Source organism: Eurosta solidaginis, unplaced genomic scaffold (assembly GCF_040869045.1).
Source record: "Eurosta solidaginis isolate ZX-2024a unplaced genomic scaffold, ASM4086904v1 ctg00000339.1, whole genome shotgun sequence".
Taxonomy (NCBI): Eukaryota; Metazoa; Arthropoda; class Insecta; order Diptera; family Tephritidae; genus Eurosta; species Eurosta solidaginis.
In genome coordinates, this window is record NW_027136884.1 from 829,862 (window position 1) to 1,118,219 (window position 288,358).

Below are 288,358 nucleotides of genomic sequence, written 5' to 3' on the forward strand. Positions count from 1 at the left end.
GATAAGAAATATATAGTGAACAGATGTACATACCTAAACGATTTTTAAGATAAATATAAAATAAAAAAATGGCAAAAAACCCCCTTATCTGAACGATCGGTTGTATGGGATAGGTATACACCATATACATATAGCTCCGATTGAAATTTTTTTGTCATGAAATCTGCTACGATATATTAGAATAAATATCACCAAGTTTAACGTTTTTATATTGGAAATTAAGGGAGAAATGCCTAAAAATCTTTCTATCTGAACGATCGGTTGTATGGGATATATACTATATATAGCTCCGATCAAAGTGATTTTTTCAGAAAATTTTCTCTTTCTATACTTTCTATATTAAAATATATATTACCGAGTATCACGTATATACTGTCTAAATTAAGGGAGAAATGGCCAAAAATCTTTCTATCTGAACGATCGGTTGTATGGAATATAACTATATATAGCTCCGATCAAAGTTATTTTTTCAGGATATCTTCTATGATATATATCACCGAGTTTCTCGTATATACTTTCTAAATTGCGGCAGGAATGACCAAATCATCTTATCTGAACGATCGGTTGTATGGGAGATATATATTATAGTGGTCCGATCCTACCGGATCCGACAAATGTCTAATATAATACAAAAATACATCCTTGTGCCAAATTTCATTGAGATATCTCAAAATTTGAGGGACTAGTTTGCGTTCAAACAGACAGACGGACGGACAGACGGATATGGCTATATCAACTCAGTTCGTCGCCCTGATCAATTCGATATACTTAATGGTGAGAATATCGTCTATATTTCTCAACGTTACAAACATCGGACCAAAGTTAATATACCATTTCATATTCATGAAAGGTATAAAAATGAGAAAAAAACGTATGTCAATGACGCCGGATCAAAATGAAGGTCAAATGCTGTAACACAATTTTACTACCAAAAGAATGATAATCAAAAAAAGTAATTCAAGCATCGCCTACGAATATTATATTGTTGTAGCGGTGTAAATATGTGGGCAGCTAATAAAAAGATTAAAGTTGAAGTTCCGCTCATAAAATACTTTGACTATTAGCGCGATCATTAAAATGTATTTAATTTTATTGCTTTACAAATGTAGAAGAATATATATATTTTTTTTAATTTTATGACCGTGAAAAAAACAAAAAAAAAAACGCACATCAAACATGCCCAAACACTAAAGTAACAATTTAAGTAACAAGTGCCACCAATTTGTAGTTTTTGTTTTATTTACTTAATATTTTTACAAATTCGTGAGAATAAATACACTGCAACAAAAAAATTCTTAGTAGTCGTATTCACAAGCAGAGCTACAGTCAATCGCTTTTACTCCAGTCGAGCTGAAGTAGCCGTCAGTTTCTTGAGTGACTCTTGATTCATTTTTAGACAGTTGACGGACTCAATTGCCACTTATTACTTTTTTTTTCGTTTTTGGATATCTTGAAATTCCTTTGTTACATTTTTCCCTTTCTCTGTTTGTTTTATCAGCAGCATGTAAAATTTAGATGCCATTAGTTCGTAATGTAATTTGTTCTATTAACATGACCTATCACTTCTATATTATATACACCAGTGCATAAAAAAATAGCAGCAATCTTTTATTATCAAATGTGTTGAGTTGTTTTTTTTCATAATTTTATGGATTGCATATCAAATATAGAGCATGTAAAACATTTTCGAAATCTGTAACGAAAAAGTTTGAAAATACGAAAAGTTTTTAAAAATTTTTCTACAGAATTGAAAATTTTATAAAGTAAAAGCCTTCGTCATTTTATAAAAGCTTAATTCTGGTCAGCGCATAGTTCCAACTGAAGTTGGAATGTTGGCTTTAGCAGATATCGTGCAAAAAAATAGAACTTACTTACTTACTTAATGGCGCTTCCCCGTTTAAACGGTTACGGCCGTCCAACAAGGCAATTGGTCACACCAAGGGAGTTTAAATCGTTTTCCACATGGTCCTTCCAGCGCAGTGGGGCCGTCTACCTCTGCTTCCATAGGCGGGTTCCCATAGGAACACTTTCTTGGCCGGAGCGTCATCTTTCATTCGCATAACATAGCCTAGCTAGCGCAGCCGCTGCGTTTCAATTCCCTGGTCTATGTTGATGTCTGCGTAGAGCTCGTACAGCTCAACGCTAAATTTTCTTCGGTACTCGCCATCACCAATGCGTAGAGGTCCATAAATCTTGCGAAGAACTTTTCTCTCGAACACTCCCAGAACCGCTTCATCTGCTGTTGTCATAGTCCATGCTTCTGCCCCATATAGCAGGACGAGTACGATAAGTGAGTTGTAGAGTATGATTTTCGTTTTCCGAGAGAGGACTTTACTTTTCAATTGCCTACCTAGTCCAAAGTAGCATTTATTGGCAAGAGTGATTCTTCGCGGGATTTAAATAGACCTTACTAACATCATTTTTAAAAGGCTAATTTTTATATATTGTCTTCGTAATGATATTAGAGGTCGCAAAGTCTCATTTCTAGACAATTTCCATAATCACTTTGTCCAGTCAAACAATTTTGACATATAAAAGTTAACATTTTTTCTGGCAAAGAAAATTTCAAATTTTTTTCCAGAATTTGTATTCGAGTTTTACTATAAAATAGCTGTTTTTTTGATATATAGATGGATTAAGTGTCTGGCTGGACAAAGCCACTATGAAAATCGTCTGAAAATGAGGCTAGTGCATTTTACGAAGACAATATAACCAAATCAACCTTTATAAAATGACGAAGGTGAGGTCCTTTTTCCAAATTTTTGCAGCATATCTGCAAAAGCTCTTTGATTCAGGCATCATAGTACTTACATATACTAATATTCCTACTTAATGCGATGTCCAAATTTCAGGTAATTATCATAAAGTTTTGCCTTTTAAGCTTAAGTCAAACAAACAAAGTGCAAGTGTAAGCACCTCAAAAATTTTTATCGATTTTTTACAGCGTTTTTTCGAAGAGTATTCTTGATTTAATATATGAAGGAAATTATATAGGCCCCTCGGAAAATAATTTGTCAAAAATCAATGCATATTTCTAAATAATTTAAAATTGTACTTAGTTATACTACACAAATTTAATGTTTTGAAACATAAAATATATATATATATATATGTATTTTTATAGCTTTTACTATGAAATTTATTACCATTTTTCTTAAAAGAGCACAAATAAACAAAAGGAAGAAAATAAGTAATACAATTTAATAATAACTTTTCCTGACATTTTCTTTGCTCGCAGGTGTATTTTAGTAAAATCATTTACAGCGACAGCTTAAAAGATAACAAAGAGCAGGAAAAGGGAACCACAAAATCAAACAAAAGTACACAAAGTATATAACATAAGTAATCAGTTACTTGTGTCATACACTTTTTAGATACCACTAAAAATTTTCTTTGTCTCTTGAAAAAAAGATAAGTTTTTCCTTATTTCCACATTACTGCATTTAACTAAAACGATTTCGTTAGCAAATAAAAAGGACGCAAATATATTTAACTATTCTAAACTATGTGTTTGAATTATTTCTAAGATGCCCAATGCAATCGAGTTCATATCTTAACTCTTTTGTTATAACTGTAATAAAATTATTCAGAGCACCAGTTTTTTTTTATCAGTTCACATAAAATAACTTAGCCAGCGGGCCTTTCGATGGATTATGTTCAAACCTGCATAAGAGTATACATTACATCATCAGACCTCTTTCGATACACTCCTTTGGTATATCGGAGGGGACCTTAAATCTTACCGAAAGCTTTTCTCTCGAATACTGAAAGGGCCATCCAAACTTATTTCGGAACAGTCCAGGATTCTAAACATCCATAAAAGTTTAAAAGTAGAAACATAGATCGTGGTTTTGTTTAGTCGAGAGAACTTTGTTTTCAAGTACCTAGTCCGTAGCATTTATTTTCGCTGCAAAAGATGTTCCTCAGACCAAGCTCATCGCAGTTTCGAATTAATTTCTGTCACCAGTAAAGTGACTGCCAAGAAGCGAATGCGATTAAGGCGCCGATTCTTTGCTTGACGACAGGAAGTACTTCGTCTTGTCCTCGTTCACTGCAAGGCACACTTTTCTGTCTACGACCCTTGCTTGAAACCTCATTTGCTTTTCAAAAGCTCGGAGGGTTCATTCGCAATCCATAGGTGGCTATTGATGTTGCTGAATGTTTTTTATGAAAGCATTTAGCGGTTTGCGGGGAACTCAAATTTAGCCATAGCAGTATATAGGCAAATTCTTCTCTAGCTTTTAAATGTTGATCTGAGAATGAAAATGATAATGGGCTTTTCCTGAGGACTTGGTCTATCGTGCTAATCTGGTCGGTACTACATCTGCCAATCAGTTTGTTGATTTTGGCCTCAAGTGTTTCACACCACAAAATAGAGAGAATTTTATATGCAGGAATTCGCCCCAAATTTTAGTTCTTCAATCATCCGCAGATTTTCTGGAAGAACTTTCCTCCATTATTCCCTTAAATTACCAGCTGACGCCCCCGTGCGGGCGTGGTACATCTCTTCTTAACCATTACTTTTTCCGGCTTTATTGGAGCCGTATTATATTCGCAGCAATAACATGTAGTAAGCCAATAATGTGCTCGCACTTTATTAGATCGAAGATTTCTTAGCGATATTGATACATATTTTAAAGCATGTGACGTCAAAAGGCAGTGCCCCTTTAGTACGCACATCATGAGCCCCAAGTCTTTTCTCCTTAGAGATAGAAGCAACTTTTTTACTCTTATATCGTAAGACTTTCATATTATCTAAGAGATTTTACAGGCTAGTACTTCAGTCCATAAGTTTTCAGCTTGATTCATCAAATGCAACCTATGTCTAGTTTTCAATCTCACTTTTTCATCTCACCGGCCTTTTTTACCATCTTAAACAGCCATTTATTTTTTGGACTGTATTTCCACCCGCTCTCAGTATTATTTCCTAGGAAGTGTAAGGTCCCTAGTTAGACTAAGCCTAAGCTTGGAGGGGTAAACCTGCAAGAAAAATATAGCACAAAGTGTCTAGGAGTTAAACTAGATAGTAAGTTGTCGTGTAAACACCATGTGGAAGAGAGAGCGAAGAAAGCCTCCGCATGCAAGAGGATGCTAGGATGCACGTGGGGCCTATCAACCAAACTACCTCACTGGGTATTTAAGGCAATAATCAAACCCATACTTTTCTATAGGGTTCTTGTTTGGTGGACAACCACACAATAGGTATGTATACCAAAAAAACTTGAGAGGGTATGTATCAATGATTAATATAACGGGAGCCTTAAAAATTACCGCGATAGCAACATTGCATGGCATTCTACACATCCCGTCTGCAGACCTAATGGTCAAAAACATCGCGTTAGCAACGCCAACAAAGCTTAAGGCCTCGGGCAGCTCAAGTGCAGGCCTTATGGCGACAGCAATACAATGCCATCTAATATCGGGCAACCGAAATATAGGGTCCCGTCCTCAGTTTCGAAAGAGTTATTGGAGCCACAATTGAGCCGGAGGGTTGGTGCCGGGGTGCAGAAATGGCAGACTATGCTATACACGTGTACGCAGATGGTTCCAAATTAATGGAAAGGGTTGGGTCTGCTATTTATTGTGTTGACCCAGAAATAAGTAGATCGAACGGCTGCCAGATTACTGCAGCGTTTTTCAAAAAGAAATTATACCAGTGAAGAAAGCAGCAGATATTCTGGAGAAAGCTGGCTTGAGCTGTAGTCGCGTCAATTTATATATTGATAGTCAGGCTGCAATTAAGGCAATAATCTCACACACTTCTTCATCAAGAAGTGTTCTAGAATGCAAGAAGCATTGAAAAAACTTCGCTCAGCCCGGACCATACATCTTTACGGGGTTCCCGGTCATAAGGGGATAGAAGGTAACGAAAAGGCCGATTATTTGGCAAAGGAGGGTGAGTCGACGATAGACGTCCCAATCCGTTTGGGAGAAATAAAAAGGAGATAGGAGTTGCATATGATCCATCAAGCAGCAAGGCCGTGGACAAAAGCGCGGGGCTGCAAAATGTCTAAGATCATGTGCATAGCCTACAATATTGGCCTCACAAAATGGCTCATATCTCTGAAGAGAGAAGACTTAAGGATTACGATAGGCATACTGACTGGACACTGCCTTCTGGTGTCACATGCTTATAAGTTAGGCCTCGTCAAAAACAGCGAGTGTAGGAAGAGTGAGCTACAGAAAGAAACGGTTGAAGACGTTCTGTTTTCATGTCCTGCGCTCGCCAGGTCAAGGCTTCAGCTATTAGGGGTGGCAGAGTTGCCAGATCTTGAGGCAGACATTAAGCTAGGTCCTAGAAAACTGCTAGTATTTGCCAAGAGGACGGAGCTATTCTATAACATATGTCTTGGCACCTGATTGGCGTTGTTCCGTTTGGTCGTCAAACTAATTCTGGTAACATTATGGAAACATTCAGTCTATGTGAGGACTTTACTGACCGACCAGTTCAACCTGACCTAACCTCCCCCCGCTCTAGAAGTTCTCAACCTTTTCTTACTTGTGGTTACTGGTGGTCGCAACATCACTTCTGTCCACCCTCGCGTTAAAGCCGCCAAGAATTTTTGTTTGTCCCAGTATCTCAAGAAGAAGTGAACAGCAGTCCAATGCCAATCATATGAAAACAAGGAACAAGCTGCAAATGGAGAGAATTTATAAATGTGAATATATGTGTATGCACCAACATACCCACATCCATTCACATTTGTTATGCACGCTCTTCTACCTCAGTCTACGTGCATCACATGATATTTTGTGTAAATTCATTGTAATAGCCACACTTTATCATCTGCCTCACATAATCAATTGCTTACAATAATACTTATTGTACTCCAGCTGCGTTTAGCTTAATTTCAATAATACTTAAATAGCTGAAGCCTAGACGTATTTTGATACTACACAGCGGGTGCAATGTGGTCAGAGCAAACAAATTTTGTGACCATCAAATAAATATTTTTACGTTTTATACTTTGCACATCATTTTCTAGCTGCTAGTTCATATATTTGAAGATGTTTCAAATTACAACTGATCATGTTTCAACATTTTTAATCTTTTTTATTTGTCTCATGCTGTTAAGTATCTAATGATTATTAAATTTGTATTTTCTTAAGTAAGTTGCGTCACAACTACATCACTTTCCACCTAAACGATCCCGGTCAGAGGCAGATTCCGAACGGGCCACGCAGAACAAAAGCATGGGACGCATCCAAGGTCGACTCTGCCACGTTCTCCGCATCAGTACTGGGGGATGCCCGACGGATAATCAACAACTCCAGTCCGACGGAAGAGACGGTTGAAAAGACAATGAGCTGTCTTCGCCACGCTTGCAACCTCTCTATGCCACGGAGGGGAGTGTGGAGGGGTAAAAAGCAGGTATACTGGTGGAATAGCGAAATCGCGGAGCTGCGGAAAATATGCCACAGGATGCGAAGGCTAGCAACTCGCGCGCGCGGCAGGCCTGAGGCTCTAGAAAAGTCGGAAGCGTACAAAGGAGCGAAGAAAGCTCTTAGTGCTGCCATTAAGCAAAGCAAGCTTAAGTGCTGGAAAGCGCTTTGCGAGGAAGTGGATCGAGACCCATGGGGGCAGGGATATAAGATAGTAATGAAGAAGTTCCGTCCGCCAAACCAGCTGATGGACGAGAACCAAATAAGGAACATTGTGGATGGCCTGTTTCCCACCCAACTGCCTAGGGAGGGCGGGTACGTTACCCATGAAGATCGCAACGTGGAACCATTCCAAGAAGAAGAGCTTAAAACTGCCGTGCGAACTATGAAACCTAGGAAAGCATCTGGGCCCGACGGAATACCCGCGGAGGCAATTAGACTAGCTGCAAACGACTGCCCAGAACTTATGTTGCACATGTACAACAAATGTCTCGAAGAAAGAATTTTCCCCACCATATGGAAGACAGCACGACTGGTTCTCATTCCAAAAGGGAAAGGAGATCCCAACTCTCCATCATCCTACCGTCCCCTATGTATGTTGGACACAGCAGGGAAATTGATGGAGAGTCTCCTGAAGCAACGCCTCACCAGAGCGTTACAGGACGCCGGAGGACTGTCGCCCAGACAGCATGGTTTTCGGAGGGGGCACTCTACAATGGATGCCATAGCAGAAGTTATAGACGCAGTCAAGAAAGCCGAGACAGCGTGCCACAGAGCAAGACCTATAGTGTTGCTGGTCACGCTGGACGTCAAAAACGCTTTTAACTCAGCTAGGTGGGAGGACATGCTTGAGGCACTAGAAAGCACTTTCAAAGTACCGCAATATTTGTTAGAAATTTTAAGGGACTACCTAAGAGAGAGGTATCTAATATATGAAAGTACTCACGGTCAAAAAAAGGTAAAAATAACAGGTGGAGCAGCCCAGGGTTCGGTACTAGGTCCCGATCTCTGGAATATAACTTACGACAGTCTTCTTCGGTTAGACATGCCAGAAAGCACCTTCCTCGTTGCATTTGCAGACGACGTGGCAGCTGTGATAACAGCACCAAGCTGCGAGCTGGCACAGCTAAAATTAAACCAGGTCATGCGTAATGTAAATAGGTGGATGGCTGAGCACGGTCTCCAGTTAGCAACAGCCAAAACGGAGATCGTCATCCTCACAAAGAGACGTATTCCCACTACCAGGAACATGATGGTTGGGGACCAACCAATAGAAACACTCGCTTCAGCGAAATATCTGGGAGTGAGGTTAGACAGCAAACTCAACTTCTCGGATCACATACGAGGGACCTGCGAAAGAGCTGCGCGCATAATAGCGCAGTTGAGTAGATTAATGGCAAACACAGGTGGCCCAAAACCATGCACAAGGAAGTTGCTTGCATCAGCCTCGGATTCTATACTCTTATATGGTGCAGAAATCTGGGCGGACGCAATGAAATACCGGAAGAACCGAGTCGCCCTCACCTCGGTCCAACGCAGAGGGGCGCTGCGAATATCTTCGGCTTACCGCACGGTCTCAGCTGAAGCTGTCCTGGTCGTTGCGGGAACCATACCGATATATCTTCTCGTTGAGGAAAGAAAAACAATATATGACAACGGATCGCAAGCAAGTAGAGCTGCTGTTGCCATGCAGGCGCGAGAAGAATCGATCCGACGTTGGCAAGATCAGTGGAGCAACAGCATCGTAGGAAAGTGGACTAGGGAACTAATCCCTGAACTTGATCCATGGTTGAAGCGACCGCACGGAGAGGTAGACTTTTACCTGACCCAGTTTCTAACGGGACATGGTTACTTCCGCAAATACCTACACAGAATGGGTAAGGTTGATAGCCCGAGCTGTCTGTACTGTGGGGAAATAGACGATGTACGCCACACCTTCTTCGAATGCAGGCACTTCACCCATCAGCGAAGGAGGGTAGAAGAGGTACTTGGCGACCTATCCCCGGGCAGTGTCATTAATAACATGACCTGTCGAAGAGACAGATGGGATACGGTCAGCACATATGTGAGGCATATACTTACCAGTAAACGAGAAGACGGATGCCTAGCCCATTAGCGTGAGAGTAGCCATAGAGCTCACGTAGCGCGCACCCGTACCCGAAGTAATGCTAAACGCGGTCCCAGGTACGGGGATTTGCGCGGGCCGTGGGAGGTTAGGTTTTAGTGGGTAGGCCTTCACGGCAGAAGGGAGTCCTACACTCGGAGAGTCTCGCAGTGAGGCTTAAATATCCCGGTCAGTGCATAAAGCATTTCCTCCTTCCACGAAACACAAAAAAAAAAAAAAAAAAAGTAAGTTGCGAGGAAAATTTGTTAACTTAAGAAATAGTTTGTGAAAAAAATGTATTTCATTAACATCAATGGTTTCTTACAGTAAGATGTTATATGATAAAAACACCACACACTAAGTTTGATATATTATTTGTATATTTGGCTTATTAATTATTATATACACATACATAAATAGTTGAGTTTTACACACAAACGTCACATTTTCGGATGGATATGAATTTAAGAAATTTTTTACACTGAAAGAAATGGTGCTAGTAAAATCAACAAATCGGTTCTGTTGCTCTTGACTTAACAGAGATTCGGTGAAATTGATCGAATTATGGTTAATTCGACCGGGTTCTTTGTCAAACGAACAAATTAGTTTAGTCATTTCAACAGAAGAGAAATTGACGCTCTTAAGTTAACAAAATTCTGTAAAATTGACAGATACCTGGTCAATCTAACTGATTTTTCTGTTAACACAACTGATCTCACTGGTTATTTCAACAGCGATCAACACTCAATACATGAGTAAATTTGAAAGAGAATTTTACGCTCACTGTGCTCTCTACTTTGTATTTATGACGAGGGTGCCACTTGTTTAAAAAAATACCAAAATAAGAAAACCACCAAATCGAAAAAATACGCAAAATGGGAAAACAACAAAAAATTGCTTCAAATAAATGTTTTCATACATTTAAAAAAGCAATATGGGCAATCCCCGATTATTAAAAAATCAACAAAAAACTAGTTTTTCAGTTATCAAGCGAAATGCTAAATTGCTCCCTCTTGTTGCAAAAGTTTTGTTTGAGCGAACAGGATTTTTCCAAAGTTAGTAATATTTTGTTCAAGTTTTTACGAATTTTCACTCACGCGAACGAATTTAATAAGATAATAAAAAACATTATTTTTTAATGTTGATGTTTCCGACAACATAAACGTTTCAGTTGTTTTTTAATCGTTTCAGCTTAAAGTGTTACGAAAATTAAACTTTCCGAATTACATGTAAGGTCACTCCAGTGGTGAATTACCATCTAGCGATTTGATTCTTTATTTTTCCATAACTTACAAGTTCTCTATTTAAAATATTATGTCAAACATTTATACTACAAGTTTTGTTCGAAACAATCAAGTGTGGCAACTACATGCGAGAGAAGGAATTGGGAATGAGCTGAGCTGCAACTGAAAGAATTGGGAATCGGTTTTGTGACTACTATTTTCATTTTTATTTGCAGAGCGAAGTTCAAAACTATAAATTAAATAAATTATAAAATATAAAATTTGGTGAAAGTGCGTTTAATAAGACAAAATAATAAAGTGTATAACGTTTAATGTGTACCAGCATATTTGATGTAAGACCAATTGAGGTTCGGATAGTAAGTGCCACCGTGGTGTGATGGTAGCGTGATCTGCCTGCCACACCGTATGCCCTGGGTTCGCACCCCGGGCAAAGCAACATCAAACTTTTAGAAATAAGGTTTTTCGATTAGAAGAAAATGTTTCTAAGCGGGGTCGCCCCTCGGCAGTGTTTGGCAAGCGCTTCGAGTGTATTTCTGCCATGAAAAGCTCTCAGTGGAAACTCATCTGCCAAGAGCAGCACGACGCAAATTGGAAGAGAAGTGCGGCCTTAGATCTCTTTGGAGGTTATCGCGCCTTACATTTATTTATTTATTTATGTATATGGCAACATAGGTACTTTCATACAAAGCTGTCGCAACAACTTTTTTGTTCATTTGACTCCTAAAACCGTCAATTACGAATCAACGATTTGTGCGCAGTTGATTCATCATCTTGTTGCGATGGATAAAAATTAACAGAAATTTCGGTTGAATTGACCCGTATTTCGGTTGATTTTACCAGTCTTTTTCTTTCAGTGTACTCAGTTGGTTGATTCATTTTTCTCTATTCAGAATTTGCACTCTTGAATTGTACCTTAATGAATTCTTTCGAATTTTTTTATGGATGAAGCACGTCTTATCACAGATCGCAAACAACAGTTCCCAAAACCGACAATAAACAATTGTTTCAAGATCAATTTCTTAATAACTGTTAAATGTTGGTTCTGATGGTTTCGGGTTTTCCACATTCTCCGTTTTGAACAGATATAAATCGCGTTCTGGTAAAACTTACATGTAGCCTGGAGAATGGTGAAAAAGGCGCACTACTAGAAAGCCCCCTTCTCATGCAGAAGTAATTGCACTGGGAGTTAAGTCTCATCATTTTCGTGAAATCTCAGCTGTCATTGGGTCTGTTCTAAAAGTTTTCTGAATAGTGAAATTTAAAAGCATCTGGTTCAAGAAAGCAATATATCCAAATTACTATATTGCTCTTAACTGAAATAGTCCGTAATGATTCCGCAAATAGTAGTGAAATGATATGGTAATAGTGCTGAAAGATATAGAATAGGTATCGAAGAACTGATCTGAACGAAATTCTTCTTTCAAGTTTTGTTAAATTAATGGCATCATTCTTTATTACGAAACGATCATTCGTTTCGCGACGAATCGCTAGTGTATTTGCACTGTGTCAAATGATGGCAATGGATCATTTGACAATGGCTTTCGCGGAATAAAAATGATAAAGAATATCATTGCTAGACGAAATCGTTTTGAGGCGAATCGTTCGTCTTAGCTTTCGCTCGCAATACAGAATGAAGCCCTAAATATGTACATAAACATGAATTTTAAAACAAATTTAAAAATGCATATGAAAAATAAACCTAAAATTGTTAAAATGTAAAAAGGAAAGTAAATAAATATGTTAATAAAAATGAATGTAAAAGGCCTTTCAAGGAGTTTGTATCCTGTAACATTCAGTTTCCTGAGCTCATTAGTTCCACCATTACAGTCTTGTGAAAGGACTGCTTTGTGGAGCTAACCATAGGTCTGCCACACTAGTCTTGCTAAAAGACAAGTTATTTTAAGACCGACCACTAAAGTGTTGCCATAGGACCGGTTATAATAACCAATAACAGTTATGCTACTGTACTCTTGTTAAAGCACCAGTTCTTCCAACTCGCCACAGGTCTGCCACTAAAGTCATGTTAAAGGATCAGTTCTTTCAACCCATCACAGGTCTGCCATCATAGTCTCTATATGGTGGCAATTGGTTTCCTCCAATGAGAACTCCATGTTACAGCTGCCACTCTTTTTCAAATCATCGAAAAGGAACTGTGATGGCTGGCTTTTATATATGATCGATATGTTATACATCACGCACCAGTCTTTTCGCCTGCAGGGTAAGACCCGATTGGCGTGTTATCGATTTTTTATCGAAGCGATAAATTGCGAAAAATATCGATTTGCTGTAGTTTTTTATAGAAAATTTATCCAAAAATACCGAAAAACTATCTAAAAATTAACGATTTTTAATAGGAAAGTCATCGATTGTTTATGGGACAAATCTCGAATACATCAACACCTCAATAACAAACCTATTAAGAATCACTAACTTTTCGATAGCAAAGGTACAAGCCTGACCATCTCGAGAAGGATTTACTTTTACCACATTCAATCGGTCTCTATTGACCGGCCATTTGAACCTAACCAAACAAATCTAAGTCATAACATCCCCCCTCTAGCTCCATGAGGAATTTTTTTGTCGCCAGAGACTAGGCTGCTAAAGAAACAGGATTTGCCACGGGTTGGTGAAGTTGACAATTGGGTTTGAGAACCTATAAATTGCGCTAGTGACCCCTTGCCCTTGAAAGGTTTGTACTACATAACCCCTGAACTGTTTGGGTATTTTGGACGGCTCTGAAGACAGGCATACCTGCCGCGAGTATATTCTTAGCCTCTAAAAGCTTTGTGGACGTGGACCGGAATTCTTAGTTTATTTATTTAGGAGAATAAGTTAGTAAAAGAGTACCAATTCATTACAAATACAAAAAAAAAATTTAAAAAAAAAGTTTAAGTTAAACGGTTTTATTGAAAACAATACTGAAATAATAATAATACTAAAGGCTAGAAAATAATTTGGTAGGTCCTAGGTACTAGTCATCACACTCCTCATCAATCTAGGGCGTTGATCAGACAATTAAATAAAAGCATTGGGCGCGTGAAATTTCTAAAAATGCGAGGCGTAGCATAATCCGATTAAGGTTCGGTTGGTCTTATATATGACTATTAATAGAAATTTGACTCGTCCAACGCTTTTATTTAATTGCCTGATCAACGCCCTAGATTGATGAGGAGTGTGATGACTAGTACCTACCTAATTATTTTCTATCTTTTAGTATTATTCCTATTTAATGTAAGTATTGTTTTCAATAAAACCGTTTAACTTAAAATTTCTTTTTAATTATTTTATTTAGAAATGTAGAATCGATTTTTTTTTTAATAATTCGATTCTTTAGGCATCGAAGCTTTCCTCACTATCTGCTTTACGGATGCTTGAGGAAATACTTATTCTGTAATTTTTATTATTTTTATAAATTTAGCGTTATTGTGTTGTTGGCTTCGAGAGAAAGATAAAGACATTTCTGCGCACTTCTTCATATACATATTGTCACGGATATTAGCATCACTAAGCTATACCATCACTAAGGCGATGCTAAGGGCATGCTAAGCGATATTTACGTCAATAATCAAATCATGTATACACATATATAAGGCAGCCGAGAGATGTCACACACAGATGCCTTTACTTATACGCCTATGTGTGCGCGAGAGACTGTAAACTACAAACATTAACATCAATAATTCAATCATTATGTATCTACATAAACGAATAAATTGCGTCAATACATATGTACCATGTACGTATACGAGCAGCGGAGAGTCAATGCACAAACACGTGCATATATCTGAGATACTCCTATAAGTATGCAATGAGAAAAACTATAAAATTGTGCAATTGTAGTTACAGCTGAGATGTTTGAGAGCTAATGGACTAGTAGATTCTGGAAGCGCCTAGAAGATGCGGATGTTAAAATCAAAGAGTATAAAAGGCGACAGATGTAGAGGCGCTGGAATTCAGTTTAATTTGAGTTGTCAAGCAGTTTCGATTAAGACGATATCTAGCGAGCAATAGCAGTATTATTTTGAAAGTAAGTTTCATTTAAGCTATCAGTTTGGTTATTAAGCAAGCTATTCGTTGTACAGTTTGAGTGTTATTGTGAAGTACTTTAATAAAGGCCATTTTTCCATTATTCAATATTGGAGTTATTTATTCAACAGTTTAGTGATTCGAACTTAGCAGAAGGGCAAATAAGAGGATTTGAAGTAAATTCGTTACAATATGCAATACTTCTTTATTGCTAATACAGGCTTCTACAATCACAAAAATTTCGTAGGCTGTCTTTTTTTGATTTCGAAATCAAAACTCATTGCGAGCATATTGTTTATATATTATAAAAGGAATGTATATTATAAAAACATGTTACATTGTGATAGCAAGAAAAGGAGGTCCTAAATGTTTTTAATTATACCATCAAAATTTAACATGCTTTTTATTAGAACAATTAGGACTGTGGTATAAACTGTAAGATTTAATAATTTAGGTGTAAAGCTTTAATGTTAAAAATATATAATTATGTACATGAAAAATCCTAATTATCGTTAAAGGTTACAGTGAACTTATAAAGTGTTATATTTCTTTACAGTCAATTGATTTTTTACTTTTTAGTTAATTCTATTAACCAATAATAAAAGCTTATTTTTAAAAAAGTTTTTCTTTCATTACTTTTATTTTTTACTTTTTAGTTCGTTTTATTAACAAGTAATAAAAGCTTTTTCTTAGAAAAGCTTTTTTCTTAAATTTAATTTAAATATCAATTTTTTTTTTTTTAATTTTTAGTAGGGTAAAATATTGTTTAAAGTTATGTAATCTTTACTTAGTTATTTGTAAGGTTTCTCATCCTATCCATTTCTTGCATCAACATTACAAGGTTTCTTCGAAGTCAACTTTGAACAGTCAAGTTCTTCTATTCGAGTGTTGACTAACTTAAAATCATATTTTTTTGTGACTTTGCCTATGTCGCGTTCAGTTGACAACTACTGATTGCAGATCTCTACTCTGTTCCATCGCCAAAAATCTGTAAAACAAAATCAAGTGCGCTGAAGTGTATGCAACATTTAGCGATAACAGCCTAACTTCTATGTTTGTTGCATACACAAACAAATCGAAGTTACCTGCGTTCTTGGGGACTTAGGCTTTTCCCAACAAACACTGAAAACAAAAATCTCCAATGTTTGAGAAAAACATTGATTCTCACTTTGATATTCAATATTATTTATCATTTGAAACAAAATATTCTCTCGACTTTTTCTCAAACGTCGATCTTCAACTTGAGAATAATTTGGGACATACTTGAAAATTTTTGTCTCTCAAATGCTTGAGAAAACATTAATTCTCAGTTTGATATTCAGCATTATTAATCATTTGAAGCTAAATATTGTTCTTCAACTTGAGAATGGTTTGAGATATACTTGCATTTCGTTCCATTCTGGTTGAAAACCATCAATATCATGGAATATTTTGGTTAACAATAATATTCACATTCACTTTTTGCGCCAGTGTGTCTAAATTTTAAAATACATAATAAGAGTTCATGAAACCGTAAAATAAAATCAAACATAGATGCTTATTTTACATCAATGCTATCGATAGTGTCGTCGATAGTGCCGTTCATAATTCGTCGATCTCTAATTTGCATGCTGGAAATGTAAAAAAGCGATTTTATTGAGTGAAGTTGGACATAAAGTGTAAATATTTATACATTTTAATAATATTAAGTGATATTGTACTACATTATGCATAAATCTAAACGAGTTAAAAGTGAAGTGAGGCAAATAATAAATTTGCTTACCGAAAGTGGCGCAACAACATTTCGTTCCGCTTTATTCTCGTTTGAGAAAAAGTTGAGAATCCAAAAATTCTCAATTTGAAAATAAAGAAAATTTCCATATTAAAAATGTGCCTTCTAGCTTAAGAATGCTTTCAACGGTTATTTGAAATGCATTTGAAAACCAACGTTTGAAATGGGATAAATGGACTGATTCTCAAATATATCTCAAACTGAGAATTGACAAAAATGTTTATTGGGTTATTCCCTTGTGAATAAAAATTTTTACCGATAACTCTGTTATCGATTGATTTATCGAATTCGCAAAGTAATATTGTATTGTCATCGGAGTTACACATGTGTGCAAAATTTCAGCTCAATCGGATACTGGGAATTGTATCGAATTTAACTTGCAACAGTTGATTACAGACAACAGCCAAGTAAAAGAAAAATAAAAGCCTATAAAAATAAGAAATACAAAAAAGCCCAGCTGTCTTCCAAATTCTCAGTAACATATAACCGATTTCCTAATTAACTCTAATGAATATGCACAACATTAAAGCACGACTTCAAATGAGTTGAAAATATAAGCGAACCGTAATACATAAAATCCGAACACTCTAATTAGCCTGCAACATACTCTGCACGTAAGCCGTGATAAACATTTTTGATTTTCCTAAAACCAAATACAGATGCAAACGTAAAGGAAAGTTCAGACGTCACATGTGGTAAACCGGCAAAAGTAGAGCAAACCAAAAAAAAAAACCAAATAAAGCAAATAAGGAAACGAAAAAAAATTGAATAAAGTTTTGATTCTAAAGAGAACAAGTCAAACTCACAACAAAACAAAAACAATATTCCTGCTGCGGCTGGACGCATGATGACTTTTTTCCAGTACAAGGTATAACATCGGTTTACTCGGATATCCGGAAGATCTATCTAAAATTGAGAACAGCCATAGTCGAAACTGCGTCGTCACTATGCAGCCAAGTTAGAAAAATTCCATCATAGTTAGTTTATGTGGAATGCCAAAAAACCTTCCTGGAATCCTAGTAAGCTTCTTTAAGTACTGCGCCAGCACTCGATAAACCTGAGTTGAAGCAGGCGCTATGCGTGACGGAAGTGTTTGCTAATGGGCCAAGTTACTTCGAAATACTCCATAGTGAAACTTTAATGGATAAGCTACATAGAATAATATTATGGTGGAGTAAAAGTGCAGTGGAACCTGTCAGTAGTGCAGGAAATCTTGTTAATCATATTTTTTTTTATCTTCGTCCTAAAGTAATTGTTCCTGTGACGGGACCTATGATCAGCTCTGTGACTGTGAGTACTGCACATATACGGCACTATTATATTTCACGTATGTGGTATTACCACTTAACTTATTTTTTCAATCAGTGTGCCTATAGCTCAAATTGGTTACGACTCTATTGTGTCAAGTTTGAAGTTTTGTTCTGCCGGGCCTTTTTTTTAATTTTTACCTCCCTAATACATAAAAATGTAAGCAAACTCCAAAAGAAACAAAAAAATCACAACACAAAAATTTTATGAACGTCTAATTTGTGAGATTATGACAGTCGTTCAGCTCGTGCATTGCGTGATGGTTGCATGATGTTGAGTTGAATACACCGACAGGCCGTCATTCAATTCATCAGACATGGAAAAGTGTTTACCACTAAAATTATACGGCTCAAGTAATGGCTCAGTAAGCAAAATGAACGTCTATTAAGGCGCTTTTGATACTACGCAACTGAGGAGAGTGTGGAGCGCAGTGGGCAAAAATGAAACTTTTTCAGCAACAACAGAAAAATCTATCAAAATAGCGAAAACAAATTTTCAGAATAGAAAAAAAGTTCATAATACATACAATATCTTTTAACTTTATTTGGTTTTCCCAAATTTCAGCATTAACATCAACTGTTGATTACCATTAAAATATATGTACATATCAACATTAGGGTGGATTAAAAAAGTTGTTTTTTTTCGTTTGATTTTGTGGAAGATTCATTCTGGATAACGCAAAAGATAGGCTGTAAAAATGTAGAGGCTCCACATCGCGACTAAAATGTTTCCATAAAAATCGTGTGGGGAATCATATACATTTTGAGGTTGAACTTTAAACTCCAATTACTACTGAACTAGTAAGCTTAGCAAAAAATCTTTCTAGACCTTTTTTGTTGACCCTTCTATTTAGTATAAGAATATATATAGTTAATGATACCAAGCTGATGATGTTCTTTTTGTAGCAGTGCTTCGCCACATCCAATAGGTGCGCCCGATCACTAATTGTCATCAATATCCTCTAATGGGAGTCCAAGGAAACTTGCTGTTTCAACAGGGTTGGACTATCATGAGAGGGTGTTAGAGGCGTTCGCTCCACATTACAATTCCTGGTATAATGGTCCGACACCTGTTAGTGGAGTTCACTGAGGACCTGCTTGTGTGTTTTGCTTCATACGGCTGAGTTCTCAGGTGCCGTATGTCCTTATAATGCTTACGGAGATGACTCCTTAAGCCCCTGGGCAGTGTTCGCTCATGAATCAGATGTCTGTTTGGATTCCCAGATTTCTGGGTATTCAACAGGAACTGTTTGGTAGGCATCTCATTTATCTCCCTGATTGGGAGTACCAAGCTCTAATTCCCTTTTTTATAAATTTTCAAAATTTCGCATACGATTTGTATAGAAAAGAAAGCCCGCGATTAAGCGTTAAAATGAAAAACTGAAATTTTTAAAGGCTATCCTTTTAGATGTTGATTGGACAACCTTAATAAACATACATATATGTATATGAAATTATTTTATTAAGTTTGGTTTATGTTGCCATAGAATTATCAAAACACGATACCAACTCACTCCAACACAAAGATATTACCATCTGCCAAAATTTAGGGCTTGCCAAGTCATCATTTCGTATAGCGCACAGTGGGTTGCTTTGCAGAAATTTGTTTTATAACCTAAAATTTAGGAATTATGTAGAGCTAAAGTCGTGTATCGTTAACAATTATAAAGTGCTTATATAAAATTGTGAAGAAAGCAAAAACTAAAATATTAATCATTAAGAGATAAGGCTATTTTTCGTAGATTTAGGAATTTGAAAACTTTTATAAAAATTTCGAAAACTTTTGCGAAATTCTAAATTTTCCTCGTTATTGCTCATTTTTGTGAAATTTTCGAACTTCGAATCACAACACGGAAATTTTAAATTTTTATTTTTATTTTTTTTCAAAAATTTTGAAATACTCTTAAGCTGGCTCTTTAAATTCACATGAATGCATTTTTCCAGCTGCTACATTTTTATATTTAAGAACACTCAACAAAACTCAAAACAGCCAATATGAGAAATCGATTTTTTTTTGTTTTTTTTTTTTATGTAGGAATATTTACGATTTTTCGAAAATTGTATAAAACTTTAAAGTACCTCTGGGATTTTTTTTAGCTACCTCAATTTTTCTATAGAAAAAATTAAAAATTTTTATTAAAAAAATTTTGTTGTTTTTTTATAATTTTTTTTTTACTTTTTGAATATTAAATTTTACAGCTATTGCTTTAAACACATGGACATATGTATATGAAAATTTAAAATTTTTTCAAGTCTGTGGGTAAACTCAAAAGCTCCAATCATCTCCGTGTGAACTTCAGCCTTTCAAATATTACGCCTGACGCAATGAGTCCAATATGCTGAACTAAAGGCACTGATTCTGCGTCGATTAGCCTACTTTTTGGGGGATATCCTTTTTTGTAAACTAACTCTATTAAATTCCAATGTCCATCAAATCAAATAGATCAGACATTACACTTTCGACCGAACATTACGCTTAGTGGATCTTTCCACACTAAATCCTGTTTCTAGAGAAAACTATTTCTTCAGCCGAGAAATAGTCAAAGAACCTCTTCTGGCCAGAAAATACATTTACATGTGTATAGGGAAGTTTAAAAGTTTTTCCACAATTGGTATTGTTCATACTTTATAAAGTATTTGTAAAATCAGACATTCTGTTTTCCATAGATTACCAAAATACAGAAACACAGAAACCCCGGAAACGGTTTAAAGGAATGAATAGGTTTCACATAAGAAAGCTTTTAGATTTTCAGTTTAACAGTTACTTAAAACACGTACATATATATTTTTCCTTTTTTTTTTTTGAAGATTCCAAAATGTTTCAGAAAAAATTAAAATTCGACAGCCCGGTTTTCCAGTAGAAATTCAACTCTGTTTGTTAAACTATATTTAAACTTATGCTGCCTTTTTCCAGTCGAATTTACCTGAAGTTTAAGTTGAGCTGAAATGGCCGATCTGGCATGGTTAAACTCCAGCTAAACTATCAGCTATTTGCGTCCATTTGCAATGTCGTCGAACACATCTAGCAAGCATTTGGGCTTAAGTACCATTAGAGATCATGTTGATAAGTTAATCTCAAGAGTTGTTTCGAAACAAAGGCGCAACTTGAGAATCATAGCATTCTCAGCAAAGAAGTGAATTCTTTTATAAAGCAAAAAATGCTGCTACTTAAATTATAAAAAAGATGGGTCCCAACTTGTACTCAACTAATTGGACTCAAATGTAAGATTCTTATACTACACAAAAATGAGATAAAACATGTATAATGTTATAACTTAAAACGAGCAATTCTTGTTTGTTTGTATAGCCGAACGATCTTGGGAACGGCTCGACCGATTTAAATGAAATTTGGCACAGAGATAACGTATCACCTTCTAAGACTTTCTACTTAGGTGTTGCCACTCAGAATGTTTCACAAGGCTGCCACCTATTCGAAATAAAACAAGTAAGGAAGGTTAAGTTCGGATGTAACCGAACATTACATACTCAGTTGAGAGCTATGGTGACAACATAAGGGAAAATAACCATGTAGGAAAATGAACCGAGGGAAACCCTGGAATGTGTTTGTATGACATTTAGGGATATAGCCATAAAGGTGGATCAGGGTTGACTCTAGAATGCGTTTGTACGATATGGGTATCAAATTAAAGGTGTTAATGAGTATTTTAAATGGGAGTAATCCTTAGTTCTATAGGTGGACGCCGTTTCGAGATATCGCCACAAAGGTGGAACAGGGGTGACCCTAGAATTTGTTTGTACAATATGGGCATCAAACGAATGGTGTTAATGAGTATTTTAAAAGGGAGTGGGCCTTAGTTCTATAGGTGGATGCCGTTTCTAAATATCGCCATAAAGGTGGACCAGGGTTGACTCTAGAATGTGTTTGTACGATATGGGTATCAAATTAAAGGTGTTAATGAGTATTTTAAAAGGGAGTAATCCTTAGTCCCATAGGTGGACGCCGTTTCGAGATATCGCCATAAAGGTGGACCAGGGGTGACCCTAGAATTTGTTTGTACAATATGGGTATCAAGAGAAAGGTGTTAATAAGTATTTTAAAAGGGAGTAATATTTAGTCCCATAGGTGGACGCCGTTTCGAGATATCGCCATAAAGGTGGACCATGGGTGACCCTAGAATTTGTTTGTACAATATGTGCATCAAACGAAAGGTGCTAATGAGTATTTTAAAAGGGAGTGGGCCTTAATTCTATTGGTGGACGCCGTTTCGAAATATCGCCATAAAGGTGGACCAGGGGTGACTCTAGAATGTGTTTGTACGATATGGATATCAAATTAAAGGTATTAATGAGGGTTTTAAAAGGGAGTGGTGGTTGTTGTATAGGTGGTCGCATTTTCGAAATATCGTCAAAAAGGTGGACCAGGGGTGACTCTAGAATTTGTTTGTACAATATGGGCATCAAACGAATGGTGTTAATGAGTATTTTAAAAAGGAGTGGGCCTTAGTTCTATAGGTGGATGCCGTTTCTAAATATCGCCATAAAGGTGGACCAGGGTTGACTCTAAAATGTGTTTGTACGATATGGGTATCAAATTAAAGGTATTAATGAGGGTTTTAAAAGGGAGTGGTGGTAGTTGTATAGGTGGTCGTCTTTTCGAGATATCGCCATAAAGGTGGACCAGGGGTGATTCTAGAATGCGTTTGTACGATATGGGTATCAAATGAAAGGTGTTAATGAGTATTTTAAAAGGGAGTAATCCTTAGTCCCATAGGTGGACGCCGTTTCGAGATATCGCCATAAAGGTGGACCAGGGGTGACCCTAGAATTTGTTTGTACAATATGGGTATCAAAAAAAGGTGTTAATAAGTATTTTAAAAGGGAGTAATCTTTAGTCCCATAGGTGGACGCCGTTTCGAGATATCGCCATAAAGGTGGACCATGGGTGACCCTAGAATTTGTTTGTACAATATGGGCATCAAACGAAAGGTGCTAATGAGTATTTTAAAAGGGAGTGGGCCTTAATTCTATTGGTGGACGCCGTTTCGAAATATCGCCATAAAGGTGGACCAGGGGTCGACCGATTTAAATGAAATTTGGCACAGAGATAACGTATCACCTTCTAAGACTTTCTACTTAGGTGTTGCCACTCAGAATGTTTCACAAGGCTGCCACCTATTCGAAATAAAACAAGTAAGGAAGGTTAAGTTCGGATGTAACCGAACATTACATACTCAGTTGAGAGCTATGGTGACAACATAAGGGAAAATAACCATGTAGGAAAATGAACCGAGGGAAACCCTGGAATGTGTTTGTATGACATTTAGGGATATAGCCATAAAGGTGGATCAGGGTTGACTCTAGAATGTGTTTGTACGATATGGGTATCAAATTAAAGGTATTAATGAGGGTTTTAAAAGGGAGTGGTGGTTGTTGTATAGGTGGTCGCATTTTCGAAATATCGTCATAAAGGTGGACCAGGGGCGACTCTAGAATTTGTTTGTACAATATGGGTATCAAAAGAAAGGTGTTAATGAGTATTTTAAAAGGGAGTAATCCTTAGTTCCATAGGTGGACGCCGTTTCGAGATATCGTCATAAAGGTGGGCCAGGGGTGACTCTAGACTTTGTTAGTACGATATGGGCATCAAATGAAACGTGTTAATGAGTATTTTTCAAAGGGAGTGGGCCTTCGTTCTATAGGTGTTCGCCTTTTCGAGATATCGCAATAAAGGTGGACCAGGGATGACTTTAGAATATGTTTGTACGATATGGGTATCAAATGAAAGGTGTTAATGAGTATTTTAAAAGGGAGTGGGCCTTAGTTCTATAGGTGGACGCCGTTTCGAAATGTCGTTATAAAGGTGGACCAGGGGTGACTCTAGAATGTGTTTGTACGATATGGGTATCAAATTAAAGGTATTAATGAGGGTTTTAAAAGGGAGTGGTGGTTGTTGTATATGTGAAGGCGTTTTCCAGATATCGACCAAAATGTGGAACAGGGTGACCCAGAACATCATCTGTTGGATACCGCTAATTTATTTATATATGTAATACCTGACAAGATTTTAAGGGTTTTTTATTTCGCCCTGCAGAAATTTTTCATTTTCTTCTACTTAATATGGTAGGTGTCACAACCATTTTATAAAGTTTTTTCTAAAGTTATATTTCGCTTCAATAAAACAGTCCAATTACCTTACCATGTTTCATCCCTTTTTCGTATTTGGTATAGAATTATGGAATTTTTTTCATTTTTCGTAATTTTCGATATCGAAAAAGTGGGCGTGGTCATAGGCGGATTTCGTTCATTTTTCATACCAAGATAAAGTGAGTTCAAGTAAGCACGTGAACTAAGTTCATTAAAGATATGTCGATTTTTGCTCAAGTTATCGTCTTAACGGCCATGCGGAAGGACAGACGGACGACTGTGTATAAAAACTGGGCGTGGCATCAACCGATTTCGCCCATTTTCACAGAAAAGAGTTAACGTCATAAAATCTATGCCCCTACCAAATTTCAAAAGGATTGGTTAATTTTTGTTCGACTTATGGCGTTAAAAGTATCCTAGACAAATTAAATGAAAAAGGCCGGAGCCACGCCCATTTTGAAATTCTCTTTTATTTTTGTATTTTGTTGCACTATATCATTACTGGAGTTGAATGTTGACATAATTTACTTATATACTGTAAAGATATTAAATTTTTTGTTAAAATTTTACTTTAAAAAAATTTTTTTTTTTTAAGTGGGCGTGGTCCTCATCCGATTTTGTTAATTTTTATTAAGCGTACATATAGTAATAGGAGTAACGTTCCTGCCAAATTTCATCATGATATCTTCAACGACTGCCAAATTACAGCTTGCAAAAGTTTTAAATTACCTTCTTTTAAAAGTGGGCGGTGCCACGCCCATTGTCCAAAATTTTACTAATTTTCTATTTTGCGTCATAAGTTCAACTCATCTACCAAGTTTCGTCACTTTATCTGTCTTTTGTAATGAATTATCGCAATTTTTCGGTTTTTCGAAATTTTCGATATCGAAAAAGTGGGCGTGGTTATAGTACGATATCGTTCATTTTAAATAGCGATCTGAGATGAGTGCTCAGGAACCTACATACCGAATTTCATCAAGATACCTCAAAATTTACTCATGTTATCGTGTTAACGGACGGACGGACGGACGGACGGACATGGCTCAATCAAATTTTTTTTCGATCCTGATTATTTTGATATATGGAAGTCTATATCTATCTCGATTCATTTATATATGAACAACCAACCGGTATCCAATCAAACTTAATATACTCTGTGAGCTTTGCTCAACTGAATATAAAAAATTGCATGAGATATGCCGATATGGGTACCAAACGAGAGGTATTTCACTCCGCATTGCCATAGGAACATTTTTGAGCAGGGTTGACATTTAGGGTTGCCACCTATTCGAAATTAAAAAAAATTATACGAGATATGCCGATGTGGGTATCAAACGAAAGGTATTTAGCTCCGCATTACTAATGGACATTTTTGAGTAGGGTTGCCACCTATTCGAAATTAAAAAAATTTTGTGAGATATGCCGATATGGGCATCAAACGAAAGGTATTTCAGTCCGCATTACAATAGGGACATTTTTGAGTAGGGTTGCCATTTAGGGTTGCCACCTATTCCAAATTAAATAAAATTGCATGAGATATGCCGATATGGGTATCAAACGAAAGGTATTTCACTCCGCATTACAATAGCTTCATTTTTGAGTAGGATTGCCATTTAGGGTTACCACCCATTCGAAATTAAAACAAAATTGCATGAGATATGCTGATATGGGTATCAAACAAAAGGTATTTCACTCCGCGTTCAAAAGGGACATTTTTGAGTAGGGTTGCCATTTAGGGCTGGGGTAGTTAGACGAAATTGTACTCTACCTACTCATATTATATTAAAGCTTTAAAGGAGAACATTAAAGTTAAAAATCTTCGTAAAAAAATCTTACACATTATTTGACTTAATTTTCTTAAATTCACACAGGCTAATTAACTTGAAATGCAATATCAAGGCACCGTGGCAAATATATTTAAATGCATATTTTTGGCAAATATGAAATGAATAATTGCAATTTCTCACAGATTAGTTAGTATTAGAAAGATTTCTCACCATAGCAAAAATATATCTACCATGGTAATTTGCTACCGTTGAACACTAGAGGCATATGTTCAATTTGAAAACGACATCTAACCATTTAACTACTTACCAACAGATGGCGCTTAGGAAAGTAAGTTGACATTTAATTAAACTAACTGATAGTTGTCATTCGTGAAATTTACAAGTTTTTGGAATGTAATAAAATTGTGAGACTTTAACAGTGTATACCTAAAAAATGTTTGAAATTAATAATTCGGCGCATGAAGATACTCGAGAAACGTTGCAAGCACAACGAAACGTTGCCGAGCAAAGCTCAGTCGCCCAGATACTTAATTTTTAATTAATAACGCTTCATTACTGCTACTAACCCGATCTTTATTTCTCACAACAAACTGCTGTTGGTTGTGGCGGTACCACCTTGGAAATTTTTTTTTTTTCTTTTCCACCTCAACTCCATATCTAATGTAGAATATCAGCTGGAGAAATGTGATGTATGTATATTCATTTCAGAACAATACGTTTCTCAAAATCTCTCAAAGGAGGGAGAATAATTTGAAAATGACGTCTGAGATCAACTCGAGAACTATAAATTTTATATAACTTTTCAAAGGTTGGATATTGATTGGAAAATGATGTTGGACTGCAACTCCAGATTAGATATATATTACTTTAATGGACATTTTTGTTGGGTAAACAAAATCCAGCTGTTGTCGTATCTACAAATTATCTAGATAATAAAAAACCCAAAGACGTCTTTAAACTGTGACTTTAAAACTTCTCTATAATTTAACAGGAGTTTAAGCAAACTAAATTTAAGCTTAGCTTAAACAACTACTGTCAAACTGGACCTTAATGCTTAAAAAATTGCAAATAAGTTAAGCACCTTTCGAAGATTTTGTTTTCATGGTAATTGAGATATTTTTAGCAACAAAAATAAATATTGGATATTTCCAAATAATAATCAAATCTCAGAAGCCCATTCAAGAAAAAAAGAACTATTTCTAAAAATTTGTAAAAAGTTTTTGGGTGTAGACTGGATGAAATAAATAATGCAAAATACCGCCTCTATTTTTAAATATGTTGAGAGGATCTCGAAAATTGTTTTTTTTTCTAATTAGATTTTTTTAAGTTGCTAGTAATTATCATTAACGACGCTGCCTCTTCTTGTTGATGCAAAAAATGTCCAGTTTCTGGTTTTTTATTTAATTTCTTTTGTTGTATTTCTTCATTAAAATTATGGAAGAAAATCATTTTTTTCGGACGCTCAACTAGTTTGAAAAAAATATTAACATTAGAGAACTGAAAAATATAACCTATCGTAAGCCTCAACTCAACACAGATTTTGCAATATTTTTCGAAAACCCTTTCAGACACTGATTTAGATTTTCCACCTTACATAAATAGAAATTTTGATATCACGTGTTTAGCTCCACTTTAGTCATCCTACCCCACAGTGCAGAGACAAAGACAAGCTGTTTTTTTTTTGTTATTGCAAACGTGACTGCGACTGCGTATAGTAATTTGCCAAATAATTTAAAACTTTATGTTCCAAAATATTGTTTGGTTTTATTTTAATTTCATTTCATTTGTTTTTTTTTATCTTTTTGATTTTGTACTTTGTTGTGCTATGTTTATTTATTTTGTGTTGTTGCTGTCCAAGTTAAAATTATAGACTACGTCCAAGCAATTTCGTAAAATTCGAAAGTTTTTAACACCATACTCACACACACATCCATACATGCATGCATGCGTTTATTTGCACATATGTAAGTATTTCCTTAATGATGATATTTTTAGTTGTTGGTAGCGTCGTTACCATGTCAACAGTTGAATAAAAACTCAATTTATATTTAGCTTTTTGAAACCTTTTTAAAGGATAATTTGTGTAGACATGTAATTCCAACTAATTTAAACTAATGAGAGGTTGGTGTAAGCAAGTTTTATACTTTCTGTCTGTCTCATAGACTCTTCTATTTTCTGAAGTTAAGCAGGAGATTATTTTTTGACTCTATACGAGATTTAAACCTTTCTCTAAGCTTAAGTAACAGACTCACTTGCTTAAAGGTTGAATCTGTAAGGTTTAAAATAGCTATTCTTGGGAGTAGCTTGTACAGTTGCGATGAGCTTGGCTTAGGAGGAGATACAGGCGTAGTTCTTTATTTAATTGTGCCGTAAGTAGTTTTGGTAGTTTTGGGTTTGAAATGTTTGATGTTCCTTTATGTATTCGGAAGACTCAGAAAATATTTGTGATAGACAGTCAAACAGGTAGATATGTACCCGTCCTCTGGTCCAGTACAATCACTAAACCTAGAAACATTTCCTATCTGAATATGCCTATCAATGGCAATAATTGTCACCAAAGACCTCAGTCGATCCGGCCAAAGATCTAGAAAACTAAAGAAACATATTAGGTTTTGCCTGGTTGCATTTTCAATAACCGATTGACTGGTACTAATGAGTTCCGCGGTTGCGACTACTAATATACGAATTGATCATACGACGTTGCTACCACTCTTCACAGTTAACGGTAAAAAATCGCAGCGACTTCGTGTTTACGTTAAAAGATAAACAGTTCTCTTCGTAACAGTTTTCTTGGTTCCTTGATAGGCGCTTATTCTAATTAGTCGTTCTTGTTCGAGATAAAAAACGGAACAACCAATTCCATTTATGCAAATTAATACCTGTCAGAAATATCAGAACAAACCTGCCTAATTTAAAGGCATGTGACGCCAGAAGGCAGCGTCCAGTCAGAATACCCGTCATGAGTCTATAGTCCTCTCCTTTTAATGATAAAATCAACTTTGTTAGTCTAAGGTTATAAGACCTACACATAATCTTCGACACTTTACAGCCCCGAACTTGAACCCACACCTTTCCTGCTTGGTCGATCATGTGCACCTCTCGCCTTCGCTTAATCTCGCCCAATTTAATTGGGACGTCTACGGAGCAAGCTTCAAGGGATGCGGCCTTTTAGCTAGTTCATCCGCTTTTTCATTCTCATCTATTTCCATATGCCTTGGGACCCAATACAGATGTATGCTTCTCGCTGTCCCGATTATTTCAAGGGACTGCTTACACTCTAACACGCATTTAGATGCTGTGCTATGCGAAATTTTTGCCTTAATTGCTGCTTCACTGTCAATATAAAAGTTAATACGATTGCAGCTTGGGCTATTTTCTTCCAGGGTTTCTACTGCTTTGGTTACGGCTACTATTTCCGCGTTGAAAACGCTACAGCAATCCGGCAGCCTGTAGGTTCTGTTTATTTCCGGATCAGCACAGTATACCGCAGACCCTACTACTTCTACTACTTTGGAAACATCTGTGTACACATGTATCGCCTCGTCCGCCATTTGAGCACCCTTGCGCCAACCGTCCACCTCTATTTTGGCCTTACGATCGCTCTCGAAGCGCAGATAGGAAATCAGGTAGTCTGTTCGTCTTGTGATTGGTGACGCTATACTACTATGGTCATATGTTCGGCGCTCACGCTGCCCCGAGGCACCGAGCCTGATTGCAGTTGTTAACGCTATGTTCTTTGCTACCAGGTCTACAGGTGAAATGTGCAGAATGGCATACAGTGCAAGTGTCGGGGTTGTTTTCAGGGCTCCCGTAATGCTAAGGATTGATAGTCTGCATAACCCCTCTAATTTTGTGAGGTAGGTTGCATTTTGTGTGGCTTTCCACCAAACAAGCAAAGTAGTTTCGCGTTAATTTTAGGAAAGACGGAGATATTTTCTTGCTGTCAAAGACTCGAAATGAACTTTCCCAATTATTTTGCATATATATCACAGTTTGAGTTTTTTGTATCGTGGAGAATTGTTTGCTGTTCTTATCAAGTCTGTGAGTATACTCCAAAGATCCATTAATCTCAGGGTGAACTTAAGCTTTTCAGATATTACGCCTGACGCACAAAATCCAATATGTTTTACTGAAGACACCGCGTCGATTGGCCTAGTTTTGGGGATCTCGTTTTTTGTAAACTAAACGTAGCTCTATCGCATTCCAATTGTTTTAGCAGATTCAACGGAAGAGTAAAAGTTTGCACTTCACTAACTGTCCATTAATTCAAATAAATCAGACCTTACACTTTCGATTTAACATTAAGTTTATTGGACCTTACACACTCTTTATCCTGTTTCTAGAGAAGAACACTTCTTCAGCCGAGAATAAGTCGATGGACCTCTTCTGGCTAAATAATACGATATCGTCCATGGTATCTGCCCATTGTATCAGAATTTGTTTGACGACCAAATAGAAAAACTCCTATTACCAGGACTTATTTTAAAGAATACCTCCGTCCATTTGGCATATACTAAAAGTTTCCTTGGACCTAGCTTAGTAACTGCCTCGAGATCGGGCAACTTTGTCACCCCTAGGAGCCGAAGCCATAACCTCGCGGGTGCAAGCCATGAACTCAGAACGTGCTCAGTTGTTTGTTCCTGCAGCTCGCACTTCCAACATCTGCTGTTACTGAAGACGCCTAGCTTATAAACGTGTGACGTTAGAAGCAGGACTGCAAACCGCCGCGAAAATCGAAGCGCTTCGCGTCAGTGGTTCGAAACACTCAAGCAAAACTTGAACTGGTTCACGGCTGCCTCTAAACCGCCAAACCAGTTCGGTTCAAGTGGTTCAAACGTTTAATTCTAAGTTTTGATAGTACACAAAATTTGAAATTCGTCACTTGAGATCTGTGTGCAACCAACTATGGATATGTACCTACTAAGCATACAAATAAAGTACAGTTATTGAGATCAAATCCATGTATGTATTTATTTATAAAACTTAGCAAAACGGTTTGTTGATTATTATAAAATGTAAGGAACGAAAATGGTAGAATGCATGACTATACCTATAGGGAGTATTTACAACGCATATATTCTGCACATAAGAAAGTAGTCGTATTTTTAAGAGAAGAAAAGCTATTCAATTAGCTGCTTTCAGTATACATATAAAACAACCTACTAAATTTTAGATGCGATATTACTACACAAACAACAAGATATTCATGAAAATGTAAATATCTTCTTTGCTTTTCTTAGGCATTAAGCCTATAAATGTTGATATACGGTTATGTGAAAAATAATATGGTCTCTCTTTAAAACGGTATTGTTCCCAAATTATGTTTATTTATTAGTTTTTAATAATTCCAATTTAAAATATCGTTTTAACTATAACACAAACAATATATATATACTGTAACGAATTTACTGCAAATCCTCCTATTTGCAACCTTCTGCTAGGTTCGAATCACTAAACTGTTGAATAAATAACTCCAATATTTAATAATGCAAATTGGCCTTTACTCAAGTACTTTTAAAATAACACTTCTTTTGCTCGACAGATAGCGTGCTTAATCGAAACTGATTATCGCTCCTCTACTCTTGCTGCTTTTATACTATGTGATTTCCTCGTTGCATCTTCTAGGCGCTTCCAGAATTTACTTAGTTAGTGGTATATAATTATAACTACAGATGCACGTGTGTAGCTCTCATATGTGCGTGTATTTGTGAGCGACACTTCCATAATTACAATTGCATACTTTTGGGAGCATCTCAGATAAGATATCTGCATGTGTTTGTGCGTTGCTTCTCCGCTGCCTGTACGTACTACACATATACACATAATGACTGAATTAGTAATGTGGATCAAGTCACTGCTTAGCATCGGTGTAGAGATGACAGTACCCCTTAGTGTGGCTAATATTCGTAACAATACATTTCAAAGCTTACACAAAGCTCCCAACAATTAATCAAATTTTCATCAGTTTTCCAGACTTATTAGAAACCTTCAAAAATTTCTGAGTGTGCAGTTTTGTAGCTCATCTAAATGTAGTGCAATAATGTGCAAGTTTCAAGAGGGTGTTCGCATTTTTTTCCATACACCGCATGAACAAAATTTATTTTAATATGGAAGATATGGGCAACACCCTCGGGAAAAACCAATTAGCGGTAATTTTCATCTACTTGAAACTTGAACACTATTACACTAAAATTGAATGAGCTTCAAGACTGTACAATCAGAAATTTTCTAAAAACTGTTAATAAAAAGTTTCAAAAATATATAAAATTTTTATTAATTTAACTTTAAAATTTTTATAATTATACATACGGGGAATTCTTTGACAAATCAGCCCCCCCCCCCCCCCCCCCCCGCTAATTTCAATTTTAGGAAAAAACATTTTTGAGCACACGAAAAAATTCTTCAAGAAGTGTAGTTTTTTATGCCGCTAGGTGTTTTTTAAAAATAAAGTTTTTTAACCTGAAAAATACTGTCTAAATTGAGGAATCTCGCAAAAAAGTGTAATTTTTATACTCAGTTGAGCAGAGCTCACAGAGTATATTAAGTTTGATTGGATAACGGTTGGTTGTACATATATAAAGGAATCGAGATAGATATAGACTTCCATATATCAAAATAATCAGGATCGAAAAAAAATTTGATTGAGCCATGTCCGTCCGTCCGTCCGTCCGTCCGTCCGTTAACACGATAACTTGAGTAAATTTTGAGGTATGTAGGTTCCTGAGCACTCATCTCAGATCGCAATTTAAAATGAACGATATCGGACTATAACCACGCCCACTTTTTCGATATCGAAAATTTCGAAAAATCGAAAAAGTGCGATAATTCATTACAAAAGACAGATAAAGCGACGAAACTTGGTAGATGAGTTGAACTTATGACGCAAAATATAAAATTAGTAAAATTTTGGACAATGGGCGTGGCACCACGCTACTGTTGGCAGCCATAATTTCGAAATAGTAAAAGACTTCGTTTATTTGGGAACCAGCATCAACATTAGCAACAACATCAGCACTGAAATCCAGCGAAGAATCAATCTTGTCAATAAATGCTACTTTGGACTAGGTAGGCAATTGAAAAGTAAAGTCCTCTCTCGGCGAACGAAAATCATACTCTACAAGTCACTTATCGTACCCGTCCTGCAATATGGGGCAGAAGCATGGACCATGACAACAGCAGATGAAGCGGCTTTGGGAGTGTTCGAGAGAAAAGTTCTTCGAAAGATTTATGGACCTCTACGCGTTGGCGATGGCGAGTACCGAAGAAGATTTAATGATGAGCTGTACGAGCTGTACGCAGACATCAACATAGTCCAGCGAATTAAAACGCAGCGGCTGCACTGGCTAGGCCATGTTATGCGAATGAAAGATGATGCTCCGGCCAAGAAAGTGTTTCTATCGGAACCCGCCTATGGAAGCAGAGGTAGAGAGCGGCCCCCACTCCGTTGGAAGGACCAGGTGGAAAACGATTTAAACTCCCTTGGTGTGACCAATTGGCGCCGGTTGGCGGAGCGAAGGAGCGACTGGCGCGCCTTGTTGGACGGCCATAACCGTTTAGACGGTTAAGCGCCAATTAAGTAAGTAAGTAAGTAATTTAAAACTTTTGCAAGCCGTAATTTGGCAGTCGTTGAAGATATCATGATGAAATTTGGCAGGAACGTTACTCTTATTACTGTATGTACGCTTAATAAAAATTAGCAAAATCGGAGAAGGACCACGCCCACTTTTAAAAAAAAAATTTTTTTAATGTAAAATTTTAACAAAAAATTTAATATCTTTACAGTATATAAGTAAATTATGTCAAGATTCAACTCCAGTAATGATATGGTGCAACAAAATACAAAAATAAAAGAAAATTTAAAAATGGGCGTGGCTCCGCCCTTTTTCATTTAATTTGTCTAGGATACTTTTAATGCCATAAATCGAACAAAAATTAACCAATCCTTTTGAAATTTGGTAGGGGCATAGATTTTATGGCGTTAACTGTTTTCTGTGAAAATGGGCGAAATCGGTTGATGCCACGCCCAGTTTTTATACACAGTCTTCCGTCTGTCCTTCCGCATGGCCGTTAACACGATAACTTGAGCAAAAATCGATATATCTTTACTAAACTCAGTTCACGTACTTATCTGAACCCACTTTACCTTGGTATGAAAAATGAACGAAATCCGACTATGACCACGCCCACTTTTTCGATATCGAAAATTGCGAAAAATTAAAAAAATGCCATAATTCTATACCAAATACGAAAAAAGGGATGAAACATGGTAAGGTAATTGGATTGTTTTATTGACGCGAATTATAACTTTAGAAAAAACTTTATAAAATGGTTGTGACACCTACCATATTAAGTAGAAGAAAATGAAAAAGTTCTGCAGGGCGAAATAAAACACCCTTAAAATCTTGCCAGGTATTACATATATAAATAAATTAGCGGTATCCAACCGATAAAGTTCTGGGTCACCCTAGTCCACATTTTGGTCGATATCTGGAAAACGCCTTCACATATACAACTACATACTCATTAATACCTTTAATTTGATACCCATATCGTACAAACTCATTCTAGAGTCACCCCTGGTCGACCTTTATGGCGATATCTCGAAAAGGCGTCCACCTATAGAACTAAGCCCCACACCCTTTTAAAATACTCATTAACACCTTTCTTTTGATACCCATATTGTACAAACAAATTCTAGGGTCACCCCTGGTCCACCTTTATGGCGATATCTCGAAACGGCGTCCACCTATGGAACTAAGGATTACTCCCTTTTAAAATACTCATTAACACCTTTCTTTTGATACCAATATTGTACAAACAAATTCTAGGGTCACCCCTGGTCCACCTTTATGGCGATATCTCGAAACGGCGTCCACCTATGGAACTAAGGATTACTCCCTTTTAAAATACTCACTAATACCTTTAATTTGATATCCATATCGTACAAACGCATTCTAGAGTCACCCCTAGTTCACCTTTATGGCGATATTTCGAAAAGGCGACCACCTATACAACAACCACCACTCCCATTTAAAATCCTCATTAATACCTTTAATTTGATATCCATATCGTACAAACACATTCTAGAGTCACCCCTGGTCCACTTTTATGGCGATATTTCGAAACGGCATCCACCTATAGAACTAAGGCCCACTCCCTTTTAAAATACTCATTAACACCTTTCGTTTGATGCCCATATTGTACAAACAAATTCTAGGGTCACCCCTGGTCCACCTTTATGGTGATATCTCGAAACGGCGTCCACCTATGGAACTAAGGATTACTCCCTTTTAAAATACTCATTAACACCATTCGTTTGATGCCCATATTGTACAAACAAATTCTAGGGTCACCCCTGGTCCACCTTTATGGTGATATCTCGAAACGGCGTCCACCTATGGAACTAAGGATTACTCCCATTTAAAATACTCATTAACACCTTTCATTTGATACCCATATCGTACAAACGCATTCTAGAGTCACCCCTGGTCCACCTTTATGACGATATCTCGAAACGGCGTCCACCTATAGAACTAAGGCCCACTCCCTTTTAAAATACTCATTAACACCTTTCGTTTGATGCCCATATTGTGCAAACGCATTCTAGAGTCACCCCTGGTCCATCTTTACGGCGATATCTCGAAAAGGCGTCCATCTATAGAACTTAGGTCCACGCCCTTTTAAAATACTCATTAATACCTTTCATTTGATACCCATATCGTACAAACGCATTCTAGAGTCAACCCTGATCCACCTTTATGGCTATATCCCTAAATGGCGTCCACCTATAGAACTATGGCGCACTCCCTCATAAAATACTCTTTAATGCCTTTCATTTGATACACATGTCATACAAACACATTCCAGGGTTACCCTCGGTTCATTTTCCTACATGATTATTTTCCCTTATGTTGTCACCATAGCTCTCAACTGAGTATGTAATGTTCGGTTACACCCGAACTTAACCTTCCTTACTTGTTTAGTCCAGAATTATCGAAAAAAATATAATTCCTCAATAATAATGACCAAATTACTTATTAGAAATATTGTGGGGGTCGCTAAACAAGAATCCGATATCAAATTTCAAATTCAAACAGAGACGCTACTACTATCAAAAGTGACCACTCACGGCCTTTCCATCGTGAAAAAATGTATGCAATTTTATCCTAGAGTTGTATTTTCAAGCATAGTGGTGAAATAACAAAATGATAATTGATTTTTGTTGAAACTTTGTTTTGAACTGAACCGAACCATTTTTTTGGTGGTTTTCGGTTCAGATTTTGGAGTTAAAACGGTTCGGTTCATAGTTCGGTTCAAAGCCCCAAAATAGCGGGTGGTTCGGTTCATGAACTGCTTCGAAGCGGTTTGCAGCCTTGGTTAGAAGACTGCGCTCAGTTAGTATGCCCATCGTGAGCTTTAAGTCCGGATATGAGCTACCTCCGATATCGTAGAACTCGCACATGGTCTATCTTTTGATTTTCTGCAGCTTTTTTCACGGCTACAAGACCTCCAGTGATCTGGCAGTTTGTAGGATCTACTTACTTCTGGATCGTTGTACTAAACAGCAGACCATACTTCTTCCCTTAATATGGAATCATCGGTATATATGTGAATAGCATATTCTGCCATTTCCGCACACTTCCGCCAATCATTCGGCTATTTTGTACCACCAAAAACCCTTAGACATGGCATTAGCTGAATTCACACGAGGTCTTAAGCCTTGTTGCAGTTGCTAATGCTATAGTTTAGGCCATCATGGGGGATGTGCAGAATGGTAGCAATGCTGCTGTCGGGTTAGCTCATAGGGATCCCTATTACTAAGCATTGATAATCCACAGAGGGTACTAGTTTTTATGTATACATACTTTATTGTAGGCCCACCCCTAGCATCTTCTTGCAAGCATAAAGTTCCGCGGAGGTTTTTTTCGCTCTCTCTTCGACTTTAAGTTTCCACGACAACCTACTGCCTACATTCGTTGTGCTGTACATTTGTTGTAGGGTTGACCTTCCAAGCATAGATCAAGTCCAATTCAGGACCTTATTTTTCCTTGTTAATAAAACTAGATCGGTTTATTTCCACGTTGTCGACTAACTCGACTCCAGATGCCAAGTCATGTACATCCTGAAGCGCCTGATTGAGCTGATTGTTGGCAGACATCTCCCGCTTATGATGACTGAAACGACATCTGCATCTTTGATTTTGAAACTTAAAATAAATATTCCGCAATCAGAAGTGAATTCTTAACCTCATTCAAATATGATGTCACTTAAATATCCTGTTCATATAATCTACTTGATGACACTAATGTTAATGAGGATTTTAGCTAATGATGCTAAGAAGACATTTTGTCGAGCACTAAACGATAAAAAATAACCAAAATAACCATAAACTTCAAAAAGTGAGGGATGCGAGAGCAATTTTTGCAATATATAAATGTCACATTCATTAAGTACCAGCCAGCAGACGTACCCCAACTCATACCAAATGCATCACTCAAATGTGCAAAAGCAAATATTTCCCAAATGCCACGCATAAAATGACAAATGTGCGTTTGACAAATACAAATATATGTTAACTGGTGTCTTTACATACGTGTGTGTGTGTATATGCATATTTATTTGAGCATGTGTGCGTTAGTTAACATTATTTCCGCTCAAATATTTACACTGCATATTTTACATGTTCTTCCCCCACATATCCTTGTCAATAATGCTCTAACAAAAATTGCAACTTGGCAATTTCTCTTTTTTCTTTTTGCATTTTTTTCTGCAATGAGTTTGTGACTTTTTCCCTCGTTCTACTATCTGTTCATAAACATTTGAAATAACTTTACACCCCTCAATTGAATGTAAAGTCATCAACAAGACTGCAACATTTTTTGTCGCTCCCGAAAAAAGTGGCTGTAGATTTTTCATATTAAAGTGAAAATGACAAATGGTCGTATGAATTGTGCAGATTAGCCCAGCAACTGTGTGTGTATGTGTGTAAGTATACTAATGTCCTTATGGGAGCGTGCATGCATTCGTAGATATATTCATGGTATGAGTAATGACTGAATGAATCATATTTGCTAAGCGTTGATATTTATGTGGACATAAATGTTTGTATCCTTACATATAAACATACATACAAACGTATGTATATATAAAAATCAGCATGAGGAAGTAGTTTTTTCCGGCGGTTGCAATGAGTGTTTACATTGTATGTATGTGTGTGTGTATGCAGATTTTTTGTGCTGTAATTAAGCAGGAGGGTGGTTTTAATTGAAGAATCGAGCATGCACTAATAATGATGATAATGATTGTATTCGTAAGTATGTTTGTGTGTATTTGCGTATAATTAACTACAAAAATTGTAAATAAATTATACGCTGGTAGTGAATAATGTCGCCCTGATAGTTGCAATTATTCGTAAATAGGAACTTATGCACTCACCCCCTGTAGAATAATCAATTCACTGTTTCATAATTAAATCAAAAGCGATTTTGACAAAAATTTTATAAATTGCTGTAAGTACTTAATACTATACATCTCAATTAACGGCCAAAGTCCGCACACAGAAATTTCTGAAATTTTTCTTCTTTAAGCAGTGCTTTTCTCCATCTAAAAGCTTCGATCACTCACAGACTGTTATCGGCCAAGGAAACTAGCAGAGGCGTTGGTTCCACCTTGTAATTGAAGATATGGTTCATTTCATGTAGAAACAAATTAAATGCGGGACATATATTTCGAGTGTCGAGATGGATTGTCGATGAATAAGATTTTGACCTATTACTGTATTCAAATCGATCTGCGACAGAGTGAGCGCCTTTCCTTAAGAAGTCTGCTTTCTTCAACTGCAAGAACGGAGTTCGGCATTTATCGGCACAAGAATTTTGCTACTATTGGCCTTTTTATGTACATCTTGGCTAAAAAGGCTACATTCTTATGCGCCAAATTGCTTCATAGTGATTGGTAGGTGGCGCCTCTTCAGTCATATGTCTGTTAGAATGCTCAGGCTTTTGAGTATTTAACAGATGCTGTTTTCTCAGTATTTTTTGGTCTCTTTTATGGGGAGAATGCCAGCTTCACTGTTTAGATGATGTTCTGCCGAGAAGGCATCACCTGGCGGTTCTGAGCGCTGTGTGCTAGCAGGTCTACAGCTTCCTCCAGCATGTATGCGTGTATCTTTTTTGTCTTTGTCCCGTCTCTGAATTTTAGATAAAGTGGCAGTTGCATACTTAGCAAAACTCAGGCCATTCTTGAACGTCACAACCAGTATTTTTAAGTGCGGAACAGTAGGCAGCGTAATGCCATCGACATTTATGTCCAATATTGTCCATATTTGTCACGCCCATGTAGTAAATAAGGTCGCCTAAAAGACTGGAGAGATATTTGCTAATTTTACAGCAAAACTCATCAAAGGAAAGTCCCGGACCTATTTCAGTGCAGTCATCGACGTATAAATGAAGAAATAATAAAATGCGATTTATGGAAATTGAGTGATGCCACGCTTCTTTCAAAGAAAAGTGCAACTTGCTATATTTTTGAAAGTGTTCAAGTATATCAATGGAGAGTATCAGCAGAAGGAAATATGAAGAGGCAAATGTAAAAGAGATAAAAGAGATGCGGTAGTGAGTAAGGGGGCAATAAGGTAAATATACGGTAGGGAAAAGAGTAGGAAAAGGAAAAGAAAAGACAGAGTGGAAGGAATTACCAGAACACCAGGAAGGCAGAGGAAAATAGAGAGAAGAGAAAAGAAAATGTGAAGAACCATGCCTAAGAGATGACTTAAATACAAAGAGGTGAAAAATATTTTCCGCGGCATTCGGGCTAGTATCTTTTCCTGGCCGTTTTTCTGCTGCTCATTTTTTCTCATTCATATCTTTAAGCCTTGAAAATACGATTTGGGCGCAATAGAGGACGTAGTTGCTAATTTAGAATGAGCATAGCAAGGTAACACAAAGTCCAAGCGAGTAGTCCACCTTACAATCTTAGACGCAAAATAACTTTATACTTTGCGTGATGGTGGCCAGTCTTAGGGAAGCGATATCAAATAAACATACCTAATCTTGTAGGACCCGCGGAGCCTGAAAGTCACATGCAGAGCAGCACTGTGATCAATTCTCTGTCCGAACGTATGGAACGTCAGTTACTATAAAATGTTCAATCTTCGAATGATCCACGACTTATTCTGAGCCGCATACGCCAACGATACTGTTATAGTCATTAAAGCCCGAAACACAGAAGAAGCTTAAATAAAGTTCAATCAGGCCATGATGATACGCACAAAGTGATTATATTCGCGCAGGCTTGAGGAGCAGCATAAAAATGAAAGTTCATGCTGCTTACAAAAAAGACATACAGCTAAGAGTTGGCTATGGAAGTTCAAGAAGTTACTGAGAAGTTATTTCAACAGGTGTAGTTGCTTAGCAGTTTGATGCAAAACATTGGGGGACCAATAGAAAGCAAATAAAAGATGCGCATACATATCACCCTATCCAGTATCCTGGCTCCGAACTATGTGCAAAAACACCAAACACAAAGCTCCCAACATCTGCACAGTGAGCAACAGCTGTAGGAGTAGCCTTCGTTTATCGCACTCTTTCAAAACCAGTGATCACCAAAACAATCCTCATCGGCCTATTGCCCAGTTGATCATTTTACCAGCGATCTTTCCACAGCGCAAGGGTTTCTTCCCTGCTTTTACACATATTGAAAGTCATTGAAAGTGGTCTTAACTCAAAATATTCAAAAAAGTACACTTTTTTTTTAAAGTTCTCATCAGGAGCTTTCATTCTATATACATATTTTATAATCAAAATCGAAACATACTCGGGTCCATATATTAGGTCTGAAGACCATTGGCGCCTAGAGACTTAAAATTTATTAGTGAGACTACGGCTGTTGTAACAGTAAAGTGGCGGACTTCTTAGGTATATATAAAACGTATTGTAGATATGGTACTTAGTTTCAACTATTTTATTGATCATACATAGAAATATACATACATGGACGTGAACTTTTAACTAATCAATAATCTCAATAAGCATTGAAAATGACACTTTGCATATCATGATCTTCTATTTGGTAAAGGTTTTTTTCGTTTGTGCGTTGTTGAAGAGCAATTTTAAGCACATCACACCATAAAACTAACAATGAATAATTCACACATTTCAAGCATTTGTTATTGAGTTGACAAGAGGCCCAATCGTGAAGATCGATCTGTAAACAACGCAACTCACTCAATCATCATTTCGAGTATGTATGACTTTAACATTACCAAAAGTGTGTGTCGATGTAACTACAGCAGCGCATAAAAAAATTGCAATGAATTTTTTTTTCCAAATTTCGTTAGTCAAATTCTCCTCTTTTTTTTACCAAAATTTTAAGAAAACTTCCATAAATTTTGTAACTTAAGCAATGCAAACCAAACTCCGCACTTTCATCGATTTCAAATGCTCCATTTGTATGGAAAATCTAAATCACAATTCGGTTAAAAAGTTTTAAAATGCAATGCTAGTTTTGAGATACCTTTGACATGTACTTTGTTATACTAAAATTGATTGGACTACAAAACTACGTGCTCGAATAATAAGTTTGAAATTTTTATAAGATTTTTTTGGAATTTTTGGAGAAAAGTTTTGACTTTGCTTTAGTTCCAAATTTCGTGGAATAAATATTGAAAATAAAACAAAAATTATTCCTTTGTAACCTGCCAACAACAAAAATCATAACTTTGATACATGATGATACCGAAGTATGTACTGTGCAAATAATAATAAAATGAAAAGAAGGCAATTGGGATACGTTTACAATCACTGGGACATGGCGTGGCTGATTGCGTTGGTAACAGTTCAACCATCGTAGGAGCGTGGGTTCGAATACCACTTCCGAGAGAAAAGGCTTTGAAAAGATTTACAAGGTATAATCGACACAACACCTGTTGCCTTTTCCGTCCTGATGTCCCGTTGTTTAAATTTATCCAGAATTATTAAAAACTAAAAAAAAATAGCTTAATCGATAAAATTTGATAAAAATTGCACTTTTATTTTTGAGCTCGCTGCTGTATATGTGTATGTTGTAAATATTTAACATAAACATATTTTGAAGAACAGGCATAAAGTTCAACTTAAAGTTTATTTATAAAAAGGGTGATTCGGTGAGGGAGAAACGGGAATCACTTGCTTATCTGTGGGAATATGCATAAATGTCTTAACTCAAATTGAGAAAGAAGTGAATTTTTATAAAATGGGAGCAATAATCACTGGCGCGGCGTTTCTTTATATGTTATTAAGGTAAGGTGGGAATTTTACTGAATAATAAATTTAATCATTAATATTGATATAAATATCCGCATATTTCACTCTTTTTCTATTTTTAAATAGGTGGCAGCCATGCGAATATATGTAAAAGAACAAAACCTAAGTAATAGAGCATAGAACGTAGCGCGTTACCCACATACAAAGTTTTATAAAAAATGTATCAATCCGTTTTCGAGATATAAGCTGACATACAAAGGAATAAACATAATAAGGTAAGGTGGCAACAATATATACAAATATTTCCATTGATGTGCGACATAAATATTTCACACTTGGTAACACACACTTGGCATAAAGCCAAATTAAGCTTCCTTAACCCTAAAGCTATATTCGTAACCATACCCATATCCATAACCATCTCCAATGTGATCCATTAATGGGACCTTAACCTAAAAATCGTGAAAATTTAATAAAAATTAAGAAAACGAAAAAATTACAAACATATTCCACAAAAAACAAGTCTCTTAGTCATAACGTATCCAAAGCAATGTATAAAATCTGCAAAAAGTTATTAAATCCACCAACTCAAATATTTTTAGGTTATGGATATGGCGAGAAACCAAAAACCAATTGGTTGGCTATGGTATGGTTTTGGCGTTAGCGTTATAGTATGGCACCATTAATCGATTACATTGATTTCCATACGGTAGGTTCGATCAGCTATTTTATATGGTTATAGCTTTATGGTTATAAGTCACCATTAATTGGCCCTATATGTAGATATCTCACTTAGTTTGTTTAAACATTTTAAATAAGTGGCAACCTTGCCAACCTCCTAAGCAGCAGTAAATACACATGTATATTGAAGGTATATGAATGTATTACATTCTACATATATCCACCAAACTTAATGCAAATTTAACTTTTTAAGAGCAGGTCAAATGTATTGTACTTTGTGTGATGGAAATTAGTCTACATGCATATTTTACAGCTTATAAGGATCTTAAATTTCTTATTTGGTTTCGTTGATTTTCCGACAAAGTGGATAAATGATGTATATTGAAAGATGTTCCGTCATCCCTTGTCAAATTTGGTTTCGAGACAAACCGGTTTTGGCGTTGTGTCATCATCAGTGTCGATTTTCGTTCTCTTAAATTAGATCTTAAATGTCTATTTCTAATCATAAATTTATATTTGAAGGCATTTAAAAGCGCTTCAGAATTTCTTTGCATTTTTTGGGTTGCGCTAGTTATAAGCAACACCTAGGTATAAAATCTTAGAATATGATAAAATATCGCACCAAATGTCATCCTCATAAGTTGAACCGTTTACGCGATGATAGTGGATATAGAAAAGATATGAATGTAATAGAATTATGTGGTAACCCTAGTGACAACCCCACTTAGAAATATTTTCTTTGAAGCTTAGTTTAAATAAAATTCGAATAGGTGGTAACCTCGTAAATACAAAGATATTTAGTGGCAAATTAAATTCTTAGAATACGGAGCGCGATCTATGCACCAAATTTCGTATGCAATGAATCTAAACTATTATATCCATTAAATTTTTCCTTTTCACTGAACTGCACACCCTGTATCGGAATACTTAGAATCAACCAAATATTTATTCCTCACGATTTACAGTTTAATGGGCGTCTGTACCTATGTTTGTCTCTCTTCTAAATTTACTTTTCTATGATTTTACAATACTTATGTAAGTATGTACGTAGATTGTTAAGTGCAGCCAAGCAGAAGATCACTCGATATTCGACGCCTTTGGTATAATTTACATACCAAACACCAATAAGACATCTTGCTGCCAACCAAATATGTGCATACAAAGAAGACAAAAAAAAAATCCAAAAAAATGCCACAAAAAAATTGGAAGTAAAGTTCGACAACGAACTAAGCACACCGCTTGAATTTGTAATGCAGTGCTCCCAAACGAAAACAACATCAAAGCAACAAAAAGAGCATGGCGATACCAAGAACACCAACAACAACAAAACAGTAGCCATATCACATTAAAGTTGCAGCTTTGTATGGCTGCATTGACCGCCGCCGCTTATAAGATACGATATCTAAATGTCTGCATATGTAAGTTAAGTTCCTCATAGATTCTTAACGCATTGCTGTTGCTCATTGTATTATTGTTATTGTTATTGTTATTATTTCTATTTTTTTATTCATTTGCCGCTTCAGTGCCGTTTGTTGTTATTGATTCCTCGCTCATAGATTCTTCTTTCGTTTAGCTAAATTTTTATTTAAATTTTTATTTTTACCGCCGCTTGAATAGTTTCGTCTGACTCTCAAAGTAGTCGTTTTTGTAGAGGCTTGAAGGTTTTTGTATGGCTTCGTGCGTGGTACAGTAGTGCCTCTTCAAAGGGATACTGAAAAAACTTGAAACATCATATATGTATATTATTTCTAATTCCTGTTCCCTTTTTCGCTCTTATTTGTAATCCAAATCTATAAATAAAGTTTTGGTGGTAAAGATGGAGATCCGTGCTATTAGCGAGCTTTGGGCAATTTTGGTCATAATGCTTTTGTTTAGCTATATTTTATTAAAATAATTTGTTAAAAATAAACAATTGTGAGCACACAAAGAAATCTATTTGTACTATGGCACTATTGTGAATATTTGCACTGCATTGCCGATAGTTGCTACCAAACGCCAGATGGCAGCGCAAGCTGTAAGTTTTAATTGATTGATAGAACAGTTGGTTTCTGTTGATATTTGATAAGAGACGTTTATATTGGTTTCACAAGATGCCCACGGGTACGGCTCGTATTTCTTTAAAATTCACCTCGTAAATATTTCTACGCATTATTGTTTCCATCAATTTATGCTGGCCACATTCACTTCTTATTTTCCAATAGAACACCCGGTGGACACTGATCTGCGTCAACTTAAGTTTCCCTGCATAATTTTAAGCGCCTCTCAAGAAAAAGAGTTTAGTACAAGCGAAGAAAGCTTTTGTTGATTTGTTTAAAGTAGCATCTAGGTGAGCATTCTACGTAAGGGCTCCGTCCAGTATAACCCCTGGGTAATACGCTTTCCTTGAAAATCTGGCATGAATTGTTTTCTTCTCCGGGTAGAAGGCCCTAAAATAGTTTTGTTAGGATTGATAGACAGTCCTTTGGTATCGCACGATCTTTCTATGATGGGCAGTGCTTGTTGCATGCGATTAAAAATTGTTTTCTCCTGCTTATATTGGATGCAGATTATTGAGTCATCTGTATACCCAGTATATGCATATTTCAGTAACTGGAGGAGGTCATATATGATTGGGGTTCAAAACACAGGAATGAGTAGGTAGACCCCTTGATGGCACCCCTTAGTCGCCACAATTGATTCAGTTATATATACCGATATAATTAACCTTACCATAGCTACATACATTCAAAACCCAGTTAGATTATTCTTTGAGGAATGATAATAAAAGCTTTCCTTCAGTAATCGAATTAGTCAACTAAGAAAGGGTGATATCTCCACTGAGTTCGGAGAAACAGGTGGAGAAAAATTTGGTGCTCCCAATCGGTTCTATTTATCCAAAAGATAACGTGTCAAACAAATTTTGCTATGCAACGGGTAAAGTCGTCTCCTCGGTAAAGCACTAACTGATGATAAAGAACTTTCAGACCAGTTTCCCACAATAATGAATTCGACATCCAATGTAACGTTACTAAAAGCAGGCATAACTCAGTAATATTTTGCTTTTATTCATTTCGAAAAAATTTCAGATCACTTCGATCGAGTAGAAAAATTCAAATATTCTAACTATTCAGCAAATAAAAGTTGTTGGTGTTACCAATTGGCACCATTTATCCCAGAGCGAATTGGCTGGCGCGACTTATGTTGCGGTAAAAGTAAAAGGTAAGTAACGAAATCTTAAACCACAGTTTCTGCTGAATTGCTCGTTCGGCATCCTAAAATGCAACCGTTTAATTTCGAATAGCGGCCATCAGCTTTATCCACACAGAGTTGGTACATTTTCTTGCTCAGTCCAGCGCGGTGAGCCCCATTATCAAGGGTAGAGCAGACATAAGGGTAGAGCAGACTTGGCGCATCACTCTGGCTCAAACTCGATTTTGACGCTTCAACAGGTTGGATTTCAATTAAAGAACTTCGATAAGAATTCGTGGTGATCCGGCACAATGCATAGAACAAGGCACTGTTAATACAACAACTACAAAAGTCAGCCCAAGGAACGTTTCCATTTTCGTACAATTACTTGGGTAAAAAACGTTGGTGCTCCTTTTAGAGGAACGGAGTTTCGTTATATACAAATTAAACACCCTGTGGAACCGCAGTCTGATCTTTCTTGATTTTTATATTTCGGTTTTGCGTTTCGCAAATGACTGCTGAGCACTCAGATAGTTTTCTGTCCCCCATTTTATACTCTATACGTCCAGCCCCTTGGGCACTGTCTTGTCATGGGGCTAATATTGGTAAATCCCAGAATTTATCTGAATGTTGGAGGCCTTTAGTGCAGTAGTGGACATGATTGGTTGGCCGAATGTATGCGGTGTATTAAGGAAGAAGAACGTCGTCCTGCATGATTCCCGATAGACGATTTTTAAAGTTTCATTAATGGCACCACTATTAGACATAGGTGCACAGAAATAACTTGATAACATACTCCAGGTAGATCAGTCTCATATATTCAAGGTATTTCAACATCGGGATTTCATGGCTTTGCCTACACTAGGAGATAAATTGAAGGTACTGAGGTGCTCTTCCCATTGAGTCGCTTTGAACATGTATATAGGATCGCTGGGTTTGAAATTACTTTACTTCTCTCGCATATGACGATCTTTCCAAAGTCTTAACTCTTTTCGGGTATGAGATGAATAGGATGGAGTGGCGGCGTAGAAGCGCTCTGTAAATTAATAGGAGCTGACTCAGTTGGCGCTGTTGAATTTAATATAATATCGGCGGTCTTAGGTGATATAGTCGGTTGATGGATCTATTAAGGGGAGGGTTGGCACAGATGTAAGAGTTAGCGTCGGTTATCAGCTTACGTAGCTTATGGCTACTACACTTAAATAGAAATATCTTAGTTGCGACTTCAATCTGTGACTATGTTTTCTACTGGATTTTCTTTCGAATGTGTCACTTGGGATCAGTCACTAAACTGAAAGTCGTTTCATCCTTTGTCCAGCTAGTCTTTAATATCATTGTTTTTGGTAAAAATTTCTGAAATGTATGGTTAAAAAGAATTTATGAGGAAATCAAATAGCCTATTATGTTTTAGTTCTATCGTGGTATTGCTGTACACATCGAATTAGCTACAAACAAAACCAACAAAAATACGCCGGCACTACGCACGTTTGCATAGCAATCAATGCATTTGAAATACACAAACAAATTGTTGTTGTTGTTGTTTATATTTATCTTAAATCTTCCTTTTTTATATAGTTTCACAGTTGTTTGTTTTATCACCAACAGCAATCACATTTTTTAGTTTTCTAATCGCTCTATGCTTTTATACTTGCTTCTGTTGTTGTTTTGTTCTTTGTTGTTGTCGTTGTTGCTTCTATGTGGGTACTCCTCTTAAAATTTTCACGCTTCCCCTTTAGAATTTTTCCTATAGTTGCTTGATTTTTCTCTATTTTTACTTTGTGTCCTACTTTGCTTCGTTTAAGAATTTTCTATTTGTTATGCTATTGAATTGAATATTATTTCCTATTTGCAAGTGCATGTTTGCATGTTGGCATGTGTGTCTGTGCATGTGTGTGTTTAATATTGTGTACGGAAATTGAGAATGCAAGAGAAGCGAACATTGAAGCGAGAAAAGCACTTTAAGTGAAATTGTGAAAAAACAGGGGCGTTCTATTAAGTGTGAATTAAATTGAATTTGTTTTAGTGCTTTTTGGAGTTGTTCTTAGGACCAATATTGCTTCCTTTAAGAGATTTGTGAGGGAGATCCGAGTGTATGTGGGTTAACGAAAGACATAGGTAGCTTGTTTTTTTGCTAGCATTTTTGGTTGTTCATTTTGCTCTATGTTTCAGACTTGACCAGCTATTGAACAAACTATGATTAGCAAGGATATAAGGCCAATGATTATTCGCTGGGTGTTATCTATGCTAAAGAGAAGAAAGATAAGTCTGGAGGTGAGAACGACAATCGAGTCAATTGTGCCCACTAAGTGTGCCCTCACGGAGGTGTACTCTCTGCTCTTTTGTGCAACCAAGTCATATAAGACATCTTTCAGTTACCAGTGGATTTTATATACAAGAGTATGCTGATGACTTAGTAATCTGCACCAAAGGTATGCACGAGGCAACAATATCGCATTCAAAAAGCCATGTCTATCATAGAAAGTTGAAGTGATACTAAACCACTGAATGTCAATTCTAACAAAGCTGACCTAGTGCCTTTTCACCGGGTATGCCAGAATCATCCCTCGGTGGGTCCAGAATCTGATTTTCAATGGAAGCAAAATATCTAGGATTTACACTGTACAGAACACTCACGTGGAATGCTCATCTAGATGCTATCTTAAGCAAATAAACAAAAGCTTTCTTCGCCTGCACTCGATTTTATAGCAACACATAGGGGGTTTTCCCAAAATGGTGTACTGGATATTTAATATTTTTGTTAAGCCAATAGTTACCTGAGCTTCCTTAGTGTTGTTGCAGCGTCCAGTTTGCATTGGCATAACAGGTGCAATTATAATATCGCTGCTGATGCATTTAATGCCTTAGTGGGAATACCTCAATTGCATTTGTATAGAGAAGTAACACTTGCTGCACGAAGACTTCCAACTATTTTTCAGCTTAATATCGGAAATATGAAATGCAATGACAACTGAAAAACGGATGATGGTATTTATGGGTTGAACTTCAAGAAATCGCTATGATCGGGATGCTAACCCGTTACAGATCAGGTAATATAAGTTTGCAGTAGAAAAAGTCTACGGCAGGGTTTATTTCCGAGTGAATGAATGCATTGGAGCCTTAAATGATTAGGGGGTCGAAAAAAGGTTTTCTTAGGATTTGTTCCCAGGCATCAGGGACATGAAGAAAATGAACATGCAGACTGCCTAGCCAAGCAGGGTCCTATGGTAGTATTCTAAGGTCCAGAGTCCTTCTACGGACTCACAAAGGCCTACACTAGGGAAACCAAAATTAATTGGTTAATAAGGCAGTTCAGATAACATTGGATTGATTGCCAAACAAAGATATGTATGTAGAACCGTTTATACTCGCAGCAAGAAGAGCATCAGTCAAACACAATTAATCTAAGCAGAAAATACTTACTAATGCTTACTGGGTACATAACCCTCTCCTGAAAATGAGTATAAGGTGGACTACCTAGTTTTTCCTTAATTAATTGACTCGATTTTGGCTCGACTTTGCGTCAACTTTTATTTTACTTCTACCCAACTATGCCTCGGAATTGACCAGACTTTGACTTAATTGTGATTTGACTTCGACATGATTTTTTAACTGTAAGGGCGTGTTCAGTTTCTTCTTGAATATTCTAGTTGCTAATATGCATTAAGAAGACGTGATTGGAAAATTTTATCGGGCTCTTCATTCAAGCTCGAGAGTAACAAGTCACGCGTTTAACAAAATGCCGCGCCATTGTAGCCGGGTGCAAGCAGTATGATATGGGCACAGCTCTCAGTATAGCACAGTTTTTTTATCATATGAGCTCTTAACATGACCTTAACTGAAGGTCATAATGCTCAGAGCTAAATAGTAAAATGACAAGGGTAAAAGTTCGTGGATCTGTAAAGACTTTCAGAAAAATTATTGGATCATATAAGCAATCCCTATAAAACACTAAAAATTTAAAGAGCGCCCATCTATACTTTTCTATTAGCGGCTTATCTACAAAAAACTAGACTGTAATTAATAGACATCTCTCGCTGGGGCCAACCCCAATTGGCATAAACAAAAATGTCAATGGTCGTAGAAGTCTTGCCAAACCCTTGGCAACACGAGCCAAATTTTCGGCCGCATAGGTAAAAAAATCGCTCAGTTGTTATCAGGTCAATGGCCATAATGTCAATTGATTTTATGACCACTTCAAAAGGCCACAAAGTGGTTTGTTGTTATGACCATTTAAAATGGTCACAACGTCAAATTACAAATTGTGCCATCGATATTGATATTATGGCCATCCTGTTTTCCCCTAATGTCCATGATATCAACTCTTCGATTGTTTTCGCAATACCCTTGTTCAGTCAAAATAAAAGATACATATATTCTTTTATTTAAAATTTTCGAATACTGCGCTTTTTTTTTATATTTTGGACCCATCCTAGTGATATATCGGAAAAAACTGGCCCAATAAGGGCCTTTCAGAGAAAATAATAATGCTATATGATTAGCGTCTTATCTCCGAAATAGTCATAAAGTCAAACGGAAATTTCTTAAATGACCATAAAATCAAACTAAGAAAGGCCAATTGATCGTATGGCCATTTGAAGTGTTGATAACGTGAATTGACGTTTTGGCCGTTGATCTTTTGTCATCGCACCAAGAAAATCGACATTAATAGTTTATCAAATTAATCTAAGTTTCAAAAGGCTGAGTTATTTATTTATGGAAGAGCCGACTATACGAATGATGACCCATTTCTATCGGTACATACAGACGGCATCAGAGATGGGACTTATCAAGCACTATGACAAATTACTTGACCTCATGTTATATTGAACTACATAATTACTGAAGATTTCCTGTGCAAAGGCATAATCAAATTGTGAGATTGAAATCAAGATTGAGTGTCTTTTTTTCCTTCGTGCAGAATGAATCCTTGTTATAATATTTCATAACGAAGTTGATTGCTTTATTAAACAAGTCCTTTCAAAACCATTTCTTCTTTTCAAATCAGACAAACCGCCACTGCCTTTTCTATTGGCAGGATGGTAAATTCTAAGCAAATGCTAATAAAGAACCAGAAACAATAACAGCAGGAACTATAAGAAACAAGAAAAAAGTGACTATAAAATCAAAGGCAAAGATGGCGAGCCTACAGCCAAAATTTATTTAATTGCTTATGCGATGAACGTATGTGTGGATATGTATGTATGTGTGTTATGTGTGTGTAAAAAAACACACACTCCTGAAAGAACACAACACACCTAAGCCTACTAACACACCTACGCCTACTAACACATGCCAAAGTCATTTTCCATACTGGCCCCAACCAACATTGGCACTCAAATGGAGAAAGAGAGGGTAAATATTTTTTCCCCCAATTTTCATATTGAAGAGAAAAAAAGAGAATGAGTGAGTACCTACAAAATAAAAGTTGTTAAATAAGAAATAAACTAACAAAAACAATGAATAAAGAGAATGAAAAGAAGCACGTAAACAAAATCGAGAGTATGGATCCATACAAACATCCATACAAAGAGCTCACAGTAATAATAAATGAGAGAAGACAACAAAAAAACGAAATAAAGAGATTGAATAGTAAACAACAACCGAATGGAAACTGGCAAAGGTAATGTAACCATAAAAACGTGCACACAGAAAATGCCAACAACAAAAATCAAAGGAAAGGGGCAGAAGAAGCAGCAACATAGAGCCATTCTATGAATTTAATACTCGAAGAGCAGGACAAATCGGCTTTTACAGGAAATACAACAAAGCAATAAGGTAATAAAATAACAGCATGGCAACAAAAATAACAATAACATCAACAACAATAAATATGAGATAGCATACATTATCTTGCTACAGTGAAAACAATCGGAGAGTAAATGCTCTGAATATTTATTGCCTGCCTTTTGCTTTGCCTTTGCTCTGCCGACCAACCGACCGACCGACAATTTGATAGATGCACGTGTATAAAATGCTGCAGGCTTCCTAGCTGTTGTTGTCTACTTGCATATTTGCATTGATGTGTGTGCGTGCGCGGTTATCTGTGTGCATGACTTTATTGTTCATAACTACAGAGTTGCCAAGGGCATTTAATGAGAAAATCTATTGTTGACAGCGTGGGTGATATTCAAAGTAACATTCCAAAGGCATCGAAGGTATTAAATTTCATTTCATTTAAATTTGTAAGGCCAATTAACTTTAGGAACTTCAAATTTAAAATGAAATATGAGATAAATAAGAACGTAACACATACATCTATGTGAAAGTGAAGGGTGTTTAAACTTTTATTGTCTTTTCCAAAAAACGCATTGCTTTATTTTTTATATGGAAAAAATCTGAAACACCCTTCGAAGAAACAAACTGCCATATAACTTGTACTTTGCTCGACTAAAATTGATTGGGCTTAAAAACTGCACACTCAAACAAATTCAGTGAGCTCCAGGAAATAAGTTCAAAATTTTCATAAAATTTTCTCGATAGGTTTATGTTAATCAAATACAAAATTCATGGACGTTTTTTAAACCGTTTCCACCAGTTCATTCCAGCAGAGTGATGGCCGCAATCTTCCTTTACTTTTTTAGTCGAACCATCATCTTTCATTCGCATAACATGACCGAGTCAGTGTATCCGCTGTGTTTTATTTCGCTAGACTATGTTGGTGTCTGCATAAAGCTCGTACAGCTCATCATCAAATCTTCTTCGGTACTCGCCGTGGCCGACACGTAGAGGCCCATAAATCTTTCGAAAAGCTGTTTCCACAAACACACCCAGAGCTGCCTCATCTGATGTTGTCAAGGTCTATGGTTCTGCACCATATATCAAAATGGGTACGATAAGTGACTTGTAGGACATGATTTTCGTTTGCCGTGGGAGGACTTTAGCTTTCAATTGCCTATCTGTTTCAAAGTAGCATTTATTGGCAACCGTAATTTTTCGTTGGATTTAAAAGCTGACGTTTGCGTTATTGTGGGCCCAAAATAAACCAAGTGTTTGATGGTTTTGAAATGATGGATGCCAACAATGGCTTGGTTGTAACCATAACTTACAGCGCGGGTGTTCGGACGGATGATAGCAATTTGTTCGGCATAAGCCAGTGATTGCACGCTTTTAAAGAATATTGTTCCAGAGTGCTTAATTCACACATAATAGCATGTAGGCAGCTGCTATCGTAGGTGACATAAAAATCGGCGCGGAGGTTATATGTATCATTCCCTTTTTTCGAGTTTTTTTTCTAGGGTTTACTGTATGCTGAAACCCGGGTCGATAGTAAATTTACTAGGTCTGAAGCCGCACTTATAAGGTCCAAACGGTCGATTTAGAGTGCGATTCAATCTTTCGAACAATATGCTTGACAGGATCTTATATGCGATACTAGGAAGGCTGATTTCTCAATAGTTGGCACAGTTTGCAGGATACCCCTTTATGTGGACTGGGCAATGATCACTTAGATGCTAACCGTCGGGTATGCACTCGTTCGATCATATTTTGAGAAGAATTCAATTTGTTTGACAGATGGCAGATGTCACGCCCTTCTGTATAGCGAAATTACAGTAAATAAACTAGACAGAAACAGTTTACATGAAAAATAATTGTATCGTCAAATCCGAGGAGCAAACAAACTCCACTGAATGTTTTTAGAAATTTTAGGTAGATAAACTCAGCCGTGAGAAGCTGTGAATGCAGAATAATTCTCTAAAATGTTCTACTTCTTCAAGCTATTTGTAAAAATAAAAGTGATGTCTTTAAAGTCTTCAATTTCAAAATATTCCAAGCAGTCCACACTGAAAGAAATGGTGCTAGTAAAATCAACAAATCGGTTCTGTTGTTCTTGGCTTAACGGAGTTTCGGTTAAATTGATCGACTTATGGTTAATTCGACCGAGTTCTTTGTCAAAGGAACAAATTAGTTTAGTCATTTCAACAGATGAGAAATTGTCGCTCTTAAGTTAACAAAATTCTGTATAATTGACAGATTCCTGGCCAATCTAACTGATTTTTCTGTTAACACAACTGATCTCACTGGTCGTTTCAACAGCGATCAACAGTCAATACATGAGAAAATTTCAAAGAGAATTTTACGCTCACTGCGCTCTCTACTTCGTCCTTATGACGATGGTGCCACTTGTTTAAAAAAAATACCAAAATAAGAGAATTACCAAATCGAAAAAACACACAAAATGGGAAATCAACAAAAAACTAGTTTTCCAGTTATCAATACAAAACAAAAAACCCTTTTTTGAATTGACTGTGTAAAAAATTATGAGATACGGGACACCTATTTATCGGGTACAATTTTGCAACTTCTCCTCCAAGTGAAATGCAGAATTGCGCAAAATTAAACTTGCCGAATTACATGTAAAATTACTCCAGTGGTGAATTACCTTTTGCGATTTGATTCTTTACTTTTCTATAACTTACAAGTTCTCGATTTAAAATTTTATGACACACATTTATACAAGTTTTGTTCGAAACAATCAAGTGTGGCATCTACATGCGATAGAAGAAATTGAGAATGAACTGAGCTGCAACCGAAAGAATTGAGAATCAGTTTTGTTACTATTATTTTCATATCTATTTGCAAAGCGAAGTTCAAAAGTATAAATTAAGTAAATTATAAAATATTTATGTATGTATGTATGTATTTATTTGAAAATTTGTTCCTAGCATAACAATTTTGACAAATTATTTAACAGTGCTAGTCATGAATAGCATGAGCTATAAAAATTGAACATTTATAATACTAATAAATTATATTTATCAAATTAAATTAAATATAACGGACAATAGGGAAATATTTGTGTATGTAAATGTAAATCTTAAAACTAAAGAAAAGTAATTAATTAATATTAAAGGACAGCAGTAGTGATGATAACCTTTGGCTGGTTATAGATTGAATAGTATTTAACAAATAAAGAAAGAAGACACAGAGAAAGGAAAAGGACTTAGAAACGAACATTTTAACAACAAAAATTTGAGATCCAGTTTAAGAGTCGTTAAAAAATGATGTTAGCCCTTTTTTGAAGTTCAGAGCATTACTTAAGAGTCGAAGACTTGTAGGTAGCGAGTTCCAAAGACGTATTGCAGTAACAAAGAATTGGCGCTCAGAGGTTAGCGTGCGGTATCTGATGTGCTTAAGAAGAAGCACCGATCTTGATGATTGCAGAAAAATAAGCTTACGATATAGATAGTCAGGTTCCTTTGTGTGTATCAATTTATGGAGGAAGGACAGTGTTTTGACTTTTAAAAGATTTTCGAAAGAAATGTTTAGCAACCTTTCAGCATGTTGAGATACGTGGTCAAGTCTTTTCAACCCATAAACATATCTAGCAATGTTGTTGTAAACAACATTTAGTTTTTTCTTGCACAGATAGTCACAGTTTGAGTAAATCACACAACCATGGAGTAGCGTAGGTATTAAGTACGCTTTAGCCAGAAGTAGTCGTATGTGCAAAGGCGTGAAATACTGTGTTAACCATAGTGTACGAAGCATTCCAAACACTTTCCCAACCGTTCTAAAAATATGGTCTTTCCATGTCAATGTTTTGTTAAAAATTACACCTAAGTTTTTCGCCGTATTTACGTATTCTATAACGGAATTGTCGAACACTACATTCTCTAAACCATTAGTGGGAAAAGACCTTCTATGAATGACAATACATTTTGACTTATTCGGGTTTATACATAAGCCATTCATATTAGCCCATGAAAATATTTGATTCAAATCGTGGTTTAAGTTACTTATGCACAAGCTAGTTTGATCACGAGGACAACACGTAAACAATTGCACATCATCAGCGTAGATATGAACATTACAATACTTAAGGACATCGGGTAAGTCATTGATATACAGAACAAATAACAGCGGACCCAGGATAGAGCCTGATGAAAGTGCGTTTAATAAAACAAAATAATAAAGTGTATAATGTTTAATGTGTGCCAGCATATTTGATGTAAGCCCAATTGACGTTCGGATAGTAAGTGCCACCGTGGTGTGATGGTAGCGTGCTCCGCCTGCCACACCGTATGCCATGGGTTCGCACCCCGGACAAATCAACATCAAAATTACTGCAATGCGGGGTCGCCCCTCGGTAGTGTTTGGCAAGCGCTCCGAGTGTATTTCTGCCATAAAAAGCTGTCAGTGAATACTCATCTGCCTTGCAGATGCCGTTCGAAGTCGGCTTAAAGCATGTAAGTCGCGTCCGGCCAATTTGAAGGGAAAATCAAGAGGAGCACGACGCAAATTGGAACAGAAGCTCGGCCTTAGATCTCTTCGGAGGTTATCGCGCCTTACATAGGTACTTTCATACAAAGCTGTCGCAACAACTTTTTTTGTTCATTTGACTACTAAAACGGTCAATTACGAATCAACGATTTGTGCGCAGTTGATTCAACATCTTGTTGCGATGGATAAAAGTAACAGAAATTTCGGTTGAATTGACCCGATTTCGGTTGATTTTACCAGTATTTTTCTTTCAGTGCAGGGCAAAAGCTAGAAACTAAATTTCCTATAGAAAGTAAAACCAAATTATTCAGCAAAATTATCAAACAAAAATGCGCCATGTGTAAAAGAAGGCTACGCCTGTAAGAGCTTTATGTAAGAAGGGTCTGTAAGAAGAACTTCGGAGGTGTACCATGTGCAGAACCAGTCAAACTTTGGTAAAAAGAACCGTTTATTTTGTGCAAGCAAGGTAGCATAGCGACTCTACTGGTTTCATAGAAACATTGGTCTCCCTTGGAAAAAGATTCGTACGGTTCCCGAACATTACTTCGTTATCTTTTGATATTTTTGTTTGTGTGGTTAGAAAAATCAGCGTCTTATCGCGCACTAACTAGCTGCTTGGCGCAAAACGGATTTCGGAAGAATATATAGTGGTGATTTTTTACACAAACTTTGTTTATATATTTCCGCGTATACCTTGCCTTGGACACTGCTATAAAATGGCTTCGCCTCACCGCTTGATCTTTTGAAAAACAACTCGGCAACACTCACCTTCTGCTCAAGTTTTCTAATCTAACTGGTGGGTTTCTTCTAAAATATGTTATATTGTTTTGGTCACTTTTTCTGCCGGAACCAAGCTTCCAGAACCTAATCCTCCTTAAATTTTTTGACTTTGCTGTAAAGTTAGAAGCTACTAAGGGAACTACTAATCGTTTTCTGAAAAATGCCCAACTCTAGTGAAAGTAAGTTTGTGCGCCTGTAAGTATGCTTTGCTTTTCTTTGTATACCGAACAAACTATTTTTTTCCAAACGGGATTTCTTTCGATACAGCACTAAAAGATTCATGGCAACCCTATGCATTACAAGCAATCACTAATGCGGCAGTTACTCACGAACGTACGTACCAAAAACGTGTCAGCTGACACGACCTATCTTATGAATGTGCAATGTAAAGAAAAACTCACCGACGTGCAACGCCCGTACGTACGTAGCCCGGAACGTAGAAATCAAAACAATTTTGGTATTTTCCGTAAGAACGTGTCAGCTGATCGCTCTCTAAATAGACAGAGTTGCCTAGTAAACTTTTGTGCGCTAATTTTTGACCGTTTGCAATTTTATGCAAAAACACCTAAAGTTTGAAAAATTGTGAAAATAATTCGAAATAATTATGTAAAAGTGCAGATTATAAATATGTAATCTATTTATACTTATTTAATATTTATTCCGGCCTTTTACAATATCAAAAATTAAATTGGAAAAAGTTGATGTTTCCATAAGCATACATGCAAAATGGTCAATGGCAACAGTGCTTATTTGTAAACAATACACACACAAATATGTTATGTACATGTACACAGACGCACACATTGATTCCTACGGGCTTGAGAGTTCGGTCAAACGTGCTTCGTACGACAAACGTCCGTACGTACGGCACACGTCGGTGGGTAACTGCCGCATAATGCATTAGATATTTCTTAGGTGCATTTTTTTTTTTTTTCTTTTCTTTCATTGGACTTTGGTGAAGGCAATATTGATTGTTGTAGAAGGGCAAAGGCCGAAGAATGCACTTGGTGATGGACACAGAAAAATGCTTAAAGGGACTGTATATATTTTGGTGGTTGTTTGTTTTCATAACTAAAGCGTTCTCTCACAAAATCACGCACACATAAACGGATATAAACACAAACACACACATTCATACTGCAAAGAATGCTTAGCTGGTAAAGCCAAGGCAGCAGCACGCGAGCAAAGTAAGCAATCAAACAAACAAACAGATATACAGATATTTTGTTACTATACGCACGTACAACGAACACGCACGCACACAAATATAGGCATATGTGCTCTCATGAGAGCCCAAAGAGAGTGTGGTGAAGAGCTACAATATGGTCATAGCGCACTATAAGGCTAAACGTACAGCGACGTAAACAAAAATTTTAATTTTTCAAATCAGTTTTTGGCGGCACTCCAAACGATATAGACTGGTCTATTCCCCTAACAATAACCGTATATTTGATAGGAGCGCGTCTTCGTGCGTGTATACGTATGTATGTATGAGAATCCGTGCGTGCTTTTGCGAGTGTGCGTATGTATGTATGAACGAGCGGGGAAATACGCGTGTACTAACGTAAACACGGCGCAGCTTAATTGCATTGTGAAAATAATATACAAAGTGAAAGCGAAAACGATCAATGAAATAATGCCGGTAAATGAGCTGCAAAGATGGGAAACTTGAAGAAAAAAAACGGATAAAGGCAAGCGTGCATACATACAAAGTAAAGAAAGAAAGAAATATTATACGTAATTTCTTCGCTTTTGTGAGTGACAAATTTTGAAAAACAATTTGCAAAAAAATTTTGAAAAATTAAAAAAACAAGTTCTAATTTTAATTACTCATGTTTTCGAAGTAAACGCAAAACACGAAAGCAGACAACCCAAAAAATATAATTTTCAGCATCAAAAATAATTCTAAATTTCTAAAAACAGCAATAATTTAAAACGAAATTCATCCCAACATTTTTATATAAAAGTGAGATAGTGAAACTGAAAAAAATGAAAAAAATTTAAAACACCTGTTTAATTATGTAGGCTTTCTAATGTGAGACTAAAACCAAAATCAAATTTCACAAAAATTTTAATTAATATAAAAGAAGTGAAAAATTATAAAATTTGTTTAAAATTTAAATGAGACTGAAACAAAACCAAATCTGTAAATCAAATTTCTTGAAAATTTTAGTATTGAAATAGTTAAAATTCGAAATAGTATTTGTAAAATTTTGTACAATAAAAATTATGCGAAATTTTGTTTGAAAAAATTTATGAAGTGAATATTTACCAAAAATTTATTGAAAATTTTTGAAAACTTCTAAAACAAAAATTGCTGTAAGAGTAGTGCCAAATAGTTTTTTACGAAATGCACGCTTTAACAAATTCAAAGAGCACACAAAATAATTTCCTTTTTCGTAAGCATTTCCGCTTGTAAAGTAGTCATTAAATACAAAAAGCACCAAATTTGCAACTAATCCACAACAACAATAATAACAAAATTTTGCTACAACAAAATAATACAACCATTATCAACATGGATTCCAGCAGCAATGCCACCCCCATAAATCAACTCACTTCCACTGCCAACGTTAATGCGAATAGCAACAACAATACAGATAACAACAACAAAACTCACATTAACAACGCTTCCATCAACAATGCCACGATGACCTCGGGCTCGGTTGTCTACGAGAACGGCACAATTATGGGTGCCATCTATGAGAATAACATGAGCTACAACAACAAAAGTAGCAATAACAGCCAAAGTAACAGCAGCATTTATAGTCACAGGCATAGCAGCTATTACCAAGAGCCGGAAGGGCAGTTTGCCAACATACCGGAGATTGTAATCAATGGCAGCTATAGCAGCAGCCACCAAAATCTACACAACCATCAACAACAACAACTGCACCTCCACCAACAACAACAACAACATCAACGACCAATATTAGGCCGCCAACAAAGTGATACGCACATTGTCGATTCCACAAATAATTGCGATGAAGCTGCCATAGAAAGCACAGCATTGCTAGTCGTCTCGTCCACGACAGCAGAACCCACAAGCGAACCCACTAACAGCACAACTTTGCTGCATGACGAAGATTTAGGTGGCATGGTGGATGTATCCGATGCTGTAGTAAGCGATGAATTCGAACAATTTATGTTAAATCGCAGTACCTCTGATAGTAATATACTCGATTCGAGTTTTTATAGTGAACTCCAATATCAACAAACGCTCGGTATGAGTTTTGTTGATGGTAACGGTGGCGGTGGTGTTGGACATCATGAGATTGGTGGCATATCAGGCGGTGCTTATATTGATGCAGCAACAGCAGCACAACAATACCAATTAGCTGCAGCTGCGGCTGCCACACGTGCACAACTTGGTTTACCACCATTGCCACAAACACCAAGTGCTGCAGCAGTTGCAGCAGCGGCGGTGGCTGCTGCTGACCTTCTAAATACGAGCACCTGTTCGCGTGAATCTTCGTCGCGTGCTAACAACAACCAGCACAATATTACCAACAATCAAAACAATAGCAACAACAACAAACGTTCGCGCACACGCCGTACACACAAATCGAGTAAAGCGAAATGGAATGCGAATGTAGCAGCTGCTGCAGCTGTGGCTGATGTTGCACGTGGTGCTGCAACAGCTGCTGCTGCGGGTGCATATCCACCACAATATGCTGCCATATTTTTGGATCATGGTAATGTTACGGCGGCTGCGGCTGCCAATGCAATGGGACAAATGCAAATTGCAAATGCGGCAGCTGCTTCACCATTCTTAAATGCTCCATTAGTGGATGCTGCAACAGCGGCGGCATATTTGCAACAGCAGCCTTATCAGTTTATTACGACAGCGACAGCACCCTATGCACATCTCGGCAGGCATCATATGCACCACAGGTGGGTTGAGTTGATATATTCACTGAAATTTATTACTTCGAATTTATATTATACTTCGAAAATTCTACTTAAGTAGTGCTGTGGTGAATAAACCATGGATCATTACATTTATAAGTTTTATTATAAAAATGTTTGGTGGTTTGAAAAATGTTTTATGCGACAAAATTAAAAGTTCTCATGAAGGGAAATAGGAGTATAGAAAACACTTCTCCGTTGGCATAACGGACAGGACTATAAATCTGTTGGAGAACTATTCACCCGAGCACTCAAAGAGCAATCTCACCTTCTCTCGACACCGTCCATGATTCTGAGCCATTTATCAGGACAAGTATGATGAGCGACTTGGAGAGCGCGATGTTTTTCGTAGAGAGAGGGCTTTACTTTTCAATTGCCTACTCAGTCCAAAGTAGCACTTGTTGGTACGAGTTATTCTTCGTTTGATTTCTACGCTGACATTATTTTTGCTATTATTCCCAAATATACGGAATCCTGCACAGTCTCGCATTTATATCTGTCAACAGTGAAGCGATTGCCAAGGCGCGAAAGTGCCGATTCTTTCTTTGATGACAGCAAGTACTTCGTCTTGTCCTCATATACCGCAGGACCCATTGTTTTGCTTCTTTATCTAATCTAAAGAGTGCAGAACTTACAGCGCATTTCCTGAGGCCAATAATATCACCAGTAATTGTACGATCTTATAGTTTAGTTCTGCTACTAGAATTATCTTCCCTAGCATTACATTGAAGAAATCGCACGAAAGGGAGTTGCCTTGTCTGAAGCCTCGTTTGGTATCAAATAGCTCGGAGAAGTCATTCCTCACAAGTCTTACTAGCTTTGCAGGGAACTTAAATTCAGACTTGGCAGCGTACAAGCAACTTTTTTCCGCGCTGTGAAAAGCTGCTTTGAAGTCGACAAAAAGATGGTGAGTGTCGATTCTCTTATCGTGAGTCTTTTCCAGGATCTGGCACATCACGAAGATCAGGTCGATAGTAGATTTACCAAGTCTGAAGCCTAATGAAGTCCCAATCAGTTTGTTGGGCTTCTGTCTTTGGCACAGTACGCTAGATATAACCTTAAACGCAATATTAAGCAGGCTGACTTCGCAGTAATTGACGCGGTTCGTGGGACGCCTTTCTTGAGGATGAGGGCAGAACACATTAATACTCCAATATGTAGGCATGCGTTCATCCGACTATACTTTGCATAGGAGTTGATGCATAATTTTTACTAACGATTCGCTTCCGTGTTGGAAAAGCTCGAAGTGCCTGCCGCGGTCATACGCAGATGCCAGTGTTAACAGCCCCATTTTGCTACCATAAAAGACATTATAAAAGATATTAAGCCTTTGCTGTCGTGATCCACGACTTGGTGTAGATTATCCAGAAAAGGGAGCTCGCACGCAGAGCTGTCTGGAACTACTTAACGGTTCTGTTGGGCCTGAAGAGATTGGCGACAGTTTGGTGTTAGTTCAGAATTGAAAGAGTAAGAGCCAATGGATTTGATACCCATTTAGCAGTCGCTAAAAATATCGATTTCGTTGCCAAACCATGGCTTCGATGAAAGCTAATACTTTTACCTGGAAGACACTATTTTGATCAGGTAGTCTGAAGGAGACTTGAAGGTCACGCTCCTTTGAATAGATCCCTTCTTCAACCCTACTGTTATATTTAAAGTCAGTTTATAGTGAAATGCTACCGTCAGCAACAAAACACCAATCCGACCGCATCCAATCATCTCTGCTGGGAATTTTTACGATAAAGTAGCTTTCCGAAACTCTTTTAGTCGCAAAATGATCTGTGCTCTAAGGAAGAAAACTTTAATTGTTTAGTATGCTAGAGTGTGCTGTGATTTTAGTACTTTATCTGGAAGACTCTTTTAAACTCAGGGATGAAGTTGCTGCTAGATCCAAGCTTTGGATATCAAGAATGAACTGAAAAGCTTCGCTTGGCGTTGATGTTTAGATCTGTGCACTTTCCCAGCAAATGTAAGTTTGACGCCGTTTTCGGCCTGGCAAACATACGACTACCATATATGTAATATGGTTCGAATAATCACGAGGGTAATCCATCTGCACATACATATTATGAGTTAGTCCCAAATTTTGACAGTGGTTTGTCTAGTGTATAAATCATAAAAGACCTTAAAATGAAGGTTATATTGAAGGGATTACAAATAAATGTTGTATCATTCGTATACTCATATTTTAAATTAAATTCAGTTAAAAAGAATTGCTTAATTAGTTGGTCGTTGAATTTATACTATGCTTGATGTAGCATATGTATACGGAAATTTCGTTTGACTGCAGAACATTTGTGTACATATATACATTGGGCTGGGGCGATTTGTATGGGCAAAAGATAACCGATATCGCGCCATCGATTTTTCGATAGGATTTGGGCTCAAGAAAAAAAGTTCCACTACGCATACCCAAAAAGTAATTTTCGAGCCTGCCAAATTTAGTTTTTTTGACTTTTTTCGACTTTGATTTTAAGGTTTTTTTCATGACCTACTAAAAAAATTTTCTTTTTTAAACTGTTATCGCCAACGTTTTTAGCGAACATTTTTGGGTCGTACAGAGTATACATGAAAATTTTACAATCAAATGAAAATTTTTTTAGTAGGCCATGAAAAAACCTTAAAAATTAAAGTCGAAAAAATTAAATTTCGCAGGCTCGAAAATTATTTTTTTGGGTATGCGTAGTGGAACTTTTTTTCCTGAGCCCAAATCCTATCGAAAAATCAATGGCACGATATCGGTTACTAAATCTACCCAGTCTAATATACATATACAAATGTATGTGTGACGCATGAATAATTGCAACAAAATTTTGATTAAAGTGTGTGGTGACACAAAAGGTGGTAATCAATATTTCAAAAATGAATGCTTGCAAATTGATTGTAAAAGACAATTAATTATCCACCAGCTATGACAAGCACTATGTATACATGATTATTTAACTATACTGAGAAAAAATATAATTTAAAATAAATAACTTTTCCTGCAATTCAGTTAAAGAACCAAATCGCTTGTATGCCCCATACTCTATTCACCTTACTGAGCTATATAAATATATGTGATATGCGCAATTTCCCAAGGTTAAATTCTCTGCAGTCACAAATCTTACTCTGTCGTTTTTCTGCTAGTTAATTTACCACATATATTATTATTATCACACCCACCCTATGCCGCTGCGTCGTCTCTGTGTTCAATATACATACATGTGTAAACGATATACATATACGACTCGTACACCACAAGCAAAAACAATCAAGCTAAATATCACGCACGGAATCAACAAATCAATGTAAAAGCTTACCAACATAATTTAAGTAATCAAACATACAAATAAATACTTATGTACATATGTATGTATATGTATTTGTTACACATGCAAGAAAGAATATTTATGTACGCTCAGTCAAACGGAAATTTATCACTCAAAGTGTATCGATATTTGCGAACACGACCAACATATCACCAAAATTTCAATCATTTTTTATTCTTGTCACAATCATGACATAACCATTGTTTGAGGAGAGTTGGAGGAGAGGGAGTCGCATATAAGCAAAAGTGTGAACATTTTTTCCTCCAGAGAATTTTTTAAGAGCGTTAAAGCTGAGAACGTCATATTCATTTTTCAATATCCGGGGGTATTTTAAGTAATTTTTAAAAGGATTTTAACAAAGTAACCCCAAAACTAAAGGCTTTAGAAATTTGTCGAGAAAAAACTTCTTATAAAAAAGGTTTCTATATAACAAATTATCAGTAGAAATAGCAAATTTTTTTTAAATTACAAGGTACTGCATATTTTCAGGCGCATATTCACACCATTAACTTCAGTGGCATACAAACAGGCCTTAAATAAATCTTTAATGTGACGAGTTATTTTTGTTTAGCAGCGCTTAAGAGTTTCCTTAAATATTAAAAATTACCTAAAAAGTTTAACTATTGACGCATGTGTGGCTTTGCAAGAAATATTTGTATTGGATATTAGTTTTTGATTTATATGAGTTAACCGGGGATTGCCCGTATCGCTTTAAATGTATGAAAACATTTATTTCAAGCAATTTTTAATTTTATAATTTATTTAATAATTTGGGAAAAATTTAAACAACGTGACGGACAGACAAAGCGACAGCTGTTTCGATTATACTTTGTAAATCTCTTCAAAGCCTTTCCTCCCGGGAGTGGGAGTCGAACCCGCACTCCTACGATAGTAGAAATGGTTACAAACGCATTCAGCTACGTCATGCCTTAGTTGTTGTAGTTCTATAAATAGAACAAAAACAACAACAAATACCATGTTTCTCTGAAAACCGCCGTACAAACATGCATAACTTCAACACATAACTACATACGAATTATGTAATGTGTGGAAGATAATATATGCGAAGAAGGCAATTGGGAAAAACTTTACAACAACTAAGGCATGACGTATCTGAATGCGTTTATAACCATTTCAACTATCTCAGGAGTGCGGGTTTGGCTCCCGGGAGAAAAGGCTTTGAAGAGATTTACAAACTATAATCGAAAGAGCTGTCGCCTTGTCCGTCCTGATGTCACGTTGTTTAAATTTTTCCCAAATTATTAAATAAATTAGTTTTTGATGTTTTCCAGTTATTCTTACGAATTTTTCTCAGAAAATCAAGATAAAAAATTAAAAAAAAAATGTATTGCATATTTCAAGGCGCATTGTGAATTTCTGTACGCTTTTCTACTTCCTTACTACTTGACTGGCCCAAAATCATTGTCACAGAAAAGTGTTGCTTATTTCTAGGTGCCCACGTATTTGTTTAATTTCCGTTAACTTTTTCTTTACTCCAGTTAAGATTTTTACTAAGAAACACATACTTTAAAATGCATTTGAAAAAACCGCTTTCGTAAAATGATTAACCCATTTATTCCCCAAATAATCTTAAGCTTCCAACTCAATTGTTCATTCGAGTTTGATTCGGACCTTTTTTAAATGATGAAGTCAAAATTCATATTTGATATAGTCGAAAATACTTTCGAATTCGAAGCTATGCTTAAAAAAAAAAATCTACGTAAAAATAATTTGGATTTGAATTTTAACCCTTAATCTATCTTTTCTGAAAAATCAAAACAAAAGTCCTCAAGACAAAAATTGAATTTTACAAACAACTTTTAAATTTAAGAATTGGTACTATTTTCTACGAAATTGTGTAGCATATTTTGCTCACATATGAGTTTTAGTAAACATATTAACACAGCAATGCGTTTATGATTTGGTCCATAAAGAAAAATTTATCTAAAAAGAGAGAATTTGCGTTTTTATTATTAGCACTACCTTTTAAGATCATTGCAATTCTTCTTAGCAAAAACATCGTGACTAATACAAAATTTTACGTTTAAAAGTTCTAATGAAGTTATTTCTTACAAAGTAGGCATAAGTATGCAAATAAAATAATTCGCTTGTGAATGGACACTAAGACTTCATCATCCCTTTCTGTATATATATACTCAATCCAAAAGTCTCATTTTGTATAACAATTAAAATAAAGTTCGCATGAAGATATGCAAACTTTACTTGTTTTATGCATTTAACCCTTTCCCACTTTTTCTAAAAAAATGTTTGTTGGAAAATACAAATGTTTAATTCAGCAATTGCGACAAAGATTTTTCATAAAAAAAAAACTATAAAATATTTAAACAAAATATTTACTCAGTTATAAATTTTAACCCTTAAACTACAGTTTCTTAAAATACTCCATCAGTATTACTTTATCTAATATATAAAATTCTTCTGTCACGGTTTTAGAGGCTTAACTCCTCCAAAACGGTTGAACCGATTCTCATGAAATTTTGTGAGCATATTGGGTAGGTCTGAAAATCGGCCAACGTCTACCTTTTTTTCGCTACGTGCCTAGGGTCTTGAGATCAAAACGTGGACCCGGGTACCCCTAGAGTGTGTTTACACAATATGGATATCAAATTAAAGCTGTTGATGTGTGCTATAGTACAGGATAATTTTCATACCCCTGGGTGACTAGGGTCTCGAGATATAGGCCAAAACGTGGACCCTAGTACCCCTAGGATGTGTTTTTACATTATGGGTATCAAATTGAAGCTGTTGAAGTAGGCTTTAGTACAGAGGAAGTGTTACACCCCTGGGTGACTACGGTCTCGAGATATAGGCCAAAACATGGACTCGGATACACCTAGAATGTGTTTTTACATTATGGGTATCAAATTGAAGCTCTTGATGTGTGCTATAATACAGAGTAAACTTTACACCGCTGAGTGACTAGGGTCTCGAGATATAGGGCAAAACATGGACCCGGATACCCCTAGAATGTGTGTGTATTATGGATATCAAATGAAAGCTCTTGCTGAGCGCTCTAAAGTTCATTGTGATATTCGATTTAGTCGCATCAACCTGGCAAAGCTGATAAATATGCATGCGAAGCCGAAATAAAGACAAGAATTAATAATACCCACACCCCTATTTACATACGTCCTAATCGAATTGCCTGAAATTTCGTACATAAATTTGCCTATATTAGTATTTACGATGCTTTTTTCCGGGACGTATACCAGAGACGGACTGCGACTGGAATTAGGACTAGCACTGGGACTGAGATTGAGACTCGGAGTGGGACTGGGACTTAGACTCGGAATGTGACTGGAATAAAATACATACCACCCTCTGGGACCGGCAATAAGAGATGAAGAAGAAGGAGAACAACTTGAGAGAAGAGAAAAGAGAGGAAGAGACTGAGAAAGAGATAGAATGAGACGAGGATGGAGATGAAGTGAAAAAGACGGAGGGAGGAGTGAATAAAAAGATTGGGAAAAAGTGTAGAGGGGTAGGGCAGAGTTAGACGGAAAAAACTTATTAAAATGTATGCGGATAGGCCAAATTCAGGGCAGAACAACGTCTGCCGGGTCTACTAGTATGGTCATAAAATTAAAATTTGAGCTGCAATTTCGAAAACTATTTCAGAATTTAAATTTGTTTGTTTGTTCTGCTACATTTTATGCTTTTCAACCCTTTCACACATGCACTAGAATTAATATTTGAAACACATTTTCATCATCATTATTAATTGGCGCTTAACGGCCTAAGTTTTTTCGGCCGTTTTGTAACAAGTCATGTCAGCTATCCTTGTTTCGCGAAAACTGACGCCGATTGGGTGCACCAGGTGACACTGATGACCTGATGCTCAATATTCATTCTCTCTCAATTAGTTTCTAGGAATAGGTCTTGAATATCAGCTGTCTATTCATTCAATTGTAAAGAAAAGTTCATTCGTTTACAAGAATGGGTCTTAAATATCAGATGGCTATAGAGTTGCGTAAAACGCGCCAAAAAAATTCCATGAAATCGGTGCGTTTTCATTATTTTCGAATAAATTAGCGAGTAAGCCGTTAAAAACTTATAAAAAAAGAGTTATAACAAGTAAGGAAGGGTAAATTCGGGTGTAATCGAACACTACATACTCAGTTGAGAGCTATGGAGACAAAATAAGGGAAAATCACCATGTAGGAAAATGAACCTAGGGCAACCCTGGAATGTGTTGTTTGTAGGATATGGGTATCAAATGAAAGGTGTTAATGAGTATTTTAAAAGGGAGTGGGCATTAGCTCTATAGGTGGACGCCTTTTCGGGATATCGTTGTAAAGGTGGTCCAGGGGTGACTCTAGAATGCGTTTGTACAATATGGGTGTCAAACGAAAGGTGTTAATGAGTTTTTTAAAAGGGAGTGGGCCTTAGTTCTATGGGTGGACGCCTTTTCGAGATATTGCCATAAAGGTGGACGAGGGGTGACTCTAGAATTTATTTGTACGATATGGGTATCAAATTAAAGGTATTAATGAGGGTTTTAAAAGGGAGTGGCCCTTAGTTGTATATGTGAAAGCGTTTTCGTGATTTCGACCAAAATGTGGACCAGGGTGACCCAGAACATCATCTGTCGGGTACCCCTAATTTATTTATATATGTAATACCACGAACAGTATTCCTGCCATGATTCCAAGGGATTTCGTCCTGCAGAACTTTTTCATTTTCTGATACTTAACATGGTAGGTGTCACACCCATTTTACAAAGTTTTTTTCTAAAGTAAAGTTTTTTTCAATGCAATTACCATATTTCATCCCTTTTTTCGTATTTGGTATAGAATTATGGCATTTTTTTCATTTTTCGTAATTTTCGAAATCGAAATAGTGGGCGTGGTCTTAGTCGGTTTTCGGCCATTTTTTATACCAGTACAAAGTGTGTTCAGATTATTATGTGAACTGAGTTTAGTAAAGATATATCGATTTTTGCTCAAGTTATCGTGTTAACGGCCGAGCGGAAGGACAGACGATCTACTGTGTATAAAAACTGGGCGTGGCTTCAACCAATTTCGCCCTTTTTCACAGAAAACAGTTATCGGCCTAGAATCTAAGCGCCTACCAAATTTCGCAAGGATTGGTAAATATTTGTTCGACTTATGGCATTAAATGTATCCTAGACAAATCAAATGAAAAAGGGCGGAGCCACGCCCATTTTGAAATTTTCTTTTGTTACTGGAGTTGAATGTTGACATAATTTACTTATATACTGTAAAGATATTAAATTTTTTTAAAAATTTCACTTTAAAAAAAAATTTTTTTTAAGTGGGCGTGGTCGTTCTCCGATTTTGCTAATTTTCATTAAGCATACATATAGTAATACAAGAAACGTTCCTGCCAAATTTCATCATGGTATCTTCAACGACTGCCAAATTACAGCTTGCAAAACTTCTAAATTACCTTCTTTTAAAAGTGGGCGGTGCCACGCCCATTGTCCAAAATTTTACTTATTTTCTATTCTGCGTCATAAGTTCAACCCTCCTACCAAGTTTCATCGCTTTATCCGTCTTTGGTAATGAATTATCGCACTTTTTTGATTTTTCGAAATTTTCGATATCGAAAAAGTGGGCGTGGTTATAGTCCGATATCGTTCATTTTAAATAGCGATCTGAGATGAGTACCCAGGAACCTACATTCCAAATTTCGTCAAGATACCTCAAAATTTACTCAAGTTATCGTGTTAACGGGCGGACGGACGGACATGGCTCAATCAAATTTTTTTTCGATACTGATGATTTTGATATATGGAAGTCTATATCTATCTCGATTCCTTTATACCTGTACAACCAACCGTTATCCAATCAAAGTTAATATACTCTGTGAGCTCTGCTCAACTGAGTATAAAAATATTTTGTGGTAGATACATAGGTGAAAAAATATGAAATAATATATTTTCATCGCGTTGCTTTGCTTTGATGCTCCGGCATCGCCATAAGATAACAATGAACGGCTATCCCCCTTCTTGGCTTTGATGCGACCAAAGCGTATATGTATATCCACATACAATGAAAAACGCAAAAAATTTTTAAGAAATTCCGAAATTAGATCCACTGTCATTTTAACGAACGCAAAAAGATAAAACTTGGTGAAGTAGCTGCGTTATCGTCCTCAAAAAGCCGTTAATGAAACATGTTGCGTTAATTTAAAGTATGGAATGTCGCAACGCGCCACAAAACATGGCCTTTATCCATCCACTTCCATCAATGCCAAGGCTAAGGAGCCAACTTTTTCACCAATCGAAAGTCGCTACCAAAACCCGCTTCGTGTGCAGCCCTTCGATGAAAGATGTTGCCACTGATAAATTTTCCAAGGGTGAAAAAGAGTTATTTTTTCTTCGGGTTTGTAATCCTGACATCAATTCGAGTTTTTTGATATCCCAATTGACAAATTTGAGCAAATTTTCGGTGAAAATCATAAATTAAACCTTTACCATGTAAAATACACCAAAATTATTCTGAAATGCCCAAATTAGATTTTGAGCATGATGGCATCTATGGCCAATATTTAAAAAAATGCCCATTTTCACGTGCTCTCAAAGAGCGAGAAGTTTCATATCAGGTCATCAGTGCCAGGGGAGGTCTAGGGTTTCTCCACCTGCCTCTTCCTTCTCAGTGGTTGTCTCCCGCTTTCTCTCTTTTCAAACTGAGGTGCCGACTGAAATACTTTCTTGGGCAGAGGGTCTTCGCTCATTCGCATAACTTAACTTAGCCAGCGAAGCCTTTGGGCTTTTATTCGCTGAACTATCGTCATATCTGCGTTAAACCCATACAACTGATCATTACACATACTCGCCGTTGGCATCACGGATACATCTTATGGAGAATTTGTTTCTCGAACAGTCCAAAAACCGTCCCATATTCTCTCGACACCGTCAAAATTCCGGCCCATACATCAGAACACGTATGATGAGCGATTTATAAAGCGTGATTTCTGTTCGTCGAGAGAGGACTTGACTCGTTCAAGGAGTTTCTCCATTTGATTTCTAGGCTGAGATAATTTTTGTTGTTAATGCTGGTTCTCAAATAGACGAAATCCTTCACAGTCTCGAATTATACCCGTCAACAGTAACGTGGCTACCAAGGCGCGAATGCGCCGATTATTTCTTGCATGACAGAAATTACTACGTCTTTCCCTCATTCACTGCACGATCCACCCTTTTGGCTTATTTATTTAATCCAGAAAAGTCCGAACTCACAACGAGTTTGTTGAGCCCAATACTCAGCATACGCCCGTAATTGTACGCTCTTATAATTATACCATTATGGTTTAGTTCTCTTACTAGGAGGTGTAACTAAATCGAACTAGTTCTATCATGCTGAGTTCAAATTATTCCTCCTGCTGCACTGCACGTTTTTTGAGTCAATGTAAACACATAAATGAAAAAACTTTAGTGGCAGAACTTTTTTTCGCTTAGTCGTACTACAACTTTTGCAATACATTCACTTTCATTACAACTTCTTGCCATTTTATTTTTTATTTTCCATATCTTTTGTTGCGATGTTTTTTTGTTACTTACTTGTACGTCCACTCTCGCTCCCTATCTTTATCTCAAACACTTGCAGCGTTACGAAGTTAAAGTGGCTCCTAAATCAAAGTCAGTCATCCAAAATGTCGAAAACCACCCTAGAAGCAGACTAAATACGAATTTTTACGTAAAACAAATAAATAAAAAAAGTTCAGAAAATCCTAATGGACACCAGCAAACTCAAACTCATACCCAAGCACCCAAAGTACTCGTACTCGTACATATGCATATGAATAACACGTACATAATAAATGTAAAAACAAAATTTCAAAAAGGCAACCAAAAAAATCAGAAATATTGTTTTGGTACAGGGGAAAAAGAAATCAAGCATCTCTTGAAAAAGTTTCAGTTTGACAGGCGCATTTAAAATTGTAATTGGCATGCTCCATCACAATGCGGGATGAATGTATGGATGGACAGACGGGCGTACAATAGATTGGGAGCGTCAAACGAACAGACAGGGGGTTAGAGATAAATAAAGAGACAAGCGAATGAATATCTGAATGGATACTTGAATGATTGGACGGTTGCATGTCTGTGTCGATGGGTATTTGAGTGTTTTGCGGTTGGACATGCAGACAGTTGTATGACCCATGAACGCCAAAACGCATATAAAAAAACAAAGTAGCAATATGGGATGATCCAAATTGAATCAAATTGTATTGATGTGGTTCCGTGGATGCGGGAGATGGAGCATGCAGTTTTTACTGAGATTCGCTTTGTTTTAGGCTGCAAGCTGTGGCTGGACGATTGCTCAGATTAAATTAACTGCTGCGGGTTTATAATATGCAGCAATTAAATATGTTCGTACAACTAAAGTTAATATGCAGCAACTTTAAAGTTTGAGGGCTTCATTGCGCAGGCAGTTTTTGCTTTACTTCAATAAGCTTGCCTTTATATGTGTTTGTTAATTTTTAACCCACCAACGGCCAATTGGTTTGAATCAATTTTGATTTGGCACTTAGTGGGTTAAAAATAAAGTTTATATAGGCTTATAAAAAAATAAATATAAGGCGCGATAATCTCCGAAGAGATTTAAGGCCGAGCTTCTCTTCCAATTTCAGTCGCGCTTCTTTTAATTTTTCCTACAAATTGGCGGGACGGGATCTATTTGTTTTATGCCGACTCTAAACGGCACTGAGAAATATATAAAAACTTTCAGAGACTTGAAACACAAGTTTTACGAATAACTTGTATCTCCGCGTTGATGGGTTAAAAATTAGAAAAACTTGTTCCTCAACTAAAAATGAAGAACTTCAAAACTATTAAAGACAAAATTGATTTGATAATAATTTGGCGGTTAATGAGTTAAAAATAAAACATAAAAAACTGATTTTAGCTGAGTGTAATCAAGGATCCGACGCTGAGGGGACAGCCTCCGAATGAGTTTTGGAATGTCCTCAACTAGCCAAAGTGCCGTCCGAAGTATGGCATCTTCATACAATCGCGTACGTTGACCTAGAAAAAAGGGTGCTTAGATGGAACAGCCGAGGATTCTTTAAAACGCCCCACTTTCTGGAATGCCACATATACAAACCTATTGCTTCTTCGCATGGATCACATTTCCTGAGGCTTTCTTTGACACAGCAGACCAAGCGCAAGATGAAAACTGATCACGGTGGAGACCATACTGCTCACGAAGAGGCAACTCACTACTATCATTAATATGACTGGGACGAACAGATACAAATGTGCACCTCAATGGAGTACTACTAGACAGTAAGCCCTTCTACTCCAAAGCCTAGCCGTCTCAAAGCCATGTACAAAGAAGCTGTTCGCATCAGCCTCGGGTTCTTTAATCGTATAAAGTGCAGGAGTTTTGGGCCGCACTTATGCTGATGCAAATTGGAGCTGTCCTGGTCGTTGGGTGGAACTTGCCTATAACTCTTCGCGCTGAAAAAGAAGATATCAACAGCTGAGTGGAATATAACCTTATCTTAGCTGCCATTACGAATAATAGCGCAAACCGCGGAAAGTTCGGTTTTAGTGTATAGCCCTTGAAACAGGGAAGGGAAATCTACACTCGTAAAATTCCCTGTCTGTGCATAATGCATTTCCTCCTACTAAATTTGTTGCCTTTATGTTTCTGATTTCAGGTTTTCACATATGTCATGTGAATGTTATGTTATGCTACGTTTTGTTTTGTTGCACAGTTGAATTTAATATATTTTGCATTATGTAATGTTATTTGTTGCATTATGTCATGGTATGATGTGATGCATTATTTCTGATATTATATTGTTATATTGTGATATATTACGTAATATTATCTTACGTTGTATTATTTAATGTACACATGGTCTAATGGTTTGTTATGCTATGTGAAGTTATGTTTTTTTATGTTACATAATGTCATGTTATCTTATGTAATGTAATATGTTACGTTATGCTACGTTACGTTATACTATGATGCATATGCCAAACAATCTTTGTTGTTTTTCATTAAGTTAAGGGCCGTATGCAGTTCTTCAGAAAACCAAAAAATTTATATAAAATTTGTCAAGAAATGATTAAGAAAAATTTCGTGTGTCAAATTCTATTTTGCAGTACGCAGCTCTGAAGAAATTTCTACCGCTAGTCGAGTTTTCCAAGGTAACCTTAACGTTGCTAGCCTAACACAGGCAGTCCTTTTTACCCTCACAAATGGAGGTTTAGCTGACTTTTTGCATAATGTCAAAAAACAACTCATACTTTTGTTCTACCAAACCATTGTCCTGCTGCAGTGGTCAATACAAACGCTTTCGAAGTTGCAGAAAAACTTTGTTAGGCTTTCTGTTAAACTTTTACTAATTTCCACTTCCTTTTTTCAGTACAAAAGTTGTTTCTCCTGTGAACCAACCTATGTAACAACCCCATCCCCATTGTTAAAATGTATATATGTGTGTGTGTATACTTGAGGTAGCAAAAAAACGAAACAAAATTTGAGCAAAAATTATGTTACAACAGAGGCGCCCAAACTCACTTACTCTGGAACTATGAGGAGGCATAAACTTTTACGGCTATTTCATTATAGTTTATTTTTCATTGCTGCAGAGCCAGTTTTTTCCAAAATTTTTCTCTATTATTATCGTTGCCCAAAAATCTTGTCACGCTCACGCATGCAACATTTTACTATCTTCGCTTTGCTATCATTTCAATCGCAGCAAAATACGAAAAGCATGATGATTGTAGCCCCCACAGTAGACCTAAAGACCGTGGCACAATGAAATTTTTCATATAGATGAATTTAACACAAGCTTTAGCATTCGAGTAACATCGCCATGTTTATAAATATGTAGAAAACTACAGACTTGACAATTGAAGTTTATTTCGCCTTGCCGCAAATTTGAGCTTTCACGCATTTGGAAGCCACCGCTTAATAGTACTGCTGCTGCTTTAAGCGCCAAATACACGACATGAACATTTCCGCGAACATTCCCGTTATGTCATGTTTCTGCGGCCTTTTCTGTCGTGTATGGTGGTGTTTGCCAATTCGCGCAAATGTTCGCCAAAAATCAAAATATTTTCATTTTTGGCGAACATTTGCGCGAACTGTTCGTACGTGTATGGCGAAATAGCTCATAATCGTAGTAATTTCTGAACGGAACAGACGTGCGCGGAAAAATAAAATGGACAATAAAAAATTTCTGAGTGAATTTATTGAAATGTATAAATATTTGCCATCATTGTGGCAAGTAAAAAGCAAAGATTATTGTAATAGAATTAAAAAGAATAATGATTATGCGACTTTAATTGCCACAGCGAGCAATATTGCTGCAGCACAATTGTTGTCCGTATTCATCGTTGTCTGAAAGAGAACTAATGTTCGGCCAAAAGTTCGTATGGTGTATGGCCAAAGCTGCGAACAAGATTGCGGAATGTTCGTGTCATGTATTTGGCGCTTTAATAAGCTTTTGTGGCCAACGTGTATTATTTAAAGTGTGTCGGGGAAAAAAGCGAGTGCGAGTGCGAGTACGCTCATATAGCGGAAACGCATTTATAGCATTTTATTATCGACAATTTCATTTCATTATTACTACATAGATTGTTTTTTTTTTACTCCTTTGTGTATTTTGTATTGTATTATTATTTCATCTTATTTTACATATTTTTTTTTTTTTTTTATTATTGCTGTGAAAAACTTTATGCTTACCATGTCATTGTCAGCACTGTTGGCAGACAGACATAAGCCTCCATGCTTATGTATATTTCATTTAAGTATATGCTTATATGGATGTATATGCATATGTATAGGCACATTGATGTCATATTATGAGGCGACAGCAGATTCACAGACAACTACTGAGCATATATTTAATGTGTGTTTGTGTGTGTGCAGGACTATGCGTGTGCTCCTAGTAGCGCCTGAGGGGCGAAGCCAACACAAATTCCACAAATGTCGCTACATTTTTGTAATACACAAGCGTGAACTATTTGTCCTTGCATTTTTTTTATTATTATTTTTCAATTGTTTTTTATTTTTCTTTTATTCACTTAAATACCATTCACGAAATTAAATGGCATTTAAATTTTCATAGGGGTTGGCTGGGTGCAATATGTGAGATAGCATATAAAAATTAGCGTCAATTAGATAAGGACCCAAAAGTTTAAAGGTCAAACTATTTTTGTTATGCTATGTTGTGTTATGCTATGTTATGTTTTGTTATGTTATTTCTATTATGTTTTGGTATGTCATATTATTTTGTGGTATATTAAGTTATGCTATTTTATCTTATCTTATGTTTTATTCCTCTATCTTGTTTAATAAGTTATGTTATTTTTTCTAATAATGCTAAGTTTTATTCCGTTATCTTTCTCAATGTTGAGTTAATTTCGGTTATGTAAAGTAACATATACGTATAATGTTATATCACTTTATATTAATGTTTTATCTTGTCATATCATTGTCATTGTCATCTTATGTTATGGTATGTAAAACATATTATGTTGTGTTGTTGTTGTTAATTTATTACACGTACAATTTTTTAAGTTATTTTGTTTTAATTTTATGGTTTATATGCTATGTTATGTTCTGTTATGTTATGTTGCGTAACGTTATAGCTTTGTTGTATTGTGCTGTTTTATGATATGTCACTTTATCTTAAATTATGTTCTATTACGCTTTGTTGTTCAATCTGTTTTGTAATGCTATGTTAAGTTATTTTATTTTTATGTTATATGTTTTTTTTCCGCTATCGTGTTGACTGTTGTATTAAATTCAGTTAGGTAAAGGTATATTAGGCACGTTACTTAATAATAGTTCACAAGAAGTTATCTCGTTATGTTATATTGTCGTCTTATGTTGTGTAAAAACAGTATATATTTTTTTACATTATTTTAGGATATTTTATTATGTTATTTCATTTTAAAATATGAAATGCTATGTTGTGTTGTGCCATGTACTCTCAAGATAATTTTCTTTCGTTTGGGGTATGTTATGTCAAATTATGTTTTGTTATATTATGGTATGTCACGGTTACCTCTTTTGTTAGGCAATTTTCATCTTGTATGAAATGGACAGCAGGCAATTAGATTATGTAGGTTATCTTGCGTTAAGTTAATTTTCGTAAAGTTATTTTACGTAACATTGTGATGTAATATGTCATGTCATATAACATTATTTTAATATGAGTAATATTTTGTTAAGCTATATTATGTTTCCGTCTATATGGAGCATGCATGAGAGTGGCAGTCGCTACTGCAAAAGTCAAACTATCGTGCCAGTGATTATAAGCTGCTTTCAAGGAAACTTAAAGCTTGCTATTGAGCTTATTAAAGATGGAAATGATTAACCTCACTGTAAATTTGATTGTTAAGCACTCTTCAAGCAGCAGTCGAATTGAGAATGCCGCAAGGCAACTACGTTCTGTACCCAACACTGCAACGTACTGAAACATATCAAGGTTTGAGCTTTGGGTACTCAATTGCCGAAGTCAAAGCATCCAGGCTTCCACACGCCCGACGGTACTCATGTTCAAAGAGACAATTCACTGTCTGCTGTCCGGATGCAGTATTGCTATGCCACGAAAAGGAAAGTGGAGGAAGACGAAACACTGTACACTTAACTTTACTGTACTTTATCAAACTGTCCTGCACTGCACCATGCTCTACTGTACCGTACTGCTCTATACCATACTGTATCGAATTTTGCTACACGGTACTTTACCATAGAGTATTGTTCTCTACTGTACCATACTGTGCTTTACTAGAGCATGCTGTACTATATTGTACCATATTGTGCTGTACTCTACCGTACTGTTCTATACCATAGTATGCTGTATTGTACTATACTCTACCGTACTGTACTATACCCTACCGTACTGTAGTGTACTATACCAAACTGTACCATACTGTACTGTACTGGACTATTTTGTATCATACTATATAGTACCTTGCTATTCCATACTCCACTCTACTGTATTTATTTTCATTTTATGATATGTTATGTTGTGTTATGTTATCATGCATAGTTTTATATTTCGTTATGTTTTCATGTTATGTTATGTTATGTTATGTTGTTTTATGTTATGTTATGCTATGTAATAATATTTTATGTCGTTTAATTGTAGGCTATGTTGCGTTTTGTTATTTTTTCGTTGTTTTGTTTGTTACATTGCGTAATATTATATTCAGTTCTGTCATTCATAAAAGGTATGGATAGTTATGTATCCACGCAAACTACGCCTCCTTTATTTGTTTTTTATATTTCAAGACTTGATTTGTTGTTATTACTGGTATAAATATTTACTAACTGCGTAAACTAGCGTAGACTTTTTCTCAATTTTCTTTATTTTTATTTTTTTGATACTCATTTCATTACATATTTTCTAAACTACTTAATTTTTATCTCTTCCTGCCGTCAGATATCAAACATTTGCATATAGCAGCCGCCAAAAAGTTTTCAAATGTCTGACTTTTAGTATTTTGACATAGACAATGTTGCAGAACATACATTTGTACATTACAAGTGTAACTATGTGTGCGTGTGTGCTAGCACTTGCCAGCCTCTCATTGGGTGGTACATAAATCTACTTCACACTGCCTGCCAACCCCTCAAACTTGGAGGAACTTCTATTTTTTATAGATTTTTTTTTTGGTATAAGAAGAAGAGACAACTGCGAACAGCACAGCTGTGCACAACCACTGCAATGCGAATTATGAATTGGAGCATATACAATAATAGCAAAAACAAGCAAAGAAAAATAAAAACAAAAAACACAATTAATTATTTTAATGATATGTACATTGATAATTGTATGGTACTTAGTGTCGCTAGGCTGCCAACAAGTGTTGTAATTGACACAATTATGAGTTTGGCAGAGTGTGCGTCCTACAATGTATGTATTAATATATTTGAATATACGCGTGTGTGTGTGGGCAGCAATTTGGCATGAAATTGGGTAAAAGCTGTATTTTTACATAAATAATTTATACACTTGTAAGCATACTTAATTGCAAGCACACATGCAAACACACATACCTATGTACGTGCCTTAATGAAAATTAAATATGCGAAAATAAAAATCTCAACTTACTTAATGTTAAAATAATTTTATGCCTAAATATGTTTGTAAATAGTAAATATTGCAGTGTGCAGACTATGGTGTCATCTTTACCATCTGTCTGGTGCTTCTTTGTTGAACGCGCGAATTATGTCATCCCTAATACTTTCTGTCTGTTTAGTTTGGCGCCGACAAATTAATCATAATATTCAAACTATGCTTTTAAATCCATTACAACAACATTTTCTAACAAAGTTATCTTCATAAAGACGTTTTACGAGCAAATAAACAAAGTCTTCTCTAAATAAACAAAAGTATAAAATCAAATATGCTTAAACGGGCAAATCTGGTTATTCGTATGTCGTTTCAGCTTATGGAAATCTGTATATTTCATATTTTATTTTGTGTTTTTTTTTTTTATTTTGATGTTCATATAATATTATATTAAGTAAATTACGTTTTATATGTTATATAATGCTATGTCATATGTTATGTTATGCTAGTTTATATTCTTATGTTATGTTTTATTATAAAAAACTATGTCAAAATATGTTATGTTATGCTATGTTATGTATGTGTTGTGTCAGGCCTTGCTATTCTTAAGTATGTGGTATTGGGGCACTTGTGCGTCAGGATATGTGATTTCATGTTATGTGTATTATGGTATAACTTGCATGTCAAGTTATATGGTTTTACAACATTTTAGGTTATCATATCGCATGTCTAGATCAACGATCAACTCAAAAAATCGCAATTCCCCATATGCGCCCAAGCAAGTTTTATTTTGTTACACAGCCTTTTCTCGATGATTAGTGGAGTAGTAAATGGAGTATACGGTTCGATGGCTATTGAATTGGGAAGCTCGTTGGTAAAACTTCAAAATTTCAGATTTTTAAGTTATGTAGTTCCCTTTCGGTCAAGGTGTGCGATTTGCTGTTTAATGCCGTCGTGTATGTATTATGCTTTGTTATGTTAAATTATGTTAGGACTTGTTAAATTGTATATGTGGGGTTATATATCAGTCTACGTTTTGTCTTGATATATGTACTGTCAGAATAGTGTTTTGTCGAGGTACTGAAAGTCAGGCTTATGAGATGCATCCGGCTGCGTATACCTGAAATATTATGTTATTTTATGTCATATTATGACTTATTTTTTTATGGTTTGCCATTTCGTGTTGTTCAGATCATATAATGTTATGTATCTTATTATTTTGTGTTATGTTATGCTATGCTGTTTTACGTTATTTTATGTTATGTCCTATCGCTCTTTTATGTTATGTTATATTATTTTAAGTTATATTATGTTATGTTGTGTTGCGTTATGTCACCTTATGTATTGCTATACTTATTTACTTTGGCAGTCCTCGCTGCACAGCAAATAAATTGATTTTATGTGAAAATTACTTTCTTCGAAAATCTTATTATCCTGTTAAAATACAAAATTTTTTTTACTTTTTTTAATTAAATTAAATACTCAACGCATTTAGTGTAAATCACCTTTTGCATTGCATATATCACAACACAAATTGACATCATAAAACCACAAACCAACTAAACCACAATTGCAGTCATTCAAAATCGACATACCTGTCTCTACATACGTACATAAGTATGAATGTTTTTATGTAAGTGCTAGAGAAAAAAGGAGACACAATACCCAACAAAAATTTGTATTTGAAATGAACTAGACTTGATGTACTTTTTCGTACGAAAACATCCTATCTCATCAAAACTTTTAAAACCTTAAAACCTTAGATCAGCATTGGATCCAAGAACGTCTTATATCCCGATTTTTAGTATATCATATCTCCGAAGAACAACTGATCTCAAAATTTTTTTTCGAAAAACTCCTAAGTCAACCCATATTTAGTATCTATCGAGTTGAGATAGGGCGTTCTCCAATCTTAGATTGGTCGTTCTCGAAATGGCAATGATACTCAATTCAATGGTCTAAAGGTTATATCGAGGTCGAGTTCAAATCAACTCCTTTACAAAGTAAATAACTACAATTGTTTGCAAAAACTTGTTTTTCTAAACACAACTTTGCAAATATTTCGCAAATTTGGTGCGATTTAAGAAAAAAGGTGTACAGAAAACGTTTTACAAAACAGAAATTGTATGGAACTTTAAACCTCAAAATAGACATAAAAGCTTTGGCATAGCTTGGGTAATAAATGTGTTGCGCTTATTGGGTAGATATATAAAGTACATATACGACTCATATGTATGTACGCATGTATATTCATGTATCCGTTTGATTATGTATATTCCATCCCATATTGTTAGTCAATCAAATATGACAAAGGGCTTTTGATTTGCGTAACAGTGTCAATAAAAAATTTAAAAGCAAGATAAAGTTAATTAAAAGCAAGTAAGAAAGGTTAAGTTCGGGTGTAACCGAACATTACATACTCAGTTGAGAGCAACGGTGACAACATAAAGGAAAATAACCATGTAGGAAAATGAACCGAGGGAAACCGTGGAATGTGTTTGTATGACATGTGTATCAAATGAAAGACATTAAAGAGTATTTTATGAGGGAGTGGGCCATAGTTCTATAAGTGGTCGCCTTTTCGAGATATCGCCATAAAGGTGGACCAGGGGTGACCCTAGAATTTGTTTGTACAATATGGGTATCAAAAAAAACGGTGCTAATGAGTATTTTAAAAGGGAGTGATCCTTAGTTCCATAGGTGGACGCCGTTTCGAGATATAGCCATAAAGGTGGACCAGGGGTGACCCTAGAATTTGTTTGTACAATATGGGTATCAAAAAAAACGGTGCTAATGAGTATTTTAAAAGGGAGTGATCCTTAGTTCCATAGGTGGACGCCGTTTCGAGATATCGCCATAAAGGTGGACCAGGTGACCCTAGAATTTGTTTGTACGATATGTTGTTGATAGTTGTATAGGTGGTCGCCTTTTCGAGATATCGCCATAAAGGTGGACCAGGGGTGACTCTAGCATACGTTTGTACAATATGGGTATCAAACGAAAGGTGTTAATGAGTATTTTAAAAGGGAGTGGGCCTTAGTTCTGTAGGTGGACGCTGTTTCGAAATATCGCCATAAAGGTGGACCAGGGGTGACTCTAGGATGTGTTTGTCCGATATGGGTATCAAATTAAAGGTATTAATGAGAGTTTTAAAAGGGAGTGGTGGTAGTTGTATATGTGAAGGCGTTTTCCAGATATCGACCAAAATGGGGACCAGGGTGACCCAGAACATCATCTGTTGGATACCGCTAATTTATTTATATATGTAATACCTGCAAAGATTTCAAAGGTTTTTTTATTTCGCCCTGCAGAACATTTTCATTTTCTTCTACCTAATATGGTAGGTGTCACAACCATTTTACAAAGTTTTTTCCAAAGTTATATTTCGCGTCAATAAACCAATCCAATTACCATGTTTCATCCCTTTTTTCGTATTTGGTATAGAATTATGGCATTTTTTTCATTTTTCGGAATTTTCGATATCGAAAAAGTGGGCGTGGTCATAGTCGGATCTCGTTCATTTTTTACACCAAGATAAAGTGCGTTCAGATAAGTACGTGAACTAAGTTCAGTAAAGATATGTTGATTTTTGCTGTAGTTATCGTGTTAACGGCCATGCGGAAGGACAGACGGACGACCGTGTATAAAAACTGGGCGTGGCTTCAACCGATTTCGCCCATTTTCACAGAAAGCAGTTGCCCTATGCCCCTACCAAATTTCAAAAGGATTGGTAAATTTTTGTTCTACTTATGGCATTAAAAGTATCCTAGACAAATTAAATGAAAAAGGGCGGAGCCACGCCCATTTTTAAATTTTCTTTTATTTTTGTATTTTGTTGCACCATATCATTACTGGAGTTTAATGTTGACATAATTTACTTATATACTGTAAAGATATTAAATTTTTTGTTAAAATTTTACTTTAAAAAAATTTTTTTTTAAAAGTGGGCGTGGTCCTTCTCCGATTTTGCTAATTTTTATTAGGCGTACATATAGTAATAAGAGTAATGTTCCTGCCAAATTTCGTCATGATATTCAACGACTGCCAAATTACAGCTTGCAAAACTTCTAAATTACCTTCTTTTAAAAGTGGGCGGTGCCACGCCCATTGTCCAAAATTTTACTAGTTTTCTATTCTACATCATAAGTTCAACTCACCTACCAAGTTTCATCGCTTTATCCGTATTTGGTAAGGAATTATCGCACTTTTTCGATTTTTCGAAATTTTCGATATCGAAAAAGTGGGCGTGGTTATTGTCCGATATCGTTCATTTTAAATAGCGATCTGAGATGAGTGCCCAGGAACCTTCATACCAAATTTCATCAAGATACCTCAAAATTTACTCAAGTTATCGTGTTAACGGGCAGACGGACGGACGGACATGGCTCAATCGAATTTTTTTTTCGATACTGATGATTTTGATATATGGAAGTCTATATCTATCTCGATTCCTTTATACCTGTACAACCAACCGTTATCCAATCAAAGTTAATATACTCTGTGAGCTCTGCTCAACTGAGTATAAAAAAATTTAAGTCAATTATAGTCTGTGAAAAGAGAATACTAAATCGACAAAAAGAAAAAACCAGCATGAAATTATATGTAGGAGATCAAGTTGGTAACAGGAAAGAAAATGAACGGAAAGGAGAGAAAAGGAAAAAAAGGAAGGAAAGGAAGGGAAAGGAAAGGAAGGGAAAGGAAAGGAGAGGAAAGGAAGGGAAAGGAAAGGAGAGGAAAGGAAAGGAAAGAAAAAGAACGGAGATGAAAAGGAAGGAGGGGAAAGAAAAGAAATTAGAAGAACAGAAAATGAAACAAAAGGAATTTAATGGAAATAAACAAAAGGAAATGAAAGAAAAGGAAAGGTTTGCTATAGGTTGCTATCGCCGAAGTATAGACGAATTATGGATTTGTTATCGAATTGTTATAAATCTGTTATCGATACCATAGATTGTCGATGAGTCATCAGTTTTTCATCGAAAATGACGAAAAATTTATCGATTTGTTATCAAAATTCTATCGATTGACTGATCGGTTATTTAAAGAAAAATCATCGTGACATTATCAAGATTTATTGATTTTTTATTGAAAATTTATAGACCTGTTATCAAAAAGTTATCGATTAATATCGAAAATGTATCGATGTATTATCAACGATTTTTTTATTTTTATAGAAAAGTTATGGATTTTTTATTTAAATCCTATCGATTGAATTCAGAAAAAGTATGCACCATTTTTAAAGAAGTCATCGTTTTGCTATCAAAAAGTTATGAAAGGTTTTGGGGAGTGTTATCGATATTTAAGTTAATTTGCCGGATATAGATCCGATACGCTTTGGTAGGTGAGGTTTGTATTTTTTGTATCAATCCCTTGAACTCAACTTCTTATCGGAGTGTCATCAGTTTTTATCGGCATGTTATCGATATGTAACTACAGACAAATCAATTTGTTATGATACAGTTAACGATAAAATTTGAATATAAAATCGATTACACATCTGTAACTTGTCGATAGCAAGCCGATAGAAAACCAACTAGTATCCGATAACTCAGCGATAACACAACAATAACTCGACGTTTGTAACTCTCTGTCCAAAGTTAACCAAACCGATAACACAAAAAAATTGTCAGTATAGGTTGTTATCGAAAACAAACGAAAACATTTCAGTAGCGCTTGTTTTCGATAAGAATCGGACGTAGGTCTACTCAAAAACACCGAAATTATTTCTTTCTGGTTAATTTTGCTCTGTTGTGATTTTACTTCAGTCTCTAGGCGAGCTCTACTTAATTTAAAAACAAGGGCCAAGGCCCGAACCGAGACCCGCTAATGCCAACGCAAATGATACAACCCTGAGATCCGTCAATTACTGAAGAATAAATGTATCGATTTAAAATTGAAGCTTTCGTCCATAAGGTTTATTTTATTTTTTTAATTGCTCTCCAATTCACCCATAATATAAAAATTTTAAAAACGAACAATTGAGAAAAAAATTGCCTTCTTTGTTGTTTGAATAATCGATTTTTTTCATTTGCCATTGTTCTTTTCCACCCACGACTTAACTATAAGAGGTAAACAAAAATGAATGCAGCTTATTCAAAAGAAGTCAGGAAAACTGGGACGAGTAAATATTTACCAATTAAGAAAGTCACAAACAATAGAAATCGACGTAATTACAGTTAAAAATATTTCAAAAAATAAATAAAAGCTCGTTAATAAATCAAATAGAGTGGAAAATTATTTGAATGCAATTATATGGATATTAACGAAATGTTAATAATTTTCAGCTAAACTTAAATTTATCTATAAAAACTTTGTGTATATAAATATTTAATTTATGAACCATAATGAAATAATATATAATTCAATTAAAAAACAAAATCTAATAAATTACTTTGAACTAAAACAAATCAAACAAAAATGTATAGATTTAACAACCCACTACCATATATGTAGATGTCTATTTTTTTGAACTTATTTACATACGTATACCTATTAGGTACATAAACAAATAAAAAGTTTATTCGATTGCATACAAACTTCTCCTAAATAAATCAAAGTCCACAAAATGCCAAATAGATAACATTGTTTCATTAATAATGATATTTGTGTAAATATTTCAATAGCGTGTATGTTTAAAACAAATATGGTACTTGTGTAGGTTTCTTTTTATACTCAGCTGAGCAGAACTCACAGAGTATATTAATTTTGTTCGCATAACGGTACACTGTAACGGCATAAATTAATCGAGATAGATATAGACTTCTATGTATCAAAATGATCTGGGCGAAAAAAGAAATTCATTAACCATGTCTGTCCATCCGTCCGTCCGTAAACACGATAACTTGAGTAACTTTTGAGGTATCTTGATGAAATTTGGTATATACGTTCCAGGGTACTCATCTCAGATCGCTATTTAAAATGAACGAAATCGAACTATAACCACGCCCACTTTTTCGATATGGAAAATTTCGTGGCACCGCCCACTTTTTAAAGAAGGTAATTTAAAAGTTTTGCAAGCTGTAATTTGGCAGTCGTTGAAGGTATCATGATGAAATTTGCAGGAACGTTACTCCTATTACTATATGTATGCTAAATAAAAATTAGCAAAATCGCATATCGAACACGCCCACTTTTTAAAAAAAATAATTGTAAAAGTCAAATTTTAACCAAAAATTGAAAAGCTCTCAGTGAAACCTCATCTGCCTTGCAGATGCCGTTCGGAGTCGGCATAAAACAAGTAGGTCCCGCCCGCCCAAATTGTTAGAGAAAATCAAGAGGAGCACGACGCAAATTGGGAGAGAAGCTCGGCCTTAGATCGCTTCGGAGGTTACAGCGCCTTACATTTATTTATTTATTATTATAAGTAAATTATGTCAACATTCAACTCCATTAATAAAATGGTGCAACAAAATACAAAGCTAAAAGAAAATTTCAAAATGGGCGTGGCTCCGCCCTTTTTCATTTAATTTGTCTTGAATACTTTTAATGCCATAAGTCGAAGAAAAATTTACCAATCCTTGTGAAATTTGGTAAGGGCATAGCTTCTATGATGATTACTGTTTTCTGCGAAAATGGGTGAAATCGTTTGAAGCCACGCCCAGTTTTTATACACAGTCGTCCGTCTGTCCTTCCGCTCGGCCGTTAACACGATAACTTGACCACTTGACTTGATCGATATATCTTTACTAAACTTAGTTCACGTATTTATCTGAACTCACTTTATCTTGGTATTAAAAATGTGCGAAATCCGACTATGACCACGCCCACTTTTTCGATATCGAAAATTTCGAAAAATTTAAAAAAATGCCAAATACGGAAAAAAGAATGAAACATGGTGATTGGATTGGTTTTTGACGCAAAATATAACTTTAGAAAAAACTTTGTAAAATGGGTGTGACATCTACCATATTAAGTAGAAGAAAATAAAAAGTTCTGCAGGGCGAAATCCAAAGCCCTTGGAATCATGACAGGAATACTGTTCGTGGTATTACATATATAAATAAATTAGCGGTACCCTACAGATGATGTTCGGGATCTCCCTGGTCCGATATCTCGAAAACGCCTTCACATATACAACTAAGGTTCACTCTATTTTAAAACCCTCATTAATACCTTTAATTTAATACCCATATCGTACAAACACATTATAGAGTCACCCCTGGTCCACCTTTATGACGATTTCTCGAAAAGGCGTCCACCTGTAGAACAATGGACCACTCCCTGTTAAAATACTCTTGATTACATTCCATTTGATACCAATGTCATACAAACACATTCCAGGTTACCCTAGATTCATTTTCCTATATGGTGATCTTCTCATATTTTGTCTTTAAAGCTCTCAGCTGAGTATGTAATGTTCGGTTACACCCGAACTTAGCTTTCCTTACTTGTTTTGTTTGGGAAAATACTGTTGAGTTGTACAAAATACATTGTCTATGCCAGTGCTGACCATTGCTGGGCACAAGTGCGTACACAGATTGGTTGAGCAAGTTTTTTGAGAAAACGCTTTCCCAAAATGCGGACATAAAATAGAGAGCAAGTACGTATATTATTTGAAAAAGTTTCTCTAATTTTAACTCTTCGATGTAGCATAGGTCGAGTCGGGTCAAAACTTTGCACGCTTTTAACTCATAAAATAAAAATTTTCTGAACCATATTGTCATTTTCGTATGTAATATCCAACTAACTGCTTAAGTTATTCAAAATATTTTGACTTCGGATACTGAAGACTTTTTTGGCTTGTGAATATTGACCTGTTTCAAAACAAGCTAGCAAAAAAAATTATATTAAAATCAAACTTAAATTTATAAATCTCATAAAATAAAGTCACTAAATGCCGTTGAACGCCCATCACTTCACACAGAATGCTTCAATTTTGAAACGCTTTTTGCACTTTAAAACTTGGCTACATGAAATGGACATTTTCAATACAATTTGAAGGTATATATTATAAGGAGGTGGAAAATTACCAAAATGTTGTAAACACTCATAAAACTTGTTTTGCACAGTTATAATTCAAAAACAGATAGATCGATTTTAATATTTCTTCTTTGCAGTAAAACCTTGAAATATATACCTTAAGCCTGCAGCAAAAAAAAAATATTTTATTCTTTCTGATATGAGCAAAAGTTTTTATACAAACGTAACATTTTTTTTTCTAAATATGCAGTTCGTGTGCTTGTTCGCTGTGAATTGTACAAGCAAATTGGCTTGTAGTGGGACTTTTACCACATCACATAATGCATCCCATATACACATGTTAGATAATATAGAATGGTGAAAAACCCATCATTCGCTAGCGTTATTTATTATATTGTAGCGAATTTACTTGCAATTCCCCTTATTTGCAATCTTCTGCTGAGTTCGAATCACTAAACTGTTGAATAAATAACTCCAATATGTAATAATGCAAAATGGCCTTTATTAAAGTACTTCACAATAACGCTCAAACTGTGCAACGAATAGCTTGCTTAATAACCAAACCGATTGATCAAATGAAACTCTACAATTCAAAATAATACTGCTCTTGCTCGCTAGATAGCGTCTTAATCGAAATCTCAAATCAAACTGAATTGCAGCGCCTCTACACTTGTTGCCTTTAATACTCTTTGATTTCAACGTTCGCATCTTCTAGGCGCTTCCAGAATCTACTAGTCCATCAGCTCTCAAACTTCTCAGCTGTAACTACAATTGCACAATTTTATAGCTTTTCTCATTGCATACTTTCAGGAGTATCTCAGATATATGCATGTGTTTGTGCATTGACTCTCCGCTGCTCGTATACGTACATGATACATATGTGTAGACGCAATTATTGCTTCGTTTATGTAGATACATAATGATTGAATTATTGATGTGAATTCGCGTCGCTGCTTAGCATCGGCTTAGAGATAGCAGCACCCCTTAGTTTTGCTAATATTTGTAACAATATTTTATACATACATATGTATGTATAGATTTTTGTATGTAATTTCATATTTCATATCAGCTTGACATATATTTCTATGCGTATCGCCAAGTTAATGAAATATAAATCTTTAAAAATGCATGCATCTATTGAAATATAATCTTTCGTTAAAAATCTTAAACATTCGTTAAAATTTTTACAAATTTCTACTTTTTGGTATATGTATGTGTATATGCAATTGTTTGTGCACTAAGGAGATTTAACCTTTCTCTGTATATATATAACTATTTGAGAACCCTAGGAAAAATAGGCGAATGAGCGAATTGAGAGTATAAAGGCAGCGCAAGCTGAGAATTAATCAATCAGTTTGAGTTTAACACGCTATATGGAGGTACGCGAGTATTTAATTGTAAAGACCTACTACCTTAATAGTGTTGTGCTGAATATTTGAGTTATTTGTACGACAGTTCAGCAATTCGACCGATAACAATAGCTGCAGAATAACCAATCTCACAAATTCGCTACAATATCAAATTGTAAATTGATATTTTCTGGAAATATTGACACTTACAGATATCGATCCCTAACTCAATTTCGATAAAAAGGTGACTTTTCGGTTATGCCGGGAAGCCACAGAGGTATACGTGTGTATGTGTCCAGCATTCGTTATATTTATATTTTCTTTGTTGTCGGAGCAGCGTTCGTTTGCTAGTGATGAAAGTAAAAGTTGTATGGAGATGTGCGTTGCTGATAACATTCGCTACAATATGCATTGGGTTTAGTAAATATTTTGGCTATAGCAGCGATGTTGTGCATCATTTAGCTCATGCATAAAATGTTTTGGTGTATGTATGAGCAGCCTGGGTTTATATTAGTACCATCTTTCGCATTCAAGTTTTTTGTGATGTATTAATTTATCGTAAAATAAAGCATTTTAATTGCAGCTCTTTTGTTGCAAAAAGTCAAAAACTAATGGAACCGCAAAATAAGGGCTCGATTTAATATTGATTTTGTTGAAATTTTTTGCAATGCAGATAAAAATGTACTAATAATTTATTAAAGATTTATCAAATTTTTTAATATAAGATTTTAATTTTGAATTGAAATTTATTAAAAAATCAACATTGATGCCGTGGCGAATTGGATAATTCATTGCTTTTGTGTTATCGGTTAATGTCAATGATTTTTTGAATAAATGCGGGTAAATATTGAGTACAAATAATTAACTTCATTTACAGCGTACAATATTAGTAGAAAGTTGCTTCCCAAGGCAGTCGGTTCTATGTACCGGAGCGACTCGGGATTTTTCCCGACCAAGGACTGTCATTTCAGTGTAACCCCATTTAATTTGTTTCGTCCCTCCCACAAATTGTCATCCTCCCAGCAGCTCCTTGCAGCAGGACTGCTCCATATTCTCTTGCTCCGGGAAGGTATCGAATCCAATCCGGGTCCGTCTCCTGACCCCGGTCCTGAGAAATGGTTTTGCTGCATCTGCCGGAAAAGAATCTTTTTAGGACGGTCATACTCTGTTCAGTGTGTCTCGTGTAAGGGATGGTTGCATCGGACAGGTTGTTCTGGGCTTGATCCCAAAACCCGACGTCCACGTAACTTTTATAAATCTTTTGTGGCTCCTTGCTGTTCACACCCAAGGGCGCCCCGTAGTCTACGTCTAAGCGCCCCCCCCCCATTACCTTCCAGCAGCCCCGCTGCTCAGCAAGCCACAACAAGTACCCGCTGCTGCTCGCGCCTTACGGCGCCAACAACTCAAACAGCTGCTAACACTCACAACTACAATCTTCGTAGTAGAGTCGGAAGCAATGCTGAGCAACAGCCCCTGCCCCCGTCTTCTCCCCCCCCCTCTTTTCCGGCAGCAATCGTGTAGGTCAGGGAACCAGACTCTTAGTCCCTACCTCCGTTTGCACCGTTTGCCAGCACAGAATATATATGTTTGCGACATCCGCCCAATGCAGCTCCTGCCTTGGGTGGTGCCACTTTCCTAGATGTTCTGGTCTCCGCGACGGCAACCCCTCGACGGGTTTCATCGCGCCATGTTGCCAGGTCGCAAACCCAAATCATCCGGGTACCCCAATGCTTGCCCAAGGACGCCCAGTCCCAGGGCCACAACAGCAATTGCGCCCTGGCCTTCCTCAACCCAGGCGTAGTCACCCGTCACTTACCCCCAGAGTGGCGACGTCTCCCCTCGTGCACTTCAGAATTCTGCAGTTAAACTGTAATGGACTAACTGGGAAGATCACGGAGATAGTCAATTTCATGAAGCGGCACAACATCCGCATTGCTGCGATTCAAGAGACTAAACTCACAGCACGATCTGCATTGCAGACCTGCTCTGGGTATAATGTCCACATAAAAGATCGCGAGAGCGGAAATGGAGGCGGCCTCGCGTTTATAATACACCACTCTGTGCAATATCACATATTTGATCCTGGCATCGACCGCAGGGACAACGTCTTAGAACGTCAAGGCCTATCTGTCCGGTCAGGCGATGCAAACCTAGAAATCACCAACATCTACATCCCCCCTGCCACCTGTTGCCCCGGTGGATATCGCCCTAATATCAGAGCCTTACTCACTGGAAACAATCGCATTATTTTAGGCGACTTCAATGCCCATCATGATCTATGGCACTCAAATTTGCGGGCGGACAGTAGGGGCGAGATGTTGGCGGATCAAATAGAGGAAACGACGTTCTGCACAATAAACGGAGACGCCCCCACACGTATGGTAGGAAGCTGTCACAGTTCGCCAGATATCTCAATCGTGAGCGCAGAACTCGTAAACTGCGTCAACTGGCAGCCGATGGTATCATTGGCATCCGACCACCTGCCTATACTTGTTTCGCTCGAGCGTACCGCCGACTTCATCGTCACCGAAAAACGCACTTTCATAAACTTTAAAAAAGGAAAGTGGGAAGAATATAAATCCTTTACAGACAACCTCTTTGCTGCCCTCCCTATCCCGACTGATGCCCGCCAAGGGGAGCGTGCCTTCCGCAAGGTCATTGAATCCGCCTCGGCACGTTTCATTCCCGCCGGGAGAATTCCCGAAATCCGGCCCCACTTCCCGGCGGAGGCCGCAAACTTAGCGAGAGAACGTGACCTTATAAGGCAGCTTGATCCAGGCGACCCCCAAATAAGGGATATAAACCAACGCATCAGATTGCTTGTGGATTAACACAAGCGGGCGAAATGGGAGGAGCACCTAAGAGGTTGTAACCTCTCTACCGGTGTGGGTAAACTTTGGTCCACCGTAAAGTCCCTATCGAATCCGACTAAGCACAAAGACAAAGTTTCCATCGCCTTTGGCGACAAAGTGCTGTCGGATGCGAAAAAATGCGCGAGCGCTTTCTGCCGACAATATATTATGCATTCTACGGTCGACAAAGTTAGACGGAGGGCCAACAGACACGCACATAAACACAAATTCAGCGCGTCACCAATCACCATCACCGCTAAAGAGGTTGAGGACGCCATTGGTCGCGCTAAACCATCCAAAGCAGTGGGCCCAGACGGCATAGCCATGCCGATGCTTAAAAGCCTAGGGAAAGAGGGTTTCAAATATTTAGCGCAGGTCTTCAACCTCTCTCTTTCCACCTTTGTCATACCCGAGAAATGGAGAATGGCCAAGGTGGTCCCGCTACTAAAGCCTGGTAAACCAGCTAACATAGGAGAGTCGTATCGTCCGATATCTCTCCTATCGCCAGTAGCAAAGACGCTCGAAGCCATTTTGCTCCCTTATTTCCAAGCAAATTTGCAACTAGCCTCCCATCAGCATGGCTTCAGAAAACTCCATAGGTCCGCGCTAAATGCCATTGGCACCCAGATAAATTGCGGTTTAAATCAAAACCCCCACCATAGAACAGTACTCGTAGCGCTAGATCTATCAAAAGCTTTTGATACGGTCAACCATGGCTCGTTACTACAAGACCTGGAAGGGTCTACCCTTCCCCCATGCCTTAAAAGGTGGACCGCAAATTATCTGGGTGGTCGGCAGGCATCGGTGCTATTTAGAAACGAAACATCAAAGCCAAGGAGAATTAAACAAGGGGTGCCACAGGGTGGTGTCCTATCCCCACTTTTGTTTAATTTCTACATATCTAAGCTACCTTCACCACCGGAAGGAGTCACAATCGTTTCCTACGCCGATGACTGCACAGTAATGGCCACAGGCCCAGGCCCACAGATCGATGAGCTATGCAACAAAATAAACGGCTACCTCCCGGATCTCTCCAGTTTTTTCGCCTCGCGAAACCTGGCATTATCACCGACTAAATCTTCCGCGACCTTATTTACAACATGGACGTCCCAAATGTCGACCATTTTGAACATCCACGTCGATGGCTCTACGCTACCGACTGTCCTACACCCCAAAATCTTGGGTGTGACGTTTGATCAGGATCTACATTTTGGTGAGCACGCAGCCGCAATTGTTCCGAGAATTCAGAGCCGTAACAAAATCCTCAAATCCCTTGCTGGCAGTACCTGGGGAAAAGATAAAGAAACGCTCATGACTACATACAAAGCAATTAGCCAGCCGATTACGAGCTACGCGTCACCCATATGGTCGCCAAGCCTAAAAATTACCCACTGGAAGAAGCTACAGGCCTGCCAAAATACTGCTCTCAGAATTGCCACGGGCTGTCTTCTTATGTCCCCAGAACACCATCTACATAATGAGGCGAGAATACTCCCCATCAGGGAAAGAAACGAGATGCTGACCAAACAGTTCCTGTTGAATACCCCGAAACCTGGGCATCCCAACAGACATCTGATTGACGAGCCAGCACCGCCTAGGGGCTTAAGGAGTCATCTCCGTAAGCATTTTGAGGAAATACGGCATCTGAGAACACAGCCGTATGAAGCGAAAAAACACAAGCAGGTCCTTGGTGAACTCCACAAACAGGCGTCGGACCTTTATGCCGGGAATTGCCCGGTGAACCCAGTACTCAAAGTAAAGTATCCAAAACTAGCGGAAGAGGAACGCATACTCCCCAGGGAAACGCGTGTCACTCTGGCTCAACTTCGTTCTGGATACTGTAATAGGTTAAACTCTTACCTATCCAGAATCAACCCCGACATACAAAATGTATGCCCCGCTTGCAATGTGTCCCCACATGACACCAACCATCTCTTTAATTGTAATGTGGAACCAACGCCTCTAACACCCCTTTCCCTATGGTCCACCCCTGTTGAAACAGCAAGTTTCCTTGGACTCCCGTTAGAGGATATTGATGACAGTTTATGATCGGTCGCGTCTGTTAGGTGGGGCGAAGCACTGCTACAACAACAACACCAACAGTAGAAAGTTGCACTGAACACTCCATCCTTACTTCTCTTACAATGAGATAAAATTGCGCGAACGATCTGGAGTGGCTCGTTCGCTCTTTCCATACACCTCTCTCGAATCTTCGCTCGTCCGGTTATCATGCTATCATTCAACCCCAGGTGTCTCATGTGCGTTACATATAACCGTTTTCTCCTTTTATGCAAACAAAGTTTAGTAAAGCTTCCGGTTTATTATGATTCCTTTGTCGTTGTTGTTGTAGTAGAGCTAGTTTAATAGCGGTGAGAGAAATAGTTATATAATGATGTGCTATACGTGAAAAGCGTCAACTGTAATTGAGAATAGTCAGTTGTAGATGAGAATAGTTAGTTGAATATGGGAAGTCGTATAATGGAAATGAGAACAGTCAACTGTAAATGCAAAAGCGAGACTTCGTCATGGTAATAGTCAATCGTAAATGAGAAAGCGTCATTTGAATCTAAGAACAGGCGATTTTGAATGAGAGCAGTTAGTCTAAATGAGCAAGCGCTACATGAAGATGAAAACAGTGTATTTTAAATGGGAAATAATATGAGAATAGTTAGTTCTAAATGAGAAAGCGCCATTTCTAAGACGAGAATGTCAATTGACAACTCGAGAACGTCATTTTAAGTGCCAACATTTCTTCGCTGCGTAAGGCGTTATTAAATATATTGTAAAGGCTTCAAAGAATCAAGTTCGTTATAGACTTCCTAACAAATGTCATGCGACCTCCCTAGAATACAGGAATAAGTTAATGAACTCAACTCCCTCTGCCGTTTGTCTTTCTTGGTATATTGTACATGTTTTCTTGCTCAGCGGTAATGTTTTTCTACTCATGGGTACTGTTCCAGTCTTGTAAAAACCAGCACTCTTTGCGCTATATTTCTTCTATAACTGCAAAAGATAAGGGCTGGATGAAATTTAAACTCGCGTTGGGAAAGAAATTCATTATTCTCTTGCTCCTGGCAACTTAGTATATTTTGATATATGTTGTTCTTAACAGTTATAATATTATTCCATATAAATATATAACAAAACACAAAAAGTTGTAAATGTAATAATCCCCAAAATTGTTAAACAAATGGGACTCATTCATTGTAATTAAATTTGTTTTCACTTTGTGTAAATTTTCAGAATTTCGTTACCGTACAAAACGGTACGTTTTAACAAGTTCATGTAAATAAACCTGCATACAAGCAATTGTATATCCCATCGGTAGCACAACAAGGTAATTGAACCCTACTGGAATTTGTTGCTCTCCTGTTCTTCCTTTCTTAAAACTGAACGTCAATGTGCTAGAAACGATAGCGAATAGATGATTCCATGTATATCAGACCAGGCCCTTTCCTTCAAAAAGTCAAAGGACTTTCGAAAGAAGATAGTTAAATAGTGAAATCAATATATCGAGCCTGTCATACTTATAACAAGACCAAACATTTTATCAATTTGCTATCGAAGTATTAACGGTTTGTTATCGAAGCGTTAGCCCTTTGCTATAGGTGTTTTGTCGACGAGATATAGACGAGTTATGGGTTTGATGTAAAGGTTATCAAAAAGTTAGTGTTCTTCATAGACAAGTTATCGATTTATTATCAAGTATTTATCGAAAAGTTATAGATGTGTTACTAAAAATTTAAAGACAAGTAACCGATTTGTTATCAAAAAGTTACGGATATGTTATCAAAAGGGGTTGCTATCGGAAATTATGGATTTCTTGTCCTGAGCGAACTTAGTTTTGTAGACGCACAACGGTATGTTTACACATCGAACCTCACGAGTACTTCGTACTCATGCATTTTTTTTTTTAAACTTCGACGTTCCCGACTGGGTAGCGACGATTATGTGCTTTAGCACATATATATGAAAAAAGTGAAAAAGGCTATATAATAACCGCAAAAATTTGCATTTATTCTGCGAACTTAATTATCAATTTGCATATAGGTATAACTGGAAGCACCACATATGTATGTAGATGTATAGGTACAATAAGCTACTGCAGGAAAACATTTGCTTAGCAGATATTGATCCGTAATCAATTCAAGATATGAATGGTGTGGTTTTCCAATTATTTTTTAATTTTTATTTTATTTATAAGTACAATAAATATAGAGAGAAATATGTCATTTTTATATTTTTTTTTCACCCTTTAAAAACAGTTGCAAGACTAACTAGCAGGCTAGGTTATGCTTGACTCTGTTGAAAAACAGTTTTTTTTTTGCCTTTTTTAATGAAAATTCGTATTAAAATTGTAAATCTGGGGTGGACGTATTATTTGAACTAGGAAAATTTGTCCATTTTATCTGCTGTTTTGCTCTAGGCAAATAAGGGCCCGTAATTTTATATGTAATAAGAATATACTACGTGAGAGAGAAACTAACACCCAATGAATTTTAACGCCATATTGAAGGGTGCCCACTATTTTCGTCAGACCCCTAACCCATTAAAAAAAATTCGAAACTGTAAAACTTTGTGAGATAAACTCTAAACTGTCTAATTGAATCTAAAAAAGCAAAATAAATTCAGAGCTTTAATTACGAATGTGAAGGACTGTTAATAACTGGGTAAGTATTACATTATGTTCGTCTGTTGAACACGACTCAAGTACTATAACTTCAACAGACAAACAAAATGTAATCCTTGCCTAGTTACCAACAGTTCTTAAATAACTCTGGAGGTCGGAGGGAAAGGTACTTTTGCCACACCAATTTGATCGACAGGCTCTCTAGCATGATCTATGTAAAGAAAATGGAATGATGACAAAGCAGGAAAGGAGGACAATGTTGTCGGAGCAAGAGTTTTCTCCGAACAACCGAAAGCTAAAATGCCCTAATGTAAATATTAATATATCTTAAAATATATATGAGAATATATATTCACTTGCAAAACAATGTTTATTTTCGCTATTTCATATAATACAACTTTGTAGATCAAACGAATTTCCAATTTTTCCATTTCCTCCTAACTGGACTTTGGCTGTTATTACTAGTTAACACAAAAGTGTTTATTTACTTAGATATGAACATCAAAGTTGCTAAGATATTAAAACAACTTAGGCAAAACTTAATTTTAACAGAAAAACTCCTAAATACGTGATGCTCATGGGAGACGATTGTTGGGCAGCAGAAAGTATGCTACTGCTAACTAAAGCAGAACTCATCATAATATTTCTTTGAAAAGCTGGATCTACAGAATTTCAATACCTAAAGGCTTACATTGCATAAACGCAAGCTGCGTATGTAGCGATGAGCTTTGTCAAGTTTCCCGAGAACAAAATATTCATTTGCAGTGCATTTGGCTTCTATGAATTTGGAAAAGTTTTTAACCACACATTTTCATACTTTCTTTTAACTTTTGAAAGCCTACTAAGAAGGTTTTAAGGCAAGAAACAACACACATTTTAGTTTTAAAAAATGTATCTGAGATCTCAGAAGAACGAGAACTGAAACTAATTCACATATTTTTTATCTTTTTCATTGCAGGTAATACATTTGAAGAAAAGACAATTAACTTGAATATTTTGAATGTCTATAGGAAATCGAAGATGTAACGGTAAATGCAAACACCGTATAAAACATTCATTTTCCAGAATATTAGTAGATTAAAATAAACCGGTTGCTGCATTGTCGAAGTTTATTCCTCCATACGCAAAACTTTCTGTAACAGATTAAGGTATTGAGAATGGGCGTGGCACTGCCTACTTGTTGTTTACGATTTCAATAGCGGGAACTCTAGTACGTTTTATATGTTGTTACATATTAGAAGTTGATAAATATTCTTCATACTTGACTCAGATTATGTCAATAAAAAAGCGTGAAATACTATCTAAACCAGAACCACTTTTAAAATAAGGGTCGGAGGTAATATAATAATATGGAGCTTAGTACCACCTTTTCCCATGCGTAAGGGATTGACGGACTGTGATAAAATTTTGGAGGGGATGGAATATTTCCTGAATATTTAGGGATGACTTCAGAACACTTCAGGATTATTTTAAAGGTCATTTTGAAACTACATCAGTGCAATTTTGGGGCGTTTTCAAGATCATTTCATTTCTCTTTCGGAATAATTTCGAGACTATTTGATGATAAATTTGGAATGATTTCAGTTATCACTTTGGGACAACTTCTGAATAATTTCGTATCTATTTGGATACCAGTTTATGGCCGTTACTTTGGGCGACTTTGAAATCATTGCTAGACTATTTAGGGACCGATAAGAGAAAATTAAAAGAACACTTTGGGATTATTTTAGTAAAATTTCGAATCAACTTTCTAGTTTGAATAGTTTTCACAACGTCTCGTTTTACTGCCTCTTTTTTCTTTTACCGTAGATTTATTGATATGTTTGTAGTTTAAGCTTTACTAACGCTTAATATAAATCCCTTTTTATCGGCGACCATTCATATATAATTAATATTATTATATGTGAATGCTCGGCATAAATAAAGCCGAAAGAGTTTCCAGGAAACTTCCCGGAACAATCCCAAAAAATGCCTAATACAATCCCGAAATGATAAAAAAAAATATCTACAAGTCATTCCAAAATGGATTAGCCAAATACTTAGTTTCAAAGTAGTTCCAAGATAATTCAAAAAAATACTTCCCTAAACGGTTCTGAAGTCATCTCGAAATGCTTATGAAACATGATGTATATTGGAACAATTTTCCGTCATCCCTTGTCAAATTTGGTTTTGAGACAAAACGGTTTCGGCGTTGTGCCATCATCAGTGTCCATTTTAGTTCTCGTTCCAAAATACATCATTTATCCACCCTGTCGGAAAATCAACAAAATAAGATAAGTCGCTTATGAAACAGTCCTGAAGTGATTTATAAATGGATCCGGAAAATTTCGTTGCATAACCACAAAAATGCATGAACTGTAGCGGAGTATGAATTTTTTGGTTCAAATTTTGATGAATAAAACTTATTTTCAGTTCGTTATGTAATAAAATGATTTTTAAAAATTTTTTAAAGTTAAACGGTTTTATTGAAAACAATACTTACATGAAGTAATAAAAATACTAAAAGCTAGAAAATAATTAGGTAGGTCCCAGGTACTAGTCGTCACAGTCCTCATCAATCTAGGGTGTTGATCAGACAATTAAATAAAAGCGTTGGACGCGTGAAGTTTCTAAAAATGTGTTTATGGTTCAGTTGGTCTTATATATGACTATCAATAGAAATTTACGCGCCCAACGCTTTTATTTTATTGTCTGATCAACGCCCTAGATTAATGAGGAGTGTGACGACTAGTACCTAGGACCTACCTAATTATTTTCTAGCTTTTAGTATTATTATTACTTCATGTAAGTATTGCTTTAAATAAAACCGTTTAACTTAAAATTTTTTTTTAATTATTTTATTTTCAAGTTTTTAGTCTTTATTTAATTGCCTATTATCTCTCAATATATTTAGTTCATTAAGTGACTCATTATTGCAAGGACTTTCCTACAATCTAGTTCCTCAATACATAATCCTTCCAAAAACTTTACTCGACTCTGCGCCACGTATGCTTGCCCCTCCTCAAACTTCAAGATATTTTGATGTCATTTCTACCGGACTATTACATATTGTTCCAAATATGAGCCAAATCAGACATCATAGGTCACTTTCTATTCATGTATGTATTATGTGTTCCAAATATGGACCAAATCGGGCCACAAATACGATTTTTTGAATATCTCGAACTTTGCGCCACCTAGCGGCGAGTTTTTATTCATAGGTCGCCTTTTATTCCTGTATGTATTATGTGTTCCAAATATGAGCCAAATCGGACCAAAAATACAATTTTTGCGAATATCTCGATCCTTGCGCCACCTAGCGGCGATTTTTTTCATAAGTCGCTTTCTATTCTCGTATTTATTATGTGTTCCAAATATGAGCGAAATCGGACCACAAATACGATTTTTGTGAATATCTCGATCCTTGCGCCACCTATCGGTGATTTTTTCCATAGGTCGCTTTCTATTCTTGTATGAATTATGTGTTCCAAATATGAGCCAAATCGGACCACAAATACGATTTTTGTGAATATCTCGATCATTGCGCCACCTAGCGGCAATTTTTTTTCTTATTATTGCATTGTCATCGGGTTCTGAACTATATTCCAAGTTTCAAGCTTTTAGCTTATCGGGAAGTTACTTAAATTTCAATTACAAAATTCGTGCCAGCCATCCAACTGTCAAGTCAACCTAAATAAAACCGTTTAAAAATAATTTTAATTGAATCACACTAAAAGATCTCAGTACACGTGAGAATAAATCACAGTTGATATTGAAATCAGCTGATATCCGAAAAAATCTTTTCTCTGCTTTTTTTACTTCAAATGCAATTTCTGATATATTTAATTACTTGTCTTAGTTTTCCTCTAACAACTTACGTTTGTGTTAAAAAAATATTTAAATTTATTAAATGCAAATATTTGAAAAATATTTTTGGTCAATTTATTGCAATATTTCAAAAATGTTCATAAATCTCTTTAACAATTTTATCATGCTTTACTTGTTAGCATAATTTGTGCACAGATATGTGTGTAATCGTTCAAATAATTTTTTGTTGGTATCAATAAGCTAGTATGCTTGCTTAAGCACTTACAACGTGACATATCCATATATGATTGTACATATTTGTATGCTATACACATAAAACTGATATTATATGGACACATAGGCACTTACATACTTCCCCGCAAACATTTTCGGCTCATTTTCATTTTCGGCAGCCATTCAGTAAGGCCACGATTTCCAGTGGTTGGTTAATCTAAGCTCAAACTCTAGTTAACTTACAGTTAACTCACTGTTTAATACCCCTTTTGGAGTGCGCTTCTTTGACGAGCAATATTGTTTTTAGTATCTAGATAATTTGTAGATACGGCAACAGCTGGATTTTGTTTGCCCAACAAACATGGAAAAAAATATTTTTCCAGCCTTGGAGAAATATATATATATATATATATATATATATAGATATATATATATATCTAGTTCTGAAGTTGACAACATCATTCTCAATTCACAATCCAATCTTTGAGAAAATTTTTAAAATTTATAGTCATCGAGTTGATCTACAATGAATATCACATTTCTCTAGTTGATATCCTGCATTGGGATATCGAATGAGGTGCATTTGAAAAACAAAAAATCTTCTCCTAGGTGGTTGAGCCACTGTTTCTAAACAACTGTTGAGCTTTTAGAAGTATACTAATTACCAATATGAGCTTTATTGGTACCGAAGTCCAAATGCTTGTTCGGTACTTTCGGCGACATTGCGAGCGAACGTATAGCCGCTTAAGCTCACCTTAAAATTCAGTTAAATTTGACTGAAAAACTGAGTTTGAGTTTTGAAATGTACATATGTATATTTTTCTTTCATACAAATTATATGCAGACAAATATTTATAAGAGTTCAAAAACTTATGTTTTTCCATGCGTTGTCAATCCGTTTTTCCAATTGGTTGAAAGTTACGGAAAAATTTGATATATGTATTTTCATTTGCTTTATTTCAAAAAATATTTTTATTTGCATGATAATTTATTTTTACTCAATATCTGACAATAACAAAAAATCCAAATTTATGATGTGTGCGAGTTGACCTTAATTTCTACCTAAATAAAGAAAAAACCTAAATCACTGGAAGCTGTCGGTAAGGCAGTGCAAAATTAAAATTTAGAATTTTTATGAGCATACTTTCAACCCAAATTCAAATGTCAAAAAAATATTGATTTTTCAATATTTTATATGCAAATAAATGGCTCTTGTCCAAACAATTTAAGTAAATCATAGATCAAAAGCCTTATAAAACGGAGCCACTGCATTTTCTTGAACTACTATCTTGGGACAGGTACTTACCGCGGACCCTAATTAACCTCTGTTCTTTTTAACGTAAAAACGCATCAAAAATACCAAATTTCCCGTATTGTTATTATTTTCTTAGCAGAAAAAAAAATGTATGGTTTCAAATCAACTCGAACAGTTTTGAAAGCTCTTTCCTAAATTATTGCAGTGCTGGAAAGTTCCAGTAGAATAATAGTTTAGGTACCTAAAATTTAGGCAAACTCGCGATTTGTCAAACCATGGCGGAACTATACAATGTTGCAGCACGGGGCAGCTGATTTGTACTTTTTTATTTGATTTGATACATCAACTTCCGGCGCAGTACGATTTTGACATTAGTCCATCATTTTTGCAAAAACAAAGTACATGGAATATTATTTATATTTGTAGGTATGTCACCATGCTGCCACCTTGTATGGTTCCGCCGTGACCGTATTATTTGGGACATTTTTTAATTAATTTTTTACAGTTTTTTTGTCTAAGGTTGTTTAAGATTTTTTCCATACATCTTTTTTTGGGGGGAAATCAATAACACACTTCAAAAAAAATGTCAAAACTCAATGCGATTGTCAGACTGAAATTAATTGAACTACAAGTTTCAGTTACATAATTCAAAGACGTTTTTTCTTAAAATATCGAAACTGCAAAAATTGTGTAATTGATGAAATTTTATTAAAAAAATGCCACCGTGTGTGTGTTTTTTTTTTTTTTTTTTTTTTTGTACGCTGCTGTATACTCATGTCTCTGAAAATCGTCTTAAAAAGTCTTTTTGGAGTCAAATTAGTCTCATATTGTACGACCATTCCAAACAAATAAATGATTTCATTTCCATTCCGAACCCCTAGGAACTCATATTGAGCAAGAATTGGATAATTAAAGTTAATTTTCTGCCCTTTATATCACTCCAGATGTTCGTTGGGTATAACGCTCACTTCAGTTCAACCTAACCTCTAACCCTCACTTATTTCAAAAATTATACAGATGGATTTGCATTGATAAATTGAATATATTTTGAAGTGTTAGCCAATGTGTCGTTTCTAATTAAATTTACTCAAAAATATATATAATAACTGGAATACGTTTTAATTAAATACAAGTATGTCGGTATTAGTAAATAAGCTGTAAACTAAAAATTCCAAATACTATTTGCATTTAGTTTTCAATACTGTTTTATGAAATTTTCTTTCAAATTAGAATTTAAATCAAACTTGGTATGTAATGACCTGCATTTATGCGTATGCAAATGCAAGAGTTGAAGTACATAAATATATTTACAGTGTTGTGCAATAAAGTGACTAGTGTCTTCCTTGGCAGTCTGCTTTCTTCATATGTAAGAGTAGGATAGTGTATAATGTTAACGGGGCTCACTGGGCGCGTCCTAGCAAAGAAGTTTACTGATTCTGTGTAGATTAGGCTAAGGACCTTATGCTTATCTGGATCAAATAGCTGAGTAAGCAGGTGCTAGATCTCATTATTATCTGGAGGCCTAGATAGATCAAGAAGTTGTTTGCTGGGATGTCCAGGTTTGTGACATTTCAGCAAATACTGTATGTTTGTTTTTTGCCTCGCTATGAAGATGATGGTCAGAAGACATCCCGTTGAAGTTCTGAGTGCAGAGCTAAGACCTTCAAGGCAATCGAAAAGGTTTTAGGACAGAGTAGAGTCAAAATAAAAGCCAATTGCAATTGAATTCTTACGTTGGGAGTGTCATACTTTATATATGTATCAGCATTACTAAAACACTCACAGTTCATATTAATCCAACCAGCAATACAGATCTAATAAGATGCGGGAGAATTTTTGTTTTTATTTATGCTGAGCCTGATATAACTGCGAATGTAAGTACGTGAGGTTTCTCTGCCAATCTGCGGTTTGACCTATTTAAACAAATTGTATTTAATGTACCATTTGCTAAAAGTTGTTTAAATGATTTTCTTAGATTTTTATTGTAACGAATTGTCTTCTGTTATCGGTTCGAATCATTGAGCTATCAAATAAAAACACTCTGATAATTCAAATAACGAAATGTTCATTGGTAGCGGCACTACTATGGTGCTGCAGCTACACAGTGGAACGTTTTCGCGTACTTTATTTACAACGTTTTAAAAGAGACTGTTTAATCATTCCTTAGATTGCGCTGCTTATATACCACTCAATTTATTCGTCATTATTTATCTACCAGGGTCCTGAATATTCGCGAATAGCCTTCCCGAATAGGTGCTTATATACTTCTCCTTTATACATCTCATATTCACTGTTGCTATACATAAGTGTGTGTGTGTGTGTGCAGTTTATGTAATGTCATAAGTGCGCTTAATTGCAGTGTTTATGTGTATACAGCTGTATATATGGCATAGTGATGTGTCAAAATTGCTAATATTCGCCACAATATTTAGGAACATTTTTGTCTAAATACATATCTTACCTTTATCCCTTCATCTTTTTTATAGGAAGCCTATTCGAAAAACACGTATACGCTTGCCTTTTGCTTAAAAAGTCGTATTTCTTAGCACATTTTCGGAACACTTAACTTGAACTAGTTATATTATAATATTGCACACGACTGTATCTACACCAGCATAAGTATTTTCAATATGTCACACTTGCCTGCATTTCATTTGATATGCTTATCTATTATTCGTTTATTTATGTATATTTTGTATAAACAATATCATGCAATTATACAAGTGCAAACGTACATACATACATACATTTTCACATAAGTACATATTTGTACATACATTCCGCCAGCACAACTGCTTTTGTTCTCTACTCACTCAAAAGCCATTAAATGCGTATAGACAAACATATAAATTTTAAATTGCTTTTGTCAGCTGAAGTGTGTAAAATCACTTTAACATTGATAACAAGCAACAACAACAGCAGCAACAACAATAACACACTTAAATCAAACAACAACAAGAACGATGGCGATAATGCAATAAGCATAATACGCAGCAGCAAATCAATTTGATGGACACTCTCATTGGAGTTTAACGGTCATATTTAAATAAGTGCACTTACATGCAACTACATACATGTATATACAAACATTCATACAAACGTAAATGAATAATGCATCATACGGTTGTTGAGAAGTGCTGCTATAATAATAACAATAAAAGCAATAATAACAACAAAATGCCACTACTTTATACATATATGTAACAACAACAGATTATAAACCACAAATAAGTGCCATTACGACAATCTTGATGAACACAAAATTATTGTATTTGTTTAAATAGAAAAGTTCTTAGTTAAGTCTAACTGTCTCTGTTTATGTCTCTCTATGCATTATATTGCTTGACATAAAACCATGGACATTATTAAATGATATGCATAGCCCTTTAATAATGTATATGCATATATATGTACAAATATACATATGTGTGTATGCAATTAATGTGCTTGTGGTACATACAAATTTGATAATGGAAACGGGATAACAAACATATTATTCAAATGAGCACATGGCATATTTAGATGCACATGCACTTACATATGTATGTGTGCACATATGTTTGTTTATATGCAGCTGTGTATGTATGTTAGTTTTTGGTTTATTTTAAGAAGCATAAAATGGATATGACATCACTTTTAGGCAACCTGGAAACTGCAAATTAACAAACAAATAAGAAATTACATAAACAAAAAAATAAAAAATAAATAAATGTAAGGCGCGATAACCTCCGAAGAGATTTAAGGCCGAGCTTCTCTTCCAATTTGCGTCGTGCTCATCTTGATTTTCCCTATAACACTATCGTCAATAAAACGCGTTTTGCATTCTCCTCACGTTGAAGCTTTTACTGTTGGTGCTGTTGCTTGGCAAAATTGATTGTTTACCGTAAAACAACTCAAATGCTTAGTATAAACTGTTTGCATGAGGGGTTGTATTGAAGCCGAATCTGAGACGTGAAACTCACTTAGACAATTCATAATCTCCGACAAATGAAAACAAACAACAAAACAGATCTAAAATTGGTTGTACGTTATTCTGTTTTTAAGAAAGTCGACATGTGAGGTCGCTACAAGCCAAGCTGACGAGAAAACACAGGCGAGATCCGCGACTATAACTAAGCGAGCTTTTAAATTTTTATATTCGCTTTTTTTTAATGATAATTTGGAAATTTCTTGGAATTTCAAAAGGTCTGGTGCTATGCTCAAGTCAGCTGCAGTTTTCCGACACACTATTTATAATTTTTAAGCAATCGCTTCTGGATTACATTCAAGGAAGACTTATTTTCGTTCAAGCTCTCTTGCATCTGGCTTTTAGGTAGGCATTTCAAGAATTAATTAATTTAACATTTTAACCTATTTCTTTATCTGCTACTTATTCAATGTAATCGCCATCTTATTAATCTTCAAAATGTGTAAAATTGGATGCCTGTTTGTCCATGCCACGGCAACGTAGAGAAAGATGAGAAGAGGCACGCCACAGGGAGTGCTTTTTCTTCACTGATTTGGGCCGTTATAATGTCCGATCTGCTCGAAGACCTTGAAAGTAGTGGCTACGAAGTGGTCGCTTATGCAGATGACCTGGAAATTCTTGTCAGTAAATCTCTGAATACACTATTGACTGATAATTGGCATACGCTGGGACTCTCTCTGCGGGTGGTACATCGGATGAACGTTATGATAGTTTAACCGGTTCTCCTTGATGGCGCTATAGTCTGGTAGGAAGAACTAGAGATTTCTTTCACGGTCAAAAGTTCCAGCGATTGGCGGAACCCTTCGTACACTAAACGCACTACTAAATCTGTACGTCGTGGGCAAATATAAGGTTATGAGTTGAGCAAATTCCAGTGTTCTGACAGAGTTTGATTAAATAACTAGCAGGCAGGATGGGATGAATAGAGTGGGGAAGTAATACGGGACGCGGGCTGGTAAATCTGTTCAAAGGATGGATTGGTGTTAATCGGAAATTTTGGCTGCTGTTCACTGCAGCGTGACTTCCAGGTGGAATTCACCGTTATAAAGGATGCTGTGGAAGGGATGCTATCGACCCGTGTAACTGTTTGCAAATTAAACTTTTACTCAGATAGTAAGGCGGCGATTAAAGCGTTAAACTCTGATACCGTGAGTTATGGGGCTATCTGGAATTGCAACTATCAAGCAGAAGTCTCGACCCGCGCAGGCACAAGTGAGGTTAATGCGCCTACCAGTGGAGACTTTGAGGTTTTTCTGATCACTTGCTTACTGCCCTAGGCCTCGCGCCAGACTATCAAACGCTGGGTTGTCGCTGTCGTCACCCCTTGACGTTTGTCGCCGCAGTCTTTCTGGCCCGTTGCTTGCGGAGCTATTAAGGCTCACAAAAGCGCGTTTATGCATGGTTATTGAAGTGTTATTGCGACACTATCCAATGGGATACGCTTAAAAATACTGGATAGCCCCATCAACATAAAAGTGTGCAAATGAGGTATGTCTTAACTGAACAGCCGGCAACCTAATTAACCTAACCTATACTACAAAACCTTAGCCTTTTTTGCGCTCAGTATTTTATGTGTAGGTTATATTGCACGTAAGCGGACGAATCTGCTTTTCATACAACTGAGTACTTTATGAGCCATTTGCCATCATCTCTTTTTGGAGATACCTACCTTAAACGGTCTGCAGGTTGTCACTTGACTTAGCATCTGAGGTTTACTTCCGTACTTAAGACCATGCATATAGACCTACCTTCAAATTTTGACGCAACAGTTTCATTGAATACAAAATTATCTCAAGTGACTAATTTTACGAAACTTTCTGTTCACAAAATATCCAAAAAGTTACTCATACGCCATGTCCGCCAGTTACCTAATAAACGCATACTTGAACACTTTTCGCTCATTCGGCAAATAAACATATTTTAATCTTACTAATGAGTTTCAGTTATTTGAAGCGTCCAGTCAGTTTTGAATGAGTCCAGAAAAAGCACGTCAGTATGTACCAGATATTACTGATGCAATCTGATCATCGAAAAGAATATGCAAACATTTTTTTTTTTTTGCTTTTAAAATCTTGTAATAATTTTCAACTCTGATTGCCATAGTCTTAAGTAAGTTTTAAAGAACTCATACTTAATTCATATAAAATTCACTATACCATCGCATGATACAACACTATGCATCTTCGTATACAAAAATTAATAATACATGTGTGCATACGTACATATATGTCAAGTAAAGTAATAGCAAACCTAACAAATGCGGTTCTCTTACTTAATATGTAACATAGGTCGATCTTATACAAACACACAGCACAAATATATAAACACAAACTTTCAGTCACTCAACCATTTAATTTCTTACTCACCCATTTCATTACATACTTCTGATTGTGTGCACTTTCATGCATATATACATACATATGCCACAATCAACTCTAGGTAAGATGATTCAGATTTATATGCTAATTGACAGCTGAAAGCCGCTTAAACTGTTTACATAGCTGTTTTAAATTTTACATTAGAACACAAATGTATGTGAGTAAATCTGTTTGTGCATACATTTGTATACATACATATGTTGTAAATATTTACCTCAAGAAAGCACATGAGTAAGAGAATATCTTCTGAAATAAGTAAATTATATGTATAAATAAATTAAATAAAAATACCCAACGTCTCATTAAGTGGTGTTTAAACTAATTTCAAGAGTTTGTCTGTATTCTAAAAGCGTGAAATTTCATATAATTTTTAGCTAACTCAGTGCTTCAAAGCCTCAAACACATTGAACTTCAACTTTTCTAATTTTTATTTTCAATATTTAGGGTATACGTATTTATATTTCCCGAGTTGATGTTGAGATAAAGATTTTTTGGAATTCTGAACTAAGCCGCTCTTCAAATAACAGGGCATTTTCCAAAAGTTTTCGTAGATATGGCGTTATAAATTAAATTTGAGCCTCATTATGCTTTTGGGTGCTATAGAATAGCAGCGGCAGTTAATGATCTAACCTTCTTCTTGCCAAGTAGCTAAAAACCACTGGACAAAAACATTATTTACTAGTGAAATTTATTTTTTAAGCTCAAAACGCTTTAACTTTTCAATGCCAGACTGGATCAGGCTCCTTAATTCAAAACTTATGTTGGAGGGCCTCTTCGAATTACTATTTTTTCTTCCTTCTAACTACAATTTATTTTACGTCTGTTTTTGAAAATGGTTTATTTGTACTTTGGTCTTGACAATCTCTATAAATCTTTCCTATGACCTACTGAGCTCTGCCGTCTTTTTTCTTTTTTTTATAATTTAGTAACACTACTTTACTCGATTACCAAAAAAAAATGTATGCAAAAACAATTAAAGAGCTCAAAAGCGCAACAAGGTTCACAGTCTACTATATGTATATTATAAAGTCAATTACTAAATATCAAAATAGAAAATTTGTAAAATGTAGTGCATATTTCTAAGGGCATATATTTTTGATTTTCTGTAAATTTACAAATTTTAGGACCAATTTAACCATTTTAATATCAATGTTTTCATTCAACATTATTCTTTGTATTATTTGAATTCCGAATTGGCCGAAATTGATAATTTTTAAAATTTAGCACTCGAGTGCACAAAAGGTCATTGCATATTTCATTAGGTATACTTGATTTTTTTTATTTTGTGCGTAGATTTAAAATCTGTTAAAACAAATTTAGTTAAATAAATTCTCTAGTAAAATTATTCTCAATGTTTGAGTACTCTATCGAGTTCTAAAACTTTTCAAATTTGATCTTTTATGTTTTCTGTGGCCATAAACAACTTTTTAAAAACAAATAGAGTTGCATGAAATTTCTAATTAAATAACTATCTATATTTTAGTCCTTCAATGACTTCTAAAGCATTTTCATTTCATGTGTGTAAAAATGTTTGCATATTTCAGGATGTATATTAAATTCATGTATATATTCTTAAGATATTAATCATATTTTAAAACAAGTTTAATTGTAAAAATTCTAGTAGATACAATCATATCCCCATATTAGATTTTTTTACCGAATTCAAAAGTTTTTTTTTTTTTAATTTTGTGTGTATAAAAAGTAGCTGCGTATTTCAAGGAACACATTTTTTTGGCTTGTGAATAGTTACGAACATTTCTAATAATTTTGGCTTTTTTCAAATTCGTGTGTATAAAAAGATGGTGCATAGTTGCAGGCGGAAATAGTTTTATACAACGGGTTGAAACAAGTGTAGTTTTATGAATCTCAAGTAGAATAATTCTTTTTATTTTAACACCCTATGTAGCGGACCAAACTCAGGGTTAAAAAAATACGTTACATTTTTTTTTGTAAATTTACGGTGGACATTTACAACCTTTCAAAATAAATTCAAATTTTATAATATATTTAGTAAATCTATGTTGCACACTGAAAGCTCTTTGAATTCGAGCGAATAAAAAATTGTTGCATAATTCAAGGTGCGTTTTTATGACATTTACAACCTTTCAATACCAATCAAATTTAAAAAAAATCTAAAACGATTTTTCCAAAAATAATTATTTTTAAATATTTACCCTCAAGCGACCTCTCAAGCGCATTAAATTAAGGCTTTTGGAATACATTACACTTTTAAATAATTCTACGACAGCGAAAACAGCCTGAAAGGCTGGTTATTTTACTTAAGTACAATTTTTCAAAGTATATGAGACCCGGTCTATGAAAAGGTAGCTTATGACTCAAAACAGAAATTGCGAGAAACAGCAGCCGGGTCACATATAGTCTTAACAAGTCATTCAATTGATCAACCTAAACATAGAAAAAATGTCAAATTAACAAAGTTTGAAAATATGTTGCATATTTTACGGGGTATGTTTTTTTAATTCTATTTACAATCTTTTTAAACTAGTTTATTTTGTACTAGTTTAAGTTGTTTTTACATGCCTTTGTCTGACAACGAGTTGAAGCTCCTAAAAGTATGCTCCACGTCTCACCAAACTAGCAAAAAGTTACATTACTCAAAAATCAGAGAATTCTGGAGCCTCTCAGAGCCACATTCATATCACTTTTAAAAATCGGACGAAAAATAATCAAGTCACAATAAAAAAAATATTTCAACGAAAATATAAAGAAGTATAAAAAGTACTTTTAAATAATGTCGCAAACTCTCTCAACAACATATCTAATACTATAAGCGTTCATTTGCAATTTCCTTATTGCGTTACGGTACAATTTTGTGCGGTAATGGGTCTAGAGCCGTTTTCACCATCTCTAGTGAAGTTAAAATTTAACTGGAGGATAGCAACCCTTCAGATAGCTGAATTTAACATTTTTGTTATCACTAATACACTTAAATCGATATTTCTGAAGATTTTGTAGCAGGAATCGCGGCATCTTATTGTGAATACACGAAATCAGAAAACCAGCTGACTTTTGTTCACACTTTTTCCTTAAAGAGAAAACGAAAATTTCGAAAATTTATAGATAGGAAATACAAGAAATATTGCATACTTTGGGGCGCACATTATGAAAGTATTTTTTTTTTTCAGATTTTTAAGTAATTAATATAGGAATTGGTTTGAGTGGACTATAAAGGAAACTTTGGTGAAGAATTCTATACAGCTGTTAAGCCCTCTACCTCCCTCTCCAGTTTTATTCATTTAAGTTAAGCAGAAAAATGTATCAAAACTCTTTTTTCGTAGGAGACTAAACTATTATTTTGTTTTCTTTTATATAACACAAATATAATTTTTTTATCCTGTAATGAAATAACATCACACTTAAATCTGAAGTTGACTTGTTTAATGAAAGAAAATAAATGCAATTGGGTACAAAAATTGTATAAATAAACATATAAACACATAAACTATGCATGTACATATGTGTGTATGCTACGCCAGTAAAATGGCATCTTAAGAGCCTAAAGAACAAGCCGCAATTTCTCTCAAGTCTTTCCTTAAGGCACAAGCTAGCAACTCTATAAATGCAACAATTGTGTTTTAACTATAAACCAAACTTTCTGCACAGCAAACATACATGTATGTGTGTACCTACTTCGTGTACTTTGCACTTAAAACAATATACATATGAGTTTACTTAAGTGCATATGTTGTTGCTCACGCATGTACGTATGTATGTGTGTATGTACCTATGAACATTGCTATTACAAGTGTATTTGAGAGATCACAAGGCAAATAGGTGACATTATCTTTCTGCATATTCAGCAATAGCCGGGTATGTAACACTTAAGCAAGCGGCTTGTTTTTGTCTAAAGTAAACAAGCGCTTGATTTACAAGCATACTTGTAGGCAATTGAACAGCAACAGTAACAACAAACAAATGAAATGAATAAGATAAAGTACAATAGCAGTAACAAACGCACAGCACTAGGAGCTATAGCAGTCACAGTAAAGAGAACAAGAAATGTAGCATTTGACAAGCGTTTCATGTAAAATTTACTACATCATAGGCCACAATGCATACATTCTCATGCAGAAATGTATTCGAATTCATTTATGTATATTTAATTGATGCATGTGTGTGTGTGTGTGTGTGGTAGCATGTGAGTATTCGTGTGCACTTTATGTGACTAAAGCAAATATTTATGATGAAGATCCACATACAAATATTACACAAAAACATTTAAAGGCAAACATTGATATTAGACCGGGTCTGTTCTTATACAATATAAAAGAGTTGCAAAATATTTCCGCATAATTTGAAAGTTTTATTGTGATAGGCTCAGGAAACGTGTAACCTATCAATCGCTGTTGTAGCTTTAATATACAAAGTTATCCTTTTCATAGTTTGATGTAACTTTAGGCGAGGCTACTCGTTCAGCAAATCGTACTATGACAACAGAAGTCAAAAGGTCATAAGAAGAAAATTTAGAGCTTCTCCACATCTACAAAAAGACATAATGACAATTTTTTAACCAGGAGTTATAATTTGTTAAAATAATAAATAAATAAAACACGAATTCTAAAATTGTTTTTTCTTAAAATAAAAAGCCTTGTCTCGTAAAGGAATAGTGGCGGGTTCTTCTTTTAATTTTTAAATATAATATAAAAATTTTTAAAATCTTTTAAATTTCCGCTCCCTACATCCCGCCACTGTACATTTTACATGAGAGTGTCCCTTATTTATCTGTTTTTCTTTCTACGAAACGTCCACAAATTTGTAACGTAAATATCATGTCCCCTTTCCCGGATACGCCACTGCGCATATTTACATTGGGGTGTCCCCAATTTAACTTTTTATTATTTTTCCCGAGTCGCAACATAAATTGTTAGTTTAAGAGTCAACATTAATTTCATCAATTCTTTTTTTTTTAATTATAGAAAAAATTATTCATTAAATTAATAAAAATAATACGAATAAAACATGAATACTGAAAATTGTGTTAATTCTTAACTTTTTTCTGTGAAGTTTATTAACTTTAAAATAAAATTTTACTTAAAAATATAATTTTTCAACATTGTCACGTAAATATTCTTATAGGAATTTAAACGCTCTTCAAACACGACTTTAAATTTATTTTCTATATGTTCGTCATTTAAAAGTTAGACCAAGTTAAAACTGAAACCCGACTTGATATATGACAGACATCCTAATGTACAATAGAGCGATTGAAAAAAAATATTTTGCCATTTCTTTGTACACAGGCTCAAACAATTGTTTTAGATATTAAAATATACCGCTATATGTATAAGCCTCTAATATTAATATTAAGGATGGTTCATATCACACTTTTACATTTGTGATACAAAGTGCAGGGAAAAATGTGGTTTCACATATTTTGACTATTAAACGAATTATTGTAAGAAGACATTTCTGAAAAATTTTTGTAAAATACTAAACGGTTTTCAAAGGAGCTTTCTAAATTAGTTTTGCTTCATTTATTTGTAAAATTTTTTCTTAATTTTATATTTTACTTATTTTTTTTAATTGCCTATTAAGTTATATTTGGACTTAATTAACTTTAAAGCCAGTAAACTTAGCGAAGATTGTATCTCTAATTTGTTGTACAATGATAGGCTACGTTTCCACCAAACCCAAACTCCGTGGTTGCGTCCTTCGTACAACAGCTAAAACGTGTCTAAAAATATACGGAGAGATATATAAATGGCGCTTTAACCGCGGTATCAATAATCTTAAAAGCGAAAATCAAACATTTTATTTCTGTGAGGAGGTACTTTGCGTAAAATAGTTGGAAAACATGAAGTTTGGGTAAGATTCGTTCGCAACAAAATTATGAAGCACATTTTTTCTAGCATATACGCATTAGGAAATGTGAAACCAAATGTACCCATACGATTTGTATTATTATTAGGGTATAAATTCTATTTCTACAGCTAACCGGACCTTTATATCGTAGTTCCGCGAAAAAAATAAAACTTAAAAAAAATGTTTTTGGGAACGGCCTAATGTACAAATCAACTTTAATTTAATTGAACGCAGCACACGGCCAACAAACACAAGCTGTTAATTATATTGCCGCAGTTACAAATTCATATATCAAAGATATAAAGCATATACACATACACATATGTATGTATGGATGCATAAGTAAGCAGAGCGCTCGTTGACAACGGTACAACAATTGACCATAGCTGAGCATATATCGGATCATACTATCAATAGCAATGTCACTAATTGCTTGAATAAACAAATATGCATGCATATAAACCAATACCTACACATACATATATTCAAATATATACGTATGTATGTCAACTCAAACAGTTTAACTCAAACAAACCAAATATCATGCCACTTACCGGCCATACAGCTCCATTTCAACTGAACATCGTCCGTTTCTGACAAGATATCTACTCAGTTACTGCTCGTTCAAGCCTCTCAACTTTGTGTTTGTTTTGGTCATTAGCGTTAAACAAACTCAAAATATTTTTAAGTTTCATTTAACCCCAACTACTTTGTATGTACTATGTGTGGGCAAATGTAAGCTGCAGCTGGTCGAATTTTTAAATTGTCTGCATATTTAAAGGATGTTAAGCTTATATAAACACACAAACGCACACATACGCACACATACGCTTCAAGAACTGAGCTAAAAGCGTAAAGTGTTTAAAATGCATTGGACGCTCAAAATTATTTTTTAACTCGTTAAAGTGTTTTTGGTTATTCTGGTGATGTCCAAATTTTACAATTTTGTCTTTGCTTTGTTGTCACGTAAAAACTATACAAACATTTCGTGTATTTATTTATTAAACATTTTCTAATGAAAGAAGCATAGAAGTAGTCATAAAGTATATGAGATATGAGTTTGATGTTCGCATACGCAATGCCAGAGCCACCCCCACCTTCTCTGAAATGTTGCATGAACTTTAAGCCGTCCAACAGTTTCCTAAGAGGGCCTGCGCTGTCATGCTAGAAAAGGGATTATTCAGTTTGAGGGTAAAGGCATCAAAATGACGCACTGTGCGCTCTTAGGGCTTGGTCGACTAATGAACCATGGTCTCCTCGGATTATTAGACTATAACTTGAAAATTATAATCTTCTGATATTTGTAAAATTCGAATTTCGTATTTTATGGCTGTCCAAAAGGAATTGAAATAAAAGTGCTTCGAAGTGTTGAACGAACCCATCCTGAGCTACACAACGAAAAACAGCTACATTTGAAATAATAAAAAAGAGTTCGCTCAAGACACCCAACTGTAACTAAAAAAACATTTTGTGGTGAACAACTTGACACTTGTAAAAGTCAAATGAGTTTGCCCCAAGACATAATAACCCCCTCCCCCCTAAATTTGCTTTAACACTGATTCTAACTTACTTTATATTTCAAATTTGTACCAAAAGTAATCTTTTTCATTTTTTTTTTTCACAAACAAATAGCATGTCTTCAAGAAAATATGTACAGCTGCGAATACAAAATTAGCTTTGTCATTTTTTTTTACCAATTTTCGCCAATTACTTACATCTTATTTCTTAACTATCTATAATTTACGAAAAAATCTATAAATTTATAACTGAAATTACGCAACCCAATCTCAGAAACGTTCTCGAAAAAAATTCAAATTTCGACAAAATTGTACGAAAATTTCTAATCGCGGAATCCAATCGAGCTCAAGGCCTAATTATATTTTTTTGTCATTTTTATTGTTATAAAATATTTTTCTTAATTTAAAAAATGTTCTAAACTAGAATAGAAGAATGAAAAAATTATTAGAAAGAAAAAATGTTGACAATTCGATATTAACAAAAAAATTTTTTTTTGAAAAAAAATAAAAAATTATTGCAAGGCCTTGAGCTCGATTCAAACCCGCGTTCTTGCACAGCAAAAGCCCGATAAAACAACAAAAAATGAAAATATCTAGCTTTAAAAAAAACGTCCACCAACTGAAACTATGCAAACCAATCTCAACGTTTTGGACAAATATGGAAAATTCGATAAAGTTGTTGGAAAACTTCCAACTTTTTATTTAGAGCTCTCTGAATATATTTCAATATGCAGTTTATTAAATTTTGCCTAACAGAGTAAAAGTTATAGGTCCCTAAAAATCCGTACTGATTTCAAAAATGTTTTCTATTTATTTTTCATAAGGAATAAAATCTGAAAAATCATATGGAAGAAAATCTCAATGCAAATTTCGAGAGGCTTTTAATGTATACTTTTTTGAACTGAAATTGATTAGGATAGCAAAATGCACATTCAAAAAATTTTGAAAACTCTAAGTAATAAAATCGAAATTTTCGAAAATGATTTTGAGACGGCTTTGCATAGTTCCAGTTAAAAGAAATAAAAAACAAAAGAATTTAATTCACGAAATTTTATAAACATTGCCACTGCTATTTTCGTGTACGCAACTGTATATATTCAACATAATTTGACTGCGCCTTTAGAACGAACAAACAAAAATCACTTCTCTCCAAATGCCTCCGAGGCTATGCAAATATTTTTTCTTGTGATTTGCTTATTTGGATCTCATATTTTTTTCGCAGATCTCATATTTCACCAGAACAATCAATCATCATAGACAATCTACGTAAATAACTTCTAAATTGCATAACTTAAAGTCATTTCATAACAAATGTTGCTATCATTCACTCGCAAAGAAAAATGTTTGCCGTTTTACGGGAATGTCTAACGAAGAAACAAAAGACTAAAAAAGCATATTATTTACAAATATTAGATAAAAAGAAAAATGTGAAAAGAACAGTGTCCACATGCTTGTCTTACATGTGGTGTGAGTTGTGTACGATTTTTCGCCTGTAAGTGCTAAGCTTAAATGACACTTACCGGATACAGCTGCTGCTCAAAGGAGGGGTCATCGTCATTTGGGTTTTTTTATACCAAGCTGTTTTGGGATTTTGTTACACAGTTTTCCAAAGTAGTTTGTGCTTTATTAGGCTACAGAAAATGCTTCAAACGATAAATAAACTTGAAGAAATGATTTCGTATTATTGAAACAGCTGTTGTTGTTGTTGTTATAGCAGTGCTTCGCCCCATCCAATAAGTGCGACCGATCACAAATTGTCATCAATATCCTCAAACGGGAGTCCAAGGAAATTTACTGTTTCAACAGGGGTGGACCATAATGAGAGGGGTGTTAGAGGGGTTGGTTCCACACTACAGTTAAAGAGATGGTTGGTGTCATGTAGGGACATATTACAGGCAGGAAATATGTTTTGTATATAGTGGTCGATTCTGGATAGGTCAGAGTTTAACCTGTTACAGTATGCAGATCGAAGTTGAGCTAGAGTGACTCGATTTTCCCTAGGGAGAGTACTTTCATCTTCTGCTAGTATTGGGTATTGTTCTTTGAGTACAGGATTCACCGGGCAATTCCTGGCATAGAGGTCCGACGCCTGTTTGTGGAGTTCACTGAGGACATGCTTGTGTTTTTTAGCTTCATATGGCTGTGTTCTCAGGTGCCGTATTTTCTCATAATGCTTACGTTCAGTGTAACCCCATTTAATTTTAAACAGCTGTCGCTTTGGTCGGTTGTTGTAAATTTTTCTCAAATATCATTTGCTAAAATTATTATTAAAATAGTTAGGTAGTGCGCGGTTTTCGTCCCTATATTCGCTCAACATCTTGAACCTTCATTAAGCACACTAGCTTAAGTTAGGGACGGCTGAGTGGCCATTGTCTGAACTAAGTGGGCTCACTTGAATATTATTACAGCGCGATGTGCTTCCACGTTTACTTACGACGGCACTAGTTTCTGCACATTAAGTTAATCGGTACGTAATAACGTTTTACCTCCAGACAAGGCAAACACCGACCCTTGATATTTCTTTCGGAGATTTGAGCTTTAACAATCCGATTTTATTACGGCTTGTTGCAAAAGCTTTTATTGTTATGCATTAAATTCAACCCTCCATAAAAATATGCGCAGCGTAGCCCAAGAAGCTTACTTAATAAAGTTGAACTAATTTCAACTCAAATACGCGCAACTGGGTATATGACGTGTCTCTTCATCTACCCTTACACCATTTAACTTGGCTTAGTCAGTTTACGTTTACCTGTATTTACCGAATTTTTTTTTCTAGCACACTCTTACAACAAACTGCTATCTTTTTAGCTCCCTCCCCATTACTTTACTCTATTTAACTAAAAAAATTCCCATATCTTCAAAGTAAAGTTCACCTCTTCCCTCCTCCCTTCACTCATCCACTAAATTGGTATGTCACTTGATTGGCCAACGCCAACAGCAAGCAGTAAACTCAACAACAATTGTACAAATGACAAGAATAACAACAAAGCATTACTAAAAGGTATATCTAAATAAAAGTAAAATAACAAGCATACAAATGTATGTATGTATGTCCGAAACAACAAAAACCACAAAAACAAGCAAAAAATTATAATAACACAAAAAAGGATATCAGTTGGATGTCCACTTACAATTTGCTGCTGCCACCCGCCAGCGTTTTGTGGTCGTCATAGCGTCAGCCGGCTGCCACAAACTTCTCTGCTCCTCCACAGCATAACCAGCAAACCAATGCTAGAGGAGTGCGCTATAGCTTCGATGGCGCATTGTCTGGGTATTAAGGTTTCATGCGTTCCTATCACAATTGCTATTACTAAAGCTATTATTGTCTTTTTTTTTTTTGTTTTTTATAAAACTTATTTCTCGGGTTTTTTATCATTCTTTCTACAATGCTTTGGTGCCTTACCACATTTGCTCGTTCTTTGATTTTTTTTTTTTTTTATGTATTTCTTTTTTTCTGAAATTTTTTTCTGTAGTCGACTCCGCTCGCTGCTTGTTTTGTGTTGTATCAACTTTGGTTATCTGACACCGCAAAGGAAGTCCATCAATATCATTTTTCATGCATGTCTTGCGGTTCTCTGTCGTTCTTGCGGTCATTCATGCTGCTGCTGCTGCTGCTGTCAACCTTTTGATCCCCATTGCCCACCTTCACATCCTGCTCTGTGTGTAGTATCTTCATCTCAAGCTTTCTGCTGTTGTTGTTTTTTTTTCGTCAATATTTTTCATTGCGTTTGTGTTTAACTAAGTGTATTGATGTTATTGGTCTATGTGGTCTTTTTGCTGTTGGTACGAGTACATTGTGGTTGTTGCATTTTTTAAATTTTCACTCTTAATTTTTCCTCCGTTTTCTGTGTTGCTTTAGCCCAGCTTGTTTTTTAAATATTTACATGGCTTATAACAACATACAAACATTAACTAGCATTCTTTTGTGGTTTTGAGTTAATTTTTTTTTTTCGGTTTTTATAATTTTTATACCCAGCTGCGCGTAATCACAAGACACATAAATTGACAATAAATCAAACAACAGGTTCAATATTTTTGTTATAATGTTGAAAAATTAAGTTGTTTATCAGATTGATTTTCGGTATCTTTGAATAATTTCAGATTTTTTTCGGGAGAGTTTTGAAAGATTATCCGTATTTTAAAAAGAGCTCGGAACTATTTTCGATATGATTTCAGAGCTTTTTCAAAATAATTCTGCAATTGATTTTGAGATCATATCTTTACCGTTTTGATACCATCTCGGGTTTATCGGAACTATATCTTGAACTATTCTGCATTATCCTTGGATAGTTTCGGGTCTCTCTCGTGACTGTTTTGGAAAAGTTTTCCTCGTAATCCTGGAAATATTTCCGCTATCATTAAAGATCAATTTTAGGAAATGTTCGGAATTATTTTCATTATCAACTCAAGTCCTTTTCAAAATGAATTCGGAATGCCTTTCGGAAACTTATCCGAAAAGTTTCATCGCAATGGTTTCAATTTTTGTATAATTTTGAGATTGTTTTCGAGATAGTTTCGTGCTATTTCGAGATTATCTCGGAAACATCTATGAATCGCTTCGAGATTGTTTGCTTAATAATTTTGTGATGGTTTCGGAATAGTTTCGGAAAGATTTCAGGATCTGCAGTCACTCACAATATACTTTATATAAAAGAATGTGTCACCAGAAAGCAGTGTTCAGTCAGAATATTCATCATGAGCCTACAGTCCCCACCTGCTTTTCATAGCCGCTGCATATTTTTCCCCTTTCTCTATCTCTTTACCTGAGTCTTAATATTTCACTTTTTTTTTAGCTCCCTGGTTTACTTCTTCTTCCTTTTTCCTGACCACTACATGTTGACCTGGCTTTTGGGTATCCACTCTTTGCCGAATTTTCCTTTACCTCATAGTAATCCTTGCTGATTCAATTTCCAATCCATCATAGTTTTCCGTTTCCGTTTCTCATCCTCTTTTCGCGTTTCGTTTTCCCCGCTCCTTACCGTTTTCCGCACCTCATTCTTTTTCCCACATATTCTTCATGAGTTTTCTTCTACTCTTCCTTTCCACTTCATTTTTCTTCCTTTTACTCTTCGTTTTGCTCTGTGTCTCTTCCTGACCATCTCCCTCTCTCTTATTTCCTACTAGCTTTTCCATAATCGTACTCCTCTGTTATCCAATTTATCTTCTCTCCCTGTACCAAGACAGTGCAAGACTAACACCCGGCAGCCTTGAAGTGAAGATCCTGTCGATTGTAGGTTATTAAATACATCATTTTTGGGCAAAGAGAAGCGTATATGAAATGCCATATGATGATCAACTTCGGTACAGAAGAAATTATGTTTCAATTCCTTTAGTACTCTTGAGTTCTCCCGTCGTCGTCTAAATCTCAACCTCCTCCCCTATATCTCATATTAATTTGTCTTCTTTGCTTTCGTACATTACTCCATTTTTACGAACAAATTTAAGGGTTAGCCGTTCTATCATATGAACTTCTCCTTTTTTTCTTGTGCGATAAAGAGACTCGTCGGATATTTTGAGAAGGTTTATCGATCCTGATGATCTATTACCGATGATTGATCGAGTACATATCCCAACCATCTCGGGAACGATTTGATATGAACAAGTTAAAGCTTCTAGGTCTTCTAATCCCCTCTTTTGCTAAGGAACTTGAGGCCCCAGAGCTTCACCGGTCAAATATAAATGAATTTTCCACGGGCAGATGAGGTTGACAATTGGGTTGGGCACACTGGTAATTGCGCTGGCAACCCCTTGAAAGTGTTGCGCTGTACAACCGCTCGAATCCCATAGAAACTCAGTCTAAATTTTTAAACAAAGGCGAAATTTGCTTAATCCCTCTGTAACACCATTCATTTGACGGAAAATCTTAGTCGAGAAACGTCTCCTTAGTTTAAGCGAAATTGTTCAGGCGACTCAACGTAGTGAGATTGAGTCGGTTAGCCCTAACAAAGATATCGCGCTTCATTTTATACAACAGCTAGGTATATAATTTTTGTTCCCTTCCCTTTTTTCCTTTATTTCAAACCGCAGCTCTTTTTGCTTGCAATTTATTTAAGTTTTGCGTGCTTGTTTGTTTTTACTGTCAAAATAGATTACTTTAGGTTGTCTGCTTACAGTTTAAAGCTTTTTCGCAAAAATTGCTTGTACGCAAGATATACACGCCGCATCGATAGAGGGCCACACAAAAGTTGGCTTTCACACACACGAATACCATAACATGCAACCCTGCACATGTGTGTACTTGTGTGGTTGCTTACTTACATTCTGTGTGGGTGGTTTGCTGTCGCAACGCGCTAATGAATCGCTAAGTGCCATTTGACCATAAAATGCTTAGAAGAATTTTTCATATATGAAAACGACATGACATTGGCTTATAGCAGCCACTTTGTCAAAATGTAAAAAATATTGTTTGCTTATATATTGTGTAGGTACTTATCTAAAAGAGTTACAAGCAAAAAATCCCTTTAAATATTTCGTATTAAATGAGCTTATCCGCAAGCAATACGCATAAACCCCTATTAAGTATATTAAATGTGGTATTTTTGTTGTTATCTGATTTGTTTTTTGTTGTGATTTTATTTGAACGAAAAGGTTGATCCCTGTGCAATTGCAATAAATTTGTGCTTTGAAGTAGCCTAAGAACAAGATAACATTAATTTTAGGGTAAAATTTATTGCTTTTTTTTATGTGCGCCATAGGGATTGACCATATCGTTGAAACAATGGAAAAAGGTTAAATGAAGTCCGAAGAATTATTAACTTAAAAAGTTTTGTTTTTATTTGTTTGCATGCCCTTTCTTGCATTTTAATGAAGTCAACCACTCAGTGTTGAAGTGGATTTTTTACAGTGCAAGTCATGTAATAATTTGGTTAAAAGTTAATTTTAAAAATTTTCTTGATGTTCACAGGAAATCGAAAATATAAAATACCTAGACCTGAAACCAGATTGTGGAAGCCCTCAAAGCTGAAACTCCATCGTCTAAAGAAAGTTTCCTTAAATATCCATATTTGATTGAATATTTTTAAGACCCAACAAGCCAAGACCTTTATCATAAAACTTCCATGTAATTTTTTTTTTTTTTCCAACTATAAAATTTTTATAACAAAACTAGCCATGCAGGCAGACTTGGTTCTAAACTAACTTTGGTTTATTTGAATGGCTTTTAAAAAGTTTTCGTATCTTTATCTTCCTCCTTTTCTCTCTTTTCCTATTTTTTATTCACTCGCCCCTCTCCCTTTTTCGCACTCTGCGACTCTCTCTCTCCCCGTCTTTTTGCTCCTTTCCTTACTCTCTGTATCCATCTCTTTCTGTCCTTCAAGCGCATAGATAGGTTCCTATTCCACTACCCAGAAAGTTTGTGCCCTAAGAATCTTATAATCTAGGCGAGAAGCTATCAGTGTATGTTATGATTCTTAAGAATTGATCGTTTTTTCGTCCAGTTCGCGAAAAAGACTTGACAGGAACACTTTGGGTGTATGTCGGCTAAAATCCATAGACGAGAATCAAAAGAGTGTATTTCATATCCTACCAAAGTCTGAACATACTCGTAACACTTCCTACACCCGCGGCAAGTGCTTTAGCAGTTAATAAAGTGCTCGTATCTAGTTCTTTACGTAATATGGTCGAGCTAGTGCATGCCTTACTATTAGTATCTAACTAACTGTTACTTTACCAACCTACTAGGAAGTAGAACCTGTAAAACGTCTCAGCTCTCCTTGTATCCGCCCTTGAAATGTTGAAGTCCTAAACATATTGATTACACCTTATTAGTGCGGAATGAGAGCTTGTAAATCCATCCTTTTTACTTTGTGTTTAATTCTGAAGAAAATGCGAAAAATAACTTACAAATATCAGCTTCTCGTTGTTATTTTTTTTTTGTAGCGATAAGTACTCTACGAGGGGTTTTGGGACTGTTATCAGATATAAATCCAGTACGTTATGGTAACAAGAGCCATTAAAGTACTAGCACAACCATCTCGGGAACGATTTGATAGGACCGCATTGATCCTGCTAGGCAATCCTGCCGTCCAGTTCCCTAGTTCCATGGTGGACTTGGGGTCGCCAGAGCCTCACTAATTATACATACATATTTAATACTGCGCTCCTGAAACAATTTAGAACCAATTTTGAATTAAATGAGCCCTTCCGCAGTCTGTGTCAAAATTATAGCTCTCTTTCCAGTGCAACTGATAGTTCGAAATCGCTTTTAGCAATAAATAATATATACTTTTTTTTTAATAACTAACAACCTGTTGGATTTTCTTTACAAACTGTTCGGTATTTACAAACTATTTATATGTCAGTAAGTTAGATTATCTTATTAGTGTTTTCCTAAGATGAGAAGGTTAAAAATTTTCTGTAGCTTAACAAATACTTGTCTTTCAACGAATTGGCAAACAAAAATAATAATCCATCCGTCATGCGGATGCGCCCATCGTGTCGATTGGGCGGGACTTGGAGGGTAAAACCCGCTGGAAATTATTATTTGTAACAGGATTGGATTCGCGTAGATGAGTTTGTTAATTGTGTGTTCAGAAGCCATGAACTGCGCCTATAAACCCCTTGAATCCCATCAGCTCTTCGTCGATTTTAAAGCCGCCTTCAATAGCGCGATGAGGATTTTCCTATATGCCGCTTCTTTCTTAAGGTACGTCCTTTTTGCCAAGTTCGTATTTGGTTCTTATTAGATGTGAGACCTACTCCACAATAACCCAGACGCTCATAGAAACAAAATTTTAAGAAACGCTGGCAAACGTGCATTGACACTACTGATATTCATTATCATCATAAATTAGCGCTTAATGCAAGCTCTTTGTATCGCGATAACTGGCACCAACTGATCGCACTAGTGGAGATCAAGTCTTCCTCCACCTGCCTCTCCCTCCTAAGTGGAAGTTTGCCGTTTCCTCTGCTTCCAACTGCCAGTCTATTCGCATAACGCAGCCGAGCCAGCGAAGCTTTTGGGATTTTATTCACTTCACTATCTTCATATTTATTCAAACTATCTCATCATTATACCTCCTTCGATACTTGCCTTTGGCATCAGAGCCAGTACCATAAATTTACTGCTGATATTAGTGTTAAATAATGGAATTTTTTGTTTGCGGTATTTTCGCGTATTTGAAAACTCAAATTCTTCAAAGTAACGCAACATTTTGCTTAACTGATCTTGAAACAAGTGCAAAAAATTAAAAAAAACACACCGGATGAAAATAGCCAAATTTTAAAACTACATGAACTTAACACCGGCTTATAATAATTGAATATTCAATTATTACGTTTTTGTAAGAGAAACTGAAAATAAAGAAAGAAACATTTACTGGCATATTGCGATGGTATCATGTCAAAAACCGCCAGGTAATTGCCTGATGATGATTACGTGGCGGTTTTCGAAATGGTACCATCGCAATATGCCAGCAAATCTTTTTCTTTCTTTTCTGTTTCTCTTAGAAAAACATAATAATTGAATATTCAATTATTATAAACCGGTGTTAAGCTCATGAATTCTTAATCTATGAGGAATAATTTTGTGAAATATACAAATCCATTACTCACTCCCTCACTCACTCATTAAGGAAGTATCCATGGGGATAAAATATTCTAGTAAATTATTTAACAAAAACTTCAATAAAACTGGCCTTTCTTTGGTCAATTTTTCTTCGTAAACGACCTACTTTGTCCCCTTGAATTTTACTAGCTTTTCCTATACCCCATCAAGTATCAATAACACTGTTAGTTGCGAAAAATTCCAATATAAAAAGTTGAACTGTAAGTAGTTAAATAAATTGCTAAAGTTAAGGTAGAATAATGTATGTCAACAACAGGGAGCATGCCACAAACCCTTCAACTATTTTCTTAAGAAATTTTCACATTTTTGTTTTATTAATCAAATTTGCTTGTAAATATGTATATAAATACAAATATAAGTATATATGTGTATGCATATATGGATTCTGCATTCACTGTAATATTGAGTTGTGAGTTAGCAAAGAAGCTTTGTACTAAAACTTATTCAATAAAAAGTTATTTGCATCATCAAACGTAGCTTTTAGAAAGCTGACACAGCAGCAACAAAAACAACAAAAATACCAAGGCTCCTGGTTACGGTTTCTCTAAAGTAACTAATATTTGTAATTCATTCATTTGTTTTACATATACAAAATGTTACTAAGTGCATTTGCGTTTGAAAACATTTTTTTTTCTTATTTTCTTGCCACTCAGTGTTATACCCTTTGCGCAGAAAAATCACCATTTACATAAATCCTTTAGTAAAAAATATGCATAAATACACACCTATATACGTACATACACATTACGTTCTTATACTATAAAATATATGTATATACCTAGTTGGATTTAATCTCCCGCAGTTTATTAAATTTTTATCAATGAACTCATTCAGCTCAACTAAGCTCTGCTAAAAATCACCGCATCGCAGCATCTCTCGTCAGCATTAGCCTCATTAAAGACACCCTTCAATTTTTGCATCTTTATATCTTTTGAATGTTTTTGCTGTAGTTTTTGTTTTTTCTTTTTTTAATTTTTTTTTTTTTTTTGTCAAACATGCCCACTTGCATTCTTAAATGAACAGCACTGATTAAAATTGTTATTGAGATTCTCAACTCGTACATATAACACTATGGCATATTTTGATGAAATTTTTTGTAAATATGAGAGGAGCAAATATATAAACTAATAATATGATTAAATTCATATAAATAACTCACTCAGAAATGATTTGTTCTTATCAATTATAATTTCTTTTTTATCCATCATTTGAAAAAAAATTTTCCGTCCTGATGTCGAATTGTTTCAATTTTTCTCAAATAATTAAGAAAATAAAATTGAGATAATTGCTAGCAAAAAATGCGTCAATGTATTTAAAAGAAAATGGACAATTCCCTCTTTGAAATAACAACTTACTTGTTGCTCCTAATCAATATAATTATTTTTTTATTTTCATTGATATTAATTTTTTTTCACAGAAATACAATACAAACGTTTTTAAAAAGTTTAAAAACTTTTTGCCAATATAATATTTTTATTTACATTTTTTTTTTCGTTGTATACATATTTTTGAAAGCAATATTAATTAAAACCGGAATAAAATTACGTTTTTAAAAGTTTAAAAACTTTTGAAATTTTTCAAAAGTCATTTAACCTTTTTTTATTTCTAGAATTTTTTTTATATATTGTATTTATTTTTGTTTTTTTTTTTTTACATTACAAACGTTTTTAAAAAGTTTAAAACTTTTAACCAATATAAGAATTTTATTTACAATTTTTTTTTTTCATGGTTTTTTAATTTTTAATAGAAATATTATTTAAAAGCGGAATAAAACTATGTTTTGAAAAGTTTATAAACTTTTGAATTTTTTTTCATGTTTATTTACCCATTTATCATTTTTTTTTTTCATATCAATTGTATTTTTTATCTTGATAATTTTTTTTTTTTATTTTAAAAATTTCTGAAAATTTTTTGAATTTATTTATCCAATTATGTTTTTTGTTTTTTCATAGAAATCTTGCATAAAAGTGGGATAAAACTTGAGATGAAAGTTTTCGAAAAGTTTTAAAGGTTTTGAAGTTTTTCATATAAATCGAGTTTAATTAACACTGAATCACCCGGCATTGCTCGTTTTCTGCTTGTGTTTCCTGCCAGAGTGCTAGAGTATACTCACTTGTGTACTTTTATGAGCGTCTATACTTTCTGATGTATCGACATTTCCTTTTCACCCCGTTATCATTGGTACATACAGTTGGTTTCATTGTTAATTTTTACTAGTTTTTTGTCCTGATCATAACTGCAGTCGTTGCCCAAACCTTTCATTTTCAAACAAATGTCTTCAAAATACCACACTGTGCATCACGTTGCTCACCAATTTATTTACTCTATTAGAAACATATGGAGGATTAAAGAAGCTTTCGGACGAGTTTTCTGCTCGTTTTGGTTTTTTTTTTGCTGCTTTAGTATCAAATTCCCAATAAAAAACTAAATTTTTTTATACATATTTTTAAACATTTCTTTCACATTCTTTTCTTCTATTTTTATACATATTTAAATTCTTTTTTTTTTTTTTTTTTGCTGCATAAGTTCAGTCACTCCAAGCACGGAAATCCACCGCATCTTCAGGGAGTTCAAAGAATTTTCATCTTCAATGAACACAACAGCACTGCACAGCAAGAAGTTTGCAAACTTGCAATTTGATATGATCTTTTTTTGGTCTCCTACGCTCAACATTGAGTAGTTAAGAAAAAGTTGCTGGTGCATTTCGATACTCGACTAAATGGCGAGGAGACGACTTTGATGAATTACGTTGCGTTGAAGGCAAGACGTGGAGTGCAGGGGTGGTGAAAGTGCGCCAGTTACTTAATGCAATATAGGCAACCCCTACAGACCAAAAGACTTTGTTGCACCCAAAATCTCTTCTTTTTGAAACTTACGAGCATTTATATGTATGCAGACACACACACACACACCAATACTAATACACACGCAAAGTAAATAAACTTATTGTAAAGTTATCATCGAAGGAAACCAACAACAAAAATTCAAAGTAAGTTGAACAAAAAGTGAGTAGTTGATGGAAATTATGCAGAGGATTTATACACACCCACATTCGCAAAACCGCACTTGAAATCATTTGCCATAATCATCAAGAACATGAACATGAAACGTATTTTATTTAACCCCATTTGCCCGGCAGATGTGGATTGGATGATGCCTAAGTACGGTGGGCTTGACTGTCAGAAAAATGTGTTGTTAAAAAGAATTTTTGAAAATTATAAAGACATTTTTCTTCAAGAATATATAGAGAATTTATAGATAAAAGTTTTCAAGGGTCTGATTGTGAAAGGACAGCCCAAGGTATAATTGGGATTCAGAAATATATATTATGAGTAAGGAGCACATTTTTCTCTAGGAAGCTACAAAATCTACACTGGAAAGAAAAGATGCTCAATCAGAGGTTTGCCATCAAATTTTCAAGGACTGATCTACAATTGAGTGAGACCGCGAGTCCTTCTGGTACTCTAAGCCAAATCTATACGTCCACCGAATTTGGCTAGCATGTTTTAATCCGCTTTAAGAAAGGTACGAGTACCGACTGCAGCACTAATTTTTGCCCTCAGGGCAGCAGCTAAAATATTGTTTCTGGTTAGTCAAAGAAAATCGGAGTCCATTAGTCTAGGGAATTTATAACGACATACAGAGAAAGGGGATGAAAAATTAGAAGTTCAATTAAAATTCATGTTGGTATTAACTTGGAAATCAAATTTGCAGACCAATTGAAGAATGATATTGGATACCAACTTGAGAGCCAAGACTTTCTCAAGTTTTAAAGAACAAGTTGAAGATGATGTTAGTCATCAACTTGAGAACTAAAAATGTCTCAAAGGTTACAAATTTAATTGGGGAATAAACTTGGGTGTCAATTTGTAGACTAAATATTTACCAATAGTTGGATAAAATTTCTTTTAACTGTGCAAAATTAAATAAAGTTGACTTGTATTCTGCTCCTTTATTAAGGCCCACTCCCCCCACACCCCTGCCCCGTCTCTTTCTTTTTGAAGCGATATAGACTCGCAAGGTTTGATCAGTGATTATCGATGTTGATGGTCCTTTGACGTATGAAATGGTACGTTTCGGTAAAAATCACAACAATGGTACTAGCCAGACTATTACGGGAGCGATGTAATATGACCACGTTGAACCTGTTAGGCCATACCGCTCCCATCCCCTTGTTATATGAGAAACTTGTGGTCGCCAGAGCCTCTCCTGCTAAATATGTGTAGATTATATACATTCCAAATTGTAACAGGATTCGCCTCTGGTAGACGAGGTAGACAATTGGGCAGGGGAAACTGCGACGCTTTGACGCTTTATACTGTGCTTCACAACCCTTAAATAACGCCTTCCCCTCCCCCCCCCCATCCATTCCTTTCATCCCTTGTTTGAATTTTTGTTTATACATTCACTCATAATCTGTCAATAACATTAAAAAATGTGTTGGAAACTTTAGCACGTTTGCTCTACTATGCACCACCGCTCGTAGCAATAAATGCAGTAGATATGTATGTGGTAGTGCATAAGGGCATCTAATAAATTTGTTATTTTAATATTTCACATTATTTTATGGTAATTTTCGGGTTACACCAAAAAAAAGTAGGTGTTACTAGTTATATCCGCATGCTGGCTATTGTTGCTCTTGCTATTTGGATTGTATGTAATAGCTATCGTTTGGTTTCGTGTCAACAACATCATCAGCAACCACAACCATCATCATCATGCGGGTTGTGTGAGCACTCGCTACATTAAAGGCATTAGGGGATACTGAACATTCGTAAAAGTATAGTGAGGTTGTGTGCGTGCGTGTGTGTTTCACTGCAGCTGGCACACTAAATCTAGCTCACAGCTCAGCCAACTAAATGCGCCCCCACAACCCTTAAGCGACCCATTTATTTGGTACCCCTTTTCTCGTAAATTATTGCCCACACCAAGCATTCTAACAGCGTTTGAAATTGAATTTTAATGCCATGAACCGAAAGAATAATGTAAGTAAGCTTTATCATTTTTCATACAGCACACTCGGCAACAAAAAAATTAAATACGGCTTAAATTTTCAAATACATATAACCACATTTTGGCACAAACGCAATCAGCAACAATAACAGGATAACCTCAAAAAACCGCTGGTGACAAAAATTAAAAATGGTTTATTAATGCAACAAACGAGTTTTGTTGCATGCGTGAAATGACATATTTCGTTGGCAAAGCAATACCGTTACGGTTATATGCCTCAGTGATCTACACACTGCGCCAGCTGAGTGATAGAAAAAAATTATACTAAACAATTTAGTTTATTTAAATACTGTCGTGGTCGAAGAAATTGGTGTAGAATATTTTTTTTCTACACCAGTGGTTGATTGGGTTCGACGTGGATAAGGTTGCCTTTTATGAGAAACTAGCGAAAACATACGTTGACTATCGGCGCCCTGTAATTGAAGTCATGCTTACCGACAGCAACTCCAAAGTGGGCAATGAAAGGCATTTTGGTCCTGCAGTTGCTGTGGTATCAGGTTTCAGTACAAACTGAGACACCTAGCTACTTCGCCGTCTTCGGCACATAGAACACGAAATCTAAAAACTCACCTCATGATCGACGGCATTGTTATACCAATGTCACTAGGAACGTTTTACGCTGGGAAGCTGCTCACAATACAGACAGCATGTTACGTCATTCGTCTCTAACACTTGCTCTCGGATAGCAATCTTTTACCTGTCGATGTAACAATGTAGTAAGAACACACACTAAGTGCTGCCTCTGTGGTTATTAAAGAGTACAATGGATATCGAAAAATTAAGTGGTGCGAGGAGGAATGTTGCGCCACAAAAGAGATGGACGAAGAATGCATGGCCTTGCCGCTTGAGGTTAAAAATATACTCCTACTTTGAAAAAAAACGCAACGCCGACCGTCATAAATACCAGGAGTTTTACATGCTGCCTGCTAGGGATATCAGAAAACCCGGAGGAAGAAAAGGACATAGGGAGTCGATGGATGTCCAGCGGAGGAAATCACGTGCATACAGAGCTGGTAAAGAGCGTGAGTCAACTCCTTTGCAAAATATCGCACACGTAGAGCAAAACAACAAAAAAAAAAAAAAAAAATTATGTAAGGTGCTATAACCTCCGAAGAGATCTAAGGCCGAGCTTCTCTTCCAATTTGCGTCGTGCTCCTCTTGATTTCCCCTACAAATTGACCGGACGGGACCTACATGTTTTATGCCGACTCCGAACGGCATCTGCAAGGCAGATGAGTTTTCACTGAGAGTTTTTCATGGCAGAAATACACCCGGAGCGCTTGCCAAACACTGCCGAGGGGCGACCCCGCTTAGAAAAATTTTCTTCTAATTTAAAAACCTTATTTCTAAAATTTTTGATATTGCTTTGACCGGGGTGCGAACCCAGGGCATACGGTGTGGTAGGCGGGGCACGCTACCATCACACCACGGTGGCAAAACAACTATCATCTCAAAAAATCACGATGCTCAAGAACGGAACAAAACTTATTGGCTTCCCCACATACCCCAATGTAATTTTGGTTTTAATGAATACCTCTATTGGTGATTAGTGGAACTAAATATAAATCAAGTAAACATTGTGGAAAGTTTTAAATTGGGGAATCCGATAGTATGCATAGGTACTAAATTTCAGATTATTGACTTAGCTCTCTATTGAGCAAGATGTGCGATATAGTCAGACCCTGCCATGCCCAATCCATATAAACAGCGATCCCGTAAAAATGTTCTTACTACTGCGGAAGCGCCCTGATCAATATCGGTTCTATCTAGCATAGGACTGGTAAATGTACCAACGGCCTAGATAAGTCTACGATACAAGAATCGACGCGCACAATCTGTTTGTTTACTTCAAAGCAGCTTTTTGTTTGACATCATCAGCTACTTGAGACTCAAAAGAAAAAGTTGGAACCATTCGAAACAAAGTCAGGCTTTAATTGGGAAATTGAACCAAAGTTTTGATTATCTTTCGGTGTATAAGCGAGCTCTGCGATCGGCTTTTGTTGAAGGGAAACAATTTTATTTATAATTTTTTTGTTTTTTTTTTTGCCTTTTCTTTCATTGGAAATTTATGATTTTAATTATAACCATTTTGTAATTTGTCGAACATACTCGACTTCCTGATGACGGTGCAAAATACTAATATCTTTTTAAAATAAAAAGTATATTATGCACTATTACAACAAAAATTTCCAATCGGAGCGCCTGCTAGGGTTAACACCTAATTATACTATATTTATTTATTTAAATATTCACCCCTATCCCGAGAATGGCTCAACACTTGTAGAGGCAATTTGTTGCAAAGGTGGTATAGTCTCATTCTAAGATTTTGTGGCTAAGAATCTTTTGAAAGCTGTCAATATTTAAATTTTTTCAAAATTACAATTAAAACGAAGCGTTTCGTTGGGTTGGAAAAGTGGAATAAATTATTTTATTTGCACTTCACAGTTAATGGTCAAAAGAGCCTAACTCAAAAAATTTAAATCAATATAAAATCGTCGTATTTTAACAAAGATATTTGTAGAGAGAACTGCCACGTAGAGTTGCCCTTTTCTTTATTCTATATATTTGATAGTGTATTACATTCTGAAATCTTTTACCTAGCTGTTGTTACTGTTAAAGTCTTTACAAAGTTGCCACTTATTTAAAAACAATTTAGAATATAATTCAAATATTCCATCGCATTACATCAAAACGAAAAAAAAAAAAACTTAGTTTTATGCACCTTTGCGCGACCACCACTGTAGAACTGTAAGCAAATGTGTCACCATCAAGGGTGATTTCCGGTTTTGTCATCTCTTTATTTATGCCACTTCAGTAACCCTTATCAGTGTTTTTTCTTTTGTTATTGAAGTATATATTTTGCATGCTTTTATTGTTTTTGCTTTATGCAAGTAGTTTTTCGGATATTGTATGTGGTTTACCGAATTTTTTTCCACATTTAACACAAACAAATGATAAACCCATAAATTTATATTTTTCCACGAAACTCAAATTTATCAGCAACTTGCTGGAAACAAAATAAAAAAAGAGAGAAAAATATTAAATTGAATTTTTTCACAAAAACACAACACAAAATTTGCAATCGCTGTTGCATCGCGCTATTTCGTGCATTTAATGTTGATAAATGAATTTTGCGGCTAAAGGTTTGTGGCATGCAACATACAATCACACATACATATGTATATACACTCGCACTAAGCCACATAAATTCTTTTCGAGTAGACCAACAAATAAATTTAAAACGCAACATAACAATAATTATAATTCGGTTATTTTCACAGATGCATAAATAAATATTTGATCAAACTTTTCCCATTATCCTTTTCATTTTGCCATTCGCGCAACATTATACCCATCTACTTGCATATAAATGTCCTTTTACGCATTGTTTAAACATTAATTTACGCTTTTTCAACTTCCTTCCTTCCTTTATTTTTGTTATGCTTGGTGTTATATGTTTGTTCACACCAAAAACCCAAAACCATTTCAAAATCATAGCCAATTTATATGCCATTAGTATAGCAGTGATTGGCGTGACTGTGTGTCATTGTCTGCCTTGCGGGCAATACAAAAAATTCCTATTAAAAACATTAATAATAATGAATAACGAAACTTTGCTGCCATCTTAATTTATGGTGAATTTTTTTTATGTTTTATGTTGCTCTCATTTTAGGCGAACTTTGATTGTGGCAGATATCAAAGATGATAGATACAGATATTCCTCAATATTTGATAATATCAAATTATGGCAAACAGCAATATTTTATACGATTGCCAAGTGTTTTTATAATTGTTTTGAAGCATCATGGTTGCCATTTAAAAAGTAATTAAGCAATTCGAGCAACATGCCCCAGTTTGTCGCATATAAGGGCCTACATCGCGTATTGCTCGAATAAAATATGTAAGTTCATATTCAACGAACAAATTGGACCTCATAAGTGCGGCCTTAAAATCTCGTTATCAACCAGATATTCACAAAATGTCACACTTTGGGGGATATAATTTCGAAGCTGCGAGCAACTTCGCCTATTTGGCAACCGATATAAACAGCTAAATGAATATCCACCTAAAAATTAAATGTAGAGTAACTCTTGTTGTTGTTGTAGCGATAACGGGAGCTCTACTTTGGATCGAATACGCAAATAAAAAGTAAAAATGGTGATGAAACAAGAGAGGATTGTTTTTGAAATATTCTCACCTACGATGTGTTTATAATTTTGCGTCTTACAACAAAATATTATATCATTAAAATAACATCATATCACATGGGTGTATATCACATCATATCGTATAATTAAAATATATCCTTTTTAATAATCTAGAGTCTAGACGACTGATCAAGACAAATTATTGTGTAACTAATTGTAATTCATGTCACATAATATCATATCCGGTATAGGTTCCCATTATATCGCAAACTATGATATCATGTAATTTAATATGATATCACATGGGGCATATCACATGATTAGAGTATATGTCATTTCTTATGAATTTGTAATTACTTTAATTTCAATTCACATCATATCATATCCGATCTGTGTTTTTGTCATATCGCAATTTATGATGCCATGTAATTAAATATTATATCACATCGTGGCATATCACATCATATCAAATAATTATAATACATGTAATTTCTTCTAAACTCTTAAGCAAACACTAACGAATGTGTGATAAATGTCATTTCATTTCACATAATATCATATCCGATCTATGTTTTCAAAGTATCGCAAATTATCATATCATGTCATATTATCAAATATATACATACATATATTGTAAAAAAATGACTATGACCGTACCATGACAAGCTATGCATGCCAACATAACGATAACTGTCGCCAATTACTATCACCAAGTGATATCAACTCAGTAGACATTTCAGCCTTGCTCTGCAGCTAAGCAAGCGTATCAATAGAAGTACTTCGCATCCATTGGCATGACAAGTCAGGAACGCCAGTGAGCTTTAATTTGCTGTAGTATGTTCTTATTAAACTCTCTGCGGTACATTCCGCTAGCATCAATTAATGGACCATAGTTAATCTGAAAAACGTTTACCTTGCATACTCTAAATGTGACCTCATCTACTTACGAGATCGTCTGCTATCCCAAGGAAGCATAAAATTTATCAATTACGCGATTGAAAGATGACTCTAAAATGACTCACTCTTAAGCTTGCCTTTGGCAAGTAATTTATTAAAGATAAAATTACAAAATATATAGCGATCACAAAAATGATTATAAATACGACTTAAAAAATTAAAATAGGATCAGAATATGACTCCCTCGTATGCATGTAAGGGGCTTATTGAAAATTCGATAACAAAACGTATAACGCTTACAAACTGGTTATAAATAGGACTCGGAAAAACTATAAACTACTTACTTCCGAAATTGAAATCTGACTCGAATCTGACACTCTCATATAGTTTCAACGTTATATATTACAAAAAATAAGAAATACAAAAATTTCCGGCGATCACAAATTGATATTAAATACGACTCGAAAAACCTAATAAACTTATTATTACCACAATTGAAAGAGGACTCGAGAAGGGTTCACTCGCATGCTTTAAAAGTGATTTATTAACAAAATGTTAAGCAATCACAAATTCACTATGAGTACGACTTGAAGAGAACTAAAAGCTGATCATTTACGATATTGAACAGATGACATAAAAATTACTCATCCGTTTGTTTTGAAAGCAATTTATTAAAAATATTGAGCTACCAAAATTGATTATAAATACGACTCAAAGAAAATGATAAACAGAACACTGGTGAGATCAAAATAAGACTCTAAAATGACTCTTTACTATGCTTGTAAATTTAATGAATATGAATGTGAATAAGATGCTTAGTAAGATAATACAAAAAAAAATCAAAAACAGCTGAACAATTGTAATTTTCGGTCCAATGCCATATCGCCATTAAAAAATTTGGTGTAAATGTTCAACTCTTAACACAAAGCGCAAATGAGTTTCCCTTCAATGTAAAGAAATGTCAAAAAATATCGCGTACCATCACAGAAAAAAAAAAACCACAAAAAAGAAATATAAGAAAACACATAAAAGGAAGTACCAACAAAAATAAATTATAAACGTACTTTAATCAGCTCAAAGGTACTTACAATTATCAAAAAGCAGTAGCTAAGGCAACAACAACATACATCTTGCAAATGTATGAATACATGTTTGTACTTCGGTTTAGAGGTACGAAATGCTCAAAAGGTAAAATTGTGTGTGGTCGAGGACGACGACGACGACGCTACGAGTTGAAAGGTTAAATGAGTATGATGCTGCACAGAACATAAAACAGAGACAGTAACAAACAAACAAACACACTTGTATCTGCTCACTAAACTTAAATGAATAGTAAAGTATAATTTATTATACTTAAGATTGGTACGCACAAAGGCATTGAAAGCGCGTTGGCATTTAATGAGGAACTTGAAGATGCATACACGTACGTACAAATATTTATGGATGCCAATGTAGATACGTATGGATATAGGTATGAATGTATAAACGAGAGATATGAGCGATGTGGAAATATGCTGTTGCCGACCTAACTGCCTTTATGACAGAGCAAGAGTTAGAAAGAATATTTATATGAATGTATGTATGTATGTATGTATGTTTATATGTTGCTAAATTTGTGCTGATGCGTAACAGCAGCTAAATCTAATTAAAAGCAAAAACCTCAAAAAGTTTTACGCTGCTACCTTTATGGCCTTATTTTTTCCATGCACTTACTTACATATACATATGTATTGCACGTGCATTTATGTTGGTGTGTATGTATGTATGCACTTTATAACGTATCGAAATAAATTTAACTTCATACTTATCTTTACTTTAAAAAATGTTTTACAGGCAACTTCAAAAAATACTCCTTCTGCCCACAAATACATTTGCCTTTTTCCTATTTTCTTCATACCTTATCAGTTTTTAGTGGGTTCCCTCATTATGAGAACCCAATATTACGTCCTCATAAGGATAATTCTATTCAAGCACCATTCACTTAAGCCAAGGATGGATTAATTACTGTGCGCTTAACGGTCTCCTACCTTTGAATTATTAGCTGCCATAGTTCGAATCGCTTTGTGGAGCAATGAACTTACCTATCGCTTTTATTTCGAGCTTCCGTTAAATAATTGAATCCGCCTTCAACATAGTTGCGGCAATGGCATAGTAAGTGATATACGCTTTCGTTCTCCTGAAAACATCTGCATTTGCGACAGTAATGGTAGGATCCGATGCACATCCCTGCAGCGTTAGGTTTTATCTATCAGTTTTCAAAGAAAACTTTTATCAGGAAGCCAACCAACATATTATTATTAGTGAAAAGTGTTTTTTGTGCCATATCATTGAAAGGCCTTCATGGCTTGGTAGTGCTCTATATAGTATTTTTGCTTAAACAGATCTTGCAAAATGTAAGCGGTCGCCTCCTTCTCTCCGGATCATTAGATCTACAGCTGTGCTCAATATAACAGCTTTTAAGGCATAGAGGCTTATTTATTGGATCATCTCTTTGAGATATCTGCGGCATTTATCAGTCGACTTTGAGTTGCCGATACTTCAGTCGGAGGCTTTAGTGTGGGCCGACGGTCTGAGAATAACTATGAAAAAACATTGGTCAGCTTAAAACACAGGCACTAGAAGTTGTTTGTTTGGTATATATTGGAATATTCGGGAACGCAGAAAGATATCTGTACTGGCAGGTCTGTGAAGAGATGTTGCCTTCTACCTTCCAATTTAACTTAGAGCGGATAGTGAATATGTTGATATCATTGCTAATAGTATGTTGGTTATGTGTATGTTATTGCCTTTTCTTGTCGTGATAGCAATCCCCCTGTGTAGTTCCTAACGTTAATGTGTCTAGACATGCAAAAATCAGTGAGTATAGCTTTTGAATCCAGGGCCATGGTGATCAAAACCGTATCACACCTACTTCATTAATTTCTCAAACGTCAGTTTCTCTAATTCACAAAGCTGTAATAACGACTCAATTAGTAATAGGTGCAGTAATTTATTAAGTTCCTTCATCATGTAGACAAGAGTGCCGCTATGGCAGAACCCCGAGCCTATTTGGACTTTTTGCCAAATTTTCAGGTTCGTAGATTTTTTAAAGGCAGGCAAACTAGAACATCATGCAGTTAGACTGGGCATATAATATCTATAAATCTAGTGTGCTACTTCCGCTTAAAGTCCTACTCCAATTGATATCTTACAGAAGTATAAAGTGGTTGCAGCTATCCTTACACGCTATCAGAGTAGTTTTTCAAGCATTAACCATAGGCAGAATCTACACTAAGGAGGAAAAAAACTCGATAAAAGTATTGGTCATTGGCAAGGGGTTGCCAGCGCAAAATATAGCTTCTCCAACTCAATTGCACCAATCCGTGCGAATCCTGTTTCATTAAGAGCCGAGGCTCTGGCGACCCCGAACTCCTCAAGGATCTAGGGGGTGGGAGGGCGGTATGGCCTATAAGGTCGCATGTGGTCATAAAAAATAGTTCCCAAGATGGTCGGGCCGGAACGTACCGGATCTGCATCCGGCAAAGTATCATCAACATCGATAACACTCCCCAAGGCCTTCAGGCAGTGTCCTTATCGCTACAACAATAACAAAAACATCATCGGCAGAGCAGTAGACAACCGTGCTGATGCTAGCAAGAAAATTTCTTATCTGAGAGTAAATCTTTGAAAATCGCACATCCCAAAATATGTTTTTAAAAGAAAAATATCAAATACACTCCTTGAGAAGCGGCAGTCGACATACGGTAATACTCCGCTCATAAAATATTAAACCAAGATCTTTTGGAATGGCTCTTTTAATTTATGAAAATTTCGTTGTGATCCTAGAGTCAAAATACTACACGATAATAAAGATAAGTCAAGTTTTTTTCGATGCTCTTAAATTAGTTGTATGAGTTGTTTTCTTCGATACGCTCTAATGCACATATTTAATATATCCACGTATATTTATCAGGTAGATATATGTACATAAAATAATATAAATATATAATACACAATTTTTCAGTTAAAGTGTTTTTGGTATGCGGGTGAGTGAAATGAGCTTAACTACTGATTTTTCACTTCTGCATATAAAAAGCGCGTCATTCGTACAGGAATGGCTGAATGTTTAGAGCCATTTTCATCATCTTTCGTTAGTAACTTATTTATAAGTTATCGAAACTCTCATTTTCACCATACTAACTAATGATCGACTGTCAGTTAAGAGTAAGCAAAAGTGTACAAAAATCACAAAAAAAATTTACAATTTTTGAAATTTTAACTCTGATTTCTATCGACCAACTTCAAATAAAAGCTTGATTTGTTTTTAGATTGGATCCCCTCTTAAGCAAACTGAAACAGGCGATATTTGTACACCCTATGAGCAAGCAAACAAATCAAATTATTTTCACCTTAGCTACAGCTTTCACACAGTCATAAAAATCACATTATCTTGAAAAAGTTTTTGAGAAAAAATCAAAAAAATTTCGTTATCATATACAAACATGCATACACACAAAGTATTTGTGGAAAGACTCTTCCTATGCAAACACAAAGCACTTGTACAAAGCAGCTGTAAAAAATATCTTTGTGTGTGCATCAACAGGAAGTGAAACATACACATGCATAAGCACTTAAAAGCTCATGAGAGGAATACCGCGGTGCGGATGTACGTATGAGTGGCATTTAGAGCAAAGCTCAGTTAGTTGACTCATTTTTTTTATGACTAACCAGGAGTACTTTTTCCTCTGTGACTTTTGCTAAGTCTGCATTAATGTTAGCATAGTAATAATCAGCGGCTTCACATAATTCCTCATTATCAACACCACATATTTTATACTTAAGGAGTACCGTTATATAAATGACATATGCCCTCGTGCGACAATTACATATAAGTATGAGTGGTATCTGACGTGTGCCGTGAGTATGCCAAAGCTTATGTTTGGGGGTATTAGTGTCAATTAGTGCCATGAAAAATTATTACAAATCCCATTACTTATATTTTTTACATATTTCTTTGTTTTCAAAGTGTCATAGAACTTTAACGGGTCAAGCGGTTTAAGTGATTTTTTAAATTTAAATGCTTCTGAAATTTTTTTCTTTTGTCGTATATTTAAGTGATGGCTGTTACCTTGACAGCAGTTATTAAGATTTCTAATAAACATTAAAGTTTCTCACAGCATCGGCATAAATGTCACCAAATTATGGAACTAAACAAGAAAAGAAATAATGCTTTTAGAAATAACTTCATAAGCAGTTTTATGGGTTCTGAAGCGGTGCACAGTGGCGAATTTGCACACAAAATTACCAACTGGCAAATTAATATATCGGCTTTCTCAAAATTTGTCAAAAATCGAGAAAAAAATTAAAAATTTGTTTATTTTTCTATTCCCTTGAAAAAAATTTGAACAAATTTTACACAATAAAACGCGAAACAATAGTTTCGTTAATTAAAAAAAAATTATCTTATTTTGTCTTTTTTTTCAATAAATATTTCTTTTTCTAAGGAATTTTTATTATTTTTTTTTTTTTCAAGTAAATTTTTATTTTAAAGAATTAAATACAGTCCTTAAATAAAAATCTGTTTTTAAAACTAACAATTTTATTAGGCAACATTTTTCGTTCTTAAAATACAAATATTTTTCTAAGCTTTTAGAAAAATTAGTGAGTAAATTTATATGAACACATTAAAAAACAATATTACCGTAATTTTTTATATTATTTTTCTATTTTATTACTAGGGGGCTTTGCCCCCTGCTCGCTACGCTCGCCAAACCCCACCCCATCTTCCGATAGCTTCGCTATCTCCAGTGGGGCCCCTACATTATTTAAAATGTTTTTTATTAACAGTTTTTTTTTATTTCAGTTAAATGTTGTAAAACTTATACGTTTATTCGAATCTTTCTGCTTGAGATTTAAACTCCAGCCAGTTTCACCAGTAGGAAATTATAGAGGAAATGGCATAGGGTCTGTGTGCGGTGAATTGAACGACAAAAATCGTATTGGCCTTTAGGACAAACACGAACATCTATTTTTCAATTTATTCCACCGCCTTGCGCATCGATTATAGCGACCAATTCTTGGCAAATTGGTTTGTTATAAACTCGCGGATGATCGGTTAGTGTAGTATAAAAGCACAAGTTATATTCTTTATCGATGTTATTCTTTTGGATTTCATAAAGATTTCTGTATTGTTCAGCATACGGAGTTTTATTCAGAATTGGTTGAAGTATTTGAAGAACATCATCTCTGTTTACTCTTTTGGCTCTTTTAAACATAGCTTCGCCATTGTCATATATGCAAATTTGCCCAAATTGAGGTTATTTACCATTGCGTTCCAGCGATGTAGTTGCTTTTAAGTAAGCTTCGCCTAATATACTCATTGCATAGACTCCATTTTCAAGTCTACATTTTAAGCATTGAAGGAAGCAAAGGCGAATAAATTGTTGTACACTCTAATATTTTCTCGGAATTGTTTATTTATTTCATTGCTTTCGTACACCAATTTCTTGAGTATTTCGGGGTACTCGTCGTTATTTGGTAGTACAATTTTACCCTGGTGACAACATGAATGTTCGCATTCTGTTTCTAAATCTCCCATATCCAAATACTCAATCTTTGACTCCGCATCATATAACCCTAACATCAATTTGCTTTTCTTTGCTCTTGCCATACGGTAATTTTCTCATGCTGATTTACGCTTCTCAGCTTCCATCTCCTCATATTTTTCTGCACGGTTTTTCAAAATTTTTGATTTGTTTTTCTTATAGAATTTCACATCGAAATGTAATATTTTCACTTTGTTTTTCTCAACGAACCTTTTCTTAGCATTGCGACGTTGAATATGTTTTCTCTTCGCCAACTCAGCTTCGGTTAAATTTATCTTCTTTCTATAAATTAAAACAAAAAAGCAGTACATACTACAGAAAGATCATACCACTGAAATAAAATATTCCCGGAAGAAACAAACTTTTTTATATAATAGAATGAAATAAAACGCAATCCAATAGCTCATTTTTTTAAATAATTTAATTGGGCATTTTTTAAATACTCTTTCCAAGGAATATTGATTTTTTTTTTATTCAAGTAAATTTTTATTAAAAAAAATAAATAAAGTCCTTAAATGAAAAAAAAAAATGTTTTAAAAGTAATAATTTTTTCAGGCATAATTTTTCGTTCTAAAACACACATTTTTCTAATTTTTTAAGAAAAATTATTGAGCAAATTTATATAAACATGTTAGAAAGCAATATTACCGTAATTTTCAATTTATTTTTTGTTTTTTTATTTTATTACATAAAACGCAATCCAATAGCTCTGTTAATTAAAAAAAAATTTTAAATCTTTTTTAAAAAATTTGATTATTTTTAACAAACTATTTTTTTTTTTTCAATATACTAATCTTTATTTGAGCGTATTTTAATAAATATTTATTTTCTATAGAATATTGATTTATTTAGATTTAGAATTTTATTTTGAAGAAATAACACAAAAAATTCAGAACAAGTACGAGTTTTTTCAATTAGAAGAAACTTTTTCTAAGCCCCTCAGCAGTGATTTGGCAAACACTCCGAGTGTATTTCTGTCATCGAAAGATCTTCAGTGAAAACTCATCTGCTTGCAGATGCCGTTCGGAGTCGGCGTTAAACATGTCTCGCCAATTGGTAGGAAAAATTAAGAGGAACAATCCGCAAATTGGAAGAGAAGCTCGGCCTTAAATCTCTTCGGAGGTTATTGCGCCTTGTATTTATTTATCTTATTTTTAAATAAAAAACTGTTTTAAAGGTGACAAGTTTTTCAGAAATGATTTTTATTTAATTTTTTTATTAAATATTTTTTTTTTAAGCTAACAATTTTTTCTTAAGTAAACCATTTTTTCTTTAAGAAAGTTTGTAAATTTTTTTTCACATAATAAGAATTTTTTTTTTAAATTAATATTTTATTTTTTCAATATATAATTAAAATCAATTTAAATTAACAAAACAGAAATTAAATGCTTAAATATTTAATGGTTAATTTACCTTTCTGACAAATTCCGTCAATTAAATAGTTTAGTTCGTAGGTGTGCGGGTTCACACTCCACACCCGGGAGAAAAGGCCTTGAAGGGATTTACAAGGTATAATCGATACTGATGTCGCCTTGTCCGTCCTGATTTCACGTTGTTTAAATTTTTCCCAAATTATTAGAATAATTTTAAGCTTGGTTTTTTTGTATTTAAATAAAACATTTGTTTTCTCAAAGAAACAAGGTTTTTCTTTCCTTAAGATATAACTCGGTATTTCAGGCGGCAGTTTCTGCCAAACCAAAATTTATCAGAAGTTTTTTTTATTTGTAGCCTTTCATGTATCGTAAATTAGATACCATTGACCGTGGTTTTTTATTCAATTAAAGAAAAAAAGGATTAAAATTTTATTAAATTGATATAATTTTTTTAACAAATAATTTTTTTTAAACGATTTCGTTTCTTTTATCATTTTTCATCAATTGTATTGTAGTTTCATATAAATATCTTTGAAAATGTTTTCGAAAGCTAAATTTTTTTATCTTCGAAATTTTTTCGAATTCAACATTTCAAATTAAAAACCCTGGAATGTGTTTGTATGACATGTGTATCAAATGAAAGACGTTAATGAGTATTTTAAAAGGGAGTAATCCTTAGTTCCATAGGTGGACGCCGTTTGGAGATATATCCATAAAGGTGGACCAGGGGTGACCCTAGAATTTGTTTGTACAATATGGGTATCAAAAAAAGGTGCTAATGAGTATTTTAAAAGGGAGTGATCCTTAGTTCCATAGGTGGACGCCGTTTCGAGATATCTCCATAAAGGTGGACCAGGGGTGACCCTAGAATTTGTTTGTACAATATGGGTATCAAAAAAAAGGTGCTAATGAGTATTTTAAAAGGGAGTGATCCTTAGTTCCATAGGTGGACGCCGTTTCGAGATATCGCCATAAAGGTGGACCAGGAGTGACCCTAGAATTTGTTTGTACGATATGGGTATCAAGTTAAAGGTATTAGTGAGGGTTTTAAAAGGGAGTGGTGGTAGTTGTATAGGTGGTCCCTTTTCGAGATATCACCATAAAGGTGGGCCAGGGGTGACTCTAGAATGCGTTTGTACAATATGGGTATCAAACGAAAGGTGTTAATGAGTATTTTAGAAGGGAGTGGGCCTTAGTTCTATAGCTGGACGCCGTTTCGAAATATCGCCATAAAGGTGGACCAGGGGTGACTCTAGAATGTGTTTGTACGTAATGGTTATCAAATTAAAGGTATTAATGAGGGTTTTAAAAGGGAGTGGTGGTAGTTGTATAGGTAGTCGCCTTTTCGAGATATCGCCATAAAGGCGAACCAGGGGTGACTCTAGAATACGTTTGTGCAATATGGGTATCAAACGAAAGGTGTTAATGAGTATTTTAAAAGGGAGCGGGCCTTAGTTCTATAGGTGGACGCTTTTCGAGGTATCGCAATAATGGTGGACCAGGTGTGACTCTAAAATATGTTTGTACGATATGGGTATCAAATGAAAGGTTTTAATGGGTATTTTAAAAGGTCGTGGGGCTTTGTTCTATAGGTGGACGCCTTTTCGAGATATCGCCATAAAGGTGGACCAGGGGTGACTCTAGAATGTGTTTGTACGATATTGGTATCAAATTAAATGAAAGCTTTAAAAGGGAGTGGTGGTAGTTGTATATGTGAAGGCGTCTTCCAGATATCGACCAAAATGTGGACCAGGGTGACCCAGAACATCATCTGTTGGATACCGCTAATTTATTTATATATGTAATACCTGCCAAGATTTCAAGGGTTTTTTATTTCGCCCTGCAGAACTTTTTCATTTTCTTTTACTTAATATGGTAGGTGTCACAACCATTTTACAAAGTTTTTCTAAAGTTATATTTTGCGTCAATAAACCAATCCAATTACCATGTTTCATCCCTTTTTTCGTTTTGGTATAGAATTATGGCATCTTTTCATTTTTCGTAATTTTCGATATCGAAAAAGTGGGTGTGGTCATAGTCGGATTTCGTTCATTTTTTATACCAAGATAAAGTGCGTTCAGATAAGTACGTGAACTAAGTTCAGTAAAGATATGTCGATTTTTGCTCTAGTTATCGTTAACAGCCATGCAGAAGGACAGACGGACGACTGCGTATAAAAACTGGCCGTCGCTTCAACCGATTTTGCCCATTTTCACATAAAATAGTTAGCGTCATAAAATCTATGCCCCTATCAAATTTCAAAAGGATTGGTAAAGTTTTGTTCGACTTATGGCATTAACAGTATCCTAGACAAATTAAATGAAAAAGTGCGGAGCCACGCCCATTTTGAAATTTTCTTTTATATTTGTATTTTGTTGCACCATATCATTACTGGAGTTGAATGTTGACATAATTTACTTATATACCGTAAAGATATTAAATTTTTTATTTAAATTTAATTTTACTTTAAAATTTTTTTTTTTAAGTGGGCGAGGTCCTTCTCCGATTTTGCTAATTTTTATTAAGCGTACATATAGTAATAGGGGTAACGTTTCTGCCAAATTTCATCATGATATCTTCAACGACTGCCAAATGTCAGCTTGCAAAAGTTTTAAATTACCTTCTATTAAAAGTGGGCGGTGCCACGCCCATTGTCCAAAATTTTACTAATTTATATTCTGCGTCATAAGTTCAACTCACCTACCAAATTTCATCGCTTAATCTGTCTTTGGTAATGAATTATTGCACTTTTTCGGTTTTTCGAAATTTTCGATATCGAAAAAGTGGGCGTGGTTATAGTCCGATATCGTTCATTTTAAATAGCGATCTGAGATGCGTGCCCGTGAACCCACATACCAAATTTCGTCAAGAGACCTAAAAATTTACTCAAGTTATCGTGTTAACGGACGGACGGACGTACGGACATGGCTCAATCAAATTTTTTTTCAATCCTGATGATTTTGATATATGGAAGTCTATATCTATCTCGATTCCTTTATACCTGTACAACCAACCGTTATGCAATCAAACTTAATATACTCTGTGAGCTCTGCTCAACTGAGTATAATAATAATACATAAAAATAAGTAAGTGGCTGTGAAATTGTTTTCGAAAACTATCTTTTGAGTACATTGGGAAATTTTTCGAATTTAAATATTTTGTTCTTCATTTCAAACTTTTTCAAAACATTTTCGAAAAAGTAGCTTTTAAGAGAATTTTCGAATTTAAGTACTTGTTAAGCTACGTATATTTAAAAATATTTTATTATTTATTTTAAAGCTCTTTCAAAACATTTTCAAAAACAATTAAGATGGGCTGTAAAAGTTACATATATACACTTCGATGAAGATCTGCACCGTGAAAGACAGAATAAAAAAGCACACTTTTCATTAAGCAAAATTAAATTTTATCGCCGAAATCGTAAGGCTGAAAGCTGTCATTTAACTTAAAAATTTTCACTTCAAGGCTCTAGCAAGGACACACGCCTAACGCCAAAGACACATTACATATGCAGTTCTGGTTAAAGCTCATTACTTCTATTTTTTATTCTTTGCTAGGTCATGCATTCTCTGAACTGAACTCAATCGTAGAACATTACTTTTGTAATTAAACTGAGTACTTTTGTTAGAGACGCATGCAATATCAAAAGCAACATAACATTTTTAAGAATCTACATAGTACATACTCATATTGTAGAGCGATATCACATTGTTAAAAACAAATATATTGAAACCTCCATAACTAACTAAGTACTTCATCAACAAAAGCAATGTTGTCTACATCAGTATGAAAACTTTTTTATTACATAAATCACTACAAACATTCGCATTATAGTAGTACAAGCAGAATTAGAGTGGAGTATCACTGCTGTATATTTATTTTTTGTAATAGTTCAAACTGACAACAGTTGCAAACGTGCATAAAAATAAAGCACATACGTCCGAAGTTATGTATCTACATATAAACATATGTTTATGTATGTGTGGGTGTATGATAACCCAGCGAACAAAATAATAAATGTCTTTTTTTCTTGTTAGGCCAGAGTATTACTTAGTTTTTGCTTGCATTGGAGAGAAATGAGCAGCCAAATTAAAGGGTTCATTCTGTATTGTGAAGCATAGCTCAGACGAACGATTTGCTCCAAACGATTTCGTCTAGCAATGGTATTCTCTATCATCTTCGTTCGGCATTTACGTTTCTTCTAACAGGAAGGCGAAAGCAGTTGTCAAATGATCTGTTACCGTCTTTAAACATAGTTTCTCCGATGAATCGAGAGATATTCACCTCCTGTCTATAATTTTTACTTCTATGCGTTTCGGCGCTTTCACATCTTGTTCAGGGAGAACAAATTTGATTTAAATTACTGGATTTTGATTGAATGATTGATCTTATTTACTTAAGGGTTATCAAAAAGATTTAAGAGTAATCTGCCTAATTTTCTTGTTTTAATTATATAATTATTATTATACTCAGTTGAGCAGAGCTCACAGAGTATATTAAGTTTGATTGCATAACGGTTGGTTGTACAGGTATAAAGGAATCGAGATAGATATAGACTTCCATATATCAAAATCATCAGGATCGAAAAAAAATTTGATTGAGCCATGTCCGCCAGCCCGTCCGTCCGTTAACACGATAACTTGAGTAAATTTTGAGGTATCTTGATGAAATGTGGTATGTAGATTCCTGAGCACTCATCTCAGATCGCTATTTAAAATGAACGATATCGGACTATAACCACGACCACTTTCTCGATATCTAAAATTCCGAAAAACCGAAAAAGTGCAATAATTCATTACCAAAGACAGATGAAGCTATGAAATTTGGTAGGTGAGTTGAACTTATGACACAGAATTGAAAACTAGTAAAATTTTGGACAATGGGCGTGGCACCGCCCACTTTTAAAGAAGGTAATTTAAAACTTTTGCAAGCTGTAATTTGGCAGTCGTTGAAGATATCATGATGAAATTTGGCGGGAACGTTACTCCTATTACTATATGTACGCTTAATAAAAATTAGCGAAATAGGAGAAGGACCACGCCCACTTAAAAAAAAAATTTTAAAGTAAAATTAAATTTAAATAAAAAATTTAATATATTTACGGTATATAAGTAAATTATGTCAACATTCAACTCCAGTAATGATATGGTGCAACAAAATACAAATATAAAAGAAAATTTCAAAATGGGCGTGGCTCCGCACTTTTTCATTTAATTTGTCTAGGATACTGTTAATGCCATAAGTCGAACAAAACTTTACCAATCCTTTTGAAATTTGGTAGGGGCATAGATTTTATGACGTTAACTGTTTTCTGTGAAAATTGGCGAAATCGGTTGAAGCGACGGCCAGTTTTTATACACAGTCGTCCGTCTGTCCTTCTGCATGGCTGTTAACGATAACTAGAGCAAAAATCGACATATCTTTACTGAACTTAGTTCACGTACTTATCTGAACGCACTTTATCTTGGTTTAAAAAATGAACGAAATCCGACTATGACCACACCCACTTTTTCGATATCGAAAATTACGAAAAATGAAAAGATGCCATAATTCTATACCAAATACGAAAAAAGGGATGAAACATGGTAATTGGATTAGTTTATTGACGTTAAATATAATTTTAGAAAAACTTTGTAAAATGGTTGTGACACCTACCATATTAAGTAGAAGAAAATGAAAAAGTTCTGCAGGGCGAAATAAAAAACCCTTGAAATCTTGGCAGGAATACTGTTCGTGGTATTACATATATAAACAGATTAGCGGTACCCGACAGATGATGTTCTGGGTCACCCTGGTCCACGTTTTGGTCGATATCTGGAAAGCGCCATCACATATACAACTACCACCACTCCCTTTTAAAACTCTCATTAATACATTTAATTTGATACCAATATCGTACAAACACTTTCTAGAGTCACCCCTGGTCCACCTTTATGGCGATATCTCGAAAAGGCGACCACCTACACAACTACCACCACTCCCTTTTAAAACCCTCATTAATACCTTTAATTTGATACCAATATCGTACAAACACTTTCTAGAGTCACCCCTGGTCCACCTTTATGGCGATATCTCGAAAAGGCGACCACCTACACAACTACCACCACTCCCTTTTAAAACCCTCATTAATACCTTTAATTTTGTACCCATATTGTACAAACGCATTCTAGAGCCACCCCTGGTCCACCTTTATGGCGATATCTCGAAAAAGCGACCACCTATACAACTACCACCACTCCCTTTTAAAACCCTCATTAATACCTTGATTTTAATACCAATATCGTACAAACAAATTCTAGGGTCACTCCTGGTCCACCTTTATGGTGATATCTCGAAACGGCGTCCACCTATGGAACTAAGTATCACTCCCTTTTAAAATACTCATTAGCACCTTTTTTTTTTTGATACCCATATTGTACAAACAAATTCTAGAGTCAACCCTGATCCACTTTTATGGCGATATCCCTAAATGGCGTCCACCTATAGAACTATGGCCCACTCCCTCATAAAATACTCTTTAATGCCTTTCATTTGATACACATGTCATACAAACACATTCCAGGGTTTCCCTCGGTTCATTTTCCTACATGGTTATTTTCCCTTATGTTGTCACCATAGCTCTCAACTGAGTATGTAATGTTCGGTTACACCCGAACTTAACCTTCCTTACTTGTTTTTTTTTTAAAGCTTGTATCAAAGATATTAAAATAAGTTAAAAGTCAGACCTTTGTGACGGACTTTTACTTGCGCCGGGGTATGCTCAGTCCGTCCAGGATCTCTGTGGGAATAGAGAAGAATCCTTATCGTCTCCTTTTAAAAAGAAATATCCCGTTTGTTATTAAAAAACGTTATAAACTATTTATTTCAAAATATCAACCTAGCCTTAAAGCTATGGCGATGGAGGTGGGAAACCACCGTCGGTTCTACGCCGATGGGGTTGGGAAAACCCCACCGGGACTACGCTTAAACTAAAAATCTCAGACTACTCGTAAAGAAAGCAGAGGTGGAGAACCACCACTTCCTCTCGGTCGGTGGAGTTGGTAAACCCCCCACCGAGTATATAGCTTAAGAATACCCTGCTCTTCCTGAAGGTTGCGGAGGTGGAAAAAACACCACAATCCCTCTAACGATGGGGTTGGAAAAACCCCCAAAGTTGCTAAAATAAAGAACTAGTGAGATGGCAAAATCCCAGGAGTCCCATTCACCGCTAAACAAGGCGTTAGCAGGCTACTATACCTAGCTGGCTACTACTCAAATTCGCCAAATTTGTCGCCCTTTTATACTTGTCCACGCGCAGGTGGACAGTTATCCTGCAACAATAAATCTTACTTATTATATGTATTTACTTAAGGTATCTTACATTTAACTGTATTATTCTACCCATATATCGCATTGTAAGTATTTGTCTCTAAATTGCGTATGTAATGATTCCCCTTGTACTGCCCCCCTAACATGTGAAATCATTGGTACGCATCTCCAGTTAGTTAGCATAGTTACTTCAGAACGATATAATAGAGAGACATTGCATAGACGAAAAATAGTGTGAGGCAAGCTTCACAAAATTCTAGTAGGTCACATTCACCACTTACCACAGCAGAATTTGTTAAACTACCACTGTCTGTATTTGTTATTTAATAATTATTTGTACACTTTTTATTCAGCTAATGTGTTCAGAATTTTAACTTTTACTCACTAAAACTCCAATCAGTGTATTTCTGTGCTTAAAGCTGGAGACATTGGTGCTTTATCGGTAACCGTATCGGTAACCTTTTTACAGCTGATTCGACCAACCTTATGAGAATCAATGCAATCGATTATTGGTGCCGCTAAGGTCGTAACCGCATCGTAGCCAACCAATTGGGTTTTGGTTTACCGTCGTAACGATAAACAGCTGATTACGTTAGGGATACGGATACAGCGATACGACATACGGCACCAATGACTCCAGCTTAAATTATGTTAAAAACTGTGTTAAAGTTTTTGGTGTGGTGAAAGTGACCTACTAGAATTTTGTTACGCTCCGCTGCTTTCCACCGAAGTTCGCGCATGCAATATCTTTATATTCCAAAATTTTTGGTTACTTTTGATTTCCCTCTGCTGCCTGCTTATTGTGCCTTGTTGTTGTCAACGAGTAGGTTGCCCTTCGTAGGTAACTTGCAAGTGTCTAGTACCCATGCTGTGTTGTTGGTATGCTAACGTGACGTCTTTCTAGTACATTGCATTTTTTTGTTTCCTCTTTGTGCGGTGTCCGCCCTGACGGTTCGCTTCAATGCCTGCTGTGCTTGGTCAGAAACGATATAATAGAGAGACATTGCATAGACGAAAAATAGTGTGAGGCAAGCTTCAACTGTGTTAAAGTTTTTGGTGTGATGAAAGTGACCTACTAGAATTTTGTTACGCTCCGCTGCTTTCCACCGAAGTTCGCGCATGCAATATCTTTATATTCCAAAATTTTTGGCTTGGTCGCAATTGCTTGGTATACGTATGTTTGTACGTTTTTGGTGTTCTTGCAATGGGAGCTTATGTGTGTTGCTTATTGCATTGCTGTATTCCCAGCGTTATTTAGAATTCCAGCCGGTTATGGGATATCTGTGAAAATTATAATGTTCAACCAAAATATTTACCGTATGCGGGCAGAGAAAATTATTTAAACGAAGAAATTAGATGTTGTCATGAATGTTTATATGTATATTAGGGTGATTCAAAAAATTATTATTTTGTATGTGTAAATTCAATTTATATAATTCAGTTTTGTATGTTTTACATGCTATATGTAAAAATTCATTGTAATATACATGTTTTAATAAGTTTTGATAAATATTTGTAGGTTCGAATGTGTGGGCTCCAAAGCCGGTGGATTTGGGTCCTCACACCTTCGAAAAAAAATTTAAAGCGATAAAACAAAAAAAGCTATTGGATATGGTAATGTAGCACATGCATTCTCATGCACTGAATCTGAATTCACTATAAGAACTAATCTTACACAAATCCCAGTTTGACCCTCAACTCAATAGACGCTTAATCGCCAGTGATTTGTTTTCTTCTTTTTGAAGCCATGGTGAAACCATGACCTGTTAGGTCTTTTCTAATAGCGGTAAAATCAATTTCGTTCTTACTTGAAGCTAAAGTAAAGAATCACTTTTTGTAGACACCATATCCCAGTAAGCTAAATATCTGAGCGTTGAGTGTGTTGGTGGTTCTTATATAGGGCGCCAAAGGCAATATATTGGTATATATAATTACTCATCTTGACAAGCTGGGCTTTGACCGATGTCAAAAAGTCGAAAGCAAACCTCTGTTTCCCATGCTAAATTTGACATTTTGAGAACATAACGCACTTCTTTGCGAAAGTTCTCAGCTTCAAATGCTCTAGAGGCTCGCGATGGTAAGTACGCGGGCCCTGAAGCAATAAAAATCTGAAAATTTTATTTATACAGCCCTTACCCCGGACCATATTAACAAATAACTTGCCCTCGCACTTTTTTGTTCCTTTTTATCTGCTAAGTTTTCTACGGCAGAAATTTTTGTTTGATTTAAATAAATCTTGCAACAATTTTTCAAACGAATAAAAATTAAACAGTTTTTTTTATGTTTAGTTGGGATGGCAACATAAAATGTCACAATCTGCTTAATTGTCAATTATTTTTCTGACATAGTTCTAATGATCGCATGTAAAGAAAATTGTTATGACCAATGCAAAAAAATATCTCTATCCAATGTGCACATTGCACACGCAATTGTGCATATTTTTATACTCAGTTGAGCAGAGCTCACAGAGTATATTAAGTTTGATTGGATAACGGTTGGTTGTACATATATAAAGGAATCGAGATAGATATAGACTTCCATATATCAAAATAATCAGGATCGAAAAAAAATTTGATTGAGCCATGTCCGTCCGTCCGTCCGTCCGTCCGTCCGTCCGTCCGTCCGTCCGTTAACACGATAACTTGAGTAAATTTTGAGTTATCTTGATGAAATTTGGTATGTAGGTTCCTGAGCACTCATCTCAGATCGCTATTTAAAATGAACGATATCGGACTATAACCACGCCCACTTTTTCGATATCGAAAATTTCGAAAAACCGAAAAAGTGCGATAACTCATTACAAAAGACAGATAAAGCGACGAAACTTGGTAGATAGGTTGACGTTATGACGCAGAATAGAAAATTAGTAAGATTTTGGACAATGGGCGTGGCCCCGCCCACTTTTACAAGAAGGTAATTTAAAAGTTTTGCAAGCTGTAATTTGGCAGTCGTTGAAGATATCATGATGAAATTTGGCAGGAACGTTACTACTATTACTCTATATGTGCTAAATAAAAATTAGCAAAATTGGATTAAGAACACGCCCACTTTTTAAAAAAAAATTTTTTTAATTCAAATTTTAACAAAAAATTTAATATCTTTACTGTATATAAGTAAATTAAGTCAAAATTCAACGCCAGTAATGATATGATGCAACAAAATACAAAAATAAAAGAAAATTTCAAAATGGGCGTGGCTCCGCCCATTTTCATTTAGTTTGTCTAGAATACTTTTATTGCCATAAGTCGAACAAAAATTTACCAATCCTTCTCAAATTTGGTAGGAGCATAGATTCTATGACGGTAACTGTTCTCTGTGAAAATGGGCGAAATCGATGGAAGCCACGCCCAGTTTTTATACACAGTCCACCGTCTGTCCTTCCGCTCGGCCATTAACACAATAACTTGAGCAAACTCCGATATATCTTTACTAAACTTAGCCCACGTACTTACCTGAGCTCACTTTTTCTTGGTATAAAAAATGGGCGAAATCTGACCATAACCACGCCCACTTTATCGATATCGAAAATTACGAAAAATGAAAAAAATGCCATAATTCTATACCAAATACGAAAAAAGGGATGAAACATGGTAACTGGATTGGTTTGTTGACGCAAAATATAACTTTGGAAAAATCTTTGTAAAATGGGTGTGACACCTACCATATTAAGTAGAAGAAAATGAAAAAGTTCTACAAGGCGAAATCAACAGCCCTTGGAATCTTGGCAGGAATACTGTTAGTGGTATTGCATATATAAATAAATTAGCAGTACCCGACAGATGATTTTCTGGATCACCTGGTCCACATTTTGGTGGATATCACGAGAACGCCTTCACATATACATCTAAGGGCCACTCGCTTTTAAAACCCTCATTAATACCTTTAATTTGATATCCATATCGTACAAAAACATACCAGAGTCACCCCTGTCCCACCCTAATGGCGATATCTCGAAAATGCGTCCACCTATAGAACTAATGCCCCCTCTCTCTTAAAATGCTCAGTAACACCTTTCGTTTGATACCCATATCGTACAAACATTCTAGAGTAACCCCTGGCCCACCCTAATGGCGATATCTCAAAATGGCGTCCACCTATAGACCTAGTGTCCACTCCCTCTTAAAATGCTCAGTAACACCTTTCGTTTGATACCCATATCGTACAAACATTCTAGAGTCACCCCTGGCCCACCCTAATGGCAATATCTCGAAAAGGCGTCCACCTATAGACCTAATGCCCACTCCCTCTTAAAATGCTCAGTAACAGCTTTCGTTTGATACCCATATCGTACAAACATTCTAGAGTCACACCTGGCCCACCCTAATGGCGATATTTCGAAAAGGCGTCCACCTATAGAACTAAGGATTACTCCCTTTTAAAATACTCATTACCACCTTTCATTTGATACCCATATCGTACAAACACATTCTAGAGTCACCCTGGCCCACCCTAATGGCGATATCTCGAAAAGGCGTCCACCTATAGACCTAATGTCCACTCCCTCTTAAAATGCTCAGTAACACCTTTCGTTTGATACCCATATCGTACAAACATTCTAGAGTCACCCCTGGCCCACCCTAATGGCGATATCTCGAAAAGGCGTCCACCTATAGACCTAATGTACACTCCCTCTTAAAATGCTCAGTAACACCTTTCGTTTGATACCCATATCATACAAACATTCTAGAGTCACCCCTGTCCCACCCTAATGGCGATATCTCGAAAAGGCGTCCACCTATAGACCTAATGCCCACTCCCTCTTAAAATGCTCAGTAACACCTTTCGTTTGATACCCATATCGTACAAACATTCTAGAGTCACACCTGGCCCACCCTAATGGCGATATCTCGAAAAGGCGTCCACCTATAGAACTAAGGATTACTCCCTTTTAAAATACTCATTACCACCTTTCATTTGATACCCATATCGTACAAACACATTCTAGAGTCACCCTGGCCCACCCTAATGGCGATATCTCGAAAAGGCGTCCACCTATAGACCTAATGCCCACTCCCTCTTAAAATGCTCAGTAACACCTTTCGTTTGATACCCATACCGTACAAACATTCTAGAGTCACCCTTGGTCCAGCTTTATGGCGATATCTCGAAAAGGCGTCCACCTATAGAACTAAGGATTACTCCCTTTTAAAATACTCATTACCACCTTTCATTTGATACCCATATCGTACAAACACATTCTAGAGTCACCCTGGCCCACCCTAATGGCGATATCTCGAAAAGGCGTCCACCTATAGACCTAATGCCCACTCCCTCTTAAAATGCTCAGTAACACCTTTCGTTTGATACCCATATCGTACAAACATTCTAGAGTCACCCTTGGTCCACCTTTATGGCGATATCTCGAAAAGGCGTCCACCTATAGAACTAAGGATTACTCCCTTTTAAAATACTCCTTACCACCTTTCATTTGATACCTATATCGTACAAACACATGTCACCCCTGGCCCACCCTAATGGCGATATCTCGAAAAGGCGTCCACCTATAGACCTAATGCCCACTACCTCTTAAAATGCTCAGTAACACCTTTCGTTTGATACCCATATCGTACAAACATTCTAGAGTCACCCCTGGCCCACCCTAATGGCGATATCTCGAAAGGGCGTCCACCTATAGACCTAATGCCCACTCCCTCTTAAAATGCTCAGTAACACCTTTCGTTTGATGCACATATCGTACAAACACATTCTAGAGTCACCCCTGGCCCACCCTAATGACGATATCTCGAAAAGGCGTCCACCTATAGACCTCATACCCACTCCCTCTTAAAATGCTCAGTAACACCTTTCGTTTGATACCCATACAGTACAAACATTCTAGAGTCACCCCTGGCCCACCCTAATAGCGATATCTCGAAAAGGCGTCCACCTATAGACCTAATGCCCACTCCCTCTTAAAATGCTCAGTAACACCTTTCATTTGATTCCCATATCGTACAAACACATTCTAGAGACACCCCTGGTCCACCTTTATGGCGATATCTCGAAACGGCGTCCACCTATGGAACTAAGGATCACTCCTTTTCAAAATACTCATTAACAGCTTTCATTTGATACCCATATCGTACAAACACATTATAGAATCACCCCTGGTCCACCTTAATGGGGACATCTCGAAAAGGCGTCCACCGATAGACCTAAGGCCCACTCCCTCTTAAAATGCTCAGTAACACCTTTCATTTGATACCCATATCGTACAAACAAATTCTAGAGTCAGCCCTGGTCTACCTTTATGGCGATATCCCTAAATGGCGTTCATCCATAGAACTATGGCCTATTCTCTCTTAAAATACTCTTTAATACCTTTCATTTGATACACATGTTATACAACCACATTCCAGGGTTACCCCAGATTGATTTTCCTTATTTTGTCTCCATAGCTCTCAACTGAGTATGTTATGTTCGGTTACACCCGAACTTAGCCTTCCTTACTTGTTTATTTTTATTTTTCTTTTTACTTACACACATGCAACAATGTCGACCTACATACTTACCTTAATAATAGCTACTCGTTGCTGTTGCTGCTAATGAAAAGCTTTCGTTGCATACTTCATTTGTTGCGTGGATCGTAGGGCAACTTTTATTTTTTGCTATTATTTACGCTACGCATTATGTGGAAGTTCTATTACTAGAAAGAGATTTTTCAAAGTTATTCTGTTTTCATTTTAATTTCTTTTTCCTTTTAACTTATTACTTACTTTTCTTATTCGCCCTCTTCCTGCAGCCGTGTGCATTAGTTCAGGTAACTAATTCTTTCTGGTTAATGCACTTTGCTAGTAATAACTGGAAAAATACTTTTAAACTAATGTAGCTTTTTTTACTTTTTTTTACTGCGCATTTAAAGACCTAATTTCCTCCTGTTTTGATTGTTGATTTAGATTCGTTTTTAAACTCATTGAAACTTTTCTAGAAAAAATTTGTGAAAAAAGATTTGTAGTATCTTCGAAAAAGTTTCCAAGTTAATTGCTCTAGAAATTATTTACGTACATACATATATGCATTTGGAAGAATATTTGATATACATTCTTGCTCAGCGCTTGTTACAGTGCGTGTTGCCGTTTCGAATATGAAATTTTAAAATCTTCAACAACCTTTCGACATTAAATATTGTCAAGTATGAATGGCTATTTTACGAACTCTCTGAAAATATTTTGATAAATGTATTTGAGAAAACAAGTTTCGTAGTATCTTCGAAAAATTTTCAAAGTTAAATATTTTACAATATAAAATAATAATGCATTAATTGAAAAAATATTTTGTGAGCATGGTTTGTTGAGTAGGGTCTTAGTAGTTACTTTTAAAAATATTTCGAACTAAAACCGTGCTCTAATTCGACCATCCGTTTTCAAACTTTTTGAAAATATTTTTAAACATTTTTGCGAGAAATGCTCTAGAAATTATTAACATTTGAAAAAATATTTGAACAACAAATGTTTAAAACTCCGAATATGTATTCTTTCTGAGTTCTTACTACAGTGCATGTGTAGTTTCGAATATAAATGTTTAGCATCTTCGAAAAAATTTCGAAGTTGAATTTTTTTCTAATATACAATAAAAATACATTATTGTAGACGAATAAATACATTTTTAAATGTTTTGTAATGTATGGGTTTTGGTGTTTACGTAAACTTTTGGTTTAAAATTTTTATACTCAGCTGAGCAGAGTTCACAGAGTATACTAATTTTGTTCGCATAACGGTACCCCGTAACGGCATAAACTAATCGAGATAGAGATATATATATTAAAATGATCTGGGCGAAAAAAGAAATTCATTGTGTCATGTCCGTTCGTCCATCTGTCTGTCCGTAAACACGATAACTTGAGTAAATTTTGAGGTATCTTAATGAAATTTGGTATGTAAGTTCCTGGGCATCTCGGGTCGCTATCTAAAATGAACGAAATCGGACTATAACCACGCCCACTTTTTCGATATCGAAAATTTCGATAAACCGAAAAAGTGCGATAATTCATTACCAAATACGATGAAGCGTGGTAGGTGAGTTGACCTTATAACGCAGAATAGAAAATTAGTAAAATTTTGGACAATAGACGTGGCACCGCCCACTTTTAAAAGGAGGTAATTTAAAAGTTTTGCAAGCTGTAATTTGGAAGCTTTGCCTTCCTTACTTGTTTTTAAGTACAAATGGTTGGTTTTCAAACTCTTTGAAAGTATTTGAAAGAGTTATTGCATAATAATAATACATTAGAGTACGCAACAAAAAAAATTTTGAAACATTTTTATGAGTAGGATTTTTGGCATTTTTGAAAAAATTTCGAATTCAAATGTTTTTAAAGCATAATCGACATTTCATTTTCAAACTCTTTGAAACTATTTAAAAAATATTTGCGAAAAAAAGTTGTAAAGTACTTTCGAAAAAATTTCGAAGTTAAATGCTTCAGAAATTATGTACGTATATATGTATATACATTTGGAATAACATTTGATTATTTATTTCGAATTTCGAATAGGTATTCTGACTAAGCGCTTGTTACAATGCAGGCATCGAATGTGAATCTTTAGCAACTTCGAAAATTTTCGATGTTAAATATTTTTTAATTATAAAATGGTACCATGTTGTGTATGCAAATAAATATCCTTAAAAATATTTTCATTTTGGTATTTTTAACAATTTTCGAACTTGACAAACATGACATCAAAGACTCGGCGAAAAAAACCTATTTTATATTATATATAGCCTGAATTCATTGGGTCCCTTCAGGGGAGGTTTTTTTAAAGACGAATGATTAGTTTTCAAATTATTTGATTTTTGAAATATTTGAAAGACTCTTTGCGAAAAAAGGTTTTGTCGTTTCTTCGAAAAAGTTTCTGAATATTTAAAAATATAAATTATGGTTTCAAAAGCAGGATTTTAAGTATTTTAAAAAAATTTTCGAGCTGAAATATTTTTCCAGATACATAAAACGACTACTTTCCAATCCCTATGAAAACAATTTCGATAAAAAGTTGTCTGTACTTATGAAAAATGTACGAAGTTAAATACTTTACTCACATTTCAAACTACGAATATGCAATCTTGCTGATCGCTCGTTACCGTGGGGGTACGTGTAGTGATAAGTAGAGGTAGGAAGGCCAGAGAGGCTACTGAACGCAGTCTAATGCTAGAGGTGTGAATACTTGTGATGTTACTGAAGCAGCAAGGCCGTTGATTAATTTGAAAAATTACATTTATATCTGACACTGTTGTTATACTCTCATACTGCATCCTCTTTCAAAGCGTGTTCCTGCTTTCTGACCTCAATGGTGAGCAAGGTAAAAACTCACTGCCTCACGCTTGATAATGCCAAATCACCAAATTAAAAGCAACTAGTGTCAACCGAAAAAAAAAACTCCAACAACAAAACGTAAATAGGAAAAAACTCGCAATATATCAGAGTATTTAAAATAAATCTTACAGCAAAAAAACTCTGAAAAAAGTTTGCGCGTAATTATACTACCATCCATTAAATTAAAAGCCCCAACACCTAAAGCTAAGCTTTAAAGCTTACAAATCTGCTAACAGGGGGCCATGGAAATAAAGAGAAGTTAAAGTATGTACAGAAAAAATGTATATAAATTTAACACAAAAAAAAAAAAAAACCTAGAAAGTGTTTTCTTCATTTCCTTTTTCATCTAATTATTCCACAATTACGGGTTCAAAACACTAAGTTAATTTTGTCTTTGTGTGGTCTTGGCAGCGTGGCTAGAGCGGCAAGCGCGTAGATGAAGTTATCTTGTATTGTCGGTAACAGCTAAATTTCAGACATCACAACGCCTCACATGTGCAGCAATATCGTGGGACATATGTGGCACGCTGAATGTGCGTGCTCTCTGTTTGTATAACAAACAAAGGCGTTTGAAAACAAAAAGCTAAAGAATCAAAGAAAATATAAAACAAATAAATCTCCACAAAGCTGAAACCATAACAATTTTGCTGTATATCGGCTCCTCGGTCTGCGTGTCCATCGCACCTACTTTGTTCTTCACACAAGCTTGCCACTTAAAATACGAACTCACTATAAGTGTCCGTCTTGAATTTAGCTAATTTTAAAGTTCACTTACTTGACGGCTATTAACGAATTGAAGATTGTAATTTACTCGAGGAAGTTGTTGTCTTTTATATATATATGGGGTATTCCATCCCATTTCGACCAATTTTGAACCCGACCCCTTTAGAATTGGCTGAAAGTTTTTCTTCTTTTTCTAGCTTACGTCAGAGGTTTTTCAGAAATTTTTCAAATTTTTTCATCCAACTCAAAAAAAGTTATGAATTTTTAAAAAAAACACCGTATTTGTTTTCAAAATGCTATAACTTTTTCAAAAATTGACCGTTTGGGATCATTTTTTTTTTAAATATGTTTTTTTTTTCAATTAAATAAATTCTCGGCCCACTCCGGGATTAGTGGAGATGATTGCAGAATTGATTGAAGTTTTTTATGAGAACAAAAAAAAAGGGCGAAATTCGAAAAATCTCGAAAAACTGAAAAATTACAAAAAAAACTTAAAAAATTTTTTTGAATTTTTTCCGAAAAGTACATTTAAAAACAAATTTAAAAAAAAAAGATCCCAAACGGTCATATTTTGAAAAAGTTATAGCATTTTGAAAACAAAAACGGTGTTTTTTTTAAAAATTCATAACTTTTTTTGAGTTTGATGAAAAAATTTGAAAAACTTCTGAAAAACGTCTTTCGTAAGCTAGAAAAAGGTGAAAAACTTTCAGCCAATTCTAAAGGGGTCGGGCTCAAAATTGGTCGAAATGGGATGGAATACCCCATATACTTTATATATAACTTTGATTGGATAACGGTTGGTTGTACAGGTATAAAGAAATCGAGATAGATATAGACTTCCATATATTAAAATCATCAGTGTCGAAAAAAAATTTGATTGAGCCATGTCCGTCCCTGCGTCCATCTGTCCGTTAACATGATAATTTGAGTAAATATTGATATACCAAATTTGATACACGAGCTTATCTGCACCCAGCATAGATTGGTATTGAAAATGAGGGAAATCGGATGATAACCACGCTCACTTTTTAAATATATAGCATTTTGGAAAACACAAAAAACCTGATTATTTAGTAAATAATACACCTAGAATGTTGAAATTTGAGTGTGGTCTGATATTGAGACTCTAGATAAAAATTTGAGAAAAAAATTTTAAAATGGGCGTGGCACCGCCCACTTGTGATAAAATCAATTTAACAAATATTATTAATCATAAATCAAAAATCGTTAAACTTATCGTAACAAAATTCGGCAGGGAGGTTGCCTTTACTATAAGGAATTATTTGAAGAAAAATTAACGAAATCGGTTAAGGACCACGCCCAATTTTATATAAAAGATTTTTAAAAGGGTCGTGCACAAATAAAATAACAAAAAAGAGCTTTATATCAATGGTATTACATTTCGCAAGCGGATCGTAATAAAATTGGGAACACAGATTTTCCCTGTAGCAAGAAATAATTCTGGGAAAAATGGACGAGATCGGTTAAAGATCACGCCAACTTTTATTTAAAAGATTTTTAAAAGGGTCGTAGACTAGAATAATAAGCTATAACTTTGCAAAATTTGTTTTGAATCAATTATATTTCACTTATCAAGTTTTACTGTAAGAGGAAATGGGGAGACATTTTTCTTTTAAACGGCGATGCCCGTGTTATGTAGAAAAGTAATTTATCTGAAATGAGATGTGCAGTTGAAGCTCACGCTGAGTTCATAATGTTCGGTTACACCCGAACTTAGACACCTTTACTTGTTATTTATCTATTTTCATTCCATACTTCACACTATAGATGGTGAGGCATGCAGTGTTTCCCGTTTTACGATTTCCTTATATTCTAGTCACAGGAAGTTAGTTCACTATATAAACTGAAATTTTATTATATCAAGTATTTGCTGCATTTGCGCATGCGCGGCGTTGTTATGCAGCTTTTATATCAATGAGTTGCGTGAGTTGTCAATATTATTTCTACTTTTCTTTTAACTATTGATTATTTAATGACTTAACTGCAGCGGCATTCCTTTATATTCACTGACATGCTGTGCTTAATTGTGGCGCCTTTTGTTATTGATAACTTGTTATTTATTTAAATATGCTAAGCACGTGATACAGCAGGTGTGCGGTAGTAGTAGAATTCTTTGGCTAAACGAGCTACAAAAGAATAACTTTTGTTTCAAAATTCTTTCAGAAAATAATTTCGATGCTATGTTATATAGTTAAGAAATGTTCAAAATTGAATGCTTATGCTATCTATGCATTTCGAAGAATATTTGTTTATTCGCTTCAAGAATATGCATCCAATACGCTCCATCATTTCACTCGCACAATCAGATCGATTCACATAGAGAAAGAGGATGTTTGAAGTTAACAGCATCACCTAACGTGAAAAAATTTAGGAGACTTGTGGTAGAGGGTAATATCCGCATAGATTTTGAAACTATAAATAAGTGAAATTAGAAAATTCTACTGGAGGTTTATTTAACTATCTTCAAAAATATTTTCGAAAATAAAATTTTAGTATCTTCGAAAATTTTTCGAAATGACATATTAAAATATATAAATTATGAATACACCATGCCAACCAAATTACTTTGAAGGTGTTTGCGAATATTTTCTTCGTGTTTTCGGAAAAAATTTTACGTTTTGCAGTATCTTCGAAAAAAATTCGATGTAAAATATTTTAAAATATAAAATAATAAATGGCGGCCGCAATGGTGTGGTTGTTGTTGTTGTAGCAGTGCTTCGCCCCATCCAATAGGTGCGACCGATCACAAATTATCATCAATGTCTTCTAACGGGAGTCCAAGGAAACTTGCTGTTTCAACAGGGGTGGTGTCATGTGGGGACAAATTACAAGCTGACATTTTTTTGTATTTTGAGGTTGATTCTGGATAGGGTAGAGTTTAACCTGTTACAGTATCCAGATCGAAGTTGAGCTAGAGTGACTCGCGTTTCCCTAGGGAGAGTGCGTTCCTCATCTGCTAGTTTTGGGTATTATTCTTTGAGTACATGATTCACCGGGCAATTCGTGGCATAGAGGTCCGACGCCTGTTTGTGGAGTTCACTGAGGGCCTGCTTGTGTTTTTTAGCTTCATACGGCTGTGTTTTCAGGTGCCGTATTTCCTCATAATGCTTACGGAGATGACTCCTTAAGCCTCTGGGCAATGTAGGCTCATCAATCAGATGTCTGTTGGGATGGCCAGGTTTCTGGGTATTCAACAAGAACTGTTTGGTTAGCATTTCATTTCTCTCCCTAATGGGAAGACGATTTAATTTGTTGCAGTGGTGTGGTGGTAGCGTGTTCCACTTACCACAACGAAGATGGTGGGTTCAAACCCCGGGCATACCAACATCAAATATTTGGAAAAAAGATGTTTAACTATAAACAAGTTTTTCTAAGCGGGGTTGCCCCTCGGCAGTGATTTAGCAAACACTCCGAGTGTATTGTTGGCATGAAAAGCTTCTCAGTGAAAACTAATCAGCCTTGCAGATGCCGTTCGGAGTCGGCGTAAAACATGTCGGTCTCGTCCCACCAATTTGTAAAAAAATAAAAAGGAGAACGACGCAAATTGGAAGAAAATCTCTTGGAGTCTATCGCGCCTTGCATTTATTTATTTATTTATAGAATCATAATACATTTAAGTAAATACTTTTGGAAAAGTTTTTGCGCGTAGGACTTTTAGATATGACTTTTAAAAAATTTTTGTTATTTTGAAAAACGCTTTATAAATAGAACAAATTTCGACTTTATTTAAAAATGTTTTCGAAAATGTAATTTTAGTAGCTCGCAAAAAATATCGAGTCATATTTTGAAATATAAAATTTTTATATTAACAATAACTAAATACCCTTCCAAATGTTTGCCAAATTGGGTCTTAGAATCTTCGAAATGCTTTAAAATAAAAAAATTTTTTTTCCTTACAGGCTCTTAAAAAATATTTTAGAAAAATTTTGTGAAAACATCCTTTTAATATTTTCGAAGGTATTTCGAAATTAAATACTGTAAATGTAGCATACATTTCGGCAAACATTTTTCAACTTAGATTGGGTATACGGCACGTTACGGTAGCAGCTAGTTAAAAACTTTTTGAAAATTAAAGTTTTATATATATGTTCGAAAAATTTTCGAAGTTAAATATAAAATAAATTCATAAATTAGTATCTTTGAAAAAGTTTTAAGAAATTTCTTTTTAGTAATCTCGAAAAGTTTTCGAATTTAAATATATTAAAGACTATGTACATATATTTCCAAGTATATAGCTGTTTGATCATGTTCGCATATTTTTGATGAGTGTAGAAACTATTCAGCTTGCTTCGAAAATGCGTAGCAAAAGCGCTTTACTATCCAAACATTGCCACCAAATTTTTTCTGTTTTTTACATTCATGCCAAGCTGTAACAAGCAACAAATCAATAGAAGTGAGGTATTTATAAATTGGCAACTCAAAAGATTTTTCAATTAAATAAGCGTCGTTTATAGAATAATCTAATAACGAATAGCAGGAATCGTTCAAAACGCTGATAACTTCGAACAAAAGTAATTTTACGCTTTGAAGCTAAAAGCAATTTACAGAATTTATTATAAAGGCACACGCAGACAATAAACTTATTTAATAGACACGCATGATGACATGAGTACAAAGTTAAATACATACATGCATACATACATAAGCACATCCAACATAACATATACTTATGTCAAGGCACCCTGTAGAGAAACATTTTAATTGCTTTTAAAAGTTGGGTTATGTTGAGAAGACAAGCATGGAATTGGTAAAATGTTCGCGTTGAAATTCTCTTACTAGAATGATTTTAAAGCAGGTTTGCAGGAAGTCCCTTTTAATTTTTCCTACAAATTAGTAGGAAGGGAGCTTCATGTTTTACGCTGACTCCGAACGGCATCTGCAAGGCAGACGAGTTTTCATTGAGAAGCTTTTGATGGCGGAGTGTTTGTCAAATTACTGCCGAATCTTGAGGCCGCTTAGAAAAATACTTTTTTAATTGAAAAAACTTGTTTCTAAATTTTTGATGCTGCTCTGTCCGGGAATTGAACCCAACATCTTAGGTGAAGTTGGCCGTACTTACTTAGCCACTCATTTAACTCTTAATCTGTAGTGGAATTCACTAACTTTTTAACCACATTTGCCATCGATTTATTTGCGAATCGACAACTATAACGATTTCGTTATTCAGTAAATATTTTGTATCGATATTTGTTTATCGGCGATCAGCTGTGTTGTTAAATAAACGGCAAGTAAATTGGCTGCGTTAAAAATCACGAAATTAATATTTCTGGCAATTTTAGTTAAAAAAGAAAATCGGAAGTTTATTTAAATACTTTCAAACACGAAAAGCTGCTTTATAAATCAAATGGCATTTGAGTAATTGGCGTACGTTTTATCACAAGATGAAGAATTACTAACTCCATCGCCAGTGGACAGACACCTTTTTAGAGAAGTAGATAACTCATTCCACTTGAATGCAACGGAGTTTCGAAAGCTGTACTGACTAACCCCAGACTTGGCTCATGATATTATTTCTCAACTTGATGGTCAATTAAGGGGTAGAAGAATAACCGCGATATCAACAAAGAAAAAAAATGAATACCTCATTTACTTACCTCTTGTTAAAATATGCAAAAAATTGCACAATAATGGCTTTTAAAAGCAGTTGGTATACGGAATTTATTTATTTTTGGCACTCCTTTTGTGCTTTTCGCATTTTTTAGGTTTCGTTAAGCTGTGATGCCATCTTTCTACTATTAAAACGATATTTAAATATCAACTATTTCGAGTCGTTAAAACTAAGTTGGTGAATAGTACAATCGATAAGGCAAGCGACAAAATCGTTAATTAAAATCTCTACAAATCGCATCGTAATAAGTTAGGGAATTCCACTACTGAACTGCTTTGGCTCTCTAGCAAAGTGCTATCCAACTGGTCCATCCAAAAATTTTCTTCTCCTTCCATATGTGGGTGCCGACAAGAATACCTTCTCTGCCGGAGCATCTCCTCTCAATCGCAAACAATCAAATGTTTCCAGATGACTCTTAATCAAATAACTGTTAGCTAAGGAGATATAAATTTAAGGTTAGCGAACTAGTCCCAAATGAGTTAGAGCTAGGCTTATGAACTTTATTTTTGAACGAAAAATTATGAGTTTTTTTTTTGGGGAAAAACTTCCCAAATATCAAAATGGCATAATGATGTGTTATAAGTAGCAAAAAAGTAGTTAAATTATAATTCACTTTTAATGAGTTGAGCTCCCTGCCGGCTATTCACATTCAAATCAATGTGCACATACAAAGCTACTTATAAGCCAGTGCATTTATTTATATGTTTTCATCAAAAAAGTGTTAAGTAATAAAAAGCAATTTTTACTACTTTTTACTATCATTAAAAACTCACTGAGTTAGCTACAGTGCGCATTCGAAATTGTAAAAAGGCATTTGATGCAAAACGCCAGCATTCAAATAACAATTTCAAAGCCATAAAAAAATACCAAACGCGACCATAGAAAAAAGGAGCAAAACTTGATGATGCCTTTCAATGCCCTGCACTTCTAATTGATGCACAAAAGTGTTTGTATGTACATGCATATATATGCAGTTGAAGAAGGGAAGAACATAGCATGATGTTTATTTAAATAGGACATTAGAAAATTGTCTTGTTAGTTTACGAGTTCGAAAAAAATATGTTTTGCTGCATTTGCAACGTAAAAACTTAGAAGTTCTGGAATTGAGATTCGAAATCAACAAAAAAAAAAGTTTTTTATTGATGACATAAATCTTCAGATATGCAACTTTATATTGAAAAAATCTGAATATTTCGCTTAATGCTGTTTGCCATGCAGTATTTGGGTGTACATTTGCTTGTATGGGAATATTATGAGCGGGGAGTAACTCGATGAGCTACAATTTGTCTCATAAGATGTCATTTAAATTAACGTTAGATGTGAAAAGGTAATCAATTTCAAATTTATCATTCAGAAGAAACAAAAGAAAAGAAAATTAAATGAAACAGAGAGGCTATAAGGAGACTTTATAGATGTTGTCGCATTTATTTTAGTACTAAGTGTGATTTTAAATTAGGGTAGGCTGGAGCAAAAAAAAATAAAATGAGGAAAAATGTTGGAAGCATTTTATTTAGTCAAAAAATATTTTATTTAACAAATCCAAAAGTAATTTCTCGACGAGAAAATTCTACGTTCTCTAAGTCTCTCATCGTGGAAGATGTTGAGAGAAGAGGGCATGGCCATTCTTGTAATCGAGAGAAAAGTTTTCTGGAAAAAAAGCTCTGATTCATAAATTATTGTTATCGGTACCCAAAGTGGGGGCAATGCATGAGGAAGATCTCCACTGAGTTGGTGGGGACTGTTGAAGAAAACTTGAACTCCCTTGATGATTAGAGTGAGTTATGACGAAAAGAGGATAGCTGGTTAATAAATAATGTGAAAATCTGAAGAAACCCAAATTTTTCAAATTAATTAATTTTCTTTTCATTGAAGCATGCATTTTAAAATCTTATGTATTTCTTTCTCTTTTCTTTTTAGGTAAGTTTATGTTGAATGGCGTTTAAGAATTAAACTTAGATGATATGCAACCCTGGAAAATTAAAAAGGTACTAAAATAGGACATTTTTCGGCTGAATTCGGTAGGTAATTATATTTAGCCGTTTCACAAGATATTCTATTCGCCGCATATGGTATGCTTTAAAGAATATTACATTGGAAATAATGGGCACAACTCAAATTTTAAAATACAACACTCTTTTAAATTGCCCTATTATTTTCCCTTTAAACAGGCTTTCATTTTTAAACTTCATTCATTCATTTTTTGCTCTTAACAAGCTCTACTTAAGACAAAAAATTTTCTTGTATAAACTCGCCTTAACCTTGACTTTAACACTGCAATTTAGGCTTCGTCGAGGAACGGATATTTACCTTGATTAATATTTTAGAACACTATGGTCACCTCGTCTCACGGGTAATCGTACAACCAAGGTGAAATCTTTGAAAGGTGCTGGGAGTAAGGATGATGGGATGGACTGAAGAAGCGCATTAGGCGCAGAGTTGAACCAGCATAATGATAAAAGCGGATCTATATTTATCTCGGTAGTGAGGTAGCTTGATTTGCTGCAGATCTAGCGAGAAACGAATCGCAATAGAGAGAGCAGGAGAGCTGTATAAGAGTAACGGGAAGTGCTAAAGGTTTCCCAGCGGTTTTTTTATTAATACTAAAAAAGTTATATGCATATGTACAAATACTGTAAAAGTTGTATATGTATAAATCGGAAGATATTTGATCTTTCATTACAAATACGCAACCGAAACACTACGTTATTCGAACATTCGGATAGACCAGAGTTGATTATGTATGTTCTTACCAAAAGATGTTTGAAGTCAAGAGTGCCATCGAACGTGTAAGAAAAGGTGTATCGAAATTATAAACTATTAAAATAAAAAAATTTCGTTGCGAGTTCATATAAACAATGCTGCAATAGATTCGAGAAGGTGGAACAAACACGCGAAAAAATACACAGTCTCTTTAGGGGACGACAAGGCTTAGAGGCGGAAAAACTCAAAGCCGCTTGTCAGTGTAACCATTGGCGCAGGAAGCTATGCACAGGTAGAGAGAAAGTCGCAATAGCGATGAAGCGTTTGTTTTTACAGATCTATCTGTTTATGGTTTTGAAAAATGGGCAATACCACGCCCGAGTAAGTGTGTGTGTGTATTTTTGTAAGCGTTCGAAAGATCTCAACCAAACTTTATGAAATGTTCAATTTGGTGTCTATGCTGGACAGAGGCTACATAAAGTTTTTGAAAAGGAGGTGATAACACGCCCCCATAATATGAATATGAAAATTCTACTTTCTATTCCTTCGAATCTGCCTCGACTTAGCTTCATGGTAGTGTGTCCAATATTGAAATACGTATGTATACACTTTGAAAAGTAGGAAATGCTACGCCTCTTCATAATGCAAAATACAAGTTCGTCATATCAGCTAATATTTTCTCAACAGACATCTATGTAGTATTTAATATAGAAATCCCCTGGTAGATATACAATATTGAGTTAGTGATCGTATTTACAAAGAAGACAGAGTGGAATTGCAATTAGGTGTTGAAGTGGCGTAGAAAGTGGAAGTTGGAACGGGAGAAATGAGGGAATGAGAGATTCGAGCTCGATTGGGTAGGGAATTAAGATTGTAACTGAGAACAGTGAGAAATGAGACAAAAATTTAAGGGAGATATTTTTGTATGCTCATAAAAGCCAAAGCGCTGGCGGAATAAAATCGGTCAGGTTCTTTAATTAAATCAATGATGCACAGGAGAGCTTTTCAGAGCTTCGGGAAACTATTTGGCGGTCACCTACATGTCATGGGAGCGCAGCGACAGAGATTCAGCAAAGCAAGCAGTCAATCAGTTTTCGCTTGTGCTTTAAGCAGGAAACATCTCTGACGTGAATTATATACTTAATCATTCACTTTGAACTCACACGTACTATTCCAAAAAAAATTACGTTTTAATTCGAAGCTCTGCCGGCGTTGTGCAACACTGAATTAAATTATAAATAAAAAAAATGTTATTGCCATTAATCATTATTTAAAAAAAATCGATATCGGTTAGTGAGCTAAACGTAATTCGCACTTAACTATATAATCCAACATTTAAAATCAATTAATTAATTAAATATTCAACCGCAAAAAAAGCCTTTGAGTGCAACAAAAGCTTAAGTAACAAAAACAGAATGTTGTGTAAAAATCACAAATAAAAAACATTACAAAAAAAATTAAAAAAAAGCATAGAAAAAATGCGTGAGGACGAAAAAACATTAAAATTGTGTTAAAGCATTAATTGTACTAATATATGCAAAAACACGCGAACACACATGCACGCAGCGCAGCAAACAACAAACCACATCATTAAATGCACATTGAAAGAAAATTACTGAAAAAACAGTTAAAATGTAATTAAAAACAAAAAACACGCACAAAATAAGAAATGATAAATCTTACAGTATGCCATAACTCGTGGCATACCCAACAACAACAAATGGCAAGTGGAGGCAAATTGCCACTGGCAAACTGGTAAAAGATTCAAAAAAAAAAAAGGCCAACGGATTTAGTTAAACAAAAAATAAGGAAAATTCATTTAGCTTGATAGCCAAGAAAAAGTTAAGACAGATTTGTAATGCATTAGTGTAGCTATTTCGACAAAATCTTGTAATGGCATGGCAACTCTACGATGCATTGTAGTCGCATCCGCGCGTATGGCATTGAATCGAAGTACGGATGAATACAAATTGAATCCAACCTAAGCTGCGCTGTCATTAGTGTAACAAAAGATTTAACTGCTTTTATTGGTAAGAAAAATCAATTAACGATATAGACAAAGAAATGATAGATAGGCAATTGAGTTTGGTGAGAAAGCCCAAGGTGAAAATAATTTGGGAGAAAAAATAGACAAGAAAAATATACAGATGATTGACTGAGAAAGAATAACTAAGGTGTCCACTTGAATCAATTTTCCAATAAATTTCAGTGGCTTGAGGAAAATAATGTCAAAAAATTTACAAACCAGTTTACATTGATCCACCTTTAAAAAAAAATATTTTAAGTAGTGAAATGTCACTAAAAGGTATGACAAAAGCGTTTGATATAACAAATTACGGCACGTTAAAGGCGAATCCATACCAGGTGTGCCAAAGCGAATTCAACCAATTCGCCGTTCAGAAGAATGTCATGTCAAAAGAAAATTTTCATTGCTTTCGATTAACTGACATATTAAAGTACAAGGCGCTGTATCTAAAATAGTCAAGAAGAAGCAATCAGCTGTTGGGATAACAACACCTTGTACTTAATTCGCCTTGGGCACGTTACTGCAAGACTTGGAGAGTCAATCGTTCCTTCTAGTCCAAAAGTTAGACTGCAAATTATCTGTTTGGTCGGCAAGCAACGGTTTAATTCAGAAACGTAACATTGTACCCAGAAAAAATATAAAAAGGGTGCCACAGGGTGGTGTCCTATGCCCGCTTTTATTTAAAGTCTATACATCGAAGCTACCTTCGACACCTGAAGAAGTTACCATTGTATGCTACACCGGTGACTGCACGATAATGGTAGCAGATTCCGGCCCACCCATTGATGAGTTATGCAATAAAATAAACGTCACCTCACTAGTCTCTCCAGTTTCTTCGCCTCATGTCACAGAGCAAATCCTCGGCGATCTTATTTGCAACGTGGAAAAACAAATGTCAACCAAACTGGGCATCCACGTCGATGGCATTACGACTACCGACTGTGTTACATCCAAAAATACTGGGTGTGACGTTCGATCAGAATCTACATGCATTCGCAATTGTGCCTGAAATCCAGAGCCGTAACAAAATTCTCAAATCACTTACCGCCAACATTTGGAGTAAAGATAAATAACAGCTCATTACCACTCACAAAGCAATTGGCGGAAGCAATTTTTAGCTGCCATTGGCAACAACTGGTAGTCAAGCAGGTACTCCTCAATGAGGCGCTGATCTGGTGGAACGCACAGCAATGTTTGCCTTCAGCGGTGCTCTAAGAGCCCCACCCACATTTCTTTGATATATTGGATATCGATCAGGTTTTAAGTATAGGATATGCGCTGTCTAATTTCTTACCAACTTTGAATTTATCAAAAGGCTGATCAACCTTTATTTTGTCACAACTTTTACTCTGTGCGGGCTTCAACATAGATTTTTCTCTTCGTATGATAAATTTGTATAAGGACTGAACTGGTATAGTCGACAGCTTAATTACTATACGGATAGGTCGCCGGTGGAAGGGAAGGCCGGTGTGTGATTTGCTGTCAAGATCTCAATGCAAGCCGAGCGCTCAAGCTGTCAGATCACTGTACGGCTTTGCAGCACTTCTACGGTTGAAAAATTCAGCATCTGCTTGGACAGTCAAGTGGCAAATAATGCGACGATTGTGGTGTATTCGAGGAAGATGTGGGAATTCCTGGCCTCGATTGCGATTGACTTCAATTATTTTAAAACTTAAAACATCTGTGTTCCAAAGCTTAGTAAAATCACAGGCGGATTTATTTTCCCGAATGGATATAATTGGAACTGTACTTGATCAACTGTAGTCTGCCCTTGTACAGATGAACATCGTATCAGCTGAAGTGGATATTGGCACTGCTGTAAAAAATGGCATATAGACTTGAGCTTCTGCATAAGTGCTAGAGATGTTCAATTAGTGCAAAGTGGGGAGTTTAGGGAAAAAAGCTTAAGGTACCCCTTCCTCCGCCTAGGCAAACTGAAACTTTTTTTCGCTCATCTTTTGGTACAGTGTATCTGCAGAGGCGTTGCAGCAAAAGGGGAAACTTTTGCTTCCTTGTTTTATGTTGCTTCCCCTCTTCTCAAGATTAAGCAAAATTTTTTTGAAAATAAAGAAAAATACCAGACGCATCAAAGCAATTATTTCCTTTTTTATTATTTCTATTATGCGAATGAAATATTGCTTATTTTTATTACACAAAATTAACAAATGCAATATAATTTCAACTTATTTTCCAACACCAACAGCAATTCTAACTTTCACACAAACACACACAAATATAAAGTAATAAAAACAATATTAGCTCTTACTAAGCATAACAAAATAATAAATGTGGTGCATTGGTGCGTGAGCTTATGTGCACATTATTGTGTTAGCTTTAGATATGTGTGTGTGTAAATGTGGCTCACGTATGTATGTACGCATACCTATACGAGCATTTAATTATAGCTCCAACATAAAATTGAATTTACAAAGCAATCAATTAATCCCCTTACAGATCGGTAGCTGGATAAATGTTTTATGAAAAACGCTATAGGACTTTGTTAATGTGCATGGGCTTGTGTGTGTGTGTGTGTGTGTGTATGTGAGCTGTTTGTTAAGCTAAGCTATTCAGCAAACTATAAATGTAATGCATTGACCCTAACATATGGCATTTTAATGAAAGAATAATGAATCGAAAAGTGCTAAATAGAGTCAAAGCGGCAAACAGCAACAATAAAATGGATTTTCCTTTTTTCGAAAAGAAGTTTACAGCAGCTTTAATTTGACAACACTTACATACATATGTACACACATACTTACCTATATGCTAAGCTAATAAATTTTCAAGATGCAATGCTTCTACTTTTTAAAAGAGTGAAAAAAGTTGGGCAGTAAATCAAAGCTTAAGCGTAGCGAACACGCGAGCCTGTTGAAGAAAGTATCATCATTTGTCAGGCGCATAATAAAAATATATTGTTTTTTCTTTTCTTTTAATGAAGCACGGCATTTGCATGGAACCAACAGCAACAATTCATCTACATAAATTGAATAGACGCATAGGGCCACATGATTGGTGCAGTAAGCTGCAAGCAATGCACGCGTTAGCATGCAACAAGAGTAACAAAATAATTTTTCAACATTTTTTTTTGTCTCTTTTTTGTTTTGAGTTTCTTATTCTATCAGTCAGTCTCGCCTCTGGTGAAAAATCAAAGCAATCAGAGCTTTTGCTGGGCCACAAATCCATTACTGAGACTACAGGACTACATTCATATACATACTCAGATATTTATGTATACAGCAGCGTACAGAAAAAAAGCAGTGGGAATTTGTTTGAAATTTCGTCAGTTGAATTAAAGGAATCTTTACTTTTGGTATTTTATTACAAATTTTCTATTAATTCTGTTATTGAAATTTTGCACATAAATCTCGAAAAGATGTTCGAAAATATTCGAAAACTCCAAAAAATTTTACGAAAATTTCGAATTTTATTTGGAGGTCTTTGAAATTTTTAGTGAACTAAAAGTGATCATGCTAAAATAAACTCAGAAAAATTTCAGAGAGCTCGAAGTAAAATTTTCTAAATTTTCGTAAAATTTTTTCGAATTTTTCGAGAACGTTTTCAGAATTGGTTTTGATGGTTTCAGCTAAAAAAATGTATAGGCATTTTTTCTTAAAATATCGAAAATATAAAAAGATCTTAATTGACAAAATTAGAAAGAAAATATGTCACTGCAATTTGTCTGCTCGCTGTTCTACATGTGTGTACGTTACAGCTGTGTATAGTAAAACAAGTACACCACATTAACAAGGTTTCGCAGTTATTTCTTTAAAATACAATTTTTTAACACGTTATTAAGGGTTGTAACTGCAAAAAAAGGGATCTAGGCCTCCCCATATAAAAATTTTTTAGTGCCGAAAAAGATTTCGATTAAAACATATTCGTCCGCTAAAACGATAATTTTAGATATATCTCCTAAATTTAGTGTACTTATTTTTCAGAACCAAAAATATATCAATATCGAAAAAATTGAACATGAAAATAAACCACGACCACTTTTTCAACATCGAAAATTTCGAAAAAATTTGTGTGAGTGGATTGATTTTATGAAGATTTTGAAAAAAACCGCCTACATTCATAAGAGCATTAACCATTTTAAGAGCCAAACCCAATTTTTTAAGAACAAGCCATAAGCGAAAAGAAAATTACTCCGTTTTGCGAAATTAGTTCGAAAAACCATACATATGTTTTGGATAGGTAATTATATAACATCTTTTAGTATTTTCGAAAATCTAACTTTCGACTTCGTAAAATAACTATTAAATAAACTTGACATAAAAAGATAACAATTGTTCGTCCACTTTAGGTTATAGTCCTTCAGAATGTTGGAAACTCAAGATTCCTGAAGGCCATACAAGTGGCTGTTGGCAGCTTTTTGGGGAAAAGACGAAAAGAACTGTTGACGACATAAAAATAATTGGACGGCCGATCTTGGACTACGCGTTGCAGATACACTGATACTCTCGATCTACAAAACTCCCGCGTGAAATAACTGAAGGCCCCATTTGCAGAGCTCATGCATATGCGCAAACGTAGGTAGATTATTTTTAAGAGTGACTTCTGGTAAATAGTTTTACTGCATTATTATTACTCAAATTCGTAAATGTTTGGTGCTCCTAATTTTTGGGCCACAGCTGTATTCATTTGCTAAGTTCATATACAATGCAACGCCTCATCTTTTGCGGAGTGACAGCCGCTAGACGCAAAAATGCAGACACATACATATGAAAAAATCAAGCTTGCTCACTTAAGAAGCAATTTTAAATACACAGCTTGAGGCGCTGATAGTAAAATGTACTTAATGAAGCAGCTTCAGACACACTATATGTGCATACGTATACATTGTTTTTTTTTTGTTCAAATCTATGTGTGGAAGCATACATCTAGGCGTTTTTGGGCGTTACCAACACTGCCGGCTTGGTGTTGGCTAATTTACGAAGCTTACGTGCGAGTTGTTGGCATTCCTATATATTTATACGCTTAGTTATTTTTTTTGAAAAAGCCGGTTGTAGCAGCTTACGCGCTATATTAACAAAGCCTCTGCATGTGCATATATTGATATACACATACATAGATATACATATATATATTTGCAAATATGTATACAAATTAATCATTTGTGTATATTCATAAGCTTCTTCTTTTTTATTCACCAAAAATCATGTTTTTATGTAAAACGTTACTGTCAGCTGTTCCTGACAACCAACCACTGTGCTGTTTACGGCGTGACAGAGATTACAAAATAATATCAAATCAAAGAAAAATGCTGATAAACAAATTAAATGTTGTATAGATTCTATACTATAGAATGATTTCAAATGCAACGCATGACAATCGAATCAAATGCTCGTTTATTGAATAATACATATGTATATGAGCACAATGGCGTGCTATTCATACATGTGTGCGTGAAGTCATATGCAAGGCCAGCAGGAATATTTTTCCTTAAGAAATTTAGATCAAATTTAATAAAAGCTTACTTAGAAGCTTTCCATAAACTCTATTTTAAAACGCTACTTACATCAAGAGCTTTTCTAATAGGGATCTTGATAAACAATGATCAGCCCTTGAACCAACTGATGATGTGATGTACTGTTTAGGTTTCATAGTACGTATGTATTTGTGGGAGAGCTCATTATATCGCTCATTTACTTCAATAGTGTCATAACTCAAAAAACATAAGTTTCCAGGAGAGCCACTGAAAGATTTTAACTGACATATGTTGCCCATATAAAGGCATATTTTCATTTTTATAGCACATGATATGTTATTAACTCAAAAGTCATGTTTTTTGAGTTATGACACTATTGAAGTAAAGCCAGTTTCAATGGCCTTCCTAACCTTTTAAAAGTTTTATATTTCAAAAAGATTTGAAAAGAGAGCTTTTCTCTATAATTTTCTTTCCGAGCCTTTTATAATTTTCTGGAATTACTTTTCACTTCATCATGGTGTGTTTTCTGCTTTTATATCAACAATTTTGTAGTTTGTCACAAGCTTTTTCATGTTTTTAGAAGCTTTTTTGTTAATTTTTAAAGTTCTGGTTTAGCTTGAGCTTGAAGCTTTTTTTTTTTTTGAAGAGCTAATTAAATGCTGCTAAAATTCTATTTTCAATCGCCAACGGAAACTTTTATGAAAGAATGCGAAGTTCTATATTTACAAAGAAACTTAAATCAGAGCTACTCTAAGCCTGTAATAATTTTCGTTTTGAGTTAGCGCGTTTCACAAAACACAAAAAAAAATATTTGAAAAAGCTTTTAATTATAATAGAAGAAAATGTTCGAATACAAGAAAAAAATTATAAAAAACTTAATTTCAAATAAGAAAAAACTTATCATAATGATAATAGTCACATAGAGTTATTGCTAGGACCCTGAACTCTATTTTGAGCCCACAATCTCGCAAAACTAGCAGGCTGACAAACAACAAGTTGCCTTTATTTCTTCTTTCAAACAAAAATAAGGTTTAAATATCCATGGCAACTCCGATAATTTGACATTATTCAAGTTTTAAGAGAAATTCAGTACACGGAAGCTTTTGGCTAAACTTTCTTAATATTAGTACTATAATAAAAATAAAAACTTTATAAGACTTGTGTAGCTTACCATTTTAAAGTCTCGCAAAGCTGGGAAGTTTAAGCGTGTTTTTATGAACTTTTAGTCAAGCTTATTATATGTAGAGTAAGTATATATACGGACTGAATAAAATAAAACTTTCCCTAGCATTTTACGACTAAGAAAGCTAGCATTTCGTAATCTTGAACAATTTCGAAGGATTGATAGATAAATAGAGAGCAAAAGACAAAAGCAAGACACGAAATACTAAAGGAATAAATCGTTCGCGAGATGGTCGGGCTAATACCTTAATGGTGCTTGTTACCGGAATGTACTGGATCTGCATCCGGCAAAGGACCATCCACATCGATAACACTGCCCAAGACTCTTGGGGAGTATCCTTATCGCTACAACAAAAACAACTGAAATAAAGTTTTTAAGGGTCTGGGTAAACCTTTTTTATAAGATACTCAAAAATCTCGTTTAGTAAGAATCTTATATATAGAATTCACGTGTAACAGTGTTTATGGTTTACAAACGCGCTGGTTTAGCCTCACTGGTGTCTAAACATTCTTCTTCGGAAGTAGAGAAATAGGTAATAGGGGCCCCCGCGTGGTAGCACAGCGGGTCACAACGGCCTACGTGAGTATCCGCTTGGACAACGGAGGCAGCCACTTCAACCCAACCTCACCATGTGGTTGAACTCCTTCAAAACGGCTGGACCGGAGAGGGGGAGGTAGAGTAAAAAATAAAAACTTCTTAAAATTTATGCAGCTACACCATGGTAAGGACAAAACAACGTGTGTCGGGTCTGCTAGTTTAATAATAATGCCTAGAAATTATAAAGTAAACTTAAATACATTTTTCGAAATAGCTTCGCATCAAAAATATTTCACGTGTCTAGAAAAGCTAACATTAATGAAGCACTTCATACATACAGACGTATCTATATATATATATATGTGCACATAATAATATTGTTATCCGTTGTGGAATGAAATTGTAATCTAATAGGATGGAATGAAAACAAGTCGCATGGTTAGACAGAAAGATCTCTTTTTGTATGTATGTATATATGCACGTTTGCATTGGAAAAGCTCTATAGCAATGAAATGTATTTCTAACAACTACATTTAATCATCAAGCGTGAACAACGTGCAAAATCAATTAGACAATAAACAAACACAGCACAGCAGCACAATCAAAAATAACACGAAAATATTCGAAATCAGTAATTTTTCATGTGGTTGCGAGTTTTTTTTTTTAATATATATTTTTTTTTTTGATTTTTTTTTTAACAAATTTTGCACATTTTAGCAAAACATTTTACTGCTGTGTTGTTGCCCAAACTATCTGTTATTCATATTTGGAAAAATCTGTACTCCTGCATACAATTTTCGTGTTTTTAATTATTGGTGTGATACTTCGGAAACATCAATTTTTGTCTTTTAGATTTTTTGTTTACGATTTATCACTCGTAAGTTTATTATTCGGTATGCATATCAAATAACGAAATTTTGATTTTAGTTTGTATTGCTGCTTTTTACATAAATTTGGATAGATTGATATTATAGCAGCCAACACACGAATGTTTTATTTAGTTATGTAATTTCAAATGTTATTTGTTTACAAGTTTTATATTCAACTGTGCGCTTAAATTTTTTGTTTTTTTCTTTTTTGTTAGTAATGATTGCGGTTTTAAACAATAGCAAATTGAAGTAATTCAGTTTAGCATGATACTTTTTGTTGTAGTGTTATTTTGAAAATTTCTAAATTAATGCGTCTTTATTTATATTTGAAATACATAAATGCTACAAAAAGTATCAGATTTACGGAGTCAAAATGTTAAAGTGAACAATTAAAGCGAAATTGAGAATTAAGCGCTGAAAATATGTAAAATTTAAATTTAGAAATGGATTAATGACTTAGTTCGAGTAGAACCAAACTTTACTTATATATCCAGCTGGTTACGATTTATATGTGCCAATTTGAAATGAAGGCAGTGTCAGGCCCGTTTCCAACAATTTTACTAACATTTTCTGTGTTTTTTTTATACATGTATATACATATGCACTTAAACTTTATATGGTCTGCTAAACTTTATATGTTACTTTATTTAAACTTATGAAATTGTTGCACAGAAAATTTGTACTACTATTCATTATACTTAGTTGCAACTTAAATGTGCCGCCAGATGGAACTCCTTAACAATATCTAATTGATGATAAGCGTTTTTTTTTACTAGCAAATGTAGATGTATACACATGTAAGGATCTATCCCTGCTAGCGTGTTTCGGATAATTGTATAGTCTTTCGCCAAGATGTAAATAATTCGATACGTTTTGTAGTTAATAAGGCGATATAAATTCATTTCACAAACAAACGAATATTTGAACGAAAATTTTTCCTTTAAGCAGATATTGAGACGATAAATGTAACATTTTGAATTTTCCTTTATTTTTAAGAATTTTTGAGAATTCTTTTCAATTATTATGGTACAAGGCCCAAACAAAGGTGAGCAAATCCCATTGTTTTCTCTACTCTATTATCTTGCAGGAACATACGTCGCAGTCTTGCTTATGGGGCACGAATTCGTTCGCATTTTTTGAATTATCTGACTTCCCAGTGGTGCTTCTTGTTGATCCAGCGTTGCCAAGACATTGGCAATGATTTCTCTCTTTGCTTAAGACTTGCCCACTTTTGTCAAAATATTTTCTCACATCAATACAAATCTTCTTTGCCAATTTCAACATCCCAAATTATTCTATCGAATTAACTACTTTTGCGATACAAAAATACTAGCTTCCTCGATACTTTTCGTCTTATCGTTTTAGTTACTTCCATTTCTCTCGGAATAGTTTCTAAATGTTGTGTCGCTTTCGTATCTAAATATCGTCTCGCATTGGGGGAATAGTTCTTCCCGAAGGCTGATAAGAATTCGAAAAAACGGCGATATCTCCGGCATCGAATAAGTGACTTGTGCGATAGAGAATACTAACAGGAATAATTTATCCAAATTTTAACAGTGTATCAGTATACGCTAGTAATTTACTCCATTTTGTAAATTTTCGACGTCGAAAAAGTGGGCGTGCTTGTAGTTAAATTCTGGCTCCAAAGTACGATTCTAATATCGCTAAAATTATACCAAAGCATTCTCGAAACTATGCTGACAATAATTCGGCAATGATCCTGGAATAGTCCTAAACTGATTCCGAAAAATTCTGGAAATATTCCCAAAAATATGACTAAATCATTACAAATGAACACCGGAAATAGTCCTGAAATTTTCTAAATTATCGACGTAATTCCGGAATAATCCCGAAAACTATTATGGAATAATCTCGATTAAATTACCGAAATTATCCCGAAATATTGCGCAATTGTTCAGAAAACTATCCCAAGGCAGTATTGGAAATATCCAGAAAGCAATCCCGTAACAGTCCAGAAATTACCCTGTAAATATCCTAATAATAATTTTGAAATTATCGTAGAATTTATACCAAAATAAATTTCTCTAGCATTAGTAATGAGTAGGCTTAGGTAAGCATCTCTCCTGCAGGCTTATATATGTATAAGCTAGCTTTGACTTTGAAGGAGAGAAAGTATGGCGTAGGTTTAATAATTATCCAGCACATGGGAGCCTTGGTAGATGCAACCGACCGGGAGAGCAAGCTATTGGAATGGAGCACGAGGAAGTTTGATTGCAGGGGTTGTACAGCTCAACCCTTTCAGGGGGTTGCCACAGCAATTTATATCAAATTATGAACCACAACTACATATGGTGAGTCCCGATTATTCAGCAGGCGAAGCTGTGGCGACCTAAAGTTCCCCACTGGCGGAGGGGGTTTGATGACCTAGAAAGTTGAACGTGGTCATTTCAAACCCTTCCCGCAATGGTCGGGCTAATGCCGTAATGGTGATATTTTGCATCACCATCAAAATCGATTTAAAAAAATCTACGCTTCTGGGAGTCTCCTTATAGCTTCAAGAAAAAAGTGATACGTTTAAGAGGAAGTGGGAACAGGTAGAGGGCAATTCGCTGAAAATAATTTTCGTGTGAGAATCGCTCGATACCAGTCCCAGAGGAGGTGGTTATATCAAGTCGCTCCCGAGATGAGCAGACTATGACCGTCAAAGCACAAATTTCCAGAACGTGCAGACGTAGTTTAGTGCCTTTTAACCACTCATTTAGTTTGCAGTTTCAAATCATACCGTGGTGTTAACAGTCATCTGCATTCCGACAACATTCAAGTAAAATAATGTGAGAAGCGAAAATGGAAAATGGATCACCATGTCTACCCCGAAAAGGAAAGAATTTTGATTACATTTACATATTGTTGCAAGTTTATAGAAATACCTTATGAAACAAAGCAAGTTAATGTAAATTTTTAGAAACTCAAAGATCTATTGTAAAACATTAATTCAATAAAAAATATTAGATAAAGCAAGAGCAAACGAAAAATTTACTACAATTTTCAGAAGTGATGGACACGCCTAATTATGATATTTTAAATAATTTAAAATCTTATACAGTCGCGCAATTGAAGACAATGCTGTGCAAATTTGGAGAAGAGACTAGTGGAACAAAAACGAATTGATGTTCGTGTGGCTAGTTTGCCAAATTTAGGTGAATTTCTGCCTGTAAAAAACATTGAAATCGGTAGAGCAAATAGTCACGCATGCGATGTCGAAAGTATTAATACAGGCGATGCAAGTGCTAAAAATTATACCGTAGTGTGTGAGGATGACGAGCGTTACGTGTGTGCTGATGCATGTGATGCGGGACGTGATCGTAATCAAGAAAGAGAAAATATGGAAGAAAATGGAGTACGTAGTCAGAAAAATTAGTGGGAGTTATTTAAAAGAGAAATAGAACTGATGAAATGCGAACATGAGTTACAGAAAAAGGAAAACGAGTTGCTTAAAAAAGAAAACGGAATATTGAGAAAGGCTAATTGCGAACTAAGTCAAAATAATTGTGGAATAGAAGCAAGTTTAGGAGCAGGTTTTGCCAGTACGAGCAATTTTATGTTAGCAAAAGAAATAATCCCTGAATTTTCCGGAAACCGTGATTATTTCCAGCAATGGAAAGCTCAGTTAATAAGTGTTCAGAAGGCGTACAATTTGAACGAAAATAATATGAAAGCGCTCATTTCCATTAAGTTGAAAAGTCGAGCTTTAAAATGGTTTTATTCGCGATCTGATATAATGTCAATGAGTGTTGTAAACTTACTAATAGAAATGCAGTTATTATTTGAAGATCGCTCAAGCCGGTTAGTCTTAATGAAAGAGTTTAGAACAAGGAAATGGCAGAGTAATGAGTCATTTCAGGAATATTTCAACGAAAAGTTGATTTTATCTAACAAATTTTCAATTAATGATGCTGATTTAATAGAACACATTGTAGAGGGAATTCCTGATTATTTTTTGCGATCGCAAGCAAACAGGCAACGTTTTAAAAATAAGCAAAGTTTACTTGAAGCTTTTCAAGGAGTTAAACTACCTAATAAAAAACGAGTAGATAATAATTTAAATAATAATACTAATACAAGTCAACAATCAAAGCTGAGTTTGTAATTCCCTGGAGCATTTGGCAGCCGAATGCCGCATGCCAAAACGCGAAAAAGGAGCATGTCATGTGTGTGCACAAATGGGCCATTATGCAGTTGAATGTCCTAAAAAGAAGATACATCATGTTGACGATCAATATAACAAATATCCTGATGATTATGTAAGGTATATAAGTTATAGTTTTATTAGGGATGTATATAATTTTTGTTCAACATTAGGTACCTTAATTGACACTGGTAGTCCCATCAGCTTTATTCGACAACAGTTCGTGCCTTATGTTCTTCTTTTAAAAAATTTTTATTTTGAAACGCAATTTTTGGAATAAATAAAAGTCAACTTCAAATAGTTGGAAAACTATAATGTATCATTTCGTATAATGAAAAAGATGTAGATTTTTTTTTGTATGTTGTTCCGGATGACACAATGACATATCCGGTAATTTTAGGAAGAGATTACTTGAAAATTACTAAATGCGCATTAAAACTTTATCCAAATATATGTACAAAAGAAGAATATAATTATTATGAAAATGAGTGTTATAATTTAATAAAAATTAGTATTGAGGAAAAGGACACATGTATTGATAATGATGAGATAAGTTATGATACGAAAAGGAAACTTTATAAAATGTTTAAAGAATGCTATTTGTGCTGTGAACGCCCTGATGAACCGGAAACTACATGTGAAATGAAAATTTTGTTGAATAATGAGAAGCCTTTCCACGAAGACTAGCTTACAATGAAAAGGAAAAACTTCAAGAAATATTAGATGACTTATTGCAGAAAAATGTGATTAGGCCTAGTAGATCGGAATACTGTTCACCAATTGTATTAGTGCGGAAAAAACTGGTGATATACGGCTCTGTGTAGATTACAGAACTTTAAACAAAAATACATTGAAAGATAACTATCCGATACCATTAGTTAACGATCTTTTAGATAGATTAGTTAATAAAAAAGTATTTATTAGATTTAAAGAGTGCATTTTACCATGTACGAATGAACGAAGATCCTATAAAATACACCTCGTTTGTATCTCCTTTGGGCCAATACGAATTTTGTAGGATGCCATTTGGGCTTAAGAATGCCCCTTCCACTTTTCAGCGTTTTTTAAATTATGTATTTGATGATCTCATACGCGCGGGAAAAGTTGCCATTTAGTTGGACGATATAATGGTTGCAACAAGTACTGAAAATGATCATTTAGAGATTATGAAGCAAGTATTCGATAGATTGGTGAGAAACAAATTGGAACTAAGAATTGATAAGTGTAAACTTATGAAATCGGAATTGAGATATTTAGGTTATTGGATTACAAAAGATGCTATTAGGGCCGATAAAAATAACGTAGATGCAGTTAAGAATTTCCCTATTCCAAGAAATAGTAAGGATGTGCATAGCTTTTTAGGACTCTGTTCATATTTTAGGAGGTTTATTAAAGGGTTTTCAATTGAAACTAGTCCATTGTATAATTTAATACGAAAAGATGTTAGATTTAAGTTTGGTGAGAAAGAATTGGAATGTTTCGAAAAATTAAAGATCAAGTTGATGGAAGCACCTACATTATGTATATATGATCCAAAGGACGTGACTGTATTGCATTCCGATGCAAGCTCTCAAGGGTTTGGCGCTATTCTTTTGCAAAAGAAAGGGGATGGGAAATTCCACCCAATTTTTTACTTTTCAAAATGCACTACTGATGCAGAAACCAAGTATCACAGTTTCGAATTAGAAACTTTGGCGATAATTTACGCATTAAGGAGGTTTAGAATATATTTACAAGGGTTAAGATTTTGAATTGTTACTGATTGCAATTCATTATCGTTAACTTTAAACAAACGGGAAGTGAATCCTAGGATAGCGCGACGGGCTCTGGAGCTAGAAAATTTTGACTACAAACTAGAGCGCCGTAGTGGTACACGGATGCAACATGTGGATGCGTTGAGTAGGATTTCTAATGTCTTAGTTTTAGAAGAAAATACTTTTGAACAGAATTTATCAATTTGCCAGAATAGAGACAAGATAATTTTACAAATTATGAAAGAGTTAGAGAAGAAGGAAAGTAAAATATTTGAAATAAGAAATGGCCTTATTTATCGCAAAGTAGGTAAGGCAATTTTATTTTATGTACCACAAGAAATGGAAGGAAATATTCTACGACTTTATCATGATGAAATGGGACATTTAGGATGTTATAAAGTTTATCATGCAATATCTAAATCCTATTGGTTTCATAAATTGAAAGAGAAAATTCAAGCACATATTCGAAATTGTTTAAAGTGTATTACATTCTCTCAAAAAAATGGTTCTCGTCAAGGACTCTTACACAATATCCCGAAAGGGAATGACCTTTTGAAATGATACATATAGATCACTTTGGTCCAATATTGTTAAAGAATTGTAAAAAAATACATATTTCTTGTGGTCGATGGTTTCTCAAAATTTTCAAAGCTGTTTGGTGTACGAAATACTGGGGCTAGTGAAGTTATAAGTTGTCTAATGTCATATTTCAATGCATATGGTAGACCGAAATCTTTAATATTGGATAGAGGAAGTGCCTTTACTTCAAAAGAATTTCAATTATTTATGGACACAAATAATATAAAACATATTAAAATAGCTACGGAATCTCCACAAGCTAATGGACACGTAGAGCGAGTAAATCGTATTATAGCTCCAACGATTTCCAAAATTACTAATGCTGGAAATGCATATAGTTTGGATAAAGTCCTGCCGAATATTGAATTTGTTTTGAATAACACTTTTCATCGAAGCATAGGTACAACACCTAGTATTCTATTATTTGGTATACCATAAAAAGGAGCAGTAATAGATTTTATAAAAGAAAAACTTGAAGATTTTATATAAACGAGGAAGAGAGAGATTTAGAAGTGATACGGTCTAGAGCAGCAAAAAATATAGAAAAGTGTCAGAAGTATAATAAATCTCAAAAAGGTCGGGGTAGGATTTTAAAAGCTTATCACGAAGGAGATTACGTCATGGTGAAGAATTACATAAATATTTCAGGGGCATGTAAAAAAATGGCTCCAAAATTTAAAGGACCTTATAGAGTAGCGAAAGTTCTGCCAAATGGCCGACACCTGTTAAAGGATGTTGAAGGATTTCAAGTTAGCCAGGTTCCATATGAAGGGATATGGGAAGTAGCAAATATGAAGTCTTGGTTATTAAATAAAAATCAGGAAACAATCGGGCGATTGCATGTCAGGATGGACGAACTGTTGCAAGTTTATAGAAATACCTTATGAAACAAAGCAAGTTAATGTAAATTTTTAGAAACTTAAAGATCTATTGTAAAAACATTCATTCAATAAAAAATATTAGATAAAGCAAGAGCAAACGAAAAATTTACTACAGAGGTGTCGTTATGAATTTTCATGTATCTAACTTTATTACCCCTTATTTTTCAGCATTGTATTTATTATTTTATTCCACCTCGGAAATAAAGAGAAGATAAAGTATGTACAGAAAAAATGTATATAATTTTAACACAAAAAAAACCTTGAAAGTGTTTTCTTAATTTCCTTTTTCATCTAATTATTCCACAATTACGGGTTCAAAACACTAAGTTAATTTTGTCTTTGTGTGGTCATGGCAGCGTGGCGAGAGCGGCAAGCGCGTAGATGAAGTTTTCTAATATTGTCGGTAACAGCTAAATTTCAAACATCACATCGCCACACATGTGCAGCAATATCGTGGGACACATGTGGCACGCTGCATGTGCGTGCTTCCTGTTTGTATAACAAACAAAGGCGTTTGAAAACAAAAAGCTAAAGAATCAAAGACAATACAAAACAAATAAATCTACACAAAGCTGAAACCATAACAATTTTGCTGTATATCGCCTCCTGACTTAACTGCAGCGGCACTCCTCTATATTGACTGACATTCTGTGCTTAAATGTGGCGCCTTTTGTTATTGATAATTTTTTAATTACACTGGATCACAAATTCCATTTTTTTTTTCTGCACCAGAGACACCATTATGAAATTCCAATGTAAAATCACCCCCTGAATCTGAAAATCAAGGTTATTTTTAATTCTATGGTAATGTTTTTGAGATATTTACGAATTACTGTTTTTTCAAAAAAAAAACAAAAATTGAGTCCACTTAATCATATATATCTCAAGAACGAACTGAGCAATTCCAAAATGGTTTGAAGCTTTTAAAAGGTAATAAATAGAATTTGCTAGGCCCTGCAGATTCAAAGATAACAAACAACCATTACAGATTTTTCCAATTTTTTTTGTAAAAATGTGTACTTTGCGAGGAAGGATCTCGAAAACTTTTTAGCAGATTTTTTTTTCTTCTCTCTGTTTTATTACGAAAACCATAAGCTTTCACTGAACAAAATCGATGGACTAATACAAAAGTTATAAGCATTCAAGTAAATTTATCCATTAAATACTTAAGTACCCTACTGGTACATACATATGTGTTAGTATTCGTATATCAGTTAATTAGCAGGTAAATTTTCGAAGGGTTAATAGATACAAAAAACTGTTAGTGTCATTTTCTCAAGCCCAGATACATTTCAAGCAAGAGCATATTTTTAAGGTAGGTAGTGTTTTCTTTGTAGAACTAGGGAACCTTTTTGTCTAAGTTGGCTTGAATTTTTACATGATCTAAGTATAAATATTATTACATGCGCCTTGTTCCTTCATAATATATGCAAGGCTCGCCGGATACTTAAGGTAAAATATTATAGAACTCTTTGCGAACAATTTTCCAAGTACCACATGAAGGAGGACAGTGTTTGTTACTGCAAAGACATTGCTGGTCTATTCAAACAGTTTGGTGAACCATATGATACAAAAGAGTGACCATTGTTCATAGACGGCAATAAATTAAGTTTAAAGGCCGTATTATTGTTTTGTCAGTTAATTTTAAAACCTATCTGCCCGATAAACAAAAACTTTGTATGAAAATTTTTAAATTTACATGCGAATATATAGCCCTAAATCTGAATTCAATGTTCAGTTCTGAACAAACAAGAACGAGAAAAATGTAAACAAAAAATTTGTTCTGGATTGAAAGATATATCCAGCCTAAGAGAATTATATACTAATGTGTCACTTATGTATTTATCTAATATACCTTTTTGTTTTCTTTCAGGAGTAAATATGTCTTTAAAAGTTCATTTTCTACACTGCCATTTAAATTTTTTCCTGCAAAATTTTGGCGACGAAAGTGATGAGCGTGGGGAAAGGTGTCACCAGCAAATGAAAATGATTGAAAGTCGGTATCAAGGATTCTGGGATGTCGCTACGATGGGTGAGTCACCCGTTGGTTTCTCATAAGAGAAACCGATCCTAATCTAAATAAGCGTCAAAACAAGACACATAACTTTTTCAATTATAAAATAAGATCCCAGAATTAAGGCATATATACTAAGCTGGGTCGATTTATTAACCTATATCGCGCAATCGATTTTTCGATAGGTTTTGGGCTCAGGAAAAAAATTTCCACTACGCATACCCAAAAAAATAATTTTCGAGCCTGCAAAATTTGAGTTTTTTGATTTTTTTTCTTTGATTTTTAAGGTTTTTTTCATGCCCTATTTAAAAAATTTTAATTTGATTTTAAATTTTTTTATAAAAAGATATCATGATGAAATTTGGTAGGAACATTACTCTTATTACTATATATATGCTTAATAAAAATTAGCAAATCCGGAGAACTACCACGCCCACTTTAAAAAAAAAATTGTTTTAAAGACAAATTTTAACAAAAAATTTAATATCTTTACAGTATATAAGTAAATTATATCAACATTCTACTCCAGTAATGATATGGTGCAACAAAATACAAAAATAAAAGAAAATTTCAAGGGCATTTCGCCCTGCAGAACTTTTTCATTTTCTTCTGCTTCTACTTAGGTGTAACACCCATTTTACAAAGTTTTTTTCTAAAGTTATATTTCACGTCAATAAACCAATCCAATTACCATGTTTCATCCCTTCTTTCGTATTCGGTATAGAATTATGGCATTTTTTGAATTTTTCGTAAATTTCGATATCGAAAAAGTGGGCGTTGTCATATTCGAATTTCGGCCATTTTTTATGCCAAGGTAAAGTGAGTTCAGATAATTACGTGAACTAAGTTTGGTAAAGATATATCGATTTTTGCTCAAGTTATCGTGTTAACGGCCGAGCGGAAGGACAGACGGTCGACTGTGTATAAAAACTGGGCGTGGCTTCAACCAATTACGGCCAGAAAAAAGTTACAGTTATATAGTCTATGCCCCTACCAAATTTCACAAGGATTGGTAAATTTTTGTTCGACTTATGGCATTAAAGGTATCCTAGACAAATTAAATGAAAAAGGGCGGAGCCACGCCCATTTTGAAATTTTCTTTTATATTTGTATTTTGTTGCACCATATCATTACTGGAGTTGAATGTTGACATAATTTACTTATATACTGTAAACACATTACATTTTTTGTTAAAATTTGACTTTAAAATTTTTTTAAGTGGGCGTGTTCTTCATCCGATTTTGCCAATTTTTGTTTAGCACATATATAGTAATAATAGTAACGTTTCTGTCAAATTTCATCATGATATCTTCAACGACTGCCAAATTACAGCTTGGAAAACTTTTCAATTACTTTCTTTCAAAAATGGGCGGTGCCACGCCCGTTGTCCAAAATTTTCTTTTCCGCATCACAAGTTCAATCAACCTACCAAGTTTCATCGCTTTATCCATCTTTGGTAATGAATTATCGCATTTTTTCGGTTTTTCGTAATTTTCGATATCGAAAAAGTGGGCGTGGTTATAGACCGATATCGTTCATTTTAAATAGCGATCTGAAATGGGAGCTCAGGAACCTACATACCAAATTTCATCAAGATATCTCAAAACTTACTTAAGTTATCGTGTTAACGGGCTGACGGACAGACATGGCTCAATCAATTTTTTTTTTGATGCCGATGATTTTGATATACCTTTACAACCAACCGTTATCCAATCAAAGTGAATATACTCTGTGTGCAAAGCATGCTGAGTATAAAAATACCACGCAGTCAGAACAACAACAAGCCAAAAGTTTTTTATTTATTTTAAATTAAGAAAAATCCACCATCTTATCCGCTAAGTAAAAGATAAGGCAATTTTATTGTGATTTTTTCTCTCCATTAATTTTTTTCAAACTCTTTCAAACTTTAACTCTCAGTATGGCAACAGTGTTCTCATTCAAGATTCTTAAGAACTCCCATTGACCAATTAAATGACTTTCCTTCATTATTTTACTGCAAATTTTAAAGCTTCCATACAATTAATCTCTGCCACAACTGTGCAGAGTACAGAATACCGTTATGCGATTAAAAGTGATTTCATGCAGATAGAAAAAAAAAAACAAGACCAATTTATTAGGAATGGCAGGAAGAGATGGAACAAGTATTTTACTTTCCTATTTTTTTGCAACAATAAACAATTTAAATGCTAAAAAAGTAGGCACTTAAAAAGTGAAAAAGGCTTAAAGAATGAGGGAGTGACTTGCAATACCACGGAACCATGTACCTTGCTGCAAAGCAGAAAGGGCACTGGTTGCGGGACAAGAAGAGTTTAATTGGTTTATAATATAGAGGGAAGTAACGATAAGACTTCAGCCTAGTTGGCGATTCTGAAGGAAGTTAACATTGCAACTGCAGTTGTCCCCGAGAAAATTAATCAAGTGACAAAGCAGCCCCTGACTCTAGCGCTAATAGAATGTCATATACACCGCTATCATTCTTCGTTTCAGCGGAGTGCACAAGCGGTTATAGGAACGTTCAGTTATCCAAAGGCAAGGCGCAAGCGCATGAATTGAGGTGGCAGATAGCGCACTGCTTCCTACGACCAAAGTCCAAAATATTGTTCCAATTTGTAGGTAAGTCAAAAGACGTGCTGAAACTGTTACAGCGACAGAACCTGAATGTACCGACAGCGGTACTGGAATGTATTTCTAGTATCTCGACAAACGCAGTAGGGACAAACCTACACTCTGCGAATAAACAAGAAAAGGAGACGAAGATGCTGCAGGAGATTAAACAGCACAATGATTCCGATAGTCTGACAGTTAAACTATCAAGACAATAAAGTGGCGTTACTACCTCTCTTCTCTTCAGGAGGATTTTCTCGATGTGAGGGTGATGGCTTTTAACCGAAGACGTAACAATTCGATGTTTATTTTACCTCTAAAGCTATAACGCTTGTGGCTCATGGTTGGCGTACTAACAGGGAAATCCTAGCGGCCCCTGCTTATAAATAATGCCCCGTCAGTGGTAACGGAAGTAGGAAGCGCAGGCTTTCTGATGAAACAGTTGAGGTTGTTGCGTTAAAGCAACAATTAAGCTGGATCCTAGGAAATTTCTAGAGTTCGCCAAGAGGAAAGAGTAATTTTTTTAACACAGCTCCTAGTTGGGGCAGTCAATGTGGGGTTTTTCAACTTAAGTGCAAGCACTGGGCGCTGATACTTGAAAAAGTACAAAATTCTGAGTTTTTGTTGGGAATGTATGTTGAGAATACATGTGAAGGCATATTCCGTTTACATGACACGTAAATTCGCTTCAGCATAAGATATATCAATGCAATATTGAGTATACTTAGATCTTTCACCCTATAATTATTCCTATTAAAAGTTTTCTTCAAATTCTTTTTATTTCATTTCAGGTTCACCGTGGCACGTTGAAATCATGTCTACACCCGGTCTAACAGCACTGGGCGAATCGACACGCCTTGTACCCGCTAATACGCCGGTGGTTTTTGAGATACAGATGCCTCCTGGACAAAGCCTAAAGAAAAGCGAGCGTGTGGCAACAGTTTTAACACCAACCAAGTCCAAACTGAATGCCAGAGTCGCCCGTGAGGCGGCAAATGGTGCTGCACGCATCGAATTTGTACCACCGAAGTGGGTACACACATCATTGAAGCGTCCATAAATGGCACAAAAATAACTGGCGGTCCCTTAATTGCCAAAGTTTACGATGCCAGTCTAATACAAGTTACAGATGTTAATGGTGGTGTTGTTGGACAACCATGTCAATTTCGTGTCGATGCAAGTGCTGCTGGCGAAGGTCAGCTAGAAATATCTATAAATGAAGGCGAAGTATCAAATCATGTGAAAGTGGTAGGTGGTGGACGTTGTTTGGTCTCCTTCACACCCGAACAAGCTAAATCACATTTGATCGATATTAAATTTAATGACGAAACGGTACGTGGTTGCCCATTTGTGTGCGTCGTAGCTGACACATCACGCGTCATGTTGAATATTTCGAATTTAGAACTGGGACCAGTAAACCGGCCGCCTTCGTTTCATATAACCGTAAGTGGAGGAGGCGCCGCTGAATTGGCGGTGAGTGTACGCGGACCGCATGGTGAATTACCTGTACATGTTACAGGCGATATACATGCTGGATTTACAGCTGAGTTTACGCCCATTGCAGTGGGTGGACACTCGACCAATGTGGAGTATAATAGTTTTCCAGTGCAGGGTACACCATTCTTGGCGAAATCTTATGATACTACGAAAGTGGTGGTGGGTAGCGTGTCGCGAACGTTGGACGTTCGGTGCAATTTTCTGTGGATGCTGGTGATGCAGGCGAGGGTAATTTCGAGATAACAATTTCGGCGAAAGGTCAAAATGTACCAACATAAGTGTATCCGCAAAGCAGTGCAAGGTAAGTAAGAGAATTTTTCTCAATCACTTATAGCTGAGGATCGTACAGAGTTATACATTTTGTTACAAGAATTACTTTTCAATTATAATTTTTGAGTTGCTTCTTTCGCTCAGAAATTAACAGTTATTTTTAAGCTTTACATTTCGCTCGGAGAATAATAACAGGATTTCCAGTTTTTTATTTTGCTCGAAAATTCGAATTTCTTGAGTTTTTTTATTTCGCTCGGAAAATAACAGTTGTTTTTTTGAGTTCTTTTACTTCCTTCAAAAAATAACAGTTATTTTTCTAGTTTATTTTTCCATACGAAATATTATTAGCTATTTTTTAAATTTGTGGTCTCGCTCGGAGAACAACAGATTTTTCGAGTTTTTTTACTTCGGTAGAAAAATAACAGTTCTTTTTCTAGTTTATTTTCTTAATTGAAAATCTACTAGCTATTTTTAAAATTTTTATTTTTTTCGAGTATTTATTTTGCTTGGGAAATAATATTTGTTTTTCGAGACCTTTATTTCGCTCGGAGAATAACATTTATTTTTCGAAATTTTTGTTTCGGTTGGAATATAAAATATTTTTTTGAGTTTTGTTTATTTCGTTCGAATATGGCGGTAATTTTGTTAGTTTTTTATTTCGCTTATAGTGTTATTTAAATTTTTCAAGTTTTTTATTTCGTTTAGAAAATAACTGTTATTTTTCGAGTCTTTTACTTTCTTTGAAAAATTACACTGCTCTACAAAAATAAACTTTTTGCATTACCCTGGATCACCACTATTTTTTTATTTGCTATAGTCCCCTAATTATAAAAATAGTCGAAATTTAAAATTCTATGGATACGTTTTTGTTTTTTTTTTTTTTTGTTTTCTAAAATTTGCCTTCTTTGAAAAGGGAGATCCATTGATTTTATCATATCTCTGGAACGGGTTGTCCGATTTTGTTGGAGTTGGAGAAAACAGCATATAATAGCAAATGAAATTACCTTAAAATTATTTAAATACCATTTTTTTTAAATACTTCTTGGTTTCAGAGTTATTTGCATCGCATTATAAAAAAATAGATTTTTGTATTAAAAATTTCCTTTTGTTCTCTAATTCGTATAAAATCGAAAGATACAAAAACTTACAACTTTCATTAGATGATCAATAAAACTGTGAACATTCCAAATAAGGCAAGCTTTATTTCATGAAAATCCATGGATAAAAGGTAATATTATAACAATTAAGTGAATGAAGGGAAAATAAGTATTTTTAATATTTTTGTTTATTTAGCTATTTAAGATACCTTTATTAAAGAAGTTCTACAAAATTTAGTACTTGAAATATTTGAAAATAGTTTCTACATTTTGCTTGTCTACATTAATAGTTGGCTAGCAAATCAGAAATGACTTCCTTATAATTTGGACCCCGATTATTTCCTAAAAAGTTTGAAACAATCAGCCTAAATGAGTTCCAACCAGCCTTTTCTCTATAGTAGTTTTCGGATTTGTGGACCATCAAAAACACCTTCAGAAATTTTTGAAGCGGATAATTTTGGAAATATTGTTTGAATATAATTGAATGCTTTTTCATTTTTGTTTAGCGCCTTAACAAAATTCTTGACTTATCCAAGCTTGATGTGTAATGGTGGAAAAATCATATTCTCCTTTTTAATTAGAGCAGCATATTTTTTATATTGTGTGTGCCTATTTTGTGATTAGTTCTTGCTGGTCAGTCCTTCCTTTCATAATGTGCGCTTCGATCTCGGCTATCCCAAAGGCGAAGAAAACAACAATTCGCAACATATTTTCCAATCTTGTTTTTCATAATGAATATATTTTAAAAGTTTGGACATGGTTTCATAAGTCTCCTTCATATTTGCGGCATGTGCGATGGGTATTCATGGCTACTGATTGCCATTGTGTAATAAAACAGCTTTAAGGCTTTCTTTGTTACTATCAATAAATAATCTCCATTCACTTGCGTCATATGTTTGGCCAAGCTTTCCAAAAAGTCCACTTATATCATAGCAAAAATATATATTGTCTTTATTTCTATAAAAACAAGCATATGGCTTATACCGTAACCTGTTTTTCTAATAAATTTCTTTCTTTTAGACGGGATGCAAGTAACTCTGACTTATCTTTTGGAAGCTATAGGTCTCTTGTAAGATCGTTTAACAAGGACTGTGTCAGAGGCTTTGGGCAAAATCCATCTGATACGCTGGAGGTTTTTGAAGACGAAGAAATAGGCGATGGAGGAACTTCAGTATACGTATTATGTTGATCTTCAGGACATGGAACTCCATCTGAATCTAGCACGGGAAGAGTAAAATCACAAACTGAAATCGTGGGACAAGACCAAATCATATGTTTTCGAAATTCTTTTTGTTTTACTTAAACAAAAGTAACAGTTAGCACCATGATCACATGTTTCTCTCCACATCATAGGTTTTTCAATTTGCATGTTTTCTCTGTGTAAAATGAGTATCATAAATATTTTTAATTATTAAATGTAATTGTTACTTACTGAGGGTAGGATTTCCATTTCTTTAAACTATATATACAGCTATCACAAATTGAATTTGGCGTCCAATTTTGGCTCAAATTCTCAACATCTATTTTAAAATGATCCTTATGTGAATTTTGTAGTGAAATAGTGAAATTTCTCCGCCGTTTTGCTGTAGTGTAAAGACCACATACATAACAAAATATATTCGGGTAATTTTTGCAGACAAATTTTCTACTGTTATTATTAATTTGTTTAAAAGTCACTAACCAATTAATAGTTTTTTGCTGTTGTTTACAACTTGAATGCTAGTTAAATAACATTGAATGAACTAAACGAATTATTTTAAATAATCGCAGGCCACTTCTATTTTTAAAAGTATATATCTTTTTTTTTTGTTCAGTTTGTCACAATCGGCGACAATATACCATACAGGGCAGGCATCTAATGAGTCTGTAAATTTTTTAACCACTACCTGCGAAAGGGTTTGAAAAAAGGGATTTTCACAAAAACTTCATATGCTATGGGAAAATGGCCTGTGCTGGCTGAGATATTCAGTAGGTAGGTATAACAGTTTCTATGACGGAGTGATAATTTGATTTTTTTGTTTTTATGATTTGAGCATTCTAAGAACATCGCAAGAAATGCCCCAAGGAAAAAGTTGTATATATTTGATAACAAATATATATGACCATACTTCTTTCTTGCGTAAACCCGCGTTGGCAGCTTAAATTTTCCATACAATATGAGGCATTTTTTCTTATGATGTGCGTTTTGCCTTAAGAAAAATTGACGGGGAAAAATTTCTTGAGTGTCATTATGAAGATTTCTCATTTCTGCCGATGCCCGTAGTAAGCTCAAAAAGGCAAAGTTGCGCAAAATGTCATACCTAAATAATTTGTTTGTCAAAAACAATAATAGGCTTGATATGCAAAATTTTCGCTAAAATGGGTATTTTCACTTTATTGTCAATAAAACCAACATTTATTCATGTATTTTCACGAAATAAGGTCTCAATTATTTATAATGTTTACAGTTTTAGGACTGTGAAATAAAAATGGCAAGTTTTTAAAACCTTCGATTTTTTATGGATTTTTTAAAAATAAAAAAATTTAGATTTTGCAAAAAAAAAAAATTATTTTTACATTTTTATGTGAATAACTCCACAACGTCGATCATATAATAAAATTTTCTTAACAAGACTTGAAGAAAATTTTGCAGTGAATCCACTGGTGTTTCTCTCAACGAATTTAGATAAGTAATTTCCAAGATATGATAAAATAAATAGAAAGACCTCTGTGAAAATTCATGATTTTAGAAAAAGAAAAAAAAATCGTATCCATAAAATTTAAAATTTTGTGTATTTTTGTACTTAGGTGGCCATAATACATCGAAATTATATAGTTAGACTTCAAAGTAATATCTCTTGTTGACTAGTGTTATTAAATATTTAGTTTTATTTCTTAAGTTATTTAGTTCGCTCAAAAAATAACTGTTATTTTTCAAGTTTTTTATTTCGCTAGGAGAATAATTTTTAATTTTTGAGTTTGCTACTTTACCCGAGATCTTACTGTTCGCATATTTTACTTCATTCGAAAAGTTGTTAGTAATTTTTGGTTTATTTCTTTCTGCTCAGATTCTTGCACGCCCCTTAAAAAACTCAAAAAATAATTCAACAAAATTCCAAAAAATTTTCTATTTTTAAAGCAAAACTAAAAAAAAAAATGAAACCCTTTAAAGATAGTAATGGATTTAAACCTTTATGATTTTTTTGGTTTTCAATTTGAATCAATCACAGTTATGTGAGTTCCTGGTTTATAAAAATCCTTCAAATTTATTATTTTCATCTCTTTTCACAGATTCTCCGTTTCGTTTGTGCCAACTGAGCCGTGTGAACATACTATAAATGTCACATTAAATAAAATGTCTGTGCCTGGTTGTCGGCATGTCGGGCCCACAAGTTTCTCTCGGTGGTCATTTTGAAGATATTGAGGTCAATGTTGAAGGTATGTATTCGTTGTGGAGTTAGTGTATAACCCTCTGCAAAATTTTATACTCCCTTTTTATATATATCTATGTGTGTACTAATCTTTTTCGCGTATATCTCACTCACATCCAAATTGGATTTAAGTATTTTTATACCTTTCGTCAACATGAAATGGTATATTAACTTTGGTCCGATGTTTGTAACGTTGAGAAATATAGAAGATAGACTCACGATTAAGTATACCTAATTGATCAGGGCGACGAACTGAGTTGATATAGCCATGTCCGTCTGTCCGTCCGTCTGTCTGTTTGAACGCAAAATAGTCCCTCAAATTTTGAGATATCTATGAATTTTTTATTATATTAGACATTTGTCATTGGTCATTCCTGCTGAAATTTAGAGATTATAAACGTGAAACTCGGTGATATATATTCTAATACATCACAGAAGATTTTCTGAAAAAATCACTTTGATCGGAGCTATATATAGTATATATCCCATACAACCGATCGTTCAGATAGAAAGATTTTTGGCCATTTCTCCCTTAATTTAGAAAGTATAAACATGAAACTCGGTGATATATATTTTAATATATCATAGAACATTTTATGAAAAAATGATTTGGATCGGAGCTATATATAACATATATCCCATACAACCGATCGTTTAGATAGAAAGATTTTTAGCCATTTCTCCCTTAGCTTCCAATATAAAAACGTGAAACTTGGTGATATACATTCGAATATGTCATAAAAGATTTCATGTAAAAATCATTTCGATCGGAGCTATATACAATATATATCCTATACATCCGATCGTTCAGATAAGGGGGTTTTTTGCCATTTTTTATTTTATATTTATCTTAAATATTGTTTAGGTATGTACATGTGTTCACTATATATTTCTTATCTTATACATCCGATTATTTGGAGATTATGAAAGGGATAAGATTATTGTTCACCCCCATTCATGAAAGGTATGAAGCCTTCGGCACAGCCTTAGACATTCCCGTCCTTACTTGTTTTTTATTATTATTTGTTTTATGCACTTAGTCTTTTCAACTTTTATTTTGCGTATATTTGAACTTTTGGGTTCTCAGCGAAATACAATTTTCCTTAAAATAAGTATTCATATTTCCTTAATATAAAATCAATCAGTACTTTTGAGGTATGCAGTAGACAATGATTTTTGATATCTTACGAAATTATCTGCGTTCATAATATGAGATGAATTTGATTGTTCCAAGAAGCTTCTGGGGATCTATTGCTATGAGCCCGTTCTTCAAAACTAATCAAAAGTACCAATGATGTCCTCTTTGTCTTCCATTTGAACCAATCTCTTTGTCAGTTGAGTACTTAAAATTATTTTTGGCCACCCACAAGTCTAACGTTGAATTGAGTTCTATTTTTACGACGGCGAGTTTACCCAATCAATAATGGGACTACCACAGGAAAGATTTTCTGACCAATCCTGCCTCTTATTTATGGACTTGTTTTGCTGGCTTACTATTTTGCAGCTTCCAGGCTCATGTCTTTAGGAATGAAATATTAAAAATATTTTCGAAAAATTTGCTCAAAGGTAGCCCCTCTTCATGGTTTGTCGACCCTCCGACTGTTCTTTTCCATTTAAAATGCACTAAAAAATTAACTTGCGCGTCACGCGGAGGGTCGTAGAACAACCCCTGCCTGTGTCTCCTCCAAGGGATATCTCGAACAATTTTTTTTATTATTGAAAATAGCGAAACAGAAATCGACTGTGCAACTTGGAAGAATCTTAACTGTAGGTCTGAAACATAATTAAATATAATTTTCGAACTCAACTTCGTGCGTTTTAGGGGGCTCAAAGTTCTGAAAAGTAAGCACCTCCTTAGCTAGGCAAATGCTGGGTAAAACTATCTCTTCCAGAATATCAAAATACTTATGTAAGGTTGTGCCTATGGTCCAATTACTCAATTCTGATGTAACTCTCTTCACTATTGTAATAAGGCGTACCCCTATGATGCCCCAGTGAGCTTCTATAACAGAGGTCATCAACCATGAAAAAGGAAGGGACTTAGGCGATTATATTTTACTACCACAGAATTACCGCAGAACGTTCGCTCTCACTTCGCACTTATTATTACACCGTTTCTTTTAACAAGCAGGGTTGCAACACAGAAAGAGGTTATTTTTTATTGGCGCATTTCAAAAAACACCTGATACGCAGAATTTTTTAATTTTCTATGAGACTCAAACAATAAAATAATATTTTTAAAACATATTCAAAAAATAATTCTTTGAGTGTTAACAAATATGCGTGCACACGCCTTGCCTCGTTGCTCGTTAATAAATGACTACAATGATTTTACTCTTACCAACACAACAACTGTTTTAATTTTGAAGATCACTGTTTTATAATCACGACCAACTGCAACTTAAACCAATTTTAATACTTCTTTCAAATCAAAAGCGAGTCTCCGGGAATGTAGATAAACAGTAGGCTTGTGGTTGATAGAAGGAGACTGGGAAACATTTTTGAATAGTTGCTTGAGATCTTCGATAATTATATTAAATCTATTCCGCGACACTTCAATAACTTGTCCAATTAGACAAGGCTCTGCCCGTTTATGACTGAGTGAGATTATCATAAACTCCATCCGGCGACAATATTATATGTCAGCTTGTAGCGCAAGGCGGCGACAGCTACACAGCCACATTTCAGCCCACAGTTGTGGGTTGTCATATGATAAGCGTTACAGCCAATGATAAACATATCAACGGCTCACCATTTTCATGCAATGACTTTGATGTCTCGCGTGTTAGTATCAGCGATTTTCATCAATAATATGGACAGGCGGCATTGGGTATACCGGTTACTTTTAGCGTGGATGCTGCTGGCGCTGGTGAGGGTACTCTAGAACTGGTCGTTTCGACCGACAAAAGCACTGCTAAAGCAGTGCATGCGCTCGTGGTCTTCATGCCACAGACAACCGAGCCACACTATGTGAATATTACATTCAACGGAGTGCCCGTCGATGGTAACCCATTCCGCGTAGAGATACAACATACCACACAACACATACAAATAGTCAGTTTGGCCACAATCGATTGTCCTACAGATGACCAGATTGCTGAGATTATGGGACCGATCATAGGCCAGTGCAGTACACAATTACCAGACAAACAGCAGAGTTCCGCACACACATGACCGGTAATTATTTGATATATTTCATCGATCGCGATACACGGGTATTGGTACCCGTACCCTAACAGTATTCGATCCGTCATTAGTGAAGATCACCGAAGTTGGTGATTCGGCGCGTCAGCGACCAGCTAGTATTTCGGTGTCGCTCAATGAGGTAGAACAAGGTGAGCTGTCGGCTTTGGTGAAATGTGGTGCTTCTGAGGTGCCTCACTCTATACGTGGTCCATCCAAAACGGGTATTTATGAGATTGTCTATCATCCGATGCGTGTTGCACCACACAAGATCACAATACTATTCAATGAAGTGCCAATCTCACTGAAACCGCTGGAAATCAATGTATTGCCAAAGAGGATATCCTCTTTGGTGTTAGTATCGGCCGTGGTCCTAATCTTGGTCTAGTTCTTGGCCTTGATCTTGGTTTAGGTCTTGGGCTTAATGTATATCTTAGGTTTAACCTTAGTCTTCGTCTTCGCATTGATCTATGTTTCCGTCTTTATCATTTTCTTAATTCTGGTTATAGAACTGACCTTAGTTTTCATCGCATATCTTAATGTCTTCTCATTTTTATTTATAAGGTTCACGCCTATGGCCCTGGTATCGAGCATGGCGTGTTGGCCACCTTCCAGTCGCGTTTTATATGCGATACGCGTGGTGCTGTCGCTGGACAACTAACAGTGCATGTACGTGGCCCCAGAGGAGCATTCCGCGTCGAAATGCAACGTGAAAGTCAAAAGGATCGCACCATACTGTGCAAGGTAAGGAAGGATTAGGCATACATTTGTATGCTCAGTTTTGAATTAACATTTTTTTCTCAACACTCCAAACAGTACGATCCAACCGAGCCTGATGATTATCGCGTCGAAGTCAAATGGACTGGTGAGTTTGTGCCAGGCTCACCATTTCCTGTAATTATATTCGATACTGAAGAAGAGTTACGTCGCTATTTGCAAGGTATATGAGGCCAAAGTAGTATCAGCACAGTCCTCAGTCAATTGACGCAACATCAAAACACCCAACCTCAACTTCCACATCAACAACCAATACAATTACAACATCAACAGCAACATTGTAATACATTACCAGCATCACCGCAACAGTTCCATCATCGCTCACAACAACAAATACAGCGTCTATCACCATTGCTGGGCAGTCAGTTACTGAACCAGCAGCAGCATTATATAAGCATTATATAAGTTCGCGCAGTTGTTTGCGTCGTCGTTGCCGACAGGATAACAACTGTGTATATATGTATGTATGTGTATAGAAGATTTTGCAGTTTATTTGTTTTTATTTGAAAGCGAAAAGTTGGAAAGCTATTGAGAAAAATAGATAATAAATAAGTCCCAAAAGGGAAATAAAAATAAACAAAAAACGGTAAATAAAATGGTTCAAATATGTAACTTTGTTGTTGCTACTTTAAACAAAGAAACTGGTCACGCAAATCGACGACAAATGAGAAAATTACAAAAGAAACGAAATGAGGGCAGCTTACATAAAACCACAAAATGAAAAAAAAAATGAGGCACTATTTTAAAATTTAATGAATAAAAAGTTTTAAAAGCGCTGTTTATTTAAATTTACAAATTTGGAACCATTGAAATATAAACTGACAACGAAATCTTCCCATCGTTACGAACGTTATTAAAATATATAAAAAAATTTATTTGCTATTTAGTTTTAAAATTTTTGTATAAATTTAGCAGCAATTTGCAAAAAAAAATTTATTTATCGACACAAAATTAAAATAAATGTGTGAGTGAAAAAAAAAATTAGATCAGAAAATAAAAAAAATAAATATAGGAAAAAAAATATTTCTTAAAACTTCTTAAAATATTTTTTGTAATAGAAAATTAGACAGAAAAAATTTTAATTTATAAATAAAACTTAAAAAAAATAAATTGTTTGAACAATTTTCAAAGTAAATTTTGTAAGAAAAACTTAAAAAAAAAAAAATGTTTCGTTTGAAACTTATAATTGAAAAAAAAAATTATTAAAAAAGGCAACAAAAGAACTGAAAACTCGACTTTAAAACATTGAGAAAATATAATTAAATAAAAAACGTTAAATTATTTTTAAAATTTTTAAATTTCACTTTAGTGTTTACTAAAAAAAGCTATGTTAATAAATTTAACAACGACAATTATTTTTTTATTAATCTAGCATATGATTTATATATATTTTACTTAATTTTAGATATATACAAAAATTTGCAAATAACAATTAAATATATTTTAACTAAAGTTTTGGTTGTTTTAATAATAAATAAAAATTGTGAGTCTAAGTATGGGCGAAGCTGAACATTTTATACACAGATGTGCGTGTTGTTAGGCTAAACTTAAAGAAAGATGTCATCAGAGAGGCTTTAGAACAGTAACCGTCACAAAAACAAGTTTCTTAACAAATTTCCTTGGAATTTACCGGGACCATTGAAAAATTACTTCTAATTTTGCAAGACTAAAACTTTAAAACACTTTGGGCATGATCCTCTACTGATTTCAAAAACAACAATTTTGCTTTCAGACATTTTTCTCCCATTATATCTAGGCTGTGCCATGCCCATTTTCTAAGGTTTTATTTACTTTATCAGTAGTTGTTAATGAGTTGTTCCATTTTCAAAATTTTTCGAAGTTCTCGATATCGAAAAAGCGGCAGGTTTGTTATCCGATTTCGCCCATAAATATAAAAAAATTATTAGAGTAAAATTTGCAACGAGTATGTTCAGCTGTTCGAAATAATTTTTTTTGCATTTGGTCACCTTGAATTTTATAATTTAATTTTATCAAAAGCCCTTTAAATATAAGATGGTACATTATAGAGTTCTAAAACTTTGTGGAAATTGTAGGACCTTTTGCTATGCTGTCCGCCTCAACAAAGCTGATTTTTTAAGGTTGTATAACTCTGTAATTTATTTTGCCTTTGGAAAAATGACCTATTTGAAAATAAGCTGGCTGAAAAATATTGACATAACAGCTTAAGTTAAATCAACAATGGAAAATCTCAGCCGAGCGATTTGTAAAAAAAGCTAATTTTTCTATTTGTTTCTTATTTGCTCGATATAGGGTGTGTTCGCGCTGCAGCAGTGTTAGTTTTTATGACATCGCATAACGTTTTTCGGCAAAATTAGAGCAGATGTGGCAATTTCGTGCGTTCGTTGAACGAAATGTTGACAATATATAGTTCATCGCTAGGAAATTAGTGACATTAGCGATAAAAATGGTTCCACTCAATAGCGCAAGTGAAATGTACTACGCACTCACTACTGAGTAGCGTCAAAAATTCGCTTGGAGTTATTGCGTCAATGAACTACCATTGAGCTGGCACCGGCATTGGCACTGGCGCCATACAATTTACACCACTAAAATTGCGCGAATGCCCAGGCTCATGACTTTTTTAATCCAGATGGTGAAAACGAAGCAGGAGCAAAACGTATGGTGTATCCCTGGTGCAGCCGCCCCGCCTTGTGGAGAATGAACGACTCTACTCTCTTTGTTAATAAGTATTTTAGAAGGGAGTGGGCTTTAGTTCTATAGGTGGAAGCCTTTTCGAGATATCGCCATAAAGGTGGACCAGGGGTGACTCTAGAATGTGTTTGTACCATATGGATATCAAATGAAAGGTGGTAATGAGTATTATAATAGGGTGTGGCATTGAATCTCTATATTGAATCTCGCAACAACAATTAAACTTGGGATTTGGTAAGTCTTCCTTATGGTAAAGGCACAATTTCTAATAAATGGGTGTTTAAAATAAAGCCCAATGAAAAACGTGAAGTTGAAAGGTTCAAAGCACGTCTGGTTGCACGAGGTTTCACACAGAAATTCGGCACAGACTATTGTGAAACGTTTAGCCCAGTAGCAAAGTTTACGTTCCTGCGTATAATTTTTGCATTATCCTGTACATATAATTGGACGATGAAACAATTTGATGTTAAAACCGCATTTTTCTACGGTAATCTTGAGAATGAAATTTATATGCAGCAACCTATTGGCTATGAGGACGATTCAGGCAGGGTTTGCAAGTTAAATAAAAGTATTTATGGTTTGAGGCAAGCTTCCAGATGCTGGAACAAGAAATTTACACAAATGTTAGAAACATATAACCTGATATCTACACAGGCTGATCCATGCGTATTTGTAGGCAAAATTGGTAACTCAAAGCTCATCCTTGCAATCTATACTGATGATGGAATAATTGCGGCTAAGTCCAGTACCGCATTTGACGACTTGATTAATTACTTAAAAGGCGAATTCGAAATTAAAATCTTCGATTCAATATTTTATCTAGGTATGCAGATAACGCTTGGTAAAAACGAGATTTTCATCAAACAAAGGACCTTTGCTGGAAAAGTGTTACAGCGATTTAACATGTTGGATGCTAAGCCAGTTAGTACTCCTATAGAAGGTATACTCAAAAATGCGGAAGCGAGCATCCACTCAAATTATCCATACCGCGAAGCAGTGGGATCCCTAATGTATTTATCTTTGCTCCAAGACCAAATCTCTCGTTTGCAGTATCCTATATTAGTCGATTCTGGGATACCTTTCAGGGCGAACACATTGCCGCTCTTAAACGAATCTTTAAATATTTACGAGGCACAATTGATAAAGGTATATGTTTTACAAAAACTGTTCATTCATCTTTAAATTGTTATAGTGACTCGGACTTTACTGGAGATGTTTGTACTAGACGCTCAACCGGAGGTTATGTTATAATGTTCGGCGGTGGACCGATCTCATGGTCTTCGAAAATTCAACCAACAGTAGCGCTCTGAACAACCGAAGCCGAGTACATGGCAGCATGCGAAAGTGTAAAGGAACTAATTTGGGTACGACGTCTGTTGAGTGAGTTATGCGACTACTCCACAACACCGAATTTATATTTGGACAATCAGAGTGCCATTAACTTGGTAAAGAATCCACAATATTACAAGCGAACCAAGCATATTGTGGTCAAAGTACACTTTAAACGAGAGGTATACGAGGGCTGCGGCTTTTTTACTTTGAAGTATGTACCAACAAACGAACAGTTGGCAGATATATTTGCAAAACCTCTGGCAGAACTTTGATAAGCTAGCATCACTTTTAAATATTAAGTGAAAATGAGAATAACCTGATTAATAAAAGTGGAAGTGTTAAGCGTACTAATGTTTTGGTCGCTTACTGTTTATTTCATCAGCTTATTCTTCTCATCTCTTTAGATGTCTTTTTCTTAATTACTCACTTTTTCTAATAACGTTGCTTTCCATATAGTATGTAAGAAACAATGGAGTACCAACATACATATTTATGTAAACCTTTTTTCCGCTACATATAAATAAGCATACTGTACAATAAAGTTATTCACTCTCATATTCAATCATCGAGAACCGGTTGTTCTTTTTTGCGTAGCTCAACAAGGTGGACCAGGGGTGACTCCAGAATGTGCTTGTTCGATATGGGTATCAAATTCAAGGTATTTATGGGATCTTAAAAGGGAGTGGCCCCTTGTCCTATATGCGAAGACGTTTTCGAGATATCGACCAAAATGTGGACAAGGGTGACGCAGAACATCATCTGTCGGGTACCGCTAATTTATTTATATATGCAATACCACTAACAGTATTCCTGCCATCATTCCAAGGGCTTTTGATTTCACCCTGCAGAACATTTTCATTTTCTTCTGCTTAATATGGTAGGTGTCACACCCATTTTACAAAGTTTTTTATAAAGTTATGTATACTTTGCGCCACAAAGTTAATCCATGTTTCATCCCTCCTTTCGTATTTGGTATAGAATTATGGCATTTTATTCATTTTTCGAAATATATGAATATGAAACATTTTGATATAGAAAAAGCGGGCGTGGTCATAGTCGGATATCGGCCATTTTTTACACCAATACAAAGTGAGTTCAGATAAGTACGTGAACTAAGTTTAGAAAAGATATATCGATTTTTGTTCAAGTTATCGTGTTAACGGCCGAGCGGAATGACAGACGGTCGACTGTGTATAAAAACTAGGCGTGGCTTCAACCGACTTCGGCCATTTTCACAGAAAACAGTTACCATCATAGAAGCAATGCCCCGACCAAATTTCACATGGATTGGTAAATTGTTGTTCGACTTATGGCATTAAAAGTATTCTAGACAAATTAAATGAAAAAGGGCGGAGCCACGCCCATTTTGAAATTTTCTTTTATTTTTGTATTTTGGTGCACCATATCATTGCTGGAGTCGAATTTTGACACAATTTACTTATATACTGTAAAGATATTAAATTTTTTGTTAAAATTTGACTTTTAAAAATTTTCTTTTTAAAAAGTGGGCGTGTTCGTCATCCGATTTTCCTAATTTTTGTATGAATTAATCGGGGATTACCCGTATTGCTTTAAATGTATGAAAACATTTATTTCAAGCAATTTTTAATTTTATAATTTATTTAATAATTTGGGAAAAATTAAAACAACGTGATATTAGGACGGACAAGGCGACAGCCTTTTCGATTACACCTTGTAAATCTCTTCAAAGCCTTTTCTTCCGTGAGTGGGATTCGAACCCGCACTCTTACGATAGTTGAAATGGTTACAAACGCATTCAGCTACGTCTTGCCTTAGTTGTTGTGAAGTTTTCCCAATTTCCTTCTTTTGCATATATTATTCTTCTACACATCACATACTTCGTATATAATTATGTGTTGAAGTTATGCATGTTGGCAAGGCGGTCTCAGAGAAACTTGGTATTGTTGCTGTTTTTGTTCTATTTATAGAACTACAACGAATTAACCAAATGTTGCCTGTTTGTATGAGTTTCTCTGAAACCGCCTTACCAACATGCATAACTTCAACACATAATTAAACTATATGCGAAGTATGTGATGTGTAGAAGAATAATATATGCAAAAGAAGGCAATTGGGAAAAGCTTAACAACAACTAAGGCATGACGCAGCTAATTTTTATTTGCCGCACATATAGTAATAGGGGTAACGTTCCTGCTAAATTTCATCATGATATCTTTAACGACTGCCTAGTGACAGCTTACAAAACTTTTAAATTACCTGCTTTTAAAAGTGGGCGGTGCCACGCCCATTGTCTAAAATTTTACTAATTTTCTATTGTGTGTCATAAGGTAAGCCCACCTACCAAGTTCTATCGCTCTATCCGCCGTTGGTAATGAATTATCGCACTTTTTCGGTTTTTCGAAAATTTCGATATCCAAAAGGGGGCGTGGTTATAGTCCGATTGCGTTCATTTTAAATGGCGATCTGATATGATCGCCTAGGAGCCTACATACCAAATTTTATCAAGATATCTTAAAATTTATTCAAGTTATCGTGTTCTCGAACAGACAGATGGCGGGACGGACGGACAGACATGGCTAAATGGATTTCTTTTTTCGCCCAGATCATTTTGATATATAGAAGTCTATATCTATCTGGCGTAATTTATGCCGTTACGGGGTACCGTTATGCCAACAAAATTAATATACTCTGTGAGCTCTGCTCAGCTGAGTATAAAAATAAAGGACAAGGCTGCCACATATTTGATATTAAAAAAAAAAAGCAAATTACCTCACCCCGTATTTATATCGAACTATTTTCGGCACCTAGGGTTACCCCCTAACATTAATACATTAATTACTTTGTATTCGTTGCTATCACTTAAAGAGGTCGATCCAGTTTGGATACAATTTTCGTTTAAAAGTATGATGCTATCCTTAAAGCTCGTTTACTTAAGCGTTGTTATTCTAATATTTTTGAAACATTGCCAACTATTTTAAAATATATTTTTTAAATTGAATGATGTATGCCAACATGGATATTAAACAAACGGTGTTTTTTCCAATTAAAATATTTCTTAGTAGGGCTACCTCCTTGCGTTGCTATATTTATTGCTTTACGTATTCTTAACTTTCTCCAAAATTAATTGAAGCATTTTATATAAAATATGATAAGCACTAGGTACATTCTAGGAATTTTTGAGGAGCTGCTGCTACTGGAGGTAATTTTTCAAGGTTGTTTGTGTTATTTCGTAGAGTTGCCATCTAATCCTATTATGTACATTTTATTGTAATTTTGAATCGCTCATGTAAAAAATATCCGTGTTTTTTACATCTAATATATAAAATTCTTCTGTCACGGTGTTAGAGGCTTAACTCCTCCGAAACGGCTGAGCCGACTCTCATGAAATTTTGTGAGCATACTGGGTAGGTCTGAAAATCGGCCAACGTCTACCTTTTTTTCGCTTCGTGCCTAGGGTCTTTAGATCAAAAGGTGGACCCGGGTACCCCCAGAATGTGTTTATACAAAATGGATATCAAATGAAAGCTGTTGATGAGTTTAATAGTACAGGATAATTTTCATACAACTGGGAGGCTAGGGTCTCGAGATATAGTCCAAAACGTGGACCCGGGTACCCCTAGAATGTGTTTATACAGTATGGATATCAAATGAAAACTGTTGATGAGTGCTATAGCACAGGATAATTTTTAAACAACTTGGAGGCTAGGGTCTCGAGATATAGCCCAAAACGTGGACCTGGGTACCCCTAGAATGTGTTTATACAATATGGATATCAAATGAAAGCTGTTGATGAGTTTAATAGTACAGGATAATTTCCATACCCCTGGGCGACTAGGGTTTCGAGATATAGGCCAAAACGTGGACCCGGGTACCCCTAGAATGTGTTTATAAAATAGGGATATCAAATGAAAGCTGTTGATGAATGCTATAGTACAGGATAATTTTCATGCAACTGGGAGGCTAGGGTCTCGAGATATAGCACAAAACGTGGACCCGGGTACCCCTAGAATGTGTTTATACAAAACGGATATCAAATGAAAGCTGTTGATGAGTGATTTAGTAGAGGATAATTTTCATACCCCTGCGTGACTAGGGTCTGGAGATATAGGCCAAACGTGGGCCTGTGAACGCCTAGACAATGTTTTTACATTGTGGCTAATCAATTGAAGCTCTTGACGAATGCTTTAGTACAGGGTAGTTTTCATACCTATTGATGACTAGGGTCTCGAGATATAGGCCAAAACGTGGATCAGGGTAACACTGGGATGTGTTTTTACATTATGGGTATCAAATTGAAGCTGTTGATGTGTGCTTTAGAACAGAGTAAGTTTTATGCCGCTGGGTGACTAGTGTCTCGAGATGTAAGCCAAAACGTGGACCCGGATACACCTAGAATGTGTTTTTACATTATGGGTATCAAATTGAAGCTGCTGATGTATGCTTTAGTACAGAGTAAGTTTTACACCGCTGGGTGACTACGGTCTCGAGATATAGGCCAAAACATGGACCCGTATACACCTAGAATGTGTTTTTATATTATGGGTATCAAATTGAAGCTGTTGATGTGTGCTATAATACAGAGTAAGTTTTACACCGCTGAGTGACTAGGGTCTCGAGATATGGGCCAAAACGTGGACCCGGATACCCCTAGAATGTGTGTGTATTATGGATATCAAATGAAGGCTGTTGCTGAGAGCTCTAAAGTTCATTGTGGTATTCGATTTAGTCGCATCAACCTGGCAAAACTGGTAAATATGCATGCGAAGCCGAAATAAAGACAAGAATTAATAATACCCACATACCTATTTACATACGTCCTATTCGATTTGCCTGAACTTTCATTTATAAATTTGCCTATATTAGTATTTACGATGCTTTTTTCCGGGAAGTATACCAGAGACGGCCTGGGACTGGGATTAGGACAAGGACTGGGACTGAGACTGAGACTCGGAATGGGACTTGAACAAAATATATACCACCCTCTGGGATTGGCAATAAGAGATGAAGAAGAAGGAGAAAAACTTGAGAGAAGAGAAAAGAGAGAAGGAGACTGAGAAAGAGATAGAGTGAGATGAAGATGGAGATGAAGCGAAAAAGACGGAGGTAGGAGCGAATAAAAGGATTAGGAAAAAGTGTGGAGGGGTAGGGCAGAATTAGACGGTAAAAGATTATTTAAATGTATGCAGATAGGCCAAATTTAGGGCAGAACAACGTCTGCCGGGTCTGCTATTTTTATATGCTTTTTTGTAGCCCATTAAACAATTTAACATTAATATTATTATTTTTTTTTTCAATGTTTTACGGTGTCTTCGGAGGCCTTATTTTTTAACTCGATTCGAAAGAAATTTCTACCGGTTTAGAGGTTTCGACGATATACCTCATATTTTCATGTCAAACCATGTGTACATTTCATTTTTTGGACACTGCAAAAAAAATTAAACAAACAAAATTAAAACAAGGACTTTTATATTTTTAAATCCATAATACAAGTTTTGGCACTTTACAAAGAAAGCGTGGTTATTTCAAATCCAGATATATAGAAGAATTGATTGCTATACAATTTGTTTAATTGGGTTGAGCCATTCCTTTTTTATGGCCCTAAAATATAAAAGTGTGGCCTTAATTTTTATATTCGAACCTAGAAAATAGAAGTTCTTTCGAAATTAAAAATTAATAGCCCGGAAATAATAATTTTTCAAGGACTTTTATTATAAAAGGAATTATGGCTGGGGTTGAACGCCCATCTAATCTAATCTAATCTAATCTAATCTTATCTAATCTAATGTAATCTAATGTAATGTAATCTAATTTAATATAATCTAATCAAATATAATATTTAAGAATTCATGAGCTTAACACCGGCTTATAATAATTGAATTTCAATTATAATGTTTTCTAAGAGAAACTGAAAAAGAGAAACATTTCATTCGCAACGAAGAAGAACTTTACAAAAACAAATCTACATGGCACACAAATCAATATAGAGACAAAAATTTCTCAATTGTGTTGCTAGTGTAGAAATGAGAAAAACTGAATTAAGCATGAAAACAAATACCAACAGGATGGCCTAGTGGTTAAAGGCTACTGCAGTTTCGCCATGTGATTCACGGTTCGAATCCCGGTGAAACCTTTGATAACATTACAAAATTGCCTGATGATGATTACGTTGGCGGTTTTCGAAATGGGTCCATCGCAATATGCCAGTAAATGTTTCTTTCTTTTCAGTTTCTCTTAGAAAACATAATAATTGAAATTCAATTATTATAAGCCGATTTTAAGCTCATGAATTCTTAATTATAAGTATAAGCTGAACACACCATTAAACAAACATACACAAATATAATATAATCTAATCTATTTTAATCTTATCTAATCTAATATAATCTAATCTTATTTAACCTAATCTTATCTTATCTAAAATAATCTAATTCTAATATTATCTAATATTATCTGATATAAACTTATCTAATCAAATCTTTTCTAATCTAAATAAAGCTGACCTTATCGAGTCTTGTACAATCTTAACCCTCCATGAATTTTTCTCCGTAAACCATACGATCTGTTCCTGGAAATTAACACCTGCCATAATTTATTATAGTTGCGTGTCCATCGTCAGCTTGTTGGACTTTTTCAGTCCTAGAGCCCACTTTGCGATAAAACCCTATCCAATCACTTAAAGAGGAACCAACTGAAATATTAACGTTAATACTTCTTGAAGTGCTCTGCTTTTGACAACTTGGCAAATAGAATTTGCACTTTCCCAACCCTTAGGGGCCCATTACTGATACTTAGCATAGACTTGACTTGGCGTAAACTTGGCAACTTAGCCACGATTATACTCCACTTAGCGTGTACAATCTGGCATCATAATCAGCTGTCATTTTGTTGTGAAATATTTGCTACAAAAAGTGGTGGTTTTTAAAGAAAGTTAATTTTGAGTACTACAATTAATTTATGGACGTAAAAATCAATAAATAAAATAAAAATAAATGTCAATTTGTATGACAAAATGTCAAAATGAAATGGAAACAAACAAATGGCATCTCAAAATGTAAACGTCCCTTAGAACTTACATAGAAAATCAAAATTCAACAGACTTCTAAGTCAAGTTAAGTGTTGTTAAGTTTTGATAAATCAGTAATATGCAATGTTCATTCAACAAAACTGTAAGTGACAGTTCTCAAGTCAAGTCAAGTCTAAGCTAAGTGTGAGAAATTGACCCTTTAGTTAATTGTCTTTTTGTCCAGCGTCTTCTATATCGTCGTACGTTAGTATTGGTCGGGTGACTGTATTATATGTACATACCATTTGTGATGCAGGGCAACTGCCTTCAGTTACTCATGAAGGCCCTTTTGCAGGTAGATATAGCTTCGTTTGGTCTCTCCGGCTTTTTCAATTTAATAAGAGCCGATTTTCTTCTTTTCTGGTGAAAAGGACAATCCCGGTTTTATTAACACAATTATTTAGTTTACAACCCCCCTTATTTCCAGAAAGGCGTCAACTTGCAGCCGTTCCTTTAAGTGGACAGACGCCCCAACTTCTGTGGTAATACGTTTATAAATTCAATTTCCGCGATAGGAGTCAGATAATCCTAGATAAACGAAGCAGGCCTTCTTAAGTTAGATTACCAACAAAGGAACGTATGAAAACTAATAAAGTTACTGTATTAGGTATTTGTGAGCGCCGTATGTCGGATTCAAAAGTATTATTCTATCTAATCGCATTAAATTTCTCAAATGTTAAAATTCAAGGACCTAAACTTACTTACATTTCGCAATTCTTTTTCACAAATGTGAAGCTAACGAAAGTCTTAAATCAAAATACAGTTAACCCTTTCGATCCGACTTTTGCAGAATGTATATGGAAACATAATTTTTGAATATTTAAAGTCGAAATAGGCCAGTAAATATGTGGCAGCATGATGATAGCGGTATTCTTTGTCTACAATGATATTTAAGGGTGGGACTGATGGGTCCCAATAGGGTTTTATAATGGGACATATATGTCCCATACGTATTTATTACGCATGTATGCATACAATTTTTTTAGACAATAAAATAATTACTTATGCAGCTTTTTATTGAATTCAGTATAAAAAAGTAAAATATTTCATTTTGTTCATACATAGCATTTCAAAATTATATGCACAGAGCACAAAATAATTTATAAATGAGCAGAAACAAAACAGTTTTTACAAAAAGCCAAATTACAAGCTTTGCAAATAATTTACGTTCTTTTCTAAATTTTCCTGTGAGCACATGTGGCACATCGACGCCTCGTAGTTCCTTGGATCGGCAAATGATCGCCAACGTTTTTCATATTCCTCAAGCTTCTTGATCGCCTTTACTGCCGATGAGATATTTTGTAGTCGGTAGTCTCTCTACCTTTTGCAACAAAGGACTCAGCAAGTTGTACTATAAAGTCCAGAAAACGAAGTTTTTTTCGATGCACCTCCGAGTGAGTAATACACGCATTTCCAGCACACATCATTAGAATGCGATAAAAGACTTTTTTCCACCATATGGTTGACCTACGATCAATATAAATGCCATTACAAAAGTGCATCCAATCACTATATCAACTTCCTACGATCAATATAAATGCCATTACAAAAATGCATCCAATCACTATATCAACTTCAGCAGCATATGTACAAGCTATTCTTTGCCGCTTAGCCTTTGATCTAAGCATTATATTTATCCTCTCGTTTGTGCACTGTGCAATATATTGTGACATAATTTTTGGAAAGATTTTACTAAATATATCATATGCGGTTTTTCAATTACGACTATTGGTGACCAATTTTCTTGGTAGGAAAGTGTCACTACGAGAGCATCAAATAATAAATTCTGGACTTGAGACATCTGCTGTCTCTTGCTGATCGTTCAGGCTAACATCCTTATCCGAGTAGCCTTTTTCTGAGTCACTTGAGTCAACTTCAGTGTCAGTGTTACCTTCTGAGCGATCGTAAAGGCTATCGCTTCCACTACTAAAATAAGTACCTGACAGATTCTCGTTCTGTTGGTCTTCCAGGATATCTGCGAATTCATTTTCACTTAGTTTCGTGGCCATTTACAGTTCCTAAAAGAAATTAACATTAAACATATATAGGGTCGAAAACTATCTACTGGGACATTAATGTCCCATCAAAAAATACTACAGGGACATAAGCGTCCCCAAGTAAATAAATATCCAAAATCTTTGGAAATAAACAATTAAATATATATTTTGTAGCTTACCATAATCAAATTTAGGTTCCGATTTAAAAACAGTAAGGAATTAAAGCATTTGAACAATTATTTTAAGCACAAGAACGCAATTAGCACTAGTTTCTTTGAGCACTGTCGACAAATTGATGAGAAAAAATAAAAAAAAATGCCTAAGAACGTGCATGTTTGTAAGAATAAAATGTAGATAACCCCATAAACTAATACTTGGGACTTCTTTGCACCACTTTAAGTAACTTATAAGAGATTTGGGAACTTACAAACTTTTCGTGGGACAATAGTGTCCCTGGAGGGTCGAAAGGGTTAAATGTGTTCCATGCCCACATGCACCTGCACATGTGAGCTGCAATACAATTTTTTTTTTAAAAAAGCTCAGGAGCATATGTCCAGGAAAAACATTTTGCCGCCACAGGACAACATGACATATTTTTGCATTTTAATGCAAAATACAAGTACAAAAAAAGTTGAAAAAAAAATGCGAAAACACCACAAATAATGTTTGCGTGTTCGTTGCGATAATTTCGGGTGGAACAACAAATTTGTTATGCAAACTGAGAAAACAAAACACAGGTCAGGGATCGTAACAGCTATACGTTTTTTTAGAAATAGTTGCTAAATAAATATTTTTTTAGTTTCTTACTTAGTTCGGAAAATAACAGTTATTTTCAACATTTATTTTATTTCTCTCAGAAAATAACAATTATTTTATTTAAATTTTTTATTTCTCTTAAATAACAACAGCTAATTTTCAATTTTTTATTTGGCTCAGAAAATGATACTTTTTCTCAATCCCTAAAACAAAGATATTTGCATATGAATATAAAATTTTTTAATAAAAGTAAATCGAAAATTATTATTTTTTCAGCAAAGTTATAAATTAACAAATAACTGTTATTTTCCTAGCAATACAAATATATCAAAAAATGACAGTTATACTCCGAGTGAAGGCTGCAATGAAGGATAGCAAGCGATTGTCGCTTTCTTACGCTTTGTGATGAGACTGAGCCCTATCCAAGGGGTAACATGCCCGTCCTTTCTTAATAACTTGGTCGAGACTTTATTACCCACACAAGGAAGACTAGTTTCTACAATGTGTAATTGCCCCCCCCCCCATCTCCCCTCCCAACTATACATTTGATGACGGCATTCCCAATAAAGCACTAAAGTGGCTTCTAGTCATGAGACGACAATGCGAACTTGTTCAATGTTTGTTTAGTTCTGCTACAGTTCTCGAGAGAGTCAATAATAACTATCTCGAAAGGGAGATTGAGGAGGTAGGGAGTATATCTGAAAGTTAGTTTTCGTTTATCGTGCTCGGTCCTATACTCAGGAGCATTGACAGAGTGTTGCGGATCCATGTGCCCAATTTTGCACAAATGATTGGATTCGCGGATGACATAGATTTGGTTGTTACTTAAAAGTGCAACACAAACACAACCAACGTTCAATCGTCCTTTAGGCAACGAAGAGCAAAAAACAGAAGGTATAAAAAAGTGGATCAAGTCCTAATAAAAATCGATACGCTAGCAACAGTAAAATATCTTGGGATTATAGTAGACAGGAGGCTATCATTCAAAACCCACCTCAATTGTGCAAACCGTCTCAGACTCTTTATTTATAGCAGCGCTTATTTCTGACGCTGGACCGATCGGTGCATCCCAGACCTGTAACGGTGTCTGACACGAATGCATGGTGAAGTGGATTTCCACCTACCCCAGTTCCTAACAGGGCACTGCTGTTTAAAGGAATACCTGTACCGGTTAAAACAGGAAAAAAAAAACTTATGCGAATACTGTTGAGGCGAAACAATAGAGGTTATGTACCACATATTCTTTGAATGTCTTTGGTCCTTTAGCTTAAGTTATAGATTGCGCAGCATATTTGTGGAAGATAGTACAGGCTGAGGCACGAATTGTAGACTAGGCCTCCCCAACTCCCAAATAATAGCATTGGGATCAGCGACTATTACTGATATACATAGATAGTCCCTCCTTAAAGGCGGATGGGAAACAAAGCCTCTTCAACCGCCCAAACTGAACACTTTAAAAAGCTACCGGAAAAATAAAAATTATTTAAAAATATTAATTTAAAAACAAACAAAAAATTCTACAAAAAAAAAAGGAATTAAAAAATAAATATATATCTATGTACATATCTGAATGTACATACTTTGAATAGATAAGCGTGACCAAACAAAAAGCACGGATCGGAGACATGTCCTCTCCAATCGTTAAAAACGAGCCTACTTCCGTACATCGGAGCGAAGTAAATATGAAATCATACAAATAATTTGTTTACAAAAACATGAGTAGATTTCTATGAGTATGCCGTGAGTCTTTATAGAACTGCAAACTGGGCCTAATGAACATAGAGCCTATTGCTCCACCCCACCTCTCAACGGAATACTTGATGGCAGTACCGCGAAGAATGATACTTAGATGATAGGAGGGTTAAACCCCCACGTTGACTTTGAGGCTTTAATAATTCCTCCTCGCACAAAAACAAAAAACCAAAAAAAATAATAATAATCCGAGTAAAACAAAAATCTCAACAAAAAAAAAACTATTATTTTCAGAACAAAATAATATTAAAAAAAAATTATTCTTATTTTCCGAGCGAAACAAAAAACACAAAAATTATTTTCATTTTTCAAGTAAAAAAAAATTCAAATCATAATATGTTTCGAGTGGAAAATTTAACAAATAATAATATATATTACTATTTTTCTTCAAAACGAAAAGCGCATAAAATAACTCTTATCGACCGAGCGAAAAGTGAAACTGAGAAACTAATCCTTGAAAATCTTTGTTTTTTTTGCTAAAACCTTTAACTGTCACGATCCCAGGCAAATATATTCCTTAAACGCAAAAAAATATATCTGCCAACGTAATCTATGCATTGCAATCAGCTGTGTCGACCGGCTGGTGTGGCACTAGCCACCAAGAAACATTTTGAATAAATGCTGCTGAGGAGACACTATAACAAAAAAATGCAGGACAGGAACCCACACGGCAGCCAGTTGCCGACGGCAAACTAACTTGGTGGTAGTACCAGCAGCATAAGCTAAACTGCTACATCAGCAAGATGGGCGAACACACAAGTTGTGGCTGCTTTTGCCATCCCATACATAGCTAAGATAAGAAAAAGAACACAACCTCAAGACCGAGCGCACAGCAAGAAAAGCCAACCAACCAAGTAGACATTCTTTTAGCCATGTTTCAACAACTTGCTTGGCTGATTCACTTTTTTCCAATTGTATTTTCTTAATGCACTTTTTTCACTTTTCTCTCTCGTTTAGTTGACTCGTCTGCATGAATGCATAAGAAACGTGACCGTATGCATTAGAGCTGCAAAAGTATCGATGTTCGGCTTACTCGATATTTTCGATATTTAAGAGGGAGGGTATCGATATATCGCGATATATATCGAATTTTTTTATAGCGAAAAGCGCTTACCCAATTTAAAAGCAATATCGGGTATATATAAGACATTTATGTAAAAACAATATGTACATGTATATATATATATATATATATGTGTGTGTGTGTAATATTGTCTTCGTAACTTTGAAACGATCATAAAACACATTCTGCAAAGTTGGCCGCGATGGTAGCTTGTACAGCGAAACGAGGGTATATACAAAGTTACGAAGCCCTTTGTCATCCACTATTGGAAAAGGTCGAACGTCTGCGGTGACTAAACCCTAGTAGGGTGCTGTCAAAAGCCTTTTTACGTGATGATGGATCTTCATATATTTGTTTCGTATAAAAATCAATCCTATTTGGCGAGCTATGTGAACCTAATTTGCAGTTGTGTGTGATAATTCTAGATGGTGAATCAAATCTGACGTATTACCACTAGTTGTATAACATTTTTTTCAACAGTAGCATATTGCAAAAGTGTTACTGATTTTGTCAAAATTAATCCAAATGCTTGACCTTGTACTTCGTAGCTTTTTGGCAAAACAATTTGTGTATATAATATGAAAAAATAACGTACCTTTCACATTGACCTTTTGTAAACATTTTTCAATATTCAGAGCCACCAACTTGTTAGGTATTCATCTAAAATAAACACAAATCTGACATAATGTCTGTAGTTGTATTTATTTATGTTTTATTTGTCTTACCAAAGTTTTAGACGCTGGTAATTCTGCCGCTAGCAAAAGGAATTAGAAATGGAAATACAGTACTCGATATTTAGAAAAAAACATCGATAATCGCACGGTGAACCTAGTAATAGATGTATCGATAATCATATCGATACTTTTGCAGCTCTAGTATGCATATGAACTTACATAGAGGTGTTTGTGTGTGTGTGTGTATTTGTATCATGAAGCAAGGCGAATTGAATAAGCTTGGAGGACATATGCATTCATCACTTCGCATACATAAGTGTGTGTGTGTGTTTGTGTTTGTGCGTACATTTATTCATATGAAGCATGCAACTGCAAGGAGCATAATAAGAGTGCCAACAACAACAGTAGCAAAGGTTATTGCTTTAACAAAGTGGCAAAAATGAAATAAATCGAAAAGTAAGCGAGGTAATAAGAAAATGATCAGCATCAGATGTTGCGTAACGCCCATTTTTCTGCCGTTTTACCGCATACAATCACTCGCACACACACACACACACACGATTGCAGGAGGCACGCATGCATGAATGCATAGATACACTCATTTATTTAGTTATATAACATAAGATGACTCAAAGTAACTACGGATAATGCACGCGTGAGCATACAGGGTGTTTCATTTTTAAAAAGTGTTGCGTAAAATGGAGTTCAACAAAAGTGGTTGAACAGATTTGTCTGACTCGCGCAAGCTGAGCAATCATAAAATCAGTTTGATTTAAGCACGCTATTGGTTGTGAAGTTAAGTTTTATTGTGAAGTACTTTCAAAGTAGTATAATAAAGACCATTTTCGCATTATTGAATATTGGAGTTATTTATTCAACAGTTTAGCGATTCGAACTTTAGCAGAAGATTTGAAATAAGCGGAATTTCACTAAATTCGTTACAATTGGTGTCAGAAGAGGAATTGCTGAATAAATTCTGAAGATTTCGAATACAACTTGGACATGGCAAAGTTAAGTGAATTAAGGATCCAGCAACTGAAAAAGGAGTTGGAGAACTGTGGATTGAATACAACCGGCAATAATATCGAGCTTCAAGCACGGCTAAGAGAGGTAATGGAGGTGGAAGGAGTTAATGTCTTTTATTCCGATGTGGAAGAGTCAGCGACTAAAATGGAGGAGAAGATAGAGACTCCGTATCCATTGGCAAGTGCTGACACTAACGCGATACTAGCAGTGTTGAAGCAAATGTCGTCACAAATATCAACCGAAATGTCATCTCAACTGGAATCGCAGGAGGACCGTATAACATCGAAGATTGAAGCACAGGAAACACAAATTTCATCACAGCTGGAAGAACAAAAGACATATATGGCAACTCAACTGAAAGAACAAGTGACACGCATAACAGTACAATTAGAAGCACAAGAGGCGTGTATATCATCAAAACTCGAAGCGCGCATGGACGAAAAAATAATGCAGTTTGAAGAAAAATTCGAGGCAGATGTGGATGCTTTGAGAGGTCGTATACAGGAATTGCAACTTAATCGCCCGGCTGCTTCAACGAGTAATACGAAGGTAAAAATTCCATCTTTTGACTGTTCTGTTCCTTTCCAGATCTTTAAGCTACAGTTTGAGAAAGCCGTAACAGTGAATAACTGGAATGCTGAAGATAAAGTTGCTGCACTGTACGTAGCATTGACAGGGCCTGCAGCTGAAATCTTACAAACCATCCCATACTACGAACGTAACAGTTATGAAGCATTGATGGGCGCACTAGAGAGGCGATACGGAATCGAGCATAGGGGACAGATATACCAAATGGAGTTACTGAACCGCTCCCAGAGGCCTGGTGAAACATTGCAAGAGTTTGCGTTGGATGTTGAAAGGCTGGCATATTTAGCGAATACGGACGCACCCGTGGAATATACCGAAAGGGTAAAAATCCAGAGTTTTATTAATGGAATACGGGATATCGAAACGAAGCGAGCACCATACGCAAACCCAAAACCTACATTCACAGAAACGGTGCGACATACTCTGATTCAGGAAACAGCGTCGCTTCTGTGTAAGCCAGCATTCAAAGCACGCCGTATGGAGGTAGAAAGGCCAGACTGTGTGACCACAATATTGGAGGCGCTGAAAGGATCGCAAAGGCGGAGTGAAAGAGTTATCAAATGCTTAAAATGCGGGAAGCCCGGTCACATTGCGCGTCATTGCGATCTTAATCCTAGTGGTTTCACAGCATGGGTGGTCTTAATAAAAAAGCTGGAGGAGATGAGCCACAGCGAGTCAGATGTAGAGATCGAGAGCTAGCTTCAGCTATTGAATGTCCTGTGATATCTGTATCGCAAATCGGAAGGAAATCGAGCAGTCTTAGCGTCAGAGGAAATGTGGATGGCAAAGAACGTTTACTGACTGTAGATACGGGCACATCTCATTCCTTAATTCGATCTGATTTGGTCAACAGGAGAGTAAAGCGATTACCTGGAGCAGGGTTGAGTACGGTCACTGGAGAGTATAACCAAGTTTAAGGAGCAGTGGTATGTGAGGTCTTAATTGGAAAGGTCACGATTTTACACTAATTCGTTGTGGCGGAGATTATTGATGTAGTCATATTGGGAGTGGACTTCTTAATTGACCATGACATCAGGATCGACATGCAAAGAAGGAATATGCGCTATAAGAACCAGGATATACCACTTAACTTCAGTTTGGAGAAAATGTGCAGCAGTAAGCGAGTGCTGGTGGAGGCGATTGGACAAAGACCACCAAAGTCAAAGGCAGTAGATCAGGCAAGGGTTGATGGAACGAATGGGCAAAACAAATCAAAACCGCAGGTACCTGCGAGAAAAACACTGGCACTGACAAACCCTAATGGACGCACTAAAACGACTGAAATAATTTTCCAGAAAGAATGTAAGGGTGCTTTAAAGCCAGCGCGCACTACCCTTGTGAAACATCAACACGATACTGATTATGCAAAGCCAATTCATCAAAAGCAAGCCCCACGAAGTAGTTCATTGGCCAAACAACAGAGGGTGAGGGAACGGTCCAGGATTATGAGTAGTAGGATTAAACACAGATACGACCAGAAAAATAATTCGGAAGTTCTATTGGAGGGAGATTTGGTACTGATATACAACCCTTACTGGCGGAAAGGTGTTCCATCCAAATTTTGGTGCAGTTGGGAAGGCCCGTACAAAATTGCGAAAAGGATCAGTGATACCATCTGCCTCATACAAACAATTGGGAAACCACAAAATAGAAGGGTGGTTCAGTTGGAGAAGCTAGCAGCGGTTGGATCGTGAGATTTGACGATCGGACTTATGTGGAGGGCAGTGTGACGAATATTACCATCACTAGTAATAAACTTCCAAGAAAAAAAACATTGAAGAGAGCCACACTGTGTACATAAACACATCATCTTTTACACCCATATATATAACGCACGAAGATATACTACGCGCACACACTTGTAGCCGGAATTTACTACACATACACACGCATATGATTATGAGAAACGCATAAACTACAAATATACATGTATATAGCTAATTACAAGTAGGAGATACGTCGAAAACGTCTAGACTGTAGTAGAAATATATGAATGACGCAGCAGAGAGTATAAAAGAGCGCAAGCTGAGCAATCATTAAATCAGTATGATTTAAGCACGCTATTGGTGGTGAAGTTAAGTCAGAGACAATTTTAAGGCAGAGATGTTGCAGGGACGAAAAACAGTGTGAAGCAAGCTTCACAAAATTCTAATAGGTCACATTCACCACTTACCACAGCAGAATTTGTTAAACTACCACTGGCTGTATTTATTATTTAACAATTATTTGTAAATTTTTTATTCAGCTAATCTGTTCAAAATTTTAATTTTTACTCTCTAGAACTCCAATCAGTATATTTTGTGTGCTTAAATTATGTTAAAAATTGTGTTAAAGTTTGTGGTGTGGTGAAAGTGACCTACTAGAATTTTGTGAAGCTCCGCTGCTTTCCACTGAAGTTCGCGCATGCAACATCTTTATTCTTCAATCAATATTTGGTTAACTGCTATTGTGAAGTACTTTCAAAGTAGTGTGTTAAAGACCATTTGTGCATTATTGAATATTGGAGTTATTTTTTCAACAATTTAGCTATTCGAATGTTAGCAGAAGATTTAGAATAAGCGGAATTTCACTAAATTCGTTACAATATATTTCCTTATCTGTTCTGCCCATCTCATTAGTGATTATCGTGCCTCTGCATATTTCGATGCACGGAAGATTGATTTAAAGATATATGGGCAATCTCTTGTAGACGGAAATCAGGCTCGACTCTTCAAAAAATATTTTATCACCTTTGTTCCTTGAGTCCCGACAAAATGTTGTTATGTAGTTGAAGTCCAAAGGCTTCGCTGGCTAGGTCTTGCAAGCAGAGGGGGTGTCATCTTTCCACTGAGCTGGAAGGGACAGGTTGAACAGGACATACCTTTCATATTCCTGAGAGAGTAATGCATCCAAGTTGAAAGTGATGGTTGATGGCGGCCGATCACTATAGTATCTTCCAAGCTAAAGTCAGCGCGATTAAGGTAGCGAAGGAGGGCTTCCGGAGTTCAAGGGGTTGATAAGCGCAATTTATAGCTTCCGCAAACCAATTGCCTACCTCACATTCGAGAGGTGAATCCTGTTACAAATATGCATGTATCATACACATATTTAACAGACGAGGCTCTGGAGTTAGAGAGAGCGTACATACTGATCCCGGACATCACGGTATTAGGCGCTGATGTAACGATCTTTGCTGGCAGCCAGGCCACCTTAAAGGCATTAGTATCCAAGACTAAATTTGTATATCGTGCGAAGGTTCTAAGTCTCGTTGGCATCCAAAATATATCTCAATATCTCCCTTTGCTAGCTCCCAGGGCATTGTGTTATTGCCAGGTATGAAATTGCAGATGGAATAGACTGTAAGGTGGATGATTGTAAGGTCTCAAGGTCCTTATGACTGGTCCTTGGAATCTGTCAGGATGAAGAGGAGTCGATTCATCACTCTGTGATCATCATCAATGTCGCAGAGAGGGAGCCTTCCAGGTCACAATAAAAGTCACCTTGTTCATGCGGTCAAGCTGCTAGAGAACTGCTAGAAATTTGGCACCACATAGAGCAGACAACTAAAAGAACCGTCAAGGAAAATACTAAATCGGGGATCTGTGAAACAATCACGCATTTTAAAAGGCCTACGGAAATGTCTTTGGGCAGTCCAAAAGTACTGGTACAAAATTCTCCATAGGGGCAAAAGCAGTTGCGAAATCAGCCAAATACGCTGTGTATTCAATGCAAATAGAGTGATGGAAAATGCTCCTTCAATCAAAGTCCATTGCAATCGGCACTCTACTTCCAAAATTAATGTAAGGCTCGAAGAAGTATTGTTAAGCTCTTATGGTAAATGAGGACAAGACGAAATACTTTCTGTCATACAAGAAGTAATCAGTACATTCGCGGCTTGACAGCCACATCACTGTTGACTGTTCGAGATTCCGAAGGACTTCGTATATCTGTGGACCAGCATAAAAAGCTAAAAAAATATTCAGCTGAAAAATCATTGAAAGAATAAAATAACCCTTAATAGCAAGTGCTATTTTGGACTGTGTATGCAATTGAAAAAAATTCTCTCGACGAAGAAAAATCGCGCTCTACAAATCGCTAATTATATATATCTGTCCTGCTGAAAGACTCAGAATCGTCGACGGTGTCAAGAAGAGATGAGATGGCTTTTGGAGTGTTGGATAGAAAAGCTATTCGGAAGACTTATGGTCCTGTCTGTGATGCCGACAGCGTGTAAGGTTAGCTGTATAATATTGAGCTGTATGGGCTTGGCCGAGGACGCATCAGCCAAGAAAGTATTTTAGTTGACACCGCAGTTCGAAAGCAGATAAAGGGTAGACCTCCATTGAGTTGGGAGGGGCGGGTGGAAAAAGACTCCCAATTGGTGTCATTTATCGCGAAACAGCGAAACCTGCATGACTAGTTACGAATCGGCCTAAATTGCTAAGGCGATTAAGCGCCCATCTGGGACCAAGACTTTTGTTCCGAAAAGACAAAAGTATAGGAGGATGTCCTGGAGAGACAGGCCGACCCCTCACAAAGTATTAGAGGGTAGTTGAGGCTACTGTGGTCAGACAGAAGTAGTGCTATACAGGTTTAACTCCATCACCCTTCAAAGGGTTCCGGCGATAGATGGACTGCATGTACCTGAACCAAGGCCGTGAGCTAATTTGCAAAATCGGCAAACAAAAATAGGTAGTCAGCAAACACCTTTAGCGGTCTGGATGATACTACCTCTTTCTCAACCGATTTGGCTTTAAAACTTCCACGTAGGAGCCACCAAGGCTACTTAATACAAAAGCAATAAAAACCCATAAAAACCCAATGGACTATGTGTGCACAGTGACAAAAAATATAAGAACCAATTCAGCTAGGAGCTAACATGAAGTGCCAGTCAAAAATATTAATAAAATGAACAAACTGATGGCGACAACAAAGTTGATGACGTTGCTAAAGGCACAGATGAAACAGAAGTGACATGCAATATGGCATATGCGAACAACTTTGTACCCGAGTGTAGGTGCAACACAATACGCAAAGGTAATAAAGAATAAGAAAACCACAACAAAAATTTCAAAATAACGATATGAGCAAATAAAGTGAGAGTGTTGCTTGAGATGAAGAATCCTTACAAGAGACAAGAGTCGTGTAACTGTTAATGTGTGTGGATGTGCGTTTGGGCACAATACTTCTTTGCGTGAACTCGTCCGACTAGAGACGCACTTAAGCGTGCCACAAAAACACATGTTGACAATTTAACACACAAACACACACGAACATACGTCGAATATAAGCCCTTAAAAGTAACTGAGTGCTCCATTTTTGGCTACAATTTTGTTCTTGCCACAGCTTCTGCTACTACTCGTCTCGTTGTGCCAACAAAATGGTAAAGGTACATTTTAGCAATTTACATATACATATTCATATATGCATGCAATGCATACTCAAGTCGGGGACATGTCCTTTTTACAAGTGCTTGTCACATTTTTATTTAAAAAAGAGGATTGAAGTGAGCATTAAAATGTACTAACTCCAGCACATGCATACCCGGCCTTTCAAACTCTTACCTTATGGAAGACTTCATTGCAGAGTGAGGTGTTGCAACGTTGTTATTGTTACTGCTGTTGTCGGCTGTGGTGGTGAAAAGCACAAGCTCCCAAGGATCGAAATGATTTAAATGATTGAATCTTATGAAATTGCTGTTCGCCTTTTTCATGTTTGGATGTGAGTGTGTTGGCTGTGTTTATTATGCAGGATATCGTTGAATGGCACTTCCACCGACGCAATCTGCTTTCAGCTGCACAAGGGGGTATTTTGATGTATTTTATAAGTGTTTAAGGTATTAAGATGGCTCAAAAATGGAAAAGGAAACTGGAGCTAGAATGTGCTCTAAGCGTCTGTCGATAAATCAATAGCACCGACACCTTGACTCAAGCAGTGTCTTTTAGGCGAATATTTATGTCAAAGAGAGAGCAGCCGGACTATTCCAGAAAAGTATGGACTCAGATACCAACGTCACGATTTTAGGCGACAGTTTTTAAAGCGTAAGAATCCTTAGAGGTGTCGAGTTTTACTGCTTTCCATAAGGCATTTCAATGGCGCCCTTCGTTGGGTCCCTGGGCACAATGATATTGAAATGATCGAAATTGCAGATAAGAAGGCCAAGAAAGGTTCCGTAATGGATGTAAGCGAGACAGACAGAGAATATGAGATTTGTCAACTGACTTGCTATAAATCAATGAGATTAATTGCGAGGTCTAATGTTCCTTATAACAATGTTTGGATAAGAAAGTAACTAGCTTTCTTTCTAAGCTTAACAAATCTGCAATGAGAGTACTTGCGGGTGTCATGACAGGTCATTGCGGTATTGCAGTGATGCTTCGCCCTTGGCGCATACCAACAAGCTTCCTAGCCAGATGACTTCATTATAACGAGGAAGGGGAGTCGATTCATAACTTTCTCTGCCGATGTCCAGGCTAGTAAACAAGACAACTCAGATTTTAGACGCAGCAAGACTACTAGGAAGTGATCTGCTCGGATAAATATCACCACCCGCCACCTCACCCGTATAATTCCCTAATATATTTGCTAATGCATAGGAATTGTGCCATGAGGAGCAGGAAATTGTAGAACTTAAAAGAATGAATGGCCCGAGCAAGCTTGTCGGCTCCCAGAGGTATGAATACGAATCCCTGGGTCCAATAATCGCAGCTGGGACAAAAAAAAAATGAGTGAACCCTCGACCAGCTTCCATCCACCTCTCCCAAGTACTTCAAGTATGAGGGGTTCTCTGAGTAAAATTTTCCGAGGATTGTGCTACTCATTGCAATTATCCACACTTTTGCAGAAGCTTCTCAAAGGAACGCACTTCGCTTTCCTAATATCTGACTTATAGATACCTTGTCGAATTTTCAGTCTCAGAAGAGTTTGCTCCTTCTAGCCTTGCTGAAAAAACGTCTACTGAAAACTCATCATAGTTCATTTAGTACCGCCATTTTTACCACGTGGGTTGTCGATTGCCGCTAACAGTTTGCAGTTCTGATATCGCTAAATGTGACTTTAACGCACCACAGTTGGTCAAGGGAGAACTCAATGTACCTGTGATCAAAGATATCTCTGGAAGAACATTTCAGCTGGATGTCAGAAGAAACAAGTTTCTCGAGAAAAGGGTTTTATTCCTAGCTGCAATGACAAAAGTAGGATCCTGAAGCAAAAAATTTCTTGTTCAGAATAAAGGTTTAAGTTGACTCACGCCTTGCATTGGTTTCCGAGCTATTCTTATTGTAACGTAGCAAAATGCTACGTCACAATAACCTACTCACAGCCCTAATATTAAATATATGCATACACTAACACTAAATATATACATACCCTATGTTCGCCTTGCACAGCGAACAACCATCCGCACATAATATGCCAATTAAATATACATACCCTACGATCGCCTTGCACAGCGAACAACCACCCGCATATGGTATGCCAAGTACCAACAGTGAACAACCAAACATACTCAGCACGCGTGGTACTGACTATCTGGCGTGCATTTTTCATTTGCTATCATAACGAAGAGTTATTGATGAGCTGAATTCTTGACCATTTTATTCGCTACCAAGTATGAAATGGCAAACGCCATCACTCACTGCATACTTCACCTAGGTAAGTAAGGCTGAGGCCAACTTACAATGGTAGGTATCAAAGGGGTCCCAAGGTGAACGGGGAAGACTCTCAGCGAACCCATCGGGCTCATGGATCTCCCCCCACCTATGGGAAACCAACCTTTGAACAACGTCCCACGGGGTAGGAGGGGATACGCTCCCCTTCTACCTTGAATGACGGATGGGCACGGGTAGTTCCCCCAAGACGCGTCCAGGACCAGTCCTGGGCTCCACTTGAGGGACATGCCAGGCCCAATACATATCAATACGGGTGGCATTTGTCGCGGACAGTTCACCCAGGGTTGCCGAGGATCATCTCGCTCCCACGCTTCCTGGATGAAGTGCGGAGCCATATGCAACGGTGGACCTTACTACACCACTCATGGTCGCTAGGACTCTTGTCCGAGGCCCTCTGAGAGGAGTACTGGGTCTACCCAGCAACAAATGGGGATGGCATCAGGCGCGGACAGTTCACTCAGGGTGGCCGAGGAGCATCTCCCTCCCCCGCCTCCTGATTGGGGCTGAATGCAATGGTGGACTTCACTACACCGCTCATGGTCGCTAGGACTCTTGTCCGAGGCTCCCTGAGAGGAGTACTGAATCTACCCAGCACCTATGTATACACATACATCTATGCGTTGGGTATTACTAATAGATATGCTTCACCTAGGTGAAACTGCGCCCTTCTTGCCCGCCGCCATCAATCATTAGCCGTAGGAGCACCACGGTAATCCGCCTGAACCTATCCGAGTAAGATTTCACTGGTGGTAAGATACTATTTGCAGATCATCACCACCGTTCTCCGAGAACCGCGACCCGTACCGTCATTTTGGAGACCCGCTTCCGTCGCTCCTGCGCTATCATCCGTGGCATCTCCCTCTCTATCTCTCTCTCTCTCTCTCCGGGATCAAAGGCTGCCGGCATCGAAAGGCAAAAGCCGCATCGTGTGTGTGGGCGTGTTCGGAACAAAAACAACAACTACTTGTGTTATTAATTGGAAAAGGTTAGTGGGACCTTCGCCTGACCCTGGAGCGGCTGAGCTTACTTCAGCCTTCGACAAAACCCACCTCACAATATGAAGTGATGCGTTGTTGTTAACATATAACTACTATGGGGCATATTCATAGTCCTGAGTTAGAGTATGCTTCACTTGGTGCGACACTAAAAAGATAGAGTATATTTCAGTTCTAAGTATATCATAGTCAGTTTAGTGGCATGCTGTAACGAGAGCCTACTTTAGGCAAAATTCTATTACATAAAAAATCTATTACGCAATGTTGTCAAATCACTCGTCTGGACGTTTGCTTGTTGTTATTCATTTCTTGCGCCTGATTGCTAAAAATACAAAAAGTAAGCAATTTGTTAATAAAAAATGTATTTTAACCTCGTTAATTAATTAAAATTTGTATTTATTACAATAGAACAATAAAAGAGAACAAAACTGGAGTAACCGCGAGAAAGACTGCTTGCGGGAACTAATAAAATGCCACATAGATGTTATAGAAAATTGACGAAATTTAATAAAAATTGCACTGCTATTTTTCTGTTCGCTGCTTTATATGTATATATACTCATATCTGCATGGAAGAATGATTCCATTTAAGTATTTTGTAGAAATTAGTTTTATTGTTCATTTTATACACAAATCGAGATACAAATACAGTAAGAAGTTTTTAGCACCAAATGATAGAAAGGTGTTAACATGTAGTATATTTGAGATATTTAGATTGAATTACGTTTGTTATTCATATTAGAGAGATGGTTACAAGGACTTTATTCTGAATTTCACTTCGTCATCAGCTTGTTTTTCAAATGTAGGTACTTGAGTTCAAAGCTCGCCATCCGATGAAGAAGTGAAATTCAGAAACCGTAACCATCGCCGTGTGCACTTTTTGTCTAATACCAAAAAGAATACAAATTGTATTAAATAATGAGCTTTGCTCGCAAAACGAATTATGTTTTTTAGTATTTAAAGAAACCTTGTACCCTAAAACAAATGGATCAAATCGTTCTTTATATATTTTTGGCTTTCTATTAATCGCGAGTCGTCAATAATTTCAAAATCTCTTTCGATTTCCTCAAAATAAGACATTTTCACTCTTCTTGAATCAAAAATCCAGCTTAAATTACTGAATACAGACGTAAATTGAAATTTCATTTCATTTGACAGATTTTAGTAATAGCTTTAGTGACAGCTTTTCGCCTCTCTAACTTTAGCGATGGATCTAACCGATGAATCCGCTTTTTTTGCGACTAGAATAAAGATAAAGTTTACTTTTCATTGAAATATGCTCTAAATTTTTTAGCGCATACTTTAGCTTGACTATGAATATGCTCCTATGATTTTTTGTTTTTCAGTGGGGTTTTGTAAGACATCAACTTGACACAAAATCCACCTTATATATTCTTAAAAGTGAGTTCGGATTTCACAAAAACATTTTAAAAAAGATGAAGTTAGAGCATGCGATGAATTTGTAAGGAAATGCATAAATTGATGTTTGTGCGTATGAGACATTTATATGACAATTAAGCCACAGGCATTAAGACGTTGCAAGATAATACCACAAATGCCTACGATTGAACGTAAAATGCGGACAGTAAATTATTTGTAGTCTCAAATGTGTGTAAGGATATAAGAAGCTTGAGTGCTTTCATGAAATATTGCATTACTGGATGAATAAATATGTGTGACACATATGTATGGAAATTTAATTTAACGGTATTTCCCATTGAGTATGTAATGCCCTATAAAGGCAATTCCTTAATATGCTATTGATTTAAATGTGACAGTTGGGAAGGAAAGTGCTTCTGCGTAGCGAAGGTATTAACTGCTTGATCGAAAAAAATTCAGGCTCAAATTTAAGATTAATTAAAATGTGTACGAATGTTTTGTTTGTTTTTTAGGAACGAATTTTAAGATCGCGGGTTCGAATCGAATTCAGGGCCTAACAATAATTATTTTATCATTATTATTTTTGTTATAATACATTTTTTCTTAATTGAAAAACTTTAAATTAGAACAGAATACAGAAAAAATTTAGGCAACTACCAAAGCTCAATACAATTTTCTGGTGGTTTAGTTGGGTTATACGTCTCCTGCAAGAGGCATCGTTTTTGAAAGACCATTATAGGGTGCTTAACTTATACAAAGAATTAGGTATGAAAACATACCCAGAAACTACCAGAAGACAATATAAGAGGGAGATTTTACGAATGGCCAAGGTAGCACTCAGTCAATTGAAGGTCAAATAATGATCCCACGAACTCACTCTGAATAAAAATACTGTACTTCAGTGTTAGTATCGAACTTATATACGGATTGTGGTTTTAGGATGGCTGGAGCTTTCAATAATAACAAAGTAAAACACGTGAGAATGAGATGGTCTTACTTAGGCATCAATAACCAATGCACGGAGCAGTCAAAGACGCGCGCTGTCGGAAATAACTCTCACTATGGCATACTCGAAAGTCAGCCAAAGTGCCAACGATCGCGGGAATGGCCGTAGAAGTGAGGGGGCCAAGGGTCTTAGTAAAAACAAAGGAGAACTAGGCTGACTGCTTTGACCATAAGCTGAGCGGCGGTGTTATAGTGGTCAACCACGGGTCGCGGTAGAAAAGGAGACTTTCGTAGGATTAGCAATTTAGGTCCCCCTTCTGATAAACTTTGTTTAAAATATTAGAAGGACTTGTATGTATGTTTTACTTCCGACTTCCAACAATAAATCACCAACGCAGCTGCAAATTTGTACGGCTTTTAGGGATGGAATAACTTTTGAGAATTTTACGAAAAAAAGGTTGTAGGCTAGATAACGTCGAACTGACCGGTCAATATCCATAGTGTTACTAAAATTTGGTTAACAACGAAATGGAAAAACCACAATTAGCTACCAGGACTTATGTTAAAGAATAACTAATAATAAATATACTACTTTGTAACCATCTGTGTACACATCTGTCGCCTCGTCCGCTATTTGAGCACCCTTGCTCCAACCATCCACCTCTATTGTAGCCTCCCTCGAAGCGCAGATAGGGAACCAGGTAGTCTGTTCGTCTTTGGATTGATGACGCTATACTACTTTGACCGTATGGTCGGCGCTCAAGCTGCCTCGAGGCATCGAACCTGGTTGCTGTTGTTAACGCTATGTTCTTTGCTACCAGGTGCTTCTATCATTAAAAGGAGAAGTCTGTGGACTCATGGTGGGTATTCTGACAGAACACTGCCTTCTGCCGTCACATGCCTTTAACTTAGGCTTGGACAGTGATAGCAGATGCAGGAAGTACGGGTTGGAGACGGATACTATCGAGCACATTTTGTGCTGGTGACCTGCGCTTGTCAGGCTAAGACATCAGCTATTAGGAGTGATACAGCTGTCAGATTTAGAATCAGCAAATGGCATGGGTCCTAAAAAGCTTTTAGGATTTTCCAAGTGGACGGTGTTATTTTATAACTGGTTCTGGTTTTTGATAGAGTTTTTCAGTATGGTCATTAAATTAACTGCTGGTAACACTACGGACTCATTCAGTCTATGTGAGGTCCTCGTGGACCGCCCAGTTTAACCTAACCTAACTGAAGTACATAAAAACTAAATATGAATTGCATTGAATTTTACTGCTCATCACAATTTAGGTAGCCAAGTTGAATGTTTTACTTTTTGTCAATGCTAATGTAATTTAAACCTGCATGGGCCTTTGTGTAACCCTTTGCATTCGCCGTTAGGCGGCACTGCTAAGCTGGAAAAACAGTTTCTGTATTGGCTTCCGTAGAATGCTACTTATTTTTCTACTCCTATTTTTTCAAATCAGGTATAAACTTTACCCGCTTCTGACCGTTTAAAGAACACCCCAGCCGTTTACGATAGCGTACATCTTCTGTCTTTTTTAAACGGTTTTATTTAGCTTGACTCTGTGTAGCGGCTGGCCGGCCGTTGTTTACGAAATTTGTAATAAATTTAAGTAACTTCCCGATAAGCTACAAGCCTAAAACTTGGAATATATTTCCGATAGGTAGCGCATAGATCGAAATATTTAAATCGTATTTGTAGTACGATTTGGCTCATATCTTGAGCACATAATACATACATGAATAGAAAGCAGCCGCTAGGTGGCGCAGGTATCGATATATTAAAAATACTCGTATCTGTGGTCCGATTTGGCTCATATTTGGAACAAATATTACATACAGTCCGGTAGAAGTGACATCAAAATACTTTGGAGTTTGAGGAGGGACAAGCATACGTGGCGTTGAGTCGAGTAAAGCCTTTGGAAGGATTATGTATTGAGGACTAGATTGTAACAAATTGTCAGGATCAGAGTCCTTGTAATAATGAGTCACTAAATGAACTAAATAGAATGAGAAATAATAGGCAATTAAATAAAGACTAAAAACTTGAAAATGAAATAATTAAAAAAAAAAATTTAAATAAAATTTAACTAATAATACTCAAAGCTAGAAAATAATTAGGTAGGTCCTAGGTACTAGTCATCACACCCCTCATCAATCTAAGGCGTTGATCAGGCAATTAAATAAAAGCGTTGGAAGCGTAAAATTTCTATGGATAGTCATATATAAGACCAACTGAGAATAAATCAGGTTACGCTACGTCTCACATTTTTAGAAATTTCACGCGCACAACGCTTTTATTTAAATGCCTTAGATTGAAGAGGAGTGTGATGACTAGTACCTAGGACCTACCTAATTATTTTCTAGCTTTTAGTATTATTATTACTTAATGTAAGTATTGTTTTCAATAAAACCGTTTAACTTAAAATTTTTTTTATTATTTTATTTCTTGTAATACTTCCCTGGCGATTCCAGCATGATAAAGACTTATATATAAATATGTATACATATGTCGTAACTTAGTAGCAAAATCTAATTTTAACTTTACTATAAACAACAGAATTTAACGAATTATAATACTAATACTTAAAGCCTTTTATGTGTTGTATCTTCAATTAGTTTGTTTAACTTTATTAATTGCTATGGCAAACGCTCATCTAAACATGCCACAATAACTTTACAACAACCTATTCGAATACTTTCATCCTTTTCGAATACATTAAGTACTGTAATAAATTAAAATAATCCCACAAACTAAAGAATGAAGAAATACTAACACAAATACACAAAATAAAGATGAGTCGTAAGTAAGGCATATGCAAAAATCGTTGTTATTGGTAACAGCCAGGATGTAGTAGGAAGTGGGGAGGTGCGCTTGTCTAATGGGGTAAAGTAAGTGCAAAATTGCATGAATTATGGCCAATAAGGACGACCAGCAATGCAACATGAAAAAATACCAAAACAAAAACATAAAAGAAATAAAATAAACTTGGAGTAAGTAAGCAAAAATAACCATCGATGAACCATTCGAGCGTAACGACGAAGAATTCACAAATGAATTGCGGCAACAAATGGGTGCTGGTAGCAAAAAAATCTTGGAATGCGGTTATATAGTTCTAAACAATTTGTGGTATTGTTCGTTAATACATTATTATTGCTTTTATACCTGGATGTGATTAGCATAGAGAGATCGCAGAAACTCTGTATTTGCGCAGCTCAAACGTTCACTCCTCAAACCATCTATCATCAGCTAGGATTTTCGTTTATCTGTCTGTGATCTGCAGATGTGACGTTAACGATTTCGGCTACATGTTCATTTGATAAGTCAAATTCTCCTCCGGGGAGATCTTACTCCATCGATTTTAAAAATATTTTTTTTTTTTAATTTTTTCAATTCCTATATTCGTACATGTCTTCGATTAATTATCCTCAAAGTTAATGCGAAGTATCGCACATCACTAAGCTCTTTCATGCAAGCACAAGAAAAATAAGAAAGTATGCAAGGAGCCAGTGACACTGCCAAAAAATTCCAAACAAAATTGTTTCTATGGCAGACAGATGGATGGCATTAGAATCTATGGGCAGCATGACTTTATAAAAGCGAAGATACGCCGACATGATTGTGAAGCCAAAAGGTGTTTACCTGTACGAAAATTGGCTGAAGAGTATCTCCTCACGAATTATGCCTGATAACTTCTACATTCGGCTCTATTATCTTTCGAAAGTAATCGTGACGTTTCCTTTCAATTCATATCGATATGAATTGATTATATATCCAGAGTAGTGACTGCCTAACTGTAGTAGCTAAGTTAGGATTCGTTGTTGCATTAACGGTAAAGACCCGCCCCGAAGCCTTTGGGGAGTATTATCGATGTTGATAGTCCCTTGCCGGTTATAGATCCCGTACGTTCCGGTAACAAAGCACCATTAAGACACTAGCCCGACTATCTCAGGAATGATTAATATGATAGAAGGTTTAATTCTAGGACATACCGCGCTCCCCACCCCCTAGTTCTCTGAGGAACTTCGGGTCGCCAGAGCCTCGCCTGCTAAATATGTGTATGATACATTCATATTTGTAACAGGATTCCCCTCGCGTAGGCCAGGCTTTCAATTGGGTTGCGGAAGTTTTGGAGCTATAAAGCTTTGTGTTGCGCTTATCAACCCCTTGAATCCCTCTACGATTCGTTCGCACCCGTATATGACTCTTAAAGAAGAGGGTCCCCCAATCCATTGTACAATGAGCAATACAGGATTTGTAAACTGTTATTTGCACATTTATATAGCGAGCCGTGCCTTATTACTTAGCCTGAGCATCATGTTACTCACTTAGAAAATAGTGTCCAAAGGACAACGCAATATTCTGGAGGGTTAAGCGCACACAGCCGGTAGCCACCGTAACCGTAAACGAATCTGTTATCAGAAACGTAAGCGTAACCCAAAATTTAACGAAAAATATAACCGAAACTCAACCGAAGAGATGCGGGGACCATAACCAGAACGAAAGCCAAAGTCGGAATAAACCGGATCCGTAACAGAAACTGGAATCGAAATGGGACCTAAACCGAAGCCAAAAACAAAAATCTTAAACCGAAACTGTAATCATAAGCTTAAAAGAAAAAGAAGCCGTAAACCAAAAGTAAACGAAAAACATAACCAAAAGCGTAAATGGACAGAAGCCGGAAGCCCAGCTAGAATTAGAGCGTAATAGAAACGGTCACATACCGAAACTAATGTCAAATAAAACAGAACCGAATTTGGAATCAAAGCCCGGGGCTGCTACCGGAACCGCAATCGAAACAAGATCGAAATCTGAGCTTAAAGCGTCATTGATATGCAGACCGAGACCGAAGCCAAAATAGTAGCTGAACTAAAACTGGAACTGAAACCAGAACCGGCGGCAAATCTGGGAACAAACTGACATCTCAACAGAAGCCGGGCCCATTCCGAAACGGAAACTGAAGCCTTAACCTGAACTGAAACTAGACTTATACCAGAACCAAATCCGAATGCAGAAAACTATACAAACCAGACTGGAACCAGAACTCCGTCCGGTTCCGCATCTGGAAACAAAAGCTTAGCTTAAACCAAATCTAGTTTCGAAACTATAACCAAACATCTAGACGTAAATCGGGGTAAAATAAGAACTGAAGCCAGAAAAGAAGGAAGAGAATAAGAAATAAATGAAATCTGAAATGAAACCGAATTGGAGCCGAAACCACAATCGAAATCGAAATTCAAATAAAAGTCAGATTTAAAATTTTAATAAAACAGGCTTCGCAATCGTTCCTTAAGTTTATGTTTTTTTCTTACAGAGGGGTAAGCATCGAAAGCCTTTGAGTGGCACTCTAACCTCCTATCGTCTAAGTACAATTGCCCTCCGGTACTACAGTCAACTATTTTGTAGGAAGGCAGGTACAGTGCTCAACCTGCTATACTTTCACAGTAGGACGGCATAGTGTAAATTGGGTTTGAAACCTGCATGCGTTCTTTCATTCTTGTGTGGTTTGAAAGGCCTTATACCAAATCGGCATCTAGGATATCTTTGTGTTGCATGGTCGCCCTTACTACAGCGTAACGTTTATTTTCCCGTGTTATAACTCGTTTGCAGTTGATCACACAGTTTAAGAGGCCTTGTCTCCAATCCGTATTAAGTTCACCCCGTCCACCTTTGCAATTTGTTCCGCAAAACTGGTATGTTTAATGTTTGCTGCTGCGTCGGAGCCTTTCTAGGCTTCGTAGCAATTTCATTGTTTCCGGTATTACATTACATTCCGCTGACCATTTTAAGGTGCTTTGTAGCATGGCCACATAGAAACTGTGTGACTTAAAAATCTACCTCGCCGTGCTGACTCGATAGTAATGTACTAATACATATATATGTGGGATATATCGGTATGGCCAGAGTTCTTTTTGTTAAGGTATTCCTGTTGCCAGTTCTGCATGCTGATCTTCTGTGCCCGGCACATGGACGTCTTGATTGCTCAGGACCGCTTCTTTTACTAATATGTTCATGGGACACTTTCCTGCGATGGCCAGTGCTGCATCATCAGATATAGTTTTAAAGGCACTACAGATGCGTAGCGCGCACATGCGGTAGGCTGACTTTAGTCGCAAAAGTATGATTGGTAGCCTGTCATAATCACCATGTATTTTATTAATTACTTTGTCCATGTTTGTATGTGGTAGGCATAGTGAATGTTGTTGTACCTCGTATGCTTATTGTTACAGCGAACTTAATGAGGTCTTACGACACAACGTCTGTTATTCAACTTCTTCCTAAAAATTGAGCTTTCAATGAGAAACTGTTGATAGCAGAAATACCTTAGGAGGGCTTGCCAAACTGTTGGCGACAAGGGTCGACTCTGTTTAGAAAAACGTTTCTTAAGTATTTTGGATGTTACTTTTCGTGTGAGTTTTAATTGGTACCTTCGATACGGTAGGCCACCATACCACGTCTAGGCCACAGCGGTCATCATCAATTTTGTACTTTGTTCCATTAGTAATCCCATCAGTTTTGATAAGTAAATAGTTCCTAATATGCTTCACTGATCTACATTGAGGATGCGTATAAAGCTAAGTCATTACACTTTTATACCGAAGTTTCGCTATACTTTAAAACATCTTCACGGAATTCATTTAACTACCCGTTTATGTTCGAAACAAAGCTCGATTTACTTCAGCAAAACATTTCCAAAAAATTTTATGTTTTTTTCTTTAATAATATGGAAAAAATTTAAACAACGTGACATCAGGACGGATAGACAACATTGGTTAAAAATACCAGTTTCTATGAAACCGCCAACATAAAGCATAACTTTAACACATGATTACATACAAAGTATGTACTGTGCAAAAAGAATAAAATATGCAAGGAGGGCAATTGGGATAAAGTTTACAACAACTAAGGTATGATGTTGCTGAATGCCTTTGCAACACTTCAACCATCGTTCAAATCCCACTCCCGTGGGAGAACAGGCTTTGAAGAGATTTACAAGGTATAATCGAAACAGTTGTCGCCTTGCCCGTCCTGATATCACGTGTTTAAATTTTTCCCCAAATTACTAAATAAATTATAAAATAAAAATTGCTTCAAACAAATGTTTTCATACATTTAAAGCAATAAGGGCAATTCCGCGCTTAATTCATTAAGTTTATTTTTCAAATCTGCAACTGGGTATATAATAATCGCATTCGCTCAAATTCATAATTTTCTTTTGTTATTATTGCTCGTTATTTAAATTTGCTTTTGCTACTTTATTTATATTTTTTTATTTCTATTTTGCCCTAAAAAATCGCCTTTTGTTTGTTATTACTTAAAACTCTCTCGTCTTTGGTTTCTATACCGCCTTCATTTTTTTGGTATTATTCGCAAAGTAATTGAATTTTATGCACGAAAACACAGCGCACAAGAAATTTTAGTGAATGGTGAGTGAAGACTGCGCATAAATACCAAGCTCCTGGCGTATGGCCATTTGCTGCAGGCCAACCCTTGAATGCTTAGTTTTAGTGTCGTGTAAGGTCATCCTAAGAATACGAGCAATATAATATAAAGGCAACCTAATCTATGGTCAATATAATACAACGGTTAGGCTGACCCTACCTTAGTAATTAATCCTACGAAATACATCATCTCTGCACATGAACGGAATAATAATCAATTGGCAACCCTTACTCAATGTCAGCGACAAAAGAGCAGTTTAGATTTGAACAACGCGCCGTGAACAACGTCGGTTCGGCAACGGGCAGAGAAATCATTCTAATACTCATTTTACTTTCACTAAATTAAACTATTTAATCAATTTCATTTAAACACACATATTTTCATATATTTAACTTTAAACTTTAATAAACATGAATTGTTAGTTATAATGTGCTAATGTGCATAAATCGGCAGCGTTTTTATTTAATCGGAATCCAGAAATCCTGACAACCCGAAAGATCTTGAATAAAGACTCTTTCAGTTCAGAAGTGAGATGCTCCGCATAGCCTCACAGTGACAGTGTGAATTATATTGAAATATAATAGAACAAAAATATGTGTGTGTGTAAAACAACGAATTCTTGAGAAGATTCGTTCGTTTCAGGAAGATTGCATCAGAATACATGCAACATTCTGACAAGTGTAGACATGTTCAAAGTCTGTACATAAGACTCAAACCGAAAGTTGATGTACATACATATGTTTTGTTGTTGTGTTTGCCTACGAGCGTGCGAATGGACGAGCGTCGGTAAAGCATTATCGATAAAGCAGTATCAACGGAAAGTATTTGAATTGCATACGATATTGTCATGTTTTGTGTGTCATAGAGCGTTGCTATAAATCGTAAGTTGCAAGCAAAGAAACAACTAAAATCCGTTTGTGTTCAAATTGCATGTTGTAATTGTTGTTGTGTTGCCTGTCGCGCGTACGAATGGACGATCGGTCGGTGATACATACAAAGTAAGACAGAGCAAGTGAATTTCGGTGGTTGATTTCAAATTGCGTGTTGTAGTTGTTGCCCAAAATTTGTTGCCTATCGCGCGTACGAATGGACGAGCGGTTTGCGGGGAAAAAAAGGCAAAAGCAAGAAAGCAGAAATTGTGAATTATAGGCGTACGAATATAACTGTGGCAAAGTATAGTTATCGGGCGTACGAATGTACGAACGGTTGATGAATATAGAAAATAGAAGTCAGAGCTTTGTATTTGAAGTAATAAATACAAGATTTTTTTTTATTAACTCTGCGGTCTGCGTGTAGAGCGTGCGAGTGAACGAGTAAAGAATACGACAATGGTCGTTAATGTTATTGTTGTAATAATTTCAAAGTGTCGATCTCGCTTATACGACCATTCGTGTATATGAAAATATAAATAGACAAAAGAGACAACGTGTCATAAATCTCAAACGAAAGGAAGAGTGAAGCAAAACAAATAAGTAAACAAATTCTAATTAGAATACTCGTTTTAAAAGAAGTAAACAAAATAGCAAAATGAAAATAAAAGTGTCAACGTTGAAAGTAGACGAGCTGAAAGAGCAGCTGCGTAATAATGATCTTTCAACTACGGGAACAAAAGCTGAATTAGTGTTACGATTGTGTGATTTCTTAGGTAGTGATGAAATCCAAATCGAGAATTCTGAATCAAATTTACAAACGCAAGTAAATGATTTAAGAGTAATGATGGAAATTATGATGACAAAAATACAAAGTTTGGTTCCAAGTCAACAGACAAATGCACAAGAAGTGAATGGTAGTGGCTCTAGTGTAAATGAAGAGCGCATAGTTATGTCACCTCAAAGTTCAATAAGAGTGGTGGGCAGAAATGCCAGTGTAAAAGAAATTGCTGAGACAATACCAGAATTTAACCCAACGAACGAAAGCTCTCTAACAGTGACACAATTTGTTAATAGAGTGGACAGTGCAATAAGTGCATACGAATGGGATGAGAAATGTTTACTTTTGGCAGTGTACAGTAAATTAAAAGGTGCTGCACGAATGTGGTTAGATGCTGCACCAACATTTTATTCCAATTGGCCTGATTTGGCAAGTGCGTTAAAAAGTGAATTTAGTTTTGAATTGAATGACGCACAAATTCATTATAAAATGGCAAGTGCAACGCGAATGCAAAACGAAAAAGTTAATGAATATTGTTTTCGAATGAGCGGACTAGGCCGACGGTATGGCTTGACTGAAAGTACAATTATAAAATACATTCGCGACGGTTTAAAGCATCGTGAGTTGCAAATAGCAATAGCTCCAATTAAGTTTAATTCTCTTAAAGATATGCGCGAAACAATTGAAGATTATATACAAAATATGTCGGTAACAAAACAGTTTCAAAACGAGTACATAAACAATCGCAATAAAGAAAGTGCTAAAGATATCAATCGAAGCGCGGTCGAAACGAAAAGCGTAACGTGTTACAATTGCAAAGAAGGTGGACATATCGCGCGAAATTGTCCGAAATCGAAACAGAATCGTAAATGTAAAGACTGTAATAAACTTCATCCAAATAATGAAGCAGAAAATTGCGGGAAAAAAGCAGTTGTTGTCAAGCGTTCTCAGTTACAAGAATCAACAAATTTTTGTCAAAAACCAGTCATTGTAAATGGTAAGTCATTATTAGCTTTCGTAGACACTGGAAGTGAATGTAGTATGATCCAGCGATCAGCTGTAGAAAAGTTGAACATCCAAATATATCCATGCGCTGCAGAAATAGTAGGTATATGCGGTGGAAAACGTACATTAAAGAATAAGGTCAACGTATGCATGACAGTTGATGAGATAAATTTAAAAGTCAATTTATTTGTGGTCGATGACGATATTTTAACGACGGACGTACTTTTGGGCCAAGATATTTTTAGAAATGACGGCATGGTAGCAGAAATAAAAGCGGACAACTTTACATTTTCTACGCAGGTGAAAAAGGTAGTCGTGGAAAATCCAGTAACGAGTTTTAGTAACATTAATTGTAGTATAGACGACGAAAATTCAAATTTGCAGGCGTTATTGGAAGATAATAGAGACGTTTTTGCAGAAAAGCTTTGTGACATTGGCTTAACTAATGCGACGAAAATGAGAATTGAACTGACAACGAATACACCGATTGCTCAAAAACCATACAGGGTTCCTGAGCCAAAAAAGCATCTTGTAACAGAAATGATTAATGAGCTTTTGTCATGCGACATAATTAGCCCATCGAAATCAGAATACGCAAGTCCAATTATTTTGGTTAAGAAGAAAAACGGCGGTGAACGCCTCTGCGTTGACTACAGGCGACTAAACCAGTTTACAACAAAAGAAATTTATCCTACACCAAACATAGAAGAAAGGCTGAGCGAAGCCTTGAGATACAAATATTTTTCAGTCTTAGATTTAAATAGTGGTTACTATCAGGTACCAATCGAAGAAGAGTGTCGAAAATACACTGCGTTCATAACAACAGACGGTTTATTTGAGTTTAAGCGAATGCCATTCGGGCTTAGAAATGCGCCGGCGGTATTCCAGCGTTTAATGCAAAACATTAAAGATAGGACTCAACCTGGTGACATGATTCACTATATGGATGATATATTGGTTGGTAGTAACAATATATCCTAGATGTACGAAAAGTTGTCTAGAGTATTTGAAGCTTTACGCCAACTTAATCTTACTTTAAATATCAACAAATGCGAATTTATGAAGCAGGCAATAGAATTTTTAGGACATGAACTTCACCCCGGTGGTGTAAGTCCAGGCAATATAAAGACAGCGGCAGTAAATAATTTTTCAGTGCCAAAATCCATAACCGATATAAGACGTTTTCTAGGTCTTAGTGGATATTTTAGACGCTTCGTGCCAGGGTACTCGATTATAAGCGAACCGTTGCGTGAATTATTACGTAAAGATCAACAGTTTAAATGGACTGATAGGCAAGAGAAAGCATTTTTGATGTTGAAGACAGCATTAACATCGAAGCCGGTGATGGCAGGTTATCGCGTTGAAGCAGATCATCAAATACATACTGATGCCAGTTCTGTTGGCATTGCAGGTGTGCTCTTACAGCGGGAAGGCAGTGACTGGAAACCAGTTGCGTATTATAGCAGATCCACAACAGATAGCGAACGTAATTTTCACAGCTATGAACTCGAAGTTTTAGCAGTGGTTAGTAGTCTAGAGCGCTTTAGATATTACGTCCAAGGTAAAGAAATTGTAGTGGTGACTGATTGTAATGCAGTTACTACAGCGATGCAGAAGCGTGAGTTGATACCAAGAATTGCACGTTGGTGGCTACGTATCCAGGACTTTATTGTTAAGTTAGAACATCGACCAGGCAAAAGGATGGAACATGTTGATTTCCTAAGCAGAACACCAAACGAAAAAAGCACAGATATAGATACAGCATACTTAAAAATTTCAAAAACAACAATAGAAATGGGAGATTGGATGTACAGTATGCAACAGCAAGACAATAATATTCGTTCTATTATTGAGAAATTAGAAAGCGGTGACAAAATTACAAACGAAGAATATAAGCTCGAAAATGGGCGGGTTTACCGAAAACAGAAAGGTGATAAATTATGGTTAGTACCAAAATCAATGCGTTACAAAATTATAGCTAGCGTACATGAGAAAGTTAAACACCTTAGCACGGAGAAAACTTTAGAAGAAACACAGAAATACTTTTGGTTTCCACGTATGCGAAATTTCATAAAATCTTTTATACAATCATGCGTCGAGTGTGCGTACAATAAGCAGCGGGGTGGTAAAACAGAAGGGGCGTACCATTACGATGAAATCGATCCTGTACCATTTAAAACAATACATATTGATCATCTTGGACCTTTTCCCCGTAGTAAAAAGGGAAACGAACATATTATAGTTTTAGTGGATTCATTTACAAAATATACGGTAGTACGAGCAGTTAAGAGTACTGCAACCCGACATGTATTGACACTAATGAATGAGGTGAGCAGTTATTTTGGAGTGCCTACACGTATCGTAACAGATCGAGGGACAGCATTCACATCAAATGACTTTAAGAATTATTGTAACAATCACGACATCAAGCAGATTTTAAACGCAGTTCGAACTCCACGGGCAAATGGACATGCCGAGCGTACAAATCGAACTATTATGGGTATGTTACTTCCATCAACTGAAAACGACAAAAACTGGGATGAACAAATTCAAAGTATACAGTGGGCTATTAACACGATGAAGAATAAAACAACACAGCGAACACCCCAAGAACTTTTATTCAGTTATAAACCTAGAGATATTTTACAAAACAAATTGATATTAGCATTACATGAAGATAAAACTATTAACAACGACGAGATGAAAGAGATACAAACAGATGCCGTGCATCGAATAAATCAGCAAAGAGAGAAAGCAAAATCTAAATTCAACGAAAGACATCGTAAACCAACACAGTACAACGTCGGCGATCTTGTTCTCGCCGAAAATGAACAGGTGAGCACTGGTGGTTCTCGCAAATTGGAGCCACTGTACAAAGGGCCGTTTTTGATAACAAAGGTTATAGGTAAAGACCGGTATCTCATTGAAGACATACCTGGATCGAAACGTAAGCAACGACATTATACTTCAATTTTTGCATCAGATAAGTTGAAGCCATGGTGTAGTTTACCCAATTTTGATGGTTTTGACGACGACGACGACGGAGCCGAGGGCGACTCCAGTTATCAGGATTGGCCGAATGTAAGGTCATCCTAAGAATACGAGCAATATAATATAAAGGCAACCTAATCTATGGTCAATATAATACAACGGTTAGGCTGACCCTACCTTAGTAATTAATCCTACGAAATACATCATCTCTGCACATGAACGGAATAATAATCAATTGGCAACCCTTACTCAATGTCAGCGACAAAAGAGCAGTTTAGATTTGAACAACGCGCCGTGAACAACGTCGGTTCGGCAACGGGCAGAGAAATCATTCTAATACTCATTTTACTTTCACTAAATTAAACTATTTAATCAATTTCATTTAAACACACATATTTTCATATATTTAACTTTAAACTTTAATAAACATGAATTGTTAGTTATAATGTGCTAATGTGCATAAATCGGCAGCGTTTTTATTTAATCGGAATCCAGAAATCCTGACAACCCGAAAGATCTTGAATAAAGACTCTTTCAGTCGCTTCAAAATTTGTGTTTTGTTTTTTTGTAATTATTCGAAAAATCTTTAGTGAAGTAGATTTATGACTAAGAGGCCTTTAATAAAGCGCATGTTCTTCCATCAATTTAATTTACATTTAATTCAATTGAAAAGCAAAAGCATTCAGCCACTCAATCCAAGCTTTTGAAGAGTGCAAGATGGGTAGCGGGGCACTCTCAGCACGGCACAAGTCACCATTAGCGCCTGGAGCAGTGAGTGAAAGGATGTAGGATTTTTGTACATATTTGTATTTGTGTTACACCCTCATTTGGTTTCCCGAACAACGCGGCTTTCGTTCTTACGTCCTTTCATTCATTCATTACTAAAATTATTAAATCTACAAATGCGGGCAGCTGCATTGCACACAACAAACAGACCGGCAGACCGACAAGAACACAAATGACACACTACGCCTGCCCCTTCGGGAAATACGTTACATGTTTGTATATTTTCATGTAGTTTTGTTATATTTTACTTTTGTTGTTTTTGTTGTGAATTCCGGCCTGTCTGTCTGTTGGTGATGCGGGCGCATAAATGTAAATATATTTGTGTGTACGTTTGTGTGTCTGTATATTTTTATATGTTTGTAAGTCATTTTTGGTTGTTGTTGTGGTGGCATTGCGGTGACAAAAATTACTCGCACGTTGACACTATCTTTCATTGACGTTGTCAGTGCTTTTGGTATTTTTGTTGCTAGCATTTGGATGTAATTAAAATGCCAACTCTACCCCTAATCCATGAGTACAAACAAACATAGCTACTCATAGAAACAAAGCCCCCCGAAATCACTTAGCATTGTGATGGCCTTGCAGTGTCTTGCTTCGGTTGTATTTAGGTTTGTATCTTCTTCAACGACAAAAAATTCCGAACCAGCTTTGGATGAGTTCAGCAAAGAGTCTTAGTCGTTTCTTCCTTCAATTCATTTATTTATTAGCGATACAGATAGAGACGAGAGGTATGTTATGTTGCTGTTTTTGTTGTAGCAGTGTTTCGCCTCATCCAATAGGGGCGATCTTTCACAAATTTTCATTATTATCCTCTAACTGGAGTCCGAGGAAACTTGCTGTTTCAACAGAGTCGGTAACAAGAGATAAGGGTGTTAGTGGCGTTCCTTCCACTTTGCAATTGAAATGATGGTTGGTGTTCTGTGGGGGCACGTTAGAAGCAGGACATACATTGGGTATGTCGGGGTTGATCCTGGATAAGTAGAAGGTTAACCTTTTACAGTATCTAGAAATAAGTTGAGTGACGTGCGTCTCTCTGGGGAATTTGCTTTCCTCGATTTCAATTTATTGATCTTTGAGGTTTCATCCCGCAATTGTTGTCATAGTAATAGCGAATGTAGCTGAGGGCCTTTCATGCTCCTTTTCTGAATTCTAATTTCTTCGTAATGCTTACGGAGATAACTTTTTAAACTCCTGGGAGGCGGGGCATATTTAATTAGATGTCTGGTGGGATGCCAAGGTTTCTGGACATTCAGCAGAAACTGTTTGTTCAGCAATTCATTTCTCTCCTTTATTTGGAGTATTCTCACCTCACTGTGCAAATGTTGTTCAGGAAACGTGGGAAGATATCCTGCGGCAATTCTGGAAGCGGCGTTTTTACAGGCCTGCAGTTTCCTCCAACTGGACCGACGCTTCCCCACCATACAGAAAATGTGCAGTCCACCCTTCTAGACTTGGAGGAAGGATGGATTCTTCCAATTCTTGCAGTAATGACGTGTGATTTATTGTGTAAAAACGATTGATAAATCTAGCGCTACGAGTACAACTCTATGGTGAAGTTCTTGATTCAATCCGCAATTTATTTGAGTGTTGATGACGTTTAGCGCGGTGATGTCATGTAATTTTCGGAAGCCATGCTGATGATTGGCAAGTCACAGGTTTGCGGTGAAATAAGGAAGCAGAACGGCTTCAAGTATCTTGGCTATTAGCGATAGGAAAGATATCGGTTTATATTAGTCTCCGAGGTTAACTGGTCTCTTAGGGTTTAGTAGCTGTACCACCCTCGCCATTTTCCATTTTTCAGAGATGACGAAAGTGGATAAAGATATGTTGAAGACGATTGCCAGAATATGTCAGGATGAGGAGGAAGGAAAGCCAATTCACCACTTTCTCTGCCGATGTCCAGGGCTGCGAGACTACTAAGATTTGTGGGCGCACGGTTTTTGTATTGGATAGGTGCATCTTTCGCTCCTAGTTTAATTCATCTTAGATATCAAACGATTCGTTTGAGGATTACTAGGAAGTTATCCAGTTAGAGGAATATGTCGCCACCCGGCACTCATTGAAGGCAATTTCAATGGGTAAAAATGTTCTCGAGTGGAAGGATCGGAAGCTGCCATGACACACTCTTAACCTAACATAAATTTGTGATTTGCCCTGTGATTCTCCCACGAATTCTGACTAGGAGCAAATTTATTCATACAAAAAGGAAGTTTCTTTTAGATCCCGTCCGATCCTCATGATTTAAATGTACTGAAAGTTGGCAAGGCATGATTAACTGTGGTGAGCAGCCTTGATTTGGGGCTCTTTTACCACTACTACCTAAGGCCGGCAAACTACCCATTACTATGGGTGTGAATATTGATAGCATACTATACACTCCGGATAGTAATTTGGTTCCTCAGAGTGTAGTATAGCGTCATCCATTACTGGATGAAAGGACTACCTAATTCTGCACCTGTGCTTCAATGGGGGTCTGACTGGGGACCTGGGCGTATGCAAATAGATCGAAATGAAAAATGAATGGGCTAGCTAAAAAGGGCGAATTCTTCGAAGCTTGTACCGTAGGCATCGCAATCAGATTGGGCGAGATTAGAACAAGGGGTGAGTTTCAGATGAAACGTACTCTGACTGGACACTGCGTTCTGGCATCACATGCTATTGAATTTGGCCTCGTCAGTGATAGCGGGTATGGGAAATGCGTTTAGCGAGCTGAAACAATCAAGCACATACTGTGATCGTGACCAGTGCTCCCAAGGCTAAAACTTAGGAGTAGCACAGATATAGAAGCAGCAACTGGCATAGATATTAGAAAGTTTCTAGTATTTGCCAAGACGCCAAAATTTTTTTTATAACATAGGTACTGATTTCTGATAGGGGTTTTTAATTTGGCCATTGAACAAGCTTCTGGTGACGTTATGCACTCATTCAATATATGTGAGGTCCTCACGGAACAATCAGTTCAACCTAACTTAACCCTGGCAAAAGGGCTTATTGGAGTACAGCCTGCTGTCACAATATTCTCTGCTGGTAGCCGTCTTAGATATTCAAGTTCTTTTTCGTATAATATTAAAGCAGATCCCAATCGCCCGTAATTCATGCTCTATTAAGCCTCATTTTGGCTTGGCATCTTTGCCGTCAAGCCTTTCCATTATTAATAAAAAAATTTCATTATTTTTTGTCAAACGATTTCTAAAACCATACCACTGTGCGCGCATGAGGTTTTCCCCGATTAAGCTGACTGTTGACGCTGCTGCTGCTGGCGTCATTGTTAGTGATTCTGTTCTTCATTGTACTTATTTGCTCACCCACACTTTCGCCATCACTGTTGGATTAACGTTTGTTTCTCTGCTCTGCTTGTTGTTGTACATGTGACTATTGCTCAAGAGGTCCTTCATTTTGTTGTTGCTTCGTTGCTGTCATTTCTTATTGCTCACACTGCAGCTGTTGTTTTTGTTGTTGTAACCACAACGCAGGCAATTTAACTTTCAGCGGCTTTGGTGCGGTTACTGTGTCAAGGATGCGCTTGTAAACAAAAGCAACAGTGCAAACAGTGACAACAACAACTTCAAGAACACAAAACAAGAATATTAAAACAAGAAATGCTGCTTAGGAGCGATCAGCACCTCAGTGGCTGCAATGCACTTTTACTTTACTTGCTGTTGACACGTTTACGAGGAAGCTCAAAAACTCATTGCAACAGCGACAAGAACAACAACAATCCTAGTAAAACATAGGCATAACAACAAAGCAGCTACTACATACAACGTTATCATTTATGTGAAATATTTACGTTTCATCTTCTTCCTTGCAATGTGGCATTGCATTATGTTTTAAAATTTATTATCATGTTGTTGTTGTAGTTGTTTTCTACACTATATAAAAACAAGTAAGGAAAGCTAAGTTCGGGTGTAACCGAACATTACATACTCAGTTGAGAGCTATGGAGACAAAATAAGGAAAATCACCATGTAGGAAAATGAACCTAGGGTAACCCTGGAATGTGGTTGTATGACATGTGTATCAAATGGAAGGTATTAAAGAGTATTTTAAGAGAGAGTAGGCCATAGTTTTATGGATGGACGCCATTTAGGGATATCGCCATAAAGGTGGACCAGGGCTGACTCTAGAATGTGTTTGTACGATATGGGTATCAAATGAAAGGTGATAATGAGTATTTTAAAAGGGAATGGGCTTTAGTTCTATAGGTGAACGCCTTTTCGAGAAATCCCCATAAAGGTGGACCAGGGGTGACTCTAGAATATGTTTGTACGATATGGGTATCAAATGAAAGCTGTTAATGAGTATTTTGAAAAGGAGTGATCCTTAGTTCCCTAGGTGGACGCCGTTTCGAGATATCGCCATAAAGGTGGACCAGGGGTGTCTCTAGTTGTACGATATGGGAATCAAATGAAAGGTGTTACTGAGCGTTTTAAGAGGGAGTGGGCATTAGGTCTATAGGTGGACGCCTTTTCGAAATGTCGCCATTAGGGTAGGCCAGGGGTGACTCTAGAATGTGTTTGTACGATATGGGTATCAAACGAAAGGTGTTACTGAGCATTTTAAGAGGGAGTGGGCATTAGGTCCATAGGTGGACGCCTTTTCGAGATATCGCCATTAGGGTGGGCCAGGGGTGACTCTGGAATGTGTTTGTACGATATGGGTATCAAATGAAAGGTGGCAATGAGTATTTTAAAAGGGAGCAATCCTTAGTTCTATAGGTGGACGCCTTTTCGAGATATCGCCATAAAGGTGGACCAAGGGTGACTCTAGAATGTTTTTACGATATGGGTATCAAACGAAAGGTGTTACTGAGCATTTTAAGAGGGAGTGGGCACTAGGTCTATAGGTGGACGCCTTTTCGAGATATCGCCATTAGGGTGGGCCAGGGGTGACTCTAGAATGTTTGTACGATATGGGTATCAAACGAAAGGTGTTACTGAGCATTTTAAGAGAAAGTGGGCATTAGGTCTATAGGTGGGCGCCTTTTCGAGATATCGCCATTAGGGTGGGCCAGGGTGAATCTAGAATGTGTTTGTACGATATGGGTATCAAATGAAAGGTGGTAATGAGTATTTTAAAAGGGAGTAATCCTCAGTTCTATAGGTGGACGCCTTTTCGAGATATCGCCATAAAGGTTGACCAAGAGTGACTCTAGAATGTTTGTACGATATGGGTATCAAACGAAAGGTGTTACTGAGCATTTTAAGAGGGAGTGGGCATTAGGTCTATAGGTGGACGCCTTTTCGAGATATCGCCATTAGGGTGGGCCAGGGGTGACTCTAGAATGTTTGTACGATATGGGTATCAAAGGAAAGGTGTTACTGAGCATTTTAAGAGGGAGTGGACATTAGGTCTATAGGTGGACGCCTTTTCGAGATATCGCCATTAGGGTGGGCCAGGGGTGACTCTAGAATGTTTTTACGATATGGGTATCAAACGAAAGGTGTTACTGAGCATTTTAAGAGGGAGTGGGCATTAGGTCTATAGGTGCACGCCTTTTCGAGATATCGCCATTAGGGTGGACCAGGGTTGACTCTAGAATGTGTTTGTACGATATGGATATCAAATTAAAGGTATTGATGAGGGTTTTAAAAGCGAGTGGCCCTTAGATGTATATGTGAAGGCGTTCTCGCGATATCGACCAAATGTGGATCGGGTGATCCAGAAAATCATCTGTCGGGTACTGCTAATTTATTTATATATTCAATAACACTAACAGTATTCCTGCCAAGATTCCAAGGGCTGTTGATTTTTTCATTTTCTTCTACTTAATATGGTAGGTGTCACACCCATTTTACAAAGTTTTTTCCAAAGTTATATTTTGCGTCAATAAACCAATCCAGTTACAATGTTTCATCTCTTTTTTCGTATTTGGTATAGAATTATGGCATTTTTTTAATTTTTCGTAATTTTCGATATCGATAAAGTGGGCGTGGTTATGGTCGGATTTCGGCCATTTTTTATACCAAGATAAAGTGAGTTCAGATAAGTACGTGGGCTAAGTTTAGTAAAGATATATCGGTTTTTGCTCAAGTTATTGTGTTAACGGCCGAGCGGAAGGACAAACGGTGGACTGTGTATAAAAACTGGGTGTGGCTTCCACCGATTTCGCCCATTTTCACAGAGAACAGTTAACGTCATAGAATCTATGCTCCTACCAAATTTCAAAAGGAGTGGTAAATTTTTGTTCGACTTATGGCATTAAAAGTATTCTAGACACACTAAATGAAAATGGGCGGAGCCACGCCCATTTTGAAATTTTCTTTTATTTTTGTATTTTGTTGCATCATATCATTACTGGAGTTGAATTTTGACTTAATTTACTTATATACAGTAAAGATATTAAATTTTTTGTTAAAATTTGAATTTAAAAAAATTTTTTTTTAAAAAGTGGGCGTGTTCTTCATCCAATTTTGCTAATTTTTATTTAGCACATATATAGTAATAGTAGTAACGTTCCTGCCAAATTTCATCATGATATCTTCAACGGCTGCCAAATTACAGGTTGCAAAACTTTTAAATTACCTTCTTGTAAAAGTGGGCGGTGCCACGCCCATTGTCCAAAATCTTACTAATTTTCTATTCTGCGTCATAACGTCAACCCATCTACCAAGTTTCATCGCTTTAACCGCCTTTGGCAATGAATTATCCCATTTTTTCGGTTTTTCGAAATTTTCGATATCGAAAAAGTGGGCGTGGTTATAGTCCGATATCGTTCATTTTAAATAGCGATCTGAGATGAGTGCTCCGGAACCTACATACCAAATTTCATCAAGATACCTCAAAATTTACTCAAGTTATCGTGTTAACGGACGGACGGACGGACGGACGGACATGGCTCAATCAAATTTTTTCTGGATCCTGATTATTTTGATATATGGAAGTCTATATCTATCTCGATTCCTTTATATATGTACAACCAACCGTTATCCAATCAAACTTAATATACTCTGTGAGCTCTGCTCAACTGAGTATAATAAAAATCAGGAAGTAATTTTTCACACAATTTCAAAAAGTTCTCAACTCCTTTATGATGCTGTACGCCAAATCGCTTACTTAGGGCAACAGCAACCTATTTTGAAATCGTGGGAGTTGTTTGTGCGCTGCGTTCTTGTTGTTGTTTGTTGTATGCATAGCACATTATTTGTTTAGAATATTTTAAGAATGGAGCATAAAGTAAATTTATTCAATTTATAGTGCCACAAAATTTCACTAAAGCGAGACGTCTGAACTAATAAAATCATTTAGTTTACCCTCTACACTCAAACGCCTTTGGAGCCTTTAACTCAGCACGGCTTGCTGCATGAATCTTCGGTGGTGACTCCTCTTACCATAACAACAGTAGAAAGAGTATGAGGATTTTCAATTAGTATTTTTCTCACACAAACTAGACAAAAGGAAATATACATAAATTTTAATCAAAATGCAGAAATTCTTGGTAAATGTAAAACAGAAAACTTCAACAGACAAAAATATTGTGGCTTTTAATTTACGATGCTCGGGGAGCTCTCATAGTCCTTGTGAACGATGGGCGTTTCAACTTTAATTTGATGCAAAGAGATAGAGAATTATGCATAAAGCATTCTTTGAAAACATCATTCCCTGAAAGAGGCTTTGGTGGATAGAAAGAAATTAAATTTTTGCATACCACATCCTTCGATGGGCTTGGCACCATTTTGTAAAACTTATGAACTTCAATAAATCGCCGACGATTACGGTAAACATGCACTCCGGTACTGTACAGCTACAATATAGCCATTAGGAAGACTAAAGCCGAATCTTAGTATTCCTTCTGCGAGGCGTTTGAAAAGATTGCAGCAAATGACGTTCCGCTTGTTATAAGCGGAAAGTGCTTTCCAATAATTAGCTCTTTTATGGGAGGGCGGAATTGATCTAGACCTAAGCTTAAAGTGCGACCCTGTAGAAGAAACCTTGTACCAAATAACTGAGCATCTTACCTCGGTTTGACCACCAGCACGGATAAGACGCATTTGGTATTATCTATAAGAAAATACAAGGTCCCGAATTGATCTAGGCCTAAGCTAAGAACTGCGACCCTGTAGAAGAAACCTTGTACCAAATATCTGGCAATCCTTCTAGACTGTAAGTTGTGATGGTAGCTTAACGTGGAGAAGAGAGTGAAGAAGACCTCGAAGGCACTTTATGCATGTAAATAAAACTGGGGTGTACGTGGGGTTTATTGCACTCTCTCTCTCTCCCATTGGGTATTTACAGCGATTGTGAACCCTATCCTCTACTATGGACTTTTTGTTTGGTGAGCAGCAACACAAAAAAGAACTTACCTCAAAAGTTAAAGACGGAATATAGGATATCAACGCTTAGCATAACGGGAGCCCTTAAAAAAGTCCCGATGGCTGCACTGACTGCACATTCCACCTGTAAACCAGGTGGTGAAGAACATAACGTTGACAACTGCAACGAGAGACTCATTGCCTCGGTGCAGCTTGAGCGCAGACCATACGGCCATAGTAGTATAGCGTTATCAAGTATTGGATGGATATACCACCTGGTTCCCTACCTGCATTTCGATGGATCTCTTAGAGCAAAAGGAAAAGTGAAAAGTTGGCGCAAGGGCGCTTAAGTGAAAGACGAGGCGATCCGATCGTTCCAAAGTAATGGAAGGAGTAATCAAGCTGCGGAATCACTGTAGTGTGTTTCAGTCGTAAGTGGTAGCCGTGACCTGAGCAGTAGAAATATTGGAGGAAAATAACTGAAGCTGTGTCAATTTGTAAAGTGAAAGCCAAGCAGCGATTAAGGCTAAAACTTCACGAAGAACAATATCTAAAAGTGTGTTAGAGTGTAAGGAATCTCTGGAAAGAATCGGGTTAGGGAGAAATATATGTACATCTATATTTGGTTCCTGGGCATATGGGCGCATCGCTCGAAGCTCACACCTTAGACGTTTCAACCAGATTTGCAATGATGACAGGAACTGCACATGATTGGCCAAGGCATTGAGCCAAGCGCGGGGCTGCAAAGTGTGCATGTCGTATAATTTTGGGTTAACAAAGTTACTCGTATCATTGAACAGAGGGTACCTTTTCTGCTTGTAGCGCTAACGAGACATACCGAAGGTTTTGGGGATTTTTATCAATATTAATGCTTTCTTGCCGATATTGATCCGGTATACTCCTGAAAATAGCACCATTAAAATACGAGCTCGGGAACGATTTGGTGTGACCACGTTGAAGAAAATCTCCTTACGCGTGGCACTTGGGGTTGACAGAGCCCTGCCTGCTATATAAACAGGATTCGCCACGGGCCGGTTGAAGTTGACTCTTGGGTTGGAGAAGCTATACATTTCGTTGGCAACCTATTGAAAGGGCTACGATCTACAGCACCTTAAATACCATATTATCACACCGTTTCACACCGTTTTCGATTACTTAAAATTCGCACGGTTTGCAGGATCGCCTTACTTAAAAAAATTTTGAGTAGAAGAAGGTGCAAGCTCTTTACTAACTCCTGCATAATTGGGCCATCTCATTTCGCCATAGTTAGGGTGGGTAGTCTTACTTCATCGTAGGTGCGAAGGTACATTCCGTAGTCAGGGATTCGGGCTCATTATTTAATAATGGGCAATAGTTTTCTGCAAAATCTTAACTAGCCAAGTAGTTGTCTATATAAAGTCTGAATTGCTCTCTTAGTATTATAATGATGCTCAAACTTGGCAGCCGATGATAACGAGCCATGTAGAGCAAATATATTTAAGAATTCTCCGCTCAATGTATAGAGTTCGTCTGATATCTCCCTTCTCAGCCCATGCCTTGTTAAGTGCATTGAGCTGAGATCGATGCTCACTTTTGCATTTGATCCAATACTCCTACTAGTCGTAACTGACGGAACAGCCAATTACATCTCCATGAAACACCTAATCTATGAAAATTTTAAGTAGGTTAAATGGGTCTGCTCCCGGGTTTGAAGTTTCCCCTACATCTTGCATCGAGATTGCAACATGTATGTACAGTTAACCCACTAACTACAATGCTAAGTTACTAACTCATAGAGTGTAATGTTAAACTATATAATTTAAGGCGGTTAAACAGCAGATGCACAAATAAAACAACAAGGAGACATCCTCTTGGCGTAACCACCAAAGAAAAAATTACACTGAAAAACCAATTTTCCTTCAAACCAACAAAAAAGTAATGATGGAAAATCGTTCCAACTTGAGTATTCCTTCAAGAAGGCCAACACTATACCTAACCATCCAAACTACACTCATGTGCCCCAGGAGCTCATCGTGCTAAATTACGTAACACTCTTTCAAGACCCAAACGAGCTTCTTTTACCTCGAGACTGAGGGGAAAGACTTAAAATTGAATGATACATCTTCTTGGAAATTAAAAAACTTACATCCCAAATACAAAATCGGACAATACATAAAACAACCATTTGATCATATAACTTACCGGCCATTTCGTTTCGTTTCACAAAGGACAAAATGACTTTCAGCAACAGTGGAGCAGCAGCATAGCAGAAAAGTAGATCGGGGAGGCAACTCCTGAGCTGAACTAATGGTTTAAAGCGGCCACGCTGAAGGGTCGACTTTTTTTTACCCAATTTCCAGCCGAACACTACAGCTTCCGTTAATATTTCCACAGAAAGGGTTTAAAACCTGACTGTACTGCGGAAAATAAGACGACCTTCTTCGACTGCCTTACTCCGCCTGCACTGTAAAAGAGATACTTGGTGACATATTCTCGCACAATGTCTTCAATAATGTGACCTATCGGAGCGTAGGATGGAATACGGTTAACAAATACGTGAGGCACATATTTCTGATGAAACGAGAACATGGTTGCCTGGCAGATTAGCATGAAAGGCAAGGAGCTCACACAGCGCGCAACCATACCTGAAGTAATGCTGAATGTGGTCCCAGGAGGGGGGAGTTCCGCAGGACGTGCGAAGTTAGGTTGCAGTGGGTAGGTCTTCAAGAAAGAATGTAGTCCTACACTCGGGTAGTCGGACAGTCAGGCCTAACATATTCCAGTGAGTGCATGAAGCATTATCTCTGTTCACGAAATTACGAAAAAAAAATACAGCCACACTTTTCTTTACAAAGATTTTTTTCTCACCCACCCTAATGTACTTTAAGTTATGCATATTTCCTTGGAAAAAGTTAGGTCATTATTTCTCACAGCCTTGACGAAGTATCTTCCTTGTTTTTGTTTTGTTTCATACCTTTTCTGCACGTTTAAAATTATGAGAGCAAACATATTTACAAAAGCAAAAAAAAAGTTGAAACACTTCACTTTTAGTTCGGTGTGAGAGTACGCTCGACCATCCATCTAGTTGGCGCATTAATTTTCCCTTTGACCTCAACACGCTTCTCAAAAGTCTTAATTGGCGTTCAACGCTTGTCGTCGCTTTCCACTTGACTCTTTGTATGCCCAACAACAACTCTTGAGTTCTTGGAATTTGCAGTGTTTAATGTTTCTTCTTTTCACTTTTCTGAACGTAACTACATAAGTTCTTAAGGAAAGTGTAGGTATATATGTATGTGTAAAATTACACTGTGTATGTATTTATGTATATGTATGTATGTATGCACGTTGAATGCACTTTCCAACGAAATTTTCTTTTTCCGTTGCCTTGCCTTGCTTTTGACGTTTGGTGGAAATTTACAGTTTCTACTTAAGTAGCTAACAGTACATGCCTTGTCTAATTATGTATACAAATGTACACACATACATATATGCATACACTTGAGTACGAGCACATGCATACATATTTAAACACTACGCTAGTGCAGAATGCCCTAAGTGTAATGGCCATAAATCAAATCTTTGTTATTTCGCTTACAAAAATATTTAATGTGCTATGAAATTTGGGGGCGTTTAATATTGCTTGTAATTTTCATGAATGACATGGTCTGATGTCAATAACCAGTAAAGTTTTGTTGGCTAAAGTAAAAGTTAAAGCGGGTGCGACTAATTTATAATAAATGCATTTAAGAATTCCCTTAGAGATCCAAATAAAAATTAGAGAAAGTAAAACATTTTCCCACATACTGTCCTTTATTGCACATACATATTTCCTCTCTCCATGAAAAGGACCACAGATCGGTGTCTTCGTAAACATCGTAATTATAGTTCAAGAGTGAAAGGAGAGTCGGGACATCAACAAAGAGAAGGAGAGGAAAAGTGAAAGGGAGAGGGATATGAATACGGAGAGGTGGAGTTATTGGGAGTGGATGAAGGTAGAGGATAGAGGGAAGAGAGTGGATATGTAGAGAAAGAAGAAGAAATATAGGGTTAAATGGGAGAAAAAAATAGTATTCATAGTTAAGAAGTGAAAGGTAGATAAAGAATGATAGATGAACCGACAGCAGAGAGACGATAAGAAAAATTGAAACGAAGACGTTAAACGAGAGGGATAGGAATAAGGAGAAATGAAGTTAGGGAGATAGGGTGAAGGGAAGGGATTGAAGAGGGAGAGGCATAGTAAGAGGAGTGGAAAAGGGAGCGAGGCAGAGAGAGTGAGAATGGGAGATACTTTGAAATGGGCAGGATAGCAACAGGGACACGGAAAGCCAAAGACAGAAAGAGAAAGTGAACAGATGGAGCGTAAGATTGAGACCGATAAGAGAGGGAAGAAGGAAAAAGAAAGATAGATAGATAAGCTAAGATAAAGGTGTGAAGATAAAGTTATGGAAAGAAGGTTATACGTGCTAATAGCAAATATTTTTCGCGGTGATGCAAGAAGAAGAAGGAAAAGAGGAAGAGGGGGCTAGAACATTAGAAGTGATATGCCTGCTTTATGGTGGCAGATAACTAGTTCAGTAGCAGCTCTGGATACTTTGACGGTTTGAACGGACAAACCGTTGTGTTACCACATAACAACACAGTGAAAGTTACTCCATTTAAATTAGCGAATCGCTGCGTGGACCCGACAAAGCTATGAATAAGGTACACATCGTTCTTGAAAATTTTCTCCGGGGAATTTAACACATCCCGGTCGTGGTATTTACAACTAATCCTCGCAAAAGCTGCACAGCTGAGCATAAAGTGACTGGCTGACTCCATCTCGTCATCCTCCACACAACTGGGGCTATCGAGTATACTAAGGCACACCACATACACACACTAACAACTTCGACGAGCGCATGAAGTGAACAACGGACAAACACTACCTCAACATACGCCAAGAGATGATGCCAGCCTATCGTTTGATAAGCTGACTCTTTTCCTGCCTGTTGAGAATCAGATAGTAAGTGGCGAGCGAATTCCCGAAGTCTCCACTGACAAACACGTTAAATTGACCTGTACCTGCCTGGCCCAATGGATCAACCTGACAGTTGCCAGATATATGCTTATGCACCCAAATAATTTTTATCAAAGAGACTTAACGCTTTGGTTATGACCTGACTATCTATGCAAATGTTAAATTCTATTAAAGTTGCAGCGGCGAACACCATCCCACCTATCACATCCTTTATAGCGGCCAGCTCCGCCTGGAAGACGTTGCTGTGATCGGGCAGCCTAAATTGTTTGATTTTTATTGATCTCTTGGTAGAATAATCCAACCACGTCCGTCTCGGCCAACTTGCATTCATCGGTATTGCTGGCATGGTATGGCCACTTGGCTCATTATGTCAACCACAGCATTGCATTTATTGACAGTGTAGGTGTTGTGCGAAGGGCTCTGTTTATTGCAACCATTGTCAATGGCTGCATTGCTTCCAAAGATTTGACAGTAGAAGAAGTGTCAATGCTTGAGCAACACACACATGCACCACCCTTGGAGAGAGCGCGAGCGTTGGTCAATTCCCCTCGACAGCAGGACAAGGCTATCGAAGCCTTAGTAGCCCTGTCCATTGAGTAGGGCTTCATCCACAGCCTGCTGTAAAGAATAATTCCAGATCCTTAACAATATCAGAGAGCAACAGTGGTACTCATGCAATAGAGGTTTGTGTACACTTAGCAATCTTATACCTCCGTGTTAACAAAACTACCTCCATATTGCTAGGGTTGACAGCAAATATTTAAGTTTCGGGCCATCTGGTGACAACATCCAGGTAAACCTGTAAAACGTCTCTCAGTATATTAACATCTTATCCTTGACAAGAATTTCCAAGTTATCGGCATCAGCTACAACTTGGCAGTCCTTCCCGAATATCCTGAAGCAGGCCGTTCATTGGCACGACCCAAGGAAGGAACGCCTCCCCCCTCCAGCATGCCCGTTCTCACCTTTGAAAAAATAGATAATTTGAACAAAAAATTTTCACAATTTCGTCCGTCCACCCTAACAGCTACGTTCATATTAACAAATATATATTCGTCACATATTTCACAGACAGAAATTTAAAATAGGAATAGTCATTAAATAGTGAGAACGAATGGCGCCGGCGTCCGGCAAATTTTTCGCAGAACAAAAAGGTCAAGTTTGTCTTTTTAATTGGAATTCACTAGCGCACCGGTGAGCTATGACACACGTCAGTTAAAGCCAGTAACCTCAAGACCTCAACTATGTTGCAACCTTTCAATCTGTGTGTGGCATTCAACACATCAACAACGGAAGACGTTGCTGTGATCGGGCAGCCTAAATTGTTTCGATTTTTATTGATCTCTTGGTAGAATAATCCAACCACGTCCGTATCGGCCAACTTGCATTCATCGGTATTGCTGGCATGGTATGGCCACTTGGCTCATTATGTCAACCACAGCATTGCATTTATTGACAGTGTAGGACTTGTGCGAAGGGCTCTGTTTATTGCAACCATTGTCAATGGCTGCATTGCTTCCAAAGATTTGACAGTAGAAGAAGTGTCAATGCTTGAGCAACACACACATGCACCACCCTTGGAGAGAGCGCGAGCGTTGGTCAATTCCCCTCGACAGCAGGACAAGGCTATCGAAGCCTTAGTAGCCCTGTCCATTGAGTAGGGCTTCATCCACAGCCTGCTGTAAAGAATAATTCCAGATCCTTAACAATATCAGAGAGCAACAGTGGTACTCCTGCAATAGAGGTTTGTGTACACTTAGCAATCTTATACCTCCGTGTTAACAAAACTACCTCCATATTGCTAGGGTTGACAGCAAATCTTTAAGTTTCGGGCCATCTGGTGACAACATCCAGGTAAACCTGTAAAACGTCTCTCAGTATATTCAACATCTTATCCTTGACAAGAATTTCCAGGTTATCGGCATCAGCTACAACTTGGCAGTCCTTCCCGAATATCCTGAAGCAGGCCGTTCATTGGCACGACCCAAGGAAGGAACGCCTCCCCCCTCCAGCATGCCCGTTCTCACCTTTGAAAAAATAGATAATTTGAACAAAAAATTTTCACAATTTCGTTCGTCCACCCTAACAGCTACGTTCATATTAACAAATATATATTCGTCACATATTTCACAGACAGAAATTTAAAATAAGAATAGTCATTAAATAGTGAGAACGAATGGCACCAGCTTTCGGCAAATTTTTCGCAGAACAAAAAGGTCAACTTTGTCTTTTTAATTGGAATTCACTAGCGCACCGGTGAGCTATGACACTCGTTAGTTAAACCCAGTAACCTCAAGACATCAACTATGTTGCAACCTTTCAATCTGTGTGTGGCATTCAACACATCAACGGTAAAGATTTATTTTTCTTCTTCGTTATACATACGAGATTATTCATTTACTACCTGAGCCACAGATTTAGCGAGCTACTTCCGCGCGTATGATGATCCACTACTTTAACTTCTGACTAGGACACTTAGGCACACATCATACTATATATGAGTAGATGTACACATCGAAGAGCCAAATGTGTGTGTGGTCCTGTTTCAGTGACGTGACTATTGTATTAATTAAAATATACAAATGAAAGTGAGAAATGAAGAGGATGAATGTTATGAAAAAGAGGCACTTAGGATTAGAATTCTTTGGACCTAAAATGAGTTCCCGTTTCGAAGTTATCAAGTCAGATAGAGGCATAGACAGGAATTTGTGATGGGGCTCTTGACCTCCACATGTCTCAGTCATCACCATTGTTAAATTCCTTTTAATTCAGTTATCCCTTCTCCGCTTTAACTGACGACAATTGGAAGCGTCGACGTAGATCAAGGTTTCCTCCACCTGTTTCTCCCAACTCTAAGGGTGTCTTCCTTTTGATTAGCTGCCAGGTTCTGATTTCGAAAGATATACTTTCTCAACCGGATCCGCATAACATGACTAAACCAGCGAAGCATTTGGATGCTTATTCGATTAAGATTTGGGCTTTCCTCCGCCCCATAGGATGTCGGCGGAAATAGTGTGTGCAAGCACTACTGTGCTTGTTATTTTTGAAGCGATAAGAAGAAACGCCAAAGTTTTGGGGAGTTTTGTTGATGTTGATGGTCCTTTGCCGATATTGAGCCAGTTCATTCGCGGGAACTACTTAATATGACCAAGTTGCAGCTTCTAGGTCATCCGACCCTCTCCTGCAATGAGGAACTTGAGGTCGCTATATCCTCGCCTGCTAAATAAAAAGGATTCGCCACCAAAGGGGGGGGGGGGTGTTGATTTCGCTGGTAATCCCTTAAAATGATTTTGCTACTACACCATTTCTTGCATCCCACCAAGGCTCACCTAATGCAAATGTTATTTGGAGCATGTATTCAAAGCCTGACTCAACGCATTGTGTCTGACTTGAAAAGCGAAGGAATCGTAGTGATGAAGCTGCAACTGGAGAGCCAAAAAAAAGAAAACAGATAGAATCGGGAAGGCTACAAAACAGAGTGGGGAAAAAGAATAGGTAGCGATTGGCTGAAGGCTACAAATTTGCTTTTAAGAGGAAAAGGGTAGTGGTCAAACTACTCAAACCTAGCACCATGAGACAGACCAGGCGTTTGTCATAAATGGTGCAGCGCAGAAACAAAATGGACCTACAAATATAGGAGCACAACGGCATTCTTTGAAATATGAACGGTAAAAAGAAGAGGAAGAAAGTCATAGCATACCAATGGAGAGGAGGGCAGCTGAGCGTGTGATAAGCCAAAATTCTACTCGTTATGATACTAGCTACCAAAGTATGGATGACGTCGGAGGTTGTGAAGTGCATGTTTTAGGGTCAAAAAGCGAATATATCTACAAAGGATCAGAAGGTAATGTGGGCATCTCGACCCAAATAAACAAGAAAGCGGAGAATGTAGATTTTGGGAAAATATATTCGCGTATGGGCAGTATTTTACAACGGAGCCTCAGGCAGGAAAGTCCTGAGGATAATACTAAAGTATTAGGGAAAAGAAAAACTAGAACCTGTTTTTTAATAAAATTTTTCTGTTTGGCCGTCAAAGCGAACTTCAAGACAAAATAAGTCTTCAATCGTAAGACTTCCTTCGATATTTATAAATTCCAACCACACTTTAACTTAAGTCTAGCTACGACCCTGCATTCAGAGCTACCTACCGCAAACACGCCTTTTCTTCTTCTTCTATTGGTCATCAAATCGAGCGGCAAACCAACAGCTGGCGGCGTTGAAATGATTTATGTTTACGACTTTGGCAAACTAAACTCAACTTCTTAGCGCATCCAAAAGACAAACAAAATTTCATTGCTTTTCTGAAAAAAAAAAAAAACCAGAGACACACACTGAGCCATTGAAACACCGTCCGGTCTCTTGCACGTATTTTATAAAACTTTCAGTTTTATTTTTCATTTTCTAATTCCTTTTTTTGATGTTATTGTTTTACGATATGCAGCAACAAAGCTTTGTGGTATAAATATTTATGTATTTCCTTGCTACTATGACTGTCAACACTTTGGCTTCGTTATCCGCTTGGTTGGATGCACAGTTAGTTGACTCGTTTAGTTGGTCGGTTAGTTGGTTAGGTGTATTCGGTTAATTTGGTTTATTTGACAATGAATTTCGTTACCATCTTGCATTTCCTGCTGCTGCTGCAATTCAAACGGCAACTTAGAGATGTGCACACACAAAACCCAAGGAGAGGGACTAATGAAGTAGCGGTAGGTAGGCTATAACTTTAAACTTATTTTATTAGTTCGTTTATTACTTACAGTTTGATGGTAGGGATTTTAACTGTATCGAACTAGTAGCCTCCATTTTGTAGTAATTGAAGGCAATTTGATACATTAAGACAGTCAAGCTCATACCTCACCTTGCCTCATTGAGTTAGGAACTTTTTCCTATGTGAGAGCTTATCCGAACTCCAATGCGCATTTATGTAATTCTGACTCACTAGACGGCGCACAGTGGCGCCTCTGCCGTTAAAACATGGCAAAAATCAAAAAAATCATGAAAGCGTTCGCTTACATGTTTCTAATAGAGAATTTTCAAGGGATCAAGAATATAGAACTTTTTTTTTACAGAAAATTATAGTTTACCAGGTAGAGCCGCTCAAAGTTGACCAATTTTCAACATTGGGAACAATTTTAAATTTTTCTTCTTTTTCTTTGTATTTAAAATGGTTTTTGAGTAAATAAGGCTGCCGGTTGTCGGTTTCTTGTATAGCAATTAAAGATAATTTAATTTAGGATTGGAACAAAAAAAAATTGTTTTTTTTTTTTTTTTTTGATAAAAGTTGGCGGGTATACCTGTTTTTCGAAATGCCTGTTTTTAGGCCCTTTTTAAAATTCTGATGGAAAAAAAAATGTTAAAATATGTGCTCCGTCAAATAAACAGTATTGAATTATTCAGTTACCTAAATTCATAAAGTCTACCTGCGTCCAGCTGCAACTTCACTTTTTACATCAAATAAAGTTAAACAACCTTGGGCCTAAATACGCGCCTGAGCAGGTATGTACGGCCGTAAGGTCGTTTTTGTTATTGGAACTTGTTAACAACATAAATTGTTTTAGTTACGAATTGTATACCTGAAATTAATTTTAATAATTTTAGTAGGTATATAAAGCTATCCATCATACAATGCACATTATCATTCGTCTTTTGGAGATTAAGGAACTAAGTATTCTGTTTACTTAAATAAAGTGAATTGTATTTTTATACTCAGTTGAACAGAGCTCACAGAGTATATTAACTTTGATTGGATAACGGTTGGTTGTACAGGTATAAAGGAATCGAGATAGATATAGACTTCCATATATCAAAATCATCAGTATCGAAAAAAAAATCGATTGAGCCATGTCCGTCCGTCCGTCCGTACGTCTGTCCGTTAACACGATAACTTGAGTAAATTTTGAGGTATCTTGATGAAATTTGGTAGGTAGGTTCCTGGGCGCTCATCTCAGATCGCTATTTAAAATGAACGATATCGGACAATAACCACGCCCACTTTTTCGATATCGAAAATTTCGAAAAATTGAAAAAGTGCGATAATTCATTACCATATACGGATTAAGCGATGAAATTTGGTAGGTGAGTTGAACTTATGACGCAGAACTGAAAACTAAGAAAATTTTGGACAATGGGCGTGGCACCGCCCACTTTTAAAAGAAGGTAATTTTGAAGTTTTGCAAGCTGTAATTTGGCAGTCGTTGAAGATATAATGATTAAATTTGGCAGGAACGTTACTTGTATTACTGTGTGTCCGCTTAATAAAAATTAGCAAAATCGGAGAACGACCACGCCCACTTTTGAAAAAAAAAAGATTTTTTAATTCAAATTTTAAAATAAAGTTAATATCTTTACAGTATATAAGTAAATTATGTCAACATTCAACTCCAGTAACAAAATACAAAAATAAAAGAAAATTTCAAAATGGGCGCGGGTCCGCCCTTTTTCATTTAATTTGTCTAGGATACTTTTAATGCCATAAGTCGAACAAACATTTACCAATCCTTGTGAAATTTGGTTAGAGCATAGCTTCTATGGCGATAACTCTTTTCTGCTAAAATGGGCGAAATCGGTTGAAGCCACGCCCAGTTTTTATACACAGTCGACCGTCTGTCCTCCCGCTCGGCCGCTAACACGATAACTTGAGCAAAAATCGATATATCTTTACTAAACTCAGTTCACATACTTATCTGAACTAACTTTGTATTGATGTAAAAAATTGCCGGAATCCGACTAAGACCACGCCCACTTTTTCGATATCGAAAATTACGAAAAATGAAAAAATTGCCATAATTATATACCAAATACAAAAAAGGGATGAAACATGGTAATTGTATTGGTCTATTGACGCAAAATATAACTTTAGAAAAAAACTTGGTAAAATGGGTGTGACACCTTCCATATTAAGTAGAAGAAAATGAAAAGGTTTTGCAGGGCGAAATCAAAAGCCCTTGGAATCTTGGAAGGAATACTGTTCGTGGTATTATATATATAGATAAATTAGCGGTACCCGACATATGATGTTCTGGATCACCCTGGTCCCCATTTTGGTCGATATCCCGAAAAGGCGTCCACATATAGAACTAAGGCCCACTCCATTTTAAAACATTTCATTTGATACCCATATCGTACAAAAAAATTCTAGAGTCACCCCTGGCCCATCTTTATGGCGATATCTCGAAAAGGCATCCACCTATAAAACTAAGGCCCACTCCCTTTTAAAGTACTCATTAACATCTTTCATTTGATCCCCATATCGTACAAACAAATTCTAGAGTCACCCCTGGTTCACCTTTATGGCGATATCTCGAAAAGGCGTCCACCTATAGAACTAAGACCCACGCCCTTTTAAAATACTCATTAACACCTTTCATTGGATACCCATATTGTACAAACGCATTCTAGAGTTACCCCTGGTCCACGTTTATGACGATATCCCGAAAAGGCGTCCACCCATAAAACTATGGCCCACTCCTTTTTAAAATACACATTAACACTTTTATTTTGATACCCATATCGTACAAACAAATTCTAGAGTCACCCCTGGTCCACCTTTATGGCGATATCTCGAAAAGGCGTCCACCTATAGAACTAAGGCCCACGCCCTTTTAAAATGCTCATTAACACCTTTCATTTGATACCCATATCGTACAAACAAATTCTAGAGTCACCCCTGGTCCACCTTTATGGAGATATCTCGAAAAGGCGTCCACCTATAGAACTAAGGCCCACGCCCTTTTAAAATACTCATTAACACCTTTAATTTGATACCCATATCGTACAAACACATTCTAGAGTCACCCCTGGTCCACGTTTATGGCGATATCTCGAAAAGGCGTCCACATATAGAACTAAGGCCCACGCCCTTTTAAAATACTCATTAACACCTTTCATTTGATACCCATATCGAACAAACAAATTCTAGAGTCACCCCTGGTCCACCTTTATGGAGATATCTCGAAAAGGCGTCCACCTATAGAACTAAGGCCCACGCCCTTTTAAAATACTCATTAACACCTTTAATTTGATACCCATATCGTACAAACACATTCTAGAGTCACCCCTGGTCCACGTTTATGGCGATATCTCGAAAAGGCGTCCACCTATAGAACTAAGGCCCACGCCCTTTTAAAATACTCATTAACACCTTTCATTTGATACCCATATCGTACAAACACATTCTAGAGTCACCCCTGGTCCACCTTTATGGCGATATCTCGAAAAGGCGTCCACCTATAGAACTAAGGCCCACGCCCTTTTAAAATACTCATTAACACCTTTCATTTGATACCCATATCGTACAAACAAATTCTAGAGTCACCCCTGGTCCACCTTTTTGGATATATCTCGAAAAGGCGTCCACCTATAGAACTAAGGCCCACGCCCTTTTAAAATACTCATTAACACCTTTAATTTGACACCCATATCGTACAAACACATTCTAGAGTCACCCCTGGTCCACCTTTATGGAGATATCTCGAAAAGGCGTCCCCTTTAGAACTAAGGCCCACTTCTTTTTAAAATACTCATGAACACCTTTCATTTGATACCCATATCGTACAAACAAATTCTACAGTCACCCCTGGTCCACCTTTTTGGAGATATCTCGAAAAGGCGTCCACCTATAGAACTAAGGCCCACGCCCTTTTAAAATACTCATTAACACCTTTCATTTGATACCCATATCGTACAAACACATTCTAGAGTCACCCCTGGTCCACCTTTATGGAGACATCTCGAAAAGGCGTCCATCTATAGAACTTAGGCCCACGCCCTTTTAAAATAATCATTAATACCTTTCATTTGATACCCATATCGTACAAAATAAATTCTAGAGTCACCCCTGGTCCACCTTTATGGCGATATCTCGAAAAGGCGTCCACCTATAGAACTAAGGCCCACGCCCTTTTAAAATACTCATTAACACCTTTCATTTGATACCCATATCGAACAAACAAATTCTAGAGTCACCCCTGGTCCACCTTTATGGAGATATCTCGAAAAGGCGTCCACCTATAGAACTAAGGCCCACGCCCTTTTAAAATACTCATTAACACCTTTAATTTGATACCCATATCGTACAAACACATTCTAGAGTCACCCCTGGTCCACGTTTATGGCGATATCTCGAAAAGGCGTCCACCTATAGAACTAAGGCCCACGCCCTTTTAAAATACTCATTAACACCTTTCATTTGATACCCATATCGTACAAACACATTCTAGAGTCACCCCTGGTCCACCTTTATGGCGATATCTCGAAAAGGCGTCCACCTATAGAACTAAGGCCCACGCCCTTTTAAAATACTCATTAACACCTTTCATTTGATACCCATATCGTACAAACAAATTCTAGAGTCACCCCTGGTCCACCTTTTTGGAGATATCTCGAAAAGGCGTCCACCTATAGAACTAAGGCCCACGCCCTTTTAAAATACTCATTAACACCTTTAATTTGACACCCATATCGTACAAACACATTCTAGAGTCAGGCCTGGTCCACCTTTATGGCGATATCCCTAAATGGCATCCATCTATAGAACTATGGCCCACTTCCTCTTAAAATACTCTTTAATACCTTCCATTTGATATACATGTCATACAAACACATTCCAGGGTTACCCTAGGTTCTTTTTACAACGTGGTGATTTTCCCTTACTTTGTCTCCACAGCTCTCAACTGAGTATGTAATGCTCGGTTACACCCGAACTTAGCCTTCCTTACTTGTTAAATATAGTTCACAGTTTAATATTTAGTCAGATACACTCGAAGCCATATCTAATATGTATGTAGAAAACTCGAAACTATTTGCGGTGTTTAAATCTACAAAGTCAAGACGGAACTTCGTTGAGGCTATTATGAGAGAATTAGCGAGTGAAACAAGCATTAAAGAAAAGGAAGGCCTGGAAGAAAAAATTGGTTTACAATACATTATGATAGAAAGAAAATGGAAGGACGTCTATCGTAACAATTCAAAATTTCTAAGTAAGCATGAAAAATGGCTAGCTGACAAAACTTTTTTGGACGAAGAAACGCCTAGCACGTCAACCAATCCAGGTGGAGGGAGACCAACAAAACCCATAGAAGAGTGTTCTACCTACGTAAAGAAAAGGAAGCTGTGTGATACCACAAAAGCTATGGCGACGACTCACATTTCAGAAGCACTGGCTATTAAATATAAAAAAGACGAAGAAAACGTGAAGTATCATATAACAGAAGCAGTTGCGGTAGCAAGTCCTGTGCGACTGATGAGTATCAAAAACAGCATTCCCACACCACCAAATGAGCTACCTAGGAAATAATCTCCCGAAGAAGCCTTGGCGCTGTTTATAGATCTCGATTTAACGAAGAAAAATATATTATATTGCGTAAGTCATTATTGCAACGAATGCCGACATTTTACCTGGATACAAAAAAATTACTCAAGCCAAAAAAGAAGCAGTTCTCTAAGTCCCAAAATAACCGAAGTATCAGCTGAAATTGAGCTACAAAACCTATTGGATCATATGTCTACACGACTCCTTCAAAGTTCTACTGAAAAATCACTGCCAAAGGAGCTAGCATTGATAACTAAGTGCGGCTGTACTGGTTCATCAGAACAAAGCGCATATAAACAAAGAATAAAGGTAGAGGATGAAATAATTACAAATATGGAGAATATGCATCTAAAACTACAGAGTTGCTGCATCAAAAGTATCCTTGGAAGAAACTTACACCAACGGTACATAAAATTTTAGCACATGGAAAAGACTTAATAGATTACCAGTGCTTACCATTAGGAGAATTGTCTGAAGAAGCTCAAGAATCTAAGAACAAGGACTACAAAAGATATAGATGTATGAACACCTGCAAAGTAACACGAGTTAGACAAATCGAAGACCTTTTTAATGTGTTAGCTATCTCTTCTGATCCAGTCATATTATCTATGAGGTATGTAAGAACACAAAAAATCTTACAGATGCGTATAGCTGAGGAATGGTTGCTTTGTTAGATATATGTTCCAGTGACGATGACTATGTTAAGATAAAATAAGTTTCTCACTTCTTATCACAACAATGAAAAAGAGATCTACTAATCAATTTTGTTACTTTATTGAAAAATAAGATATCTATGTATAAGTTAATTTTTTATTTCACATAAAAGAATTAATTAATTTAGTAATTTATAAATATATACTTTTCATTATTGCATTTCTGTAAAGTTTATTTATTTATTTTAAAGCTTAGGCATTTCGCCTTCAAACGAATATTAAATTTTTATAGAAATCAATACGTCTATCGAGTTTGGTACAAATTGGTAAAGCGGTTACCAAGAAAAAAAACCTTTTAGCATAAATTGGCAGTGCCACTCCCCTTTTCCAAAATTCGTTGGCTGTTTAATCTTTAGCTCAAATAAAATTCCATTGAACCACTTTCAATAACTTTTAGTTATTAATAAAATACATATTTGGCTTGTAAATTAAAAAAAACAAGTAAGGAAGGCTAAGTTCGGGTGTAACCGAACATTACATACTCAGTTGAGAGCTGTGGAGACAAAGTAAGGGAAAATCACCATGTTGTAAAAAGAACCTAGGGTAACCCTGGAATGTGATTGTATGACATGTGTATCAAATGGAAGGTATTAAAAAGTATTTTAAGAGGAAGTGGGCCATAGTTCTATAGATGGACGCCATTTAGGGATATCGCCATAAAGTGGACCAGGGGTGACACTAGAATTTATTTTGTACGATATGGGTATCAAATGAAAGGTATTAATGAGTATTTTAAAAGGGCGTGGGCCTAAGTTCTATAGATGGACGCCTTTTCGAGATGTCGCCATAAAGATGGACCAGGGTTGACTGTAGAATTTGTTTTTACGATATGGGTATCAAATGAAAGGTGTTAATGAGTATTTTAAAAAGGAGTTGGCCTTAGTTCTATATGTGGACGCCTTTTCGAGATATCGCCATAAACGTGGCCCAGGGGTGACTCTAGAATGTGTTTGTACGATATGGGTATCAAACGAAAGGTGCTAATGAGTATTTTAAAAGGGCGTGGGCCTTAGTTCTATAGGTGGACGCCTTTTCGAGATATCGCCATAAAGGTGGACCAGGGGTGACTCTAGAATTTGTTTGTACGATATGGATATCAAATGAAAGGTGTTAATGAGTATTTTAAAAAGGAGTGGGCCTTAGTTCTATATGTGGACGCCTTTTCGAGATATCGCCATAAACGTGGACCAGGGGTGACTCTAGAATGTGTTTGTCCGATATGGGTATCAAACGAAAGGTGTTAATAAGTGTTTTAAAAGGGAGTGGGCCTTAGTTCTATGGGTGGACGCCTTTTCGAGATATAGCCATAAAGGTGGACAAGGGGTGACTCTAGAATGCGTTTGTACAATATGGGTATCCAATGAAAGGTGTTAATGAGTATTTTAAAAGGGCGTGGGCCTTATTTCTATAGGTGGACGCCTTTTCGAGATATCGCCATAAAGGTGGACCAGGGGTGACCCTAGAATTTGTTTGTACGATATGGGTATCAAATGAAATGTGTTAATGAGTATTTTAAAAGGGCGTGGGCCTTAGTTCTATAGGTGGACGACTTTTCGAGATATCGCCATAAAGGTGGACCAGGGGTGACTTTAGAATTTGTTTGTACGATATGGGTATCCAAATAAAGGTGTTAATGAGTATTTTAAAAAGGAGTGGGCCTTAGTTTTATGGGTGGACGCCTTTTCGGGATATCGCCATAAACGTGGACCAGGGGTGACTCTAGAATGCGTTTGTACAATATGGGTATCCAATGAAAGGTGCTAATGAGTATTTTAATAGGGCGTGGGCCTTAGTTCTATAGGTGGACGACTTTTCGAGATATCGCCATAAAGGTGGACCAGGGGTGACTCTAGAATTTGTTTGTACGATATGGGTATCCAAATAAAGGTGTTAATGAGTATTTTAAAAAGGAAGTGGGCCTTAGTTCTATATGTGGTCGCCTTTTCGGGATATCGCCATAAACGTGGGCCAGGGGTGACTCTAGAATGCGTTTGTACAATATGGGTATCCAATGAAAGGTGCTAATGAGTATTTTAAAAGGGCGTGGGCCTTAGTTCTATAGGTGGACGCCTTTTCGAGATATCGCCATAAAGGTGGACCAGGGGTGACTCTAGAATTTGTTTGTACGATATGGATATCAAATGAAAGGTGTTAATGAGTATTTTAAAAAGGAGTGGGCCTTAGTTCTATATGTGGACGCCTTTTCGAGATATCGCCATAAACGTGGACCAGGGGTGACTCTAGAATGTGTTTGTCCGATATGGGTATCAAACGAAAGGTGTTAATAAGTGTTTTAAAAGGGAGTGGGCCTTAGTTCTATGGGTGGACGCCTTTTCGAGATATCGCCATAAAGGTGGACAAGGGGTGACTCTAGAATGCGTTTGTACAATATGGGTATCCAATGAAAGGTGTTAATGAGTATTTTAAAAGGGCGTGGGCCTTATTTCTATAGGTGGACGCCTTTTCGAGATATCGCCATAAAGGTGGACCAGGGGTGACCCTAGAATTTGTTCGTACGATATGGGTATCAAATGAAATGTGTTAATGAGTATTTTAAAAGGGCGTGGGCCTTAGTTCTATAGGTGGACGACTTTTCGAGATATCGCCATAACGGTGGACCAGGGGTGACTCTAGAATTTGTTTGTACGATACGGGTATCCAAATAAAGGTGTTAATGAGTATTTTAAAAAGGAGTGGGCCTTTGTTTTATGGGTGGACGCCTTTTCGGGATATCGCCATAAACGTGGACCAGGGGTGACTCTAGAATGCGTTTGTACAATATGGGTATCCCATGAAATGTGTTAATGAGTATTTTAAAAGGGCGTGGGCCTTAGTTCTATAGGTGGACGCCCTTTCGAGATATCGCCATAAAGGTGGACCAGAGGTGACCCTAGAATTTGTTTGTACGATATGGGTATCAAATGAAATGTGTTAATGAGTATTTTAAAAGGGCGTGGGCCTTAGTTCTATAGGTGGACGCCTTTTCGAGATACGGCCATAAAGGTGGACCAGGGGTGACTCTAGAATTTGTTTGTACGATATGGGTATCAAATGAAAGGTGTTAATGAGTACTTTAAAAAGAAGTGGGCCTTAGTTTTATAGGTGGATGCCTTTTCGAGATATCGCCATAAAGGTGTGCCAGGGGTGACTCTAGAATTTTTTTGTACGATATGGGTATCAAATGAAAGGTGTTAATGAGTATTTTAAAATGGAGTGGGCCTTAGTTCTATATGTGGACGCCTTTTCGAGATATCAACCAAAATAGGGGCCAGGGTGATCCAGAACATCATCTGTCGGGTACCGCTAATTTATCTATATATGTAATACCACGAACAGTATTCCTTCCAAGATTCCAAGGGCTTTTGATTTCGCCCTGCAAAACTTTTTCATTTTCTTCTACTTAATATGGAAGGTGTCACACCCATTTTACCAAGTTTTTTTCTAAAGTTATATTTTGCGTCAATAGACCAATACAATTACCATGTTTCATCCCTTTTTTCGTATTTGGTATATAATTATGGCATTCTTTTCATTTTTCGTAAGTTTCGATATCGAAAAAGTGGGCGTGGTCTTAGTCGGATTCCGGCCATTTTTTACACCAATACAAAGTGAATTCAGATAAGTACGTGAACTGAGTTCAGTAAAGATATATCGATTTTTGCTCAAGTTATCGTGTTAACGGCCGAGCGGGAGGACAGACGGTCGACTGTGTATAAAAACTGGGCGTGGCTTCAACCAATTACGCCTATTTTCGCAGAAAAGAGTTATCGTCATAGAGGCTATGCTCTAACCAAATTTCACAAGGATTGGTAAATTTTTGTTCGACTTATGGAATTAAAAGTATCCTAGACAAATTAAATGAAAAGGGGCGGAGCCACGCCCATTTTGAAATTTTCTTTTATTTTTGTATTTTGTTGCATCATATCATTACTGGAGTTGAATGTTGACATAATTTACTTATATACTGTAAAGATATTAACTTTTATTTTAAAATTTGAATTTAAAAAATTTTTTTTTTCAAAAGTGGGCGTGGTCGTTCTCCGATTTTGCTAATTTTTATTAAGCGGACATATAGTAATACAAGTAACGTTCCTGCCAAATTTAATCATGATATCTTCAACGACTGCCAAATTACAGCTTGCAAAACTTCAAAATTACCTTCTTTTAAAAGTGGGCGGTGCCAGGCCCATTGCCCAAAATTTTCTTAGTTTTCAGTTCTGCGTCATAAGTTCAACTTACCTACCAAGTTTCATCGCTTAATCCGTATATGGGAATGAATTATCTCACTTTTTCAATTTTTCGAAATTTTCGATATCGAAAAAGTGGGCGTGGTTATTGTCCGATATCGGTCATTTTAAATAGCGATCTGAGATGAGTGCCCAGGAACCTACCTACCAAATTTCATCAAGATACCTCAAAATTTACTCATTTCGTGTTAAAGGACAGACGTACGGACGGACGGACGGACGGACGGACATGGCTCAATCGAATTTTTTTTCGATACTGGTGATTTTGATAATGGAAGTCTATATCTATCTCGATTCCTTTATACCTGTACAACCAACCGTTATCAAATCAAAGTTAATATACTCTGTGAGCTCTGCTCAACTGAGTATAAAAACATGTAAAATTTTACGATGAATTTTGAAGCACCTTGTTATTGTGGCACCAAAAACGGACATTTGAGTTTTATAAGAGTATTGCCATTTAAAAAAAACAATACGTCTATCGATTTTGGTAGTTATTGATTACGTGACTACTTAAATACACCTTTTTATCATAAGTGGGCAGTGCCACGCTATCTTATCAAAATTATTAGTTTATCTTATTTAATGCTTGAATACGTCATTATAAGACAAATCTCATTTTATTTTTTACTAAAAACATTTTGTTTTTGCATTTTTATAAAAATTTTCGAATTTGACGAATTTTTTTGAAGCACTCTGTATCTGTGACATTCTGAGCTTTCACACAATAAAACCTCAAATAATTTGCTGTCATCTGCATTTTAAATTTTTAAAATATCTTCATTGTCTCAAAAGTTATGATTTTTGCAAAGAAAAAACTTAAAAAGCGCCACTGTGCGGCGGAGGGAAGTCGGTGCCCAATAACCGCCAACTTTACCTAATAAAGGGCAATATGCCGACCGTGTATATTTGACGATTTGCAGCCATACGTTACACTCGGCTGTATTTTAACGAATCTTTACCAATATAGGGCTGTTTTGGGAAATTCGGACTTAGAAAGAGAAACTTGGCAAAAAGCGTAAAGCTACAGAAGAATCTGAACGAACAAGAAGTGTGGAGAAGTGTACGAGGCAAAGAGAGTAATTGAGGCCTCTCACAGTACCGTGCAGTATTAAGAATTATCCCCGCTGAGTGTTCAGCATGATCCCGTGGGTTCGGAGAGCTCAGGGCCCGTATTACGTGGTATGATCAGTGACTGAAAACCATTTTCGCCCAAATGATAACTATGCAACTGTCAAACTATTTATAAAAATTATAGTAAATTATGGATCTAACGAATACTATTTGTCGCTAATCTGATCCACCATTTCAGAACTATTGTGATTTGAAAAATGAGTTTCGATCACGAAACTTGATACATGATAATGATAACACGCCAAAAAAATTTGTTATACTCCGATTACAAATCAATAATTTTTCGATATCAAGTCAATATTTTTTTGATAGCACAAAAATCGTTGGCAAAACTATAACAAATCTATAACAAAGGGATAACTGATAAAAATGGATAGCAATACGAAATCGAATGAACGCAGCGGCTTCGCTGGCTAGGCCATGTTATGCGAATGAAAGGTGATGCTCCGGCCAAGAAAGTGTTTCTATCGGAACCCGCCTAGGGAAGCAGAGCTAGAGGGCGGCTCCACTCCGTTGGAAGGACCAGGTGGAAAACGATTTAAACTCCCTTGGTGTGACCAATTGGCGCCGGTTGGCGGAGCGAAGGAGCGACTGGCGCGCCTTGTTGGACGGCCATAACCGTTTAGACGGTTAAGCGCCAATTAAGTAAGTAAGTAATACGAAATCGATAACCGCTTGGTAATACTCCGATAACAAGTCTATAACGAAATGATAATATATCGATAGTTTTTCGATGAATAATCGATAACTTTTCGATAGTAAATCGATACATTTTCAAAAAAATATCGACAACTCTTTGATAACAAATCCTTATATCTTTGTTAACAAACAGATACCTATCTATATTTTTCCAAAGCAAATCGACGTTTTTGCTTATATATAGACAAATATAGATAACAACTAAAGTTGAATATACGCCGATAACAAACCCGTAACACTCCGATAACTTGTCGGTAACGAATCCATAGCATTTCGATAGTTTTTTGATGAGTAATCGATAACAAAATTTCGAAAAAATATCCACAACCCTTTGATAAGAAATCCTTAACTGTTAGATAACAAAACGATAACTGTTAGTTTTTGATAAAATGTAGACTTTTCGATAAATAAGCGATAAAACTCCGACAATAAATCGGTAACTCATTACCCCACTTTGCTTTGCCTTGCCTTATTTTGCTGCCGAACTTTTGCTACTTTTTTATTTCGCAACCAGTCTACGGTATATAAAAAATGTTCAGGTTAACGTCGTTTCAACGAACTATTATTATTCCCCCCCTTAATATAAACAAATATATATCTGTATCTCTTCAATATCTACTGAATCTACTGCACTTGAGTGAACGATAGTTACAAGTTTTGGTGCATCAAAAATGCTTACATGCATACCAACAAACATACATACAAGCATAGATACGTAAGGCTACATTTGTTCTGTCGTCCAGGTCACGATGTCCCTTTACAATGTATAATCGAATATATTTTCATTTTCAAGCGCGGAAGGATGCTTACCAACATCGAACACGGGCCACAGACAACAAGCCAGACCCATTCAACCATACACACATACACTTGTAGATATTAATACTTAAGCATTACTCACACGTACTTAACACACTGCGTTTCATGAAATCCCTTTAAGTGTTTGTAGTTAGAGTGGATTGGCATATTTTAGTTCGTTCTTGTTTGTGGTTATTTTTTTATGTTTTTCTAACATTTTCGGAGAGCAGCTTTAGATAGTCACTTTATGGTAGTTTGTGCACACATATACACATATATGGATATGCAGTTAAACACCTGTATGCATCATGCGCCATACATCTATGTTGTCCACACTTAGAAGAGAAGCGCATAAGTTTGTTTAAAAACTAAAGCAGCTAAGCGTATAATGCGCAAAAACACCTTCAGGCATTAAGCCCTAGGAGTGGACACAGATAATAGAGAGGTGTGTTTAAAAGTTGAATGCACATACGCGTGCACATTAGAGTGTGTTGAAAAAGAGAGTTGCAAAAAATGGGCAGCAAATCTGAAAAGTGTGTTGAGAGGGTAAAAGAGCAGAGAAAAATTTTGTTGAGAATATTTCTAATACAGCCTTAGTAGTTGTTGTGTCATTATAATACGGTTACTTGACAAATGATTTTCAAAAATGATATACCAAAATTTTGGTCTTAAGAAGCTCTGTATTACTTTTTTTGCTGCAAATAATACAGCACAGCTCATTAAGACATTAGAAGGCATTATAGAGCTTCGGAATGCGAAGCCAATGACACAAACAAGTTCGGGTATAACCGCACATTATATACTCAGCGTAAGTTTTAATTGAACATTTCATTTGAAATAAATTACTTTTCTAATCCTACCGAGGCATATTTTAAAACGAACATATGCAACTTTTGTCTCCTTTTGATGCCTCCCAAATGTGTTGGGACCTCTACTGCCGATTCGCCGAGTGCTGCACCCTCCTTTGCCAACTAATGGCCTTTTCGCTACTTTCCTTCACTTAATGACCGGGAACCGAGTATAGATGTATGGTCAGGCCTAAGCGAAGTCTCTCCAATGCTCATTTTTCATTCCAGAACACTTCTTGATTAAGTATTGTGTGAGATTATTGGCTTGAACGGCGCATGACTATATATATTGACGCGACTGCAGCTTTTGAGGAAATTTTATAGAAATCGATGTGTTTGAACTTTTTCGCTACCGGTTTCGCTTTGTATGGTTTCACTTACTAAATTCATACAATATTTTTTCATAAATTGTCGAAAATAAAAAGAGAAAAAGAAGAGTTTAATTGACAAAATTTGATAAAATCTACATACTCGAATTTTTTTAAAAACATTTTTGAGATTGACTTGCATAGTTTCAGTAACATAGTTCATATAATTTTTTTCTCAAAATAACGAAAATAAAAATAGATATTTAATGACGAAATTTGATAAAAATAGCCATTTTTGAATTTTTCCGAAATGTTTTTGAGATTGGTTTGCAAAGATACAGTTACAAAATTCATATTCCTTGAAATATCGAAAATCAAAAAAAAAATTAGAGTTTAACTGATGAAATTTCATAAAAATTGCCACTGCTAAATTTTTGTTCGCTGCTGCACATCAGAGATAAATTTGCTGCAAAATGTTGTTGTTATTTCATGACCGTGCACACAGTTTTCTGATTTAATTAAAATAGCTGGACTTTTATGATTATTAATTTATGAATATTTCAATAATTTTTTTGCCAATGAAGAAAGCTGACGTTGAAGTATTAAATTAAATATTAAAGCAATTAACAGTAATGTATTTACTTTGCCAATCTCCTTCCATGTTGTTGATAGTAGCACAAAGAATTGTTGCTTAAATAAACGCGCCATAAAGGCTTTTCTACTTTTTCCACATTTTTTCTTCATTTATTCATTTATATATTTTTTTTATGCACAAGATTTTTCTCCCTTTTCTCCCCTCGTTAACCTTTGGGGAATTTTTTTATATTTATACTCAGCTGAGCAGAGCTCACAGAGTATATTAACTTTGTTCGCACAACGGTAATCCGTAACGGCATAAACTAATCTAGATAGATATAGACTTCTATATATCAAAATGATCTGGGTGAAAAAAGAAATTCATTTAGTCATGTCCGTCCGTCCGTCCATCTGTAAACACGATAACTTGAGTAAATTTTGAGGCGCCCACTTTTAAAAGAAGGTAATTTAAAAGTAATTTAAAGGCGGCCACCGTGGTGTGATGGTAGCGTGCTCCGCCTATCACACCGTATGCCCTGGGTTCAACTCCCGGGCAAAGCAACATCAAAATTTTAGAAATAAGATTTTTCAATTAGAAGAAAATTTTTCTAAGCGGGGTCGCCCCTCGGCAGTGTCTGGCAAGCGCTCCGATTGTATTTCTGCCATGAAAAGCTCTCAGTGAAAACTCATCTGCCTTGCAGATGCCGTTCGGAGTCGGCATAAAACATGTAGGTCCCGTCCGGCCAATTTGTAGGGAAAAATCAAGAGGAGCACGACGCAAATTGGAAGAGAAGCTCGGACTTAGATCTCTTCGGAGGTTATCGCGCCTTACATTTATTTTTATTTTTAATTTAAAAGTTTTGCAAGCTATAATTTGGCAGTAGTTGAAGATATCATGATGAAATTTGGTAGGCACGTTACTCCTATTACTCTATGTGCGCTAAATAAAAATTAGTGAAATCGGATGACGAACAACACGCCCACTTTTAAAAAAAAATTTTTTTAAGTCAAATTTTAACAAAAAATTTAATATCTTTACAGTATAAAAGTAAATTATGTCAACATTCGACTCCAGTAATGATATGGTGCAACAAAATTTCAAAATGGGCGTAACTCCACCCTTTTTCATTTAATTCGTCTAGAATACTTTTAAGGCCAAAAGTCGAACAAAAATTTACCAATCCTCGTGAGATTCGGTACGTGCATAGATTCTATGACGATAACTGTTTTCTGTGAAAATGGGTGAAATCGGTTGCAGCCACGCTCAGTTTTTATACACAGTCGACGGTCTGTCCTTCCGCTCGGCCGTTAACTCGATAACTTGCGCAAAAAACGATATATCTTAACTAAACTTAGTTCACGTACTTATCTGAAGTCACTTTATCTTGATATAAAATATGGCTGAAATACGACTATGACCACGCCCACTTTTCCGATATCGAAAATGAAAAAAAATGCCATAATTCTATACCAAATATGAAAAAAGAGATGAAACATGGTAATTGGATTGGTTTATTGACGCAAAATATAACTTTAGAAAGAACTTTGTAAAATGGGAGTGGCAACTACCGTATTAAGTAGAATAAAATGAAAAAGTTCTGCAGGGCGAAATCAAAAGCCCTTTGTATCTTGGCAGGAATACTGTTCGTGGTATGAAATATATAAATAAATTAGCGATACCCGACAGAATATGTTCTGGATCACCCTGGTCTACATTTTGGTCGATATCTCGAAAACGCCTTCACATATAGAACTAAGGCCAACTCCATTTTAAAATACTCATTAACACCTTTCATTTGATACCCATATCGTACAAACACATTTTAGAGTCACCCCTAGTCCACCCTTATTGCGATATCTCGAAAAGGCGTCCACCTATAGAACTAAGGCCCACTACGTTTTAAATAATCATTAACACCTTTCATTTGATACACATGTCATACACATTCCAGGGTTACCCTAGGTTCATTTTGCTAAATGGTGATTTTCCCTTATTTTGTCTCCAAAGCTCTCAGCTGAGTATGTAATGTTCGGTTACACCCGAACTTAGCCTTCCTTACTTGTTTTGAATAGCAAATCATTACAACTCACTTAACATGAAAACGATAATTCTATAATTTATTTATGTGCGTATGAAAGTCTGCGTCATATGCTTTTTCTATCAGAAAGTGGATGGGCTTTTTAAAAGAAATAAGAAGAAATTCAAATGAGCATACAAAAACATTCTTTAAAGAGTCACGTGCCCAAGTGCGTACGAACACGCGTCGACTCATGCACGGCAAAGTGCCACATACCCTTCATACAGTGGCAAGAAAGTAAATTGGAAAGGTGTGAGTATAACAAAAATAAACAAACAAATTTTATACAAAAATAGACATCGTTGTGATTGTGTGTGTGTGTGCACGTGTGAACCTTTGTGCGGGCGAATGAAGCCAAATGGCGCCAGCACAAATTGAGAAACAAATTAAGTCGAAATTTTTTTTATTTTTTTTTTGCTTTTTATTTTGTCGATATTCTTGTTATGTCTAAATCTATTTATTTTTATTTTGTTAACTAACGAGCCAGACGCCATTAATACAAATACTTGAAAAATACGCCCAACTTCTGTGAAGCATGTACATAATTCAATAGGGAATCAGCACAACAGATGGGTAGGAAGAGTGTTAATAGAGTGGTAAGCATTGGTTAGGACACTTCAAATTGCTTGTGAATATTTGTGTACAGTTCCTTTTTCCATATAATTGTGTGCGTGTTGAAAGTATTTGCAGCTTATTGAAGCGATTAATTTAACTCACATTTTGTTTTATTTAACGAAGCTCAAAAGGAACTCAGTGGCGTTTTCATATTTTCCTTGGAAATTTAAATGAAGTAAACTTGAAAGGTTATTAGTGAATTCCAATTTTCTCGAATACTCTCAGTAGTGAAACTTGACAAAAACAACATTACACTAACATGTCACGTTAACAGGAACAAAACCTTGCTTTGCGCCTTAAGGTATGCAGCCCTGACACCACAGGCAGGGAGAAAGCACAGCAAATACAAAATACTAGCTTCCGCAACGTCAACCTCACCTAAATGTTACAAATATGAATGTGCCATATATATAGTCGGCGAGGTTCTGGCGACTCTAAGTTCCTCAGGGTAATATTGGGTGGGGCCGGGATGGCCCAGGGGGTTGAATGTAGTCATGTTAACCGTTACCGAGATGATCGGGCTATTACCTTAATGGTGCTTTGTTAGCGGAACCTACCGGATCCCATACCGGCAAAGGGCCATCTACATCGATAACGCTCCCCAAAAACCTTCGGGGAGTATCTTTATCATTAACACAACAACAACACGCGTTTCTGCGCTATAAATGGCGATGCCCACACTCGAAACGCAGATAACTGTTACAGATCGCCAGACGTTTCCGTTGTCAGCGCAGTACCTATAAATAAACTGCGTTGTATGGCAGCCGTTGCTTACCTTAACATCAGACCACCTGCTCGTACTTCTCACAGTACAGCGATCAGCAAATTTCATCACCTCTTAGAGTCGGACTTTTATTAATTTTAGCAAGCAAATTGAGAAGACTATACAACTTTCATTAATCAATCTTTCGCTGCTCTCTCCATTCCGACTGATCTCCGGTAAGCGAGCGCACGCTCCGCACAATCATCACGTCAACTTCGGCTTGTAGAAAAACTAAATCGACCCTACAGACCCTCACATCAGGAACCTCAACTGTAATCTCTGTCGAGCTCCAAAAAATGCGTTAGCGCTTTCTGCCGGCATTTTGTACTGCATTCTTTAGACGACAAGGCGAGACGTCGTGCAGACGAGTAGACGACCACATAAGCACAAGCTTGGCTTGCCGCTCGTCACAATCACTTCCACAAGAAGCCATTAAAAAACCAAACCCTCTTAATCAATAGGTCCAGAGCGAATACCCATACAAATGCTGGAACACCTTGGCGATGAGGGAGTAAGCTACCTGACGACCGTGCTCAACTTTTCATCAAAGTCCTTTGTCATTCCCAACAATGGAAAATGGCAATGATAACTTCCCTTCTAAAACTTAGAAAACCTAACAAAGGTGGGCTATATCGACCGATATCACTTCTCTCGCCAGTAGTGAAGACGTTGGAAATCGTCCTGCTCCCTCGTTTTACTGCTAACCTTCGCAAAGCTACCTATCAGCATGGCTTTAAGAATCTGCAAAGCACTACCACCACGCTAAATGGCATCAAAATTCAAATAAATTATGGAGCAAAGCAGCAAAAAGCCCATCATAGGACGGTGCTTGTGTCGTTTGACCTTTCAAAAGCTTTTGACACAGTCAACCACGACAGACTACTCCGAGACATTGAAGGTTGATCCCTTATCTCTTGTCCAAAAATATGGACCGTAAATTTTCGGAATGGTCGGCAAGCATCGCACGGTGGGTTATCTCATAAGTTTAGCTGGCCAAAAGTCGATTTTTCAAAATATTCCAATTTTTTTAAATATACTCCCTGGCGTTTCTAGATGTCCACTTAATAGTATACATACCCCAAAATCCGTCTGCAACGTCAACGGAGCTGGCCGCGCAGATCTAAAATTGTATAAAAATTGTGTGCAGTTCGATGTATTTTTGGATTAATATACACTTCTAACCGAAACACGTGTTCGCTTGTTTAGCCTTAATCAAATCTACTTACATTTTCTTTTAGGACAAGTAAATGTGTTTTTAATTAATATGTTATACTTTTTGTATCGCATTTTTTAACTGAGTTGTTCTACTTGTAATACTAGCAATTTTCAATATTAATTTTTTTAAAAACCTTGCAAACAAAAAGATATATCTTTTTTTCATGGCATATCATGTCAGTAATTTTTTGGCGATACATAAGCTTGTGTTTGTTTCAAAGTTTAATAATAACAAGTAAGAACGGGACTGTCTTCGGCTGTGCCGAAGACCTCATACCTTTCATGAATGGGGCTGAACAATAATCTTATCCCGTTCGTAATCTCCGAATAATCGGATGTATAAGATAAGAAATATATAGTGAACAGATCTGCATACCTTAACGATTTTTAAGATAAATATAAAATAAAAAACAGGTAGGTACTTTGTGTGAGGATGCAAAGTTTCTGGTTTTTCGTGGTCTGCGTGTAAAAACTATGACTACGAATCACGTATTTCAACAATATATGACGTAAACGTAACTAGTTGATGAAATTTGATGAAATTTGAAGCTTCTAGCTGTTAAAATGGGGCTAAAACTTGCCAAAAATATATATATATATACTATATATATATACTATATATACCACCATATATATACTATATATACCACCGATCTTTATGATTTTTTCAGACAACAATATATGCTATATACCTAAGCATTCGTTGAAATTTGAAGCCTCTAGCTCTTAAAATGGGGCAGTAATTACGAAAAGTTCCTTATCTGAACAATCGGTTGTGGGGGATATATACTATATATACGACCGATCTCATCAATTTTTTCTGGCAACAATATGTGCAATATACGAAAGTATATGGTGAAGTTTGAAGCTTCAATCTGTTAAATTGGGTAAGATATTACAAAAATCCTCTTTTTCTGAAAAATCGGTTGTATGGAGGATATATGCTATAGTGGTCCGATCCGGTCGGTTCCGACAAATGTCTAATCGGACACCCAAATACACCCGCTCACCAAATTTTATCAAGATATCTCAAAAATTGAGGGACTAGTTTGCATACAAACAGACAGACGGACAGACGGACAGACGGACATGGCTAAATCAACTCAGCTCTTCAACCTGATTATTTCGGTATACTTAATGGTGGGTCTATCTATTTTCCTTTAAGGACTTACAATTTTCGGTTTCGTGACGAAATTAATATACCATTTCATTTTCATGAAAGGTATAAAAACGGCTGCGCATACCCGCAATTTTTTGAGCGGTGATCAATTTTGTAAGAGACTGATACCCTTATTGGCAAAAGGTGGCAACCTTGTGAAAACATCTTCAGTGGCAACACCTAGGTGAAAAGTCTTAAAATGTAATACTACACCGATGTACGAAATTTGATTCAAATCGGTTAACCCGTTTCCGAGATGGTAGTGGATATATAAAGAAATATAAAAAAGAAGGTGAGATGGCAACCCTAAATGTGAATAGAAATTGGGATTAAAATCCCTTTCGTTTGATACCCATATTGACATATCACATGTAATTCCGGTTCATCCGAAACCGGGGGCCCGATCCATAAAAATTCTGCGAGGAACACCGTGAATTTTCTGTCAAATAATTCCTTTCATAACTATGAAGGGAGACAACTGCTTTTGAACAGCAGTTATCTGCAGTTTAGTTTGGCCAGCTAGATTGATCAAATACCCCACCGTGTGTCGGTTCATTTTAGAAGCGACACCTCAAAACCGAGGAGAATTAAACAGGAGTGCCACAGATTGGTGTCCTGTCCCGACGTTTATTATTTTCCACATATCAAAGTTGCCTCCGCCATCACAAGGAGATGCTTTCATTACCTATGCCGACGACTGCGCGATAACAGCAACAAGACCAGGCCCTTCAATAGACGAATTAATTTATAAAATAAATATCTATTCAACTAGCCCAACTGATTTCTTCACCTCCCTCAACCTAGTACTATCACCGATCAAATCCACGGACGTTCTGGTTACGACGTGGAAGGCTCATATGACGCAAATAGTGGATGTTACGTCGACTTATTACGCTACCAACTGTCACTCACCCAAAGATCGAAGTGGGAACGCACATTGGGGACGAACTTTTTAAAACCACCCACATATCACAAATATTAACCGATTTTAATCATTTTTGTAAAGAATTTTTTGTAATTGAATTCTGAAGAGACTCACATCGCCCGATTTTTAAAATTAATTAGAAAAAAAAATTTAGAAAAAAAAACAATTTTGCAAAATGTTCTTTAAAAAATTGTTTAAGCAAATTAAGTTTGCAAAACGAATGTCAATTAGCAATAACTACTGTCTCTTAAGAGCAAAAATTGTATGTCACGAAAATGATACATACGTATTATAATATAAAGTTCTGCAAAGCATAGGCTATTTTGCAACTAATTGTTTAATAAACAAATTAATTTGAAGAATCAAGCGATGTGAGTCTCTTCAGAATTCAATTACGAAAATTTCTGTGTAAACATTTTTGCAATCGGTTGATTTTTCGAACCTGTAAGTGGTTTTGAATGAAATTAGTGCTCAATCCCCAATGTGGAACGTCCGGTAACACTCCTACCTTCAAAGCGCATGTCCCCGAAGTTGTATCAGGCAGAATTTGGGGAAAAGATAAAGAAATGCTGTTAGTAACTTACAAAGCAGTTGGCCGGAGGCGCATGTGATACGCGTTGTCATTCTCTTCACCTGGTCTAAAAAACACACAATGAAAAAATTGTAGGTGTGCCAAAATGCTGTACTCAGACCTGCTACAGGATCCTTTCTTATGACGCCTGAGCATTATCTACATGGTAAGGTTATAGATTTCAACATAAAAGAGCATAAAGATTTTCTGAGCAGGCTGTTTTGCAAAATTGTCACAAACCTGGACACCGCAGAAAACAACTGCTGGTTCTATCCCCACCTCCAAGAGGGATAAGGAAACATCTACTGAAGAACTATTATGAGATCCATCACCTGCTTACCCAGCCCTTTGATCTATATAAGCAAAACGGGTCACTAAGCTTACTCGATACAGAATCAGTAAACATCTTTGCTAGTTTACGCCCGTTGAGCCCCATTATTACATTACACTATCCAATCTTTGCAAAATAAGAGGAAAGCAAACTACTAAGCTAAACACGAGTCACTTTGGCCCAACTTCGTTGTGTATAGTGTAATTGGTTGAACTCTTATTTGTCCGGAATCAACCCCCACAAAGGTATGTCCTACATGCGATATGCCCCCATGACACCGACCATCTTTTCCAGTGTAATGCGGAACCTACGCCTCTAAAAGCAGCATCCTTAGTCCAACCCTGTTAAAACTGCTTGTTACCTTGGATTGCGTTAGAAGACTTTCACGACAATTTGCGAGTGGTCGCTCGTATTGTATGTAGCGAAGCTTTATTAGCACAACAACATGAACGAACAACCCCCTTAACCCCGATTTACTTCGTTAAGTCAGTGATGTTCCTCTGATCTTGCGACATTAAAAGCAGAGAAATCGATAGTCTCAGTTCTCTTAATGTTAGGGTATTCTTGCTTATTTCTATAGTACCGAAACAGGCTCGATATTAGTTTTGTAGATCTGTGTGTTCTAAGAACTGCTTGGCCATTAATGAAGATGGAAGTTTTACTACCGGTTATTTCAGCAGCTATCAATAAATTGTTCACCTAATAGTTGCAAGCATATCGGAGTGTCCTTAAGAATTTGGCAATATTTCCATCCAACTTCAAAACCCATTCATGATAACCTCTCTTTGGAACCTGCGAAAAAGTTGTCTCCTTCTTTTATTTGCTTCTTACCACATAACACGATTTGGTATGTAGTTTGCAACGGAAATTGCCATAGGGGATATATAGTCCGTTTTAACTGTATGAATACTCCATACGTTGGGCAGGCCTACAAGCCTAATTAAGATGCGGACGTTATAGGTCAATGTCTTACTTGGTACTTGGAAAATGGTTTTAACTCATCGAGGCCTTTTGTGCCATTTATAAAAAAGAATGATTTCTTTAGATCGCAAGCCCTTAACACAACCAAAACCTTGAGTTACTATTCGAGTATATATGGAATGTGCCTAACGAAACAACCTCCATCTTACTACATTGCCAACCTTTCCAAGAGGGCAGGAACAAGGTGATATTAAGTATTTAACTACCTAGCCAGAAGCACATCTACTTCCTATCATCTCTCTTCATCTTACTATCTATCTAAATGTACTTGGCAACTGTCAGAGGATTTAAGTCCTTTATTCAATCCCCTAAGAAATATTTAATAATTAAATTACAAAGTTCATTTCCAAAATTATTTTTCCAAGCAAACAAATAACAACAACAATAAAATACTAGGTGTTACTACTTACACCCCATTCACATTAAAAACTTTTACACTTTATAATACATTCGATTAAATTAAAGCTCAGTTTATGTGAAATTTAATTGTGTAAGTAGGAATACCACTATCTGTGCCCAGTCGCTGAAAGCTGTTTGTCTGCTTGCAGCTCTTAAATAATGCATCCCCATAGCCATGTGGTGTTGTTGTATTGCCATTGTGGCAGCCACAATTCGCTTGCCACACGACGAGCGTAGCGTCAACACCACTTTCAGTACTCTTGTTCTGTGATTTGTGCTACATACATACATGTATACATACTATCATTCCCTGCAATTAATGCGACTAGTCTGGAAAGCATTCGGGACTAAACAAAAAAGTAAATAAATTTAAGGCGCCATAACCCCCGAAGAGATTTTAGGCCGAGCATCTTGGCGGGACGGGACCTATATGTTTTAAGCCGACTCTGAAGAGCATCTGCAATGTAGATGACTTTTCACTGAGAAGTTTTACATGGCAGAAATACACTCGGAGTGATTGCCAAATTGCTGCCAAGGAGTGACCCCGCTTAGAAAAGATTTTCGATGTTGCTTTTCCTGGGGCGTGAACCCAGGATATTCGGCGTGTTGGGCAGAACGCGCCACCATCACAGCATGGCGGCCCCCTAACTATCTAATAATTGATATAGGGATCATACAAACGCGGGAGAGAAAGTAGGATAGTGAGGTAAGAGGCAGTAGAAGAAAGAGAGAAGGAGATGGATGCGGAGTAATGGGAATAGGAAAATAGGAATAGGAATAAGAACCGGAATTAGAATTAGATGGTAATAGGAATAGGAATCGAATAAGAAAACAACGGCGAAAAATCATAGGAAGCAATAAAAGGAGCAATAAAAGGAATTAGAACAGGAATGATTAAATAAAAACGAAGACGTTACCTTGAAATAAGGGCAATACCTCCTTGAATGAGAATCAAGAAAATACATCTGCTGATTGCCCCCGCCATTATAATTAAATAATACTGAGCGACTGCCGTGGTGTGTGCGTGCTCCGCCATCCACACTGAAGAATCTGGGTTCACGTCCCGGGCAAAGAAACATCAAAATTTTAGAAAGAAGTTTTTTTCAATTAGAAGAAAATTTTTCTAAGCGGGGTCGCCCCTCGGCAGTGTTTGGCAAGCACTCCGAGCGTATTTCTGCCATGAAAAGCTCTCAGCGAAAACTAGCGTCCTGTCCGAAATACCAAAATCAACCAACTGATTGGACCTTATCAGTGCGGTGTCAGATTTGGGCCGTATTACGTTTTATGATCCGTAATCGAAGCAAACTTTTATAAATGACAGTAGGTCCAAAGTCTTGGATGCGATTAATGACATACTAGCGACCAATGTAGCACAAACGAAATCTTCACGATGCGCCTAATATTGGAGAAGGC

The 288,358-nt window shown here is 36.1% G+C and overlaps 1 protein-coding gene and 1 pseudogene across 1 annotated transcript; both read left to right on the forward strand.

Annotated features, from left to right (window-relative positions):
* Positions 1-59,160: 59,160 nt before the first annotated feature.
* On the forward strand, positions 59,161-188,375 carry LOC137235651 (TSET complex member tstC-like). Its single transcript, XM_067758540.1, has 2 exons — positions 59,161-60,712; positions 188,297-188,375. The coding sequence occupies exons 1-2, from the start codon at positions 59,337-59,339 to the stop codon at positions 188,373-188,375; spliced, it is 1,455 nt and encodes a 484-aa protein (XP_067614641.1). The 5' UTR covers positions 59,161-59,336.
* Positions 188,376-191,837: 3,462 nt separating this feature from the next.
* Positions 191,838-202,236, forward strand: LOC137235647 (filamin-A-like; annotated as a pseudogene).
* The last annotated feature ends 86,122 nt before the right edge of the window (positions 202,237-288,358 follow it).

Bases quoted from the DNA above. Each gene is read 5' to 3' on its own strand.
- LOC137235651 (XM_067758540.1), top strand. From the start codon at position 59,337: ATGGATTCCAGCAGCAATGCCACCCCCATAAATCAACTCACTTCCACT. The intron at 60,713-188,296 runs GTGGGTTGAGTT...GTTTTCTTTCAG, and splicing joins AGGCATCATATGCACCACAG to GAGTAAATATGTCTTTAAAA.